The sequence below is a fragment of the Anabrus simplex genome, chromosome 3 (assembly GCF_040414725.1).
Source record: "Anabrus simplex isolate iqAnaSimp1 chromosome 3, ASM4041472v1, whole genome shotgun sequence".
Taxonomy (NCBI): Eukaryota; Metazoa; Arthropoda; class Insecta; order Orthoptera; family Tettigoniidae; genus Anabrus; species Anabrus simplex.
In genome coordinates, this window is record NC_090267.1 from 68,533,349 (window position 1) to 68,782,666 (window position 249,318).

Genomic DNA, 249,318 nt, shown 5'->3' on the forward strand with positions numbered 1-249,318 from the left:
CTCAACAGAGTTGACTTGACTAGATGATCAGGGACAAAAAATATGAAAGTAAACAATAAAAGCATAGTCCATGCGTACACATTTTTAACATTTGGTGAAATCAGGTTGGTCACATTTCTCTTGGAAACACACTTCTGTTAATCCTGCTTCAAAGCAACAATCCTCCAAGGGTGTTTTGAAATACACCAGGAAAGTCTTTGGGGCAGCCACATTGTAAAATGCAAATTTACTGTTGTCATAAAACACACTCTTCCAGGCACTGATGATTACATGTTAAAACTAAAATGTACCATGCAATATTTAACGAATATTTCTGCATGGGAAAACAAATGGTAACATAAAATATTTAAAGTATCAGCCCAGCTTTTTATTAGTAGTAAATGTGGTACATTTGACGAAACTGATGGACCGGGAAACACCTCTTAAAAAGAAAATATGCAGAGACAAAATTATCTGAAGGAAACTGTATCTGTGGGTATTAATATAAATGTAGTCAACTGGAACTTGAAGTTAAATCATAATGTGGACTCTATGAATGTATTTTGTATCTCCTGAACTTGATAGAGGAGTCTTAAAATGAAAAGAAAGAGGAACGCTGATAAACTTTGGAGGATAAATGAGAGGAAGAATATCAAGAAAGGTGTGTAAAAATATGATTACTTACTACCCACTGGCCCCATCAGCTTGGCTCTCTTTAGCAGGTGAACTTACACTGGACTGAATACTGTTCAGTGGTTGCTATTGAGGGAAGGCAGAGGAGAAAGTAGGGGGGGGGAGAGAAACTTGTATATTACTAGCCACAGCTGAATTGTTATCCTGATGTTTGAAATATATTCTAAATATTTCATCGAAAATGTTCATTTTTTCTGAAATTTCATAGAGGTTGACATTGGTATTATTTCTTTTGAGCAAGATGAATATAAATATTTTCATAAATACTGAGGAGAGGGCCTTTATTTTCTGTATGCATAATGACAAGATTTTTATCTACAGAAGAGAAACAATGGCCGTGTGATCACTAATGGCAGAATACCTATTATGCTTTTTTAGCATTAATTTCTTGATAACGGGTGCCCGACTCCTTGGCTGAATGGTCAACGTTGAGGCCTCAATTCAGATGGTCCTGGCCTGGTGCGTGATTGTGGTGGTGGTGATTATTGTTTAGCTGGGCTGAGTGGCTCGGACGGTTGAAGCGCTGGCCTTCTGACCCTAACTTGGCAGGTCCGATCCTGGCTCAGTCTGGTAGTATTTGAAGGTGCTCAAATACGTCAGCCTCATATCGGTAGATTTACTGGCACGTAAAAGAACTTATGCAAGACTAAATTCCGGCACCTTAGCACCTCTGAAAACTGTAAAAGTAGTTAGTGGGACGTAAAGCCAATAACATTATTATTGTTATTTAAAGAGAACGTATAACTAGGCAACCATCCTTTATTAACATTAATCAGAAGGAAAAAATGTAAGTGATCCAACACTTCAAAAAATGAAGGTATTGGCCAAAGAAAGGCAAGGATCATGAAGGGCATGAAAATTAAAGGTTCCCCAGGCCTCAGGAACCCAGTACCATCAGAGTTGGAAAAGAACAAGAATTGACCAAGGGAGGTCGGATAGGATAGACAAAAGTGAGGAGTCTGGCACAAGTAAGTGGAAACAGTGTCAGGACTCAGCTAAGGGCCTTGTGGTCACCAACTCACGCTCTCAAGTTAAGAGGTCCTGGGCTCCTTTTAGTCACCTCTTATGAAAGGCAGGAGTTGTCGTGGGTGTTATTCTACCGCCCCACCCACGGGGTGGGTGATTTTAATTGTGTCTTGATTAATTCTTCTGGCTTGGGGGACTGGCTGTTTGGTGTTTGTCCCATCACTCTCCTCTTCATCTTCAGACAACACACCACAGAAACACACAATAGTGATCGATTTTTCCACATAGTGTGGGCATCTGGCTGTATAAGGCCAAATCCACATGTGTGAAACAGTTCGCACCCAAGTGTGGGAAAAGTGATAGAAGAACAAGAAGAAGATATTCTTGATAACTGGTAACAAAACTTCTTCCATTCAGTCTATATAGCTGTCGTAAGAGGCGACTAAAAGGAGCCAGGGGCTCTTAACTTGGGAGCTTGGGTTTGTGACCATGAGGCTCTTAACTGAGTCTTGGCATTGCTTCCTTAACAAGCATAGTGGTTGACTTATATTTTATTTTACTGAAAATTCTATCAACAGAACTTTTGTAACCATTATTCATTGCTACTGTATGAATGTAATGATTTTTTTAAGTTAAGCTCTATAAATCAAACTGAAAAAAAAAGTAGTTCTTTAATGAGCCCCTGGATAAAGGGAAGCTAGTTTAATAATGTTTAATGTTTGAGTTGGCTCCCTAATGATGGTGAATGAAAAATTGTTCTCGTTACTCATAATTTTAAGATCAAGGTAATTTAGTGATCTGTTAGCTTCTAATTCCAATGTATGTAAATTCAATAAAGGAGTCTTAGGAATTGAGTTATTCCAATACCGTTATACTGTTAGTGACCTGTTGATCAATTATGTTAAAGATATCAACATATCTAACCCAATGAAGAATCCCTTTGCGAAATTTCCAAATTATCAACATTAATTTTGTCCAAAATACCAGAAGATGCTGCACCCATAGGAAGACCCTTTTCTTGTTAGACGACATTATTGAAATAAAAATAATAATTATTAAGAACAAATTCTAAAGTGATCAAAAATTCTCTTCTATTACCTGTTTATCTGATTTACTATAATTGTTTAGGTTTTCCTAAATTAAGTAGATAGTATCTATTATAGGAACACTGGAATACAAATTAGAGATGTCAAATAAGTGTATAAGATTGTGTTTTAAAATGTTATAAATATTGCAAACTTCAGTTGAATATTTGACATGATTTCTTTGCGAATGTATAATGTTTCTTCAAAAGCTTATGAAAGATTTTGTATGAACGGCTATTCTTAAAATGAATGATGGGTCTAATGGGAAACCCCAACCTTAAGGCTCCTGCTCTTGGGAGTTGGGATTCATGTTGATGAACTTGGTAATTTCTTGTTCACTTAAAAGGGAAAAGGGTATTCGTTAATACACGTTTCAGATTTCTTTGGATTTTGTTGGTAGGGTCTTCCTGTGGGGTCTTGCTAAGGGGTATTCCCCGGTCCATCGGTTCTGCTGAAATGTGCCACATTTACTACAATTAACAACCAGGACTGATGGTTATAATTTTTGATGTTACCATTTGTTTTCACATGCAGAAATATTCTTGATATATTGCAGGGTAGATTTCAGGTTTAACATGTAATCAGTTCCTGGATTGAAAGTGTGTTTTATGACAACAGTAAGCATTTTGCCTATACAATGGCAATTCTGTTTTAAACTCTTATATGAAGAACAGTGGGTGTCAAGACAAAGAAAGACATTAACAATTTGTTTTCTCCATTTTAAATGTAATGTGTTCTTGCACATATTTTAATCTCCGTATGTATATCTTTTTAGATTTAAACTTTTTATCTATATATTATATTAGATGAAATAGCGTATGGCTTTTAGTGCCGGGAGTGTCCAAGGACACGTTCGGCTCGCCAGGTGCAGGTCTTTTGATGTGACATCCATGGGTGACCTGCACGTCATGATGAGGAGAAATGATGATGAAGACAACACATACACCCAGCCCTCGTGCCAGCGAAATTAACCAATGATGGTTAAAATTCCCAACCCTGCCGGGAATCGAACCCGGGACCCCTGTGACCAAAGGCCAGCACGCTAACCATTTAGCCATGGAGCCAGACAAAATGAAATGGCGTATGGCTTTTAGTGCCGGGAGTGTCCGAGGACATATTCGGCTCGCCAGGTGCAGGTCTTTTGAATTGACTCCCGTAGGCGACCTGCACGTCGTGATGATGATGAAGACAACACATACACCCAGCCCCTGTGCCAGCAAAATTAACCAATGATGGTTAAAATTCCCGACCCTGCCGGGAATCGAACCCGGGACCCCTGTGGCTAAAGGCCAGCATGCTAACCATTTTGCCATGGAGCCGGACATTATATTAGATATCTTCCTACAACATTTGCAGACTGCCACAAGGACAAAGAGTACCGTAAACCAATAGATATTATTTCACAAAAGCTTTTTTAAGTTAAATGAAAATAGGTACCTTCAAGGAGGTACTCAAGATGGCTATCGACCACTTTAATGTGGCTGTTACAATTAAGTGTAGAAGGTCAGCATATAGTCCAAATCTTTTCAAGAAGTCCATGAGAAGCCATCAATTGTAGCTGAGGAAATTCTCGAAGGAGGACGAAACATGCACTACATTAATTAGTATGACTGAATTCCATTCAAATTTAATGGGTATCAACTAATATTGAAAAGGTGGACCAATATAACTTTTAAAAGTGTGTATTCTCAAGTTAAATGTCAATAAGGATCTAAGGTCCTTAATTGAGCATAATTGCTGGGATATTTTCTTTTTTGTTATAAAGGTGGTTTTCATCTTGTGTTGAAATGTTCACACAATTAAAATATCAATGTAGCTTAATATCTTGAGGAAACATCAGAGCTTGTCAGTTTAAATATTAAATGTTGTAAATATTAAAAACTGTTTAATAACTAGAATTATTGTGGTATCTGAGTAACTTAATGTTTCAGAGTAGCCTAAGAGTTTGAAATGGGTACTATTGCAGCATTTTCATGATCAAATTACACTCAAAAGTTACACTGATCTGTGTACAGTAGTGTGTGTCAAGGAGAATAAAAAATAAAATAGGTATTAAATCATTCATAGAAAGACTATTTTATTGAAATATATGTACAAATCTGATAAGGCAGGGGAACAACTTAAACGTCATGGCACTTCACAGTGAATACACAACCTTTAACATAGTATACACTGTAATTCTCTTTAAGTGTCGTCAGTATGTAGACGGGAACTGATATTCACTGAACTTGTACTATACTTTGTATCATTTTCAAGCATTCACAGTTTATGAACTGCAAGCTCACTATCACACTAACTCTCACTCTACAACTTTGTAGCTCATTTTGGTCCAACTCTGGCTGGACATCAAAAAAGAAGAAATATGACAGGAGAAATTCATACTCAATTTTCTTGGTGCTTTCCTTTGAATGTTGCAAATTATTTGTGGATAAGGTAAGTGAATATTAACACACTTTATGCTACATAATAAAGAGAAATTCTGACAGAGCACCTCTTCAGGTCTATTTTTTAATGTTAAATCTCAAGTTGTCTGAGATAGTAGAGACCTACACAAATCCTCCAACTGGGCTATAGAGGGGACACATCACTATACCATGTGTATTCTATGACTTCGCATTATCTGCTTTCTTTCCTCACCATCCAGTTCAGTAAGGTACAGACCAAATATCACAATACCATTTTGGTTTTCATTTTAGGGGCAGTGAAGTCACCAAGAAAATTGTTTTGTTTTTTCTTTCTCTTTTTAATATACCAAGGTTGTCAAATGATCTAAGAAGCATGATGCTCTTGTTTCTGTGAGGTTAAATTCTCTTGCTTCTTGATCAGAAGAATACCTGTAATAGATGTCAAAAATAGGAGGTGACTGGGCTTCATAAGACTGGTACAATAAGCCTTTAGTAGGCTTAACAACAGGCAAGTTTCAAAGCAGTAAGTGAAATGATTTTCAAGTTAGAAATTGTGACTTGTTAAAATGCTACATTTTTAAACATTCTAAAATTAATTTCACACTTGAGAATGACAAAATCTCTGGAAAAGGTGTGTCTGTCTATGCAGACCATCCTGCAACCAACTTTCGGGCGAGTAACCTGGGTGGTAAAATGCATGCAAAATGTCATCCAATGTCTCAACAGTTTGCACAATTGCTGACAGATGTACTAGCACAATTCATTACCATTATTCAGACTGTGGCGTGGACAAAACCCTAGATCACGTGCTTGGTTTCTTTCATAAATGGGAACTACTTCAAACCCTGTGCTATCATAAAGCCCAAATAACTGGTGTCTGCCCTAACGCTGCCTCTCTACCCAATGGATCTGTCAGAATAGCAGATGTTGTAATCCACCAACAAGCGGTGAAATTTGACCCAACAATCCACCCCCTGTATGGGAGTGCGGGTTGGTGACTATGGTTCCCCTAGCTGAGTCTGGCATTGCTTCTAGTTTTGTAAGGCTCCTCACCTTTATTTTTTGATTGGAATAATTTACCAAGGGAGGTGTTAAATAAATTTGTAAATTCTTTGAAATTTAAGAAAAGGCTAGATAAACAACTGATAGGGAGACTGCCATAAATTCAGATCTGTGGTGACCAATTGATATCTGAACCCCCTTGGTCAACTCCTGGTTTTTTTTCCCGGCTCCACTGGTATTAGATTTTTGAGGCCTATGGTGTTTTCCATTTTCACGCACTTCTTGCCCCTTTGTTTTGCTAATACTTTCAAAGTGTCGGACCTTATCCATTTTACTTCTGATTAGTGTTGATAGAGGATGGTTGCTTAGTTTACAGTACCTCCAGGGCAAATCCTTAGAATATAGGACATTTGGGGGGAAAAAATGAAATACTGGATTGCAGAAATTTTGCACTGAATTTGTGTTATTCCACTTCAAAAATATGCACTGTTCCTAAAAATATTTTTTGGAAACATTAACTCTTGAGAGTCAGAATTATCAGTTATCTCAACCAAGAGTTCTGAAGAGCAGGCAACACATGAGATTCAAATAAAATGTAATGAAAGAACATTTTCCATCATTGCTTTTGAGAGTATATTGAAAATAAACTTAAACTGCATAGAAAATTATGTGTAGTTGAGGTATGTCACACCCATAACTTCCTGGCACACATGTAACCATTGATTACAAAATGAATATATCAGATGATTTATTCATTGCTGACTAACTACTACTGATGTCAAAATTAGTACGACCTTGGGTACATTTATAAAAATAATAATCTCTTCCATCTCTGATTTACAGAAATCAGGCATTGAACTTGGCGCACACAAAAGTGATGTCCTTAATGTGCAATTAATGTTTCACTGTTCTTAAATCAGTGGTAGGAAATCATTTAATCAGTTAGGTTACTGAGTAAACATAGCTGTATTGTTTCCATATTAGTGAAAATTAAAAGTTATAATTTCTTAACAATTATCACAAATTTTACTGATGAGACTGTCACACCCGTAACCATGGATTTGCCCTCCTCTTAAATCAATAATCACCACCTCCACCACCACCACCATGAACACCACCAACATAACCACCACCATCACCCAACGATCCACACTGAAAGTAACATAATGAAGGCCATGAAAATTGATAATGAGAAGAATCTATGTAAGCCTTGTATTTCATATTTACATGAGAAATTTCTTGCATCAAGATTAACATTTCTTACATAACCTTTTCTTGATTAAAAAGTTTTACTTGTATCATTTGTTTTTATCACCTTTTTGTATATTAATTATATTTTAATATGTGGCTGAAGAAGGCCGAAACATGTACCAATTTATAACAAAGAATTGTATTGGCTAAGGTGGACATTTTTAACCTTCTCCTTTTTTCAAGGGAGTTTTGTTGATCGATGTAAGTTAAGCCGTAACTGCAATTACCATGTTAATGTTGTGCATTTTTTATTAGCAGTTGACAATTTTGTTACTTATTGAGAGCTACTAGTTATCGGTAATGAAGTGTTGCTGCCTTAAATGCTAATATAATTAGCACGAGCTTAGGAATGGGTCCAAGTTTATTGAATTCCATTAGGCCTACATGTTTTAAACACTCAGCCTGTATTAAAGGATGATACACCACAGGTGTAGGTAACTATGGCAATGCAGCACACCTCGTAGTCACTGCTTTCACTGCTCAAATGTCAGGCTCCTACTCTCGTGGGCTGAAGTATAGAGGTAGTGTGAGGAATATACATGAAAATCTTCAAAACCTTTCAAGATCCAGCATAACATACCAGAGATTATGCTCTATTAATGATATTCCTTCTTGTGTCAGAACTTTCATTACCAATCATGAATCAATGTTCTTGAGAGCCTTCATTTCATAACTGAGTAGCTCAGTGCCAGAGGTAACTTAAGCGCCATTGTGGCTCATGTTGACATTTTCAGTGTAATGAGTAGAAAAGATTGTATTCTATGTATGCCACTTACGACTAACAACATTACTGTTTCTGTAACGTGCTGCCACCAGTGAGCAATTCTGCCACTATTGTGATTCGTGAGCCATACATGACTAAGTGCTGAGATGGTGGTGATATTACATGAGAGTTCATCGGTATTTGACTTGTCTACTGTCAGCGACAATGATAGGACATATCAGAAGGAAGAAAATGCCTCTACTAATCTATCAGATATGCCCAATATCTTTACACCAGAAAACTGGTTGACAGTCATTGCATAAGCAGAAAAGAAGAAACTTCATGGATTTGCCCTCCTCTTAAATCAATAATCACCACCACCACCAACATAACCACCACCATCATCCATCGATCCACACTGAAAGTAACATAATGAAGGAAAAAGATTTTAAAACCATTACAGTGCTAAAATTCTTTAACCTATTGATTAATTGCATATTATAATTATTAATTAACAACTAGGTACATCAGTTGCATGGACAGCAGCATGTTCTATGCCTGCAAAGAACTCCAGAATGAGATCACTAACAGGTCCCTTTGTATCGCAGGACAAAAAGTGCAGAGGTTTCAGATTCGACACATTGTTCTCCATAAAGATGATCCACTTAAGTTCACAGCTTTCTACAACTTTCAAGAACTTGTTCCAGTGACCGTTGATCAGAGTAAGAGAACAGTTGATCGCCCAAGTGGATTTAGGTGCACAACCCCACTCTTGTATCCTCAAGGGCACAGGATAACGACTGCAAAAAGGAATGACGTATTGGAGCTGTTGAAGTATATCCCTCCCATTCATCATCAGTTCTACAGAAATCTGGCAACAATGGAGGCAACACCAGATTAGGATGGAGAGGGCATATTATAGTTTAATTCCTGTGATAGTGTATGTGCAATTATCCAAAGAGAAAAAAATGTTTCTCCCCATTGTCTTTACACCCTAAAAGATGCTGACTGTCAGAGGACATATTATAGTTATTTCTTTGAGAAATAGAATTTGTAGAATTTGCATGTAGTACTGATATGCATACTAGCATAAGAGTAACTTTGGAATACTTTTCATTATGAAAGAGGATACTTTTCTCATTGTCCAGGTGGCCCAGACATCACTGAAGAGGCATACATTTCCTTAGTACGCCTCTTCAGTGATGCCTGATCCACCTGCGATGGCTGATGGCGGAACTGTTGAGGTCCAAACCAGCCTTCAGGCTGAGCACTCAACATACTGTACATACATAGGTGTTTCTATAAATTATTTTGAAAGCAGCTATAATTTTAAATCCCTTGTTGACTTGATCCTTCACTTACTCAAAATGTGGCAGATGGTACTTAGTCACCTCTGGTACTGAGCCCTTCAATTGGTCCAACCATGAGAACTCAGAATCCTTGCAGTCATTCACTGTAGGTGAAATTATGTGTTTTAGAATAAGTAATAAATAAATATAAAAAATTAGATCTGTATTTTCCAGAAACATTACAATCTGAAGATTAAAGAGTCAGGAGATGATGGATGGTCTCCAAGGGGTAAGTATAAACAATGACATTAATATCGTAACGTTACCTAGGATGGTGTACAAGAGAACTGTTGACAATATACCAATGTCATTTTCCTTAGAGGAGAACAAAATGCTAAAAACTATCCTAGAAAAAGAAGGAGTTTTGCATCCACATCAGAAAGTACACAATGCCCAGTGAGATGCAGAATGTTAAAGAACAAACCTGCATCAATAGGTAAGATTCAAGAGTGTTCGGCAGGGAATTGTCAGTTCACCTCAAGCAGGGTACAATACTACTGTCTAGTTATTTGTCCATTCACATACAAACAAGGTGACTGTCTACCTTCGCTCATGATATCACACCAAGGCAACGAAGGAGAAATATATCCTTGTTTTTACAAAATCATAGCAATATTCAAAAAGAAAATTTGAAAGAGGGCACTATAACTAGCTGGAGGCTACACTCTCATTGTATTTACACCCTTCGATATTAAAAATAGCTTGACAGAATATTTCAAGACATTTTTTGTTGAGTATTCTGTCTAAGATCCAGTATCCTAAAGAGTGGGCCTATAACTTGGCAGCAGTATCATGAGTGTTTATCCACTGGTGCACAAGGAAAAAGATTTTAAAACCATTACATTGCTAAAATTCTTTAACCTATTGATTAATTGCATATTATAATTATTAATTATAACTAGGTACACAGGTACACATTTCAACATCACACCAAAATAGGATGTGTTCATCACTTCAAAAAAAAAAATGGTCATTCATAAATAATTTCTTAATAGGCATAGTGAGCTGCATTACCACAGTGAAGAGTTGTGGCCGACTGTATAACGTGTTTCATCCTCTCATTCATCAAATTTTTGTCAAGGCCACATAATAGACTATGTGAACCCAACAGTTTTTTTTTGTTTTTTTGTTTTTTGCAAGTGTTTAAATGTTGCACAGACTCGGTTAGGTCATTTGGCAATAATGGGATAGGAAAGGGCTAGGGAAAAAAGTGGCCATGGCCTAAATTAAGGTACAGTCCCAGCACTTGCCTGATGTGAAAATGGGAAGCCATAGAAATCAGTCTTCAGAGCTACAGACCATGGAGTGCGAACCCACTGTCTCCCAAATGCAAACTCACAGCTATGCAACCCAAACTATGGTGCCAATTCCCTTGGTGAACCTACTAGTCCTTCTACTTAGTATCCTGAGCTGGAACACAGTCCTATAGACCACTAATGAAACATGAACCTTGGCTGGGTGAGTTCCTACCAGACAACAACTCAAATTATTAAAATTAAGAAATGGAAAAGACTTGAGAGTTGAACTGATTATTACCACCCTGTGTGATCACACAGCACATTGCCTTACATAGTTTATAATAATCTCAAATACATTGGTTTACTATCTTTTGACATAAATAAAAATTTCGTGTGGCTATTTCTAGCCGAGTGCAGCCCTTGTAAGGCAGACCCTCCGATAAGGGTGGGCGGCATCTGCCATATGTAGGTAACTGCGTGTTATTGTGGTGGAGGATAGTGTTATGTGTGGTGTGTGAGTTGCAGGGATGTTGGGGACAGCACAAACACCCAGCCCCCGGGCCACTGGAATTAACCAATGAAGGTTAAAATCATCGACCCGGCCGGGAATCGAACCCGGGACCCTCTGAACCGAAGGCCAGTACGCTGACCATTCAGCCAACGAGTCGGACTGACATAAATGAAAGAGCACATGATTCTTTTTATATTATCAATTTATCATCTAATTCTGAATTCATAGTATTTTTACCTTATAAATCAGCACATGCTTGTTTGAGGACTAACAATCTCTTCATACTTTGTTAATCTTATCCTCACCAGTATGATTATGGAATGATTTAAGTACATTTTATTAAAAATGATCTTATCATTCCAACAAGTAAGGGATACCAACTGCAATGTTAAACTTCAGGGTCATCACATGAACATGTCTCTTACATCCAATAAGGCAAGAGTCGTGCATCTACTTTAACATTTAAAAATCTATGTTTCATTTAATTTTACCTATGTTCCCGTGATACTGTCATAGACAAACACGGAACCCAAGATTGGGCATTATCTGCCCTGTCCACTATAAATATAATATCAGGTTGATATTAAAAGTACAGACAGAAAAAGATGTATATAAATATATGTACTTATCAGTCCATCAATTGTCATACATTTTAAGAGACACAGATGTGTCAATTTTGCCCTGCAAAGGGGTTTTCTTAGCAGTGACATGGGTCTCTCACATTAAAAAACTAAACCAATTGCATCAGGATTCAGCCCCTTGACTGAAGAAGAGGTACACGTCAATCAACTACCCTAAGCAGCTGTTCAGTGAACCCAGGAAAACACTCAACAACAAGAAAGTAGACTCAATAACCACAATCTTACAGCATCTCAGTCTTGAGAAGCAAGAGAAATACCGGTATCATCGTTGCTCTGTGAAAACCGCTATGTGAAATATTTTAGCTTAGAACTTTGGCCGGTAAGGTTCTATCGTTAAAGATTCGATATTGTGCAACAAAGTCAAAGAATTCTTGCTCTTGATGAGATGTGCTGCAGGTCACTATTTAATCCACAAAATTATCACATAGCGGTTTTTGCAGGTGCAACTACGATATGCTATTTATATAGGACCAATAGGAAAGGGAATTATTCTTGCTTGAGAGACTTGAGGCCAGCACATCTAATAAAACCTCTTGAGTAAAACTCTCTACGTGTGTGTATGAACCACAATGTATTGTGAACATTTTTCTCTCACGAATTGCAGTCCCCTTAGCTATTTTTTATATCAAAGTGTTTCATGTAACTCGAGTAAATTCTAGAATATATTATACCATGTTGACTATAAGCATATAAATATAGTGTGTAGACTGCTCTAAAAATTGACAACAACATCAATATCACCAGTCCAATTTCACCTATTAAATTTAAAGAAGGAGATGCAGCCATGTTTGAAGAACTAAGAAGAAATCACCTCAATGGTCTAGTGACTCACACTAACCTAAATTTCTACTTCAAAAACAATTAACAGTCAACTTCCAGCCACCAGTAATACAAATGCAATGTCACACTCAAAGAACAAAGTAGTGAATGAACATAGCTCTGTGTGAAATCTAAGCAAGTATGAAGAAGAAGACAACATTCTTGTTTAATATGTTGCAAGACGTGCACAACAGTCCTTTTAGGATTTCTTGCCTCTAGAGTACTGTGTGTTAGATCACCTTTGTTAATATTAACATGGCTACTTGTACAAAGAAAGAAATTAAAGAGAACAAAACAGAGTTTAGGAATTCCTCAAACACAGGCAAAATAATATCGCAATTAAATATAAATTGAGTGTTGTTATTCCTTTGAATTATGCTTTCTCCTTTTTTAAAAGAATGTATTTAACTGTAAAATTATAACTACTTATTCGCAAAACAGGAATGAAGAAGAACAGCACATAGTTTAAGCTTCAAACGCAGCCTGAAAAGTAGAAAAGCTACTAACCGATGTTTGGTTGCCTTGAAATGTCTCGCTACTTTTCAGATGTGAATCGTGCCAGATATATTTTTGCTTTTGAAACTAATATCCCAGAAACACATATTACAATGCACTTAATTTTCTGGGACTTCTGTAAAATACTCCCACGCTTACGATTTTCTTTTGGCAGCCATTAATGTGTGCTAAAAATAGTGCCTTCAATAAATTATGAGCATCTCTCCCATCCACCATAAACTGAATGCTAAGACTCAAACGAAATAACATTATTTATACACCTCGTATGCTGGCTGGAGTAAATCAGACCTTGTAACACCATCTTTGCTATGATCGAAGAGAAACACCTCCAGGCTCACCCAGGTGACCAGGACGTTACAGTGTGTTATTGCTCTCATCCAGTGTGCCGCGTAATGTCAGAAGTGTACTTACTATTCTCGAGTCTCACGAGATGTGTCTTGCCAGAGAAGTTCTCTGGACATGAGCTATTGTTTCCCATTTATAAAAGGACCCGTCAAAAGTTTGACAACATTTGAATACCATGAACTTACATGTCTAATTACAATAGCTTTTTCATAAAACATTTATTACAGCAAACTGTGTGAACTATTCTAATGACAGAGAGGTGGTGAACAGGAACTGGGAGTTCACATTACTGCTCTTCTCCACTGGCATTTTCAAAGCAGTCTATGTCCGTTTTCTTCAATATATTTCACCAGATTTCACCAAGTTCGGCCAGGTATTGTAGGGGTTATGAATTTCTAAATATTAGAAAACCACTCCAAAACAACAATACTTTCAGAGAAATAACATTTTTTGCACTGTAAGTCATCGTTAATTATTGACACCAAGATATTCTGTCCTGTAGAAGTAGACAAGCCTTCATATGAGATAAAAAATGAACTGCTATATCTGTTTTTATTTGTGCTTTTGTATACCGTATTTCAAAACTTAGCTGAAATGGGCTATTTTCCCTTGTCTTTGTCACATTAACCATGAGGTCACTTAGCAAGCTTCTTCCCTATTGGTGGTACTAAATTTACTCTGAAGTTGGAGAGAAAAAAAAAACCTCATTTACATAGCATTGGAACTTCAGTTGGTTGTCAACAGCGGATCACAACAAGAAAGTCACAAGTTCACAAGTTTGTTGTGACCTGGGGAAAAGAGTTGAAAGTCAAGTGTTAAATCATTGCCAGGACCAACAAATCATGTGTTAGGAGCACAACAGTGAGGTAAACACTATTACTAACGATGCGCACACAGGTCTCCCAAGAGAATTTTGCTCAAAGATTGAACCATTGTTGTGCTGTCTTATCAAGATCACCAGCTATTTATTTATTAATTTATTTATTTATTTATTTATTTATTTATTTATTTATTTATTTATTTATAGACATAAGTTGTTTGGAAATTAAGGTATTAAGTATCGGTATCATATAAATAAAATTTCTGTCATTTTTCACGGTGGTCTTCAACGTCTGACTGTTACTGTAAATTTCCAAATGTCTGGTGGTGGAAGTGCAGCCCACAATGAGATGAACCAAGAAGAAAAGTAAGAAGTTCCATTAAGTATAAAACTAACATTACAGAAGAGATACAGTTCAGAAATAAAAATGAAGTCATCAACAAAAATACAAGAACTCTGCCTTCTCACATTAATGAGATCCATTTAATTTCAAATAAAACAATGGAACAATAACACTAATTAGCAAAAATGCACTACAAATATTTCATAAATAGTTAACAATTCTCAGTGCAGCTGTTTAGGAGACACACGTTTTCTACTCCACTGCAGCTTCTCTGACATTTAAAATAATTTAACTAACTAGAGATAGTTAATATATCAATGTATTTACAAAAAAATTCTTATTAAACTTATTTCATTCTTAGGCAAAATATAAGTATACTAAATGTTTGACATTTCCTCATCAATCCACATATAAAAATATAAATTTACTTTTCAAACACAATAGAATCCCCATTTTGTTGCACCTCAAATCAAAGAAATAGAGACATAATTCAACTGGAGATATCTTGGGGATTCTACAATCTGAACACGAGATTCTTGTACAAAAAACAACATAACTATGTCTATACAAAGTATTTACAATGCTGAGGTTACGTATAACTCTTTCAAGGTATAATGGCAGAGAATTACTAATGCTCGCAGCCTCTCAGCTTCAGCCCTTGAACGAGTTATACCAGCGAATCAGCAAACGTCACACCACAGAGAACCCGTGCACTGGGAACTCAACTCCTCGACATCTTGTAGCATGACCAGCTCAGGATTTAAATCCAGGCTCTCTCATCCTGCTTGGACTTACAGCATTTTCAATGGACTGGGAACCTGTGGACATACAAGAAAAGTCAGCAAGTAGCGAATATAAACAAGGTCTGTCAACAAAATATCCAAAATGCTTTTCCCATTAGAAATAATGGTAGGAAGTCAACATAGCACAGAAAACATCTGAATTTTAGCAGACTTGGCCTTGGTTGTTTTCATACAGGAGTCCTCAGCCCAAAGACTGGGTGGATCCTCAACAAAACCATCATTATCTGCCATAGACACCCTAATTATCGCTGAGGAGGCATACTAGGGAAATGAGGAGCAAGGTAGGTAGTTTCCTGTTCCTTTCCTCACTGAACCAGAGGGTATTGAAGCATATCTGTCTTCCAAGCCCACAGAAATACACACACCAACCGACCCTATAAGCAACACACACATCATTTGTAACAGAGACCTCTGTCAGTTTCATACTGTTAAAGCCAAGGATGAGACTGTAACAGCTCAATGAAAGTAACAAATTTGCTCTAATGCACTGTGCACAATGTATCTGACCAGAGAAGGATTCTGGCAAATATCATTTCCCCAACTGTTACACAGTTCAAATTATTTCTAATTATTGTGGTCCCCTAGAGCCTCCGTGTCTTACGTGGCAGTGCGCCAGCCTCTCTCCACTGTGTTCCATAGTTCAAATTCCGGTCACTCCATGTGAGATTTGTGCTAGACAAAGCAGAGGCAGGCGAGGTTTTTATCCGGGGTACTCCAGTTTTCCCTGTCATCTTTCATTCCAGCAACACTCTCCACTATAATTTAATTTCATCTGTCAATCATTAGTTTGTAATATCTGAAGTCATTTCCTTTCAGTTTGGAATCAGCTATAAAATAACTGTTAGGTTCTTCAGTCTGCCAAAACTAATTTTGAGTAATAAATTTATAAACTACCTGAAAAAGACAATGATGAAAAATGAAAGAGGAAGCAGTCATGTTGAAATTCAAGTTTTTAAACAAGAGAACATGAAGAACTCTAATGTGCACAAAATACAATGAACTACAAATAACCCAGTATTGACAGACTGATGTGTTGCTCAACAGTATTTTAGCAAAGTCGAAATTGTCAACTTGCACAGCGAGTTAGTAATGTTACTTTTACCAATAATTACTGCTGTTGTACTTTATTTCCAATTTTAAGTTATGGTACACCATATACCGTCTGTATTTTGTTACATTAGCTACACAGATGAAGCCAGTTGTCGATCAATAGACTGATCATCGACTCGTTTCTAGCAAGACCATCAATTACCTCATTATTTTGTAGTATGTAGTAGAATATTTAGCCCAAAAGCCAATTTAATCCTCAACATATCTGCCATCAGCTGTCACAGATGGCCTAGGCATCACTGAAGAGGCATGCTAGGGAAATGAGGAGCGAGGTTGTTTTTCTCAATAAGCCAGCAGTTGCTGCTATATATGTCTGTCAAGACCACTGAAATGCACTCGCCAACTGACCCTATGAGCGACATTTCTACACCATTCATAACAGGGACTGGCTGCATAAGGAATGACATTATTAGCATGACTTACACCTCAGTCACTTTCATGTTGTCAAAGCCACGGATGAGGCTGAAACAGGTTATTGAAAGTAACAAATTTGTTCTAGCCCATAACACAAGACATAGGGCACTGAAAACACTGGGTCCTGCCAGTAAAGGCATCCATCTGTAGCTACTACTGGTTTGCTATATCGCTATTCATGTTATAGGCTATATCGCTATACATGATACAGATTATTTCACATTCAAGATAGTACTAGTTTTAATGTGGAATTTTTTTCCTAATATATTTTTTCTCGTGTAAAAGAGGCTCCCAAGATATCTGTTATAAAAATTGGAAAAGAAAAGAAAAGTGGGTTTATTTTTGCTGCTTCCAATGCTCCTTGTTGAACCATATCACAAGTTACAATAAAACTATCATTTCTCAACTCAGTTATACAGTAAAACTTGTCTATACATTTTTGAAGGGAGATTAAAAAATAATGTACAACTGAGATTAACATTCAAATGAAATGAACACAGTAACTTTTAATGTACAGAAAAAAGCACGCACAGATGTACCTATTTCACAATGGGTCCAGGCCTAAATGAAGGCCAGATATAGTTCCTTAAGCCTAACAAAAGAATCAATATTGTGATTTATTTTTTGGAAGCAACACTACACTCATGAATCAAGGGACTTCTGTCATCACTTATGTTATGTGATTTTTATGCAAAGTTGTATTAATTCCAAGCCCTGAGCACGTCTGCCAAGCTGGGAAGTTCCACGGATTCAATATCAGATACATCAAATTCCTCTGAATAATTGTTTACAACTGACGGTGGCACAACTTCCGTAATTATTTAATAATCATTCTGCACATGGTACATGAGAACCTCAGCATCAGTCAACATCAAGTAATCCAGCAGCATCTTGAACACTTTTCATCCCAGCTTCAGTTTCATCCTTTCTGAAGCCAGCTCTTAAGAAGTCTTTGCATACTCAGTCTGGCTGCACTTGATCACAAGCAGCTCCTATGAACTGCATTGCCTGGATACAAAAAAGAAATGAAGATACTGTAGTGTACACTAGCCCAATTATGTGTTTAGAAGAAAATGGTAAAAATTGCATTTACTTTCAATGTACTGTTCTATTCCATGTTCAGAGGGAAATGCTATAGGTGCCAGTACAGTACAGTAACGAGCTGTTCAGCTTACCTTTAAAATGCCTTCCCACAGTAAGGTGTGTGATGACACATTGAATCAGCACCTTGCTGTATTTAATGTACAGTATAAGTGTGAAAAGATGGCTGTGGGGGAGTAAGAATAATAGCTCTTAAATGCAAAAATGTATAAATAAGGAAAGTGCAAGCAGGGTAATCTGGATGCAAAATTGTAAGAGTGAGAAGAACATAAATGTGAGAAACATAAACAAGGTTTTGCTTTATACCCTAGCACTTTGGTATTGATCTCAGGGTATTTACCTTTTTTGTACCAAAAACAAAGTCCACACACTTTTATTTGCCTCTTACGACAGGGTCAGGACCTTGCTGACAGCATTTCCTGTGTGTATTTACCAAGCAGACCTACTTTATAAACATCGTCTTTCAGTCAGAGATTATTCTTGTTCAAGTTCACACCATATTGTCTAATCACGGAGTTGTGTCGAAAGGTACGAAAGAATGCGAAATTGAAGATATGTTAGAAGTTAGTGAAGATAGTGAGCTTTCTAGTTGTGGTTCAGAATTTTTATTTTGATGAATGAAGTAGTGATAGTGATTCCAAGAATCATGCGCGTGAACAAATATTGTGTGAAGATTGAGGGATAGGGCTACAAAGAAATGTTACTAGTCATATCTGGAGTCACAATATTTGTTTTGATGAACTGAAAATATGGGAAAACAATGCCGGCCCAAACCACAATTACCTTCTAGGAGTTCAGAAAAATAATTTTTTTTGAATTATTTGTGGGATTGGAATTTTATGAGCTAGTAGCAGGGCAGACAAATATTCATGCTGAATATTTTCAAAGAAAAACTGGCACTTAACGCTGATGAAATAAGGGCATATGTAGAAGTTCTAATTTATACGGGATTAGTTGTTTTACCTGAAATAGACTATTACTTTCTAGGAGACTTTTCCGTGTGCACGTTAGTAAGGCACGCAATGACACTCAAACGGTTTAGGAAACTTGGGCAATAATTTACATCTAAGTAGCCATGTAAACAGGCCAACACTACAAGATGAACATTATGATATTCTGTACAAAGAAAGCCCAGCTCTGCAACTTACCGAAAAAATTCGGAATTTTGTACTCACCTGGCCGGGAACCCGCAGTAGATGAAGCTATGATAGGTTTCAAGGAAAGATTTATCTTGAAACAGTAACTCCCAGGGAAACCCACCAAATGGGGTATTGCTGACAGTGGAAATGGCTACCTTCTGAAATGTGAGATTTACAAGGGGAAGAAAAAAACATGGGACCAGAATTTACTATTAGGAGAGCAGGTGGTTTTACACCTGACAGAGTCATACTGGGGAAAGTGGCATCACGTTCACTTTGATAACTTTTTCAGTTCTGCAAAACTAATGGAATTATTGCTAACCTATAACACCTATAGTTGTGCGACAATGGGGGACAGAAAGGGTTGGCCTGATCAGTTTGGGAAAACTGCACAGTTGAAACTCAAGAGGAGAGAATGTAGGAAAATACAAAATGAGGTGTAACGGCAACATAGGATATAAACTTCATGGTTTTGATCCGTACTGAATTGTGATCACAATAATAATTACTGTACAATCTCGAATACCACCCGCCACCAAATAAGACCCGCACCCTTATTTTAAAAGAACAAAATTTTTTTTAAAAGTGAAGTCAAAATTATTTACAATCTTTACTAACACACATCAAATGATTAGAAAATACAAATAAAAGTAAACAAACATTTCCAGAACTATATCAGAGTTCATTCATCGTCATCATCATCATCATCATCAGTACCAACTTCGGAACTTTCATCACCTTCCCACAAAATGTCGTCATCGCTGCCATCCGTAACATTGAAATGCTACATTTCCTGAAGCTCTTCCGTATGAAGTCTCCAGGGATACGATTCCATGTTGTCAAAATCCACAAACACAGCAGCTGAACTTCCGGCCGCTGAATGTGACCAGTTGGCGTCAGTGTGCGATTATCAGCCGCCATCCATTCTGTATAGAGCTGTTTTAAGACTGCTTTAAATGGACAGTTCACGCAGACGTCCAGCGGCTGTAGCATAGACATTATCCCGCCCGGAATGACTGCTAGGTCGGTTTTCCCATCCTTGATATGTTTCTTCACAGCGTCTGTTGTGTGGCCACGGTAACTGTTGAGAACAAGCAAGCTCTTTTGTCCCAATAATGCACCAGGGCGACGTTGCCAGACACACTTTACCCAGCCTTCCACAAGTGAACTGTCCATCCAGCCGGAGTTCTGAGATCTGACAATAACACCAGCGGGTAGATATTTAGGAAGCGTCTTTCGCTTGAAAACAATGTACGACGGCAATTTGGTTCCGTCGGCGAGAATACACAACATTACTGTACACCGTTGTTTTTCATTACCACCTGTTCTAATGGTAACACTTTTCGCACCCTTAACATTCACAGTTCTGTCCACTGGCATTTCAAAGTAGACTGGCGTCCGATCTGGATTGCCAATTTGGGAAAGCAAATATGCATTTTCCTTCCGCAACCGAATTATGTGACGCTGGAACAACAATAACTTCTCATCGTAGGCACCAGAAAGACGCTGTGAAATTGAGGTATGCCTTTGTACGCTCAACCCATTTCTTTTATAAAAATTACAAACCCATCCTCGGCTTGCCTTAAACCCTTCAATTGAAAGTTCCTTTGTGATGTCTAATGCCTTTAGCTGACACATTTCGGTTGACACACCATATCCCAGTTCCTGCCTTTCTGTCACATATTTATAAAGTTTTTTTTCAATTTCTGGAAACTGTACACTCAGTCCACGAAAAGTTCTATGATCATCACTACATGTTAATAGCACAATTTTCTTCTTTCTTCAATCACAAATACACGACTCGTCAATATCGTATTTCCTACCGGCGGCGCGATTTCCAATTATTTTGGCTTCTCGAACTACTTTCAGTTTCTCACTCACAGTTAAAAATCGCAAACACTTTGTGGTATTCATGTTGATACTTCGAGAACGTGTGTGAGACTGACGCCAAGTTCGGAAGTACCATACATTGAGAGCGGAGAGAGCATTGTTGCCAAGCCGCGCCAGCGGTGATGCCAGATTTACACGCATTCGGAAAGATAAATTTCCCAAAATTTTAAATAAGACCCGCACCCAATTTTGGAAGCGATATTTTCGAAAAAAACAGTGCGGGTGGTACTCGAGATTATAGGCATTAAACTGATGTAATGGTCCACCTTTTTCAATACTATAACATGCAATATTATTGAATTACATTACTAAACTAGGGACTAGTTTCGGCCTTGGCTGGCCATCTTCAGCCTTAATGTAATACATCTCATAACTAAACAAATGTACAAACACACAATTGACATAAAAACTAATGTACAAACACACAATTAACATTAAAATCTGGGATGAACTATGTGTAAAATCTGACAAATAAATTAGGCTGTAAATTCTTAACATCTGGAGTATGCTCATCACCCAGACTCTTTCTTGTATTAATATTCATAGAATTGTTAGTTCCATCACTGCTAATCATTACAATTTCAACTGCAAAACGGGAACTGGTAAATGTTGATTCTGTAGTCAGATCATCAATCACCAAATCTACTTGAGTGGTGGTAGCAGTATGCAAGCCACTGGACGCCACTGTAAATAACCATCAGCTGACGCAGAACTGCTAGATAGTGTTTTCACATCGACCAACGTAAATAAAATGAAATGTTCCCGTAGTGCTTGTTAAAATTATGCTGAAATGCTGTTGGGCATTGTGAGGATGGCACATGAAGATATGGTTAAAACTGACACATTCTTCATTTGTGGCTGGTATAAATTCGCAATTCATTGCGGTATCCATGAAGTTAATCTGAATAAATGTGTTAATTGTGTGTGTGTACATTAGTTTTTATGTCAATTGTGTGTTTGTACGTTTGTTTAGTTATTAGATGTATTACATTAAGGCTGAAGATGGCCAGCCAAGGCCAAAACTAGTCTAGTTCAATAATATTGCATATTATAGTATTGAAAAAGGTGGACCATTACGACATTAATTTAATAATTATTACTGTAACAGCAACAGTCTGGCAAGATATACATACTGTTCTTGTGCTGTCAACAAATTCAGATTCTGTGAATGATGGTACAGTGAAATGAAAAACCGGTAAAGGCAATGAAGAAATAGAAATTGCATGTCCTCGTGCTGTCATAAATTACACAAAACATATGGGTGGCGTGGACATCAGTGATCAGGAAAGAGAATACTACAGAATTAGGCAATCATCTAAAAAATGGTGGAAATGTATTTTTAATTTTGTGATGAATGTGTGCATTGTGAACAGTTTCATTCTTTATGATATGAGTAACCGACCAGCTCTCACAGCTCATGGAAACAGACAGCTAAACTTCCAGGGAAACTTGGTCCAACAGCTGATCGGGAACTTCACGTCCCGCAAACGTACAGGCAGGAAAAGAAATTTACCCATCGGCTGTCCAACCCCTAAATTATTTCATTCTCTTGTGAAGATACCTGGTCGTGCAAAAGTGTGTGCTTTGTGTTTACAAATGAAAAATAGGGCAGCTTCTGGAGAGGCAAACAAACAACATTCAAATGTAAGCAGTGCGATCTGCCACTGTGCAGGACGAGGTACTTTTTGGAGTACCATCAGGAGCGATATGTGAATATTTAAAATTAGGGTGAGTACACATTTATATGCAATAATCATTTAGGAACAAAATGCAAAAGAAATTACATTTATATCTTTATTTGTTTGACTCCTAGTTATTTTCTTTTAAAGAGTGGTATTTATGCTGCTGTGCCTATTGGGATTTAAAGGATTCTGACAGAAAACACAGTAATTACGGCCGGGCATCCACCTTTAAATGGGAAACGGCAAAGGGTTAAACTTCTGTTAGTAAAGAAGTTAAAAAGAGAAAACTAGCCATAAGTACCATCCACAAACAAATGGTAAAAAAAAAAAGAGCTTACCAAAAGAAACACAGGTATCTGTCCATTAACTCTTGCTACCATTCTAACTTCTCGGGGTAGACTCCAGTTAGGCAGGCTGTGCAGTGACCGACTGATGTGCTTCTAGTTTTAATACCATGGCGTACTGCCTGGACAAGTCCATCTACCGATAAGTACTCCAGGCTGTCAGCTCCTGAATGAACATAGACAACACAGTTAGGCCAAGGAAAGAAAACCAGAGCAAGAGAAACATTACTGTACATGGCATAGAGTTAAGTCTTCCCACACGGGTCTTTATGTGAAAGCCATAGAAGACAGGAACATCAAAAGGAACACATAATAGGATAAACACAATGATAGGTTAGTGTGGGAAGAGCGAGAAATGGGAAGAAAACACAAAAGGACAAGAATGATCAATCAATCAGTCAATAAATCAATCAACACTGATCTGCATTTAGGACAGTTGCGCAAGTGCCAGATTCCATATCTTTTGTTTTCCTAGCCTTTTCTTAAATGATTGCAAAGAATTTGGAAATTTATTGAACATCTCACTTGGTAAGTTATTCCAATCCCTAACTCCCCTGCCTATAAACAAAAATTTGCCCCAATTTGTCCTCTTGAATTCCAATTTTATCTTCATATTATGATCTTTCCTACTTTTAAAAACACCACTCATACTTATTTGTCTACTAATGTCATTCCACGCCATCTCTCTGTTGACAGCTCGGTTCTTTCTCCCAAGTCTTCCCAGCCCAAACTTTTGCAACATTTTCGTAATGCTACTCATTTGTCAGAAATCACCCAGAACAAATCCAGCTGCTTTCTTTGAATTTTTTCCAGTTCTCAAATCAAGTAATCCTCGTGAGGGTCCCTTACACTGGAACCATACACTAGTTGGGGTCTTACCAGAGACTTACATGCCCTCCCCTTTACATCCCTAGTACAACCCCTAAATATCCTCATAAACATGTGCAGAGATCTGTACCCTTTGTTTACAATCCTGTTTATGTGATTACCCCAATGAATATCTTTCCTTTTATTAACACCTAGGTACTTACAGTGATCCCCATAAGGAACATCCACCCCATCAATGCAGTAATTAAAAGTGAGAGGACTTTTCCTATTAGTGAAACTCACAACCTGACTTTAAATCCTGTTTATCATCATACCATTGCCTGCTGTCCATCTCTTAAACATTGTAGCGGTACACTACCATCTTCAAATAAATACTGTCTCTCTATTCATCAATCTCAGTCCTTCTATATCTATTTCTTCTCAGTCTGCGGGACCCCAGTGGGTTTCAGCTCGAAAGCGTGTGTTGGTGACCATGGGACCCCCAACCAAGTCTGGTATTGCTTCTACTTATTTATCAGACTCCTTACACTCTTCGTTCCTATCTTACCTCCATTTGTCAATTCTATTTTTTTCTGACCCAATGGTAATAGCTTGCGAGGCCGAGGGAATCTTTTATCTCCCTGCCCTTCATGGAACTTCCTTTTCTTTTGCCAATACCTTAGTTCTTCGAAGGGTTGGACCCCAGCGGGTTTCAGCTCGAAAGCGTGTGTTGGTGACCATGGGACCCCCAACCAAGTCTGGTATTGCTTCTACTAATGTGAGTGAATTATTTGAAAAACCAGCAACCGATCTTGACAAAGGTCTTCTTGCTTCTTACGAGGTGTCTTTATTGATCGCTAAGGCCCAGTTTCATCAACACATGTTAAATATATGCTAACAAGTAGTTAGTTAATACGAAGTTAAAATTTTAACATCTTGCTAGGTTTCTTGCGTTTCATCAAACTTTTCTTGTGAAATGTTAACTAATCGACTGTTAACTCTCCCAATATTGCGAACTGGTGCGAATCAAGGAGGCAGTGGTACGAACATGCTGTTTTACAGCGCGCTCCGATGCGCTTTTGTTTGCATACAGCTGTAAAATATGGCGCGAGAAGTGAAACGGAATCGTAGCTCTAATTTTTCCTCCTGCGAAAAAGAGTTGTTAATTGAATTAGTTAGTAAATGTATATAAGTTACTTAGTGCAAGTGCATGGATGGCTTGACGATAAAAGAAAAGGACGAGGCGTGGGAGAAAGTCCGCGATGGTTTCAATGGGGTTAACAGATACATTTTAATGGGAATCCACTGTCACCTAACAAAATCACTTCGTTAATTGTCCAACTTCAAACTGTGCTCCAATATGGGAGTTATTAAACATTGTATTGTCGTGTGCAGAACCAGACCACCTAGCAAGTATATCCCTGATTTGGAGGTTAGGCTCATTAATCACCTGAACATTAACAGAGAAATATCCCTTCCGATTACGATATATTTCGGCTCAATTGCCTCCAGGTGATTGGATTCTTACATGTGTGTAATCTATTGCACCTAGAACAAACACTAGGAAAACGGCTTATTTCATAGAAGTCGCGGATAATTTGCTGACGCTCTTCTACTGAAGGGAATGTAATGTTATATGCCTCCTTCTCATGGATGCTATTGCTGCAGACACTCGTCAAACAACTCTACTAACAGTAGCTTTAGAAATTCCAGCATTGTCTCCGACTATTATGTGAAAATAACCAGTAGCAAAAAATCGTAATATTATCAGTATCTGCAACATTGGAGAAAGAGGTTAAGTTTCTCTTCATAGGATATTCTAACCTCACTCGAATTTTGTCAACAACCTTAGCAACGACTATTTTCGATAACCTGTATCTATGAATAAATTCCGCATCCGTCAAATTTTCAAAAGTCATTACGTCGCTGAACTCTTCTTCGATCAGGATTGTTTTGTAAAAGATCTAAATAGAGCAATTCTGCATCGAAAACGAGATTCACAGCAGCCATTTTGGAACAGGTTGCTAAATGCTAATGTTAGCCATTTAACATTGGAAATGGCTGATAACTTTAATATGCAGTTTAACATTTGTTAATGTTAACAGTTGTTGATGAAACGTAAATTTTCTTAAATCGTATGTTAAAATGATTTAACACCTTGTTAAGTACTAACATCTGTTGATGAAACCGGGCCTAAATGTGGTAAACCTCACACACTTCTTGCTTTACCGGCTACCAAAATAATTGTTGAAATCATGCTAGGCGAGGGCCCCAGTAATAAAGTAAGTCAATCCGTTCATTGGAGCGACAATACTGTTTCCGGGAGAATTGACGAAATGGCCACGGACGTTGAATCCAAACTCACCAATTTGTTGGAAGTAAAGAAAATTTGCATTGCAGATTGATGAATCAACTGTGATTGATAACAAGGCAATTTTATTAGCTTATGTGAGGTTTATCAATGAACAAAAGGAAATTACCAGGAAATGTTGTTTGCAAGAACTTTAGTGACTGATACGAAGGGATCGTCGATTTTTAAAATGGTGCAAGGTTATTTTGAGGAAAAAGAGATTTCCCTAACAAATGTGAGCGCTTGCGCAACAGACGGTGCTCCTGCCACGTCAGGTCGCCATGATGGATTTCTAGTCCACCTTAAGACAGAAGTACCAGAGGTCGTCGCTATTCACTGTGTGATTCATCATCAACACTTAGCTGCGAAAAAATTGAGTGGTATCCTGCATGAAACCCTACAACTGGTTATTACTGGTGTCAACAATATCAAAGCTAATTCCCTCAATGACCGTCTGTTCTGACAACTTTGCCATGAAAATTATGAGGGAGATAGTAGGTTCGAACCCCACTGTCGGCAGCCCTGAAGATGGTTTTCCGTGGTTTCCCATTTTCACACCAGGCAAATGCTGGGGCTGTACTTTAATTAAGGCCACGGCTGCTTCCTTCCCACTCCCAGCCCTTTCCTGTCTCGTCAACACCGTAAGACCTCTCTGTGTCGGTGCGACGTAAAGCGTATTGTAACATTTAAAAGAAACCGATGAGGAATAAGAACGCTTGCTTCTACATACGGCTGTGAGATGGCTTTCCAAAGGAAACTGTGCCGTTTCTTTGAATTATTTGACACGGTTACTGAGTTTCCCCACATGTCTGATCCTGTTTTAAGTGAGAATTTGAAGCAAAGCAAGTTGAAACTTGCGTACCTTACAGATATTTTCGAAAAAAATGAACGAAGTCAATATAAGACTTCAAGGAAACAAGATGAACCTTATCAAGGCCAAACGAATTATTTCATCATTCATCACCAAGTTTGATATTCACAAGGTAAATATTGGCCGTAAAGAGCTGATTCAGTTTCCGACCCTTAAAAAGTGTTCAGTGTCAGATAACGAGGCTCTTCAACTTCCACAAGACAAAATCCTATTTTTTACTGATCACCTTGACCAGTTAAGAACTAACATGGAATCAAGATTTGAAGATTTGACCAAGTTACAAATTCTCGATTGGATTCTAGATCCATTCCCGTTTGAAGCTGTGGATAAGCTTGATAACTCTTTGCAGACGGACTATTTAGATCTGAAGTATGACTGTGAGGCAAAAATCATTTTCAAGCAGAGCAGTTACGAGTTAGCCTGGGTGAAGTTTATGGGCACTTATCTGCAATTGTGGTGAAAAACTGAACCACTTCTCATCTCTTTCCCGTCAACATATTTAGTTGAAAAATAATTTAGTTCTGTTGTCCAGCTCGTCACGAAAAAAAGAAATAAGTTGGACATTTACTTCAAAGGAGACTTGCGCTGGAACTTCACGAACATAAAGCCGGATATTCAAGCTTTAACTGAAATCCACCAAGCACAAGGCAGTCATTGAAACGGTGAAATAAAACAATAACAAAGTTTTCAAATTTTCATTTATTTTTTCAAATTTTGACTGTGAACTTTCTCAGTTTTTCCAGATTCCAATTTAAAAATAAAAATATGTTCTCCTTTTTTTAAATGTACGTCAATGATCTTAGTTAATTATTTCACTTCTTTGTTCTTAAAAAGTCTGCCAAATGTATATTTTATTTTTTTCTATTTTTTAAGAGTGACTGGATAAAACTGCTTTGGTTGTTTTTATATACAGTGGTAAAATTGTTTAAAATAATAAAACTGCATTATTATTTACGCTTTACTTCAAATTAAAATTAGGCATACAATGAAAATGAAAAGGAGGCGATAGATGTTAGTCAACCTCCAGAAAGGGGAGATGGGCCACAAAAGTTTGGAAACCACTGCTCTAGAGCCACATCTGTATTTCCTGTTTGTGGAGCATACACCTGAATTATATCTGTAACACCAGTTTCAAGTCTCAATCTGACCTTAATCAACCTGTCATTTATGTTTTCCACCAATTCTAGGTATTCCTTTTGGTCTTTTCTGAGACCTACACCATTTTTGGCTTCTCTTCCTCCACTATAGTATAAGGTGTATCCTCTCTTTAGTTTCCTCTGACCTTTTCCTTTCCATTTGGTCTCTCTGATTCCCAGCAATGTGGAGGATTGTCAACCATAAAATCTACAATTTCTTCCACTTTTCCTGTTAGTGTCACTACATTCAGGGTCGCTATCTTGATGTATTTGGTTGCTGGTAGCCCAATCCTCACATTTCTCCCAACATCACAAGAATTGCACGTCGCTTGTGGGGAACGCGCTAGCATTTTCCGAGGCTTCAGTACACTTGTCATCATATAGGCTTTTATTACGATGGGTTTGCCACTCCTAAAGGCATTTTAGAGCTACTGCCAGCAGAAACTTGTAGGCCGCTCCTAACATGGAGAACAGACGCCTTTTGTAGCCGCTCCTCTGGAGTACAGACACTACAGCTGATATGGGGTTTCAGTGGCATTGCCTCCACTGAGGGCCCATTTCCCTTCTATAAGGACTCCTCCGCCCTTAGCCGTTGGTCCTTATAGTGGGTCAGGCTATTTACTGCCGCCACACACTCGGCGTGGAGACACTGGCTGTATGGTTTACTCCATTACCATAGCAGATTAACTGGCCAGACTCAGGCTACTATGATACTTAATTTTTATGCCTTTTGGTAGCATCCATATCTCTTACTATGTGTTGTAGCAGGCAGATCATATTTCAAGATGGAATAATTAGCAACTCTGTTTCTTGTTTTGTTCTGTTTGTTGAAAGTGAACTATTTCTACATATTTGATGCTGTAAAAAAAAGTGTGATAATCTATCATTTAAATATGCTGTACTTCTGACACATGTATTCATTGGTTGAGAAACAGTTCCTCACTATGTGGTGGCTATCAGGGCAGGAGGTAGTTGTTTTACCTCCTCACTTTCTTATTTAATATGTGGCACGTATAAGAGATTAGAATGAGAGTTAAAAAAAAAAAAAAAAAAAAAAACCCAATTGGTGTAGGTTGAAGCCATATAACAATGGTGATTCTTATAAGAATAAGACTGAGCACTTTGTCTAACATGTTCAGTACAAGTAGTGATCTGATGACAGATAGGTCATTTCTTTACGAGGTCCATTAACAAACCAAACCCTATGCAAAGAACAGCTAATTCCGCTAATTTCCTGGCCGAGTTTTCATCATCATATTCATAATCACCACCATCATCGTAGCTCACCTGGTGGCCATGATTGTTAGGCATAAAGGCAAAAGTCTTTATGGTCCGATGTTGTGGTTAGCTGGTTCGAGTTCCGCTGATGCAAAAAAAAAATGATTTCACAATCAGAATGTTGGCTGGCAAGGTGGGAGAGGTGGTGATAAACAATCGCTAATCACAAGATTACATGCCACAAGCCTGCGTTTAGTTCCAACCTTCTCCGGAGTGTTTATATGGATAGAGGACATATGACACCACTGATGGTCGTTTGTCCGTCAGATGGATACGTTAAACCATGAGTAAACCCCTTTATTTATTTATTTTTTTATTTTATTTTTTTGTTCTGCTAGTTACTTTACGTCGCACCGACTCGGATAGGTCTTATGGCGATGATGGGATAGGAAAGGCCTAGGAGTGGGAAGGAAGCAGCCGTGACGTTAATAAAGGTACAGCCCCAGCATTTGCCTGGTGTGAAAATAGGAAACCACGGAAAACCATCTTCGGGGCTGTCGACAGTGGAATTCAAACCCACTATCTCCCGGATGCAAGCTCACAGCCGCGTGCCCCTGACCGCACGGCCAAACCGCCTGGTCCCTTGATATTATTTGACAGGAGCAGGCTATATGCCAACACTGGGTTTCACCCTCTCCCTTCCTCATAATACACCGAGAAGCTCAGGTCGCCCATGGCCATCAAATTGAAAGACCCGCCTCTGGCCACATCATCAATCAAAATCGCCATCTCCTCCTCCTCATCATCATCATTAGGGGTCGTATTTTTTGGTAATAGCGATAAGCATGAAATTTTTCATATCTTCTTTCTAGCCTTTATATGACCTTGTAGGTACCGTACCGTAACATCTTTTAGCGAAATGAACTCGCGAAATATCGCGAAATCTGTTTATTACGTGAATCGTGCAAATAATCACGAATATACCCCACTTGGTAAGAAAAATGCGAAATCGTATCAGAAAAGATCTCCAATAAACGTTTAAATGCTCTTGAGAACTTGACTATAGTAGTTTTCTTCTCAGTTGATTGATAGTGCTGTATATTCTCTACAAAAATGCACACAAAGCGACGAGCCCTGTGTATCGGAAGTATGTATATTCAGTTCCGCGATCTGTAAGGCAATAATTAAAAATCGATATCTGTTATCGATTACAGCAAATGGCGTTGTGGTCGTAGCAAGTTCGGTTGTAGATACAGCATTGAAAGTTCGCCACTTATGAACCTTTATCAGCAAATGTCCAGCATTTAAGTACAAAAATGCTGAAAACTAAAGTCACAACAGTTTTTCCGAGGGCCGAGGAATACAACAGTGAGGCGTTCTTTGTATTTGATGCTGCAAGGAAGATTCTAATGTGTAAGTACTGTAATGTTCGCATTACGTGAAAACGAAGAGGTGCGTGCGATAAATACTGTAGAGAATCAGAAACACACAAAAAGAAGAAGAATGAAGCAAATGAACATAATTGTAAGCGGCAAATAACAATCGGCGATACTTTATACATCGCAAAGGAGTTGAAAAGTGATAGAGAGCAATTTGTAATAGATACAACAAAAGCATTCATGCAAGCCAGCATTTCTATAGAAAAATTGGATAATCCTGGCTTGAGGACATGGATGAATATAAAAGGGAAGATAAATAATACCGACTTTATTATAAATTATGACGATATTAGTAGGCCTATTCTAAATAAATCGCACCGAGCTCGATAGCTGCAGTCGCTGGAGTGGAGGCAGTATCCCGTAATCGGGGGATAGTGGGTTCGAGCCCCACTATCGGCAGCCCTGAATATGGTTTTCCGTGGTTTCCCATTTTCACACCAGACAAATGCCGGGGTTTAAGGCCACGGCCGCTTCCTTCCAATTCCTAGGCCTTTCCTATCCCATCGTCGCCGTAAGACCTATCTGTGTCGGTGCGACGTAAAGCAAATAAATAAATAAATTAATAAATAAATAAATAAATAAATGAATAAATAAATAAATAAATAAATAAATAAATAAATAAATAAATAAATAAATAAATAAATAAATCGCCTGTGGTTCATGTTTGCGGGTTACTGTAGTCACGTCCTATAGAGCATTCCAACCTTAAATTGCAGTACAGCAGTAATGGGATAATTTCGTCTCTTTCCTTCTCCCGTGTTTTGTGGGTAGCGCTGTCCTACTCTAATGCAGCGGGTTTGCCAAATATCCGTAAATCAGAATGTTATCGTTTAAAATGGGTGAATATCGTGTTGTGTACAGAATTTCAAGGCGCATTTGATGCCGTTAACAGAAAAAATGTAAAAAAATAATTTAGTGTGAAAATGGCAATATAATGGAAAGTTTCGCCAAATGCAAAATCTTCATTGCATAGAACTTATCATGTCATAACTCCCATTTTATATTCATAATTTTCCTAATTTTTTCACTGCTGGTAAAGAAACATTTCAGCTCGATGTAGATAAGTTCATTTTTAAATTTAAATGATAACAAAATGCAATATATGCGTTTATTTTCAGTCATGTTCTGGGAATTTTATGTGTAGGCTCGAAAAAGTCGGTCGCTGGCCAGCGTCTTTCCTATTGAATTTACATGGGGGGGTCAAAGCGAGGCAAATGGTCTTCAAATATGGAAGTTATTTTTAAAACAATCCCGAAGTTCTTATCTTGCTTAGTTCTTAATTTGTGATAGGAAGAATATATCCTTGAATTTTGGTTTTGCGCGTGACTCGGCTGGCTGGCTGGCTGGCTGTCTGGCTGGCTGGCTGGCTGAAGTACGGTAATGATCTCCCAAATATGCGCTTTTAACATTTCCAGACAGTCGCATGCAGTGCAGTGCTCATTTCGTCAGTAGTATGTATAATAGTGATTAAATACATATCAGTGACATATGTACAATTCTTGAGGGCAAGTGTATTTCGTTTGTGTGGTTCGTGAGTTCGTGCTCGTGCGTGGGGATCTAATTTCTAAGAAGAAGTGCAGAAGGATCATGGCGTGGTTAAAGCAAAGCAAACGGTCTTCAGATATGGAAGTTATTTTTAAATCATACCTCAAGTCTTTATCTCGTTATCTCTTAATTTATGATAGGGAGAACGTCTCGTTTGTTTACGTTTCACGAGTGACTCGGCTGGCTGAGCTTTTAAATATACTGACAGCCGTGTGCAGTGGTGTTCATTTTATCAGTATTATAAGATTGATTATATAAAGATCAGTGATATATATAATATTTAATGGCATGTGGCCTCCGAGGAGGCCGAGTGCAGGTCTTTCGAGTTGACGCCACATAGGCGACCTGCGCGTCTATAAGAATGTGCCCCTACCTGTGATGAATTCTAATGCTGAAGACGGCACACACACCCAGCCCCCGAGCCATTGGAATTAACCAATGAAGGTTAAAATCCCCGACCCGGGCGAAAATCGAACCCGGGGCCCTCTGGACCAAAGGCCAGCATGTTAATCATTTAAGCCATGGGGCCGGACAAGATCAGTAATAAATGTATAGTTCTTGAGGACAAGTGGATTGTGTTTGTTGTGTTTGTGTAGTCTGTGTAGTTGTCAGTTTGTGCTCTTGCGGGGGGTTATTAGTTCGAAGAAAAAGTGCAGAAGGATGTACAATGGATCGTCAAATTAAAAAGAAGCGTTCCGTAGGTAAACTCAGGGGAAAAGAACGCAATATTATAATGAGTGTCCTGGATTATTTTTTAAAGACTATGACTATGAGCAGCGCAGTCAGTGAAACAGCTAAAGCTACAGGTTGTTCCGAAAGAACAATCTATGCTATAAGGAAGGAACACACACACACATGGTCCTTTGCGAACTCCCGCAAAAAAAGCAAAAAAAGAGAAGGACGGCAGAAAAATGCAAGGAAAATTAAATATGATGAAATAGTGCAAAGTGGAGTGCGTCGGGTGGTTCACTCTCTTTTATTTGCTAACATACCACCGACATTGAACGTGATTTTGAGTCGGGTAAATGGAGAAGATTCTTTGCCACGATTTTCCAAAACTACGTTGTATCGCTTCTTACATGCTATAGGCTTCCGTTATTTAAGACGGGGTAATAAAGCAGCTTTCATTGAAACCGATGAAATTATTAATTGGAGGCACAGATATCTCAAGGGAGATAAAATGTTTGAGGGCACAAAATAAAGCTATAATTTACACAGATGAATCGTGGGTAAATATTAGGCAGAGAGTGACAAAAGAATGGAAGGATACGACAGTGAAAAGTGCACGGCAGGTCGCCATTGAAGGGGTGAGTTCGGGACTTAGGCCACCGATAAGCCGAGGACCGTGATTTGCCTTAGTCCACGCGGGTAATGAACATGGTTTTGTTCATAATGCTGAACTAACATTTTTATGCCATAAAAACATAAGACAATTGGGCAAATTACGTGAACGAAGTAAAGAAAAATGAAAGAGATTTGTGGAAAGCAGACGAATTACAGGACGATGTCCACGATGAAAATTTTTTAATACGACTTTCTTCATCGTCTGTATCATCCTCAAGTTCATCTCGCGAAGCCGGTTCATCCAACGCGGGAACATCAGGCCTTGTAGAAAGGATAGGTGTACGTCCAATGTCTGAGAGCAACGCCAGTGATTAAGGTACGTTGTATTTATTTTACCATCCTACAAATATTAATTTATGAATGAATGAAGTTAAAATTACAAAATTACAAACGAAAAATGTGGAACTGTGACGCCCTGTTTGAGTCGCACTCGAGCGTGATCTTCAAGAGTCGATTTCGCAACAGCGTGCTCCATCTACGCTGTACTGCAATTTAAGGTTGGAACACTCTATAGTTCGTGAACCATAGGCAACGGCTGAGTGGCCTAGTAAGTGGTCCTGAGAGTCGGGGTACCAGTTGCTATGGAATGGGAGTGGGCATCTCGGACATATTCTGAGTCGTGGCCCTCCCTGTGCTCAGGCGGCTAGGACTATACAATCTACTGGTGGTCCATAACCCCTTAGAGGAGAGATCCTCACTTGGACTATGTGCAAGTAGGGTAGCATCCTGCTTCATGAATTTACCGAGCTCGAACCTATGGGAGTAACGGAGTCCCACTCCCATTTGATAGGCGAGGGACTCCTTGGAAACAACTTGGCGAACGAAATGGAATTCGATGGGGAGCTATCAATATTAATGGGGCTTATGGAAGAAAGAAAGTAGAACTGGCTGAATCAGCAAAGAGGATGCATCTGGATGTGCTAGGAGTAAGTGATATTCGGGTAAGGGGAGATAACGAGGAAGAGATAGGAGATTATAAAGTGTACTTGACGGGTGTTAGAAAGGGAAGGGCAGAATCTGGGGTAGGGCTCTTTATCAGGAATATCACTGCACACAACATAATTTCTGTTAGGCATGTAAATGAGCGAATGATGTGGGTAGATTTGTCAGTTGGCGGAATTAGGATGAGAATTGTCTCCATGTATTCACCATGTGAGGGTGCAGATGAAGATGAAGTTGACAAGTTTTATGAAGCATTGAGTGACATCGTGGTCAGGGTTAACAGCAAGGATAGAATAGTGCTAATGGGAGATTTCAATGCGAGGGTTGGGAATAGAACTGAAGGATACGAAAGGGTGATTGGTAAATGTGGGAAAGATATGGAAGCTAATGGGAATGGGAAGCGTTTGCTGGACTTCTGTGCTAGTATGGGTTTAGCAGTTACGAATACATTCTTCATGCATAAGCCTATTCACCGCTACACATGGGAGGCTAGGGGTACCAGATCCATAATAGACTATATCTTAACAGACTTCGAATTAAGGAAATCTCTTAGGAATGTACAAGTTTTCCGGGGATTTTTCGATGATACAGACTACTATCTGATCTGTAATGAACTAAGTATCTCTAGGCCTAGGGTAGAGAAAGTGAAATCTGTCTGCAATCGAATAAGGGTAGAAAATCTCCAGAACGAGGAAATTAGAAGTACATGAACAGTAGAAAGTAAGCAGTTTCAGGATATAGAAAGTGAATGGGTGGCATACAGGGATGCTGTAGTAGAAACAGCAAGGGAATGCTTAGGAACAACGGTGTGTAAAGATGGGAAAAGGCGAACATCTTGGTGGAATGATGAAGTGAGAGCAGCTTGTAAACGTAAAAGGAAGGCTTATCAGAAATGGCTCCAAACAAGGGCCGAGGAAGACAGGATTTGTATGTAGATGAAAGAAACAGAGCGAAACAAATAGTTGTTGAATCCAAAAAGAAGTCATGGGAAGATTTTGGTAACAACCTGGAAAGGCTAGGTCAAGCAGCAGGGAAACCTTTCTGGACAGTAATAAAGAATCTTAGGAAGGGAGGGAAAAAGGAAATGAACAGTGTTTTTGAGTAATTCAGGTGAACTCATAATAGATCCCAGGGAATCACTGGAAAGGTGGAGGGAATATTTTGAACATCTTCTCAATGTAAAAGGAAATCATCCTGGTGGTGTTGTGGACAGCCAATCTCATGGGGAGGAGGAAAATGATGTTGGTGAAATTATGCTTGAAGAAGTGGAAAGGATGGTAAATAAACTCCACTGTCATAAAGCAGCAGGAATAGATGAAATTAGACCTGAAATGGTGAAGTATAGTGGGAAGGCAGGGATGAAATGGCTTCATAGAGTAGTAAAATTAGCATGGAGTATTGGTAAGGTACTTCGGATTGGACAAAAGTAGTAATTGCACCTATCTATAAGCAAGGGAACAGGAAGAATTGCAACAACTATCGAGGTATCTCACTGATTAGTATACCAGCCAAAGTATTCACTGGCATCTTGGAAGGGAGGGTGCGATCAGTCGTTGAGAGGAAGTTGGATGAAAATCAGTGTGGTTTCAGACCACAGAGAGGCTGTCAGGATCAGATTTTCAGTATGCGCCAGGTAATTTAAAAATGCTACGAGAGGAACAGGCAGTTGTGTTTATGTTTCGTAGATCTAGAGAAAGCATATGACAGGGTACCTGGGGAAAAGATGTTCACCATACTGGGGGGCTATGGAATTAAAGATAGATTATTAAAAGCAATCAAAGGCATTTATGTTGATAATTGGGCTTCATTGAGAATTGATGGTAGAATGAGTTCTTGGTTCAGGGTACTTACAGGGGTTAGACAAGGCTGTAATCTTTCACCTTTGCTGTTCGTAGTTTATATGGATCAGCTGCTGAAAGGTATAAAATGGCAGGGAGGGATTCAGTTAGATGAAAATGTAGTAAGCAGCCTGGCCTATGCTGACGACTTGGTCTTAATGGCAGATTGTCCCGAAAGCCTGCAGTCTAATATCATGGAACTTGAAACTAGGTGCAATGAGTATGGTATGAAAATTAGCCTCTCGAAGACTAAATTGATGTCAGCAGGTAAGAAATTCAACAGAATTGAATGTCAGATTGGTGATACAAAACTAGAACAGGTCGATAATTTCAAGTATTTAGGTTGTGTGTTCTCCCAGGATGGTAACATAGTAAGTGAGATTGAATCAAGGTGTCGTAAAGCTAATGCAGTGAGCTCGCAGTTGCGATCAACAGTATTCTGTAAGAAAGAAGTCAGCTCCCAGACGAAACTATCTTTACATCGGTCTGTTTTCAGACCAACTTTGCTTTACGGGAGCGAAAGCTGGGTGGACTCAGGATATCCTATTCATAAGTTGGAAGTAACAGACATGAAAGTAGCAAGAATGATTGCTGGTACAAACAGGTGGGAACAATGGCAGGAGGGAACTCAGAATGAGGAGATAAAGTCTAATTTAGGAATTAACTCGATGGATGAAGCTGTATGCATAAACCGGCTTCGGCGGTGGGGTCATGTGAGGCGAATGGAGGAGGATAGGTTACCTAGGAGAATAATGGACTCTGCTATGGAGGTTAAGAGAAGTAGAGGTAGACCAAGACGACGATGGTTAGACTCGATTTCTAACAATTTAAAGATAAGCGGTATAGAACTAAATGAGGCCACAACACTAGTTGCAAATCAAGGATTGTGGCGACATTTAGTAAATTCACGGAGGTTGCAGACTGAACGCTGAAAGGCATAATAGTCTATCATGATAATGTATGTATGTATGTATAAATTGCCTGGTTGAGTTGTAATAATGTTATTGTTTTTACGTCCCACTAACTACTTTTACGGTTTTCGGAGATGCCGAGATGTCGGAATGTTGTCCCACAGGAGGTTTTTACGCGCCAATAAAACTAGTAACAGGTGAAGTTTTAGGAGAATTTGCACCAACTGTTCGCAAGTATTATGGTTTCCGACGTCTAATGTGGTCAGCGAAAGGGGCTGCTTTGTTTACAAAAATATAATTTCTGACTGTCGCACAACTCTGAATCCTGATAATGTTGAAACCATGCGTAGTTTTTTACTTTGGAGACAAGTCATTCAAGATGTTAAAACATGTAGAACCAAACCAAACCCCACAGCACTTAACACCCTGAAAGGGCCTTAGCCTGCCCTGTGACCGCTGCTCAGCCTGAAGGCCTGCAGATTACGAGGGGTCGTGTGGTCAGCACGATGCATCCTCTCGGCCATTATTCTGGGCTTTTGAGACCGGGGCCGATATCTCACCGTTAGGAGCTCCTCATTTCTAATCAGGTAGGCCGAGTGGACCTCGAACCAGCCCTCAGGTCGAGAAAAAAATCCCTGACCTGGCCAGGAATCGAACCTGGGGCCTCCTGGCGAGAGGCAGGCACACTACCCCTACACCACGGGACCGGCAAAAATGTGTAGGCTACGTATAAATTCCTAACTTGCGCCTAACTTCATTTTGAGGTTTCAGCGATTTATATAGGCCTAAAAGCAAAGCAAAGCAAAGTCATCTCCCTACAGGCCATGAAGGCCCTTGGAGGGGTGGAAGGTAAAGGCTTCCACTATCCGTAACCTCGGCACTTGATGGGGTAGAGTGGTTAGCTCTACGCCCGGCCGCCTTTGCCCCCAGGAATTACCCTGGTACTCATTTTTGGTGTAGGCTGAGTGAACCTCAGGGCCATATGCACCTCCGGAAGTGGAAATCTCATTTCTTAAATTTGACGACTTCCTGACGGGGATTCGAACCCACGTCCTTCCGGGCGAGCCGAGCACGCCTTTACCGCCTCGGCCAGGCAGCCCCTGATTTATATAGGCCTACCGGTATTTATTTCTACAACATTTTGTGCATTTGGTTGTTCTAAGGTTTAATAACAATTTAATACATTACAAGTGTTCACTTTAAACCCCCTAATCACAAAATTAGTTAGATTTACCCCACACCATAAGGAATATTTCACAAGAAACATCGATCAGTATGACAATTTATTTCAGGAAATACCTACCGAAATAGTGTTAGTTTTAACACCGAAATCAACAGTTTTATTTCACCAAGAAATAAGGCCCTTAATCATCATCATCATCATCAATTTCCCTTTTCCATCTCCAGCTGGGTTGGGATGTTCAGTGCACCTTTCCATCTTCATCCAATCACTATTGCTGCTCCTCAACTGTGTTCCAATCCAGGTTCCTTCATATTATACTGTTCTTAATCAAGTCCAACCACCTTAGTCTGTGTCTATCTCTTGTTCTCTTTCCTTCAATCTTAGCCTACATCATCCACTTCAGTATCATTCCTTCTTCCAACCTTCTAAGAAGTTCAAACCACCTCATTTTATTTCTCTACATTCTGTCTGAAAGCTTTCCTACTCTGACATCCTAATTTCTTACCCTATCCTTTCTCGCCTTTCATATCATCTAAAAAGTTGGTCTGGATTTTACTCTCCTGTCTTTTCGTAAGTGTCCAGGTCTCATGTCAGTATGGGGTAATAATATATTCTATACCTCACCTCTTTACACTTGCTTGGTATTTTCTTCTTCCAGATTAAGTTGCTCACACTCTGGTAAAATGTATTTCCTTGTTATTCTTTTACCAATCTCCAAGTCCAATACTTATTATATACCTACAAATACTGATCCAACTCTAAGAAGCTTACCCATTCTTTCAGACAAAAAGTTACAAAATTAAATGTTCTATATTTGTGTACATCTCCTTTATTAAATTTAATGAGTCAATGGAAAGTGCTTGACACTGCAAACAAGTGCTGTTATGTAACAGTGTGGTCTAAGAACTTACCCACGTGCTTGGCCAGTTTGAAAGAGTCTAGTTTGTTGGCAATCAGCTCTTCACGAGTTGGGATGTTGATTCCCATGTAACATGGATACAAGAGAGGTGGAGATGCAACCCTCACATGGACCTGCAACACAACAGACAGTAACAGTGTTCAAATCATACCTCAGGATACACCAGGATTTATTCACTTCACATATCCTACGTGTGTGTAAGTGTCAAGGATATTATGTGTAACTAGCAGTTAGTTTTTGTTCAACTGCACCACTAATGCAATTTAGTGAACATAACAATGATTAAACACAGTCAGTGTAATTTTACTGTTAACTATAGGAGTCGGTAAGACCTGCCTTAGCTTCTGCTTTCTCCTGTCCATAGAAAGTACCCACTGCACCACAGCCCTCACCATAGTATACCTGTTGCCCATACAAAGAAGATAAGTGTCCAATTTAATGAATGTTTTAGAAGAACAGGGTGATTTATTTAAACCGGATGGTTTCTGAAATGACCCCATGTCCATCTGATAGCAGATTGGAAGGTGTCTTTGCTTTCTAAATGTGAAGAAAAACGGGGAGATTCACCTACCAACATTTGCCAACAATATGCAAGTTATTCTTTGTTAAATGTCAATAATTTCCTCAATTTTGCTTGTTGCCGGCTTACTTGTTTTACTATATATCCATTCAAGATTCAGTACCGTACTCATTGCTCAGTGTGTACTTTTAGTGAAAAATGATTGGATCATGAAGTCCATCACAGCCAGGAGAAAGTATGGAGTGCGCGATCCTCCTAAGAAAGACACTATAATGGGTATAGTGAGAAAATTAGATATAACTGGGTCTTTTAGACATGATATGGGCTTATGCCGTGTCAAGAAAACAAGGTGAAACTCTTTACCTTTCGAGAGAACTTAGCTCCGCGTCTTCAGAAGAAAATCTTGACTGCTCAAAGATTTCTACAATAATGAGGGCTTAAATTTAAGAATGCTTAACCGTTGGAGCTATAGTGGTATGTTCCTTTGTCACCATTTATAACTTAGAAATTTCATTTTTATTCCATATTAATGTGCAATTATAAGAAATAAATTGACAAGAGGGTCCACTTTTCAATACAATATATCAAGTAAATGATATAACGTCAGTCTTAGGACTAGCTTCAGCCACCTAGTGGCTGGCTGAAACAAGACAGACAAGTCTGTTCCGTGTTCTACAAACACGGGGCAGTATTTTTAACCTAGATCCAAGAACTTTCTTAAAGTGCCAAGCGTTTCATGTCATTGTTTATATAATTTGTCATTATGTTTTATGTCAACCTATTGAGATGTATGTAAGCAATCCTCATGATGATTGTTATCAGATTTCCCTTTGATTTAATTATTCTACAGGAACTGATGATGACTCCAAGGGAGTCGGAACCAGTCTTCGCTCAATAAATTTCAAATATATTACATTGTGTTGAATGGTGGAACATCCCTCAAACCTTATTATATTATAAAAGATGCTATCATTTTGCTGACGGCCTTTGGGAGAAGAGAAAATTACTGGTAGATCCCTCTTGTTTTTTCTCACTGTCCCTATGAAAGATAGTTTTCCTTCCTCGAAGTCTCTTACCAACTTCAAACTGGTAAACCAATTATCTGCCATAATGCTCCTTCCTGTACCATAAATCTGCTGGAAGACTTCAATGCCCAAATTGGCAAGGAATGGAAATTGAGTATATAATTTGTCATTATGTTTTATGTCAACCTATTGATATGTATTTGTCGGCCCAGTGGTGTAGGGGTAGTGTGCCTGCCTCTCGCCCGGAGACCCTGGGTTCGATTCCCGGCCAGGTCAGGGATTTTTCTCTCGACCTGAGGGCTGGTTTGAGGTCCACACAGCCTACGGGATTGGAATTGAGGAGCTATCTGACGGTGAGATGGCGGCCCTGATCTCGAAAGCCCAGAATAACGGCCGAGAGGATGTGTCGTGCTGACCACACGATCCCTCGTAATCTGCAGGCCTTCGGGCTGAGCAACGGTCACTAGGCAGGCCAAAGCCCTTTCAAGGGCGTTACGTGCAGTGGGGTTTGGTTTGGTATCGATATGTATTTAGGCAATTGCCATTGTGTATATAATTTTGTCATTATGTTTTGTGTCAACCTATTGAGATGTATGTAGGCAATCATCATGATGATTGTTATCAGATTTCCCTTTGATTTAATTATTCTACAAGAACTGATGATGACTCCAAGGGAGTCGAAACCAGTCTTTGCTCAATAAATTTCACACTGTATTGAATGGTGGAACATCCCTCAAACCCTATTATATTACCAAAGATGCCATCCATCGTAGGACTTTACTCTGCTCATAAAAGAACTAATAAAAATTATGGAAGGTTAATTTCCTTCTGCAAGAATCTCAATCTCGAGTTAATGTCAATCCAATTCTTGGCACTTTCAGACAAGAAAAAAAAAACCATGGAGATCCCCAAACATACATTTAGGAGAATTTCAACTAGACCATGTGGCCATTTCTAAGAAACACCAAAGTCAATTACATGCAAATCAATAGTTTCATGATCTTTCTCTTTAGTTAAATGCCGTGCAGTCACTTCCCACGATCTTCATAACACAACCACACCACATCCTTCCGACATCTGCAGCTGAAGTCTCGCTGCCAACAAAGTAGACTCTAATGTATCGCATTTCTAACTCGCCTGTGTTCATACATCGGTGAAATTATTTTAACTTTGTTACGTACAAATAAACTCCATTTAATGAAAATTAATACATATAACACCGAATTATGTATAAATGGCTTACGTACAAATGAGGTTTAACTAACAATTTTTAAAGTTATATTTTGTCGGAACCTATAGAAATGTATGTATATAACAGAATTATGCAGAACTGGGTTACGTATAAACCAGTCTCAACTGTATATTACTGGAAGCAAACCAAGATATCCCTGTTAAAAGCATTCATGTATGGTCATCATCATCATCATCATCATCATCACCATCATCATTGGTGATGGTATTTAGCCTAAATATTTTATACCATGTTCCTTGATCCCTATTTTATAACTATCTTGGATGATTTAAAATCAGACAACTACCAGATCAGCTCTCTTGATTCAACCAATATTACTTTGAGCTTTTATCATTCTTTTTCTGAGGAAAGGTAGTGTGTGATTTTGTGATTGTCAAAGTGTGAAAATTCAGGACGTGACCGATACTGAATATAAAATATATATCAATATGCAATTAGATGTGAATCCTCCCTTCAAAATCTGCAATAGGATATTCAATCACTACTGATCTGCATTTAGGGCAGTCACCCAGGTGGCAGATTCCCTATCTGTTGTTTTCCTAGCCTTCTCTTAAATGATTGCAAAGAAATTGGAAATTTATTGAACATCTCCGTTGGTAAGTTATTCCAATCCCTAACTCCCCTTCCTATAAACGAATATTTGCCCCAATTTGTCCTCTTGAATTTCAACTTTATCTTCATATTGTGTGTAACTTAGGCTGTCGAGCGAGTAAGACAGTGAAAACTGTTTCTATTTAATCTAATGTAAAATTTTAGATTGTGCCTTGGAGAGGCTTGATTGTAATACGTTTTAATGTAATTTGCTATTGTAATTCCTTCTGATCACCCATCAAAATATGACATTTATTTCATTCTGTGCAGGGTGGATTGAGTAATTGAACAAATTCAAAATATAATAATAAAATGAATATTACTTATTTATTATTACTGAATATTCTAGATTTTAAAAGTACATTTTCAATATAATGTTACACGAATTTCACTATACCGTACTCAGACTTACAAAGTTGACATTAATATGAAGTACTGTCAGTTAGGTTCTGTAGCCATGCTACAGGCGTCATACTATCTCCAGCAGGGAAAAAGGGATGGTCTGTCTGCTTGCATCAGCGTGACTGTGTAGTTCAATCAATCAATCAATCACTACTAATCTGCATTTGGGGCAGTCGCCCAGGTGGCATATTTCCTATCTGTTGTTTTCTTAGCCTTTTCTTAAATGATTTCAAAGAAATTGGAAATTTATTGAACATCCCCCTTGGTAAGTTATTCCAATCCCTAACTCCCCTTCCCCAATTTGTCTTCTTGAATTCCAACTTCATCTTAATATTGTGATCTTTCCTACTTTAAAAACACCACTCAAACTTATTCGTCTACTGATGTCATTCTACGCCATCTCTCCACTGACAGCTCGGAACATACCACTTAGTCGAGCAACTCATCTCCTTTCTCCCAAGTCTTCCCAGCCCAAACTTTGGAACATTTTTGTAACGCTACTCTTTTGTCGGAAATTGCCCAGAACAAATCACCATTTTTTTATGTATATCATTCCACCACACCCCCAGTCCATTCTTTCATCTCTCATCTCACCGCATAACTCTGTTTTAGGACTATGGTATACATTTATGTATCTTGGCTAGGCTGATGATGGTCCTTATAGGACCGAAACTAGTACCTTGTAATAGCACATTGTAATGTTTTTGTAAACATCGCATGATTGTCAAGTATTAAGAAGGTGGATTAAAAATATTGTATTTATTTTATGTGTAAAGCAAGTTGTAAAAAAAAAAAATGTTGTGGTCTTACTAGAAACTTATATGCCCTCTCCTTTACATCCTTACTACAACTCTGAACAGAGACATGTACAGTAGACAACTTAGTTTGGAAGGCACTGTGTTGGAATGTGGTCACGTGTATGGTGCATTGCTTGAGAGCACTCAGGTAATGCTTTCCATTTGAGCAGGACCATGCTTTCGCTATAGCACGAATACAGCGCAGCGCGTAATGTCACCAATTACTTACTTTCTCACACAGTAAAAGATCCCAGCAACCAACAGTAATATTTTTCATAATTTACATGTTTTTGATTAATGAATTAAACTGTATTTGCCAGGCTGGGTGGCTCAATTTGGCAGGTTCGATCCTGGCTCAGTCCGGCGGTATTTGAAGGTGCTCAAATACATCAACCTCGGGTCAGGAGATTTACTGGCACATAAAAGAACTTCTGCAGGACTAAATTCCGGCACCTTATGTTAACGTAAGAAATTTAATTTTTTGTCCGTATTGAACTGAGATTACAATGATTAAACTTTTTAAGGTCCACCTATTCAATACAATAATAATTATTGTATTGTATTGTATTATTACTGTGCTGAATAGGTGGACCTTAAAAAGTTTAATCATTGTTGTGGCACCTGGCATCTCCAAAAACCATAAAAGTAGTTAGTGGGGCGTAAAGCAAATAACATTATTATTATTATTATTATTATTATTATTATTATTATTATTATTATTATTATTATTAACTGTATTTTCTGAAAACAAAACGTCTCCTTACACCTGTACCCATTATTGTACAAATTTTATTTTGACTTTGTGATGGATGAGGGAAAGGGGGTTCACCACCTTGTTTTGTCAGAGGGCTCAAGAATTTATGTGGGATATAAATGCATTGTTAACATAAATGTATAAACATATAGTAATGAATCCTCACCTCCTTAGCACCAGCATCTCTTAGCAACTTGATGATGGGACCAATGGTGTTCCCACGTACTATTGAATCATCTATGAGTATAATCTTCTTGCCTTTCACATTTTCTGACAGCGCTCCGAATTTCTTGGCTACTCCAAGTTGTCTCAGCCTGGTACTGGGTTGGATAAAGGTTCGCCCAACGTAGCGATTTTTGCAGAGTACCTCAGCAAATGGAATTCCAGACTGCACAGAAACGGATTCAGCTGTACTTCTATTGGACAAGTATAAAGAAACCATTCAAATGAACATCTTGATATCCATTTACCTCTCGTGAGAAGCCGTGAGCAGCTGCAGTGCCCGACTCTGGAACAGAACTCACGATGTCAGCATCCACAGAGGCCTCCTTCGCGAGCTGCCGTCCACATTGCATGCGTACCGAGTAAACCATCTGACCTATAAAACAAAAAGAATTTGGTTTATGAGTACTCAAGTTATACAACAAAAGATAGAAATGAGGAAAAGAACACATATTAGGATAAACACGACAATCGCAAGGACAAACCAGAAAATTAAAAAGAAAGGACAAACTCCACATTTTCATACACTGCTGTCTTCACAATGATTGGCTATTTTCTGATGAATCTCAGTTATTCTACATAAACTTCTTCTCAGCCCCAACAGATCTTTGGTGATAATGTGCAGTAAGGAGAAAAGTGGATAATCATATGAAAAGGGAAACAAAAGTCAAGAACTGGTACAGAGAGCAAGGAAAGACTAAAGGAACTGGATGGATTATAGGTGAATGTAAATGTCATTGATACCAAGAGCAGTGGGTCTTATTCTCTCTTTCTACTCTCATCATGAACTGAAAATCCTCTGCCCCTTGTAATAGCCTTAAATTAGGTATACTGCAAAGGCCTCAACCAGAAGAACATTTTCCCACTGCTGTAAACAGTTAAAGTTTTCCTTCTAAAGCCAAGGAAACTGTGCATGTTACGAAATATATTTTAACACATGAAAAGAGAAGTCTGTCTGCTCTTGGGACATTGACCCCCTGCTATTGATAATACTTACCCTCAAATATACTGTCGGACCGTGCGAAGTAGACGTACTCAAAGATACAGAAAGCCTGGGGTTTTGCATTGGGACGCTCCACTATGCTAACGGTCTTGATGCCATACTTGGTCATCTCCACAATCTCTCCAGGGAATACCTCACGAACATAACGAGCACCAATCGAGAGGAAACCGCACGACTCAGACGAAATGACCCAGCCTTCTTCTTCCTCCTCCTCTTCCTCATCACTGTTGTTAAAACCTGAAAGTTATTATCACGTTTCTTAGTATTGTTTGTTGTAGTGGAAGCCATTTCTTTTCAGATTCAAATTAGTTAATCTATAACTATTAGGTTCTTCAGTCTGTCGAAACTAATTTATGATCAAATAAAATTTAGAAAAATACCTGAAAAAGTAAGATTATACCTGGAAAAAAAAAAAAAAAACTTCATTAAAAGTAGAATGACATGTTTTGTTCTTGAAAGAACATCATCAGATTCTGTCAAATCATACTTAGAATTATTAGAAGAGTAGACGTATGTTGTAACAAAAAGGCTCTTACACTTCTTAATAATATTAATTAATTCATAATATATATATATATAAAATTAAAAATTAAAAGTGTGACCTGATAGAATCTGATGATATTCTTTCAAGAACGAAACGTGTCATTCCACTTCTAATTAACCCTCTTTGAGCCAAAGTCTCTATGAGCGATCCTAAAAAAATGAACAAAACTTTCCAGCGTCACTCTGAGAGATGCTTCGTTTCTTTACTCATTGACAGGCTTCTAGACCAAAAATGGCACCTAATCTTGGTATGACCATTAAGGAGAGTTCAGGTACCATATTCTGGCAACATTCTTTTGTTTTCTGTCTGTTGATAAACTTGAGTGATATTTAAAGTTCCTTGGCTTGTTTACGCGCAACTCATAAAAGCATGGCACTGAATTGGAGGAAGACTGATGTAAGAGAGGAGGAAATTAAAGAACTAATGATTCAAGGAACTGTTGTGGGGCCTATGCAGGATTGTCCTGGTCAACATTCCTTTCTGCTCAGTCACTATTTAGTATCAACATCAACACTGTCACTATCACTAAGACATTCCATGTCTGAGGCGAAATCGGCACTTTATTCATCACAAAGATCGGAATCTCTGTCACCACTTGATAATCAATCAATCAATCAATCAATCCTGATCTGCATTTAGGGCAGTCGCCCAGGTGGCAGATTCCCCATCTGTTGTTTTCCTAGCCTTTTCCTAAATGATTTCAAATAAATTGGAAATTTATTGAACGTCTCCCTTGGTAAGTTATTCCAACCCCTAACTTCCCTTCCTATAAATGAATATTTGCCCCAGTTTGTCCTCTTGAATTCTAACTTTATCTTTATATTGTTATCTTTCCTACTTTTATAAATGCTACTCAAACTTATTCGTCTACTAATATCATTCCACGCCATCTCTCCGCTGACAGCTCAGAACATACCACTTAGTTGAGCAGCTCTCCTTCTTTCTCTCAATTCTTCCCAGCCCAAACTTTGCAACATTTTTGTAACGCTACTCTTTTGTCGGAAATCACCCAGAACAAATCGAGCTGCTTTTCTTTGGATTTTTTCCAGTTCTTGAATCAGGTAATCCTGGTGAGGGTCCCATACACTGGAACCATACTCTAGTTGGGGTTTTACGAGAGACTTATATGCCCTCTCCTTTACATCCTTACTACAACCCCTAAACACCCTCATAAGCATGTGCAGAGATCTGTACCCTTTATTTACAATCCCATTTATGTGATTACCCCAATGAAGATCTTTCCTTATATTAATAGCTGTATGGCTGTTTATTCTCACTGTCATCATTTAATTGTGTTTACTTATGTGATTGCCATTGTTGGTGTATTTTTTCAATATGCTAGATTTTAGAATTTCAGACTTTTGACACCCCTGCAGACATTTTTAGAACAAACAAAATGCGTTTCTTGGTTCTTGTATTATGTATGTGTGCCCTCCAGTGTTCATTTTTACTCCATTTGTAAGCGCAGGTTAACAGGAATAATGAAATTTTCCAACTTTTATTTTCCTGAATAAATTATTTTAATTAATTAATTAACAAAGAGAGAAATAAATTTCATAATGATCTGGAAAATATCCTGAATTTAGACAACTATGTTTTTCACTCTCTCTCTCTTTAAAAAAATACTAAAAGCCTGCATTTTCCATTGAAACAGCTTGGCACTTATTTTCTAAATGTTATTTAATCACAAATTAATTTTGACAGACTGAAGAACCTAACAGTTATAGATCTTAGTATTATAGCAATATCATCAAATGATACTCCATTACAAGGACTGGCAAGAGAAGAGAATGTAGCACCAATTACCGAAAATTATTTGTTACATAACAGGCCAGAAGAAGAGCAACGTTCATAAGGCAGCAAATACATGGAGAAATGAAGTGATTCAATAAACTAGTCACTGCAGTGTTTCTGCTATGGGCAAATTCTTGCAGACGTTGTACAGTGACAGTGAGCAAACGTAAAACAGTTTCTTCAATTATTTTAAAAAGTGTCTAATGTACCAACTCTTTGGTAGCTCTTTAAGTAAAATATCCATTACTCACTGTAAATCTTGTTGAGCAATACACACAATTTTCGGGTCGAGTTTGAGTTCTTCCATGGACTGAGGGTTTCTTTTGTATACTGCAGCTTTAAATTTACCCCAGATGTAAAAACTGGATGTTGAAAAGGCATACAACAGTGTTGCATAGAGAGAAGATCTGGTAATGCTTGCAAAAGAGGAAGGTACCAGAAGGACTTTTAAGGAAAGTCCAGATGTTGTAAAAGGACTACATCAGCTGCGAACTCATTATGGTTTGCAACCAAGAATGGTGTCTAGCGGGGTAGTGCAGTGTCCCCACTGCAGTTTATCACAGTTATGGATAATATATTGGAGAGCATCAAGAAAACATCTAGTGAACTCAATTAAATTAGCTTTGCTCAACATGTGAAAGGCCAAATTTCAGGAGTGAAATCTCAAGATCAGTGAAACTAAGACAGTGATGAGGCAGTGTACAGAGATGGCTAATCAGCAAGCATCAAACCAACATACTACTAGTTAGAGAGTTTGGACAGATTTACCTACTTCTCAGTATAGTCGCCACAGACAACTTAGCCATAAGAGAGATCACCAACAGGCTGCAAAAAGAGTCCCCTCTTCCACCAACAAGTGAGGACCCTTCTTTGGGATGTTAAGATTCCAGCAAAAGCAAAATTAGCAATGTCCAACAGCATCAAAACATGCATCCTCACAAAGAGAGACCCATCAAGACTGCAGGTGTCAGATATGTAGTTCCTGACGTTCACTATCCAGAAGGCCAGGACAGCCAAGTCAAGAAATGAGAAAGTAAGGTAGGAAGTTGGGATTAGGACATCTCCACTAAACAGAATCTGTATGTCCAGACTAATGAAATTTGGACATGTGATAATGATGATGAAGCCTACAAGAGCAACCCAAGTGCACTTGGAAAGAAAGGTAGAAGAAAAATGCTAGGTTGAAAGACCTAGAACCAGCTGGTTGGATATGATCGAGACTGACATTTATGAACTCAGGAAATTGGAAGAGGCTTATCAACAGAACCCGGGAAATTGGAATGGTAAACCGATGATGATGATGATGATAACATTGCCGGTATCTCTTCACACAGAGCCATAAGACACCTTGTTTGTGTGGTGAGAAACACTGAAGTGATTCTTTAGAAGAATTGTCTACTCAATTAATGACCAATGTTTCTCCTGTGAGAAAGCTATCCTCTCTGTTTGTTTTCTAAGGCTGAATATCTCCTATTGCTGGAAATGTACTGTACAGATAACTTTTTACACCTTGGAATCTTGCCCAAAATCATATCTGAACTTTGATGAGCAGGCTGAGTTAATGCATATGAATCATCATCATCATCATCATCATCATCATCATCATCATCATCATCATCATCATCTCTTCACTCCAGCAAGCCAAGTGCGGTTGAATATGAGCTTCCTCCAGTTTGTCCTGTCCATTCACAGATGTTCTTCATAAATGAGATGCCAGTTTACATCTCTAATTTTAAGGTCCTTGAAAATCTGCTTCTCCCAAACATCATGAGGTCTTCCTCTTGGTCTCTTCTCAGGAACATTGCGGTCAAAGTATGCTCGAGGAGTCCTGTGGGGATCCATTTTTTTCATGTGACCATACCATTGCAATTTCTTCACTTCTAGGCTCTCCAGCAAGCTTCTTCCAATCCAAGCTGCTGTCAGATATCTACATAATTTTTTTTTTAAATGTTGTTCAATAGAAAACCTTTCTTCTTTTTTTTTAAATTCTGCTATTTGTTTTATATCACACGGACCCAGACAGGTCTCATGCCAACAATAGGAAACCTTAATTAAGGTACAGCACTGCATTTGCCTTGTGTGAAAATCAGAATCCATGAAAAACCATCTTCAGGACTGCCAATAGTGGGGTTCTAACTCTCTATTTTCCAACTGCAAGTTAAATACACAGATGTGCAGTTCATAATAGTTGATTGTTTGGCTTCCACTTGACAGCAATGAGACAATGACCATACCAGATGTGTGCTTGCCTTTGGTACAGGTGCTGTTACAAGACCAAGTCTGTATTAAGTCTACATGGCATGACAAGCTTCCATAACACTCTCTCATCTCGAGTGGCCTATTAATATCTCAGATTTGAATCCTGAATACAATAGAAAATTTGTGAAACTATTTGGAATGAGTACTATGAAGGATGTTAGGTGTAATGGAAAAATTCTTTAAGACCTAGATGCTTTTAAATACCTAGAAAGTAAGCTAACTGGGAAAGGAAACATCAAAGAAGAAATTTTGGAGAGGATAGGAAATTGCTCAAAATTTTATTACTGTGAATCAGCCATACTTAGAAATTAGAAATTATGATACCTACCACAGCAAAAATCATGATATATAAATAATTTTATTTGCCAATATTGACCTATGGATCAGAATGTTGGACTTAGAAAAAAAAAAAGATCCGAGTAGATTACAAGCGATGGAGATGCACTTTCTGCGAGGGATCTTTCGTAAAATGAGGAGGGACAAGATAAGAAATTAAACAATACGAAACATGCTACAGATCAACCCGCTAAAAGAAACTACGGAGAGAAATGGGGAGAAATAGGCTGAAATTGTTCAGCAACGTCAAAAGAATGGGACAAGAAAGATTACCAAGAAGAGCCCTGGAATGAACAGAATCTGGAAGAAGACCAATTGGAAGACCACAAACAAGATGAAGGGATCAGGTGGAGGATGACATAAATTTGAGAGGACTACAATGGGAGACTGATGAATGATACACTGTGGGAAAAAAGAGAAGATTGGAAGAGGCTCCGAACAACCTACATAAACAGAAACTTATCAAGAAGAAGAAGATGGATGATGATGATGATGATGATTGATGGAATTACAAAAGTCCCTTGCACATGCTGCATATCTCCACAGCCTTGCAGAAGTTCTTACCACACAGGATTTATGCTGTTATCCAAACCAAGTACTGACACTAAGTGGCTAATATTTTACTCAGCGAGTTCATTTAGTTGAAGAATGCAAGCGTAGTAAAGTTAGAATTTCTAAACATACATATCTAAAAATAACTAACCATTCTTCATTTTAATAGGAACTATTTTTCCAATGCAAAGTGGCCGATTTCCATAAGGATCTCTCACACCATAGATACGATCCTTCTGCATGATGACAAGTGAATATGACAAAGGAGCCAGCTGCATGAGATGTTTGATTCGAGCAGGCCAGTCTGGACCATTCACCTCCCCATCAGGAGGATTCAGGCACAGGGCCTGTGTAATGAGCTCACTGTCCGAGTGTGTTGAGAGGCCTATCCCCCGGCTCAAGACCTGAAACAGACAACATGCTGTCATTATAGGAAAAGGAAAATGTCAATCAGCAGTGCCTGAATTTTAAAAACCTAATAAATTATGGAAACTCAAAAAATGACAAAGAAAATGACCCAAAAATATTGAGGAAAATATCTTACTCGAAATAGTATATAGATTCACTGTCCACTCCACCTTTAACTGAGGCGATTACGTAAAAAGAGCACGTAGGCAAAAACTCATTTTGGAGAAAAAAGGAAATGAAATATTTGTCTTTGTATTTCTTTGGTGTTTATTTCTTTTCCATACTCTTCTTCTTCTTCTTATCCGGCGCTACAGCCCTGTGTGAGCCTTGGCCTCTTCTACGATAGTCCACCATCTACTTCGATCCTGAGCGGCTGATCTCCATGGGCGGATGGATGTTCATTGCCCTCAAGTCAGCTTCAACTTCATCACTCCATCTATTACGGGGCTTTCCTTGTCGCCGTCTTTTGTCTACTCGGGATTTAACTACTTTTCTTGGCATTCGATCTTCCTCCATTCTTTCCACATGGCCAAGCCATCGCAGTCTCTGTGCCTTAATAAATCTAACTATATCCTCCTGGTCTAATATGTTTTGTATTTCAGCATTTGTCCTTATCCTCCAACCATTCTGGTCTTGAATTGGGCCATATATTCGTCTAATAATCTTTCTTTCAAATATCTTTAATTTATTTGCGTCATCAACTAAAAGGTTCCAGGCTTCTGAGCCATATGTCACTACAGGTCTAATAAGGGTCTTATATATTTTGAATTTTGTAAGTTTAGTCAATAGACGAGATTTAAATAATGTAAGATTAGCATAATAGGCCCTGTTTCCAGCTATTATTCTACGATGTATCTCCTCACTTATTCTATTATTATTTGTCAACATGGTTCCCAAATACTCAAAACTTCGTACATTCTCAAAATTATGGCCGTTTATTGTCAGATTATCTTGACTTCTTCTGCCCTCTATAACAGTCACATGCATATACTTAGATTTACTGTCATTCACCTCCAATCCCATCCGTTTTCCTGCTTCCTCCATTTCAAGAAACATTTCCTTCAAATATCTATCATTCCTGGCCATTAACACTACATCATCTGCATATGCACAAATTTGTTTAGATTTATATACAATATTTCCTGTATCCATTATTTTTTCAAGGACTTGGTTAATTGCCAGATTAAACAAAGTAGCTGAGAGTGCGTCACCTTCTCTGACTCCTGTATTAAGAGCAAACTCATTTCCAATTCTTCCATCCACCATCACCTTTGCCCTTACTTCTCCTAAAGTGATTCTGAACATCCTAATCAGTTTCTGTGGTATTCCTATTGTCTCCATGTATTCATATAGCTTATCCTTGTATATACTGTCAAATGCTTGTCTAAAATCTACAAACAACATATGTAGATCTATATTATGCTCATAGCATTTTTCCATCGTTTGACGTACCACTAATATTTGATCTACTGTGCTCCTATTTCGCCTGAAGCCACACTGTACTTCATCCAATCTTTCTTCAGCATATGGAGTCAGATATTGTAATAGGATATTTGAAAATACTTTATAGATGATATTCAGTAGTGTGATTCCCTTATAATTAGTGCATTCATACTTATTTCCCTTCTTATATATTGGGAAAATTATTCCTGTATTCCACTCATCAGGTATCCGTTCTTCCTCCCAAATCTTAATAATCAGTTCATGTATCTCTCCTAGCATTTCTTTGCTACTATTTTTAATCAGTTCACTTGTTATTCCGTCTTCTCCTGCTGCTTTATGGTTATTTAATTTTGCAATAGCATTTTCTACATCTTTCAATGTGGGGGCATTTATCCAATGTTCTGGTCCATTCTGCTCCATATGCCGTTCACTTTCTTCCACATCTTCTCTTTCCTTGTTAAGGAGCTCTCGGAAATATTCGGTCCATCTTTCACTTATTTCCTCTTCATTCTGTAATAGCTTACCTTCTTTATTCTTACAGCCATTCAATCTTGGCTTATACCCTTTCCTGAAATAATTAATTTCATTATAGAATTCCTTTGTCCTCTTCTGTAACCTTTGTGTCTCTATACTCTCTAGTTTCTTCTTAATCATCTCTCTTTTCTTCTTCTTACAGATGTTATTAGCTTCACGTCTGCATTTCTCATAATTTTCCCTATTTGACCTTGTATCTCTCTGTAACATTTTTGCTCTTCCTGCATTCTTCTTTCCAATCGCTTCCTCACAATCCATATCGAACCAAATATTTCTTTTCTTTTTGGCTATACCCAGCGTTTCTTGTGCCGCATTTTGTATGCACTTTTGAACTTTTGCCCACCTTTCCTCTATTCCCGAAACTTGTCCAATCGTCTGTAAAGTATTATTCATTTTTGACTGGAATTCTTGTTTTCCTTCTGGTTGTTGTAGTTTTTCCAAATTCCATTTCTTTCTTTCCGTAGGTTGTCTCCTCTGTCCTATTGCCAATTTTTGCCTCACTATTGCTTTTACTAAATAATGATCAGAATCACAGTTTGGCCCTCTGCATGTCCTTACGTCAATAATTGATGCTGCATGCCTCGTTGTCACTAGTACATGATCTATTTGATTTACCACATTGTTTCCTGGCATCTTCCACGTTCCTTTATGTATTTTCTTATGATCAAAGCAGGTGCTTTTAATTAGAAGACCACTCGTAGTTGCAAACTGTCCCAAGTAAAAACCATTCTCATTTGATTCATCATGTAGTGTATATTTCCCGGCTATTGGTCTCACACACTCTTCCTTTCCCACTTTGGCATTAAAATCTCCTAAAATAATAGTCATGTCATATCTTGGTCCCTCTTCAACGGTTTGTACTAACTCATCATAAAATTGTTCCTTCCTTTCCTCATCTGCATCTTCGATTGGTGCATGTGCTGATATAACAGTTATGTTCCTAAACTTCCCCTTAATCCGAAGCTTACATATTCTATCTGAGATCGGTTCAAATCCTATTACACTCTTCTTCAATTTCCCATGTACTATAAATCCTGTACAGAACTGTCCTGTTCTTTCTTCCGGCCCACTGTAATAGAGGTTATAATCTTTCTTTTCAATACATCCTTGCCCTTTCCATCTTATTTCCTGAATCGCTACTAAGTCGTATCCAAATCTTTTTGTTTCATTTACAATTTCTTGCATTTTTCCCGGTTTCAACATTGTTCTTACATTCCATGTCGCCATGTTTATATCCGCTTTCCTTACTCGTGTCCTTTTCCTAAGCTTTTGTCGTCTTCGATTTCCATCCGGTTTTCTCGTAGAAGTCTTCTGAACAATGCTTTTTTTTTTTACAAGGTGAGGCCGTTAACCCCACGCACTGGCTGGGGACATTGATTTTGGAGCATCCTACTCCTAGACAGGTTGTCTTTCCATACTCTAGTGTTCGTTATTATTTAGAATATTTAATTCAGATATGAATAATTCGCATAAAATATGACTTAACTGGCTCACGAATAAAATAAATAAAAGTCAATATTATTAGCCCTTTCTATGCAGACAGCATTTTCAGTGGTAAAATTCAATAAACAAGACTCAAATACAGTGCTTTAAATTAAACAAAATCCAATATTAATACCAAAGAACTAGTCTGTTGAAAAATTAAGTTGCTACAATAGATCGGTATTGTCAGAGAATAGAACTTTCTATTCAGTCACGGTTTATAAACATAGTCAGAGAATAATACCAAAAGGCCCTACTTCATTTACTGTTCAGTCTTGGTTTATCATCCCCTCAATAAATGCAACATCGTCTCCAGACAAAAATTTCCACAGGCTTCTTATATTCTTAACTTTCTTTTGGTTGATGTCCAGGAGAGCGTTCTTTCCAATGGTGAAGTTTTCTTGTCTGTAAGGACATTTCCAAATGCAAAAATGGTTGAAATTTGCAGTGAAAGCGTGAGAACACAAAACAGGACAACATCGCATTGTGTTTTATTATTTATAAGTTTTTATTATTTATAAGTTTCATTTTCCGTATTGATTGGATTCACTATACAGACAAGAAATTTGTTCCACCTATCAATACTTGTTTATTGTAAATGAATTTACATTAGTACCAGTTTCGGCCTTCCATGTCCGTCATCAGCTAGTACATAATTATATTACAGCCATTAGACAATATTACAAAGATGTTATTGTGTTAAGATTATCCGGATGTCTAATGGGGATGAAAATGAAATAAAATAAAATATATTGTAGCAGTATTTTGTCTATGGGGGTTAAAATATCTGTGATCAAAGTGCTAATGAAGGCTAGAGTAAACTAAATCCTATTGAGTGTACATTGGACATATTGAGTACATTAAACATATTAAAATACACAAGGCACAATATAAAACACTTAATAAATTAAACACACTAAAATATGGTATATATATGTTAAAACGCTTGTTAAAATTTGAAAGTTCGTGTTGCGTGGAGTTTCTTCTTCAACCTTCTTTATAGTTCTTGTGCTTCTGTATCTATGTACACTGACTGACAGAGCAAATGCAACACCAAGAAGGAGTGGTTCGAAAGGGATGAAAGTTGGGGAAAAAACAGAGACGGCACGGACGAATAATTGATGTTTATTTCAAACCGATATGCAGGTTACACAATGCGCATGGCATCGACTCAGTAGGATGTAGGACCACCGCGAGCGGCGATGCATGCAGAAACACGTCGAGGTACAGAGTCAATAAGAGTGCGGATGGTGTCCCGAGGGATGGTTCTCCATTCTCTGTCAACCATTTGCCACAGTTGGTCGTCCGTACGAAGCTGGGGCAGAGTTTGCAAACGGCGTCCAATGAGATCCCACACGTGTTCGATTGGTGAGAGATCCGGAAAGTACGCTGGCCACGGAAGCATCTGTACACCTCGTAGAGCCTGTTGGGAGATGCGAGCAGTGTGTGGGCGGGCATTATCCTGCTGAAACAGAGCATTGGGCAGCCCCTGAAGGTACGGGAGTGCCACCGGCCGCAGCACATGCTGCACGTAGCGGTGGGCATTTAACGTGCCTTGAATACGCACTAGAGGTGACGTGGAATCATGCGCAATAGCGCCCCAAACCATGATGCCGCGTTGTCTAGCGGTAGGGCGCTCCACAGTTACTGCCGGATTTGACCTTTCTCCACGCCGACGCCACACTCGTCTGCGGTGACTATCACTGACAGAACAGAAGCGTGACTCATCGGAGAACACGACGTTCCGCCATTCCCTCATCCAAGTCGCTCTAGCCCGGCACCATGCCAGGCATGCACGTCTATGCTGTGGAGTCAATGGTAGTCTTCTGAGCGGACGCGGAAGTGCAGGCCTCCTTCAACCAATCGACGGGAAATTGTTCTGGTCGATATTGGAACAGCCAGGGTGTCTTGTACATGCTGAAGAATGGCGGTTGACGTGGCGTGCGGGGCTGCCACCGCTTGGCGGCGGATGCGCCGATCCTCGCGTGCTGACGTCACTCGGCCTGCGCCTGGACCCCTCGCACGTGCCACATGTCCCTGCGCCAACCATCTTCGCCACAGGCGCTGCACCGTGGACACATCCCTATGGGTATCGGCTGCGATTTGACGAAGCGACCAACCTGCCCTTCTCAGCCCGATCACCATACCCCTCGTAAAGTCGTCTGACTGCTGGAAATGCCTCCGCTGACGGCGGCCTGGCATTCTTAGCTATACACGTGTCCTGTGGCACACGACAACACGTTCTACAATGACTGTCGGCTGAGAAATCACGGTACAAAGTGGGCCATTCGCCAACGCCGTGTCCCATTTATCGTTCGCTACGTGCGCAGCACAGCGGCGCATTTTACATCATGAGCATACCTCAGTGACGTCAGTCTACCCTGCAATTGGCATAAAGTTCTGACCACTCCTTCTTGGTGTTGCATTTGCTCTGTTAGTCAGTGTAATTTAGTTGCATGAAGTGATCTTTGAGAATATTCTATGGCTGATATATGTCATATTGATTCGTGGTGAAAACCCTTGTCGTGAAATTTTTTTGTACTATGTAATGCAACCGTTGATGTACTTCAGTAAGTTTTATGACAGACTGCAAGACTTGAGTTTAAATTTCATGAAGAGCTGTTGGTGGCGACACCTCTCTCGTCTCTATTCGTGTTGTAGTTATTATTATTGTTGTTGTGCAGGTTGTGCAGCAATGTGTTTGGAGGCTTGCTGTGTTCTACTGCCTTAACTACAACACGAATAGACAGCCAGACAGAAATACCCATGACTTTGTACCTAATTCAATAAGAATACTTTGCTACCCCATCGCAAGCCCATTCCAAATTGGAATCTCTGTTTCATCACTCATCAGAAGAGGCTGGATTCTTATGTAATTACATATTTCATTCCTTTATTTGTAGACCACAAAAAATGTTGACAAATTGTGGTTTTGATATGGTTATACTTGGATTTCATTTTACATACTTTTACATATTCTTAGTACTATGCCATATTTTAAATATTATATGAATAATGTAATATTTTTGTACATATAAACAATATTAACTTTATTCAGTAACGCATCATCATCCTCATCATCATGAATTCCTTCCACCAAGCCGGGTAGAACGTTTAAGAACGATGTGCCTCCATCGATTACGGTCTTGGTATGCTTCTCTCTCTAGGGCTTCCCATGTTTCTCCTCTCTTCTCTAGGGCTTCTCTTATCAAGCCTAACTGCGTTTTACTAGGCATCCAATCTGTCTTCATCCTGGAATGATCTTGTTAAAATATTTTCTTGGAGTTCAAGTCACCTGCATTGGCTTAACGTGTCTTAGCCACTCAGCCTTTCTTCCATGATCAGGCTGCCCTACAGGTCTCTTTGTATCTGATCATTCTTAATTCTGTCCTTCCTTGTTTTCTGTACAGCTGATCTGAGGAACTTTATTTCACAAGCTTGCAGTGAACTTCTCTTATGAATGATGCAACTCTCCAGACTATCTGTCATCATGGGCAGGATATAAGTCTTAAACATGGTCTGTTTAGCCCTATGAGGAACTCCCTTGTCCCATACTATGTTCCACACTTGATGAAAAAAGTTTGATTCTTTTTGCATTCTGTTCAACACTTCGTTCTTGGTACTTCCATCATTTGATATTGTACCCTCCAAATATTTAAAGGTATTCACACTTTCAATCTTCTCTCCCTCAAGGTTGAGGTTACAAGGTGTATTTGTCCTGCTAACGTTCATTACCACTGTTTTGCTCTTGCTCACAGTTAACTTATATTCTTTAAACTTGGTGTTCCAAAGATCCAATCTCCTCTGAACATCTCTCTCAGTTTCTCTCCAAATGGCTTATTATAACATTAAATTGTATAAAATACTCTTGTGATTTACAGTGCAGCCCACGTGCCATGACTGTTAAGGCGTTCTGACACCGTGGTTAGCCGGTTTGAGTCTCATTGGTCAAAACAAGTTTCACCATCAGAATGTTGGCCAGGAGGGTAGGAGAGGTGGTGTTATACAATTTCTAATCACTAGATTACGTGTCAGAAGCCTGGATTCAGTTCCAAATTTCTCCGCAGTGTTCATATGGAGTGAAGGCATATGATGCTGCAGATGGCAATTCGTCTGTCAGATGAAGACATTAAGCCTTGAACACGCCCCTTGGTGCTATTCGACAGGAACAGGCTGTGCCAGACTGGGTTTCACCCTCTTCGTTCCTACTATCATATATCACGTCATTCATTTCATCTCATTACCTCCTCTGATAAGGCTGATGTTAGGAAGGGTATCCAATCGTAAAAATTCACTCCTAAGTGAAGTAAACCAATTAATCCACCAAATCGTTACAATATATTTTTGCCTTAGGTAAATTTACATATCAGTAGTATGTGTCTCGTTTATTAACTAAACATCATCAGCTACAGTGTGTTTAGGTGACATAAAACATATTCTTCTCATATTAGTCTAAAAAACATTCACAACACCATACAAACTTTGACTTTGTTAGGTCTTGAAGGGGATGAGGGGGTGAAGGGGAGAGGTAAATGAAATTAACTATATCTAGTCTTTCCTCACCGAGCCAGAAGTAGCTATTACATATCAGTGCCAAGCCCACTGAAATGCATACACCAACCGACCCTATGAGCTGCATAAGGATTGGCATTACTAGCATCGCTCATACCTCAATCACTTTCATATTGTCAAAGCCAAGGATAAGACAGAGACAGATCTATGTAAGTAACAAAATTGCTCTAGCCTATACCAGAAGACATAGTGCACTGTAAACACTGGGTCCTGCCAGTATGCCTCTTCAATGATGCCTAGGCCATCTATGACAGCTGACGGCAGAGCTGTTGAGGATCCCACCAGCGTTAGCGCTGATGGACTGAACATACATACATATCTAGTCTTAGATTAAAAACTTATTGCCTAAAAACCTTGTAATAACATATCCAATTATTTTTAAAAATATAGTCCTCGTGTTAACATGCAATCTCAGATCTACTGAGAAAGAAAATAAAAATATTCCCGTCTTCTTGTAGTATCGTGTCTTGTTTAAGAAATTCTGAGTAATGTACGTATAAAGAAAACTGGTGATGTTTGCAGTGAAATTTGACACTTCATTAGAGAAAAGAGTATGGATGTCTTGCATTTGACTGTGCTTTTTAGGCAGTTGGTGGTTTGCTACTCAATCCTAATATAGGAAGTGTCTAAGACAAGATACAGTTATTTTGTATACCTCCCCCCTTCATCCCGTTCAAGGCTTAACAATTGTGAATGTTTTAAGACTAATTTGAGAAGAATATGTTTTTACACCCTTTAATTATGTCAACTAAACATGCTGCAGCTGATGATGTTTAGATACTGAACGAAACATGTACCGTCAAACGGGGCGATTTCGGACACAGAGGTGGTTTCGGACAGTGTGGTAGATTTGCTGTGTTTTGTCGCATAGCAACGAGCCGCCGGTGCTTTGCACTTCCGCGCACGTTTTAGTTTGACTTTGAAGTTATATTTCCCGCGTTCTGTGCTTTTTATTACAAATCGACTTCATACTTTGGAAAATTTCCCGCGTGCGCTGGCATTGTTGAAAGTTCATGCATTATCTGTAAGTGGATACTTTCCATTGTCGCGGCCGGAATGAATGCATTATAACTATGGTTTTTAGTCAGATCAACTGACTGGAAGTGTTTATAAACGATTGCTGTGGAATTTTGGTGTGATTTAGTAAAAAATAGCGTTTTACGCACATTTTACTGAAAACTGAAAGCAGTCTGGGTGATTTCGGACAATGCCCAGAAATTATCAGAGGCAGAAAGAAGCTGCTTCTAGGTGTATTTACGAACCAAAATTATTAGAAAAAGCTGTACGTGATATTAAAAGTGGCAAGTTGTCTTATAGGAAAGCATTTGATTTCTATGGTATGCCTTGGTCCACCCTACAAAACAGAGTGCAGAAAGTACATCCAAAAAATTGGAAGACAACCAATGATAAATGAGGAAGAAGGAAATGCTCAAGGAAGCTCGTCACCCACCAGCCATACTCCAATCCAACACAACCTGCTACTTCCCGCCACCGCTGCAAATAAAATTCTTCCTGGGAAGTCGATTTTTGGCCATGACTTCCGCCGAGATGAAAGCAGTGTAGAAACAAGTGATGGTGCTGGCAGCAGCAGTGAAAATGAATGCAATAAAGCACATGATGAATGTAATGACGTTCAGGTGTTGCAAGAAGAGGCTTTCCTTTTTGCAGATTATAAATACAAGTTGAGGAACAAAGAGCATACAGGCAGTAGTTTGGCCTGGCCCGAAATATTCGTTCAAGGAATGTACTTGCGCCCATATAAAAACAGCAGAAAAGTGTTTGTGTTCCCTAACATCCCTGCTGAGGATACAATAGCTAAAGAACAAATTTCAAAAATACTTCCAGTCCAAGCTGAGAAGAGAGGAACGTGCATTTTCAAAGAAAACTTATTTTAGATTTGTAGGCCGTGGCAGCTACATGCTCATTGCTATCAACCTTTTTTTGCTCTGAGATTTGTAACGTTTGTAAGAAAAATTATTAAGATTTTTCAGTAGGACCTCTGTGCAGTTTATAACTATTAATATTTCAATTTAGACCGGAAAAATTTACATTTACCTTGTCAGAAAAAAAGATCGATCTGTAACATTACATTTATCATTACAATGATTTTAACCAGCTAGTCATATTTTGGTCACCCTCAGAACACTTTAATATCACAAAATTAAATAAAAAAGAATGAAGAATTGAAATAAAGGACTGTTTATGTTCAAAATCACCTAATACGCTTTGAAACTTCGGACAGCGGTTTAAAATGCATGTGCGTCTGAAATCACCCCGAAGTACGGGGTGAATTTGGACACTTCTTTTTGTTTTCTCAGGAAAACATGCGTTGGCATATAATTTTTGTTTGTAGGGTATTGCATTAATTGGATATATTCCTCATGATTAGGATGATAAACAATACAATTTAAGATTCCCTTCATGAGTTAAGGCGAAAATAACCTCAAAACCGTCCGAAATCACCCCGTTTGATGGTACCACCAATATGTAAATTTACCTAAGGCATATTGTAATGATTAGATGGATTAATTGGTTTACTTCACTTAGTTGTATACTGAAATACATCGGTACAGACCATAAGGGTGATAGTTTGCAAAACTCACTACGATGATTTATCTTACTTCCTACCTGACCCTGTAGAGAATCAGGCCAAGGGTAGGACATACATTCTACGATCTTACTTCATGCTCGACCCCGTCGAGAAATGGGCCAAGGGTTGGATATACACCCAGCGATTTACAGTGCATGGCATTCTTTTAAAATTTTGGAAGTATTTTGATTATGCCTTTAATTTAATTATTAATAAATAAATATTATTTCATTTTACAACTTCCCGAACTATAGAGTTGATATATTTTGCAGTCCATATTTTTCTTTATAAATGCTCTTCTGTAAACCCACTTCTTCTGGTTGACCAGAATGCGATTCAAATTGCACCGTTAGGTCAATGATCATTCCGTTTTTGTTTTCCGGTTAAAAGGCAATGATATCTATTCATCTGGTGCTTCCATTTGCTGCTAATCCAGACACTTTCTCATAGACCATATAGCCTTGTTCTTTGAGGACGCCGGCCATCATGTGCCGAATCTTGTGGTGTCAACTATTCCTTAAAACATCTCTGAACGGACAAGCACCCAGGACATGGGCGAGTGTTTCATGGTCTCTGTGGCTACGCCGACAGAGGGTATTGCCCTGGGACCTGCCCAGTAGGGAGTGAACTGCAACAACGTTACCTGTCATCTTGATTTCTTCCTGCCAATGTCAACATGACAGACCATGGTGATCAGATATCCACTTATTAGCTGGTGTGTATTCCTTAAATAATGTGACACCCTTACCCTTGTGGGGCAATTCACTCCAGTGCAAAAATTCATGTTCTCACAGTTTGGTACGAACCTTCCTGGTATCAGGAAACTGAGTGCGACTGTTGATGATTAGGTCAGTCGCTTCAATGCCGAGTTGATTCAAGCAGTCCTAAATCTCTGCTTTAACGTCCATTGTGCCATTTATGTAAGGGTTGTTCTCTCTACTCAAAACCTGACAGATGTTTATAAGTTGAAATTGAGCTTCCTAAGAGGCACAGAAGAGACCAAGGCCTTTGTATTTCCTTGCCGTGTATAGCATGTGGACTGGTGTATCGGTCGGTAGTTAAAGGACTTCTTTCAGAGTGTTGTTTTATTATCTTATCTGCATCGGATAGAAACTTTTGCGGAAGTTTATGCATAGGTGTTGGCTGGAACGGATATAAAACTGTTGGAGTGATTGAACAGTTCAAAATTTGGAATTTCAGGTCTGCTTGCAGCAAACGTGAGTTAAGAATTTCTATAAGGTCTCATGGTTTTTTCAGGGTAGTTTGAGGGTCAAATAACAGTAGACTATATAAATTATCTAAAGCAACAACGATGACTTCGTCATAGAATATGGAGGTATTTAAAACAATTTTATTGTCTCATATGCTAATTGTAAGTTATAATAAAAGGAACACTTCCCATTTATGTAAATTTAATACATTAATACTACTACATATTTTATGGACATTTCACTGAATTTACTACATTTTTATGCACATATTTCATACTTTCATACTACATGAAAATCCGGACCTTACTCATCAGGAATGTGAATTTCCCAAGAGTGCAGATAAGGATTCTATAATTTATTTCGCATTTCTTTTTTCAGCAGTTCTTTTCTTAGTTGAATGGTTTATGTTACAGCCAGTAACACTCTTTAAGATATGAGCATGAATACTTCCATTGTTTCAGTTCAGTATGTGGTCATATTTTGTCAACTTACCTTTTTTCTCAGAGAGCCACAGTTCACGAGCTCGCCATTGTGTGCTACAGCAAGAGCACCGTGGGCTGTGTGGACGACGAACGGCTGGCAGTTCACTTCCTCTGAGGCTGCTGAGGTCGAATATCGAGTATGTCCGATGCCCAAGTTTCCTGATGAGAAATAAAGAACACGGTAAAGATTATTTATGACTCTCCCAGAGTATAACTTCCAACAAAATTTCCTTTCGGGTTAAAAACAATTCAAACTTATTACAGATGTATACACCACCTGGTATATTGTGGATCCACTAATCAGAGAGAAGATGGAAGAGGTCCATCCTTTCAAAGAGTGAGGGTATCAGGAAAAAGAAAGGGGCACAAAAGAGCACAAAAATAAAAGACTTCTTAGGCCAAATATTAAAGTGAGGAGTAATGGTGGTGATTATTGTTTTAAGAGGAAGTACAACTAGGCAACCATCATCTATATAACACTAATCAGAGAAAAAAAATGGAAGGGGTCTGTCACTTTGAAAATGAAGGTATCAGCCAAAGAAAGACAAAGGTCATGAAGGGCATGAAAATGAAAGACTCCATAGGATTCGCAAACCTAATACCGTCGTGGTCAGAAAAGAACAAGAGTTGACCAAGGAAGGTCGGATAGGGCAGATAAAGGTGAGGAGCCTGGCACAAGTAAGTAGAAGCAATACCAGGACTCAGCTAAGGGCCTCATAGTCGCCAACCCAACCTCTAAAGTTCAGAGCCCCTGGGGCCCTTTTTAGTTGCCTCTTACAACAGGCAGGGAATACTACGGGTGTTATCCTATTGCCCCCACCCACAGGGGGTGGCACAAACTGAAAAAAAAAAGGCCAGACTCAGCTAGGAGCCCTGTGGTTGTGATGATTGTGGTGGTGGTGGTGGTGATTATGATGATGATGATGATGATGATGATGATGATGATGATGATGATGATGATGATCCCTCTGCACCGCAAGTTGAGAGCTCCTTGGGTTTCCTTTCAGTCACATCTTATGACAGGTAGGGAATACCATGTCTGTACTCTACCGCCCACACCTACAGGGTAAAGGAAAAGTATACACCAATAAAAAAAAAATATCATTATTACTGAAACTAGGGTTGGGATTCAGGGTACTGTATTAGTCTGGAGGACAATTCACATCTTTAAGGTCACAACCACAACGTACTGTACAGTATACAATAACCAAAAGACAGTAATGCCAAAGAGCCATTCCCACTTGCTTAATGGTTAGCTGATGGATCTTATATAGCTCATTTAGATACATACAACTTAGGGTGGGGAATGTCGACACTGTTGTGGAATTTCAAATTTCCGAAGATTTCACAAAAGTAATGGAGAATGAACAACACAGCACTGTACTGTCTGCTGTTCAATCCTGACTTCCTGCAGGTGATATTATCATTATTCTCCACAATTCCCTGTCAATGATTTGCTTGATTGGATCATGCATTGTTCTTCCACATGTAAGGATCTGGTTAGTGTACCCTGCCAGAACTCTTCCTCGTGGCCTCTGTCCATGAGTTTCACCCTGGATGATCAGTTTTTCCATATTTTCTGGTCTTCTCATTACATGACTCAAGTATTTAAGTTGACTGAGCCAGATCTGGCCTAGAGTCTCCTTTCAATTTTAAGGTCCGTTAGGATGGAGTTATTTCTGCAGTGATCAGTCCATGGAATTCTCAACATCCTTCTCTAGCAAAACATTTTCGATATTATTGGACTCCTTTCTCAATGACCACGACTTCCATTCATATTATATAACTGTCACATTCTTCAGTCTGTTGAAACTAATTATTGAATAAATAAAATTTAGTATATATCTAAAAGAAGAAAAATAATAACAGATAATACCTAAAAAAGAACTTAATTAAAACAGAATGTCACATTCCATTCTTGAAAGATAATCATCAGATTTGTTCAAATCACACACCAGTGAGGAGAGAAGAACCATATGAGAAGAACTTCCTTAATGTAAGTTATAATATTTCAACATAAGTTTTAACATAAAGGGTTTTACACTTTGTCAATAATATTAACCGATTAATAAGCAATTTTTTAAAAGTTTTTTCTTTTCTTTTTCAGCTATTTACTAAATTTTATTTATTCAGAAATTAGTTTTGACAGATGAGGATCATAACAGTTATAAATTAACTAAGTCAAAACTGTAAAGAAATGGCCTCCACAATAACAGATCACATTCATATATTAGTATGGAAAATACCCGACAGCTTACCAGGCTTATTTTTGGGTTCTCATTGCCACCTTAGCCTAGTTGCATCTTTGTTTTACCTGTTTCACCTCTTCTCCTGATGATCAAGAATTTATCAAAATCCAAAATAAATAATGTACTTGTTGACAACTTCAAATCAATCAATCCACTTTATTTCTGGATGACTTGTCATTCTGCCTGTCTGCATCATTTTCTTTTGTTTTGGTTTTTGAGATGTACAGTTCTAAACAGTGTTCCTGGCTTTCCTTTTCAAGTAACTGCTTTCCTCATGATGTACTCTCCATATATACTGAAGAGCGCTGATTAAAGCAATTTCTCATATCTGTACACACGGATGTATGGCAGTATACCACCATCCTGGAAGAATCTACATCCTAAGTACTTGAAATGATTCACCTGTTCCAGTTTTGTATTCCTTATCTGGCATTCCATCTTAGGTTTCTTACTTAATGACATCACTTGATTCTTGGAAATACTAATTTTCATATCATACACCCTGTACCTCTTTTCTGACTCCAAGATATTAGATCTCAAGCTTTCAGCACAGCTTTTCATAAGATCACGTTATCGCCAAAGCTCATAGCTGCGATTAATGGTATTCTGTAGGAAAGAAGAGAGTTCTCGGATGAAACTAATTTTACACTGGTCTGTCTTCAGACAAACTTTGCTACATGGGAATAGAAAGCTGGGTGGACTCAGGATATAGCCTTCTTAAGAAGTAAACCAGTGGTAACAATGATAGGAGGGTAGTCAAAATGAGGAGATAAAGGCTATGTTTAAACTCCACGAATGAAGTTGTGTGTATCAATTAGTTCTGATGATGGCATCATGTGAGGTGAATGGAGTAGGATAGGTTGCCTAAGAGAATAATGGACTCAGTCATGTAGGGTAAGAGAAGTAGAGGGAGACCATGGTGAGGTGCAGAACTAAATGAGGTAACAGAACTTATTGCAAATAGAGGACTGCAGAGGTGCATACTTATTTCACAGAGGCATGAGAACTAAACGCTGAAAGGCATAACAGCCTATGATGAAGATCTATGTGTGTATATACATGTATGTATGTATGTATGTATGTATGTATGTATGTATGTATGTATGTATGTATGTATGTATGTATGTATGTATGTATGTATGTATGTATGTATGTATGTATGTATGTACGTACGTATGTATGTACGTATGTATGCATCCTTAAAGTCCCAATCTCTAATTCATATTATGACATTTGCAAATACCAATTTTTCTTTTTACTGCAAACAAGTTTTTCAATATTACTTATTTAATATCGCACTAACACATTGAAGGTTTTTCGGCAATGGAAGGATGGGAAAGGGCTAGGATTGGGAAGATAGTGGCTGTGGCCTTAATCAAAGTACAGCCCCAACATTTGCCTGATGTGGAAATGGAAAACCATGGAAAACCATCTTTAGGGCCACCGACAGTGGAATTGGAATCCACTATCTCCCAAATGTAAGCTCACGGCCAACTCACTCAGTCAAACAAGTTCTTAAACCTGTTCTACCCCAGCCAGATGGCCAACTGACTGGCAGGGTCAACCCTTTAAGTTACTGAAACATGCCAGAGTAAAATTATAACAGTAAGAGAGAAGACTTGTGTTGTGAATATTTCATCGCTGGCATATTATTACAAGCGTCATTTAATTATTGATAGTCTGTGCAATGACTACCTGTAACGATAGACTGTGAGTGACAATGACTACCTGGTAACAAGTCCAAGTGTATTCATTCGCCTGTGATAGACAATATTAATTCACAATTACAACGTAGTGCCACCTGACTGAATTACGGAAATTTAAATCTACAATGTTATATGTATAAGATAATTCAATGTTATATTCAAGATAGTATTCTACGCATTATAATACGTGTTTTATCAATAAATGACACTTAATAAAAATAATGTTGTTTGTGAGAGGAAGTAGTTTCTCTTGTGTACATGTGACCAAAGCGTTTTTTTGTTGTTTTTTTTACAATTTGCTTTACGTCGCACTTTCACATATAGGTCTTACGGCGACGATGGGGCAGGAAAGGGCTAGGAGTGGGAAGGAAGCGGCCGTGGCCTTAAGTAAAGTACAGCCCCAGCATTTGCCTGGTGTGAAAATGGGAAACCACGGAAAACCATCTCCGGGGCTGCCGACAGTGGGATTCGAACCCACTATCTCCCGAATACTGGATACTGGCCGCACTTAAGCGACTGCAGCTATCGAGCTCGGTGACCAAAGCTCTATACCAAGGAGGACATGTGATCTTGCCTCCACATGTTTATCTGAATTCGACATGCTTATTAGCTACTAATAAGGTAAGTACCATCAGCCATGTTACTGTGCTGTGGAACACATTGAACATCAACTGAAAGACTTAGTAAGTTTCAGGTGAACTCAACCAGATCCTGAAACCAGCATTCGTGAAATCAAGAGAGAAGAGGAAACCAAGGGACAATCACTAGCCTCTTTGCTGGACCCTTATCCAATTGCAGAAATAAGAACAGATATCTTCATGGATTGCTGTGACATCACGTACTACTAAAATAAGGGAGACTTCAAGATATCATCACCAGACACAACCTACAACATGAAACGTTCAAAAGACCGAGGACAAACTGTAGGGTAAGTACCACATAATTTGATTTATTTCCTTCCTTCTATTTAAGTAGATCTGACTAAGTACCATAATCAATATTCTATTTTGTAGCGTAGTTAATGCAGATTAGATTTTTGGCACACTGGATGCATTTCACCTATACCACATTTTCTTTTGTGGTCTTTGTTTCATCTTATGATAGCTATGTTAAACAGTATCTTCTAATTCAAGTAATGATAATACTCACAGATTTAATAATATGAAATTGATAATTCCTTATACCCAATACAAACTGATCATTAATTTGTTATCTGGGAATGCAATCATAACCATTTTATTTACTTTGAGTGATTGCTCAATAATTAAACTGAGACTCAAGATTGCTTCCCTTGTTCCTCTACCTTTTCAAAAACCATACTGATCATCTAAAATGACCTTTCCAGCCTTTTTTCTTCCAGCTGACATTATATCATTCTTGTAAGTATTTTTGAGGCATGTGACACTTAGCTGATGCTTCTATGGTCTTGATAAGTTAATAACTTTTAAATTTTTACGTAGTACCAGTAACTGGAAAGTTTTTACACTCTTACAGTTAGCACAAAAAGTATGACTTCTATCCACTGAGACAAAATGGTGTTTGCTTACCTTTCAACTTCTTCATGGAGTCGTCTGTGAAGATGTTGCCGATCATCCCCATTCCCTTATGAACATGGAATCCCTTAGCGCAGTAGCCTTCGCTTGTCACAATCCCTGCACTCTCCTGGCCTCTGTAAGCAAATGATACATTCAAATCATCACACTCAAGATAGAGAAAGAAAACTAGTAATAATTATTAATGATAAAGGTTCACACCTGTGCTGGAGAGCAACTAGTCCGAGGCAGATGACCTGAGCGACGTCTATTTGTGTCGGCCAGTCTCCCGTTGCAATACATCCAAACACGCCACACTCGTGGGTGAGCCCAGTCTCCTCCTTGAACCCAGCTTCGATAGCAGCCATCTGTGAACAAACCAAAATCCATACTTATAACAGAACATTCAGGTAGTGGTGGTGATTACTCTGTCGAGAGGAAGTACAGCCATCCACTCAGGACAAACCTGTCAGCTGGCAGGGACCCTTCTCTTGTTTAGCCTTTTAAACAGAGAAACAAAATTACAATATTGCACAGTTCTAATATAAAATGATATAAAATTGCTATTAGGAAGGAACTCAGAATAGCATTTAAAACATTATTATTATTATTATTATTATTATTATTATTATTATTATTATTATTATGTACCAAAATCATTAATTAACAAGATAAAAATGTTGTATCTTGAGTAAAAGCAATGTAAACGTGGGGAGTGGTCACTCTGAAACATTTTGTACAAAAAAAAAAGAGGTCTCAAGCAAGGAAGTGCACTGTTGCCATTATTGTTTATTATTGTAAAACAGAGTATCAGTAGTGATGAAGTGAATGCTTTGGCATTTGCAGATGATGTGCTGATTTGGGGAAATGGAGAAAAGCAAATACAAAGGAGACTGGATGTTTGGAATGAAAATCTGAAGAGTTTGGAATGGTAATTAGTAAAAAAAAATTTTTAAAAAAAATTTGGCATGCACTGTGGAAAAGAGAAAAAGAGAAGCCAAGTGAACATAGACGGAGAACAGTTAGAGAATGTAGAACAATTTACATATCTGGGTAGGATTATTAATGGAAGTAATGAAATCAACCCTGAAATGAATAACAGACCAAGGTACAACATTTTATCATCAAGTCAGAGAGCTTTTATGGGATGACAAAGTAATCAATCAATCAATCAAGAGAATGAAATTAACATTAACATTATATAAACAGTATTTCATACCAATTGTAACATACGGACTAGAAACGCTGGTAACTAATAAGAGACAAGATAGTAAGATCCAAGCAGTAGAAATGAAATGTTTAAGAACAATGGTTAAAAAGACAAGAAGAGATAGAATTCAAAATATTAAAATCAGAGAAGAGCTAAATACAGACCCGTTAGTACAGAACATACATACAGAAAGCACGACTGAGATGGTTCGGACATGTAAAAATAATGGGAAAGGAACGGGTAGCAAGAAGGGAATTGGAAAGAGAAGTTAAGGAAAAGAGACTAGTTGGAAGACCGAAAAGAAGGTGGACGGATCAGATTTGGAAGGATATTAGAGAAGCTGGATTGGATGTGGCAGAAGTAATGGATCAAGGGTTATGGAGCAGGAAAAGTAGAAGGACAGAAAGGAGTGGAGGAGGCTTGTTAACCACACCTGGGTGACTGGAGTGGAACATTGATGATGATGATGATTATTATTATTATTATTATTATTATTATTATTATTATTATTATTATTATTATTATTATTATTATTATTATCATCATCATCATCATCATCATCATCAAATTTGTAATACAATTACCTTTATGTTATGGGTTAGTTCTTAAAATCATTTTCTAGTTACTTTAATTGTATCAGTTCCCTGTCGTTGTTCACCTTGGTTTAATGTAAGATAAAGCTTTACAACCTTAACTACGCAGAGTAAAACATGGCAAATAAATAAATAAATAAATAAATAAATAAATAAATGGACGAAACTAGTTCAAAAAGACCTAGAATTTTTAAAAATGTATCCCAAGGATCTATTTAACAAGGATAAATTTAGAATGCTGATTAGCTAACAGCTAAAACATTGCATCCTGGAGTAGGAGTGAAACAGACTCAGGAAAGGAAAGCAACCCACAGTGAAAAGATGAAGGAATACTGGGCTAAGAAGAAAGCTCACGAGAGTTAGGAACCACGTGGTCCATGGGGCTTCCATGAAACAAGAAATTTAAAAAAATGTTGTGTGTAGGCCAATGACCTAAAGTATCTAAATATTAGGCCCCTTAAAACAACAATAATCATCACCAACATCAGATCATTCACCTAGATCATTTTAGTCTGAACAGCCATTTCTACTCATTTGTGACCCAAGACTTTCATGACTCAAAAATAGAAAACATTGTTCTGTCTCTCAGTGATTAAAAAATAAGGCAAACATGAAATCTGTTCCTTTTGCAAATGGGTATCTACACAAAATCTGAAGTACAAAGAATCTGAGTTATAAAGAATGTTCGTCAAAAATGTGAAACTTTTGCAATATTCACGACTTTTTTGTTTTTACAAACACAGAACTTGTTTAAACTAATAATAATTTTTCATGCCGCCCCATGCTACCCTATCCTGGTGTAACTTTTCATTTCTACATTACTGCATCTTACATCTATGCTAATCTATTTGTCATATTCATATCTTGGTCTACCCTACCGCTCTTACGGGCTACACTTCCCTTAAAAACTAACCGAATAGGCTCTGTGTGTATTAAGATTCCTTTTCTATCTCTTCTTCTGATCAAATTTTGCCAAATCGTTCTCCTCTCACCAATTTGATTCAGTATCTTTTCATTCATAATTCGATCTATCCACCTCACTTTCTGCATTTTTCTGTAACACCACATTTCAAAAGCTTCTGTTCTCTTTCTTTCTGAGCTAGTTATTGTCCATGTTTCACTTCCATACAACGACACGCACAAGACGAAAGCTGTCAAAAACAATAACATACTGTATACTAAGTAACTTGCGATTAATATCAGTATTATATTCTGCAGTAAAATGTAAATATTGTAAATCGGTGAAAAAACTGAATGATAGTGCAAAAGGAAAATAAGATCTTTTATTTTTATTTTATGAAATACTTCCTCTCATACAGAGACTGTCTTGCGACAAAGTATATTTTTTACTTTATCAGTAATTGTAAGAATTGTAAGAATTATTAATGAACTCCTTAAGGCAATGATGGTAATTTCCCCTAACGTTGTCACTGGAAACCTGTAGTCTCAATATCAATTCAAATCAAAGTACTTTATTTGAAAAATGAGGTCTCTATCTCAGTGGCAAATGATACACAAAAATACATTCTTCTGAACAACTACATTTTAAGTTAAGAAGAAAAGACATTTTTCCTAAAATACAGTATTATACAATTTACATTAACATTTTTTTCTATAAAACACACAGCTCATCCTAATTAATTTATAATTATTTACAAAATTCTACTCATAATATCTTCAGGATCAACTCATATACAGTATGTGGAATCACTTCAGTAAACACTATACAATATTGGTATAAGATTTAAATGTACATTACCTTTTCCCCCCATTTTGGTACCTAACGTGCATAACAACCTGCTGCGTCTTAACCAGAGCCCCTTTGTCCACTGCTTTTCAGAGTTCCTGAAGGGCCTTCACAGCTACCGTAGCAGTCCCAGGGCCCTCGAAGTCCCCACTGTACTTCACCCCTACAGGCAGTCCCCTACTTCAGCTGTCCAGTCGCCATAGACAAGGGGATGGAATTATTTTATTCACAAAAATTCTTTATTACAATAACCTACACAGGTCGAATGCCCCCTAACATGTCTTTTCTCTGTTGCCGTTTATTCTTTTCTTGAATATCTGTACAGATTTTGGAAAAGGATCAAACACTTCCCCAGGTAAACGGTTCCACTCCTTCACGCCCTTCCCAATGAATGAAAATTTACCCCAATCATTTCTGCTAAAATCCCGTCTAATTTTACACTTGTGATCAGCCCTGCCAATATAATTATTTTCCAACTGAAGCCCCTCACGGATTTCTCCCCATGCTTCCTCTCCTGTATAGACTCTATATAATCCTATAAATCTAGTTTTCTCCCTTCTCTTACTTAAAGCTCCCCACTCAAGTATCTGTAACATTTCTGATACACTACTTTTTCTCAAGAAATCTCCCATTAAAAATCTTGCTGCTTTCCACTATACACCATCTATTTCTTTTATTAAGTATTCCTGGTGAGGATCCCAAACACTGTTTGCATATTCCAATAATGGACAAACCACACTTAAGTAACTTTCTCTTTTAATTCTTTTTTGCATTATTTAAGTAGCCTCATTATGACATATAACGATCTGTATGCATTCCCAACAATGTCATCAACATGACCCTTCCAGTGCAAATTATTTTCAATTCTCATACCTAAGTATTTGCACTTGTCATCTTTAGGGACAATTACCCCATCCAAAATATATTTACATTCAGTTTTTAAGCTCCTGTTTGTAAATGTTGTGACAATTGATTTGCCTCCATTAATCTTCATATTAATCTCTTCAACCCATTGTTGGATACTGTCAAGGTCCCTTTGTAATTCTGCAAAATCCCCTATGTTATTTATTTCCCTATAAACAATTATATCATCTGCATACAATCTTATTTTTGATGTTATATTGTTCCCTAAATCATTTGCATATATTAAGAATAGTAATGGGCCGATTTTACTACCCTGTGGAATTCCCTTCCAAACTTTCTCTTCCTGTGATACATAATTTCCTATTCCGACTTTTTGAACACTTGAATTTAGAAATGTTCTTATCCAACAAACTAACCCTAATGTCGAATCCCATTCCCTCCAGTTTCTTGAATAATATTCCATGTTCTACTCTGTCAAATGCCTTGGAAAGGTCTATGACTACGCAATAAAACTGGCCTCCCGAATCCAACTGATCTGATATGTCCTGCTGAAATCCCACAAATTGTGCCTCACAAAAATAATTCTTTCTAAATCCATACTGACTCCTCATGAAACAATTTTTATCTTCACATACCCCTCTAATATATTTTGCTATTAAACTATCCAGTATTTTACAAACTACACTGGTCAGGCTGACTAGTCTGTATTTTTCAGGTTTCCTTTTATCACCCTTTCCTTTATAAATGGGTATTATTATAGATTCCTTCCATTCCTTTGGTATTACACTATTATTTATGATATAGTCAAAGAGAAATTTTAAATAAGTCACTATGAACCACCCCAATGTCTTTAATACCTCCCCAGAAACTTGATCACTCCCTGCTGCTTTTCCTTGCTGAAGCAGTTGGATTTCTCTGAAAATATCCTCATTTGTGAATGAGAAGCTTCTGGTTTCCTTATGTGTCTCTCCTCCTCTATCTTCTGTTTCGGTTTCCAACTACTGACATCCAATACGTTTAACCCGAATCTACTCCAAAATAATGCCATCTGAAATTATTATCAACTGTAGTACCTTAGGTAGTAAGTTAATGGCACAGGTAAAGGAACGTTATTGGCATCAGAATAATACGTACATACATACATACATACATACATACATACATACATACATACATACATACATACATACATACATCATTATAGAGTGTTATGCCTTTCAACGTTCAGTCTGCAAGCCTCTGTGAATTTACTAAACATCGCCACAATACTCTATTTCCAACTAGTGTTGCGGCCTCATTTAGATCTATACCTCTTACCTTTAAATCGTTAGAAACCGAGTCTAACCATCGTCGTCTTGGTCTACCTCTACTTCTCTTACCTTCCATAACAGAGCCCATTATTCTCCTAGGTAACTTATCCTCCTCCATTCGCCTCACATGACCCCACCACCGAAGCCAGTTTCTGTGTACAGCTTCATCCATCGAGATCATTCCTAAATTAGCCTTCATCTCCTCGTTCTGAGTACCCTCCTGCCATTGTTCCCACCTGTTTGTACCAGCAATTATTCTTGCTACTTTCATGTCTGTTACTTCTAACTTATCCATAAGATATCCTGAGTCCACCCAGCTTTCGCTCCCGTAAAGCAAAATTGGTCCGAAAACAGACCGATGTAAAGATAGCTTTGTCCAGGAGCTGACTTCCTTCTTACAGAATACTGTTCATCGCAACTACGAGCTCACTGCATTAGCTTTACAACACCTTGATTCAATCTCACTTACTATATTCCCATCCTGGGAGAACACACAACCTAAATACTTGAAATTATCGACCTGTTCCAGCTTTGTATCACCAATCTGACATTCAATTCTGTTGAATTTCTTACCTACTGACATCAATTTAGTCTTCGAAAGGCTAATTTTCATACCATACTCATTGCACCTATTTTCAAGTTCCACGATATTAGACTGCAGGTTTTCGGCACAATCTGCCATTAAGACCAAGTCGTCAGCATAGGCCAGACTGCTTACTACATTTCCACCTAACTGAATCCCTCCCTGCCATTTTATACCTTTCAGCAGATGATCCAGGTAAACTACAAACAGCAAAGGTGAAAGATTACAGTCTTGTCTAACCCCTGTAAGTACCCTGAACCAAGAACTCATTCTACCATCAATTCTCACTGAAGTCCAATTGTCAACATAAATGCCTTTGATTGATTTTAATAATCTACCTTTAATTCCATAGTCCCCCAATATGGCAAACATCTTTTCCCTCAGTACCCTGTCATATGCTTTCTCCAGATCTGCGAAACATAAACACAACTGCCTATTCCTCTCGTAGCATTTTTCAATTACCTGGCGCATACTGAAAATCTGATCCTGACAGCCTCTCTGTGGTCTGAAACCACACTGTTTTTCATCAAACTTCCTCTCAACGACTGATCGAACCCTCCCTTCCAAGATGCCAGTGAATACTTTGCCTGGAATTCTAATCAATGAGATACCTCGATAGTTGTTGCAATCCTTCCTGATCCCTTGCTTATAGATAGGTGCAAATACTGCTTTTGTCCAATCTGAAGGTACCTTACCAACACTCCATGCTAATCTTACTACTCTATGAAGCCATTTCATCCCTGCCTTCCTACTATACTTCACCATTTCAGGTCTAATTTCATCTATTCCTGCTGCTTTATGACAATGGAGTTTATTTACCATCCTTTCCACTTCCTCAAGCATAATTTCACCAACATAATTTTCCTCCTCCCCATGTGCTTGGCTGTTCGCAACACCACCAGGAAGATTTCCTTTTACATTGAGAAGATGTTCAAAATATACCCTCTACCTCTCCAGTCATTTCCTAGGATCTATTATGAGTTCACCTGAATTACTCAAAACACTGTTCATTTCCTTTTTTCCCCCCTTTCCTAACATTCTTTATTACTGTCCAGAAAGGTTTCCCTGCTGCTTGGCCTAGCCTTTCCAGATTATTACCAAAATCTTCCCACGACTTCTTTTTGGATTCAATAACTATTTGTTTCGCTCTGTTTCTTTCATCTACACACAAATCCCTGTCTTCCTTGGCCCTTGTTCGGATCCATTTCTGATAAGCCTTCTTTTTATGTTTACAAGCTGCTCTCACTTCATCATTCCACCAAGATGTTTGCCTTTACCATCTTTACATACAGTTGTTCCTAGGCATTCCCTTGCTGTTTCTACTACAGCATCCCTGTATGTCACCCATTCTCTTTCTATATCCTGAACCTTCTTACTGTCTACTGTTCAAAACTTCTCACTAATCATATCCTTGTACCTCCGTCTAATTTCCTCGTCCTGGAGATTTTCTACCCTTATTCATTTGCAGACAGATTTCACTTTCTCTACCCTAGGCCTAGAGATACTTAGTTCACTACAGATCAGATAGTAGTCTGTATCATCGAAAAATCCCTGGAAAACTCTTACATTCCTAACAGATTCCCTGAATTCAAAGTTGGTTAAGATATAGTCTATTATGGATCTGGTACCCCTAGCCTTCCATGTGTAGCGGTGAATAGCCTTATGTTTGAAGAATGTATTCGTAACTGCTGAACCCATACTAGCACAGAATTCCAGCAAACGCTTCACATTTCCATTAGCTTCCATATCTTCCCCACATTTACCAATCACCCTTTCGTATCCTTCAGTTCTATTTCCAACTCTCGCATTGAAATCACCCATTAGCACTATCCTATCCTTGCTGTTGACCCTGACCACGATGTCACTCAATGCTTCATAAAACTTGTCAACTTTATCCTCATCTGCACCCTCACATGGTGAATACACTGAGACAATTCTCGTCCTAATTCCTCCAACTGACAAATCTGCCCACATCATTCGCTCACTTACGTGCCTAAGGAAGCTATGTTGCGTGCAATGGTATTCCTGATAAACAGCCCTACCCCATACTCTGCCCTTCCTTTTCTAACACCCGTCAAGTACACTTTATAATCTCCTATCTCTTCCTCGTTATCTCCCCTTACCCGAATATCACTTACTCCTAGCACATCCAGATGCATCCTCTTTGCTGACTCAGCCAGTTCTACTTTCTTTCTTCCATAAGCCCCATTAATATTGATAGTTCTCCATCAAATTCCATTTTGTTCGCCAAGTTGTTTCTAATAATATGCAACACATATTTCGATGGGGAGTTTGGTCAGGTCAGTGTGTGGATGGCTTGGGAATGGAAGATAAACGCGGCGATGGGGGGAGAAAAGAAAGTTTGCGAGGTCAAGAAAGATGTTTTGCATGGGTACAAATGTGGTCTCGTGCCGACCCTGGCTTGGGTGGTGCTGAGTACGATATTCACAGCACGACTAGATCATCTGGATGCTGCAATAACATTTTCTGGCTCAGTGATGAAAGCTGTGGCAAACTACCTCACTCCTCATATGGCTTGTTCGCTAATACTTATAAAGCAAAGCAAAACAAAACAAAGTCATCTCCGTAAAGGCCATGAAGGCCCTTTGAGTGGTGGATGATAAAGGATTCCACTATCTGTAACCTCGACACTTGGTGGGGTAGATTGGTCAGCTCAACATCCGGCCGCCTTTGCCCCCAAGAATTAACCTGGTACTACTTTTTGGTGTAGGCTGAGTGAAACTCAGGACCATATGTAACTCCGAAAGTGGAAATCTCGTTTCATACATTTTTATACTTTCTGACAGGGAATCAAACCCACATCTTTCCGTGTGAGCACAGCACGCCTTTACCGCCTCTTTTTTTTTTTTTAACCTAAGAATTTCATTTTTGTCCGTATTGAACTGACAATGGAAGTAGGAAAACTTAAAGGGTCCACCTTTTCTTTAAGTTTTCCTACTTCCATTTACCGCCTCTGCCAGGCAGCCCCTAATAATACTTCCGTCGTGCTGAGCACACAACACCTCCTAATCTGCAGGCCTTCGGACTGAGCAGCAGTCGCTTGGCAGGCCACGGCCCTACGGGGCTGTTGCGCCATGGGATTTGGTTCATGCCATCGTCTTTGTTCCTGGTCTTCCAAAGCATAGCACCAGTACCATAATTGGGCCGATAAAATCATGGTCCGCCTCTGTGGTGTAGTGGTTAGTATGATTAGCTGCCACCCCCGGAGGCCTGAATTCGATTCACGGCTAAGCCATGAAATTTGAAAATTGGTAGGAGGGCGGTCAACTGAGTAGACAGGGGGTTTGATTCCCACCTGAGCCATCTTCGAAGTCGTTTTCCGAGGTTTCCCGCTTCTCCTCCAGACAAATGCTGAGATGGTACTTAACGTAAGGCCATGGCCACTTCCTTCCCTCTTCCTTGTCTATCCCTTACAACCTTCCCATCCCCCCCACAAGGTTCCTGTTCAGCATAGCAGGTGAAGCCGCCTGGGCGACAAACTGGTCCTTCTCCTAGTTGTATCCCTCCGACCCAAAGTCTCACGCTTCAGGACACTGCCCTTGAGGCGGTAAAGGTGGAATCCCTCGCTGAGTCCGAGGGAAAAACCAACCCTGGAGGGTAAACGGATAAATAAATAAATAAATAAATAAATAAATAAATGTATTTTGGGTATTCAGCCCGAAGGCTGGTTTGATCCTCCACAGCTCCGCCAACAGCTGTCATAAATAGCCTAGGCGTCACTGAAGAGGCGTACTAGGAAAATTAGGAGTGAGATAGTTTCCCGTTGCTTCCCTCACCGAGCTAGAAGTTGCAAACAGCCTACATATCAGTCTGCCAAATCCACTGAAATGCATGCACCAAGTGACCCTATGAGCAATATTTTCACACCATTCATAACAAGGACTGGTTGCATAAGGAATGGTATTACTAGCATCACTCATACCTCAGTCACTTTCATATTGTCAAAGCCAACGATAAGACAGACAGGTCAATGAAAGTAACAAATTTACTCTAGCCCATAAGTGCACTGTAAACACCACATCTCGCCAGCAAATAAATAAATAAATAAATAAATAAATAAATAAATAAATAAATAAATAAATAAATATAAAACATGCAGTTAGCGTATCGGCAAAAAATATAGAACTGAAAAAATCCTTTCATCTTTATTGAAAACTGAAGTTAGTTATCGTTCCTGTTTAAAAGTTTTAACTAGCAGTCATTCCGTACAGACCACGAAGGAGATTATAGGAGTGGAAGGTAAAGGCTTCCACTTTCCGTAACTTCGACACTAAGTCTGATAAGAGTGGTTAGCTCTATGCCCGGCTGCCTGTGCTCCCAGGAATTAACCTGGTACTCATTTTTGGTGCAGACTCAGTGAATATACCGAATAATCTTCCTTATGTCCTGCACTGTTTTTTTTTTTTTTTTTCTTTCATAAATGACCACCTTGCGGACGCCGCGCCGGTAACTTCGAACGGCCTGAAGCAGTCTTTAGACGCCTATCATCATACGAACACATTAATACAAAAACTCGTGTTATCAGCCAGATCTCATATGCGAGTGCAAGTGGCTGTTTAATGACAGAACTACCGCTCACATAAAGCTTACACACTGCAAAAACCTCGAAGATGTGTTAAAAAAGAACTCTACCGAAGAAGTCCGTTTCTGACGCTAACTTGCTGATGACGACATTGCGTAATTAAACGGGACTGTTTAATACGTCACGGGTTGTCTTCTCACATCACTACAGAGAGCAAGAGATGAGACATTTCTCTGATGATCCCGATAATTGCTGTAGTGCAGACAGCTATCATATCTGCGTAATTACGTTACTTCAATGTATGTTTTCTTTATATCCATAATCTCTGTTTGTTACATTATTCTTCCTTCCACTGTTATTTGGGAAAGGCATTCTGTAATGGTAGCCTCATCCCGAGGTCGTGCAGCTCTTTTCAGGCACACCCCCAATGGAGGAGAGTTTCATGCACCATTCCAACCACATACCAGCCCTGCCATTCTTAAATTTCTGGCAGTTCCGGGAATCGAACCCGGGTCCCAGAGGACGGCAGCTAATAACCCTAACCGTTACGCTACGAAGGCGGACAATATGATGTAAGTGGCTAGAACTCTAATCTCACAGATCATGAATAGCAAGTGAAGATCCAAGTGGAAATGATGATTATTGCTTTAAGGGAAAAATGAGATAATCATTCCCTTTTAATACATACCATAGGGTCTTTCTCATGTTCCAACCCTACGTAAGGGTCTAGTGACAAAAGTATAGTGGCAGTTTCCTGCAGGATTTCCTATCCTGAGCATGGTGCATCGCATCATGCAGACTTTCTCCGGTCAGTTAGGTTCTTGAGTTGGTCTGTCCATCGCGATGGTACACGCCATCTAGGTCTTCGGCCCTCAACTTCCTCTCGATGACCAGTTTCCCACTGTCTCTGGTCTCCTGGCAATGTACTCACACGAGTCGACAGTCTCGTTTTCACAACGACTTGTCGCAGGATCGACCCGCTGGTGCGGTGTGCCGTCCACGGTATTCGTAACACCGCCACAGTTCCAAGGCATCGATCCTGCCGCGGTCTGCCATCTTCACAGTCCAAATTTCTGCTGCGTATGTTGCGGTGGGCAAGATGAGAATTCGCACCAATCTTAGTTTCATATTGCCGGACCCGCGCCTCTTACCCAGATTCGATTCCCGGCCAGGTCAGGGATTTTTACCTAGATCTGAGGGCTGGCTCGAGGTGCACTCAACCTACATGATTACAATTGAGGAGATATCTGACTGTGAGTTAGCGGCCCCGGTCTAGAAAGCCGAGAATAACGGACGAGAGGATTCGTCGTGTTAACCACATGACACCTTGTAATCTGCAGGCCTTGTTCGCTTGGTAGACCATGGCCCTTCGGCGCAGTTGCGCCATAGGGTTTTGATTAGTTTCATACTGGCGGAGATGGAGGTGTTCTTCCAGATGTGAGTCAACTTCGCTTTTCTCGCCATTGCAATATGCTTCCGGATTTCAGGCTCGCAGTCGCCAGTAGCAGTGACAAATCAAAGCGGTTGACGTTCTCATAACCAGAGAGTCCTGTGATGTCCGGGTCACTTTTCACCAACCTCTCTAACAAGGACATCTGATCTCCGTCGCAAATTCTCCACGTATTTTTGCTCGGCCGGGTGGCTTCCACTTTTACTTCGCTACCTCGCCGACCTCAATTAAGCAAATAGAGTGACATCGAGTTGGAAGTCAGTCTCCCCAGCACCATGCATACCTGCCTTCTTAGCGGCGTTGATCTCGCCCTCACCGACACCAACATCTGCCAACAACTCCGCACAACCGACGCCCCCATCATAGATGCCTGAAAGCTGTTGGAGACACTACAGGATTACGGTCATCACAGGCTCTTCTATATATCCCCACAGCGGACGACGTGGCCGTCTCCTCGACACCGGCGTGACTATCTACCAAAGCTTCTATCCAGTGGAGCCTACTCCTCCGAACGTCACCGCCCAGCTCAACGCAGATCCAGCTTCCCTGGTCGCCGAACTCGATTCTCAACCCGGGACGTCGCAACAGAAATCATCGCTCTTTTTTCCACTCCCCCCCCCCCACCACCACCACCACAGCCTCTCCCCCTTCACATATTCCCACCATTACTGTAACCACATGCCATCCTTCGCCCATAATGATATCATCCCTCCCTCTTACTTCAACTCCCAAACAACCTCCTTCCCAGCAACTCCCTACGCACATCTTTGAGTCCACCGCAGCCGCACCGCCTCGCCACCATCTTCACACGATGACGCCGCAGCAACCGCCGAGTCTCCATCATCGCCAACACAGCCACCATCATCATTCCCAGCTATGTAATTCGCGGCATAGACCCTACAATCTCCTCACGGGACATTCTCCGGGAACTTCACACAGCAGGCAGGCCGTGCGTCCAGGATCCAGAACGCCTCCGGTCCTGCACACATGGTCAGACTACATCTTCCAACTGCCGATGACGTCCAACACCTTATTCATAACGGCGCAAATATCTACCGCCATCGCTATAAAGCAGAACCCTCACGTTCATCACCCCTACCTCTTCGATATTCCCCTCCCAACACCTCTCGTCGCCCCCGACAAGCCCCCCTCCTTTTCCACCTACTCCACCCGCCTGTCTACCCCTTCCTACAACTAATTTCTTCCCACCACCCCTTACCGTCTAAGAGGCCCGCCTCCCCCTTCAGGAATGGAAACGTTTTAGTAGTAGTAGTAGTAGTAGTAGCAGTAGAAGTAGTAGTAATGATCCACCGAGGCAGCTATATGCTGAAGCTGCTTTCTTAATACAGGCAATGCGTGTCATCTTTGACACGATCGGCTTAACTTTATGTATTTTATTTATATAGAACATAAAGAACTCTGAATCTATTTGTGTTACCTCATCAATCGATTAAACTCGCCATTTTTCAACTTGTAAAGTGACGAAACAGTTTCCCTTACTGTGGTGCTGGTGGCGGTGGTGGCAGTGGTAGTGATTACTGTTTCAAGCGGAAGTACAACCATCGACTCTTAAATCTAATCAGTAGAGAAAAAGGAAGAGATCTGATATTCCAAATCAGCGAAAGAAAGCGACAGACCTCGAAGGGCGTTAAAATGAAGGACTCCATATACCTCGTGAACCTAACACTGTCACCGTTGGTAGAAAACAAGCGATGGCCAAAAGAGGTCAAACAGAAAATATAAAAGTGAAGAGCCTGGCACAAGTAAAGGAAGCAATGTTAAACTCGACTGCAGGCTCTGTGGTCGCGAACTACGCTCTCAATTTGAAAAGCATTTTAGTCGCCTTATACGACAGGGACGGGATAATGTCCACCCACCCACATGAGATGGTCACTCTCACGTATCGAGAATTAAGACTCTTGTCACCTAAGCAGTAGCTTACATTACGTAGTCTTCGTTCTCTCGACGTTGTACAACAATACCTTTACCAACGCTGTCTGGCTCCATGGCTAAATGGTTAGCGTGCTGGCTCTTGTTCACAGAGGAGTTCCGGGTTCGATTCCCGGCAGGATGGGGAATTTTAACCGTTACTGGTTAATTCCGCTTGCACGGGAGCTGGGTGTAGGTGTCGTCTCCATCATCATCATCAACGCACATGTCGCCTACGAGCGTCAAATCAAAAAAATACCTGGAGAGCCTCGGACACTCCCGGCACTACAAGCCATACGCCATTTCTTTACGCGCCGTGCAAGATTGAGCATCCGATTCCTTTTCATATCGGTGAATATTTTAAGACCGGTGATCATATGTCAAACATATTGGTGATGAAAACTGGCCGCCAAAACTGATACACAGTAATTATATCAAGCAGATGTCGGTTCAAAGGCCTACGATCGACAGTCGAGGTCACTTTGTTATTCTACTCACTTATCAGCGTTTTGTTCCGCTTAGTGGCAGGGTCCGCACTGCCGTCTCCATTTGAGTAGGCGAACCTTTATCTGACCCTGTAATAATTAAGAGGGGAATTCCTCAAGGCAGTATTATTGGACCTTTATGTTTTCTTATATACGTATGTATATAAATGATATGAGTAAAGAAGTGGAATCAGAGATAAGGCTTTTTGCAGATGGTGTTATTCTGTACAGAGTAACAAATAAGTTACAAGATTGTGAGCAACTGCAAAATGACCTCGATAATGTTGTGAGATGGACAGTACGCAATGGTATGATGATAAATGGGGTTAAAAATCAGGTTATCAGTTTCACAAATAGGAAAAGTCCTCCCAGTTTAAATTACTGCGTTGATGGGGTGAAAGTTCCTTTTTGGGGATGATTGTAAAGATCTTCATTAGGGAAATCACATAAATATGATTGTAAACAAAGGGTACAGACCTCTGCGCATGATTATGAGGGTATTTAGGGGTTGTAATAAGGATGTAAAGGAGAGAGCACATAAGTCTCTGGTAAGACCCCAACTAGAGTATGGTTCCAGTGTATGGGACCCTCACCAGGATTACTCGATTCAATAACTGGAGAAAATACAAAGAAAAGCAGCTCGATTTGTTCTGGACGATTTCCGACAAAACAGTAGTGTTACAAAATTGTTGCAAAGTTTGGGCTGGGAAGACTTGGGATAAAGGAGACGAGCTGCTCTACTAAGTGGTATGTTCTGAGCTGTCAATGGAGGGATGGCGTGGAATGTCATCAGTAGACGAATAAGCTTGAGTGGTATCTTTAAAAGTACGAAAGATCACAATATGAACATAAAGCAGGAATTCAAGAGAACAAATTGGGACTATTCGTTTATAAGAAGGGGAGTTAGGGATTGGAATAACTTACCAAGGGAGATGTTCAATACAGTTCCAATTTCTTTGCAATCATTTAAGAAAAGACCAGGAAAACAACAGATAGAGAATCTGCCACCTGGGCGACTGCCCTAAATGCAGATCAATACGGTCTGATTTTTTTTTTTTTTTTTTTTTCGAACGTGGACAACATCTGGGTGAGGTACTTTCAATAGTCACGATTGCTTCATATAAGATGTGTATTTCAATTAATGTCCCTCCACTACACCTTTTAAATGTGTACCTGACGACTGGAGGTTGGAAAATCTCCCGAGGACAGAGACTGGGAAGAGGTTATCGCAGATACGGACATAATGACGCTCGCGGCCTTGAGCAATCGGATGGGAGCGTGATCTTCGACCGCAGCCCCCTATGCTGACGTCTTCACAAGGCATCACCAGTCAACACGTTTCGTAAAAGACATGCACACTATTCTACCAACGCAGGGGGGCATTGAGAAACTAGAGAAAGAATAGATAAAGCTATCAGCTAATTGTGCCAAGAAGCTTAGAGAAAGCATGACCTGAAGGCCATATCTAGAATGAACTGTGCGATTAGCAACATGTTAAGATATGGTTCAATTCTGTCTGAAATTTGCCATAAAGGATTTGTAACAGAACGCCGGTGTATAGATACACGCAATATTGTAGCTTTAGGTGACATTAATCAGGCATACTGTTGTGGTTGTTGCGCCGCTTCGTTAAGGTCTGGGGCCATATACCTACTGTGTTCGAACCCGCCATCTCCCGAATGCAACCTTACAGTTTCACGGCCCGTTCCATGCACCCAACTGGCTCACTGTCGGCAGCCCTGAAGATGGTTTCTCGTAGATTCCGATGTTCACGCCAGATAAATGTTAGGGCTGTACGTCAAATAAGTCCATGGTCACAGTCTCCAGTCCTAGACCTTTCTTAGCCCATCGTCGCCGAAAACCTATCAGTAATAATGCGACATTAAAGAGACGGCAAGGAAGAAAAAAATCACAACTATTGTCCACAACTCGGTAAACTGGGCCGGCAGATGACTGTCAATGACCATTAACATAATTTCGTGTGTCTATTGCTAGTCTGGTGCAGCCTAATGGGCGGCATCTACCACGCCTGGGAAACTGTTGGAGGCTAGTGTTGCATGTGATGTGTAAGTTTCAGGAATGTTGGGACAGCATAAACACCCAGTCCCCGAGCCAAGCGAATTAGCCAGTTAAGCGAGCCCAGGGCTCCGAGGACCGAAGGCCAAGATACCGACCACTCAGCCACGGAGCCGGACAACACAAGTTCATTAACAATCATCGTGCCTCCTGACTGAGCCAAGTTAAGCCTTGGAGTCCCAGCCGAGTTTGCAGCCTCTTTATCTTGTAACGATACTTATAGTGTACCAATTTTTTTTTTTCAAGCGAGAGGTTTATTTTACCAAGTGAGGCTCCTTGGCTGAATGGTCAACATAGTGGCTCAAAGGGCCCCGGATTCGATTCTCAGCTGGGTCGAGGATTTTAGTCACATTTAGCTCCATTTAAATCTCCATTTACATACAACATACCACCTACCAAACACCACAGCAACACGCAATCGTGATTACATCTCTCCACATAGGGTTGACGTCAGGAAAGGCATCAGATCGTAAAACTGGGTTTAATCTACATTAGTGCCGACCCCAGATAAATGGGTAGCAGGTCAGCAGGATTACTTTAAAATGACACTCTAGAACAGTTTGGAAGTCGCAAACTTTTTTAAACAAAACATGTAAAATATGTAAGATTTTCCAGATGACTTTTTTTTTTTACTTTTTCAGGGCAGTATACATATTTTAATCAGACTCCATCAAGTAACTCAATATTTCCTACTGAAAGTTATATGTGGATGCTATTGCTTGTTACATCCGCCATCGATACAAATAACTTACTTTAGTAAGACAATACCAGACAGCTTGCGGTTTTCAGCGGGATAGTACTACTACCTACGCAGTATGGTGTAGCGAACTTTGCTATAGCATATTGCCACTTGTATAGAGTGACCAGATGCTAAACGATTTTTAGATGATGTGATGATGATGATGATGATGATGATGTCTGTTGTTTAAAGGGGCCTAACAGGTAGGTCATCGGCCCCTAAACGATTTTTTTTTTTTTGTTGCTAGTTGCTTTACGTCGCACCGACACAGATAGGTCTTATGGCGACGATGGGACAGGATAGGGCTAGGAGTGGGAAGGAAGCGGTCGTGGCCTTAATTAAGGTACAGCCCCAGCATTTTCCTGGTGTGAAAATGGGAAACCACGGGAAACCATTTTCAGGGCTGCCGACAGTGGGATTCGAACCTACTATCTCCCGAATACTGGATACTCGCCGCACTTAAGCGACTGCAGCTATCGAGCTCGGTAAACGACTTTTAAAAAAAGGATAAAACTATTTTAAAAAGAGGACAATGTCGGAAAAAAGAGGACACAAAAATCCTCCACTGAAAGTCTGAATTCAGATTTGTTGTTGTTGTTGTGTATTCAGCCCGAAGGCTGGTTTGATCCTCCACAGCTCCACCAAAAGCTATCACAGATAGCCCAGGCGTCACAGAAGAGGAATACCAGGAAAATGAGGAGTGAGATAGTTTCCCGTTGCTTTCCTCACCGAGCCAGAAGTTGCAATTGCACATCAGTCTGCCAAGCCCACTGAAATGCTTGCACCAACCGCCCCTGTGAGCGATATTTTCACACCGTTCATAACAGGGACTTGGCTGTATCTGTATAAGGAATGGTATTACTAGCATCGCTCATACCTCTGTCACTTTCATATTGCCAAAGCCAAGGATGAGACTGGGACAGGTCAATGAAAGTAACAAATTGCTCTAGCCCATACGAGAAGACATCGTGCTCTATAAACACTCCATCTCGCCGCAAGGGCGGAATTCAACTTATATATTCTGATTTTCACATACACACTAGGGCAGGGATGGCGAACCGTTTCCAGATAGTGTGCCATTTAAAGTCTGGTTTATTATTCTGAACTGTTTACCGTGCCACTTGTTATTTTCTTTTAATGACTGGCTAACCCCCCCACCGGTCGTATTTTGAAAATTGATCAAAAATGCATTTTTAAATATGTAAGTTTTGAGAATAATAAGCTCCCATTGTAACAAACTTCGTCATTAAATATTATTAGATATAACAATAAAAAGTACTAATATTGCCAATGGACTTTAACTGAAATATCGTTCTCACATTTAGCGTGAAACTTGTTGCTGAATCTCAGTAGCCATGTCATTTATGTTAGGTTAATAACATGCTGTGTTCAGCAACACACAAGAATCAGTTAGGTCTGAAACAAGACTGTTTATAACTGTTGACTTCACAAAGTTCATTGTAGAAAATAGCTGCTTGCAGGCGTACGATGAGCCAAACAAAGTAGGCTAAGTAGCGCTGTAGCAAGTTTCTTCATGGCCGAAAACGTTTGTGGGAAGCTGCTTCACTGTTCAAGTATTAAGTTCTCTGGCTTCTGGAGAGGGTATTCGCCATCAACAGCACACTCGATTTTCACCAATGCTTCACCAAGTTGCATGAATTTGTTCACCCATGTGCTGCTTTCTTGAAATTCAATCGACTCAAATGGTCAATAAAAAATGTCCTAAATGTCAATCATGAACAGTTCAAGAGAGATGCAGGCGAAATGAGACTTGCAGCAGATGTGATCAACAATAGAAGCCGAATTGACATCAGGATATCGGAAAAGAAACCACCAAAATACGTAATGTTTACTCCAAATGTAAAAATGGGGTAAATCTCATGGAAATTATTTGTTTTGAATTTCGCGAGACGTCCACATACTTCTTGCAAATAATTTTTTGTGTCTTCAGAAGTTAATTGATCGGAAAAAATTGACAATTCAATTTGTACTTCAAGTGAAAGAGAGTATTTAAATGTCTTCGTTTCAAAATCCCTGACGAATACTTCAAGTTTTCACCGGAATTATTTTTATGATCTCAAACAATATATCTACAGTATGCCCCTTGCCTTGCAGTTCCTTATTTATATCATTATATACTGCTGTAAAATCATGCAGAAACATTCAAACACACAGCCAAATAGGGTCCGTGTGTTCTGGGAATTCTTCCTGCTTTTTTAATAATAAAGAAGTGAATTTCGTCCAAGAGCTCGACAAGCCTCTGAAGCCCATGACTCAGCAAACGAACACATTTTGTACATTACAAGTACACCATTGTGAGAATCAACTTCGTGTAAATTTTCGAGAACTGGCGATTATTTAGAGCACGTGCACGTATGAAGTTATCAAGTTACTCCGAGAGCACCCTTTCACATGACTGCATACCCAAACCCAAACCCCATGGCACTACAGCGGCCTGCAGATTACGAGGTGTCGTGTGGTCAGCACGACGAATCCTCTCGGCCGTTATTCTTGGCTTTCTAGACCGGGGCCGCTATCTCACCGTCAGCTAGCTCCTCAATTCTAATCACGTAGGCTGAGTGGACCTCGAACCAGCCCTCAGGTCCAGGTAAAAATCCCTGACCTGGCCGGGAATCGAACCCTGGGAATCGAACCCTGGGCCTCCGGGTAAGAGGCAGGCACGCTACCCCTACACCACGGGGCGGTCACATGACTGCATACCTCTTTCGCAAATAGGGCGTCCTGGTGTAACACACCACCAAACTGTAAAATAAGGGTGTTTTAATTTTTCTTAAATACCCACCATACTTGGGGCAGTATCAGTTATCCCAGACACAATATTCTTTAAGTCAAACACCGTTTCAAATAAAATATCTTGCTTCACTTCGTTCATTATATCTTTCCCTGTAATTCCTCCCTCACTACATTTCAACAAGGAAATCGGACATAAACAGCTATCCTTGCTTGTAAGGTCACATACGTGTGCTTTCATCAAGGCATACTGAATACAGCTGGGAGACATCCGAATCAACTTTCAATTGCTCCGAAACATCTAACTCATCCCTATTATTCTACGCTTGACAGTATTTCTGCTGCCAGGCATTTCTTTAATTCTGCTATAATTATTTATTGTTTGCTAGGAAAGTCTTCAAATAATGTGTCGGACGTCAATAAGAAAGTCTCTTTCAAGAACTCACCGTCAGAAAGCGGTTTCCAATGCTGTACTGTGCAGTGAGACAGATGGAAACAGCCGCACTGATATTATTCCTTGGTCTGAAAGATGTTACAAAACAACTAGTTTTGTTTTGTGTATTGTTCGATTTTCTGTGAAACGAGCTCTCTTCTTTCTTCATTTGGCATTTAACGAACATTTGAATGATTCGTCTCAAAATGGCGCTTTACATTAAATGTGCGGGTTACAACTTTTTTCGAACATAGGGAACACAGAGCTTTATTGCTTCTTTCTATCACTCCGAATTCCCTTGTCCACTATTCTTGAAGAATCCGGTCACTACCATTGTGAAGTTCCTGTTGTTGTTTTATTCTGCACCGAAAACATGTTTGTGAGGTCCCTATACAAACGACATTCAATAAACAGTTATAAACAAAGAATAATTACCCGCTACTGCCTACTCCACACAAGTCAAACTTTACTGACTGACTGACTGGCGGCCAGATTCTCTATATTTATTTGTTACACGTAAAACACTATGACCATACGATGCACGAGATATGTATAGTCTGCAGTAAAAGGTGTATACACTGACTGACAGAGCAAATGCAACACCAAGAAGGAGTGGTCAGAACTTTATGCCAATTGCATAATGTGAAATGCGCACGTAGCGAACGATAAATGGGACACGGCGTTGGCGAATGACCCACTTCGTACCGTGATTTCTCAGCCGACAGTCATTGTAGAACGTGTTGTCGTGTGCCACAGGACACGTGTATAGCTAAGAATGCCAGGCCGCCGTCAACGGAGGCATTTCCAGCAGACAGACGACTTTACGAGGGGTATGGTGATCGGGCTGAGAAGGGCAGGTTGGTCGCTTCGTCAAATCGCAGCCGATACCCATAGGGATGTGTCCACGGTGCAGCGCCTGTGGCGAAGATGGTTGGCGCAGGGACATGTGGCACGTGCGAGGGGTCCAGGCGCAGCCCGAGTGACGTCAGCACGCGAGGATCGGCGTATCCGCCGCCAAGCGGTGGCAGCCCCGCACGCCACGTCAACCGCCATTCTTCAGCATGTGCAAGACACCCTAGCTGTTCCAATATCGACCAGAACAATTTCCCGTCGATTGGTTGAAGGAGGCCTGCACTCCCGGCGTCCGCTCAGAAGACTACCATTGACTCCACAGCATAGACGTGCACGCCTGGCATGGTGCCGGGCTAGAGCGACTTGGATGAGGGAATGGCGGAACGTCGTGTTCTCCGATGAGTCACGCTTCTGTTCTGTCAGTGATAGTCACCGCAGACGAGTGTGGCGTCGGCGTGGAGAAAGGTCAAATCCGGCAGTAACTGTGGAGCGCCCTACCGCTAGACAACGCGGCATCATGGTTTGGGGCGCTATTGCGTATGATTCCACGTCACCTCTAGTGCGTATTCAAGGCACGTTAAATGCCCACCGCTACGTGCAGCATGTGCTGCGGCCGGTGGCACTCCCGTACCTTCAGGGGCTGCCCAATGCTCTGTTTCAGCAGGATAATGCCCGCCCACACACTGCTCGCATCTCCCAACAGGCTCTACGAGGTGTACAGATGCTTCCGTGGCCAGCGTACTCTCCGGATCTCTCACCAATCGAACACGTGTGGGATCTCATTGGACGCCGTTTGCAAACTCTGCCCCAGCCTCGTACGGACGATCAACTGTGGCAAATGGTTGACAGAGAATGGAGAACCATCCCTCAGGACACCATCCGCACTCTTATTGACTCTGTACCTCGACGTGTTTCTGCGTGCATCGCCGCTCGCGGTGGTCCTACATCCTACTGAGTCGATGCCGTGCGCATTGTGTAACCTGCATATCGGTTTGAAATAAACATCAATTATTCTTCCGTGCCGACTCTGTTTTTTCCCCAACTTTCATCCCTTTCGAACCACTCCTCCTTGGTGTTGCACTGTCACTGTCAGTCAGTGTATAAAAACTTCATGTGGCGTGCCACCGAAATCGTGTTCGCGTGTCACTAGGTACTCCATCCCTGCACTAGGTTCTTCCCAAAGATGTGTATACGGTTTGCTGCAGGGAGTGAGACTCCTTTCACACTATACGGTTTCGACCGTACGGCAAAAAAAAACAGTACGGCTCTTTGCCGTGGAGATGTTGCTTTCACACTGCAACGGTTTTTTTGCCGTACGGTTCTTTTTTTTTGCCGTGGGATGCTCAGTGCATGTCTTGGTGCTAGTCATACAAGAGAGTCATTTTAATAATAGAATGATTTCTTAATATTAGTAGTTTGTGGCTGAACATTAAACTGTGAAATTGTATCATAAGTATATATTTGTGAATCTGTATTATGTAATATTATGCACTCTCTCTCTATATATAATAATATACAGAAAATACACTTAAGTTACCAAACACATGTTTTTCTTTGTCTTAAATTAGATCAAAATCTGGTTTTATTTCCAAGTAAACTTCACGCTAGGCATTTCTTGTCGCATTCGGATCTTTATAAATGCAGTAGCGGCAATTAGGGGGCCCCCGCCCCACGTTGTGGATAAAAAAGGACAAAGACAAAGGCACCTCCGTACAGGTCATGAAGGCCCTTGGAGGAGTGGAAGGTAAAGGCTTCCACCATTGTTAACTGCGGCACGTAATGGGGTAGAGTGGCTAACTCTACGCCCGGCCGCCTTTGCCCACAGGAATTAACCTGGGTGTAGGCTGAGTGAACCTCAGGGCCATACGCACCTCCGGAAGTGGAAATCTCGTTTCTTAAATTTTACGACTTCCTGACGGGGATTCGAACCCACGTCCTTCCGGGCGGACCGAGCACGCCTTTACCGCCTCGGCCAGGCAGCCCCTTTGTGGAGAAAACATTACGTTATTATTATTCCATTTTAGGTGGCTGAAACTAGGACTTATTTTAATTGTTTAAAAAAGCAATTTGTACAAGCCCTGTTGTCTTATCAGATAAATCTTTCTTTTATTTTATTTTATTTTATTTTATTTTATTTTATTTTATTATCAATAAAATTATTAGCGGGAATACGCACAAAATGTAGTTTGTCGCGGCTAACCGATTCACGCCACTAAAGGAATGTCGCCGTTCGGTTTTTTTTTTTTTGCCGTACGGTCGAAACCGTGTAGTGTGAAAGGAGCCTAAGGTTTGCTGGCCACATCGGCACGGTTACAGATTATTTGGTCGCATGTGGCATATGTCGCATCAGCTACGGCTGCGACGAGAGTGGGAGCTATTGTCACTGCAGTATACAACTTCACATTTCAATCAGGTTGTTGAAGTGCTCGAGTACTAACTAACATAGGCTAGTTTCGCTTTACACAGTGCAAGTTTTATTTACTGTATTTGTTGATTCATTTCAAAGACGTGTTAGAATTCCAAAGATAAAGCCATCTAAATCTATCGACTGAAAGAAAATTACTGTATTTCAAAATTCGGCGACGATAGTTCTTCTAGAGTGTGTTTCTATTTTCAAGTTTCTGAGAAATATGAGGAACGAAAATGACAGCAGATAAAATATTTACCATTCAACAACATGCAGGTCGTGACAGACACGTGGTATGCAGAATATCAGTGGACTGCAGAGTGGGCATAACAATGATGTAAAGATACTCAATTATTTTGCTAGTGAGAATTGGATTAAAAAAAGAAATATTTTTCTCTCAGGTGTTTTATATTATTATTATTATTATTATTATTATTATTATTATTATTATTATTATTATGTCCGACTCGTTGGCTGAATGGTCAGCGTACTGGCCTTCGGTTCAGAGGGTCCCGGGTTCGATTCCCGGCTGGGTCGGGGATTTTAACCTTAATTGGTTAATTCCTACGGCACGGGGGCTGGGTGTGTGTGTTGTCTTCATCATCATTTCATCCTCATCACGACGCGCAGGTCGCCTACGGGAGTCAAATAGAAAGACCTGCACCTTGGCGAGCCGAACCCGTCCTGGGATATACCGGCACTAAAAGCCATACGACATTTCATTTCATTATTATTATTATTATTATTATTATTATTATTATTACCGGACGAGTTGGCCGTGCGGTTAGAGGCGCGCAGCTGGAAGCTTGCAACCGGGAGATAGTGAGTTCGAACCCAACTGTCGGCAGCCCTGAAAATGGTTATCCGTGTTTTCCATTTTCACGCCAGGCAAATGCTGGGGCTGTACATTAATTAAGGCCACGGCCGCTTCCTTCCCATTCCTAGGTCTTTCCTGTCCTATCGTCGCCATAAGACCTATCTGTGTCGGTGCGACGTGAAGCAAATAATTTTAAAAATATTATTATTATTATTATTATTATTACCGGACGAGTTGGCCGTGCGGTTAGAGGCGCGCAGCTGGAAGCTTGCAACCGGGAGATAGTGAGTTCGAACCCCACTGTCGGCAGCCCTGAAAATGGTTATCCGTGTTTTCCATTTTCACGCCAGGCAAATGCTGGGGCTATACATTAATTAAGGCCACGGCCGCTTCCTTCCCATTCCTAGGCCTTTCCTGTCCTATCGTCACCATAAGACCTATCTGTGTCGGTGCGACGTGAAGCAAATAATTTTAAAAATATTATTATTATTATTATTATTATTATTATTATTATTATTATTATTATTATTGACACTGCCAGCCTCCATAGCGTAAAGGTTAGTGTTATTAGCTGCCGTCCTCGGAGGCCCGGGTTCGATTCCCGGTACTGCCAGAGATTTAAGAATATCAGGAGGGCTGGTATGTGGTTGAAATGGTGCATGCAGCTCACCTCCATTGGGGGTGTGCCTGAAAAGAGCTGCACCACCTCGGGATGAGGACACGAGTTTGCATTTTTAATGACACTTATCAATTTATTCACTCCTACGAGTTTAAGTTATTGTGGACAATGCAAATATTTACTATTTTGAATAAATAAGGTATACATTTTTTCCTTCATTTTTTTGGATCATTTTCTCGCACATATTACCTAAGTCATATTTGAAGATTTTAGATCATAATTTTAAGAGGTCATTTTCCGGCATTTATTAGGTATCAAAATCCGGGCCCTCCATATAAGAAAACAATTGAAATAACACGAAAGCATCCCTCAGTCACGCATTAAATTTTTAGATATGAAGGGAGTGAAGTACGGGATATTTTTTAGCAATTTGTTTTACGTCGTACCGACACAGATAGGTCTTATGGCAACGAAGGGACAGGAAAGGGCAAAGAGTGTGAAGGAAGCGACCGCGGTCTTAATTAAGGTACAGCCCCACTATTTGCCTGGTGTGAAAATGGGACTGCCCAGTGGGGTTCGAACCCAACATCTTTCGGATGCAAGCTCACAGCTGCGCGGCCCCAACCGCACGACCAACTCGCCCAGTAGTACGGGATATACTGGATGTACAAAGGTCACCCAAAGGAAGGAAATCAACTGTCGATTAGATACCTGTAGGACGCTGAGTCACTTTCATTTGCAGAGGCGACGACAGTACAAGGAAGGAACGAGTTGTTTTGTACTTATCATACGATAAACATCATTCACCCACAGGAAGGAGATCATCTGTCGCTATGATACTTATCGGACGCTGAGTCACTTCCATTAGCAGAGGCGACAACAGACAAGGAATAACCGAGTTGTTTCCTTCTTATCATACGATAAACATCATTCATATAAACGAAAGATTCATTACGTATCATTTGAGAACGTAAACGTAGTCCTCGAAACTTTCTTACCATATGGGTCATATCTTGAGCAGTATGCATGTGATTTTTTAACAAGTAGTTCACGAAATTCTATGAGAGACAAGAGCTTTCTCCTATAAGACGAATGAAAGATGCAGCCATTCAAAATAACGATGTTCAGCAGGTAGGCAAATAGCTTTTTTGGACCACTTCCATGTTCATCAGAAAATACCGTAACTACTGGTAACTACGATCACCCTTGTCAACATAGCCCATAAGAGTAAAGAAGCTCTCGACAATGAAAGGTTTCGGCGGTTTGGCATTATCACCCACTATCTGCTTTATTTTTAACGGGAAGGGAAATCTGCACAATCTTCTGCATATTGCACTGACGCATTCAACAGAACGAGTAGATAGTTAGAGCTCGACCATTTCAAGGAACCTATTGGTTCTATCGAGCGCTGGTCCGATAAAAGCTAATAAAAATGTGTCGTGCCAGATACGACCCGTGTTGACAACCCGTTTTAATTTAATAAGCTATGCCATCATCCAAGATAACGTAAGCTAAATCAGAACAAGAAAAGGTTAGAAAATAGGCCAAACATTTAAAGCACTGCTTACCAGGTTGAGCATGAAATTGTTCTTTGTTCAGTTCAAATAGCGAACTAGTATAACCACAAACCGTGCACAACATTTAATTATGTACACTGAATTAGCCGTCGGTAAAAAAAGAAATGAAATGAAACGGCGTATGCCTTTTAGGGCCGAGAGTGTCCGAGGACAAGTTCGGCTCAACAGAAGCAGGTCTTTTGATTTGACGCTGCACGTCGTTATGAGGATAAAAGTATGAAGACGACACATACACCCAGCCCCCGTCCCAGCGAAATTAACAAATGATGGTAAAAATTCCCGAACCTGCCGGGAATCGAACCCGGGATCCTTGTCATTAAAGGCCAACACGCTAACCATTTAGCCATGGGGCCGGAGTCTTCGGTAAAGACAGCCGATATAAATCTTTACGGCGAACAATCACAACGACTGTGTGCAAGGTTTATAAATAATAATGAGTTCATTCTTATGACGAAAATTAAAATTAAACATGCATGCACACAAAGATAATATCTAAAACCAACTCAAGAACTCGTCGTTGAAAACTAAATTAGTGTAATGTATAGTTTGGAATGCCATAGATAGTGATATTCCTTCCCAAGAGAAAACACATGAGGGTCATAAATAATGCAAGAGATATTTTAAGGTCAAAACCCTAAAAAAGCGGGGGAGGGTGATCTACAATAATGTAATTCTATTCTGAATACTACAATAACACAAGTTCAGTTATATTTTAACGAAGATTATGTTTGTAAATAAGAATAATGTCCGCCCCTGTGGTGTAGTGGTTAGTGTGATTAGCTGCAACCCCCGGAGGCCCGGGTTCGATTCGATCTCGATCATTGCCACGAAATTTGAAAGTGGTACGAGGGCTAGAATGGGGGTCCACACAGATTCGGGAGGTCAACTGCGTAGAGGCGGGCTCGATTCCCAACTCAGCCATTCTCGAAGTTGTTTTCCGTGGTTTCACACTTTTCCGCCAGGGAAGTGGCGGAATGGTAGCCTACTTAACTTAAGGCCAGAGTCGCTTCCTTCCCTCTTCCTTGTCTATCCCTTCCAATCTTCCCATCCCCCACAAAAGGCCCCTGTTCAGCATAGCAGGTGAGGCAACCTGGGCGAGGTACTGGTGGTTCTTCCCAGTTGTATCCCGGATCTTAAGTCTCGCGCTCCACGACACTGCCCTTGAGGCGGTAAAGGTGCGATCCCTCGCTGCGTCGGAAGGAAAATCAACTCGAGGACAAACAGATTAAGAAATATATAATAATAATAATAATAATAATAATAACAGAGGGCACGTGCTGCCCAGCAGCCTCATTATAATAGGTCAGATAACTCGTTTTGTCATATTGTTTTACCTGCACATTTAATAACAAGCACGTTATGGTACGCCGCACTTCGTAGTCAGAATTCATCCATTCTAACGTCATCATGCAGTCTGTTTGGTAAAAATCTAACCATATATTCGCTTTCTTCTCCCGCAGTTCTTGATGTAAAGCTTGGTATTGTGTTGTTGAAGGCATTGGCCTATGAGCTCATAGGTTAGTCTCGAAGGAGCGGTTTTTTGCCAGGCAGAGAATTTTTTAAAAGATACATGACCTTCACTCCTTTAGTGTACCTGGGTTATCCTTCGATAGGTGTTCCCAGATAATGTCTAAGGCGTATATCATGATGGGTTCTATTTGTACGTATACTTTTCTCTCTTAGTAGCATGTAAATTATTAGGGACGTTCTGCCATCTGTTGAATATATTTGGAAGCTGGGAAAAGTTAGAGAATCAAAGAGTATATTCCGTGATCAGAGGAAGTGTATACTCTCTGGCTTGACAGGTAATCAAACATGGCTGCATACAATGGCATTCCCAAGGATAATAATAATAATAATAATTTCGTGTGGCTATTTCTAGCCGGGTGCAGCCCTTGTAAGGCAGACCCTCTAATGAGGGTGGGTGGCATCAGCCATGTGTAGGTAAACTGCGTGTTATTGTGATGGAGGATAGTGTTATGTGTGGTGTGTGAGTTGCAGGAGTGTTGAGAACAACACAAACACCGAGCCCCCGAGCTATTGGAATTAACCATTGAAGGTTAAAATCCCCAACCCGGCCGGAATCGAACCCGGGACCCTCTGAACCGAAGACCAGTACGCTGACCAGTCAGCCAACGAGTCGGACATTACTAAGGATGAAAAATCATATACCCTATCAAAATATGAATGGAAGTCTTAGTCGCTTAGTAACCTGTTAAGTACAGAATGTATTGCGGGTTAGGGTAAGCCTTCCCCTGCAATTTATTATAAATGCTTTTATTTTATGATTAGTCCAAGTCGGCTGAACTTCGTTACCTATGAATGTCTCATGATTCACCGGCAGGTAATTCTGTAGAGAAAACAAAAACAAAAATGAAGCAAGTAGAACAGAAGGACGGATCTGCCAAAGCTGTTTTTAGTTAACACTTTTAATATAATTATAGATAGATAATGTTATTGGCTTTACGCGCACTAATTTTACGGATTTCGGAGACACCGAGATGCTGGAATTTAGACCCGCTTGAGTTCTTTTATGTGCCAGTAAATCTATCAACACCGAGCTCGAACCTGCAGTCGCTTAAGTGCGGCCAGTATCCACTAATCGGGAGATTGTAGGTTCGAACCCCACTGTCGGCAGCCCTGAAGATGGTTTTCCGTGGTTTCCCATTTTCACCAGGCAAATGCTGGGCTGTGCCTTAATTAAGGCCACGGCCGCTTCCTTCCCATTCCTAGGCCTTTCCTATCCCATCGTCGCCATTAAGACATATCTGTATCGGAGCGACGTGAAGCAAAAAAAAAAATCTATCAACACGAGGCGGACGTATTTGAGCACCTTCAAATACCACCAGACTGAGCCAGAATCGAACCTGCGAAAATAGGGTCAGAAGGCCAGCGCATCAGCCGCCTGAGCCATTCAGCCCGGTGATTATATTTGTTTTACAGTTACCTTATCTATAAACACAGTACTTGGGGATCGTGAAGTCATGAAGTTCAGTCCCTGGATTTTCGGCAAACAGAAATGACATAGCAGCATCTTCCTACGTTGCCTTAGGAGAATTTACTGCGGGAAACTTAAAGGTTTTTTTACAACACGAAATATGGTGATGTGTGAAGCAAGTAGAACAGGCCCATACAACATGCCCATATATGGAGCTGCGTTTCCATGTCTGGGAGAAGTTACCGAACAAGTTATCTCAGTGTGTTACGGTACTGCCTGTTACGTTTATTTCGGGAGACAGCTGGGATCGAATCCCCATCGGCCATCCTCGAAAATGGTTTTTCGTGGTTTCTCATTTTCATTTCCAGCCAAACGATGGGATGGTACGTTTCACATGGCCACAATCACTTCCTTCCCATTCCTAGCCCGTACAATTATAATTACAGCCAGAGACAACACCCTCACATAGCAGTACATGTAGCTCACTCCCATGGGGTGTACCAGGAAAAGGAGCTACAGATCCGGCAAGCCAAACTTGTCCTCGGACCTCCCGGCACTAAAAGTCATGCGCTTAAAAAATAAAATATGAAAACGTTCAAAGTAATCATAAGAAGTGGTAGCATTTCGTTTCGTGAGATTACAATATCAAACCACATTCCAGTATATACAGCATGGAAGATAACTGATGCACAGTAGATCTTGGAGAGAGGATCACAATGCCGTAATGTTCAGGTCTCTTGCTTGCACTGTTATGCTGAGACTTGGGAGAAAGGAGACGAGCTGCTCGAATAAACGGTATGTTCCGAGCAGTCAATGGAGAGATGGCGTGGAATGACATTAGTAGACGAATAAGTTTGAGTGGTGCTTTTAAAAGTAGGAAAGATCACAATATGAAATCGGAATTCAAGAGGACAAATTGAGGGAAATATTTGTTTATAAGAAAGGGAGGTAGTAGGGATTCGAAAAATATACCAAGAGAAATGTTCGATTAATTTCCAGATTCTCTGAAATTATTTAAGAAAGGACTAGGTAAACAACCGATAGGCAATCTGCCACTTCGACGGTTCCCTAAATACAGATCAACGGTGACTGACTGACTGATTAGTCGGTAGCGACACAATATCAGCGTGGTCGCATCCGGCACGGTCGCTTCTGGAACGTAACCAATCAAACAACCTTGGTAGATTCTTCAAGATACATTAGCACAATTCCTTTTCATATATATATGGTATGTCGAAGAAGGGAAGCGTAGGATACCATCCACGCCCAAGCAACCAGACACAACAAATGCTGATAATTATAATTCAATGGGAGTTTGACCTTGGCTTGGTTGGCAATGAACGCTAAGCCGATGCTTGAATGGAATTATAGTAGTGGCGCTCACGACATACGGCAATGTGTACTGTGCACTGAGCAAAACATGCGACTTCGTTTAGAGCTTGTGAACTTTTCTGCACACAAACAATTCGTCATTACTAGGAGGTAGTGCAGTTACAATAACTGAAGGTAATGCAATATCTTCGGATTCTCCGAGCGAGTTGACCGTGCGGTTAAAGTCGCGCAGCTGTGAGCCTGCATTCGGGAGATGGTGAGTTCGAATCCGACCTTCGGCAATCCTGAAGATGGTGCTTTCGTATTTTCACACAAGTCAAATTCTGGGACTGTATTGTAATTATTAAGGCAACGTTCGCTACCTTCCCAATCCTTCCGTCACCGAAAACCTTCCATGTGTTTATGCGACGTTAAACCAGTAGAAAAAATCTTCGGATTTGGAGTCATTTGTTTATTAATAGAAAGCCGGTTTACCTTCAAAATGGTTTTTAAACAATCTAAGTTCTATTCGACTGAAGGAGACAGATGTACTGTGTCGGTTATGCCATATCGCACTCCGATCAACTGTCACTGGATTTTCAACAGTGGAGTCAACTGCAAGCGTGATTTTTTTAACTGTCACCATGAGCAAGTGAAAAAAGATCCCCCACGGGCTGTCATCTTGAGATTGTGGGATGGCAACCACAGGGCCCCTAGCTGAGTCTGGTATTGCTTCCACTTACTTATGCTGAGGTGGGAATCGAAACCCCTTTACTCAGGTGACCTCCCGAGGCTAAGTGGATCCCGTTCCAGTCCTCGTATACCACTTTTCAAATGTCGTGGCAGAGCCGGGAATCGAATGCGGGCCTCCGGGGGTGGCAGCTAATGATACTAATTACTACCGTACTCAAATATCAAGAGGTTCAGTACTCAGTTCGAAAACTGTGAGATAAAGTAACTTTCTACAACCCTTATCCGAACTCCCTGGAAATTCACATCCCTAGTAGGGGAAGAAGGGGCCGATGGAATTAGATGTTAGGCCCCTTCAAGCAACAAGCATCGTCATCAAGCATCAGAGAGCGAAGAGACAATGCTTCTAATCTAGATGGGCTTGCGGTGAGAGAAGGAGGTATTATCACTGTAATAGGTACAAATTCTTATTTCAGTCAGGTTGTTGAAATGTCCGAGTACTAACATACGTAAGTGCTTGTTAGTTTCGTTTTACACAGTACCAGTTTTATTTATTCGTGTGTGATTCGCTTCAAGTTTTAGAATAACGAAGACAAAGCTTTAGTTGTCCACTGTAAGAAAATGATTTCACAATTCGGTGAGTTCTACAGATGGCCAAATATCTTTTCTGAGAAATATGCGAAGTGAAATGGACAGTATATAAAATATTTACCATTCAGCAATTATTGTGGGTCGTGTCAAATACGTGGTACCCAGAACATCTGTGGGGTGGGTGGCGTGCCAGATACGACCGTGCCGCATGCGACCGCATAATCTGTAACCGTGCCGGATGCGACCGGCGTTGACAAGCAAATTGTCATTTGATTAGTTGTGTCATCGCCCAAGATAAGGTAAGCTAAACGAAGTGTAATGCCATTTCAATAAGTCCTATAAAGCAGCTATTGTCCCTACTTTACATAACACTTCTGGGGGAAACTCGTTTTACAACACGAAACACGGTGATGCGTTTACGTCTTTTGCCACCGGGCGAGTTGGCCATGCTGTTAGAGGCGCGCGGCCCTGAGCTTGCATCCGGGAGATAGTGGGTTCGAATCCCACTGTCGGCAGCCCTGAAGATGGTTTTCCGTGGTTTCCCATTTTCACATTAGGCAAATGCTGGGGCTGTACTTCAATCAAGACCAGGGCCGCTTCCTTCCCCATTCCTAGCCCTTTCCTATCCCATCGTCGCCTTAAGACCTGTCTGTGTCGGTGCGACGTAATGCCACTAGCAAAACAAAAAAGATCCTAATTCTCTGAAATTATTTACGACTTAGGCCTACTTATGTTTTACATGTTTTAACATCTTTCCACTGTTATACCGTCCATATGTGATACAAATAATATAATTGTTATTAATTCAATGACCCTCCCAATATTATACTGGAGCTTGGTGTCCTTTCGGAAGGAATTCCAGTTTACAAATCCGTATCCCCCAAGCGACAAACACAGCTAACCCAACCGGCACATTGTTAAAACCGCGTTACACCCTTTCCCACCACACCCTGGAATGTGTAAGGTGCAACGCAGTCTCGGACTTCGGTCAGCGAGGTGAGCGTGATTGTTCACAGTATGAAAATCCACAGTCTGTTTCCAGTCATTCGACCGGGTCAGGAATGGAATGAATGAAGCCCCCATCTAGCGGTGAGGATAGGAACTGTGCCGGCTGCCGAAGCCTGACTCACTCTTCTGGGCAATGATTAATGAATGACAGATGAAATGACATGATAATTGAGAGTTGCTGGAATGAAAGACGACAGGGAAAACCAGAGTACCCGGAGAAAAACCTGTCCCGCCTCAGCTTTGTCCAGCACAAATCTCGCATGGAGTGGCCGGGATTTGAATCACGGAACCCAGCGGTGACAGGCCGGCGCGCTGCCGCCTGAACCACGGAGTGTTCATGGTATATCCTCTGTTTTTATTTTGTATCACGTTACCGCTTAAATCGCCTATATTATTTTTTTCTTTCAGTTTTACCTGAACTGCTGAAATGGCTCAGAAACGTCAGCGAGTAATGTTTGAAAATGGAAATTATTAAACGTCTAAAGGAAGGTAAAAGAGCGCCAATTTATAGTATCGAGCGAAAGAACGATACACGTTATGAGGACAAAACTGAAAGTCTGTTTTTTTTGGTTTTTTTTTTGTTTTTTTTGCTTTTGGCATTACGTCGCACAGACACTGATAGGTCTTATGGCGACGATGGGACAGGGAAGGCCTGAAGGCCTAGGAGTGGGATGGAAGCGGCCTTGGCCTTAATTAAGGTACAGCCCCAGCATTTTCCTGGTGTGAAAATGGGAAACCACGTAAAACCATCTTCAGGGCTGCCCACAGTGGGACTCGAACCCACTATCTCCCTGATGCAAGCTCACAGGTGCGCGAGTTTAACCGCACGGCCATCTCGCCCGGTGGTCATGTTTCGAAAATGCAAACCGCAGATGAGAATGTGAAAGCTCTCAAAATAAAGAAGAAGAACGATCAGTTGGACACTAATATATCAGCGATTCGTTGATCCCTGCAGGCCAAGGAATTCCCCTTTCAGGAACAATAATAACCGCAAAAGGTGTTGATATGAACAACAGATTCAGTCTTTCAAAGCAATCGTGAACTTGAGTGGAATGATCACAATATGAGGATAAAGTTCGAATTCAAGAGGACAATTTGGGGTAAATATTAATTTACAAGGACGACGAATAAGGGATTGGAATAATTTATAAATGGAAATGTTCGATACATTTCCAAAATATTTGAAGACTAAGAAAAAGTTAGATAAACAACTGATAGGGAATCCGTCGCCTCAGCAACAGCCCTAGCGTGGCTAAATAAATTTACTTTTCATCATGGTATTAGTTGGATGAAAAACCGAGTGCAGACAGTGCAGTGACTGTTTAGCCCGGCTGGTGGCCGTGGTCGTTAAGGCGTCAAGTCTGACACCGTGGTTAGCCGGTTCGAGTCCCGTTGGTCGAAAAAATTGTCACCATCAGAATGTTGGCCGGCAGGGCAGGAGAGATGGTGGTATACAATGTCTAATCACTAGATTGCGTGCCAAAAGTCTGGATTCAATTCCAAACATCTCCGCAGTATTTGTATGGAGTAAGGGCGTATGGATATTTATGTATTTATTTAGCGTATGGCTTTTTTCGATACATTCTGAGAAACATAATTACATTCAAACAAACATCTAGTTGATGGAATTCGGGGTTGCCATTAAGGAATTCCTCATATTCTCCTCCGTAAGCTCTATTTCTACAGTCTCCCCTAATACTCGTTTGTTGAATAGTCTGCCGTGGTGCGCCGCTGTCACATGTGGGTGAGAATTGCACTCTCCACTTGAAGAGTGAACTCCACATCTTCCATGTCCTGTTCCCGGTGATTCGTCCTTCGGATAGAGACGTTAAGCCTTGAACATATCCCTTGGTGCTATTCTAGAGTAGTAGGCTAAGTGTCGGCACCGGATTTCACCCCCTCCCTTCCTTCTATCATATATACGTCAATCATTCCATCTCATTAACTCCTCTGTCCGGCTCCATGGCTAAATGGTTAGCGTGCTGGCCTTTGGTCACAGGGGTCCCGGGTTCGATTCTCGGCAGGTTAATTTCGCTGGCACGGGGGCTGGGTGTATGAGTCGTCTTCATGATCATTTCATCTTCATCACGACGCGCAGGTAGCCTATGGGAGTCAAATCAAAAGACCTGCACTTGGCGAGCCGAACATGTTCTCGGACACTCCCGGCACTAAAAGCCATACGCCATTCATTAACTCCTCTCACGAGGCTGACGTCGGGAAGGGCATCCAGTCATAAATCTCGTCATGAACATTCATCTCACTTCACAGCCGTCCCCGCAGAGAAACGGGACATGGGTTGGAGAAACATAATTATTCTATTATCCGTCTATTCTCACATATGTCACGGAGTTGGTCTCGACCCCTGGCAGATAATCAAGTAATTTTATTCTGAATTCCAAATAATATTATTGTAAATATAGTTTAGTTTTATAGTACAGGTGTGTTAAAAAGAATAGCGAACAGCAATTAGTAAAAAAGGGGAAAGAACTAGAAATGACGAACAGCATGCTAAATGAGACATTAAAAAAAGCAATTATAGATAAAGTCAGGAAATTTACCTTGGTGTAGCGTTCAGAAGTTTAATGGATTAATTATGAATTACAGACCAACAAAAACTGTTGCCTAAAAGCATTCACTAATATTTTATAACACACATCTTGATTAATATTCATTTAACTGATTGTTTGAGTTATCTTCGAATATTTAAATTCAAATGACCATTGGATCGGCTGTTTGTGTTCAGCCAATACTGCCTTGTGCTTTTATCACTCTCTTTCTGAGGTAAGCTAGTGTGTGATTTTGTGACTGTGAAAATGAGGACATTGAAGTGAATATACATCACATCAATATGCCATTAGAGGTGAATCTCTCTTCAAAACATGAACATTTTCAGGATACCGAAAATATCCAAAGGAAAACAGCACAATTTGTTCTGGATGATTTCCAACAAAATAGTAGTATTCCTAAAATGCTGCAAATTTTATGGTGGAAAAATTTAGGAATAAGGAGACGAACTGCTCGTCTAAGTGCGAAATAGCGTGGAATGACATTAGTAGAGAAGAAGCTTTTAAATGTAGGAAAGATCGTAATATGAAGATAAAGTTGAAATTGAAGAGGACAAATTGAGGCAAATACTCATTTATAGGAAGAGAAATAAGGAATTTGAATCATTCACAAGGGAAATGCTCGATAGGTTTCTTTCCTTGAAAGATTAGGTAAACAACTGAAACGGAATCTGCCATCTGGAACAGCCGTAAGTGCAGATCAACGATCATTGCCTGAATTGATTAATTGATTGACCTTAAGGATGAAACTACAGTGCTGAACAACTAAGATTAAAAATTTACCACATATTGGCAGAGGGCATCAATCTTAGTATTTCATCAGAAATGACGCAATAAGTCTTGCTCAGCAATACGGCCGTGAAAGCAGTTACGTAAGAAATTACGCTAACTAACCGTTTCTTGATAAAATATTGAGTCCGTAGCAACATAATTTGGTGGCTTTACGGAAATTCCCAAGAAAATGGAAGACGAGTGGTAACCCGTACGTATGAACTGGATCTCATTTTCACTTACATTCGGCCTTCAATACTGTCACAACAAATATGGACATCCTGAGGAGTCTGTTTTGGGTTTTTACTAACCCATAAGTATGCCTACAAAGATATTGACATGATGATACTGTCAAGGTTACAGAGCTAACATACACTAACAAATAGTTAAAATATTATCTTTTCTTGAGAGGTGGTGGTGGCGGGCTGAGTGGCTCAAACGGTTGAGGTGCTGGCCTTCTCACCCCCCAACTTGGCACGTTCGATCCTAGGTCAGTCCGGTGGTATTTGAAGGTGCTCAAATACATCAGCCTCGTATCGGTAGATTCTCCGGCACGTAAAAGAACTCTTACGGGACAAAATTCCAATACCTCGGCGTCTCCGCAAAACGTCAAAAGTAGTTAGTTGACATCAAAGAAAGTCCCCTAGGCAGTGGCACACTTCTGCCACTTTTTACAATTAGTTTAACATAGCACTAACACATCGAAGTTTTTCGGCGACGCAAGTATGGGAACTGGGACGGTAGCATCCATGGCCTTAATTAAGGCACAAGCCCAGCATTTGCCTGGTGTGAAAATGGGAAACCGCACGTCCGACTCGCTTGGCGCCCAACTTTTCAAAACTGTCTTCTAGTCCATCTCTGGTCTCTTTCGACAGAGCGCGCGTCCTGTTCGTCGTCACCTTTTGGCCGGAGAGAAAGGTTTTGACTTTCGGAAACATGTAATAATCTGTTGGAGCAAGATATGGAGAATACGGAAGATGAGGGAGGAAAGGTATGTTACGGAGCGACTGGTGTGCTGGGGCGTTTTCATAATGGAGAACCCAATTCTGTCCTTGCCAGAAATAAAGTCTCTTTCGTCGAAATGCATCACGAAGACGCCGAAGAAAAGCAACATACCTCACCTTGGTGAGAGTTCGACCTTCAGGAATCACTTATCAGCGTACTGGCTTTCGGTTCAGAGGGTCCCAGGTTCGATTCCCGGCCGGGTCGGGGATTTAAACTTAATTGGTTAATTCTAATGGCTCGGAGGCTGGGTGTGTGTGGCGTATTCAACATTAGAAATCATCTTAGGTAGGGCCCTCATCTTCACAGACATGCAGGTCACCTAATAGGCCGTCTACTAGAAAAAGACCTGCACCGGGCCTCCCCGGAGGCCATACGCCATTATTGTTATAGTCAAAACCATACTTATTTACATTCAGGCAAGAATATTTGATATTTACATGCCGGCATCGACAAACGTATGTACAACTTGTATTCGTACACATGGACAGGATGATGCGCAACGTTTGCGATGCACGGCATACGACTGGTCAAGTACCTTAGTCTCCTTCCTAGTGTATCTGTAGTGGACATGGGTAGGAGTGCAGAGTTAAGTACGGAGCTTAAGAACTCTATACTTAAACTGGCACTTAAAGGATTTTCCTTACGAAAGATTGGACAGCTGGTCAATAGTACACATTCTACGGTGCAATATGTGGTTGATAAAATTAAATACAAAGGCACTATAATGAACACACCAAGGAAACCCAGGAGAGAGTGTTTAACTGAAAGGGAAGAACTCTTTGTTGTTCAGCTGATAAAGTCAGATTCCAAATTAAGTGTACCAGTATCGAGGTAACTCACGGAGGAACGAACAGGAAAGATGATCAGCAACTCCATCATCCGTCGGAATCTGTATCGGCATGGGTACTATGGAAGAATCCTTCGGCAAAGACCATATGTAAATAGAAAAAACAGACGGCTTAAACTGACATTCGCTAAGGAGCATATAAATGAGGAGAACCAATTCTGGAATTATGTTATCTGATCTGATGAGACAAAAACAAACCTTTTCGGGGCAGATGGCATCTGCAGAGCAAGGAGAAAATTTGGTACGGACAATGATGTGGCAAATACATTCCCAACTGTAAAATATGGTGGTGGGTCTGTAATTCTCTGGGGCTGTATGTCAGCCAGTGGTGTGGGTAACATACATTTCATTGACGGAATAATGAACAAGGAGAGCTATAATGCAATCCTGAGGGCAAACGTGAAGTAGAGTGTCGAAGAAATGGGGATGCCACCTGTTTGTGTGTTCCAGAGTGATAATGACCCAAAACACACTGCTGACATCAATAACACATGGTTGATCTGGAACATACCTAAGCAGCAGAGAACACCCCCCTCAGTCGCCGGATTTAAATCGCATCGAACATCTTTGGGCTACGTTGAAGAGGAATATCCGTAGGCAATGTGTGCGTACGAACGAGGAACTTAAAAGTGTGATTAATCAGAAAGGCAGAAAATCACTCCGGACATGTGCAAGAAATTAGTGTATTCTATGCGGCGACTATGTCAGGCAGTTAGAAAAGACTAGAGGACATTCCACTAGATACTAACATGTTCCAGGAACCCTTCATTTTTTGTTTATTTCAAGTGTTCTATTTGCTTGTACGAGTAGGAAATATACAAGATTATGGGCGCGCTTTTCTTTATTAGAGGCTGTATGTTTTGTTAACAAGATTGCAAACAGATATAGCAGACAAATGTTTTCTGAAGGTTTTGTCGAATATATATTCAGTCCATTTCAGATTATTATTTTCTGGCAGTGCGTTGAGGTACTAAAGGAAACGGCCCGTACGAATAGAATAGGTACATACTATATTCTGAGTGGCCAAAAGTCAAGGGAAGACATTGAATGTGATGTTAATAACGAGTGAATAACGAGTTGCTCCTCCGCGGTCCCTCAAAATGGTAGCAATACGAAGAGGCATCGACTCTACAAGCAGTGTTGCCAACTCAGCGTATTTCCCGCTAAACTTGACGGATTTTTAAATGGAACAGAGGATAAATTTTCCATTTAGCGGACAGCGGATTTTCAAACTTCTTTTAACTATTTTCAGCGGTAACCTTTCATCACCAGGAAAAAAACGATATAGGAATCACTACGGTATAATAGTCTACTTAATCCCATTGTATTGAACTTAGGCTGCATAATACCACTCGTTTACTACAGGCGCGTAACGTTAGGACCTGCAATGCAGGCGGGCCCGGGCCTGTAAGGGCCCCGCAGACTCCTTGCAAAAAATGAAAATAATAATAATAATAATAATAATAATAATAATAATAATAATAATAATAATAATAATAATAATATATCATTCTGGTGGATTTTAATTTATCACGTGGTAAATTAGGTGAGTCGAGTAAACACTAGCACAGCGCTTCGCGTAATCGTGTGGGCGCGTGATGCAATATATCAATCTATGCATTTCCTAAGTAATAGCATTTGAGTGCATGACTCATTCACATATGCGGAGCATGAGCTCATATTTTTGGAAGGCTTATCGGAGACTGATCATGCCACGCACACGCGTTCAGTGTTGCCAACTTAGCGGATTTTCCGATAAATTTGGCGGAATTATAAGACTGTCGGCGGAGAAATATACCACTTAGCGGACAGCGGATGTTTTGGCGGAATTCTAGATTTATTATAGCGGAATTTAGCGTTTTATCCATTTTACTTTTTTTTAATGTACTCCAGTCTCTGAGCTATTTAGTGTTGCCAACTCAGCGGATTTTCCGCCAAATTTGGCGGATTTTTAAATAGAACAGCGGATAAATTTTCCATTTAGCGGACAGTGGATTTTTTGACGGATTTTCAAACTTCTTTTAGGGATTTTCAGCGGAAACAATATCACCTTTCATCACCAGGAAAAAAGTATAGAACTTACTGCGGCAAAATAGTCTCCTTATTTCCATTGTATTGAACTTATACTGCATACTACGACTCGTTTTCTAGACCAGCTCTGGCCCATAGCCTCAGTCAGAATTTGTTAAAATCGTTACTGTACTCTTGAGGAGCCGGGCAGTGTCGTGTTTGATAACGCGTTTCTTTTGACATCAGGTTCTTTTTGGCACGTCAATATGTCGAAAGAAGAGGTTTAAAAAAGTAGTCAGATATTTCGTAAAGAGTGGTTAAATAATTAAACTTTAAAAGACTAGTTGGTTGAGCTTCCCAGTGATCCCAAAAACGGACGGTACATCTATTGGCAGTCCAATATAAATGCGAAATTGTTTGACATTATTTCTTTCCGCACTTATCAAAAACAATAAAAACAGTAATGAAAGTGAAAATAACTTTCGAAATAGATTTGGAAATATCCGTATGTGCTTTGCTGCTGTGAGGTGCCAGCATATACTATGAAAAACAATGGTACCATGTGGCTTCATATGAAACCACAGGACCTCAACCCAGCACATCTGCTTCAGAGCATATAGTGCGGTGACTGTTGAGTTAATCTCCATGAAAACAATGCTCTTTTGCTTCAGTTCGAAATTTAGCGGATCTTCAACTAAAAATAAGCGGCGAAATATTTATGGGTTGGCAACACTGTCTACAAGGTGTTCAAATCGTTCTGGAGGGATCTGGACCCACGCACCTTGCACTGCTACCCACAATTTGTCTGGTTTAGTTGGTGCGGGGTCCATAGAGCGTACGCCAGCATTGACAGCATCCCATATATGCACGACTAGATTAACATCGGGGGGATCTGGATGGACAATCCATGGTAGTAACTTCATTGGAGTGCTCCTCCAACCACCTGCGTGCCACCACAGAGCGGTGACATGACGCATTGTCCTGCTGAAACACGGCATCTCAGTCAGGGTACTCTAGGGCCAGAAAGGGGAGTAGATGGCCTGAAAGAATTTCCACATAATGTGCACCTGTCAGCGCTCCCTGCAGCCAGACAATGGGGCCTAATTGCGACCATGAGAACGCCGCCCAGACCACAACTGAGCCACCTCCCGCCTGGACACAATCTTGTTGACACGCAGGATCCATAGCTTCAAGGGGCATACGCCACTCTCTCACGCACCCATCAGCTCGATGCATCTGGAACCGGGATTCATCAGACCATACCACACGCCGCCACTGTTCCATGGTCCACTGCCGATGTTCGCGGGCCCATGCACGTCGTTGAACTCTGTGTGGAGGTGTCAGCAAAGGGCCACGAGTTGGTCGTCGGCTTTCCGGCTCCATGACTAAATGATTAGCGTGCTGACCTTTGGTCACAGGGGTCCCGGGTTCGATTTCCGGCAGGGTCGGGATTTTAACCATCATTGGTTAATTTCGCTGGCACGGGGGCTGGGTGTATGTGTCTTCATCATAATTTCATCCTCATCACGACGCGCAGGTCGCCTACGGGAGTCAAATCGAAAGACCTACGCCTGGTGAGCCAAATATGTCCTCGGACACTCCCGGCAATAAAAGCCATACGTCATTTCATTTAATTTGGTCGTCCACTGGTGAAGTATATGCGGTGCAGTTGCCTCCTTACAGTCCCGGTAGGAATGGGTTCTTGACTGCCAACATTAAACTGGGCGATGATCTGACTCACAGTAGCCCGTCGATCGCCCAGTATGGTTCTACGGAAGCAACGTGATGTCCGTTCGTGAAACATCAGTTGGTTTATGCGGGTGGTAACATTCTCTCTCCAACATTCAAGATGCAGACCTCGGAAACCCGAATTCACCTGTAATCTCAGCAATACTACGGCCCATGCGCCGTGCGCCGATGATCATCTCACGTTCAAAGATGGTTAACTCACGACGTGCTGCCATCTTCACGACAGCGGTGTCTGTGACAAGACTGCTCTGCTACGCCGCGCCGCAGCTAGCCGCAACGCTCAGGGATCATACATGGCACATTTTCAAATGGGACACTCCTTCCCGTGACTTTTGGCTACCCAGTATATAAGTTCGGGTCATCGAAGAACTTTTCAACCATTACTTTTCCCTTACGTCAGAGAAGAACATTTCAACCATTACTTTCCCCTTACGTCAGAGACCATAGGCTATACGCCATGCACGCAAGTGAGAGAAGTTGCCCGTATAGGAAGGCGGAGTTCGGTTACTTTTTGAGTCTATTGGTGTTAGATTCTACAATAATTACTATGAGTTCTAAAAAAACTGCAACTGTGGACCGTGAAAATTCATTCAGATAGTACATGAAGAAAGAATACGTGAAGTATATTGGAAACAAGTCCGTTTGAGGTAATGGGTAGATTTCCGCTCAAAGCCTAAAAAAAAAGACAACCCGAAAAATTATTTTCTGAAAGCTGGAACGTAGTAAAGAAGGTACTCCTGAATGGTAGCGGCATGCACTTAATATACGCCTGATGAGTAATAAATAGAGATTTTATCATTGCTTTTTTAACGTTATTATACCTTTTAGCCGGTGACGTGAGGTCTCAAACTTCCAATAAACATAAAACTTCTGGACATATTTAATTAAAATCTTGCAGGGAGCTGTAGTTTATGTTACCTTCTCTTTCTGTGTCAACACACTTCACATCCTGAGTCAGGGTTAGCTCGCTACGTTCGACTGAAATTCTCAGGTGGACTTCAGGTCAGCAATTACGAGAGTATTTTGTCAATGCATGTTGCGTGCTCAGTGTAAGTAAAACATCTCAAATTACTAGCCCGTTGCAGGTATTAAGAACTACAAATTATCAGTTCGAGGAGTACATTAGGGAACTACTAATGAAAAATTTAGCGATACGGCTATTGGCGGTAGCAGTTTGTAATGCTTTCGTGTTGTTGAAGTTGTGCCATGAAAGCCCGGAAAAAATGGAATTGGAATTCTTTTTAAAGGGTTTGGCATCTGATCAGGTCAAATTGCATGTCAAAGAAGAATAGACTTGCCGCCGAGATACGGAAGAAAAACTGAAGAAAAGGCAATCTTGCCGTACATGTCCAGCATCCTTGAAGAGAAAAACAGTATATGCGTGTTTTAAGTAAGAGTTTTCGAAACTAAAAAATACCTGCAACAATTACAGCGAGAACAGATGGATAACGCATCATCAGTGCAGAACTTCAGTTCCAGAATGATAGGTTCCAAAGTGTGCTGCACGTTTTCATTTATCTGATTATTTTAGTTTCCGCTTGCGTCCTGTATCCGTGAAAAGTGATCTGTTTTGTAATTGCTGTGTATTTTTATGATTTTACTGACGACAACGATCAAGGTTTCTTTATCACTGCTCCCTAGGCTACCACGTTTCCCTGAATGTACCTCCCTGTAACCCTTCTAAACAAATTTCCTAACTTATACTGTATGTACCATTGCGGTTTAGGTGAAGGCCATCTGAGCGCAGATCCCTATCTCCTACCCACCCATTAGGATCTATAAATCTCACTCCCAGAGTGGGTATGTGATAGGGATCTGCGCTCAGATGGCCTTCACTAAAAAAGCAGTGGCACATTTAAGTTAGGAAATTTGTTTACAAGAGTTATAAGGAGGTACATTCAGGTAAACGGGGTGGCCTAGGGAGCGGTGAGAAGGGAACAGGGAACTGGAAATCAAGTAGGGATGACATAAAAATGTTAGTGGTCAACTGTAGAAATACGGCATTGTAAAGAAAGGAATAGAATTAAGTAATTTAATAGAGATATACTCACCAGATATTGTAATAGGAGTTGAATCATGGCTAAGAAATGATATAATAGATGCAGAAATGTTCTCACAGAACTGGAGTGTGTATCGTACAGATAGGATAAAAACGATAGGAGGGGGAGTATTCATTCTGATGAAAGAAGAATTTGTAAGCTCCGAAAAAGTTAAACATGAGAAATATCAAATTCTAGGTGTAAAACTCATCTCTAAAGATAATAGGCAACTTGATGTCTTAGGGGTGTACAGACCGGGAAAGGGTAGCGCAGACGCTGATTCAGAATTATTTGATAAGATAATCAGCAATGTGGGAAACGATAAGGAAAGGAACGTGATTGTAGCGGGTGATCTCAATTTACCAAATGTCAATTGGGAAGGTTATGCGAACTACAAGAAGCATGACCAACAAATGGCAAGTAAGTTAATATGGGAAGGGCACCTTATTCATAAAGTGATGGAACCAAATAGAGGGAAGAATATTCTGGATGTGGTGCTGGTAAAACCAGATGAGCTCTGTAGAGAAACCGAAGTAATAGAAGGTATTAGTGATCACGAAGCTGTTTTTGTGGTAGTTAAAAATAAATCTGAAAGAAAGATATTAAAATTAGGACTATTAGGCAGTACCATATGGCTGATAAAACAGGCATGAGGGAGTTTAAAAAAGGAAACTACGATCGGTGGAAAACGGCAAATAAAAATGTAAACAGGCTCTGGAATGGGTTTAACGCAATTGTTGAGGAATATGCAAATAGGTTTGTACCTTTAAAGGTGGTAAGGAATGGTAAAGATCCAATATATCATAACAGAGAAGTGAAGAGACTAAGAAGGAGGTGCAGGTTGGAAAGAAATAGAGTTAGAAATGGCTGTAGAAGTAAGGAGAAAATGAAGAATTTTACAAGGAAATTGAATCTGGCAAAGAACTCAGCTAAGGATAACATGATGGCAAGCATAATTGGCGGTCATACAAGTTTTAGTGAAAAATGCAAGAGTATGTACAGGTACTTTAAGGCAGAAACAGGTTCCAAGAAGGACATTCCAGGAATCATTAATGAACAAGAGGAGTGTGTATGCGAGGATCTTCAAAAGGCAGAGGTATTCAGTCAGCAGTATGTAAAGATTGTTGGTTACAAGGATAATGTCCAGATAGGGGAGGAGACTAATGTTAAAGAAGTATTAAAATTGACATATGAGAACAATGACATTTACAGTAAGCTACAAAAGTTGAAAACTAGAAAAGCAGCTGGAATTGATAAGGTTTCGGGGGATATACTAAAGACAATTGGTTGGGATATAGTACCATGTCTGAAGTACTTATTTGATAATTGTTTGCATAAAGGAAGCTATACCAAATGAACGAAGAGTTGCTATAGTAACCCCTGTGTATAAAGGAAAGGGTGGTAGACATAAGTTAAAGCTGAAAATTACAGGCCAGTTAGTTTGACATGCATTGAATGTAAGCTTTGGGAAAGCATTCTTTCTGATTATGTTAGACATGTTTGCGAAATTAATAACTGGTTTGATAGAAGGCAGTTTGGGTTTAGGAAAGGTTATTCCACTGAAGCTCATCTTGTAGGATTCCAAAAAGATATAGCAGATATCTTGGATTCAGGAGCTCAAATGGACTGTATCGCGATTGATCTATATAAGGCATTTTATAGGATAGATCATGGAAGACTACTGGCAAAAAAATGAGTGCAACTGGACTTGACAAAAGAGTGACTGAATGGGTGGCTAAGTTTCTAGAAAATAGAACTCAGAGAATTAGAGTAGGCGAAGCTTTATCTGTCCCTGTAATAATTAAGAGGGGAATTCCTCAAGGCAGTAGTATTATTGACCGCAATAATGTTGTGAGATGGACAGTAGGCAATGGTATGGTGATAAACGGGGTTAAAAGTCAGGTTGTTAGTTTCACAAATAGGAAAAGTTCTCTCAGTTTTAATTACTGAGTTGATGTGGGATTGTGGTGAAGGTTCCCTTTGGGGATCATTGTGAGTACCTAGGTCTTAATATAAGGAAAGATCTTCATTGGGGTAATCACATAAATATGATTGTAAATAAAGGGTACAGATCTCTGCACATGGTTATGAGGGTATTTAGGGGGTGTAGTAAGGATGTAAAGGAGAGGGCATATAAGTCTGTGGTAAGACCCCAAGCAGAGTATGGCTCCAGTGCATGGGACCCACGCCAGGATTACTTTATTCAAGAACTGGAAAAATCCAAAGAAAAGATCCTCGAATTTTCTGGGTGATTTCCGACGAAATAGCGTTACAAAAATGTTGCAAAGTTTGGGCTGGGAAAACTTGGGAGAAAGGAGACGAGCTGCTCGACTAAGTGGTATGTTCCGAGTGTCAGTGGAGAGATGGCGTGGAATGACATCACTAGACGAATAGGTTTGAGGGGAGTCTTTAAAAGTAGAAAAGATCACAATATGAAGATGAAGTTGGAATTCAAGAGGACAAATTGGGGCAAATATTCGTTTATAGGAAGGGGAGTTAGGGATTGGAATAACTTACCAAGGGAGATGTTCAATAAATTTCCAATTTCTTAGCAATCATTTAAGAAAAGGCTAGGAAAACAACACAGGGAATCTGCCACCTGGGCCACTGCCCTAAATGCGGATCAGTAGTGATTGATTGATTGATTGATTTTAAGACGATGTCTGCGTACTGTGAATAAGAAAGAAGGGGAAATATTATTTTTTTCCTTATAGGCTTTACGTCGCACCGACACAGATAGGTCTCATGGTGACGATGGGATAGGAAAGGCGAAGGAGTTGGAAGGGAGCAGCCGTGGCCTTAATTAAGGTAGAGTCCCAGCATTTGCCTGGTGTGAAAATGGGAAACCACGGAAAACCATCTTCAGGGCTGCCGACAGTGGGATTCGAACCCACCATCTCCCGGATGCAAGCTCACAGCCGCGCGCCTCTAATCGCACGGGCAACTCGCCCGGTCTTATATTATTAGATCGTATTCATATTGTGAGAGATTATTACATGTTGAATCAGATTGATTGATATGACTGTGTACATATTTGCCAACCATTTTTCATTGTAGAAAACTTCTGGTTGTGAAAGTAATTAGATATTACCAAAATAAGCCTAAAGGCATTTGCATAGAATAGAGAATGACGATAATTGCACTGTTTATTACCAGGGCTTATAAATCTGGAAACTCATTAAAGTTAACAGCGCAATTAAAGTTACATGCGCATTTAGGTAACTCACAGGTAACTGGTGTACCAGAATCCCGTCATTAGTATTTGATTACACACTAAGAAACTCATCACTCATCATTATCTAAAGGGTTTGCCTTGTCGCTGCAACCATTGATCTCTTCTCCCTGCGATCCTTTTCATCTCTCCATAACCTTGGCATCCCATCATCTCAACTACCTCTTCAATGATCTTCTTCCGTGGTTTTCCTCTGCCTTTCTTTCGCATCACCTTGCCTTCGAACAAGTTCATTATGAGGTCATTATGCCGGGGAATATTACCAAAAACTGATGCTTTTCTCCTTTTAATCCTTGTTGTTAAATGTCTGTGGGTGTTTATTTCTCTAAGCACTGCTTCTCTAAGCACTGTTTTCTTCTCAATCCAGCTAGTTGTTGTCATCTTCCTCCATAGCCACATTTCCATTGCCTCTAGTCGTTTCACGTCCTCCTTCAAGAGAGTCCATCCTTCACAGCCATATAGCAGCACACTCCAATTAAATGTTTTGATAAACAATTCCTTTTGTTCAGTATCCAAGGATTTATTAGTTAACAGCTGCTTCTTCTCCTCAAAGGCTTTCTTACACAGGGAAATTCTTTTAATTTCCACAGTGCATCTGTTGTCATCGGTAAGGCTAAGAAACTAACCGACACTAAAGAGACTGCCAAACGGACGAATGCGCGCGGCAAGCGGGTGAATCTTACCTCAGTGTCTATGACCTTGGCAAAAAATATACCCCTGCTGCCCCTCCTCACAGCACATGCTAAGTCTCCACTACTTGTTGTGGCACTATATAAATCGGTTTGCCGCGACGACCGACATTTTTTGCGTATTTCCGCTAATAAGTTTCTTAATAATTACAGAAAATAGAATAAAGAATTAGCTGATAAGACAACAGGGCTTGTACAATTTTTTTTAATTATTCCTATAATTTCTGCCTTCAGCCAGCTAAAATGGAATTAAAATGTAATGTTTTCTCCACAAAGTGTGTGGGGAGGGGCGGGGGCACTGCTAATGGCTCAGAAGGCCGGTGTTCGAGCGCTTGAGCTCCTCAGCCCGATGCGAACTCTCGAATACGCCAACTCTATACTGACTGGCCTTCGGGCGTGTGGCTCACATTCCCATCCGCTGCTGAAGTTTTCCCGAGTGCTGGCGAGCGTCACAGCTACTGTTGACATGTTTGGCTAGTACCGAGTCATTTTACAATTCGGTTTATTGACTTACTGAACTGATGTAGGGTGCCCTCCAGAAAATTTTCAATACCTCCATGGTAAGATAGCTAATCAGAGTCAACTAGGAGCCCTGTGGTCGCTCGCAAGGCGAGAGGTTTTGGGCAGCCCCTATAGTCACCTCTTACGACAAGCAGATCATGCCGTGGATGTATTCTACCACCCCCGCTTTTGGCCGGGTTCACTGCCTCTCGCATCACACGGTTCCTCAGTTGGTCTCACGAGTCTGAGTGAAACCCGTTCCAGTCAACAGCCCACATTTAAAATAACTGGACAAACCGTTTATCGAACCCGGGGCGTCCAGGTAACAGGCAGACACGCTGCCAGGCATGCTTCCTACAGATCACAAGGCTGCAACGACGTAAAAACTGAACCGCCTAAACTCTTCATACCGGGAAGGAAGCACACGCTTCTGGTCGAGTAACCTTGGCTGAGGAAAAAAGTGCTGGTCTCACTTTCTTCGTTTCCTTACAGAGGCGGAGTTAACTTGAAGAGCCGTTCATTGGGTCGCTTTCTACTCGTGCTATGTAAACTCCAAATACGCTATACATCGCCTAACTGATTATTTAAAAATAACATCAGCCAGACAATACGTCTGAGATTGCTTCGCTCACACCGCCTCAAGACATCCTTGGACTCCGTCAGAAGAAATCCACGGTCTTCTCCGATCTTCCGCCCCTTCAAAAGGGCGCAGGTCATATTCTGACCAGTCAAGAATCAACTACAACAATCAGCCATCCAACAACACAATCCATCCCAGGAAAGAAGAATCACTCCAGAAATAGCACTCAAAGCTTCAACAGACTGATAGACTAAAATTCTCAAGGTGCAGGCCCAACGAGACGGTGGCTGCTGCGAATAACATCAGGTATAAACTCCGTCGACCTTGGATGTCAATAGCATAACAGTGCAAACAAGTGCCCGCTTATTTAAATTAATGCAGATTATTAAAGACAAGAATGGGCTCACCATAGAAAACCGGCTCCTGGAGTATGCCCTATCTGGGATACTGCAGCTAAATCGCACCTGTTAAAGCCGGAAATACACCCGAGTATTGGGCAGAGTCACTCGCTTTGTTACTCCGCCGAGTAACTGATTGAGGTGTAGATGTGATCACATGAGAAGAGACAGTGGACGAGTCAGTGCATTGAAATGTTCAAAGGTTATGCATGGTAACATGGTTCCGGGAAGGAGGACAATGTGAAAAATTAAGTGAATTTTTAAGAACTATTGCAACTGAATTATACCCGCTATAATGGAGGAAATCGAAGATGAAATTAGCAATAATAGAAAAAGAGTATGGACAAGACCCTGGCTATTAAGAAGACATAATACAACTGCAACCCTGTTAAGGGAATTTGAAACAAGATCTCAAAGAGTATAGAAATCGAATCAAAGAGCGCCAGATAACACAAGAACACTCCTACACAATTGACTTGAAGAGCGAGTGAACCGCCGAACGCGTGGGGCCCTAATCACTCACTCGCTACTATAGGTCGAGTACTAACTGCACTTATCACACTTAAGCGACTGCAGCTATCGAGCTCGGTTTGTGTGTGTGTGTGTGTGTGTGTGCTAATTAGGTCATCCTAGATTAAATTAGTCCAATAAAACAATCTGTGTTTTATCCGTAACAATATCAACATGAAATTCGATTTGCATATATGCATAGAACATTAAAATATAATTATCATAACAAAATTCTTAATTTATTTCAAACTGATATGGGCAAAAAAAGTACAAATTTATATTGATCCAAAATAATAATGAGAAAATATACAAAATTAACTAAGACATCTTCGTGAATCAGTGACACGGGTGAAAGAAATCACACAACACACAGCACCAGGACATTTTGATCTGTCAATCACGTTCTCCTATCACGTAACATTAAAATGTATTAAGTGAAATATCTTTAGGAGTCTACAATCTTGGAAGAACTCAAAATACATTGTGGAACAGATTGGCCAAACTCTGGGAATTTGAGCTTAACAAGCACCAGCATTTGTAGGCAGTTCAAGGAGGCACTAACTCCTCTGTTTTCAGCATTTGTAGGCAGTTCAAGGAGGCACCAACTCCTCTGTTTTAAGTTTCCAGAAGAAGAATAGAAATCATAAATTATTGAAAATCCGCAGCCTCTTTCCAGTCATTCGACCGGTTCAGGAATAGAATGAATGAAGTCCCCATCTAGCAGCGAGGATAGGAATTATGCCGGCTGCCGAAGCCTGTCGCACTCCTCTGGGACAAATGATTAATGACTGCGAGATGAAATGTTAGTGGAGAGTGTTGCTGGAATGAAAGATGACAGGGAAAACTGGAGTACCCGGAGAAAAACCTGTTCCGCCTCCGCTTTGTCTAGCAGAAATCTCACATGGAATGACCGGGATTTGAACCACGAAACCCAGCGGTGAGAGGCCAGCGCGGCCACCTGAGCCACGTTTAAGGAAAAATCATCGGTTTTTCAAATTCACGGCACGTTTTACTAAAAATGTCGTAGTTTGAGTATATTTAGAATGTTGTCGCGTTAAAAAAACATTAGAAAGTGGTTTACAGGTAGTGAAAAATGAAAATACAAAGGCACAAGCCATTATAAGCATTTCGCGTGATATGGCAATTGCGAAAAATCACCATCCTCAGAGGTAACCCTTGTTTCTCAGCATTTGATAGCGATCAACTTCCGAATCCCTAATAGCTTGACCCAATCAACATTATCAAATGCCTTTAGTAGCAAAAGAAAAAGAGTTCAGGAAGTCTCAATTAGCCCAGTCACTTGAGAATGCCTCGTTTATAAAACCTGTCCAGAAGTAGCAGTAGCTGCCCTACCTTATCTCGCAGGGATCCGGACAGCAGTCGACAAGCGACTGTCTTGCGTTCCCACCCTCTCTTAACGAGCAGTACAAAGCACGAGGAAGCGAGCTTAGATTTTTTCCCACTGCACTTGTCACTATGAATGTCAATGAGAGTACCACTCACTACAACGAACTACAAAAAGCATTGCTCCTCTTTTTGTGACAACGTTGGCAGATGGAGACGACACGACCCACACAGGACGGGGAATGATCTTTAAATCCCTCAAAACCAGCGAGACAACAAGATTCTAAGCTTTACGGCTCATTTTAAATGTAGGAGGAAGCATCACCTCTTCGTTTCTACTTGGAAGAACCGTCTGGGATCCCTCTTTCAGGTTAATTTCCAGAAGCACCTGGGACACGACTACAGGGTTAGGCCTATTAATAAATAAGAAATAAAAATAACTATAACGAACTAGCTCTGAAAGGGCTCTAACCACCGTAATAACATTTTGAGAGAAAATAATGTTGGATGAAACAATAGTTAATGTCACTGGAATCATCCATTTCTTCTATATGTCTTCTTACCACGTATAGAGAGTGCATTTATGAAGTAAGTAGTAGCTTAACTTTTAAATCCATATCTTGCTCATTTCTTTAGTGATTTTTTTCCTACGGAATTGAAAACATGACTTATGGTGCATTATCTCGGAAACTACCCGTGGTACTGAACTTTTTCTTGCTATATTCTCGGACTGTGAAAAGTAATCTAACAAAATAATTTGTTTCTTAACAAATTTTATTCGTATTTCTTACAAGATAATACAACTTTAGTTCGGTGTTTTACAATTTTTAGCTCAAATTGATTTACATGTATGAAAATAACTCATCCTGAAAATTTCAGATTAAAGGAACTTTTTTTTTTTTTTTTTTTTTTTACAATTTGCTTTACGTCTCACCGACCATGGGATGGAAAAGAGCTAGGACTGTGAATGAAGTGGCCGTGGCCTTAAATAAGGTACAACCGAGCTCGATAACTGCAGTCGCTTAAGTGCGCCCAGTATCCAGTATTCGGGAGATAGTAGGTTCGAACCCCACTGTCGGCAGCCCTGAAAATGGTTTTCCGTGGTTTCCCATGTTCACACCAGGCAAATGCTGTGGCTGTGCCTTAAGGACACGGCCGCTTCCTTCCCACTCCTAGCCCTTTCCTGTCCCATCGTCGCCGTAAGACCTATCTGTGTCGGTGCGACGTAAAACAACTAGCAAAAAAAATAAGGTACAGCCTCAGCATTTGGCTGGTTTGAAAATGGGAAAGCACGGAAAACCATCTTCAGGGTTGCCGACAATGGGGTCAGAACCCACCATCTCCCGAATATAAGCTGATAACTACGTGACCCAAGCCACGTGGCCACTTGCTCTGTCGTTAAAGGAACTGATACTTCCAGAGGATTTGTGCACTTTGTAGGAAAAGGATGTAAATGTTGGGAAATAGGGGGTAAAGCATAACGTGTGCCTGTACAGCTAGGTTATTAAAACGCCACATCCACCTTTCTGCATCAACTGCAAAACCCCACAACATGAATATACAAGAAACCCATTCTAACTGTGCCTTCTGTTGTCTAGTGTAGTATACCGCCGATTTCAGGTTTTCGAGGAGTTGAGAGAAACGTGATTTTACGTGTGCTTTTCTCTTTCGCAAGTGAAGACGAAAAGACAAATTATACACGAAGTATCCAGTATACCGGGAACTGTCTTGAAATGTTGTTAAGAGTTTGTGAAAACTATCGGAATAACGAGTAAGGGGGGAGGGGGGGGGGAAGGTGCGTATTCACTCTTAGAGTTACCAGAAAAAAGTAAGTTATACGGTTTTATTTTATGAAAACGTTTTGTACTACAATTGGAAACTCACACAAAATACCGAGTGAAAAATTATCCACTTTCCGACAATATCATCAAAATCTACGACGCGTAATGGAAGAGTAAGGAATTGTTTCTAGTTTTTTAACGTCTCGCACTAACACATCGAAGATTTTCGGTGTCACAAGGATGGGAAGCCCTTCCATATCCCATCGTCGCCATTAACACCTATGTGTGTCCGTGAGACGTAAAGCAAATAGGAAAAATAATACAGTCTATGCCCTACACATCATATCCCAGTCTACGCCGCTGTCATAAAAACATAGAAAGTTTGGATGAAAACAGAAGAATGTTGGAATAATTGGGTCTGCGTAAGTCGCTCTTAAACATACAACACAATGTCTACACGCGCTGGTGCTTTCAGTATTTTTTTGTTTATTTTTACAATTTGCTTTACGTCGCACCGACAACGATAGGTCTTATGGCGACGATGGGATAGAAAAGAGTAGGAGTGTAAAAGAAGCGGCCGTAGCCGAGCATCTGCCTGGTGCGAAAATGGGAAACCACGGAAAACCATCTTTAGGGCTGCCGACAGTGGGGTTAGAACCCACTATCTCCCGGATGCAAGCTCACAGCTGCACGGCCAACTCGCCCGGTCTTTCATTAATAATATGTCCCAAAAATAACATTTTGGAATACGCCTACTTAAAAATAACACGACAGGGATCTTCTGTAATACAAAACCAGACGTAATAGTCTTATATTGGGTGGGAAAATACAGAAAGCTAATTTCGCGCACCACGATTACTCGCCCAAGAAGCTGCACACCCGCCATACCGCAAAGGCAGAGAAGTTGCCGCGATGACGATAAGGAAGAGCACAACATAGCCGGCAGTTCACTCGGTTTAGCAGTCTGACACCTTGCCCATCTCGACTTTTGACTTCAGTGTTTGTAAAAAGACACAGAGACGAAGCGATTCTCCTGCACGAAATCTAAAGAGCCTGTCTGTGTTTAGAGAAATGGGAAAATATCCACGACATTAAGCTAAGAGGGATAATTCCACTGAAGCCAAATGTAGTCTGTAAGAGTGAGTTTCCTATTGCTCGACATGAAATAACCGTTATGCTATTCGTGATTTCCTGGTTTTATATATCTGATTCGGCGGCAGGCAATGCCGACTCAGACGTCTCCCATACTACCCTCTTAAATTCCCGGCAACCCTAGGTGTACGCCTACTCGATCTGAGGTGATCAACTGATCAGTCACTACAAAATTATCAAGATGCATATACTTGGCCCATTTGGCTTTTAGAAATTTATCTTCGGGGAATTATGTGGATGTAACTGGAAGCACACAGAGCAAACAAACCATTCTAATATCTCATACAAGTTTTAAAATGAAATTTCAGCAACCAATTAACTATACTGTCATAATCCCTCTTAATAAAATAAAAAAATGAAAGGAATTATACTGATATTACATGAAATGAAAACTAAAAATCCACATCCTGTTCCCAGTCATTCGACCGGTCAGGAATGGAACGAATGAACGCCCCCCCCCCCCCCACCATCTAGCGGCGAGGATAAAAATCGTGCCGGCTGCCGAAGCCTGTTGCGCTCCCCAGGGGCAATGATTAATGACTGACAGATGAAATGAAATGATATTGGAGAGTGTTGCTGGAATGAAAGATGACAGGGAAAACCGGAGTAACCGGAGAAAAACCTGTCCCACCTCCGCTTTGTCCAGCACAAATCTCACATGGAGTGACCGGAATTTGAACCACGGAACCCAGAGGTGAGAGGCCGGCGTCCTTCGCCTGAACCACGGAGGCTACACTGATATTGATGTTACTGATGATACTGATGCTTGTATTTAAATCTAAGCAAAAAGGAACTGTTAATATTTTTTATAAATTGTCCTTGCGTCGCACCGACACAGATAGGTTTTAAGGCGACAATGGGATAGGAAATATCTAGGACTGGAAAGCAAACATTTGTGGCCTTAGGGTACAGCTCCAGCAAATTGTCTGGTTTTAAAGTGATAAACAACCGAAAACCATCCTCAGGGCTGCCGACAGTGGGGTTCGAACCCACTATCTCCCAAATGCAAGTTCACAGTTGCGCGCTCCTAAATGCACGGCCAACTCGCTCGGTTTAGGCGATATCGATAGCTGCGGTACGGTCTGATATGCGGATGATCTTGTTTGGATTTTTTTTTTTTTTTTTTTTTTTAGCTAGTTGCTTTACGTCGCTCCGACACAGATATGTCTTATGGCGACGATGGGACAGGAAAGGGCTAGGAGTGGGAAGGAAGCGGCCGTGGCCTTAATTAAGGTATAGCCCCAGCATTTGCCTGGTGTGAAAATGGGAAACCACGGAAAACCATTTTCAGGGCTGCCGATAGTGGGGTTCGAACCTACTATCTTCCGAATACTGGATACTGGGCGCACTTAAGCGACTGCAGCTATCGAGCTCGGTGTTTGGATTTATTAAAGTATTGGAGGAAATTATGACAAAATAAACAATGCAAATACAAATGGAACGGAAGAGAGGTCGTGGAAGACTCAAATTACGACGTACACACTTGAACAGCAAGACACGACAGACTAGGAATGGATAATGCCAGACCTCCCTCGTCTGTATAAGAGTAATAATTGATGATGATCTGAAAATTCTGAGACAAGCTCTCATCATGTTGAGGGCGCTCTCTCTTTCTCTCTCTCTCGTTAAAAAGAAATTGCTCCCTATCTCAAACGTATCCCGGAATTCAGTATTCTGCAGTGAGCAGTAACGCGAAAACTGACTGCGACATTAATTTCACCCGCGAGAAGTGTCTACAAAGATGGAAGGGACTGAACGCTTGAAGAAAACATTCCTAAAGATGTGGAAAAAGCCGGCTGTATTTCCTTATCACCAAGCAAGCGACTGGAAGATGGCAAACGCGACTCAGTCAGATGATGCAACAAGTAAAATTCCTCGGGCTGTCTGGACCGAATATGGAGACCTTCCAAATGTCTCATTTCTTTCATAAACAACGTTGAGAGATGATGTATCTAGCCTGTGTATGTAACTAATTCCGAATTTTATCAAAATAGGGCCATAAAAGAAAATATGGACCATGAAAAAGAGATCAGACGCCATATTGAGATTTTCAGATCATCTTTCCAAACGATGAGATCATTCTTTGTGATGATAATCTAAACCTCAAGGTCAGGCAAAAGTTATGTTAATAATGTTACTTGCTTTACGTCCCACTAACTACTTTTACGGTTTGCAGAGACGCCGAGATGCCGGAATTTAGTCCCGAAGGAGTTCTTTTACGTGCCAGTAAATCTACCGACACGAGGCCGATGTATTTGAGCACCTTCAAATACCACCGGCCTAAGCCAGGATCGAACCTGCCAAGTTGGGGTCGGAAGGCCAGCGCCTCAACCGTCTGAGCCACTCAGCCCGGCTTGTTGAGATGTTAGGTCTGGTCAACACTGCTTTATGGAGTAGAGACCTGGACTGTCAAAGCTTCCTCCATGAACAGATTAGAGGCCTTTGAAATGTGGTTACATAGGAGAATGGTGGGAATAGCCTGGACAGATTTTGTAACCAATAATGAAGTGTCAGTGAGAGCTAGAGCTGAGCGTGAGCTGGAAAACGTCATCAAAGCCAGGAAAGCAGCTTATTTAGCACATGTTCTACGAGGCAGAAAGTGCGGGCTTCTACACCTCGTATTACAAGGAAAGATAAAGGCAAGAAAGGAGCAGGTAGATCACCGATGTCATGGCTTCAAAACATCAGACTGGGCTTGCATCAACAACGTCGAACAACTCGGCAAGATATCTGAAGAAAGGGGCGATTTCTCCAAGGGTGATCGCCAACACCGGGGGAACGCATATGGAACTTGAAAAAGAAGTTATTATTATAAAAATAAATGCATTTTTTTAGAAGTATCTCTTTGAAATCGCTGTTACACGTAGTAACAAACTATAGCCATCCCTTTCTCGTTGGGGGCGGTATAACAGATTCAGTATCCTCTGCTTGTCGTAAGAGTGTGCTATCAGTCACTACTGATCTGCATTTAGGGCAGTCGCCCAGGTGGCAGATTCCCTATCTGTTGTTTTCCTAGCCTTTACTTAAATGATTGCAAAGAAATTGGAAATTTATTTAACATCTCCCTTGGTAAGTTATTCCAATCCCTAACTCCCCTTCCTAAAAACGAATATTTTCCCCAATTTGTCCTCTTGAATTCTAGCTTTATCTTCATATTGTGATATTTCCTTCTTTTAACGACATCACTCAAACTTATTCGTCTACTGATGTCATTCCACGCTATCTCTCCAATTACAGCTCGGAACATACTACTTAGTCGAGCAGCTCGTCTCCTTGTTCCAAGGTCTTCCCAGCCCAAACTTTGCAACATTTTTGTAACGCTACTCGACCAAAAGGGGGACCTCGGTGGCTCTGTCATGAGAGCGTGGGATGGCAACCACGGGGCCCTTAGCTGACTGGTAATGTATCCACTTGCTTGTGGCAGGCTTCTAGCTTGAATATGTCTTATCTGGGCTCCTTGGTCAATTCTTGTTCTATTCCGATCTTGACGGTATTAGGATTCCTAGGCCTAACGTTTTTTTTTTTTTTTTAAATCTCCTTCCTGGACCTTCTCTTTCTTTCGCAGGTAATACCCACCTCTCAAGGGACACCGAGACGTTGAAGTTTGTGTTCGTTGATCCTGTGGGCTGAGACAGCTCATGTTTAACCGTGCTGGATTGGCTTCAGAGTGAAGCCAGACTAACAAGGTGCCCCCGAGCTGCCTAGAAGGTTTCTGTGATCTTTTTCTTACTTCCTATCTCTTTCTCTTCCAACTTAACCCCCTCAAATTTTCATTTTTGCTACTGTCTAGTCAGCCCCTCTGAGTCGGATAGTACAACACCCTGTGGGTGGGGACGGTATTGACTGCCCGTCGTAGGAAGCGAATAAAATTGACACCAGAAGCTGACAAATTGGGAGCGAGGTTGACGACCAAGGGGTTCTACCTGGGTCTATCACTGCTTCCACGTATTTGTGCCAGGCTCCTCACTTAAACATTTCTTAGCCGACCCCTCTTGGCCCTTAATGACCCCAACGGTATTGGGGTAGTGAGACCTAGGGAGTCTCATTTTCAAGCCCTTCGTGGCCCTTACTTTCTTTCGCCGACACCTTCATTCTTCGAATGGTCGCACCTCTTCCACTGCTCTTTTCTGATTAGGGTTTATGAGGGGATGGTTGCCTAGTTATACTTTCCCTGTTAAAACAATAATGCCAAGCTGAGTGGCTCACACGGTTGAGGCGCTAGTCTTATGATTCCAACATGGCAAGTTCGACTCTGGCTCAGTCCGTTGGTATTTGAAGGTGCTCAAATAGTCAGCCACGTGACGGTAAATTACTGGCACGTAAAAGAACTCCTGCGAGATTAAATTTCGGCATCTCGGCGTCTCCGAAAACCTTAAAAGTAGTTAGTGGGACGTAAAGCCAGTAATAATAATAATAATTATAATAATAATAATAATAATAATAATAATAATAATAATAAAAATAATAATAATAAATAAAAATCACCATCATAGTCTACGCAAGTGTATTGGTAAAGAGTGTGTTAGATAACCGTACATTAATACAGGTATTTTGTTTTGTTTTACGTCGCACCGACACAGACAGGTCTTATGGTGACAATAGGATAGGGATAGAACTGGGAAGGAAGCGACCGTGGCCTTAAAAGAACATCCCCAACATTTTTCTAGTGTGAAAAAGAGGAAACCACGGAAAATCATCTTCAAGACTGCCGACATTGGAGTTCGAACCATCTCCCTGACGAAAGGCTCACAGCTACGTGAACTATGCAGCCAGCTCGCTATTAAAAAGCAATATAAGACTAAAGATCACAGCACAGGAGGTGGTATATATACGAAGTTCGATGCTGATTCTTCCGTTGAAGAGACCGGGAAATGTGCACGGTTCGTTCGATACGCTCCTTTTATTGAAGGTATACGAGGGCTGGGGTATAAGTCACGGTGACCATCTTTTCCCCTCATATTTGCATGGTGTTATCAATCATACAATGGCCATATGTCCTGGAAAGCATGACATACACAGTACATGGACGCAAGTACGAGATGGCGGTGCATTGGACAGGTACCATACACAGGGTGATGGGGTTGCAGTCGTGAGTCAGACTCCGTGCGGATTGCATGTGATGAGGAAAGAAGTGTGCGTACATCAAACAGGCCGTTCACCGGTGTCTCAATGCCAAAGAACGTCACGCAGGACTTGTAAAATCTGTGGGGAATAATGCTTGTCCGTACCGAACCGTAGCGAGATGGGCAGCAGCATTTCAACACGGACGTGAAACAAGCAGGGACGTGTCCGTATGTCATGTGCAGTACTTACCCAGTGCATGGACATAAACGAAAGATCGATACTGCTCGAGTTACAAGTCGAATAAGACATTGAAAAACGAACCATCAACAGAATTTTACGGGGAGATATTCATCCTTCCGCGGATGAATGCCAGCAGCTGAGCAGTTATCACCTGGGCATAACGAAAGCTGGCTGGTGTTGCCTGAACAGGCTACGATCAGGCTGAATGGTATGGACAGAGTCTTGGGTAAGGAGGACAAGATGAAAATAAATTACTTGATGCTAGGCAGCACCTATAACCTGGTCATTTCAGAGAGAAAGTCCAAAACAAAAGTAATGGAGTGCAGTCAAACGAAGTCAGGTAATGCAGGAAATATTACATTAGGAAATGAAGCCTTAAAGGAAGTAGATGAATACTGTTACTTGGGTAGTAAAATAACTAACGATGGCAGAAGTAAGGATATAAAATGCAGACTAACACAAGCAAGGAAGGCCTTTCTTAAGGCAAAAAATGTGCTCACTTCGAACACTCATATAGGAATTACAAAGGCGTTTATGAAGACTTTCGTCTGGAGCGTGACATTGTATAGAAGTGTATAATGGACGATAACTAGTTCAGAAAGGAAGAGAATAGAAGCTTTTGAAATGTGGTGTTACAGGAGAATGCTGAAGGTGAGATGGATGAATCGAATCACGAATGAAGAGATACTGAATCGAATTGGTGAAAGGAGATAGATTTGGCTATATTTTGACGAAAAGAGATAGAATTATAGGACACATCTTAAGACACCCAGGGCTAGTTCAGGTGGTTCTTGAGAGAAGTGCAGGGGGTAAGAACTGTAGGGGTAGACCAAGGTGTGAATATGACAAGCAGATTAGAGCAGATGTAGGATGCAGCAGTTACGTAGAAATGAAAGGGTTTGCACAGGATAGGGTGACATGGAGAGCTGCATCAAACCAGTCTGTGGACTGATGACTCAAACAACAACGTGTAATGTGATTTCACATGTGTACTTGTGTACTTCAAACTGATTGGTACATTAAGCGTAAATTTGTAAATTTTCGACTCGAGAATAATAATAGTGGAGAGACAGCATGGAATGATATTAGTACACGAATAAGCTTGAACACAGCTTTTGAAATTAGGAAAAAAACATAATATGAAGATAAAGATGGAATTCAAGAGGACAAATTGGGGCAAATCCTCGTTTATAGGAACAGGAATTATGGACTGGAATAATTTACCAATTGAGATGTTTGACAAATTTCCAAGGTATTTTAAATAATTTAAGATAAGACTAGGTACACAACTGTTAAGAGAATTTGCCACTGGACGACAACCCTAAATGCAGATCAATGATGACAGATTTTGTTACCACTCATCTCCATTAGGTAGCATTACTGCTGCAATTGTACAAAGAATAACCCGTCAACGGCGGGTGCAACAACTAATGAGTAAGAAACAGATTGTTATGATAGGGTCAGGACAAAATAAAGAAGTATATGAAGGAGGCCATCGGATGTTCTGTTACACTGTTATATTCCAGTTTGGTTGATATCGGTGAGGGAGTTCAGAGGTTGGGGAGCAGTGATAAGTCCATTCTACGCGTGTTACACTTTGCGTCAGCATTTACGAAATGGTGTCTTGCTATAGGGAATGTGTCGGGTCGACGTTAATGACCGTAATCTGATGCAACCACAATCAGTGAGGAGACTATCTGTTAGTAGTCTTCAGCGTTTGTTATTGCTTCATTTACAGGCAATGGATCTGAGTACTTATCGCATGGGTAATATTAAGTCAACCAAAAGGAGAGAAAAGTAGCTTATATACGACCAATGCGCTCGGTATGAACACAATCGTTAGTGACAGAGATCTACAGAAGAAGCAGATAAAATACAAAAGAAAAACACTTCATGGCGGCAGGGAATAGGAATGGAAGCAATATAGGCCTAACCATTACTTCATAATGATTAAGAATAGAAGAGAAATAAAATGTGACTAGGCCTGCCGTCGTCATTAACTTCATAGGGTCTATATACTTTTAATGTTATGAAGTATTGCTCTGTACCTCAAACAATGTTTATAAAACTGGATAAAGCTTAGTATTTGAAATTAAACTGCTGGGCTGAGTGGCTCAGACGGATGAGGCGCTGGCCTTCTGCCCCCCACTTGGCAGGTTCGATCCCTCAGTCCGGTGGTATTTGAAGGTGCTCAAGTACGTCAGCCTCGTGTCGGTAGATTTACTGGCACGTAAAATAACTCCTGCAGGACTAAATTCTGGCACCTCGGCGTCTCCGAAAACCGTAAAAGTAGTTAGTCGGACGTTAAGCAAATAACATTATCATCATTATTGAAACTAAACTTGAGTCAACAATAAGTTTACCACTAATAACATATTTCAATCTCGTGTCGAATGTGCCTTTGTGACAGACAGACAGACAGACACACAGACATACATACATACATACATACATACATACATACATACATACATACATACACTGTTGTCATCACAAAGACGCGCACACGAAATGCTGCCAATTGTGTACACAATTTTATTTACAAATTATATATACATATTCTACGCACACTCATTAATAAACTGCCATCTTCAATACTTGACTACTATGCTCTTGAACAAAACACTGTTACGAAGAATAATGAGAAGAAGACTGCCACAGTAGCATGTCAGCGTACTACCAATCACAGAATACATTCACATACTCGATTAACGACTTGCACTCACAACTCGTGTTAAACAACTCTACTCAACCCTCAAGACTGCTTCTTCATATACAATGCCTGGTCAGCCTTCTAGAAGAATATGGCACATGTTTTCTCGTCTCCAATAGCCTAATCACAAATGGATTGAATGTTCGATTAAACTCTCGTGACAAATTGCGTTGTTCTGGACAGTGTGTTGCACAACATTGCATGGACTGATACATCATAATATACAGGTATAATAAATTATATACCATTACATCAAATACTCTCTTATTAATACACAAACAAGCGTGTCGAAACATAACCTCACATACAATACACAAATAATAAGACCGCGATTTATACCAAATAAAGTTCGGACATAACTACATAAATAATAATAATAATAATAATAATAATAATAATAATAATAATAATAATACACATCATCGAGCTCGATATTTCTATGTTTTACCCATGGGTTAGAGAAAAGGCTAGGAAAACAACGGATAGGGAATCTGCCACCTGGGCGACTGCCCTAAATGCAGATCAGTATTGATTGAAATTTTTCCAAGTTTACTAGACCATTACACTCACATAACATACATTACAGACTGTTATGCATTTGAACATTCAGTCTGCAAGTCTTTGTAAATTTACTCAAAACTCCACAATAGCGTACATGTAACTAGCTATGTAGCCTCCTTTATTTCTATACCTCTTATCTTTAAATCGTTAGAAACGTCTTACCATCGTCACCCTGATCTCTCTCTACTTCTCTTACCCTCCATGATCGAGTCCATTATTCTCCTGGGTAACCCATCCTCCTCAATTCGCCTCACATGTCCCCACCACCGAAGCCGGTTTCTGCGCACCGCTTCATCCGTCGAGTTCATTCTTAACTTAGCTTTTATCTCCTCATTCCCAGTATCTTCCTGGTATTGTTCCCACCTGTTTCTACCTGCGATCATTCTCACTGCATGTCCGTCACTTCTAACTTCAGAATAAGATAACAGCCGGGCTGAGTGACTCAGGCGGTTGAGGCGCTGGCCTTCTGATAACAACTTGGCAGGTTCGATCCTGGCTCAGTCCGGTGGTATTTGAAGGTTCTCAAATACGTCAGCTTAGTGAGCGTAGATTTATTGGCAAGCAAAATAACTCCTGCGGTACTTCATTCTGGCACTCCGAAAACCACCGAAGTAGTCAGTGTGACATAAAACCAACATTATTAATAAGATAACACCAGTCCTTCCAACTGTCCATACCCTACATCAAGTTGGCTAACTATGCTAACTTAACAAGCAGTGTTAGGACTGGCTAACGTTCCTACCTTAGCTCCGCCCTAACATGCCTTTAATTTTAATTTGTTGACTAGTTGCCTTTGTTAAAATAAAATAAAAATTCCACTTCGACACTGTAGGCAGGTATGGTATAAACTTTTCAGATTTGAAAATTGATCAAATAGAAGACAATTATCAACATTAATAGATTATTTTCTTTTGCATTCATTCTGTGACTTCTTAACATTTTAATGAATATGATCAGTAGCTGGTGAGATAGGCTGTATAAGAACGGCTCATTGCTGGCATCTTCCTTAACCTTGCAAGCAGTATTACGATTGGCTAACAGTTGATTAAGATGATTGGATTTACTGATTAACTGACTGACTGATTAAATACCTACTCTTTGGCTGAATAGTCAGCGTACTGTTCTTCGGTTCGGGGGGCCCCGCGTTCGATTCCCGGCTGCGTAGGGGATTATTTTATCATCATCATCATCATCATCTGTTTACCCTCCAGGTTCGGCTTTTCCCTCGGACTCAGCGAGGGATCCCACCTCTACCGCCTCAAGGGCAGTGTCCTGGAGCTTCAGACTCTTGGTCGGGGGATACAACTGGGGAGAATGACCAGTACCTCGCCCAGGCGGCCTCACCTGCTATGCTGAACAGGGGCCTTGTGGAAGGATGGGAAGATTGGAAGGGATAGGCAAGGAAGAGGGAAGGAAACGGCCGTGGCCTTAAGTTAGGTACCATCCCGGAGGAGAAGTGGGAAACCACGGAAAACCACTTCCAGGATGGCTGAGGTGGGAATCGAACCCACCTCTACTCAGTTGACCTCCCGAGGCTGAGTGGACCCCGTTCCAGCCCTCGTACCACTTTTCAAATTTCGTGGCAGAGCCGGGAATCGAACCCGGACCTCCGGGGGTGGCAGATAATCACGCTAACCACTACACCACAGAGGCGGGGGGATTATTTTAACTTTGCTTAATTGTTCTAGCGAGGGGACTGGGTGTTTGTGTTTGTCTAAATACAATCTTCTTTTGCATACAATACGTCTCGCAACAAACCACCACTTAGCGTGATTAGCTGCCACCCCCGGAGGCCCGGGTTCGATTCCCGGCTCTGCCACGAAATCTGAAAAGTGGGAGGAGGGCTGGAACGGGGTCCACTCAGCCTCGGGAGGTCAACTGAGTAGAGGTGGGTTCTATTCCCACCTCAGCCATCCTGGAAGTGGTTTTCCGTGGTTTCCCACTTCTCCTCCAGGCGAATGCCGGGATGGTACCTAACTTAAGGCCACGGCCGCTTCCTTCCCTCTTCCTTGCCTATCCCTTCCAATCTTCCCATCCCTCCACAAGGCCCCTGTTCAGCATAGCAGGTGAGGCCGCCTGGGCGAGGTACTGGTCATACTCCCCAGTTGTATCCCCGACCAAAAGTCTGAAGCTCCAGGACACTGCCCTTGAGGCGGTAGAGGTGGAATCCCTCGGTAAGTCCGAGGGAAAAACCGAACCTGAAGGGTAAACAGATGATGATGATGATGATGAACAAACCACCACCATAAAAACACTCTACATACGGTTGGCATCAGAAGTCATCCAGCCGTAAAACTGTACTAAATCTAGGCCTACATGAAGTGCCGCCCCCAGGAAATTGGGAAAAGGCGAGGAAAAACGAAGTTTCTGATTCAACCAATCATATTTTTCAGAAGAACGTTGTCAAGGTACTTGGGATGTTTTTCACTATAGGTAAGTTTATAAAATTCAGTGAAAAATACATGAAAATGAAAACCTACAACCTGTTTTCTAGTCAGTAACCGGATCAGGAATGGAATGAATGAAGCCCTCATCTTGCGGCGAGGATAGGAGTTGTGTCGGCTGCCGAAGCCTGTCGCAGTCCTGTGCGGCAATGATTAATGACTGAGAGATGAAATGTAATGATATTGGAAGGTGTTGCTGGAAAGAGAAGGTGTTGCTGGAAAGAAAGATGACTAGGAAAACCGGAGTTCCCGGAGAAAAAAGAAACCTGTCCCACCTCCGCTTTGTCCTGCACAAATCTCATATGGAGTGACCGGGATTTGAACCACGAAACCCAGCGGTGAGAGGCCGACGCGCTGCCGCCTGGGCCACGGAAGCACTCTGTGCAATATACATGTGACATGTTATACTGAATTATGACAGCGTTAATCTATTCTACAGAAATAAAATTCTGAACCACAAACAATGGAATCTATACATACTAACACGTGCATCAAGCAAAGAGGAAATACAATCGGAAATCCGGCGTTGGTATTTCTGCCATATGTTGTACAATATAAGTTATTACTCCAAGATGGGAAGGAAAGATACTACTTGATGGCAGAAGTTCGAATTTATTTCAATGCTGTATCACAGGGTCTCTCACCTCACGCGTGCAAATTGAGGCGCAGAGTTCCTGTGCACAGTGCATCGGTCCCATTCGACTCGGCTCGGACCAACGCTTCGTCTCTGAGTACTCGGCTGAGCCCGGCTGAACTCGGCTCGGATTTGGAGCGCTACGGAGCAAGTGAGGAAGAGGGAGACAGACGGAGAGAGCGAGACAGGCGTGGGGTAAGAGAGAGGCAGCGCTATTGCTCCAAATCGAGGAGTGGGGGTCTACACTCTGGTCAACCAAGCGAAGTCGTCTTTTGCACCGTGCACAGTGCATGTACCTCCCTGAGAGGCCCTGCGTGGATCATAATACACATATAATGCGTAAATACCGAGTAAGTGGCTGCGCGGTTTGGGTCACGTAGCTGTCAGCTTGCTGGATATAGTGAGTTCGAACTCAACTGTCGGCAGACCTGAAGATGCTTTTCCGTGGTTTCCCATTTTCATACCGGGCAAATGCTAGGATGTACCTTAATTAAGGCAATGACCAAGCTAGATAGCTGCAGTCGCTTAAGTACGGTCAGTATCCAGTAGTCGGGAGATAGTGGGTTCGAACCCCACTGTCGGCAGCCCTGAAGATGGTTTTCCGTGGTTTCCCATTTTCACACCAGGCAAATGCTGGGGCTGTACCTTAATCAAGGCCACGGCCGCTTCCTTCCCAGTCCTAGCCCTTTTCTCTCCCATCGACGCCATAAGACCTATCTGTGTCGGTGCGACGTAAAACCAATAGCAAAAACAAAAAAACAAAAAACTTAAGACAATGCCCGATTCCTTCTCAGACCCCGCCTTTTCCTATCCCATCGTCGCCAAGAAGACCTATCTGTATCGATGTGACGTAACGCATATTGTAAATAATAATAATAATAATAATAATAATAATAATAATAATAATAATAATAATAATAATAATAATAATAATAATGCATAAATGTAAAAAAATCTAGAACTTTTAGAGAAATTTTACTGAACCGTCTGGGACTCTAGCACGACTCGCGGTACAAGTAAAGTACATTCGTATCCTCGTCCCGAAATAGTGCAGCTCTTTCCAGGCCACGCCCCCAATGCACGTGGACTGCATGTACAATTTTCACCACAATCCCTCTTGCCAACCTTAGATTTCTGGCCATACCGGGAATCGAACCCAGGTCCAAGAGGACGGCATTTGTGGTAGAAGTCTGTTTTGATCCTTTAGTGAACTCTGAAGATTACCACTTTGTGAGTGGTGGTAGGGGCGATTACTATTTTAACAGGAAGTACAACTTGGCAGCCATCATCAACACTACTGTATGTGAAACAGAACTTCCCTCTCCTACAGATCATCTTCGCATCTCCCAAAAGTGAAACTTCCACTGTTCTGGTGTGGACAAAGTTTTCCATTAGCAAGTAATATTGTTCAGGTTGTCTAGACAGAAAGTCTAACTGCTTCTTTCTCCGGCCGAAATCACAGTCACGAACTGTATGCCGTATTTTTTACTTGTTGCTTTACCACGAGAAACAGTAAGATAACGTTTTCAAAGTGTAAAAATATTCACCTGTTTGAACGCAGTTTTACAGAAACTTGAACATGCAACAATCAGCACAAACGCTACGAAGACTGTCAATAGTGTCAAAGAAAATTAAAATCTAGAAATCCCTCAATGGAAGCTGCTTGAATCCCAGTTCAGCGTGGATCAAGCTTGGCGTGAAAACTGGGGTAGGCTACGTTAAATCGTGACCAACTAGGGTTAATCAATATCCTGGTAGAGAGCCCCTGCCTTCAATTTACCACGAAAGATTTGGACATCATTGAACCGACTGCGGACGAATCACGGCAGACGCAGGTTCTGACAGCACAAGAGGGGAATAATAGAGCCCCCTTTATGTGACTAATGACACATCAAAGATTTGAAGATTTGAGGGAAACACTCACGGCTTGCATGCAGCTACCGAAGAAGCCATCAGCTGGTTGACGTCCCGATGGTCACTGTTCACCCCTGTGCAGTATCCACCAGAAACATTAACAGGTCTTCTTCACATCTCAATAACATGCGTCTATTTTGCATACAGTATTTAGTACGTTGAAGTATTATAAGTGATTTTTTTTAACATTTAAAATAGGGTATGTAGGTTGTAATTTGTTTGAATATTATTATTATTACAATGCATGTAAATGATTGTAATGTATTATTTTGCCTCGCGAAATATATAACTAATAACTAATTTAGATATTTCATCTGTCCAATCCTTACATTTTAAATTGTATAATTCCTTACTCCAAATCAACGATTACAAGAAGGAACGAATCCTCCGAAATGTAAGACTGAATTAGGTGGCCGAGTTGGCCCACACGCAAGCGGATAAGCACGGTACACCTATTGCAGGGCCTCTCAGGGTGCATGCGCTTGGTGCATGCACTGTGCACGGTGCAAAGGACGACTTAGCTTGGTTGACCAGAGTGCAGAACCCCCACTCCTCGATTTGGAGCAATAGCGCTTACTCTCTCTTTCCTCACGCCTGTCTTGCTCGCTCCCCCTGTCTCCCTCTGCCACACTTGCCCCATAGCGCTCAAAATCCAAGCTGAGTTGCGCCAAGTAGAGCCGAGCTTAGCCGAGCTTAGCCGAGTAGCCCAGAGACGAAGCGTTGGTCCGAGACAAGAGGAGCGCGACCGATGCACAGTGCACGGAGCACTTGCGCCTCGATTTGCACGCGTGAGATTTCGGGCGTTTGAGAGGCCCTGACCTATTGTATTCACCTTAAGCCCACTCCTGCATTAAACCAATGACCATGAGTGTGGGATAAGGTTTGATTCTTCATCCTGACGCCGTAAAAGCAAAGGGCCAACTTCTTGCGCATTCCAGCTAAGAATGGCCAGTTTTGTTTTAAGTAATGAGAGCTATCACTAACGAGGTCACGAGAAGAAATTTTCCGTTGTGATTACTGTATATTAAATAGGCGAATACATCACATTGGTAGAACATGCACCATTTTGTTTGATGATAGACCGGGCGAGTTGTCCATTCGGTTAGGGGCGCGCGGCTGTGAGTTTGCATCCGGGAGATAGTGGGTTCGAATCCCACTGCCGGTAGTCCTGAAGATGGTTTTCCGTGGTTTCCAATTTTCATACCAGAGAAATGCTGGGGTGCACCTTAAATAAGGCAATGCTCGATTCCTTCCCTCTCCTAGCCTTTTCCTATTCCATCGTCGCCATTAAGACCTGTCTGTGGCGGAGCGACGTAAAATAAACACCTCTTCGAAGCAACTGCGTGAGCAGAATCGTTTCCGATCATTCTCGGATTAGTCAAATGATGAAAGTGGTGAGTATAGTGGGAAGAGGAAGTACAACAGAACAACCATCAACACTTGTTAAACGAAAAAAAAAAAAAAAAAAAAAAAAAGTAGAGTTCTAACACTTCAAAGAATAAGAGAGGAATAGGCGACGAAGGTCCTGAACAGTGTTGCCAACTTATATTTTCAATATCCACTAAATACTACTAAAAATCCGCTAAAATTCCGATCTCAAATAATGAGCAATAAAAACGAGCAATAATAACAACAGTCCGCCTCTGTGGTGTAATGGTTAGTGTGATTAGCTGCCACCCCCGGAGGCCCGGGTTCGAATCCCGGCTCTGCCACGAAATTTGAAAAGTGGTACGAGGGATGGAACGGGGTCCACTCAGCCTCGGGAGGTCAACTGAGTAGAGGTGGGTTCGATTCCCACCTCATCCATCCTGGAAGTGGTTTTCCGTGGTTTCCCACTTATCCTCCTGGCAAATGCCGGGATGGTACCTGACTTAAGGCCACGGGCGCTTCCTTGTCTATCCCTTCCAATCCTCCACCAAGGCCCCTGTTCAGCATAGCAGGTGAGGCCGCCTGGGCGAGGTACTGGTCATCCTCCCCAGTTGTATCCCCCGACCCTGAGTCTGAAGCTCCAGGACACTGCCCTTGAGGCGGTAGAGGTGGAATCCCTCGCTGAGTCCGAGGGAAAAGCAACCCTGGAGTGTAAGCAGATTAAGAAATAATAATAATAATAATAATAATAATAATAATAATAATAATAATAAATGCCTGCACTCACCTGATATTTGAGTTTCACTGGGATTAACTCCCTGCCTGCGAGCCAGCGAGCTAAAACTTGTAGGAGTTTTACTGCCGGGTGCAAACTAGGTGAATCCCCTACCTCAAGGGCCACACAAAGAAGTGGCCAGTTCATTAAACGGTCTCCCTTCACAGTATAATAATATAAAAGCTACTCTCTCACAGTTTCATTATCTGTCAACTAAGAGATAAGTAACCTTTCCCCACGAATGACAGATTTATGATACCTTGATCTCATAACATCAAATCCAAATAACATGTTTTCCTCATGTCACTGCTAGCTCCTGACAAGAAATACGGAATAGATCGGAGACAAGACTGGAGTACAAATTAAAAAAAAACGTAAAACGGATAAAACACTAAATTCCGCTATAATAAATCTAGAATTCCGCCAAAATATCCGCTGTCCGCTAAATGATATATTTCTCCGCCGACAGTCTTCTAATTCCGCCAAATTTAGCGGAAAATCCGCTAAGTTGGCAACACTGGTCCTGAAAATGAAAGACTCCCAAGGTGTCGCAAACCTAATACCGTCAGGGTCGGAAGAGGATAAGAGATGACCAAAGGAGGTCGTACAGAAAAGGTGAAAACAATGAGGATAGAACAAGGATGTGGAAGCAATGTTAGACTCAGCTAGGGGACCCGTATGATGGTGGCGATTGTTTTAAGAGGAAGTACAACTAGTCAATCATCCTCTATTAACACTAGTCAGAGGGAAAAATTGGACGGGGTTCGACACTTCAAAAAATGAAAGTATCGGCCAGACAAAGAAAGACAAGCGCCACGAATGGCGTGAAAATGAAAGACTCCCTGGACCTCGACACCTAATGATGTCGGGGTCGGAAAAGAACAAGAGTTGACCAAGGGAGGTCGGATACGATAGATGGAAGTGAGGAGCATGGCACAAGTAAAGTGGAAGCAATGCCATGATTCAGCTAAGGACCCCGCGGTCGCCAACCCACGTTCCCAAGTTAAGAATACCTGAGAGCCTTTTAGTCACCTCTTACAACAGGAAATGGATATCGTGGATGTTATTCTACCGCCCCCACCCACAGGGGTCTTCAAAATAACACCCCATCACTTCCGTAAGTTCAATGATCCCTCAAACCAGTGTACAGTACTTTGGCACCTGATATAGCTGACAAGCATGTTCCCAGCCTTACATGTCAACTCGTAAAACCTTTCTTATGTTTATGTACCACTAGCAGTTTCCCACTGGCTCCGCCCGCAATGTACTGTACAAAGTATGGTGGTGTTCGTTATTATCCTCACGTATGTATTTGCATGTAAAGTTTCGAGTTAATGAAATAAAGCACATGATCTGCTGTGGTAATAGAATGTAATATTATTTCAAGAAAACACTTGAAAATACATCACACAAAGAAATTGAAGTAAACGTTCCTTGGAACAACACCACGCGCCGAACTGTTAAAAAGTCCTTCAAAGATCTTCGTCATGGAGACAAATGTACTCATAACTTTTCTCAGAATCTACCAATTTAAGTAGTTATTACCTCAAAAGAAAGCGCTTGATCCACTGAGTGGTTTTTTTAGATCAAAAAGAACTGCGTACCTCAATTAGAACGAAGGATACGATTGCTTCAATGAGAAAAAATGTTGAAGAAATGAGACGTTAAATTGAATGTGCACTCAAAACTTTCCTCAGAATAAACCAATTTGAATAGTTGTGAGCTGAAATGAAAGCTTGATCCACTGAGTGTTCTTAGGCTAAAACGAACTCCGTACCTCAATTAGAACCTAATAATAATAATAATAATAATAATAATAATAATAATAATAATAATAATAATAATAATAATAATAATAATAATATTTGCTTTACGTCCCACTAACTACTTTTACGGTCCTCGGACACGCCGAGGTGCCGGAATTTAGTCCCGCAGGAGGTCTTTTACGTGCCAGTAAATCTACCGACAAGAGGTTGTATTTGAGCACCTTCAAATACCACCGGTCTGAGCCAGGATCGAACCTGCCAAGTTGGGGTTAGAAGGCCAGTGCCTTAACCGTCTGAGCCACTCAGCCCGGCCAATTAGAACCAAATATATGATTGCTTCAAAGAGACAAAAAATTGAAAAATCAAATAATTTGAGGAAGGCGGAAGTTAAGTGATTTATAGTACCTGATGACAAATCTGTGCATGAATAACTTTTAGTTAGAAGAAAAATTAAGGAAATCGACCGGATAGAATGGCCGGACTGCTGACTTTAGTTTTCATTTTAAAAAAATATATAGATAATTCACCTCCCATGTAGATACAAACCTTGTGGATATCTTCAACAAATATTATATCTATAGGTTCAGCTGTTTCTGAGAGAAGTGTACCTGCGGGGACCGAATAAAATACCATACGCCAATTCGTTTTTATCTTTTATCTATTTTTTTTTGAGCAACCGTACAAAGTCAGGCCTAGCCTGCTGTGGGTATAGAAAATGACGTGTCCTCGGACTGATCCCATTCGTCTTACCCTCCTCATGAACGTCAACTTTATTACCATGTTTTTAATTTGTCGAACTAAAATAAATGAGGCAAGAAAATTGGTCTGCGTGGAACAGGTTTTTATTGCGTCTCTGTTTGAAACAAGAGACCTTGTCACAGTATTACTTTCATATTCAAATTCCTTGCCTCATGAATGGAAACGGGCCTATTACACCTGTTTCAACACCCAGACAAATGTTCTTCACAACGTTGTAGGCGTAACCTTCATTTAGCAGGGACCGCCAAGATTACGGAAAAATCAGCGTTGTAACTCAACGCGTGGTTTGGTGTTGCGGGCGAGTAAATATCAATCTCAATCTCTCTTTTTTTAATTTTTTTAATTTTTTTATTTACAAGTTGCTTTACGTCGCACCGACACAGGTCTTATGGCGACGATGGGACAGGAAAGGGCTAGCAGTGGGAAGGAAGCGGCCATGGCCTTAATTAAGCTAAGCCCCAGCCGTGGGAAGGAAGCGGCCATGGCCTTAATTAAGCTAAGCCTCAGCATTTATCTGGTCTGAAAACGGGAAAACCATCTTTTTTCAGAAAATCCACTTAAGTGGTGGTGGGGGAAGGACTGATCAAGGGGATGAATTCTTTTTATGCGGATACTTATATCTCAAAAACTGAAGGTGTTACAGACGTGGAAATAGGCATTTGAAATCTCTTTAAATTAAAATAAAGATACATGTATTTTTTTTGTTTGTTTTTGAATTGAGAGAAGACTATTTCTCACATGTACAATTCTACGTCGCATGGTCATCTTTGCGCCAAAAGGCAATGCCACAAAAGTGGTTTACAAATAGTTTCTGGGGTAAATGAAACTCAATTTTTCGTTGAGTTTTTATACTTTAGGGATTTTGAGATGTCTTGGTACAGCATAGAGGAACGATTACTTTTATCAAATTACGAAATCCACGCGAGCGAAGCCGCGGGTAACTGCTAGTCTCTATGTACAAAAGGCTAACTCCGACTGGCTGTAATCAACGCCCAGGCAAAACTACGCGACATGAAGAAATGACATTTTGGGGATACATTTATATACCAGTGTAGGTGCTCGCTAAGGGAGGATTCTTGGATATTCCATCGCTAAGGGGGTAAAAAGTGGGGCGAACTATTTAAATGAGTACATTTGTATCTCACGTGTCTGTACATTTACTTTGGCGAAATTATCGTACAGATATCAGTTTCGGGTGTAATAATGACCATCTGCATATATTTTAGCTTTCGTTTCCTGAAAGTCTTCATTTTTACTCCTCTCCCCAAAATCAAAATGGCGACACAATCTGCTAGAGCTAAAAAATTGAAATTTGGCAAAATTATAGGTTTTAGCCTGTAACCGACGGAAAATGTCCAAGATGTTTATATTTTTCAATTTTTACCCCCAGAAAATATCGAAATATGGAGGAAACTTTAACGATGGTGCATACCTTCGTTTCAATGTATTTCGTGGCTAAACGGTAAGTCGTATCACAAAACGGATGGCACAATCTCTGCTCAATGTGGAGTGATTTACAACTTTGGTCCTATGACATTTTGTCGTATCTCTATCCCTAATGCGTTCGATTTGGGTGTGTTTCTCCATTTTACATAAATTTTGCAGTTTTAACACGTATTATTCATAGGTTGACACACTTATAAGAAAGACGCGATCATCAAATTCGGCACGAACATTGGTCCTCCCTGTAGCCATATGTGAGCCAAATTCTATGTTTCTAGCTGTCACATAAGCATTCGGAAAGTAATGCAGTGTGTGAAAATCTTACCCAAATGTCTCCCTATTCACACTTTCTAACTCAGTCTAACCCATATATAGAGGAGATACGAGAATATCTCATAGTATCAACCATTAGGCTATTAGGCTGCTAAAAGAGGCATCTTATGGTGCAATCCGTTCGTCGATAAACGTACTGTTTAAGAACAGTTAATCTGTAAATAAAGATCTGCAATAATCTAAACATGCATACACTTTCGTATGTCGATCTATATATTATTCATTGAAGTCGATTTGTATAGATTCAGAAAGGGGGTGTCTGCCATTGTGATTAATACTTTGCAAATCAATAGTGACTGTCAGCAGGTGGACTTTGACTAGCAGTAGGAATAGGTTCTTTCTCCCAACTCCTGTGTAACTAGCATTAGTAACGACATCGCCTTCTTGTATACTAGAGGGCGATGGTAAGGAGGACCGACCACTGTAATGAATAATTGCCTTCCCAATTTGACTGGCAGAAGGCAAGAGAACATGCAACTTTCTTCAAAACCGATTATGTCTGGAAGTAGGAAAGGGGGTCTGCAATTGTAAAGAAAACTCCCTAAATCGATTGTGACCCCACAGTAGACAAGGGGGCCGTTATCATCACAACTCCGCAACTCGCACTATACTGTACATTGGGAACTACGTATTTGGACCTCCTCATCCTGTTTCTTGGATAACTCTAAGATACATGCAATTTAAGAACATCTTACTCACTGCGTGTACGGTAATTTTTTCTTCGATATCCGTATACAATGTAGAATATCGTAGCGAAGTACGGGTACATTTGCTGGTGTATTTATACATGAAATTTTGTTAGCGGCATGGCTAGCCGAATGCCAAATACATTTTTTTAAACTAATGGAATGTACACCTTGTTTTGTTAATCTTTCTTTTTTCTTAACAGACATTATAAATGAATGTGAGGGAGCTTAAGAACAAAGAACGTGGATTTTTCAATATTAGAAAACTAGAAATGCCAAGACGGTACGGATGGCATCGATATATTAAAAAACAGTTAAACGGACCGTTGAAACTGACGAGCAGGCAACCAGATGGCGTCAAATTAAAATACCTGTACACAGTAGCTGAGGCCATACAATTATTATTATTATTATTATTATTATTATTATTATTATTATTAGTAGTAGTAGTAGTAGTAGTAGTAGTAGTAGTTTTTACAATCTGCCTTACGTCGCACCGATACAGATAGGTCTCATGGCGACGATAGGTTAGGGAAGGGCTAGGAATCGGGAATGTACATCCCCAGCATTTGCCTGGTGTGAACTTGGGAAACCACGGAAAACCATTTACAGGGCTGCCAACAGCGGGGTTCAAACTCACTATCTCCCGAATACAAGATGTTAGCTACGTGAACCAAACCGCGCGGCCACTTGCTTAGTAGTAGTATTATTATTAGTATTAGTAGTAGTAGTAGTAGTAGTAGTAGTAGTAGTAGTAGTAAATTCACCCAAATCTGAAGGCCCTCGAATATCCACGACAGAGGAAAATGGGTTGAGTTTTGCCGTGACATTTGTCAACAGTCCTAAAGAGTCTACACGACGTGCAACACATGAACTATCCTCGCCAAGAACATCACTGCAACTCTTACTGAATAATCTCATCATGTGGTAGCCGTTCCGCACAACACCGGCGATTACAATCCAGAGAAGTCACGCGTAACCAAATCTCTGAAGACTGAGACCTACTTGATAGAATCACCTGGTCAGATGAGGCCTGTTTCAAGTCGTCAGGCCACTTGAAGAGATAAAGCTGGTTTAATTAGGCTGGCCGTAACTATCCAAACGCAATTATACCAGCTAGGTGTCACATTATGGAGTGCCATCTCCAGTGAAGGTGTTGTAGGACCAGTCTTCTTGAACCGATGATCGTAACAACATGTTGCACGACGTGGTAGTGCCACAACTCGGAACTAGAGCGAACTTCAGTGAACTGTTCCCAACAAGATAGTGCAATTCCTTATTATATTGTTGGCGATAAGAATCTACCCTGACAATGTCTTCCCACAGCATTCGACAGGAAGGCGTGCCAGTATTGACTGGCCACCATTTTTACTTGACCTAACACCAATGGACTTCTTTTCCTAGGGCAAATTGAAAATTAAGCCTTATGAGAGAAAACCATGAACAGTGGATGAAATGAAGGAGTTCCATAACAGAAGCATTTATGGAGAATCTGATGCAGACCGCAAACGGTGTGTCAAAGCGTGTAGGAAGCATGGTGTTCAGTTGATGGAAGCCATTTTGAACATGTAAAGGATTAAGCAGGGTGTAGTATTTTGCGTTTAATGTTTACCCATTGAGTGTTAATAACTACAGTTTACCATTATTCCATCACCACATACTGTACACCTACTGTATACCTACTTTTGGGCCGCCCTGTATTTTCATCTTTTGGATATCCAACGGTTTTAGAAGCGCGTTTTGTAATGTTTAATTTCTTATTGCGTCATCTAGCCAGTCTCCATTTTAATTTGGCTGTTCGAGCGACCTTCAATCCACTCGTCTACTCATAATGAGGTTTATCGTTATGTAACTCTACACTCAAATGAGTCGGCTGGGGATGATCAGATACCAGCAGTAAGTGGCGTCGACCTAGGAGCCATGGAAGTACATAAGCTTAGAATAACAACAATAACTGAATGCAGAAGCAAAAGGCACTCTTGATAATGGCTTCCTTATACTTCAGTTTCAAAATAGGGATTGAGCGAAGTTTGCTTCGCCGTTCAGGTGAGTGCTAGCTTGCATTCAGTGGGTTCGAACTCCACTGCCGACAGCCCTGAGAATGATTTTTCCATCTGTCCTATCGCATCGTCATCATAAGACCTGCCATCTGAGCGACGTAGAACCTACTCCTCTTTCCGTCCAATAAAGTTACCTTCCGTTGAGACAACAGCCCAAACAAACAGACCTGATCTTTCTGCGGATATCGATCTCTGCCTCTATAGATATTGATACCTTCTCAACCGGGCGAGTTGGCCGTGCGGGTTAGGGGCGCGCAACTCTTAGCTTTGCATAGTGGATTCGAACCCCACTGTCGGCAGCCATGAATATGTTAACACCAGGCAAATGCTGGGGTTGTACCTTAAGTAAGGCCACGGGCACTTCCTTCCCACTCCTAGGCCTTCCCTATCCCATCGTCGCCATAAGACCTGTGTCGGTGCGACTTAAAGCAAATTGTAAAAAGCATGAAAAACGAGGTGCAGGAATTTTGTCCTGCAGGGCTTCTTTTACGTGCGATAAATCTACCGAAAAGAGGTTGCCGTGTCTGAGCACCTTTAAATACCACCGGACTGAACAGAGATCGAACACGCTAACTTGGGGCTTAGAAGGCCATCTGAGCCACTCAGACCGCCCATGTTAGATACAGTAAACCCTCTGTCAAGAGGCGTTCTATGGAAAATTAGCTTACTCCCTTGAATTGGGCGTGAAATGTAATGCAAATCACCTCGGGTTACGCGGAAACTCAAACGCCGAAATGGAAGCCAAAACATGCCCTTAAACGGAAAATTCCCAATCCTCCCAGTGGATCACTTGGCAATATTTTAACCAACTTATACATTCTGGATGGTCTCTAATGCAAGGGCTGGTTCTGCATATGACACAGTACATTCCTTCTTTCCCAGTCTCTTTTGGGGTTGAGGAGTGGATATTTCTTTTTTTTTTTTTTCTAGTTGTTTTTTTTACGTCGCACCGACACAGATAGGTCTTACGGCGACGATGGGACAGGAAAGAGCTAGGAGTGGGAAGGAAGCGGCCGTGGCCTTAATTAAGGTACAGCCCCAGCATTTGCCTGGTGTGAAAATGGGAAACCACGGAAAACCATTTTCAGGGCTGCCGACAGTGGGGTTCGAACCTACTATCTCCCGAATACTGGATACTGGCCGCACTTAAGCGACTGCAGCTATCGAGCTCGGTAGTGGATATTTCCTTCGACCTACTGCACCATCTGGACAATCCACTTAACGTATGATACTCAACAAATAGCTATCATCTCTGGAATGCACCATCTGTGGTTCAGTAGTTCTCACTGCCAGAAAAAAGAAGACATCATTATCCAGATGTCGTCAGAAGTTTAAAGGAGCTACAGGAATAAATTCACCCTACGGCATATTTATTCCAAATATGTTATTTTCGAGGCTAAAATATTAATGCAAAGTTAGGCGATCAAGGGTATGGCCACTAGAACTGACAAAACTCTATGCCGGGGAATATATGGTACTGTGCCGGTAAAAAAAACTTACCACATGTACTGTATATGTTCCGATGATGTCTGATGTGTAATCGAGTGCCTAGTCCGAAAAAAAAAATGGACAATGAACTATTTTCTCTAGTATATCTTCATTAAATGTAAACTTGACTTTGGCGGGAAAATGTTCTGGACCCTTACGATTCCGTCAAAGGGTTCTCAACTTGAGAGGGAGCCTGGCATTGCTTCCATTTACTCCTGCCTGACTTCTCAATTTCACCTTTTACGACATGTCTCACTATAGTTTAAACCCTGAAGTCACTGTCGGCAACCGTGAAGATGGTTTCCCGCGGTTTTCCATTTTCACATCAGGCAAATGCTGGGGCTATACCTCAATTAACGCCACGGTCGCTTCCTTCCCACTCCTAGGCCTTTCCTATCCCATCGTCGCCAGAAGACCAATCTGCGTCGGCGAGACGTAAAAAAAAGTATTTTAGATCTTTCGAAGCCAATGTACCATTTTCAGGTGGCGGTGATGATTATTGTTTTAAGAGGAAGTACGACTAGACAATCATCCTCTATATAACACTAATCAGAGGGAAAAATGGAAGGGGTGCGACACTTCGAAAAATAAAGGTATCGGCCAAAGGCAGACAAGGGCCACGAAGGGCGTGAAAATGAAAGACACCCTAGACCTCCATACGTAATACCGTCGGGGCCGGAAAGGAACAAGAGTTGACCAAGAGAGGTCGGACAGGACAGATAAAAGTGAGGAGCCTGGCACAAGTAAGTGAAGGCAATGCCAGGACTCAGCTGAGGGCCCCATGGTCGCCAACCCACGCTCCAAAGTTCAGAGCCCCCGGGGCCCCTTTTAGTCTCCTCTTACGACAGGTAGGAGATACCGTGGGTGTTATTCTACCACCCCCACCCACAGGGGGTGTACCATTTCCATAGCGTAACAGCGCATTTAGCTGATGTCCTCGGAAAGGCGGGTTCGACACCCGGTAGCCAGAAACTTAAGTTTAGCAGGAGAGCCGCTATGGGGGGGGGGGGGGGGGGGTTAGGCCTACATACAGCTCAACCCCATTGGGAGATTACCTCAGATGAGATGCACCACACGAATTTACAAACATAGCGCAATGAAATGAAACACTGAAGACGGGGTATCGTATTTGTTAGTCATACCAGGGGAAGGAATTTAAGGTGACAAGCATGGTCAGAAAAGGGGGATAAAAGGTTCTGAAAATACATACAAAAAGGTGTTGATGAAATCACGTTATTAAGGTTTAAACCAGTTAAATCAACTTTCCTTATCACATTTACTGGGTTATATTGGATTGCACACAACTTTTCAATGTTTTTGACAGTCAAGCACTGGTGCTTGTATACAGAGAGAAACTCCGCTCGACATATATAGAAACCACTCAGCACTCATAAAGGGAGTTCAGTCAAAGGTTTCCACAGCTGGATTGTTCTTCAAATTTAATTCGAATTTGTCTTTAGTAAATCCATTAAGGTTCTCCCCAACACTCATCAACTTCTTCCAAACTCTGAATCACATCAGGCAAATACTTCTAGCCATGCACTGCAATATGTTCAAACACTAGGTCCTTTGTTTCTGAGAAATTGTTGGGCCTGCTTGATGACTTCTGCGTTCGTTGAGTCTAGGGCATATACGAAGCATTTAATTTTATCAAAATTTTCGCCCAAGAAAATCTGCAGCAGAAAGTGGGAGGAAAAGTGCTGAAGCATGAAATAGAAAGAAAAAGGTGGCAACATGTAGTAATCAATCAATCAATCAATCAATCAATCAATCAATCAATCAATCAATCAATCACTAGTGATCTGCACTTAGGGCAGACGCCCAGGTGGCGGATTCCTTGTCCTGTTTATTTTCCTTCTCACAAAAAAGGTGTAACAAATTGTGTTTATTTCCCTTCATTTCATGTCCCCAAATACATATATTGACCTATCTGTATGAAAATATCTATTTTTTGGAAAGGTGTTGCACCTGAAAATCCTTTCACTAGTCATAACATTCAGATCATTAGCCCATTATGTACAGTACAGCGTTGCTGTCACTGTTTTATGATGTAGAGAGGTGGTGGTGGTGGTGGTTATTATTTTAAGAGGAAATACAACTGGGCAACCATCCTCTCTTAATACAGAACAGGTCTGACATTTCAAAGAGTAAAGAAAGACTTCGGAAAAAGAAGACTCCCCAGGCCTCGAAAACCTAATACCGTCGGGGTAAGAAAAGAACAAGAGTTGACCAAGGAAGGTCGGATAGGATAGATGAAAGTGAGGAGCCCAACACAAATGGAAGCAATGCCCGACTCAGTTAGGAAAATCGTAGTCGCCAACCCACGCTCCCAGTCTGAGAGGCTTGTTTCCCTTCTAGTTGCTTCTTACTATAGGCAGGGAATGTCTTCGACCGCCCCCATCCACAGGGTGATGGCAGGGAGGGGCTTGATCAACAATACCTTTCGAGTGGGTGAAGTCTCTGATCACCTGCGTTGTCGCTGTGGAGCCAGCAATGTCGTTCTTAGTGATAACAGCAAGGACTGAGAACAAACCAGCTATGAACTGTTACGACATTATAGAAAAAGGAACCCATGAAATGCAGAGAGTACTGGCAACGAAGACACCGTTTTATGTTTGTTTTTTACGGTTTTGCTTTACGTCGCACAGACAAGACTTATGGCGACGATGGGATAGGAAAGGGCTACGTGTGGGAAGGAAGCAGATGTGGACTTAATTAAGGTACAGCCCTAGCATTTGCCTGGTGTGAAATGGGAAACCACGGAAAATCATTTTCAGGGCTGCCGACAGTGGGGTCCCACTATCTCCGAAATGCAAGCTCTCAGCTGCGCGACCCTAACCGCATGACCAACTCGCTCGGTGAAGACACTGGTGAGGGAGAAAGAAAGAAAGAACATTGCTTTGTGACTAAAGGGCCATATTTTTCTGGCTCACTGGTGTCTCGCCTAGGGTCGTTTATACGTAACGGTGAAAGCGGTGGTCACCGGGACAGGATTGCCTTTTAACCGTTAACACTCTGGACTTGGAATCGCAAATCATCATAAATGTCTGTTTTCATATGAATTTCACAGCGAGTTAATAGGAAAGCCACCTCCATACAGGCCATGAAGGCCCTCGGAAGAGTGAAAGGTAAAGGCTTCCGCTATTCGGCACTTGTTGCGGGTAGCGTGGTTAGCTCTATTTCCGGCCGCCTTCTTCTCCAGGAATTAACCTGGCACTCCATTTTGGTGTAGGCGGAGTGAACCTCAGAGCCATGTGCCACTCCAGAAATGGAAAATATAATTTTTAAAAATAAATAATTAAATAAATAAATAAATAAATAAATAAATAAATAAATAAATAAATAAATAAATAAATAAATAAATAAATAAATAATCACTGGTTTGCATTTAGGGCTTCACCAAGGTGGCAGTTTTCCTATCAACTATTTACCTAGACTTCATTTCAAAAAAATTGGAAATCTATCAAACATCTCCTTCAGTAAATTATTCCAATCCCTAACTGCTCTTCCTATAAAGGAATATCTGTCCTTAGCTGAAATAATGACTTTTCTAGTCAGATGACCCATATACGAATGTTCCCGAATTACAATAATATGTTGGTGTCCTTGCGGTAATCTGTGTTCACATTTTTAACACACGCTGTACCGACGCAGTTAGATACAGTACGTGTTGCAGTCGTCACCTTGCATGTTATGAGTATGATTTATCTTGATGTTCACAGCATGTCTGTAATTTCAGCGAAGTTTGTTTTGCCTCATACTATAGTTTGCCGATTAGTTTTTACAACCCCGTATTTCAACAAATACAGCGATAAATTATGAATTACTCAATTATACGGAATGCTTTGCAATTGTCCAGTTGTCTGCATATCCAAATTTCAGGCATATGAGTAAAGATTGAATACCAGTGGGGCTAGAACAAAGCTTTGAGGCAGACCACTGATGGCAATGGGATATCTGATATACACGTACGTAACTAAAACATACAAATCAAGGTTCAGCAGGTTCAGACAGAGAAAATGTCATCCAATGGAGCGGTATCTGGAAACGTGTTCATTAACCTGCCTGCATTTCCTCGCAGGATAAGATTTCCTATCCGCTGCCTCAGGAATTCCGCTGAACGAAGGTCTTCTGCAGTAGCGTAGCCAGGATCGGCCGATAGTGGGGTTACAGAGTTACAAGATGAGGATACAAAACAATTAAGGTGCTTGCTTGAGCGTGTATGGTGCGCGCATGCAAGACTTGTTATTATAAGGACACTGATACAAGTGAATTATGTTGATATTCGGACTGCAGTAAACTACAAAATATTACCATTAACATACAGAATAAGAAAAATACGATCAAATTTTGTTTTTGTTTTTTTGTTAAGAAGGAAGCCATACTTTCTAGTGTCGGCTTAATAAAATGTAACATAAAAACTTTCCAATCTGTCAAACACACAAAAATGTCAATATAAATTATAACACTATAAACATACCTGTACAAAATACACACAGTTATTTTTACATGTACCGGTATGTTTAAGCATTATAATTTATATCGACATTTTTGTGTATTTGACAGACTGAAAAGTTTTTAATGTTATACAATACGATCAAGATCAACAAGTTTACAGCGAATGGTATGTTCAGTTTACAATCGAGGCTACTTACAAAACATTCAACAGATCTACTGGTTCTATAATTATGTCTCTGAAAGCTTATTCGTTTATGGTCAGTTTCTGTTTATTTGCTTTTTGTAAACTTTTCAGGAGGGAGGGGGGGGGGGTTCTAACCCCACCCCCTTTTTGGATACGCCCCTGATCGCTAGTAAGTGTTTGCCAATATCTGCATGAGATTTTTCGCCTCGTAATGCGAATACCACGAAGGTGTAATGTCAGGCACTGTCCTTAATTTGGTCTTTTTATTGCATACGGCAAATTTCGCTGCAGAACTAGCGAGCATTGCAGGCGCGAGGCAAGTGGGATGGCGCCAAGGTGTTACAAAAAACAGAAACTAAGATGGACTGTCACTAGGGAAGTGAAAACTATTCATTCTGATCAAGAAAAAACAACACAAGAACATGATACATCACAGAACACACATATTCTCGGCTACACCATGTTAAAAAACATAAAACAAATGAACACAAACAAAACGTTGTCAACTAAGTCTGTCTTTCACACTGTAATCTACACTAACATTAAGGTCATTTGTTGCAACCTATGTCAACTGCCACTAGTTTCTGGCTAACTCATTGCTGATAATGTCCATGTGACGAAGTTCTGTGCGTCAAAGGCGATGTAACACAAACTGAACCTTGGGAAGTAAACCATAACTTCTAAATTTCCATCTTGAGCACTGAAAAATATTATGCACAACCCGCATTAATTTGATCCCTGCCTGTCTGTTAATCTTCAGGGGGCATGAATAGCTCGGTGGATTAGTTGCTAGCTTCCGATCCGGAAGGCTGAGGTTGAAATCCTGGGTTGGGACTTTCACCTCAAAAACCACGAGGCGTCATGAAGGGCATCAGGCCGTACATCTCCAGCCAAAACCAAAATAAACCTGGATAACTCCAGAAACTCCATGGATGGGATAAGCTTAAGATAGCATTTTGTTGTAGACATGATAATAGGCTTCTGAGCTTATGCCGTGTAAAGAAAATAAGGTCAGCAAAGTTCTCTGCGAAACGTAAAGAATTTCACCTTATTTTCTTGACACGGCATAAGCCCAGAAGCCTACATCATATCTATAAGTACGAGCCGTGAAAGCATCAATGGTAGCGTTTTGTTTGTTAAGTCTTAAGCCCGGAGGATGGTTAGATCCTATGTTGTTACAAGGAAACCGCAAAAACCGAAGGCGGGTCTAAAATGAGGAATACAAGGCATGATGAAGAATGAGGTAGTTCGTCACTGTTTCCCTCACTAGGCCAGAAAATACAACAGAACGGGCACTATGAGTTGCACATTTCTTAACACTCACACGCACTGATAGTGCTCTGAATGTTATTTCACACCACCCAAACTTCAGCAGCTCCCATACTGTCACAGGGATAAATAACTACTACAAACGTGTTTTCATTCCTCCCCTGAAGGAGGAGGCGGGCCTCTTAGACGGTGACGTCTCTCAGGCCAGATTTGGTGCAGTGAAGGAGATGCTCGGTGGTGAGGGGGTTGGCGGCCATCCCGCTGCTCGCCTTAGCGCAGGAGAATAGAAAACCACGGAACAACATTCTCAGGACAACCGACGGTGGGGACCAGCCCCTCTCCGTATCCCGAATTCAGAGGTGTAGAACCACAGTAGAGCTGTCGGCCTGTGCCAGGAGACAGGTGCACACTGCTGGTAAGAATAGGCAGTAGCTTGCAATCAGTGAGGCAGTCGCTTAAGTGCGGCCAGTATCCAGTATTCGGGAGATAGTAGGTTCGAGCCCCACTGTCGGCAGCCCTGAAGATGGTTTTCCGTGTTTTCCCATTTTCACACCAGGCAAATGTTGGGACTGTACCTTAATTAAGGCCACGGCCGCTTCCTTCCAACTCCTAGCTCTTCCCTGTCCCATCGTCGCCATAAGAACTATCCGTGTCGTGCGACGTAAAGCAACTAGCAAACTAGCAATCAGTGATCTATGACGTTTGGACCCATGGAGGGAAGGACGATCATATACCGCGATCAGTCTCATGCTTAGCTTTGACAACAGATACATAGAAAGAGAAAGAAAGAAAGAAAGAAAGAAAGAAAGAAAGAAAGAAAGAAAGATAAATGTCTTTACTGACGTAGTGAAGGCCATTAGGTCTTCTCTTACACTACACCAATAAAACAATATGAAATTGATTGAGGTGTCAGCGATGCTACAAACACCACCAGAGTGATGTGCGTGTCCAACCCTTGTCCCGTTTCTCTGCGGAATCGCGTATGAAGTGTCGGGGAGAGTAGCTTTACCGGTAGAGACCTAGCCTTCTGAGCTCAAGTTGGTATGTTCGATCCGGCTAAGTCCGGTGGTATTTGAAGGGGATCAAATACATCACCCTCGTGTCGGTAGATCTACTGGCACGTAAAAGAACTCCTGTCGGGCTGAGTGGCTCGGACGGTTGAGGAGCTGGCCTTCTGATCCCAACGTGGCAGGTTCGATCCTGGCTGTCTGGTGGTATTTGAAGGTGCTAAAATACGTCAGCCTCGTGACGGTAGATTTGCTGGCTCGTAAAAGATCTCCTGCGGTACTAAATTTCGGCACCTCGGCGACTCCGAAAACCGTAAAAGTAGTTAGTGGGACATAAAGCAAATATTATTATTATTACTAAAGAACTTCTGAGGGACAAAATTCCGGCACCTCGGCGTGTTCGAGTTTTTGGGACAAAACGAAAAAATTGTTTGGAAATGAGCGTCCATGGCCTTAAGGTACAAACCCAGCATTTGTTTGGTATGAAAATGGAAAACGGAAAGCCATCTTCGAAGCTACCGACCGTGGGGTTCGAACCCACTAACTCCCAAATGTAAACTGACAGCTACGTGACCCAAACCGCATAACCACTTGTTCGGTGATAATAGATGGTGCTTGCCCAGTTGTATTTCCTCTTAAACCCCATTACAACCACCACTACCATCCGTTCCTCTGTCTTTGTATACTTCGATATGCCTCTCCTGGACTGTGGCAGAAGTGATGACTTCACTGCCACACCACAGAGGTTTCAGACATTACTCGAGCGGATGTGTGATTTGGAAGATGGCTTGCATCAAGGCTTCATGAAATACGCCTACTGCGATCAGGAGCTGTTTCCCGAAATCATTAGCCTACTTCGTGGATATGTGCAGCTTCATAACATTTTACAACAAGCCAGCAAAAACCCACTTTTTGATCTCGGTGAGTGAACACGTATTAATACATCTTCATGAACTACTGTATAATACAACTGACGATGCAACATAATGTATGAATATTTGTAATCTGCACGTCAATCTCGTCGAGTAGCATTACGAAAATGTTACAAAGTTTGGCCTGGAAAGACGAAGAAAGGAGACGAGCTGCTCGACTAAGAGATGTCGGGGATGGTGTTTTTAAAAGTAGGATATATCACGAAGTGAAGATAAAGTTGGAATTCAGGAGGACAAATTGGGGCAAATATTTGTTAATAGGAAGAGGAGTTACGAATTGGAACAATTTACCTACGGAGATGTTCAATAAATTTCCAAATTCTTTGCAATTATTTAAGAAAGGACTAAGTAAACAACAGGTAGGGATTTTTAATGTTGCCATTGAAGCTTTCACGGCCCGTACTTATAGATTTCACCTTATTTTCTTGACACGGCATAAGCCCAAAAGCCTATACAGTATCATGTCTAATAGATAGGGAATCGGCTACCTGGCCGCTGCCTTAAATGCAGATCAGTGGTGATCGAATGATCATCTGGGTTACTTTTACGTAACTCAAGAGTTCAATATAAGATTTATTTTAACATACTGGGCTTGACAGTAGATATTTTAACATAATCAAGAAGCTGTACTGAAACGCAACAGCTAGCATCAAACGTTATTGAAGAGATCACGACACAAAATGAAACGGTTATATCCTCTCACCAAACCTAAAACATAACCATGTTTTTATGTACGCCTTGTCCGTGCCTGTGAATTAATTCTGAAGCCTGTTTTGAATTGCCCTTGATGAAGGTGAAACAGGAATCAAGATCAAAGTGAAGCAACCAAGCACCATCCGCTACGCTTATGACATCGTGATACTTGCTGACATTCAATTCCTTTTGAACAACATCGACGAAGAAAGCGCCTGACTGGTCAGCGTCTTTGCCTTCGGTCCTCGGGTTCTATTCTCGGCCGGTCGAGGAATTTCATTCTTAAACGGTTAATTCCCTTGCCTCGGAGACTAGGTCTTTGTGCAATCCTCAACATTCCTGCTAATCACACACCGCACTATCTTCCACCACACCACTACGCAGTTTCCTTATACACCACCCTCCCTGTACAGTCTGCCATACCAGGCCAGCAATACCCGCACGAAATTATTATTATTATTTTGTTTTATTATTAACAACGACATAAGCAACGAGCGTTACGAATCGAGCTTTGAAAAAAGAAGCAGCAATCCAGAAATGAGTGAGGCAAGGTTGCAGTTTGAAAAGGAGGGGGAGGAGACAATGTGTATATCGAACACATGGTAAAGGAAATCAAAGATGAATTTGGAAAGGGATTGACAACGCAAGGGGAAGAAATCAAAACACTCGGGTTTGCTGATGATATAATTATTGTATGTGAGCCTGCAGAAGATCTGGAAGAAATTGCTGATTGGTATGGAGTACAAGATGAAAATAAATAAGCCCAAAACACAATTAATGGAGTGCAGTCGAGCGAAGTCAGGTGATGCAGGAGGAAATTAAGTCTTAATGGAAGTAGATGAATACTGTTACTTGGCTAATAAAATAGCTAAAGATGGCAGAAGTAAGGACATAAAATACAGCCTAGCATAAGCAACGAAGGCCTTTCTTAGGAAAAGAAATTTGCTCGCTTCGAACATTGATGTAGGAATTATAAAAAATGTGTTTGAAGACTTTCGTGTGGAACGTGGCATTGTATGAAAGTGAAACATAGACGACAATTAGCTCAGAAAGAAAGAGCATAGAAGCATTTGGAATGTGGTGTTACAGAAGAAGTCTGAAGGTGAGGTGGGTAGATCGAATCATGAATGGAGAGATACTGAATCGAATTGGTGAGAAAAGATCGATTTGGCTAAATTATATCAGAGGGAGAGATAGGACACATCTTAAGATACCCAGGACTTATCCAGTTGGTTTTTGAGGGAAGTGTAGGCAGTAAGAACGACAGAGCATCACCAAATTTACCATTTTGTAGCTTTTTTATTATTTTGGTGTACCCTCCTCCCTTATACCTCAAACTTGGGTACTTTTTGCGGTATAAATTTTGATGCCCCCCCCCCCACACACACATACCTCAAACTTGGGCTTTTTTGCTATGTAAAATTTTTGTGCCCTCCCCCTCCCCCCCCCGATTTCTAATTTCTAATCGGCGCTACTGGACACATGGGCGGACAAGATAATCCCGGACGCGGAGTTTTACTTCCTCTTAAAACAATAATCACTACTACCGCCACCACCGACAGAAAATACAAAACAATGAGACGGAGAACAATTCAGAAACAGTCTGGCGTATTTTTATTATTTCCTTTCTTGGAGATACCGGTACTTAACGCTAAAGCCCTTGTAAGGCAGAATCTCCGAAAATGGTGAGCGACATCTGCCGTGTATAGGATATTGCGTGTCATTATAGTGGAGGATAGTGTTTCATGTGGTGTGCGAGTTGCAGGGATGTTGGGGACAGCGCAAATACGCAGTCCTTCGACTCGGCCGGGAATCAAACCCGGGGCCCTCTGAACCGAAGAGCACCACGCTGACCATTCGTCCAAGGAACCGGACTATGTTAATAATAGCAAAGCAAAGCAAAGTCACTTCCGTACAGGCCATGAAGGCCCTTGGAGTGGAAAGTAATGGCTTCCACCATTGTTAACCTCGGCACGTGATGGGGTAGAGTGGTTAGCTCTAGGCCCGGCCGCCTTTGCCCCCAGGAATTAACCTGGTACTCATTTTTGGTGTAGGCTAAGTGAGCCTCAGGTCCATGTGCTAATAATAGTACCAGTTATCTGTTTTTAGCCGACTGGTCGTAAACTTCTTCCCCGTAAGATATGGCCTTCCAAACCAAACCCCATGTCGCAACAGCCCCGACGGTCCATAGCCTACCAAGCGACCGCTGCTTAGCCCAAAGATATGCAGATTACGAGGTGTCGTGTGGTCAGCACGACGAATCCTCTCGGCCGTTATTCTTGGCTTTCTAGACCGGAGCCGCCATCTCACCATCCTCAATTGTAATGATATAAACTGAGTGGACCTCGAGCCAGCCCTCAGATCCAGGTAAAAGTCTCTGACCTGGCCGGCAATCAAACTCGGGGCCTTCGGGAATGAGGCAGGCACGCTACCCTTACATCGTGGGGTCGACAAGATATAGCCTTCACTAGGAATCCGAACGAACCAAACATACGTGATTTTTCAATTCAAGAATCGAACCGCGGCCTCTTCGATTATAAGCCAGTAACTATGCCACTCTACTACCACGGTCCCCTGTTATATAAAGAATATTTCGAATTAATTTGTGTGGTCCGAAAAATTATCTATCGGGTACAGGACTGAGAAGAAAACGGTCGATCCCAATGAGTCAGATAGCACTAGTCTGGGGTTGAAGGAGGAAACCTGAGAAAACCACGAAGTGTAGTTTTAACTGACTTCTCTTCCCAGGCGACCAGGGCTCCAACACGTGCCTCGCTGCAGGAATGAAGCAGATAGCTACTGTACGTTGTTTTTAAGGGGAAAACAAGTACTTCTCACTAAGGGTATGGTATAACAGAGATTGACCTATCCTAATAATAATAATAATAATAATAATAACAGTAATAATAATAATAATAATAATAATAATAATAATAATAATAGTAATAATAATAATAATGGGTTGACGGGCAAGTTCGACTGAAATCCAGTAAAGAAGTATACAGCAAGATGGAACCGATAACAACAGCAATTAGAAAGAGAAGATTGCTGTTTTATGAGCACATTTTCCGTATGAATAATGACCGGCTCACAAAGAAAATCTGGAATTTTCTAAAACCAAAGCCATCTAAGTTGAGATGGTTCCAAGAGTGTGAGAGTGATCTGAGAGAGGTAGGCACTGCAGAGGATGGATTCAATGACAGGGTTAGTTTCAAAAGAATGGTGAAAAGCTATCAAGGTTTTATGGTGGAGACAGAACCCAGAAGACGGAGAAGCCCTTCAACAGAGGAGCGGAAAAAAGCTCTGATCGACGGGCTCAACAGATACTGGCAGGATGTCAAAGCCGGCAGACGAACAAGACATAGACACTGAAAATGAGATTGGTTGTTAACACGCAGTCAATTCGAAAAACAAAACAAAAAATGGATTTTACATCCCAGTAACTACTTTCAGACTGGCGTTTTCGGGCACCTTCAAATACCACCGGACTGAGCCAGGATCGAACCTGCCAAGTTGGAGTCAGAAGGCCAGCGCCTCAATCGTTTGAGCCACTCAGCCCAGCTTCCGAGATAAAAATTAAATAAAATGAAAACGATAGGATGAAAATTTCCGGGCTACAAGCGCCAACAAAGAAACAAGAAAATAAGGAAAAAGAGAGGGGTAACACTGAAAATGAACCTGAAACATACACTCATGTTACTCTTAAAAACAGAATGGAAGAAACTAGGAAGAACAGCAGAACTATGTAATATTTTCAGGGAACTCTGGGAAAGTAAATCTAAGGTAAGAGCAGAGAAGATACATGCAGCTATAGTTGTTAGGATATGCATGAAGTGGTGTCCTAGACTATGGGACTTATACAGGGTTATTCGGGTAAGATGCCCACCCCAAATAATTCGTGAATCATTAAGGTATCGTACATCAATACCCAGTTTCAGTAATGTTACCAAGGGGCTCTTAATCAAACTTGCAGTACTCTTCCAGGATTCCAATATCTGCCAAGATAACTGTACTAACTTTTCTCTTAAATGAAACTACCATAAACGGTTTTCTATGTCGAAGAGAATTACAAACTGAGCGCTATGATTATTTTGAAAATAACACAAGTACTTCTAGAAAAAACGGAATGCAGGGGGTCCAATAAAAATGTACACACTGTTTGCTCATTAATAACTTTTGTAATGAATTGAGATACAAGTCTCAAATTTGGTGAAGTTGTAGCTTAATGTATTGGTTTTAGGTGGCCTTGGACTGGTAACTTTTGTTTTGTTTGTTTATAGGTAACATGAACAGCGACGCAAAATGACGGATGCAAGGCTATCATTCGAAGAAACGAATGTGATTATGAAGTGTACTTCATGTTTGAAAACATTCCTGCAGTACAGCGACAATGGAGAAAGGACTTGCGAACACACCCACCGACATGTCTCAGAAAGTACAAATTCAAAGCCGATGGTACAGTGAAGGATATGCGCAAAGGAATTCCAGGAAACCTGTGACTGCAACAAGTCCTGCAAACTCAGCTGTTATGTTACAACAGTTTACAAGTTCGCTACAGAAGTCTGTGAAACAAGAGTTCTAATGAAACCGGAATAAATCGATCAAGTGTCCGGCGAATTTCGAAGAATCAAAAGTGGAATGTGTTTATCCTGAAATTGCTGCATCCAATGAAAGAGGATGACCCAGATCGACGAAATGAGTACTGTGAGTGGTTCGAAAACATGCGCGAGGATGAAGCTTTTGCAGAGAAGATTGTCTGGTTTGATGAGGCACAATTCAAATTGAACGGTACTGTACACCGACACAACTGCGTGTAATGGGCCCCTGAAAATCCGCACATTTACGTGGACAAAGCCGTCAATTTACCGGGATATAGGGCTGCTGTGTGGTGTTGGTTGTTCTCTCGGGGGTTGACTGGGCTGTACTTCTTTGAAGGAACAGTTACCGGCGCGGTTTAACTCGTTAAGCTGCAGAAATCAATATTACTCGTACCTGCGATCCGAGAGCTGTATGGGGGCAAGAGGTTTTATCTGCAACAAGATTGTGCCCCAGCTCACTACCACCGAGACATCAGAGAGTACGGCTGATGACACACGGAGCGGTTTTCGCCGTGTCGGCCGCCGCGTCGGCGCATGTTTCTATTGTATCAGATGGGATGAAACCACTGATCTCTATACATGGATCGCTGATGGCAGCTCTCCGCTGCAGGAGAAATTACGCCAGGTTGAGCGCGCGGTTCGCCATGTTGGCGTACCCAACCTACAGCTCTCCTTATGGTGAAGCAATGATAATACAGTCAATTTTAAGTCGCAATTAATGGCACATTGGAATAATTAAAAATATAGAGACATGTTCACTCAAAGCATAAGGACATTGGGATCACTGACACGTTATTCCGAGGTCAGTAAATCTCCGGGATAGCAATAAACATGAGTGTATAGTTACGGCCGACAAATATTAACTTAGGTGCTGAGTACATGCAATTAGCGATCGGTAACACAATACGAGTGAAAATCAGTTTCTGGAAACATTGCTGTAAATTGTATACATGTATGCCACGAAATTATGCATTCTTAAAATGATGTACCTATAAACGTAGCTCACTATACAGGCCTAGATTCGACATATCGTAATCGGTGCTTGATAATGAATTTCTGTTTCCTGTTTCCATGAAATAACGCGCATATTATCAAATTAAAATATCATTGAAGCAAATGTACACATTTATAAAACCAGCAAATATTCAAAACTTGTCAATATATCACATTACCTGCAGCTTAATTTACTATTACAGACCTCTTTAATTACATTCAGGTAGCAAAGCGATATTGATAGTCATCATCAGAAATATGTAACACCAGATAAAAGAGTCCCAAATACCACGAATAGTATAATGGGATAGCCCCAAACACCCACCACACTTTCCCTTCTCCCACCACTCCAGTGGCTGAAACCCATAATTATTACTGATGTAAATAAGGTCTAGAATTCCTCCAGACTTCATTTTCTAAGATCGTTATAAGGTCACGTCAATTATTTCATCGAAACCGTCAGTTTAATTATGAGAAATTAAAAAAAAGTAAATCTTTACTTGCAGTTAATGTTCAGTAAAATTGAAAACAGTTGGCTGTACATCACTTCTAAGGTGTACAGTTTGTCCATTTCTATCAAAATAGTCTTCCTCTAAGTGATCCGAGCAGAGAGCAGCTGTCTTAGAAGGCTCCCAACTCTCCCGCCTGTACTCCTAATCGATGATCTTAGATGTTCGGGTCTCGAGAAAGGAAACCTACAAAAATTAATTGCCATTTTGCTCCCAGAATATGCGAAATAAGATACAATAAACCTAAAACTCAAAACACTACCCTAGAAGATTCTTATGTACAGTATAAAACTCCCCGATGAAATGATTTCTCCTTCTGCTGATCGGTTCTGTTTGTACATCCATAAGCTGAACACTGCGGTATGTTAATACCCCGTAGAATGTTTCTTCATTCATATTTCAGATAAACACGTACATACTTAAATTGAATCTTGTAATCCACAAGTATACTACAAGGCAACGAACCTAAATTCGTAAAATACACTACTATTTACTTTGCAATAACAGCACAAAACACCCGTGGAACTACAATCAAGAGGCCTGGCGTCACTGAACTAAGCATAAACAAAGCAAGCGCGCTCCTCGTGGTCTATTGCACCGTGCGCTCGCTGCCATCTTACTACGCCAGTCATCTATTCGGCTTACTGCTACCCAAGCTACCAGCCATCCAGGTATAGAGATCAGTGGATGAAACAGACACAGCGGTGCTCGCCGACAGGCGGCAGATTTGCCGACTCGGCCTGTCGTGTAGCTGGCGGTGCAGCGAGCGGTTTGAAGACTTTGTGCGCGCTCTAGCGCCATAGATTTGTTACATTCAGCTGAATCACGGCTGACTTGATGCTTCGCTCTAGTCGGGCGTGGCTGAATTTACGCGGCGATTGCATCATTGGTAGGTATGCTTGTATTAGATATCATGAAGTATCTTTGAAATTCAATAATATACACGTAAAAGGACATATAGAGTAAGTAGTCTTTTGGAATAAGAATAAGAACAATCCTTTATTTTTCGGTAATTTTAGCTAGCTTCCTCACCTAACGTCACGCTCACTAATGTGTTTTGTCCACTGCCTGCTCGATACGCACCCGATGACTGCTCTGAGCAGTCATTTTAGATGCAGTTCGAGCAGGCAGTGGTTTCGTCACAGTCGGCAAAAACCGCTCTGTGTATCAATCACAGGCGGCGGCCGACGCGGCTGCCGACTCGGCAAAAACCGCTCCGTGTGTCATCAGCCTACCTTGGTGAAACTCTCCCTGGACAATGGATAGGCAGAAGAGACTGTGTCGAATTTTCAGTATGGTCTCCACACCTAACACTTCGACAGACTTCTACTTCTGGGGGACCCTAAGTTAAGCTATATCTTCACCAAATGTCAAGACTTGTATCTCGATTTATTACAAAGTTATTGATGAACAGAGTACCTATATTTTTATTGGAACCACTGTAGGCTATATTCAAATGTACTACACTTGCTAGCCGTGGGCTGCCCTGAATCACAAATCAGGCACCAAAAGACGCGCTACATATGAAACATGAGCTTCTGATATAAGAATTCCACCACTTTCTTCTAACAGGTAAGTATTAACAATACTGACCCTATAAATACACTATGATACGTATGATTTAACATCTTAAATATACACTTAGGTAACATGTAAAGGAAAAACGAATATCCGATGGGTTTCTTATCGAATCAAATTTCCCTTGGTCAACTCTTGTTCTTTTCCGATCCCGACGGTATTCTTTCTCTTTCCTTACTTCATTTTTCGAAAGTTCTAACCACTTCCTTTCCCCCTACTGATTAGTGTTAGGAGGGGAGGTTGTCTAGTTGTACTTCCTCTTAAAATAATCACTTTCACCATGTCCGGCTCCATGGCTAAATGGTTAGCGTGCTGGCCTTTGGCCACAGGGGTCCCGGGTTCGATTCCCGGCAGGGTCGGGAATTTTAATTGGTTAATTTCCCTGGCACAGGGGCTGGATGTATGTGTCGTCTTCATCATCATTTCATACTCATCACGACGCGCAGGTCACCTACGGGTGTCAAATCAAAAGACCTGCATCTGGCGAGCCGAACTTGTCCTCGGACACTCCCGGCACTAAAAGCTATACGCCATTTCATTTTTTTTATCACGTCGTACTAACTCAAATATGTTTTCAGCGACGATAGGATTGGAATGGTAAAGGAGCTACCACAGTCTTACTGAAGGGAGCGTACATATCCCTTCCTCAGTCATAGATGCAACGCACAGCACGCCCGACCGCACATCCGACCAGCTACATGAGTCTGCAAAAGGCCGCGTCATCGACGCATTGCTCCCCACTTGGACCGTTCTGAATACATTATGCATCGGTGCTGGCCACGCGTCGCCGGCCCCGCAGTCTAGGGGTAGCGCGCCTGACTTTCACGCGGAGGCCCCGGGTTCGATTCCCGCTAGGTCAGGGATCTTTACCTTGTCCTGGGGATTGGTTCAAGGTCCACTCAGCCTACGTGATTACTGATTACAATGAGGTGCTCTCTGACGGTGAGACAGCGACCCCGGTCTAGAAAACCAAGAATAACGGCCGAGAGGATTTGTCGCAACGAACATGCGTCACCTCGTCATCTGCAGCCCTTCGGGCTGAACAGCTGTCGCTTGGTAGGACAAGGCCCGTCAGGGCTGTAGTGCCATGCAGTTGGGGTTGGCCACGCTTGTACAGATAGCAGAACAAGATATGTCGTTGCGGCGTTCCTTACGACTTCCACCATGAAGACCTGAGCATCGCCGAGCACGTTTGAACTTCTGCCAGGAACGTGCAGCACGACGAGCCACGGTTCTGTCTTGATACAGTGCAATGATTCAAGCTGCACTGTAGAGAGGTACACCGGCTCAACGAGAGGTGTCATTTCCGACGATTCCGATTCATCATTGCTGGTGACTGAAAGAACCCTGATGGCGCGACAATAAGCCCAGGGAATTCTGCGACCGTATTTGCTTTCCTTCCCGGTGCAGTTCAACAACCCCATTTTCCAACAGGGTAATGCCCGGCTTCACAACAGCACGGGTATCTCTAACCTGTTTTCGTGATTTCAATATGCTTCCTTGGCCAGCAAGGTCTCTAAAAAGGCTTCTCGCCCATCGAGAACGTTTGGGACCAAACTGGACGGCAACTTCGACCAGCGGAAACGACGGCAGATTTGGAGGATCAGTTGCGCCAGCCGTGGCAGGACCTTCCAGAGGAGAACATCCGACGTCTGTATGCCTCCACGCCCGACCGTTTGAGCCGCCTGTCTCCGTGCAAAGGGTGGTGCAACACCGTACTACTAACGGTACTAAGTGCATCCTGCGAGGGTTTGTTATCCTGAAACAAATGCTAGGTGTGGTGCAACATTTTGAAGTTTTCTTTATACCATGTCCTGTGTCTGTACCCACTTATGTGTCCCTGGGAGGGCTCCTCGCATTTCTTTTGTTGCTAATAAGTGTATATCAGGACCGGAATTAGTCTGTAGTCTAGGAACCCGCACCACAGAAAAGAAATAAAATTTTAAAAATATAGAAATATTAGCAAATTAAACATGTCCAAAGTTAACGACATTAGCTAATAATAATAATAATAATAATAATAATAATAATAATCATCTCGAATAGAAATATTAGCAAATTAAACATGTCCAAAGTTAATGACATTAGCTAATAATAATAATAATAATAATAATAATAATCTCGAATAGACAAATTGCTGGTGAATTTTCTGTTTTCACCCTAACAGAATAAGAAACAGAAATATAGGATAATGATGATGTTTGTTGTCTAAAGGGGCCCTAACAGCTAGGTCATCGGCCCAAGAAATGTAGGAAAGTCGCTTGAAATCAGAATATATAAAAGACAAGTCAATAAAGGATTTTTAATGTTTAATCTGAAGCATCACGCTAGGCCTATATAACAAAGTTTCAATCAATAGCACGTGACCGAGCGAGTTGGCCTTGCGGTTAGGGGCGCGCAGCTGTGAGCTTACATTCGAGAGATAGTGGGTTCGAACCCCACTGTCGGCAGCCCTGAAGGTGGTTTTCCGTGTTTTCCCAATTTTCACACCAGGCAAATGTTGGAGCTGTATCTTAATTAAGGCCACGGTCGCTTCCTTCCCATTCGTATACCATTGTTGCCATAAGACCTATCTGTGTCGGTGCGACGTAAAGCCAATTGTAAAATAAATATAAAAAAAACAGATGCGCATCCAAGGTATATAGAAGAGTAATAGATGTGTATCATATTTTCCTGACTGTACACATATGGTTCATATCATCCTTCTTCTTCTTCTTGTTTTATGACCGCATAGCTTCACTTCAGTCAGTCCGTTGTTCAGGTTTCTTTGAAGGGATTGTTCGGGCTTTGCGGTCCTCCCAGTACTTCCTTAAGACACTCCGACCTTCGTGCCCTTTCCTCATTATTATATCAACATACATATACAGGCAAACCAAAATTAATTGTTTAAGTTTAACTCTTTCCAATTTTAAATATTCACGAACTGTTTGGGGAATTATCGTAAGAGTTTTAGCACTCACCTTTCAAACAAACTGAAAAAAGAATGGGGATATTTCGTACCATACAGAAGGGAGCGAGGGGTGGCGCACTACGTCTTCAGCCCAAAGAACTGCACACCAAATCCGAATGAAAATGAAAACCGGGTCAGGAATGAAATGAATGAATCATATATAGGCTATTAGTACGATGGGGTCGCCACTTCCAAAGTGATTTTTATTAATGACTGATAGATGCTATGAAATGAGAACGGAGAGTGTTGCTGGAATGAAAGATGACAGGGAAAATCGGAGTATCCGGAGAAAAACCTGTCCCGCCTCCGCTTTGCCCAGCACAAATCTCACATGGAGTAACCGGGATTTGAACCACGGTATCCAGCGGTGGGAGGCCGACGCGCTGCCGTCTGAGCCACGGTGGCTCCCGAATCTGATTATACAGTATAAATATAATGTTTACACTTTTTCAATTACGAGATACTACAGGCCCAAACTTCAAGCTGGAAATTCTTGGAACAGAAAAATAAAAGTATTACCATTAGGTGTCATTTTCTTGGTGCAGCGTCAGATAAGTTAACAAGCCTACAATTAAAAACCAAGAGCCTATCACTTGTTGGCTATGAGGATATTAAGCATGTTGCACAGCAACTTTCATTAATCATAAGAGGATTCTTATTCAAAAGTGGCATAAAATGACTCCAATGGGCCAATATGATACCTACTAACGTCCGAAGTATTTTAAAAATAATTGCACAATATATCTTAAATCGTTATTCATTCAGTGTTTATACTGCAATAATATATCTGCAATTAGTATAAAGCAGACTTTAAATTTCTCCACCAATCACACGCAGTAGGCTAAGTGGTGGTGATTATTGTTACTATTGTTTAAGAGGAAATACAACTTGGCAACCATCCTCTATTAACACTAATTAGAGGCGAAACGGAAAGAGCCCGGCAATGCGAAAAATGAAGGTATCGGCAAAAGAAATACAAGGACCACGAAGGGTATGAAATCGAGACTCCATAGGCCTCGAATGTTCTAATGCCGTCGAGGTCGGAAAAGAACAAGAGTTGACCAAAAGAGGTCGGATAGGATAGATGAAAGTGAGAATCCTTGACAAGAAAGTGGAAGCAATGCCAGGACTCAGCTAAGGGTCCCGTAGTCGCCAACCAATGCTCCCAACTAAGAACACCTGGGACCCGTTGTAGTCGGCTCTTACGACAGGTAGGGGATACCGTGGTTGTCATTATATTGCCCCCAGCCACAAGGGGATTGCAGCAGGCTGTCATAACACTGTAGGTGGTATTCGCAACAAAAATTCTGAAAAGTGTGCACGACTGACGTTCAATTTTTATTATTTCTATGCTTGTTAGGTTAATATTGTAATAATATTTATCTGCAATGAGTATAAAACATATTTTGAATTTCTTGAAGTATTGTAATTAAATTTGCCCTTAAAGCACTTCTAAATATCAATCCCCCCCCCAAAATGTACCGGTACCTGAGGTCCAGCGTGGAACAGCTCACATCTTGGACTTACTGGGGTTTACAGTCACTGCTATTCACAAACAAAAATCGATCTAATAAATGAATATTTTTTTATAAATAACAGGTAATATCACTGCAACCCCCTCTAGAGTGCGGCATCGATCTAAATTGTATGTCAGCAACAGCTGTGTCGGTAGCAAGTTTTACTTGGAAATTGTGTATGAATAGTAACCTCGTGTCATGCCCGAAATCTATTTAAAATAATACTGTAATGATTACGAGATAAATATACCTACAAGTGTTAAGGAAAACATAGTATTCTAACAGTTTCTATACAACTACATGAACACGCGGTAAATGTTGACATCTAAAGAAAACCCCAATATTATGATATGTAACACAAACGATACATTTTCACTTCACAGAAGCATTCATTTGCATGCTCAGCTACATACAGACATTTGATTTACAATAGCAAAGAATACTTACTTCAATTATAATATTCGTTCAAGAACTGCCGGAACTTCACTGTCTGACTCAATCCACCATGTGCTTCTCTACCAAGCTTACTGTGTGCATATCTGTCCAGCGGGCACCACTCAAAACCGAATAGCTGACCCACGTGACTCGCTGAAGGAAGGGTGGGGATAGACATGTTCTTGACGAACATAAAGAAAAAAACAAAACAGGGCGACTGATCAACAAGTGTGTGTACATTATATCAGACGCATTTGCTACCACTTCAGTTAGTTGCCGACGGAACTTCCAGGAAGGCAAGGAGGAACGAATACGAGACATGGCTACTGAAGGTGAGTTGCCCTGTTAATTGAAGCTTCTCTTGCTCGTAGCCTTCAGAGTTGTGGTCGACCTTGCACTTGTTAACTCTCGTAGGAAGTGTGAGAAGGAAGAGGACAGCCCACTGTTACTAAGGGGAAGGGGATATTCTTCCGGTGAAGGTTTCAGAGTTTAATTAATTATGCGATACTGAAAATATCTGCGTAGAAGTAGGCTTATACCCGGAGGTTGTTCGGTTCCTCTCTAAATGATTCTACACCATTTAGCGCACTTCTTCTCTCTGCCTTTTATTCCGTCAATTTCTTGAGGTTGGCGATCCATATAGATTTGGCCCAGTTGTACGGTCGGATGCCCTTGTGATACCAACCCTGTGTGGAGGGAAGTATTGACTACTGGGTGTTTCTAAGGTGGTTGGTAGTGTGGTATTATGCTGTATGTGGGGTAAATGAAGATTTGTATTAATACAAACATAAACACCCAAACACCGACTCAGAGCAATGAATCATTTGCGGTTAAAATTCCTGGCCCGGCAGTGAATCGAACCCAGGGCCCTCTGAACCAAAGGCTGACAATTCTGCCAAGGATATAATGCTAAGTCAGTTATTAGTTAGCGAGCCAGTTTGTTCCTTTTTCAGTTTGGACAGTAACTGTTATATACATACATAATCATTATGAACCGTTGTGCCCTTCGGTATTCATTCTGTGTCTGTAGCACCAGCATCAGCCTATAGGCCCCACAAAGAGAGAAAATAACAACATTAGCTTGATTTTTTAGAAAATTACAATAAGTCACTTCATTTTTTTCCAAAAGAAATACAGAATGAATCAACTCAAAGATATGAGAACTTAACACTAGGTCTACTCTATAGTTTAAAAAAAAAAAAAAAACTCACTTCATAAACCATGTGTAAACCCCAAAGCATCTGAAATCTCGGGACCTCCCTCACACAGTATGTAGTAACTTACTCTCTTAACTTTACCAACCATTTTAATAAACCACTTTTGTTACAAAAACAAACACCAACTATTATGTACAGTTTTAAAGTAAATTAAAATATGTTAACACATTGTGTCCATCACTGTGAACAATATTATATACCGTAATATTCTTTCTGTCTTAATCTGCTTACCCTCCAGGGTTGGTTTTTCCCTTGGACTTGGCAAGGGATAACCACCTCAAGGGGAGTGTCCTGCAGCGTGAGACATTGGGTCGGGGGATACAACTGGGGAGGATGACCAGTACCTCGCCCAGGCGGCCTCACCTGCTATGCTGAACAGGGGCCTTGGTGGAGGCTGGGAAGATTGGAAGGGATAGACAAGGAAGAGGGAAGGAAACGGCCGTGGCCTTAAGTTAGGTACCATCCTGGCATTTTCCTGGAGGAAAAGTGGGAAACCACGGAAAATCACTTCCAGGATGGCCGAGATGGGAATCGAACCCACCTCTACTCAGTTGACCTTCTGAGGCTGAGTGGACCCTGTTCCAGCCCTCGTACTACTTTTCAAATTTTGTGGCAGAGCCGGGAATCGAACCCGGGCCTCCGGGCGTGGCAGCTAATCACACTAACAACTACACCACAGAGGCGGACATTACATAATATTATTAAACAAAAATTTAAAAATGTTTAAATTTTTACAAAGACTTAAAAATTCATTTTAATTTATTTCACCTAAAATGGTTAAATATAGCCTAAGTTAGTGGGAAGGCAGGGATGAAATGGCTTCATAGAATAATAAGATTAGCATGGAGTGTTAGTAAGATGCCTTCTGATTGGACAAAAGATGTAATTACACCTATATATTTTAAGCAAGGGAACAGGAAGGATTGCAGGAACTATCGAGGTATCTCACTGATCAGTATACCAAGCAAAGTGTTCACTGGCATCTTGGAAGGGAGGGTGCGATGAGTGATTAAGAGGGTTGGATGAAAACCAGTGTGGTTTCAGACCATAGAGCAGCTGCCACGATCAGATTTTCAGTATGCATCACATAATTGCAAAATGCTACGAGAGGAATAGACAGTTATGTCTATGTTTCATAGATCTAAAGAAAGCATATGACAGGAGTACTGAGGGAAAAGTGTTTGCAGTACTAGGGGCCTATGGGATTAAGGGTAGTTTATTAAAATCAATCAAAGGCATTTATGTTGACAATATTGGGCTGCAGTGAGAATTGATGGTATAATTAGTTTTTGGCTCAAAGTACTAACAGGGATTAAACAAGGCTGTAATCTTTCACTTTTGTTGTTCGTAGTGTACATGAATCATCTGCGGAAAGGTATAAGTGGCAGAGAGGGATTCAGTTTGGTGGAAATGCAGTAAGCAGTCTGGTCTATGCTGACGACCTAGTCTTAATGCAGATTGTGTCGAAAGCCTGCAATCTAATATATTGGAATTTGAAAATGGGTGCAATGAGTATGGGATGAAAATTAGCCTTTCCAAGACCAAATTGATGTCAGTAGGTAGGAAATCCAAGAGAATTGAATATCAGATTGGGGATACAAAGCTGGAACAAGTAGATAGTTTCAAGTATTTAGGATGTGTGTTCTCCCAGGAAGGTAGTATAGTGAGTGAGATTGACTCAAGGTGCAGTAAAGCTAATGCAGTGAGTTTGCAGTTGCGATCAACGGTATTCTGTATGAAGGAAGTCAGCTCCCGGAAGAAACTATCTTTACATCGGACTGTTTTCAGACCAACTACGGTATGCTTTACGGGAGTGAAATCTGGGTGGACTTAGGATATCTTATTCTTATGTTAGTAATAAAAGACATGAAAGTAGCGAGAATGATTGCTGGTTTAAACAGGTGGGAACATTGGCAGGAGAGTATTGGAATGAGGAAATTCAGGTTACGTTAGGAATGAACTCGATGGATGAAGCTGTACGCATAAACCGGCTTTGGTGATGGGATCATGTGAGGCAATTGGAGGAGGATAGATCACCTAGCAGAATAATGGGCTCCAAAATAATGGGCTCCTTTATGGAGGGTAAGAGAAGTAGAGGGAGACCAAGATGACCATGGTTAGACTCAGTTCCTAATGATTTAAAGATATGAGGCATAGAACTAAATGAGGCCAAAGAACTAGTTACAAATAGAGGATTGTGGCGGCATGTAGTAAATTCACAGAGACTGAATGCTGTAAGGCATAATGGTCTATAATGAATATGAATGTATGTAATTTTATCTTCTCTGTTGTGTCTTCTACAAGCTGTGTAAATGAAGTTTTTAAGATCTATGATTCATAAGAAACAACAAGATACACCATCTTGTCCAAGTGAAACAATTGCTTGGTGAGATCTGTGTCGAAGTCAGGCTGAAATGGTTTGGTCGTCTCAAAAGAATGGACCCACAAGGAATAGCTAGAGTGTGGTTTGAGAATGAACTAGGAGGCAAAAGATCAAGAGGGCAGCCAAGGAAGAGATGGATCTAGCATTTTTTTTTTTTTTTTTTTGTAAATCTGATATTTGTTCGGGGCGTCAACCTATAGAGTTCTTTTGCCCCTACTTGCACCATATGATATGAACCTGTGTGTAATTGGAATTGCGGAAGTGTAGAGTGTTGAATGTGAGAAAGGAACATTAAGGACGGCATAAACACCCAGTCCCCAGGCCAGGGATATTAATCATTTACAATTAAAAACCCCTGACCCGGCCAGGAATCGAAACCGGGGCCGCTGGGTGACAGGCGGCCCCGTGGCCCCTTACACCGCAGGGCCGGACATCAGTCAGATTAGAAAAGATCTGGCTGGGCGTGGTCTTGATTTGCAGCAGGTTATGGAAGAAGGCACGTACATGGACAAAAATAAGTGGAGAGTGCTCATTCACTGCACCTGAGTAAAGCCAATTTCTGATCTATTTGCATCCCTTTTTAGGTTATACTGAACCAGTTGTTTCAGAAGTTTTGAGTCCTGCATTCTCATTATGTGTTCAAAGAATCCCAGTCTCCTTGTAGGCATAATATCAGTAAAGGGTTCCAACTCTTTGTACATGACTTTGTTGGGTACTATCTGCCACTGTCCATATTTCTGGTATTTTAGTGGGTTCAAACCCCACTGTGTGCAGCCTTGAAGATGGTGTTCCATGGTTTCCCATTTTCACACCAGGCAAATGTTGGGTGGGACTATAGCTTAATTAAGGCCATGTTTGCTTCTGCCCCATTCCTAGCCCTTTCGTATCTCATCATTACCGTAAGACATATCTGTATGGAAAATTCTAAATTCCCATGGAGGGAATTAGATATTTTTCACCAATAGAGCAAGTCAAAAATGTCAAAAAACATATCAGATGTAAGGCTTTTCAGGCGTTTGCTCTATTAACCAGCGTTTCGTCTTAGGTCTGACACTAGACTCATCAGAGTGGGATGTGTCAGACCCTACCCACTGACGCTGGGGTGTATGCAGGTGAACTTATCAGAAGCCCTTATAAGAGGCACAGTCTGATAACTGCATACGGGAGATGTTAATGACATTTCAGACATATCTGTGTCGGTGTAACATAAAGAAAGTTGTTGAAAAAGAAAAAAAATGGAATAATATGGGTAGTATCTAATATAATAGTTGGGACGGAGAATAAAATCTCTGATAAAGATATCAGCAGTGTATTTAAATTGAAGCCTCTTTCAAATACTAGACAATTATGAGTTAATTGTGGAATATCTAGTTATAAATGTAGAGAGCCAAGAACATAAACTCATAATAGGATATCTCTTTCTACAGAATGGTCGGAAATTACGTGAACCAAGTATATGAGTATTAGAGGGTTGGTCATATTGATGATTAATTTGAAAAAAATAATTTGGTATCTCGTACCTTTCTCATTCGATCAGTTACTGAAGTTAGCCAATCAGATCGTTTCACGGGTGAATTCAAATGGACTTTGTGAGGCAGTGTTGCTAAATCTGCATGTAGCTTGAGAGCACCAATCAAAGAAAAAATCTTTCCAGGGGAAGGATTTGAACACGGACTTCAGAGCTGACAGGATCACGCCATAGCAAGTACGCAAGTACGCTACAGTGACAGTGGCTCAAATCCATAGTGTGTTTGATGCTCATTTCTCAACATCAGCATCTGTTAAGTGATTGGTTTATTTACGGAAATGTTCGTAAGCAGCCGTGTGGCATGGTTGCAGTGGACCGGACTCGCATGCAATGCAAGCAACTTGCAGCTTTAGCAACGCCACCCTAAAAAGCCATTTGAAATAGCCCATGAAGCGAACTGATTGGCTTCTTCAGCAGCTGACATTGGTATCAGGTATCAAATTATTTTTTTCAAATTACTTATCTAATGGTCATATACCTGGTTCACTATGTATCCAACCACCCTGTAGCCTATATGACGTGATTTGTCTCTTGTTTTTATTCCTTTCCGTTACTTAAGTTCTGAATTCATTTTATTGTATCAATGTGCTACTGATATGCTGATTATTGACATAGATCTGAACATTTTCAGTTGAAGGTTACAAACTGGGAGAGTTGGTCATCGAGGGGAAGACAAAGCAAGTATTTGATATATCCAGTTTTCCTGGACATGTGCTGGTGCAGAGTAAAGACCGTATTACTGCTGGTGATGGTGCAAAGGCTCACGAGCTGGAGGGCAAGGCAGCCATCTCAAACCAAACCAATGGCAAAGTGTTTGAGATCTTGAACTCTGTTGGTAAGTACAAATTATGCTTTGGGTAAAAATGTTATTTTCAAAATCATTTCCGCCTGACCTTGAGCACGAGGAGGGAGATGTTTTGGCACATGTCGGAGATGCCTCTTCATTTCTAATAAGTATTTGTACTCGGACTCCTAGGACTTCTAATGATGATACTCGGCTTGGGAACTGGGAATAAAGTCTCCCCAATTCTCAAACCTGTTTGGATGTCATCAATCAATCAGTCACCACTGACATGCATACAGAGCTGGAGCCAAGGTGGCAGATTCCCTATCAATTGCTTATGTAGTCTTTTCATGAATGATTTAAAAGAAATTGGAAATTTATCCTCTCTAATTCCAGTTTTATATTATGATCTTTCCTACTCTTGTACTCTCTTTGAAGCTTCTTGATAAATTTCATGCTGGGTCCTCGTGCCTCATGATTTATTTTTACAGCAGCCATTTTACATGTATTTATGTATTCTACATCTTATTTTTTAAATTTCTACATTTCTTCTGAGCACACCACTGCTAAACTTCCAGAGATTTTACAGGATCCACTGCTATACCATTGGCTTACAATGTACAATATGGACTCTTGAGTTGTTAATTCAGTTTTCCTTGATCTTCTTCTGGCATTGTTGAGACTTTGGTACGTTTAGTTTCCTTATTCTGTTTCAATAAACCCAAGCCAGAATAATGGTTTCCATCCTTTTAAATTTTTGTTACACAGTCCTATTATGTAAAATTGTGATCGCATATTCTTCTGTAGAATCAGGAATTTGAGAGTTTCCATGCCAAGGAGTAAACCGGTAATGAACTTCATCTCCATCATCTCTTTTGGTATTCTTTCCTCCTCATGTCCAAACCATCTTAGTTTACTCCTATCCATTCTCTCATTTAGGTTTTCCATTCTGATCTCTTTTCTCGCATCTTCATTTCTTCATCTATCTTTCCTTGTCTTTCCTATCATACTTCTTAGGTATTTCATTTCACCGGCCTGAATTCTACTCTCCTCCCTACTTGTCATTGTCTAGGTCTCTGCCTTATTAGTCAATATGGGTGTGCATGATACATTTTGTACATTATCTCTTTACACTTCCTTGATACTTTCTTATTCCAGACAAGGTTTCTTACACTCTGGCAGAATGCATTGACCTGTTCTAACCCACTTACTAATCTCCATGTCCAGCCTTGTATTCTGCATTACAGTAATTCACTCCCCAGGTATTTAAAACTGTCAACAGTTTCAAGACTTTGACCACCATTTGTCACAATTCCCTTTCTTTCTCCTCTTGACATCACCATGGTCTTGCTTTTCTCTGTGCTGATTTTCATACCATACTTTTCAATGTTCTTGTTCAGAGCATCAGGTTGGTCATGTACTTTGCTGTTTGCTCTCCAGACCACAATATCATCTGCAAATAGTAATAACTCCATCTCCCTTTGTCTCCTTTACAATTTCATCAATAACCATTAGAAACAAAAAGAGGCAACAGCACACTGCTCTGTCTTAGTCCAGTTTCATTTCTAAACCAGTCTGTCTTTCCAATCAGTATATCACTTGATTTGTGGTTAAGTGTAAGAGAGGGCTATCAGCTCTTAACTTTTCTACTAACAAAGGCATGAATGGATGAATAAATATTAATTCTACTATTCGGGTAAACCTTGATATGTTCATAAATTTGTTTCCATTATATATAATATTATTTCCTGAGTTTTCCTTTTCCTCACCAACAGCTTTCTTCAGTACTTTTAATCACTGAGCATAATTCTACATTGTTTAGTCTTTGCTTTTTCTTTTTTTTCATTCTCTCCATAATTTAAACTTTTTCCTTGAGTTTTTCTCTCATTCTGTCATTCTGCCATGGTATTCATTGTGTCTTATCTTTTCTGATCCTCCAGCACTTACTGTACTTTTACCTCTTGCTCGGCACCTCTCTTTCCATGCCCTAATCTGCACTACTGTGTACAACCGCACTTTCATAATCTCTATGATCAGGTCATGGGTTCCCTACTTGCAAACATAGAGATGTTGCTTGTCATCGCAGTGGCCTTGAGCCATGATTTTGCTACAGATATAGGAATTATTCATCTGTCTATCTCTTTTTTCTCTGCCAACAAATGCACTTATAGATTTTTTCACTACTCTTTAACATTGCCAGTTTTCATCCTGATATTTAATTGTGATAGAAAATAAGTTTGAATTGCAACAGGTTTGTTGTACTCTTATATTAAATCCATGTTACTGTATCTTGAGTTACACAGCTGTGAGCTTGCATCTGGGAGATAGTGGGTTCAAACCCCACAGTCAGTAGCTCTGTAGATGGTTTTCCATGGTTTCCTTGTGACCTTAATTAAGGTCAGGGCCACTTCCTTCCCATCGTCATGATAAGATCTATCTGTGCCGGTGCGACATAGAGCAAATTGTTATATTCTTGAGTTACACACTTATGACTTATGATGAACTCTTTTAGTTATACATGGCAGCACACTATATCAGTATTTGAATGTAATTAGATATGAACATCTTTGTAGGTCTTCGCACAGCATATGTTAAAAGTGCTGGTGATACAGCCTTCATTGCCAAAAAATGTGCCATGATTCCCATCGAGTGGGTGACACGTCGCTTGGCAACAGGTTCGTTCCTCAAGAGGCGACCGGGAGTACCAGAAGGTTATCGCTTCAATCCACCTATTCAGGAGACCTTCTTCAAAGTAAGTATATGTGGCAGGTTCATATGCTAATGATGGGATTAAAATACTGTATTTACTCGTAGATGACATTTGATCTCTAATAACTTTGTGTGGACAGTACAAGGAAGGCTGAGGTTGAGGAGAAGATAACAATGGTTGTGTCATGGATATTCCATCAAAGTACCCTACATTACTTATAAAGCAAAGTGTATTCAGAAAGTATGACATACTCTTTAAACTCAATCACACTCCTAAAATTTCACCTTGGTTATTTGATTTGAGATGGTATATCAAGGGAGACCTTTAGTACCCTTTGTACAGGGACATGCACTGCGTCAGTGATGGTTATCAGTATAAGGGGAAATACAATGAGGTAAGCTAGCCTCATAGTGCTATAGCACTGATGGGCTGATGACAACAACCACCACCACCACCACCACCACCACCATCATCATCACCATCATCATCATCATCATCATCATCATCATCATCATCATTTCATTCACAAAATGAGTAGACAGGTTTTGATGACCTCAATATTTGTTGCCCTTTATTGAAACTCTGTAGCTGCCACCACTAGTGACAGAGTTATCACTTTGCTCATTACTAACAAGACTGATATCAAGTCGAGTCTTAGTCATTCTGAGCCTGCTTGGTAAATTCACTGTGTTTACCATAGGGTTGGGCTGTGGTCCAATGATGGCTATCAGTACAAGGGGAAGTACAACGAGGTAACCAAACCTCATGACATTGTAGCCCTGATGGGTCTTGGTCTATCAAGTGACTGCTGTTCAGCCCACAGGCCTGTAGATAATGAAGTGATGCGTGGTCAGCGCGACAAATTCTCTCAGCTGTTATTCTTGGCTTTCTGGACTGTGGCTGCTATTTCATCGTCGCATAGCTGCTCAGTTATTCTCACATAGGCTGAGTGGACCTCAAATCAGCTTTCAGATCCAGGTAAAAATCCCTGACCTATTCAGGGATCAAACCCAAAGCCTCTGTGTAAGAGGCAGACTTACTACCTCTGAACTGTTGGGCCAGCAAGTGAGCAACAGTTTTCTCTCAACTCTAAAGAAATGGAAGGGTGTGACCCTTTGTAGAACGAGGGTATTGACAAAAGAAAATGAAAGATCTTGAAGGGGGTGAAAAATGAAAGACCTAATACCTTTGGGATTGGAAGACAACAAGTGTCAACTGAATGAGGTCAGATAGAAAAGATGATGTTGAGGAGCATGGTACAAGAAGTGGAAACCATGCTAGACTTGACTAGGGACCTCATAGATGCTGCTACTTGCAGAGAGAGTTAAGATATCTGGGGGGGGGCACATCATTCTTAGCTGCCTTTTACAATGAGGAGGGGTATTCCAAACCTTGTAAAACCTGATATCCTCATACTTCAGGAGAGCAGGGAGAACTTTCGCATTTCTTCTCTTGGATCTGATGCCCTAGATGTTAAGGTACAAAAATCTTTAAAATCAGTTTAGCACTTACAAGCAGAGAAAAACTGGCGGATAACCTGATTTATTTATGTAGTGTATGGCATAACAGGCATCGGCCTCTCACCGCTGGATACCCTGGTTCAAATCCCGGTCACTCCATGTGAGATTTGTGCTGGACAAAGCGGAGGCAGGACAGGTTTTTCTCCAGGTTTTCCCTGTCATCTTTCATTCCAGCAACACTCTCCATTATCATTTCATAGCATTTATCACTCATTAATAAATCACCATGGGAGTGGCGACCCTATTGTAATAACAGCCTATATATGTTTCATTCATTACATCCCTGACCCGGTCAATGACTGGAAAACGGGTTGTAGGTTTTCATTCTTTTCATGGCATAACAGACATTGCTAAAATACAGCATAAAGAAAGAAAAAATGAAAGATAACCTGTCAAATTTAACGACGATGTCGACGACGACCAGTATTAAAGTTATGGACCATAGTTGTCCCTGTAGGTCACTATTCTGTATTGCCTCTTCCAGGATGATAGAGCAAATGACCATAAATTTGTAATCATATCTCAACCCTGCATGAAAGTTTGTGTATTGTAACATAATCATGGGCCGATGTTAGGCCCCTTTAAACAACAAGCATCAACATCATCATGGTCAGTGAAGTGTCAGTGTAATAAGATTCACTCCTTTTTCCTGTGATATTCCAAATATTTTTTTAAATGGAAACTTTTGAGAGAAGAAAAATTGTAAAGCATGGTACACCAAATAAGGAAGGATCATTTAAAGAATACAAAGATACAGGATAGCCTGAGAATGGAGAAACTTCAGGTTGGAATAGAAACGGGCTGAAATGGTATGGCCACATCAGAAGGATGGATGAAACAAGAATTCCAAGAGCAGTGCTGTGATGGACGCTGAATGAAGGAGACCTAGAGGTCCATTAAGGAGAAGCTGGATGCAGAAAGTGAAAGGAAGGAGTGAAGAAGAGTTGTTGATGTTCTGAGAATATTCAGAGGGGAGTGGCAGAGGAACAGATAGAAATGGAGGTCACCGATCCATTACTCGACCCAGCAGGGAGTCGGATAAAGGGAGCTGAAAAGGTAGAACATTTGACATGGAGTCATTTGCCAGAGGTAATAGAATCTCATTTATAAATTCACTGGAAGGTAGACCATGTTTCATTCATTGCAGCTTCAAAAAACTAAGCTTTGTAGATCATCATGGGATGTTTACTTATTATTGTAGGCTTCTAATCAATATTGTGTCCTTGAACTTAATATCTAGTTTCTTATCTTGCTGTGGTCAGCATGACCTCTAGGTCAGCACTGGAGATTGCTGGCTGTCTCCTCTTACAACAGACATTTTGTCGTGCTTATCAGTGGCTGTCTGCTTGGCTTTAGAAAGGAAGCAGCTTCACTAATTAAGAAAAAAGCAGTTCAAAGAAAATCTTTAAAACATGAAAATATTGGTTTATTTAGTTATCATCCCTGCATAGTTTGTTTCTTTCATTGTGCTCATCTTTGCAGAAGTAATGGAATGGGAACATTCAAGTGACACAGAAAATTGTAATTATGAAGAAGGAACATTTGCCAGGGGTGAACACAATGACAAATTAGAGCAGGTGGAGGGAACAATCAATCAATTAATCAGTCAGTCACCACTGATCTGCATTTAAGGCAGTGGCCCAGGTGGCAGATTCCCTATCTGTTTTTTACCTAGTCTTTTTTAAATAATTGCAAAAAATTTGAAAATTTATTGAACATCTCCCTTGGTAAATTGTTCCAGCCACTAACTCCTCTTCCTATGAAAGGATATTTACCCCAATTTCTCCTCTTGAATTCCAACTTTCCTACTTTAAAAAACACCACTCAGACTTACTTGTCTACTAATGTTATTCCATGGCAGCTCGTCTCCTTTCTGCCATGTCCTCCCAGCTCAAACTTTGCAACATTTTTGTAATGCTAATTCTTTTGTCCGAAATCACCCAGAACAAATCAAGCTGCTTTTCTTCGGATTTTTTCCAGCTTTCAAATCAAGTAATCCTGGTGAGGGTGCCTTGGAATCATACTCTAGTTGGGGTCTTACCAGAGACTTATGTGCTCTCTCCTTTACATCTTTACTGCAATCCCTAAATACACTCATAATCATGTGCAGAGATCTGTAGCCTTTATTTACAATCATGTTTATGTGATTACCCCAATGAAGATCTTTCCTTATATTAACACCTAGGTACTTACAGTGATCCCTGCAATGAACTTTAACCCCATCAACACAGTAATTAAAACTGAGAGGACTTTTCCTATTTGTGAAACTCACAACCTGGCTTTTAACCCTGTTTATCACCATACCATTGCCTTCTGTCCATCTCACAACATTATCAAGGTCATTTTGCAGTTGCTTACAAACTTGTAACTTATTTATTACTCTGTACAGAATAACATCATCTGCAAAAAACCTTATCTCTGATTCCACTCCGTGTGTGTGTTTTCCTATATGTATGAGAAAACATAAAGGTCCAATAATACTGCCTTGAGGAATTTCCCTCCTAATTATTACAGGATCAGATAAAGCTCTGCCTACTCTAATTCTCTGAGATATTTTCTAGAAATATAGCAACCCATTCAGTCACTCTTTTGTCTAGTCCAATTTCACTCATTTTTGCCAGTAGTCTCCCATGATCTACCCTACCAAATGCTTTGGACATGTCAGTTGCGATACAGCCCATTTGACCTCCTGAATCCAAGATATCTGCTGTATTTTGCTGGAATCCTACAAGTTGAGCTTCAGTGGAATAACCTTTCCTAAACCCAAACTGCCTTCTATCAAACCAGTTGTTAATTTTGCAAACATGTCTTATATAATCAGAAAGAATGCCTTCCCAAAGCTTACATGCAACCCATTCACCCATTCTCAACCTCCTTTCTGATTGCGACTGAAGTATGACTGCACCAGCATCCAGAGTGTCACAGTTCAACCTTGTAAACAATGGGTTCAACATTGATATCAGTTGTTTTCATTTATTCTTACATTTCACCCCCTCCCCTAGGAGTGCTAGGGGTGTTTTCTTCTAACAGTATTTTTTTTTTTCAGATAGTAAGTCATATGTGTACCAGTACTGTATGAGGGCTATGCTGGAAGAAACACACATACATGCATAATTTTGGTCACTTTGGACCTTTCCTTTTCTTCACCCATTCTCACCCCACTGCTGATTGGGACTGAACTTTGCCTGAAATGGCATCCAGAGTGTCGCCGTTCATCTCAGCGACCCCGGAAACTTTGGATTTGACCCAAATATCGGTCATTTTTTATTATTTTTAAATTTCAACCCTACTCTAGTGGGTTACCCCCACAGTATTTTTTCCAGATAGTAAGTCATACTCCCTGAAGATGGTTTTTCGTGGTTTCCCATTTTCAGACCAGGCAAATGCTGGGGCTGTACTTTAATTAAGGCCACGGCCGCTTCCTTCCAACTCCTAGGCCTTTCCTATCCCATCGTCGCCATAAGACCTATCTGTGTCGGTGCGACGTAAAGCCCTTAGCAAAAAAAAAAAAAAAAAAAAAAAAAAAAAAGTAAGTCATACTTGTATCAATTTGGGTTGAGAGCTATGCTGTAACATACACACATATGTCCATTTTCTTGGTCATTTTGGAAATGTTCTTTTTCACCTTTTCTCACCCCTATGTGAAAGGAGGCTGAACTTGGGACTTTAAAAAAATCTGGAGTGTCACTATTCATTTTAGCGACCCTAAAAAGTATGGCTTCGACACTATTTTCGACTATTTTGATATCTCACCGCCACCCACCCCATACACGTGTTAGGGTTGTCATACCTACACGCACTTTGTCCCCAGATAATAAGTCTCCAGTGTATTAAGTTTGGTTGAAATCACTTCTGTAGTCCAGAAAACTATGGATTCAGCACTAATATAGGTTGTTTTTGGTTACTGTATATTCAACCCCTTTTCTAGGGATGTCTCGCCCCCACAGTATTTTTTCCAGATAATAGGTAATATTTGTACAAAGTTTAGTTGACAGCTATGCTGAACATACACACAAACATCCATAATCTCTTTCACTTTGGCCATTTTATTTTCCTCCCCCCTTTTCACCCCCCTCCCACCTGCCGATTGGGGCTCAGCGTGGACTTAAACGACATCCGGAATATCACTATTCATTTCAGCGATCCTGAAAACTGTGGATTCGACACTATTTTCAATTATTTTTATATCTCACACCCTCCAACCCCTACCCCTATGGATGGTAAGTTTGTCATACTCCCACAGGTTTTATCACCGGATAGTAAGTCATAAGTGTACCAAGTTTGATTGAAATCACTCCAGGAGTCCCGAAAAACATTGCTTCGACATTATTATTGGTCATTTTGAGTTATATTTTTATTTCACCCCATCCCCTAGTGGTTCTAGGGGTATCTTACCCGTACAGTATATTTTCCAGATAGTAAGTCATACTTGCATCAATTTTGGTTGATAGCTATGCTGGAACATACATACGTCTATTATCCTGTTCATTTTGGACACTTTCTTTTTATCCCATATGCCAGAGGGGGCTGAACTTTAAAATATCCACAATGTCACTATTATTCTCAGCGACCCTGAAAACTATGGATTCAACACTATTTTCGATTATTTTTATCTCTCAACCCCTCACCCTCACCCCTATGTCTGACTCTGCTGAATGGTCAGCGTACTGGCCTTTGGTTCAGAGAGTCCCAGGTTTGATTCCCGGCCGGATCGGGGATTTTAACCTTCATTGGTTAATTCCAATGGCCCGGGGGCTGGGTGTTTGTGCTGTCCCCAACATACTCGCACACCACACACAACACTATCCTCCACCACAGTAACACGCAGTTTCCTACATGCGGCAGATGCCGCTCACCCTCATCAGAGGGTCTGCCTTACAAGGGCTGCACTCGGCTAGAAATAGCCACATGAAATTTTTATTATTACCCCTAGCACCCCGGGGTGCTAGGGGTATCTTACCCCCACGTGGTTAGTTCCCTGATAGTAAGTCGTTAGTTTACCAAATTTGGATGAAATCACTCCATTAATCCTGAAAACTACGGATTTTACACTGTTATTGGTCGTTTTTAGTTTCATTTACCCATCACCCCCTTCCCTAGGGGTTTGAGGGATGTCTTGCCCCCACAGCATTTTTCACAGATAGTAAGTTAAAGTAATATTTGTACCAAATTTAGTTGACAGCTATGCTGGAAAATACAATACGTACATACATCCATATTCTTGGTCATTTTTCCCCCCATACTTTCTCACCCACAATGCCAAAGGGGTCTGAACTTGTACTATGAAATATCCAGAGTGTCACTATTAATCTATTATTAAACTATGGATACAACACTATTTTTGATTATTTTTATATCTCACCCCATCATCCCCCACCACTAAGGGTGCTATGGGTGTCTTACCCCTATGCAGTTAGTCTTCTGATAGTAAGTCATATGTGTACCAAGTTGTACCAAGTTTGGTTAAAATCGCTCCAATAGTCCTCTTAACTATGAATTTGACACTAATATAGGTTTTTTTTAGTTATATTTATATTTCACCCCCTCCCCTGGAGGTTCTGGGGGTGTCTTCCCCCCCCCCCCCCCCCACAGCATTTTTCACAGATAGTACGTAATATTTGCACCAAATTTAGTTGACAGCTATTCTATACACATGTACACATACTGTACATCCATAATCTTGCCAATCAAATTTTGGTTATTTTATTTTTTCACCCTTTCTCAGCCCCTATTCCAAAGGAGGATGAACTTGGACTTTAAAAAATCCAGTGTTACTATTCATCTCAGCGACCCCAAAAACTATGGATTCGACATTAATTTTGATTATTTGTATACCTAAACCCCCTGACCCCTCACCTGTAAGGGTGTTAGGGATGGCTTACCCCCTCCCCTCCCACAGTGCTCATCTCCAGATAATAAGTCATAAGTGTACCAAGTTTGGTTGAAATTGCTCCAGTGGTTTAGGAGCAAATGTGTCATTTACATACATACGTACATTTTTATAAAGATACAGTATATAGATTATTTTACTTAAGTTGTAAACATATGATAAATAAGGCTCTTAACACATTGGAGACCGAGCCCGAGTGTGCATCGGGGTGGTGTAACAGCGCAGACTGACCGCGCCCGAGGCTAACTCGGGCCCTCGTATTTGTTATATTGTCAACACAGCCACGACGAGAATCGGGCGGAAACTATACCTACCACTTTTTAAACAATGTATAACAGCTATACCGTGCGTTCGTGTTCTCTGCCGCTGTTTTCTTGAACTTATAGCAGCTTATTTTTGATCAAATTCGCTTCTACACTCCATGCATGCTTCCAGCCTCGCTTCCAGCCGTTCAAAGCGCGCGCTTTCAGAGTTTTGATTACATTGTGCGAAGTGTTTAGACTGCGTTTTGTTTCTGCTATCATGATTGGATTATTGAAAGAAAGTGGAATTATAGAGATTTTTGATGACTGGTTCAGAAGAAGAGGTAGATGATTCAGATCTAGATCCTGATTTCGAACCTCATGTTAGTCATGAAGGTATTCTATCATGTTCCACCCAGGTGTGATTTTGCACTTTGTAGTTTATTTAGCTAATGTTTCATGATCTTCATATGACTGGAGATTCATTTAGAACGAAGTGACGCAAGCGATGATAATTCAAAGGCAGGGACTGATTCACATTCGCCGAGTAATTTTGGTGATTTGGATGCACTTGCAAAGCCTGTGCAGATAAAGGAAAAGAGGAAAATGGCAAAGTAACGAGAAAAGTGACATGCTGGTGGTATCCAATTTGTTATGTAGCACTTTGTGTCCCTGAATGATTCAAAATATTCCACTCACAAGATTATTATATGTAAGACTTTTTTGACAGACTTTTTTTGTTGTTGCAAAAGGCATACCATTGGAAAATATGTAATGTGAAAAGTATTCAATAGATCTTAATGCAACTTTTTAATCTGTAGAATAGACACTTTTAATTTTTTGATAATATATACATAATACAATTGCAAACTACCTAGTATTTTCTACAATTTTTTAAAAACCTTCAAAATATGGCGGTCTGCCTGCCCATATGCCACCTTAAGACACGGTCTCCAATGTGTTAATAGACTGTTGGTCATGCGTTTATTTGTGTGATGCTTTCCTGATGTTCAAAAGATCTGCCTTAAGTGTTTAATCTAATTCTAGACAATTACAGAGTAGTATTGGTCCAATCATTTGCATTATAGAAATACATGTTCTTAAGTTATGCACATCAGTGAGAAAGCTGTCCATTGGATAACATTTGTACAGAAGTTATGAATGACGTGCAGAACAGCTGACATTTCTGTTCTACAACACATCTCTGTCTTACTATCTTGATTATAAGACAGGGATGTTTGGAAAGCTTTGTCTACAGGGCAAGCTCTAGTTAGAGCTGAATGGCATGTGCTGTTGAAAATCATGCATGATTTTTTTTACTCCATGTGATGGTCATCGTATGTGTCCTTATAGGCAGACGTGTTGAGCTCTATGAAGTATCTAGGTTACCCAAGCTGAGTGGTTCAGACGGTTAAGGTGGTGGCTTTCTGAGTCCAACTTGGCAGATTCAATCATGGCTCGGTCTGGTTTTATTTGAAGGTGCTGTTATATTTTCCCCAACTTGAATTTTGGCTGTCTGTTTTTTATTATTATTATTATTATTATTATTATTATTATTATTATAATAACTATTATTATTACGGGGTTACCCATGGAATGCAGAGGTGAAAGAAGGTGCGGGCTGGAATGGGTCTAACTACAAAGCCGAGATGTGAATTAAAATTTAATTAAAGGTTATATTTTCAAAATAGCAAAACTTATCAATTTTCACATAGAATTTTCAACTTTAACCAATAACAACAACTAACAAGGTACCAGTAACAAAATTTAAGTCTAGGAACGACAAGATTGGTGGTATAACAGAACTTAGGCTTCAAGCCTTCACTTTACCTTTTCTGAGCTCACAGCTCACAAACACATATTTACCAAAGGGCAGAAAACCCCTAATACTTGCTCCCAACTTTTAACCTCAAGCCTGCCAGAAGCTTGCTTACAATACCAGAAAAGAGCAGACGCGCTCTCAGTTTTCAAAAAGCCTATTTAAGGCAATGTCAGATTTTGCAATTAATTGCCATTAAGGCACAAGTTACAGCAATGACACAGGGGTATCTTGTACCCAATCTACTGGGCCTTAGCAGGAAAAGAACAGATTAAGTAAATGGCCCGGAATACCAAAAGGAATGGAGGCGTATACTTGCACTCCTACATACACATTTTAAAACCTAAAAGGCACTAGGCCGAAGAACCAGGGGCTATTCCCACACTATGGAGGTGACTCGTATAAGAAAATTTAATACTTTAAGGAAGAGAAAAAAAATATCAGTTACCAAAACGTAGTCATCTCAAGACAAAATGAAGGCGAGCTCGAGAGGGTAAAGCACACTCTATCCCCGAATTACTGTTACAGATTTAAGTTTTACATAAGCCGGCAGAATTTACATTTTGAAAGATAGGTTACATTTGTAAAAGGTTTCGGACCTTCCCCGCGGGTTAAACTGCTGAGCTAGCAAGAAATAAAGATGTTAAATGGCCATTACCTTATTGAAGGGCTGCTGACTGATGAAAGAGGCGCTTCCTGCCTCCTGCTACATGTCCATACACTAAGCTAGATGTTGATGAAGTGGCGAAGAGTCGTGAAAATCAGCAGTTTTTAAACCCTCGGGGAAGGTTCGAGACCTTTCATGAATAAAACAGCCACACCCACTCAATTTTATTGGTTGGTTAAAGTTACACATTCAATCAAAGAAGAAACACGGGATGGGCTAAAAATTAATTACAGAAATTATTGATTGGCTAACTTCAAAACTGGCAGAAAGAAAGATTAATATTGCCAACCCACAAATAAAAGAACGAAATTTAGTAAAGACAAAACTTATGAATACAAAATTTCTTCAAGAAGGCTCATTCACTTCGCACCAGGGTGCATGATCATAGTTTTTAGGTAGTGACATCTATGAGAGAATGTCCACACTTCTTGATCAATGGAAAACAAAACAAGGTGAAATCCACACAGTATTGATAACTTCGTAATCACAAAATTTACAGTAGTGACATCTTCTGAGAAAACTCATGAATTGATCCAGTTTTTAAAGTTCAGAGTTTCTCCTGTAGAGGAGGATTTATTGGCGCAAGATTTAAAATTGCGGCGTAGGGGTGTACCGCCCGGTACAATTATTATTATTATTATTATTATTATTATTATTATTATTATTATTATTATTATTATTATTATTATTATTATTATTATATAATTCGCTGAGGCCATCAAGGACCACGTTAAGTCTTGCTGCATTTGACACTGAACTTCGCCTTCTTTAGAGCCCAAATTTCCCTCATTCTTTGTGAGTGGGCCTGTTTACGCTCCTCTGTCCAAGGGGTACCATGTCTTCCCTTCGGTTGCTCGTCTCGGTTTAGCCCATTCGTCAATATTTTCTTGCGGAAGAGATCTCTGTTAAGGGCGTCTTCAGCTGAGATATGTAGCATTTGCAGGTCTTCTTTGGTATTTCTAAACCAGGGAATTGTGGTTTTGGGGTTTGAATCAAAAAAGTGAAAGATTTCTTTAGTTAACTTTCTTCTGTCCATTCTTTTCAGATGACCGTAAAATCGTGCCCGTCTTTTTCTGATTGTGTCGGTAATTTTCTCTATTTTGCTGTAGACTTCCTTGTTGGATCTCTTTTGATGGATTCCATTTCTGTACTTTGATCCCAAGATTCCTCTCACAATTTTGCGTTCTCTTTTCTCCAGTTCTTCAAGGAGTCCTTTGTTGGCATTTAGAGACAGGGTTTCGGCTGCATATAGAACTACTGGCTTCAGAACTGTTTCATAGTGACGTATCTTGGTGTTTTGGGAAAGACATTTTTTGTTGTAGATTGTGCGGGATGTTTGGTAGGCTATTTCCAGTTTGCGTACTCGCTCCTGAAGTGCTTCTTTGTCCAGTCCATTTTTCATGATGATCTCACCCAGGTATTTGAATTTGTCCACTCGGGCGATGTCCCCGTATTTTGTATGGAGTTTTGGTGGAGCCTCTTTGATGTTAGTCATTACTTCTGTTTTCTCAAACGATATCTGTAAACCAGTTTGTTCGGCAATTTCCTTTAAAATTTCAACTTGAGCTCTAGCGGTTTCTATGTCGTTTGAGAGAACAGCAATATCATCGGCAAATGCTAAGCAGTCTGTTGCGATCCCCTTGGATTTGGTTCCTATTCTCAATGGACTGTAGTTGGTTTCCTGTAATCTCACCTGCCAGGTTCTGATGATCTTTTCAAGAATACAGTTGAAGAGTATCGGGGATAGCCCATCACCTTGTCGGACTCCTGTTTTGATGTCAAAGGAATGCTAGAGACATCCGTGGAACTTCACCTTGGAATTTGTATCAGTCAGGGTGGCTCTAATTAATGCCAGCAGTTTCAAATCAACTCCAAATTCATTTAAGATGTTTAGCAGGACTTCCCAGTCAATGGAGTCGTACGCTTTCTTAAAGTCCACAAAGACAGACACATACTGCTTGGACCTTAGTGTACAATATCTGATGATCGTTTTGAGATTTTGGATCTGTTCAGCTGTTGAGCGACCTTTTCTGAACCCTCCTTGGTATTCACCTATTTGATGTTCGACTTGTGCTTCCAAACGCTCCAGGATGGCAAGTGATAGAATTTTGTAAGTCACGGGTAGCAAAGATATTCCTCTGTAGTTGTTGATGTTCTTCATGCTGCCTTTTTTGTGTAATGGATGGATCAAAGCTATTTTCCAATCTTCGGGTAGGGTCTCCTTGTTCCAAATTTCTTCTATTTGCTTTTGCAAGATATCAAGTGATTCCTCTGGGGCATGTTTCCATAGTTCTGCTACTACTGAGTCTTCCTCCGGCGCTTTGTTATTTTTGAGACGGGCAATGTGGTGCTTGATTTCATCTCTGTCAGGTGGTCTGGAATCTGGGTACCTGAGTAAGGGTTCCTTGGTCTCAATGGCGCTTTGCGTTTTAGAGCAGTTAAGTAAATTCTTGAAGTAATCTGCCAGAATGCTGCAATTTTCTTCATTTGATGTTGCCAGTGTGCCGTCCTTTCGCTCAAAGCATAGAGATGGTGGTTTATAGCCAGTGAGTTTGCGTTTGATGGCTCTGTAGTACTCTCTGCTTTCATTCTTCCTAAAGTTTTGTTCTATCTTTTCAATGAGAGATTTTTTGTATTTACGTTTCTCAGTTCTGAACACCGTAGCTGCTTCAGCACGTTGGGTTTTGTAGGTTTCCCAATCATTTTCTGATTTCGTAGAGTAGTACTGTTTCCACGCATTGAGTCTTTCTTGGAGGACTGATTCACAGGTACTATTCCACCAGGCACGCTTTTTGCTTCTCTTGATTTCTGCAACGTCTTTGGCGGCCTCAACAAGGAGACTTTTGGCGTTGTTAAATTCACAGTCATTTGGTCTAGCCTTCTCCTGGAACTCCTCGACCCTTTGCCGAAGTTTATCATTGTCAAAGCGTGTGATCTGTTTGGTTGTCTTCCTTGTGTTTGCGGGAATTGGTTTGAATTTGATAAGAGACATATAATGATCTGAGGCCACATTGATGCCTTTCTTTACCTTGACATTCATAATCTCAGGGCTGTTTCTCCTGGAGATTGCAACATGATCAATTTGGAACTCTCCAAGAGCTTGGACGGGAGAACGCCAAGTCATTTGCTTTCTGGGTAGATGGCGAAAGTGGGTCGACATGACCTGCAGGTTGTGATTTTCGCAAATGGTCACCAGTCTTTTGCCGTTGGGATTGGTTCTTTTGTGAGCAGGATAATTTCCTATAACATTCTTGTACTTCTGCTCACGACCTAGTTGGGCATTGAAGTCACCCAAAAGAAGCTTGACATGGTGTTTGGGGATTTTGTTTAATTTATCATCCAGTAGGTCCCAGAAAGTATCAACTTCGTCTGAATCAGACTTGTTCTTATCGTTTGTAGGAGCATGTGCGTTAACTAGGGCGTAGGTTTTGTTCGTGCATTTAATTGTGAGTATAGACAATCTGTCATTCACAGGTTCGAAATTTGCAACCGATTTAAGGATCTTGGTTCTAACAGCAAACGCGGTTCCAAGCATCGCAGCTCCATTGAGGATTCCTCTTTGTGCTTTGCTCTTGAAAAATCGGTAGCCTTCGGATTCAAAAATCTCTTCATCTGGGTACCTTGTTTCCTGTAGGGCCATTATGGATATCTGATTTTCGTGAAGAGCTTTGGTGAGGGTTTTCAGCTTGCCAGTTTGTGTAAGAGAATTTATGTTGAAAGTTGCTAGAAAGGTTTTAGATTTTGGCCTGAGTTTTTGACTCTTCGGGTTACACCGAGACGCTCCGACTCGTCTCTTGCATGATGTCGAGTCTCCCCCAGAATCCAAATGAGACTCGTGCGCCGTGGCGTTCACGACGAGGGATTTATCCGAAGATTTACCCCCCTGGGGTATGTTTCTTGAAATGTTGTGCCATCATGCATTTTGACTTGACTCTGCTTTGGACGGGTACCCATCCTTTTACAACTAGGGTTGTTAGCCCTAGAGGTTACCTCATGTTTTCTGGCTTCTGGTCTTTTACCAGTCTTCGCCGTAACCCTGGCAAGGGACCAGTTTTTTTTTTACGGTGGTATTTTATTTCCCTACTACCCTCTGACTCTGCTGGCGGCAGAGCCAGCGAGCTTCCCCAATTCCAATGGGACGCGCCCGATGGAGGTAACCGGTAAATCCCCACACGGGATTATTATTATTATTATTATTTTTTTTTTTTTTAATAAGCAGCAATCCAGAAAGAAGTGAGGCAAAGGTGCAGTTTGTTTCCCCTCCTTTTGAATGTTTATATAGAACAGGCCATAAAGAAAATCAAAGAGGAATTTGGGAAGGGAATCACAATCCAATGAGAGGAAATTAAAACCTTGAGATTTGCCAATGATATTATTTTATCTGAGACTGCAGGAGATCTGGAGAAATTGCTGAATGGTATGGATGGAGTCTTGGGTAAGAAGTACAAGATGAAAATAAATAAGTCCAAAACAAAAGTAATGGAGTGCAGTCGAACAAAGTCAGGTGACACAGGTAATATTAGATTAGGAAATGAATGATATAGATGTTGATTCCCATAGGGAACCTGAAATATTTTTCCCGAATGAGTAAATTTATAATACCAATATAAATGGTCTGTTATTGGACATTATAAATTTTCCAGCTAACTCATTCCTTGTTGCCGGCGTTTTGTCCCCGTGTGCTAAGTTGGGCTCATGAGTTGGTACTTAGCACACCCACCAAGACACATGGCTAGTGCATACCGTGGAGGCCACTGCGTAGGGTACTTGGAGCCACCGGCAGTGCCAATGCACTATGAGAGACTTTGTCTCATTACCAAAAATTGATGCCTGCTTGGCCATCTGATGATATAGATGTTGATTCCCATAGAAAACCTGAAATATTTGTCCTGAATGAGTAATTTTATAATACCAATATAAATGGTCAATGGTCAAATACCATGAGGTTTTGAAAGTTGATATGCACAATTGTGCGGACTAGGTTTCCCTACAGGCAATGCATATGAAGTGATGGGTGCTGCCACCAAAAGAACTGAAAACTCAGAACCTATACTCTATGTATGGAATGTAATGTATAAGATTTTAATAGTTTTAAATTGTTCCACACTGTAAAATTGAACATTTGATCATGTACGTGTGTATATTCACATGTATTTGAGCTGAATTTGTTTTGTAAGTAGTGAATTAAGTCCTGACACCCACAATTGTGTGGGTGCTGTTTTTCAGATGATAGTTTTTATTTTATAAAATAAACTATAAACAGACGTATTCAAGAGCATTTTAGTAAGTTTATGACGTACAAAGAAAAATTCACACCTCCAGTTTTCTTTTAGGTCTGATGGCAAGGTGCTGCTGCCAAAAGAACTGTAAAAGCAAAACTCATACTCAGTGCAAGAAATGTAATATATACTTGTGTTTGAACAAAGATTTTAATTGTTTTAAATCTTTCCACACTGTAAAATAAAACATTTGATCATGTACATACGTATATTCACATGTACTGAGTTGATTATTTGTTGTTGAAAAAAGTAGTGAATTAAGTCCTGACAAGCAAAATTGTGTGGGTGGTTTTTTTCAGATGTTCGTTTTTATTTTGTAAAATAAACTATAAATTTGATAGGGACAGATGCACATCAACATTTTTCAACCAAGTGCTGCAGTTCCTTGGCAATTATTGGAACGTGTAACCAGTTGAAACAGAGAGAGAGTGCAAAGCCTACAGAAACATGTGGTACAGGTTTAAAGTGTCTAGCAGGAAATATGAAATCGGAAAGTGTTCCTGACCTACACATATGTATGAGCAGGGTGTGAAAGGACTAAAATCAAATGCACAACTACAGTTGAGATGTGTCTAAGACCCAGTTTCATCAACGTGGGTTAAACTTTAACCGTGTGTTATACAGTTGTAACTCTGAATTTGACTATTAATTCTGTTTCATCAAGGAGGGCTAGTTTTAACTCTAGGTTAAGGTCCGAGTTAAGTTAACCTCTCCTTTCACCTGGGTTAAACTATTAGCTCAAGGCTAAAATTAAAATGTCTGCTGTAAATCATGTGTTGGATACATACATTATCATTATAGACTGTTATGCCTTTCAGCGTTCAGCCTGCAAGCCTCTGAGAATTTACTAAACGTCGCCACAATCCTCTATACCTCTTATCTTTAAATCGTTAGAAACAGAGTCTAACCATCGTTGTCTTGGTCTCCCTCTACTTCTCTTACCCTCCATAACAGAGTCCATTATTCTCCTAGGTAACCTCGTCCATTCGCCTCACATGACCCCACCACCAAAGCCGGTTTATGCGTACAGCTTCATCCATAGAGTTCATTCCTAAATTAGCCTTTATGTCCTCATTCCGAGTTCCCTCCTGCCATTGTTCCCACCTGTTTGTACCAGTAATAATTCTTGCTACTTTCATGTCTGTTACTTCTAACTTATGAATAAGATATCCTGAGTCCACCCAGCTTTCGCTCCCGTAAAGCAAAGTTGGTCTGAAAACAGACCGATGTAAAGATAGTTTCGTCTGGGAGCTGACTTCCTTCTTACAGAATACTGCTGATCGCAACTGCGAGCTCACTGCATTAGCTTTACTACACCTTGATTCAATCTCGCTTACTATATTACCATCCTGCGAAAACACACAACCTAAATACTTGAAATTATCGACCTGTTCTAGCTCTGTATCAACAATCTGACATTCAATTCTGTTGAATTTCTTACCTACTGACATCAATTTAGTCTTCGAGAGGCTAATTTTCATACCATACTCATTGCACCTATTTTCAAGTTCCAAGATGTTAGACTGCAGGCTTTCGGTACAGTCTGCCATTAAGACCAAGTCGTCAGCATAGGCCAAACTGCTTACTACATTTCCACCTAACTGAATCCCTCCCTGCCATTTTATACCTTTCAGCATATGATCCATGTAAACTACAAACAGCAAAGGTGAAAGATTACAGCCTTGTCTAACTCCTGTAAGTACCCTGAATCAAGAACTCATTCTACCATCAATTCTCACTGAAGCCCAATTGTCAACATAAATGCCTTTGATTGATTTTAATAATCTACCTTTAATTCCATAGTCCCCCAGTATAGCGAACATCTTTTCCCTCGGTACCCTGTCATATGTCATATTGATACAGAATTGCTTTATTCAGATATGTTAAATGGTGTTCCTAACAGAAATAGGCCTATAGGAGGAGCTATTTTCAAAATCTATCTAAGGAAATTTGTGAGAGGTTTTATATATATAATCCTTTATTTAGGAAATTGACCCTCAACGGGTTTGCCACAAGACACAGTATTGTACGATTTTTATGTTTTTGAATATAAATGGTCCTTAAAAGATGCAGTCCCGTGCACAGCCACCTAGGCATTCGTGGCTGGATAGCTTTCCTTCCACAATTCGGCCATCATCCGCGTATGGTACCTCTGCACCCACTAACAGTCCGTAGATGGTGACAGAGTTCACATTATATTTTTCCACAATGTAATTGTATACTGGAATGTAGTGTTAGTATACACAACAGACAGAAACAAGCCTCTTTCTCCTATATTGCAGGTATTAATTGCATTAAGATTTTACACCACAGGGTGGTCAGAGGCAGCATTAGGGTATCAAAAGCTACGCTCAGCAGAATGATCTTTAAAGTGTTTGCAGCTATAGCATTAATATTTTTGTAGAACTATTTAAATTGCTTGCTGGTTAGCACTGACACGTGGCCAATGCTGTTAAATTCTCCTCCAATTTCTTCCCGTGTGTCCTCGTTTTCTTTTTATCTGACACTGTCAGTCTCCTTACATTCTGTAATGCATTTGATACTTTGTGACTACGTGATTATCTCTGTGATTTATATATTTTATAAAGCACAAAATTTGTGCCTCTTGTTTTTCTTCTGAATTCTTCCATTTTTTTAATCACTGCTATCAGGCCTATTATGAAAGAATAATTCAGGGTACCACAGAAGTGTGGAAGAAAAAGGAAATACCATGCAAAAATTAAACAAAAGAATCGCTTTAGACGTGTGTTCATACCCTCTCATTTTCAGTTGCACTTTCTTGATTGGTATGATAGCTCCTTCCAGCGAGAGTTAATACAGTGTTAGTTAACCCTCTGCCAAAATAGCTTTGTGAAACGCATGACTTGCAAGAATGAGTTAAAACCCAGTGTTAGAGTATATTTACCTTCCTTGATGAAACCGGGTCTGAAAGTCATAACAAAAGAGGAATCCATTGCATGTAATACTGTTACCATCTCCCTGTATTGGACTATAACCAAACTGTATACAGTGAAGTTACTAATACTGCAATTCTATCTCTTTTTAGGATGATGAAAACCATGATCCTCAGTGGTCTGAAGAACAAATTGTTTCGGCAAAATTCAAATTGAACGGTGTAACAATTGGTCAAGATGAAGTGGATATAATGCGAAAAACCACTGTTTTGGTGTTCGAGGTATTGGAAAGAGCATGGGCTACAAGGGATTGTGCACTCATTGATATGAAGATTGAATTTGGTGTGGATAACAAAGGTTTGTATGTCCCAGAGTTGTTCCAATTCTCACAACAGTCTTTGTTCACTGTCTCTCGCTGATCCCTCATTGAACTCCCCCATGCTGAACCAAAGACACAATGTTCACTTTACAGCAGCTGGACACGAGAGACTCAACTCTGAACGACAGACAGAACAGAACTACAGACTCAGTTCAACGGAATGAACACTCGCCGCACTGCATTAAATTCTGTGACGTAAAATTCATTAGTTTCTGCTAATGCTTCACAGAAACACAATTACACATAGTTCCCATACTGTCACTTATATTCTAAGGCAGTTCCACAATTATACTTGCTGTAGATTATTACAGCCACTTAGTTCACGGCTGTGCAGAGCATAGTCTCACAATTCTGTATGTTGTATACACGGTCTCTACACTTTGTTCATTGTCCCTTGCTGATACCTTGTCAAACTCTCCCACGTTTGCACACAGCACACTCCACCAGTGCTCCACAGCAGTACACTTGCACACAGCACTCGACCCTGTGCTCCACAACAGTACACTTGTACACAGCACTTGACTCGGTGCTCCACAGCAGTACACTTCCATACAGCACTCGACCCTGTGCTCCACAACAGTACACTTGTACACAGCACTTGACTCGGTGCTCCACAGCAGTACACTTCCATACAGCACTCGACCCTGTGCTCCACAGCAGTACACTTGCATACAGCACTCGACCCTGTGCTCCACAGCAGTACACTTCCACACAGCATTCGACCCTGTGCTCCACAGCAGTACACTTCCATACAGCATTCGACCCTGTGCTCCACAGCAGTACACTTCCATACAGCATTTGACCCAGTGCTCCACAGCAGTGCACTTGCTCACAGCACACTCCACCCTGTGCTTCACAGCAGTACTCTTGCACACAGCATTTGACCCAGTGCTCCACAGCAGTGCACTTGCTCACAGCACACTCCACCCTGTGCTGTACAGCAGTACTCTTGCACACAGCATTTGACCCAGTGCTCCACAGCAGTACACTTGCTCACAGCACACCCCACCCAGTACTCCACAGCACTTGACCCTGTGATTCCTTTTCCTGTTGTAAATACCAGCCCTAAATACTTAGCCTAAATCATTTCTTCTAGGTGAAATCCTTGTGGCTGATGTAATCGATAGTGACTCGTGGCGACTGTGGCCGTCTGGTGACAAGCGACTCATGAAGGATAAGCAAGTCTACCGTAACCTCACCACTGTGACCAAAGAAGATCTGGATACTGTTAAGAGGAACTTCAAATGGGTGGCTGAACAGTTGGAGTACTTGTCACCTCCCAGCGAATCGTTGGTGAGTAGTGTTCCATCTGGCCTTATAGTATTTGGTGTTCTTTCTGTAAAATAAGTGCAGGATGTGAGTGAGATTGATGGTGTTCAGTCTTAGATTAGTAAGAGCATTTTAAAAATATGTCATTAGCCTTCTTAGTGTTAGCTTGTGCTTATGCTGAGAATCCTAGTGGAATAGGTATAGGTGAGGAGAAACAAGCACAACATTCTAAATTGTAAACCATTTTGTTGAAGATTTTAGCAGAGTTTTCAGCAAATGAACATACCTTTTATGTAACAAGAACAATATGACCAGTTACACATTTTAAGAAAGTACCGTATTTATTTGTGTATTAGACCCCCTTGGCTTTCCGAGATGAAAAAAAAAAATCTTGCGTACAAGACCCCCGAACATAATTCGTCAGAGAAGAACGATTCCGCTTTGAAGTGGGTAAAAGCCTTATATGACATCACACAAATTTATGAATAGTTTCATCTGTACGACCCATGCAATGAAAACACTCGTCGAAGTCGTGCGGTACATCTGTGTTTTGTAGTTAAGAAATATCCGCCTCTGTAGCGTAGGCCTGTTGCAGCTCTGATGGCGTCGCACAAATTGGAGGATAGTTTTGTGTTCTACCCACGCATTTCAAGCACGCATCAGTCATGTATATATTATGTCTGTGTTTTGTAATTAAGAATGTCCGCCAGCGTAATGGTTAGCACAATTAGCTGCCGTTCTCAGGAGCCTGAGTTCGATTCCCGGTACCATATTGCCAGAGATTTACGAATGACAGGAAGGTTGATTTGCAGTAAAAATGGTACAGGTAACTCCCTTCCACTGGCGGCCTGTCTAAAAAAAGAGCTGCACCACCTCGGGATGAGAAAACAAGTTTACTTTAGTTAGGAAATATTCATGGTTGTTGCTTGGCCTATTAATATAGGGTTTTTTGGGAGAGAAGTAGATTAAAAATGAGATAAAAGCAATCCAATCACAACTGCTTTTCTCGGCAACGTACCTAACAAATAATACTTATATTGATTTTTTAAGTCCCCACTTCCTTTTAATGATTTTTGGAGACTCCAAACAAAACATACTAGGGCATGCGTTAATAAAAAATGAGAGACAACGAACTATCAAAAATAAACATTATGATAATGAATGCATTACCGCCACAACTGTAGATATCCAGAAATGCGGCAAACTTTCCTACTATTTATTTTTATTCTTTCCGTCGTGGAACTTGGCACTATCCGGGCGATAGCATACGTAACCTAAACAATGAGGTCTCCTTATCTCATTTACAGCTGTTTAGATAAATCCTGATGTGATAAATGTAGGGAACAAGCAAGAAATATACAGGGTGTTTACAAATGAATATCGGAGTTTTAACGCCTTATAATATTGAATACGTTAAACTTACAGTTATACATTATATGTCAAATGAAAGAGCAACTCAAACAGTTTTGTTTGTTGGCACCAGTGCGCATGTACGTGCAATGGTTTCGCCGCAATCCACTAGACAGCGGTAGTAGCAAAGATGGCGACTAGTGAACAGAAAGCTTTTTGTGTTTTGCAGTTTGCAAAGACAGAATCTGTAGTTACTGTGCAACGTGCGTTCCGCATTAAGTTCGGTTGTGATCCTCCAAGTGATAATAACATTCACAGATGGTATCATAAGTTTGAAGACACCGGTTGCCTTTGTAAAGGGAAGAGCAAGGGACGACCAAGATTAAGTGAAGAGACTGTTGAGCGAGTGAGAGAGTCATTCACTCGTAGCCCAAAGAAATCAGTCCGGAAGGCTAGTCGTGAATTACAACTTCCTGCGTCGACCGTTTGGAAAGTTGTAAGAAAACTCTTACAGCTACGTCCTTACCATTAACAGTTATTACAGGCTCTAAAGCCGGCAGACCACAGATTACGTGCCAACTTCGCAAACGACATGTTGTTACATGATTATGAGTTTATGAATCGTGTTGTTTTCAGTGATGAATCGGTCTTTCACCTTAGTGGACATGTAAACACTCATAATGTGCGCATCTGGGGCTCAGAAAATCCTCACGAGTTGGTACAAACGCAACGAGATTCCCCTAAAGTGAATGTTTTTTGTGCCGTATCCCGGCGAAAGGTTTATGGGCCTTTCATTTATGGTGAACGTACTGTAACTGGTACTTCTTACCTCGATACACTAGAGCAATGGCTCTTCCCTCAGTTGGAAGAAAATGAGCCAGAGAACTTAATTTTCCATCAAGATGGTGCACCACCTCACTGGCATAACGACGTACTACTACCGCTGTCTAGCGGATTGCGGCGAAACCATTGCACGTACATGCGCACTGGTGCCAACAAACAAAACTGTTTGAGTTGCTCTTTCATTTGACATATAATGTATAACTGTAAGTTTAACGTATTCAATATTATAAGGCATTAAAACTCCGATATTCATTTGTAAACACCCTGTACTTAAAAATAAGGGTCTGGCTTGCAATAGCCGCAGTTATCAGCTGGTTGTTTGGCACACTTTCAACAGTACGGCTTTATTAAGAAGGAATGGCTTCTGCTACACATACACCAGCTGGGAATTTCAGAGACCATTTCCAGAAACCATTTGTGAATAGCTTCACACAGTTTGAACTCTATAGTCGGGAACAAAACTATTTTTAAAAGGTTCAAAAAGACGGGACCTCAAATGCTCTCGGTCTTGATTGCAGTGCATGGCTGACAAGATGACAGTGAAGATGACATCACTTGGAATGATGACACATCGATAGCAGGGAAGTAAGCAGCGTGAGACAATTAAAATGAAAGCAGTGATCACGTTTACTATGTGGTAGGCCTACTGCTCAACTGACAGACAAATTGACTGGCTATTGAGTTATTTTGTATCAATATTCCGTAATATGATAATACGATACCCTTATCCCTTTTCTCTACAGGATCAAATATGAAGTGAGACGAATCTTCATAGCGAGTTTTTACAACCGTATGCCCTTCCTGACGTCGACCTCATCAGAGGAATTAATGAGATGAAACGAATGACGTGATATGAGTAACTAAAACGGATTATATTTACTTTATATGGAGGCTTAAAAGTCGTGTTCACCATTTATTGACTTTTTACATTTAGTAATACTGCCTTCCAATGAAAATAGCCAGTATAACTCAAATACATTCCTAAGTTTGTTAAAAAACAGTGTAGAATGTTTGCATGTACAATTTATAGCTCTTTATAGCCTAGAACTCGTGTGTTCACTGCACAAAATTTGAGGTTATCGCATATTGGACCCCCTTTACATTTTTTGGCTGTAAAAGTGGGGGAAAAAGGGGTCTAATACGTGAGTAAATACGGTATTGAACTGAAAAAAATCTAATTCATTACTTAAAATTTATAGGCAATGTTGAGAGCAATGACCTAAATTCTTTATTACCTGCCATCCCAGTTTGTGTTTGGTTACCACAGTCCTGTGTCATACAGTGCCCAAGATATGCATGTCCAACCCTTGTCGCGTAACATGTTATTGAATATTAACAAAAGTTTGTAGCTGAACTCCTCCCCCTGCCGTTTTCACTTCCATTCACTGCACAGAAAAATAAGAAAAATATTAGGCCGGCTGCCAGCACATATGATGTAATATGCATATTTTTTATTTATGGATATACCATATACCTGAAACTGCTTATTGAATGTTAATGTAGTTCTTTTAAACAAACCTATAAACTTTGAATTGCATACAATTAAATTCTTGACCCGTGGCACAATAACCACATTCCACTCCAAATTGAATCACTTGAATTTTAAAACTTTCCATTAAACTTGAATGCTTGCCCATAACTCACCTATAAGCAAAGTCATGCTGGAAAGCAAATTACGATATCGCAGTACACCTGGATTTGATCTTATAAGTTATGTCTCCCACATACCCGCATGGTGGCCATGATTGTTAAGGCATCAACTCTATATCCTCTGACACGCCGGTTGGAGTCCTGTTGGTCGAAAAATTTCACCATCAGAATATTGATCGGCAGAGTAGGAGAGGTGGTGATATACAATTTATAATCGCTAGATTGCATGGCAAAAGCCAGGATTCAATTCCAAACCTCTCTGCAGTGAGGGCATATGATGCTATTGATGGTGATTCGTCAATCGGATGGGGACGTTAAGCCTTGAGCAAGACTCTTGGTGCTATTCAGCAGGAGTAAGTTACGTGCTGGGACTGGGTTTCACTCTCTCCCATCCTATTATAATTTATTACATCATTCGTTTCATTAACTCCTCCGATGAGGGTGACGTCAAGAAGGGCATCCAGTCGTAAAAACTCTTATAGAGAAACAGGTTTATGCAAATGAAGCGATTACTCTGTGATCCTCAGCTCAATTTAAATCTTGGGAATAGATTTCTTAAGTGCTATGTTTGGTCTATCCTCCTGTATGGATTAGAACAATAAACTCTCAAAACAACCGTGGAGCATAAACTCAAAAAAGGTTGTGCCATATGGTGAAAGTACTGTGGACAGATAGTTTTGAACGTTAAGTTTCACACCTCTATGTCTGACACTTTGGTTAACCGGTTCGGGTCTCATTGGTGGGAGAAAATTTCACGATCAGAATGTTGGTTTTACAGAGGTGCAAGTTTCTCGTTAGTTTCGCATAGTTCCTTCCCAGCCCCAATAGGCAGTATACAGTACAGTTTGTTTTGCATAAATTGACTACTATGCAAACCCTGTACAAAGAGAAGATGAATTTGTGCCAAGAATACAGGCAACTTTCCAGGTCGTTCGCAACACACCACACATCCTAAACAGAGTCCAAAGGTTACTACTACACCGTAAGTAGGAGCGCAGTGGGGTGTGCATATTGAACATCTACTGTAATCAAGTCATTGGGCATATTGTTTCCTTCAGTCAGTATTTCATTCCATTTACAAGGTTGTGAATGAAGGAATACACAATCGTGGGGTGGCAGCATTGCATCTTCGAGCATGTTAAATAATAAAGAACGTTACTGCGATCAACAGATGAGAGGAGAAACAATCTGATGCATTCTTTGACTGCCATATGTGTCTTAATTACAGTGCATTCAGGTACAGCTGTTAGTAATCAAACTGTGTATATCGTCTGCAAGAGACTAGCACAATCATGTGCGAATTGAATGAGAAATATTGTGAATTCGCACGGAACATTACCTCGGTCTCCGTCTATCATCCACCTCACCCTCCCTTCTCTTATCTTCCCACCACTGAAGCACAGTAGAGGGCAGTGGCTTAAGCTTCAGCATAGCAAATACTGCGAGTTTGTCAGTTTGAATCACACATCGGGAAGTAACAAAGCAACCTCATTTTCTCAAAAAGAAAAATTTTCTCTGCCAATCTGATTGCACCATCATTCTTAACGAAGAGCATCCCTGATTTTTTGTCGGTATAGTTCTGATACGCCCTGTATATGCTCATTCTCAACTCAGAAGTAAATGATACGTTATACCCAAGTGGTTCTGGCAAATTAAATGCTGAATCACAAATTATGGTATTATATTTTGACAACTTCAGTCACCAGTTACTGTTTTCGTTAGGTAATTTCTGACTTTGGTTTTGTGTAAAGAGTTACTGAATGTTTTTGAGCAATGACTTTACCTCAACATGAAATATTTCATACACAAGGCTTTCATGATTTTGTTCTGGCTCCTGTTTCAAATCGTATTCTCCTGGAAACAGATCAATTCCAATACTTTTTCGTTACAGCAACAGTTTTTACATCAATGAGGTTCTTTACATTGATAAGGTGCCAGACAGCGTACAGTTACAGCTTAGAAACTGGAGCCCTGCAAAAGAATAAACTTCAGTTTCTTGGCATAATTGTTCTGCTATTTCCACTGCCATTGAGGAGAAAATTCCCTTATAGTTCTTTACATTTCGGTTGCTATGTTTACTAGAACAAATGTGTCACTTCTCAGACTGATGTGTTGGTCACACAGTATGAAAGAACATAGCTGGCTGCCCTTAGAGATGCTGTGAATATAATTAATGTTTGTATTTTTATTTCATGATACTGTGTATTAGTAAGAATAAATGCTCTGTTAATAAATTTAAGCATTGAGGGAGTTGGCCATGCGATGAGGGTCGTGTAGTCACAAGCTTGCATTGATAATGTTACCTGCATTAATAAGACTTCACCATACAGGTGTGTTCTCCGGTATTGGTGACTAGGTGACTCGATGACCGAGTTCCCTACCTCCCTCGAAGTCGGAAATCGCTTGCTAGTAGAGTGACTCTTCACCAGCTGCCACCATCTTGGTAGTGATGTCCTTCACTGGCTGGCTACACCTCAAGCTCCTTGCCTTTTCTATTGGTCTTACATGTTCTGTGATCTCTCCATTAGATAACATTGCACTCCATGGTTGCATGGTTGCATTAATGTTCTGTGAGGGAATAATAATAATAATATATGGCCTCAGGAGATCTTTTACATTCCTATGTATGAAATGTAGTGTCGAATGGACTTTTTCCCACCCTTCAAAAATCTGATTACCTTTGCCGGGTTTGAACCCACTATCTTGGGATCCAGAGGCCAACATTCTACTACTGATCCACAGAGGGAGCTTCTATGAGTGAAATAATGTTGCACTCCAGGTATCAGTCTGATTCATTTATAAATTTCTGAATACAGTATTGTCCTCATTGCTCCGAAAGTATCTGACATGCGTTCTGCTCACAAGGTGGACTACACACGAATGTAGTGATAAGAGCCTCCCACTTTTATTGTACTCGTAAATAAATACAAAACAATGTGTATGTTTTACTTGCTCCTTTATTATAGAGTAATACAAGAGATAAGGTTAATACTGTGTCTTTAAGAATGTGACCAATATACCTTAATCCTAATCTATAAGTTTCATTTCCGTATTGATATTATACACAAATACAATGAGAAGAAGACTTCCTCCTAATCAATACTTATTTTATTAAATTAAAACTACAGGACCGGTTTCGACTTTCTAGGTATTGATAAGTATTGATTAGGTGGAAGTCTTCTTCTCATTGTATTTGTTAACACTTTAGCGTCGACGTGTACATTTGCTTTTTTCGTGGTAAACTGCTGAAATGCGATATACATTTTTCAGGTTGTTCTGGGCTACGGATGTTTGTAATTTCATTCGTAGATGATAATCAAAGACATAATTTATGTTCAAAGTTACTATTTTTGTGTCCCCCCATTGGGGTGACATATGGTTATTAGGTTGACTATGCAACAGAGAAAGCGCACGTCACCCCTACAGGGGCGACAGCCTTTTTACCTTTGTTGTTGTGGAACACTGTGCTCTGTGTTGTGAGCTGTAGGTTTACGCGCCTTTCAACGAGTTCCTTGTAATTTACAGTTTTGTGACAAGAATTTAATTCGTTATGTGTTTCTGTGTTGAGTAAGCCATGATTAGCAATAGAGATATAGAAGAACAACTTGAAAAGGGTTCGAGTGTTGAATCAAGAAATGTTGACATTTAGGATTTGCAATGTGATGCCACCTTTTCCGAGTCAGAATTCGACATGTGTAGTGAGGACACTAGCAAAAATTCCGGTGCTGCATCGGGCGATGATTCAACCAAATCACCAGCCAGTGACAATTACTGGGGAACATTCTCAGGTTTGCAGAAACATTTCTTTATTCACACGTAGCCCCAGTTTACAATTTCATCTGAGTGCTAAATCTCAACCAGTATGTAAGAATAAAGCAATAATAGACTCCAATCCACATTATTTTCCTTGCCATTAATAATCAAATTCTGATGGTTGCGTATGTCAAATGTCAGAGAAATTCCACTGTCTGTTGTGCAATGCACAGCGTGCTGAGAAAGGAATGGGCACTGCGCTGCACTCTATGAACACCTTACGTGAACAAGCAATGCAATAGTACAGCGAATGGTAGCGCTAGTTTCGTGCGACAGCCTAAAGTTTAGAGTCCTGGACACACTACTGTGTCACCCCATGAGGGGTGACATACTATATTTTGTATGAACATGGGGTGACATCGTCTTCAAAGTGTTAATATACCTTAACCTTTCACAGACAAGATTTTCCAGTGTAACTATGTTTAATTCCAATATACTTGGTGCAATATTGGAATTTACTCATTCAGGACAGATATTTTGATTATTATTAGCGATTTAAGCCCACTAGGGAGTGCTTATGACTAGTTCTTTTTGTATGCTTGCTTTTGTTCCCAGTACCTCTTGAGCCCTGCTATTACACATACAGGGTCTCTCTTATAAACTCAGACCGAACACATGGTGTTTGTACTCTGCGCTACAGCAGCTGCCTCAGCCCAACTTACGTTGTGCGCAACCGCCCTGCTTTAAGCGTGTATACAGTCTTGTATGAAATCTTACCTTATAAAAGATGCTGGAAGTGTCATCCTTCATAATGAGAGACTTCATAAATACCATTAGGATTTTCTGCACACCAATAGCGAGAATTATGACTGTTCACACGACCATTAAGATGAAACTAGGCCTCATCCATAAAGAACACAAGCTGTGGGTCGAATAAACAAGCCTTTCTCTTGCACAGTCGAGATTTCTTCTGAGGACGCAGAGCACAGTTCTCTGCTAAACGTAAAGAATTTTACCTTATTTTCTCGATACGGCATAAGCCCGAAAGCCTATACAGTATCATGTCTATAAGTACGGGCCGTGAAAACATCAGTGGCAACAATAATTCAATGTTACTAGATACCACTCACAATATCTCACTCTTGTGACTGGATCAGCAGGATTTAAACAATGGGCCCGTGTAAACCTGTACAGTTTGATGTGTAGCAGCTTTGTAGCTCTCTGTGCAGAAGAAACCGAAACACCTACTTGTGCTAATTTTGTGAGTGATTTATTCAGTGACCATTCAAGATTCGCACCAGTATCATGTAGCTTTTCCTGTTCATGTGCGTGCATGTTTTTTATCGAGCACTGAGCCAGTAGTTTCAAATTTATTTACAATTACGTGAATCTGTGCTCGTGAAGGTGGCACTTCACCAAGAAATTACTGAACAAATCCATCACGTACCCGTCGCGTGACTCGTACTTAAAATAACTTTTACACATGAAAATACAGTGTTGTAATGATAACTGTCTCACCATGTTAACAGCTGAGATTCAGACTGGCTATTGATGCTAGGTCAAAGACGTGCACGCTCCTTACGAAGTCAAGAACTATGCGCGCACCTCCCATATGGCTGCTTAGGTCTCCGAGAGTAAAAACACCACTGGACGATCTGGGTTTATAAGAGAGACACTGTATATAACTTCCCTATGGGAATCAAAATCTATATCAAGGCATAGCAGTGTTCTGGAACCAAGATATCTCAACAGCACGTCCCAGCTATGTAACAGAGTAAGATGGATCTTGCGAGACCATTCCTGAGAAACATCCAAGCACACGTTGTCTGATGATCCCGAGATATCTCTCTTGGTCTGATTTCCCATCCCTAGTGTTAAGCCCTAAATGTGAAGTACTTGCGCCGGTAGTTAATATAATATATGTGTATATATATAATTCTGTGTGGCTATGTCTAGCTGAGTGCAGCCCTTGTTAGGCAGACCCTCCGATGAGGGTGGGCGGCATCTGCCATATGTAGGTAACTGTGTGTTATTGTGGTGGAGGGTAGTGTTATGTGTGGTGTGTGAGTTGCAGGGGACAGCACAAACACCCAGCCCCCGGGCCATTGGAATTAACCAATGAAGGTTAAAATCCCCGACCCGGCCGGGAATCGAACCTGGGACCCTCTGAACCGAAGGCCAGTACGCTGACCATTCAGCCAATGAGTCGGACACAATATATGTGTAAAATAATGTCTTACAAGATGAATTTCTTAAAAGCCTTTAGGAGGTACCTAAATATGAAGTACAGGGGCCTGTTCCACAAAAGAATTTTCTACAGTTGTACTTTACTACTCCATACTTACAAATTACTAGTGAATTTTTATAGGCGTGTTCCACAAAAGTACTAGTACTTGTAACTTACTAGCGAATTGTGAAGAATTCTCTACCAGTGAAAGGACAATAATATATAAATGTACTAGTGCTATTTAAATACGCTTATTTTGGATACATTTTGATAAATATGTGGTCTAGCAGTAGTGATAGTGATGGTGATGAAAATGAAAACTATCGTCTGTACAGGGAAAGAATAAAATTCCAGTTTAACACTGTATTTGAATACAATGAACGTTTTAGGTTAAGCACAATACAAGTGGAAGAACTTTTGATAGATATTGGCCATAGCTTAAAATATCCTACGAACAGAAATAAATCTCTCTCTGCCAAACAACATTTACTAACAACATTACATTGGCTAGGAAATGGTGGTCATTACCATGGTACTGCAGATATGCTTGGGATGGCAAAATCTTCGGTCTGTGGTAGCTGCAATAAATGATATAAAATTTCCTCAAATTGTTTGTTGGCCTGAAAATACTGAAAAAAAACATATTCCAAGAAGGACATTCCTGGAATCATTAATGAGCAGAATATCTCTTACATACGTCCAACTTTTCCCCTCAAAAGCTCCATGAGCTTTTCCCAAGTGAAATATTTCCATCCTACCATTTATTTTGTCTTGTTTTTTCAGACTCTCGCTGAATCCACCGAAACAAATATCTTTCCTACCTTCTATTTCCTTCAAAATGAATAACTTTGTTTCTCTTGACATCATTTTAACAATTCATGCAGAGTTTGCAATTTCGTAACAATTAAGTTTGGCGGCCGAATATCGTTATTAGCGGCATCTGATTCCTAATGACAGACCAAGGTAGGTATGTTAGACTCTCGTAGAACATACGCGAGGATCGCGGAAGAACAGAATGGGTGATAATAACGGAGTAATTTCCTATCATCAAAGAAATAAACTGAAAAATAACATCGTAGCATTAAAAAATTCACAGGAATATTAGTTCTTTCAATCTTTGCTGCATAAGTTACAGTAAAATACGATATTACGATAAATGAGGCAAGCATAACCTAATTCAACGAATGGAATACGAAGATAAACAGCTGATTCATGCTATGACGTAGTATGTTTATTGATATGTCGTCACTTGTAAAACTTGTAACAATTCACTGGTAATATACAAGAGACTATCAATCTTTTGTGGAACAGAAATGTACAACTCCATACATTACAAGAACCCACACTAGTAACTTGTAATGTACAAGACCATACTTTTGTGGAATAGGCCCCAGGACAGTTCAGTTACCATCTCCTAAATCTGTTGCATGATCTTTCATTTTCACAACACATCCTTAGCTATAAGGAACATAAAAAGCAGCATATATTAGGATAAACATAATGACATTTAGTGTGAGAAAAGTGAGCACCAGAAAGAAGAGAGAATGACAAACGTGAAAATGCAGGAGGACAAGGACACACTCAACATCTTCATATCTTTGCGTAGATGGGCTTTCTCATCAACCTCAGTTCTCCTTTTCATGTTGCTATCTTCCTATGTATATGACTTGATTTGTCAGTTGTTTGTTCCTTTCCAGCGCTTATGTTCTTAGTGCAGTTGTTTCTAATCTAAAAAAAGCCCCACATAAATATTGGTAGATTTTAATGCACATGTATTAATATGATGGCAGGCTGTAATCCTCATGGGTTCTCCTTCTGATGAGGAGCACTGCAAGAAGATTGCCAAGTATCTCAAGGACCTGGGAGTGCGCAGTCAACTTAGAGTGACGTCAGCTCACAAAGGCACCGAGGAAACGCTCAGGATTGTTGCTCATTATGAAGGTAAACTTACTTCTTTGTACATCCTGCATCAGTGTTAGCTCATTCTAACTGAGATATTTATAAAGGATAATATTCTTGATATTGGGAGAGAGATTACCATTCGGGTCAACAGTGGCTGGGTGAAGTGAGGGGGCAGCTACCGGAGTTCTGTGTGACAAGAAGGTCCCTCTTCATATGAAGGGCAAAATCTACAAAACAGTTGTCCCTCCAGCCATTCTATATGGTTCGGAGTGCTGGGTTACAAAGAAGAAGGATGAACGTAAACTTCATGCGGCTGAGATGAAGATGCTCCGATGGGCCTGTGGAGTAACCAGGCTAGACAAAATTTACAATTACACCATTTGCCAATCTCAGAGAACTAAGGGAAAATCAAATGAAATGGTTCAGTCACTTTCGGTGAAGACCATAAGATTATGAGGCACTCATAGTGGAGAGGCAGGCAGTAGAAGGCCAGCCAGCTCTGGGAATACTGAAATTAATATGGATAACCTGCATCAGAATGGACCTGAATAGTATCAATGCTGATGAAAATAGAGCAAAAGATCGAAGTTACTGGAGGAGAGTTACCAGGAAAGCTGGCCCCCACCTGAGTGGGGTAAGGCAAAGAAGAAGAAGAAGAAGAAGAAGAAGAAGATACTCTTGATTCACACTCCAACTAGCTAATTTATATACAAAAAACCTAGTAAAGTTAATATCATTCTTTCTAATCTCTATAATCATATCATGAATATCGATGATCGAGAAATATATTTAAGTTAAAATCATTGTATTAAATGGTTATCTTAAAGAGTATTTTGCAATAATTTTGATATATTGTATTCTATATCTCTGTGATTACAGAAAATTGCATTTTTGTATTTTTCCAGGAACAGGGGAGAAGGTAGTATTCATTGCAGTGGCTGGCAGGAGCAATGGTCTAGGTCCTGTACTTTCTGGAAACACAAGCTTCCCTGTTATCAACTGCCCTCCTGTGCAACCCACAAATATTACACAAGACATCTGGTCTTCTCTCAATGTGCCATCCGGTGAGTGTATTCAGCTTCTTTCAAATGAAATGAAATGGCGTACGGCTTTTAGTGCCGGGAATGCCCGAGGACTTCTTTCAAATAATTACTAATTAAGACACCATGTATGTATTTTGCCTGTTATTCCTGAATTTCCAGCTCCTACCATAACTTCAGTGGTTGCTTCATTTTCTCCTTTCCTACCTACGTCTTCATTAAAGATTTTGTATGAGTTTTCACCTGAAAATGATTGGTAAGGAAGTTGCATCCACACGAGAAATAAGGTATTCTTTTTCTTCTCCTCAACCTATCGATTGTTGAGCAGCATGACAGTGTACCCATTTTCTGTAAAAACAGGGAAAATGCAAAAAATATACCTGAAAAACTCAGGGAAATGACTTGTCACATTAAAATGAAGTTTTTGATCTAAGATTGGACCCGAATGGAATACTGAGTGAGGCCGATATGTAGACAAAACTGATATCTCTAGACAACAGTAATTATACAGATAACATTAATAAAGTACAGATGTATTAGGGAACAGGGTCTGGTTTCTGGCTGTCCAGTATAAGGCTACTAAATTGTCTTGTTTTTGTTGGGTTGGATTGAGTCCTGTGCACTGAAGTAGGTGTTTTGAGTCCATCACTGATCCAGTAATTTTGCAGATGGTACACTTTCCGTCTGGTATATTTTGATTCTAGCTAGATGTGCAGCTAAGCAATCGTGCCCTGTTTCCAATCTGAAGATCGCCACTGCTTCTTTCCTCGGCTTGCTTTTATTTTTGTCCCATAGGTCATGTATTTTTTTTCCATTTCTTCATTATTGTAAGTTCGGTAGTTTTCTTTCTTCCATTTTTCAAGGGTTTTATTTGTGATTATCTTCTTGATTGAGTTAGCTGCCAGAGGTTTCCTGTCCCATCGTCGCCATAAGACCTATCTGTGTCGGTGCGACGTAACACAAAAAAGATTTATGATGATGATGATGATGATGATGATGATGCTTGTTGTTTAAGGGGGCCTAACATCTAGATCATGGGTCCCAAAATGTGTTATTAATGGTATATTTGAGTTTGCACTTTGAAACTCTTGATATCAGGTTGAATTTTGCTCCATTTTAGTGTTGGGTGAGTCCTGTTCCCTGTATTTGTTATTGTTAGAAGTAAGTACAGAAAACCCATGTTCACACACAATTATCACACAAACCAGGAAGATGAAGTTTGGGAAAGTACTTTTTCAGTCTGTTTTCATATGCAAGTTAAATAAACAGTTCTTTCTCTCCCTCTGTCCAAACTGCTGGCAAAGCATCTTGATCACAGAGCGTATCTGGGATCCAGTCTTAAGAGCCGGTATTTGCGAAAAATAAACTCTGGAGTCTTCAAACACATGGTGATAGTGATTTCTAATGATCTTCAAGATCTTCCTTGCTGTGTACCACTGGGTGAAAAGCAATGTTCTAGTGTGTTAACAAAGTGTCGTTTAGAGATGTTGTGAAGAATTTTCATGTTTGTGTTGGTTATCTCCCCATAAGGACACAGCCTTAGAACTGAAATGCTGGCAATAGGCTCAAGACTGACATGTTCTAATCCTTCCATGGTTGAAAGTCCTCCAACAAAGTTGTTTATTTATTTATTTACTTATTTATATATTTTTTAAAGAAGAGTAGTGAAGTCAGAATATATCTGTTGAATTTTGTGGACATTCAACGTTCAAGATTTTAGATGCAGCAAGAAAAGAGCTGTAATTTTGTACATTGATTATTTTTGTTCTTGTGAAGTTGATGTTTTGTTTGCAGGTTTGGGCTGTACTACTGTTGTCTATCCCGAGGCTGCTGCTTTGGCTGCTGCTCAGATCCATGCCCTTCATGACCACATCATCTGGTCTCGTCTTCGTGTGAAACAGCTCAACAATTTCATCTCACTCAAGGTGGCTGACAAGATGATTCGTGATCTGTGATCTGTCCCTTTAACTGTCAAATTTAAAAGATGTATTTTGTTTGATCAGTTCCATTTATTACAAAAAAGTTCTACAAAATCCTATAGTATTACAAGTGTATTTGCTTGAAGATATATAAAATGTTCATATAAAATGCTGAAAGTAGGAGAGGGATTGATTTACAGCAATCATCATTACGGACAATTCTTATCATTACAACTAGATATTGAGGAAGTATGGCCTAGCTCTACCACTGTCGTAACTCTCAAAGCAATTTCCCTCTTTTCTACCAGCATTCTGTATGAATGGATTATTTCTTTACATGATTCAGCATTACACTTAAGACTGAATTTGTAAACATTAGAAGAGAAATGTGCAGTAAAAGCTTTATATTTTCTTTGAATTCTTGTCTTCTTAATTGTCAGGTTTCCCTTGGATTGACAGTACCTATGAAGTAGCCTTTACTATAATGGCCTCAGCCATTCATTGAGCTTTGATATTAGAGTACAGGCTGGATAAGGTATTGTAATAGTAATGATGATGCTTGTTGTTTAAAAGAGGCCTAACATCTAAGTCATCAGCTCTGTATTAGTAAAAAATACCCTCTCAATGAGGTGGCGCTGGAAGTTCTGGTCATCCAAGAAACAGATGTTGCCACTTCTGTCCTGTTTTTATCTCTCTCGCTCACTATTTTCTTTAAATGCACATATACAGATGCACGCACCAGTTTATTTGAAATTAACGGCTACTCACGTGGTATTCAGTTGGAGGACAAGCTGCACACTAACAACTTTCTCTAAATGACAGAAATATAACAAGAAATGACCAGATTGAGAGGGGCTTGAGGAATCAGATGTGGAAGCATTAATGAATTTACCAAAGGACTGAGGTTCAGGGCAACTTTACTTTGTTAGCAAGTGGGAAGATTATAGCTGAGGCCACTATACTGCTGCTAGAAGAAGCTGTGTTTAGTACGTTCACAAGATCCTCTCGATTTATTTTCATTTTTGTTATTGATGTTCATTTGAAAATGTAATTTAAGATCATCAGCACAATCGAACTGCATCATATTACCTGTATGGGGGTACCAGATGATTAATGATGCAAGATCCAAGAATCTTGTCATTCAGAAAAAGTTCTCAAGAAATGGGGTATTTACATGGATTGTTATTCTTGGTAGATTAATAAGATCAGTGCAGTTAAGTTACTTACTAGAAGTAGAACATAAGTTTTAATGTACAGTATATGCTTTTAATCTGTTGAGAAATGAAATTTTATTACAGTCTGTAAGTTTGTGGACTGGAACCTAGAGTATAGGCAGTCACATAACATGGCATACACTTAATGTAACGCCGTATCATCCCTCAAATTAGTTGCTATTGGTTGCTTTGCATGTCTTTCATCTCTGTTATAGGTGTTATTGTGTATAGTTGCTTCTAGTGGGAGAACTCCATGCGCAGAATTCCCTACAAGTCAAAAAACAGTTCAAGCGTCACCTTACCTCTGACCTCTTCTGTTGCATTTTTCTTCCATTTTGGCGATACATACAATTTCGAGGTATTCAGTTGAAGATTCTACTGAAAATGCCAAGTTTAGTCTTTGTCATGACTCAGTTGAGAAACGTCTCATCATTGTCAGCATTACTCATGGGTCCCTCCCTAATAGTCTTGCAGTCATCATGTTGGTCTTGTCTTAGAACGCATGGTACATTGTGCATGGTACAGAATTTTGTGGCATGCAGAGGTGGATTACTACCTGCACAGATCCATGAGCTTGGAGGGGAAAGGAGAGGAAGGAAGGTAGCTGCTCACTTGAGATCTTAATCCACAATACAGTTACGAGGAGCTAACATGAACACTTCCGTAACAACTAGCAAAGTGAATGTTCCTCCCCTCTCACCTCACACTGCAGCACATGGTCTCGCTCGCATATGAAACTCATTTTATGCACAGCTAAGGTTTTTGTGCCATCAGAGTATTCTACAGTGTGACCCACTTGTTTCATCATCTGAAACATTTTAGCAAATTTCTGGCAGAACCTGATGTTTGCGTATTTGCTAGTTGTGTGACCTTCTCACTTCTCCTGTTCGCATTCAACTACCCTTGACAAGAAAAACTGTAGTTCTGCTTACATGGTCAACATGCAACTGCCTCTTGGTGGGACAAGCAAATAACAGTCACAGCACCATCACGAGTTGTAACCAATTGGCTGCAATGCACCAGAGGGACACTATGCGTCCAGTCCATGAACTTAATGGCAATACTACATATTACATTGTATAGTACACCTTGCACACATGTACCCAATGCTTGCTAAATGTGTATAGTCCATTTAAGAGAATACCTGACAATTAAAGGGTTGGAGAAACCTTTTATGCTCACATTGATCAATCGTCAACTCGTATGATTTTTTTAATATATCAGGGAGATGATGCTGGATACTGTATGCATTCCAAGTACATCCGCTTTTCTTAATATTTCTTTCCAAAACACAAAGGTGAAATCAAACTAGAATGAAAATGTGGAATTTACTGAACCATTTTCTTGAAAAGTAATTCGGCAAGATGTTTCCAAGCCAGTGCTAAAACTTCAGTTATAAAGAGGAGGAGTAAGATTTAACCATACGTCCTCCTGGAATAATTTTTATAAGATTTATATGTCAGCCCTTGACTTTTCACATCACTAGACAGAACCTTGACCGCAAAGCATGTAATGGGTTACAGATAAGACATTGTATTAATACAAAAGAAGTATGTATTAACCTGTTGACGAGTGCACACAACATATACCGTGCAATAATGACGGCCACATCCGAGTACATATTTGACCAGTAAACAACCTCTGGGAAGTAAGAATTTTTTTTGTTTGTAAATTATAAATTTATTTGTTACAGCTTTGAGAGGCATGAAAAATGCATTCTTAGCATCTGGAGTATGCTCATCATCCAGACTTCCTTGTATTGATATTCATAGAATTGTTGGTTCGATCACTGCTAATCATTACATTTTCAATTGCAAGAATTTAAAGCCTAATTTATTTTTCAGATTTTACACTTAGTTCATCCCAGATTTTAATGTTAATTGTGTGTTTGTACATTAGTTTTCATGTTAATTGTGTGTTTTTACATTTGTTTAGTTATTAGATGTATTACATTAAGGCTGAAGGTGGCCAGCAGCCAAGGTCGAAACTAGTCCCTAGTTTAGTAATGTAATTCAATAATATTGCATAATATAGTATTGAAAAAGGTGGAACGACATTAATTTAATAATTATTATTGTGATCACAATTCAATACAGATCAAGAACCATGAAGTTTATAACCTATGATCACAAACAACTATTCACATTGGTGGCAATCGTAACACTCCTGTAACCTGTAGGCTAATGGCGTGCCATACTCTTACACTGTAGGGAGTATACGCATTTCCATCAGAGACCACCACTATACAGAACTAGGATTTGTACAGCGACACTATTCCAATAACTGAAACAGTTCCAAAAAATGCTGCCAGGTGTCATATTACGTCAGTAAGCAATAAGTTCTTAGTACTAGCCTAAAACGACAAATACCGTGCTCCCTCATGTGGGATCAAACGGCAAATGCCGTGCGCACTCTATTGATTGTCCTTAGGTGCACTTGTCAACATGTTAAAAGAAGTTGTTTGCATGTGAATTAACCATGTTTGTACTGTTATATTTAACAAAGAAGACTGCAATTTTTTTTTAATGAATGTCATTACTCTAAAATTTTACAGATATTTTCTACAGTGACATGTAATATGAAAGAGTATTGTTGGCAGATTTTAAAAATAAATACGTATAACAACAATTAAACACATGGTTTAAGAATATTATTGTTCTCTACCGTGAAATATTTAACGTGGATCACAAGAACAAGATGGATGAAAGGGGATATGCATCATAATCCAGTAAGATAAGTCTCAATAAGAATTAAAGAATGTATAAATTGAATTTTTATTGCACATTGTGACAAAGCACAATTCAGCTGTACAGGGTCTACTTCTTGAACATAAGTTTGTTCCCTCAGTTGGTGAATATGATGGCCTGCTTGGCTGCTGCATAGCAGAAATTGTATGTTTACCAAGACGTGTCTTTTGTCTTGGATTAAAAGGAAATGATTTTCTTTCTCCTACAGCAGCCTAATGTCTACCTTTTCATGTTATTGTCATAGATGTGACTTAAAAATTTGTCATTGACAATCACTAGCTTGAAAATTCATTCTGAAACATTGTTATGAACCAACCCGTCTTAATTTTCCATTAGTCTCAGAAAACAAGTATGTTACAAGTGATTAATCTCATTATTTTAGCCGTAGTGAATTTCAGTATATTAAAATTTTTACAATTGATTTATTGATATCCACCTTTTCAATCCTTGTGACTAGGATATAATTATTCTCCTTGGGTTGTTGTGGTACGTGTCGCTTGTCCTAGCAAGCATCATCAGCCACTCAGTTCTCTAAATTAGTCAGAGCTCTGAACCAGATGTTACAAGCAGGCATGAAGAAATGTAGAAATCTAACGCTAATGGAGTGTTTGTGGTGTTAATTTCTGAAATGGCTTTCCATTAACGAGGAATGTTAAATTGTACTTCAACGCGCATTACATACCGGTTTCTTTTACATCCAAGACTTATGTTGAACTCCCCTCTTTAGACTTACACTGAAGATAAAACTGCTCAGCTTTACGACTATAAATATACTAGATTCCATAAATATGGAAAGAATGAAACAATTCTTCACATGTTCAAGATTTTACTCAAACATTCTACATTAATCGAACTTGTTTACTTTCTGTTCAACCAGCATTTTTATCTTGTATAACAGACTCTTATTATTGAAAAGTTTTAAAATATATGAAGATTTTAGTTAATCCACACTCTTTTTAATTTCTTGAATGTATAGAAACACTCATATATCCAACAAAATGTATCAAATAATTATACATAAATTATTGTAAACAATTAGTTCTTAAGGGACGATCTTACTTATATAACATCTGGTTCAGAGCACTAATTTAGAGAATTGGGTGGCTGATGATGCTTGCTAGGACAAGCGAAACATGTACCACAACAACCTAAGTAGAATAATTATATCCTAGTCACAAGGTTTGCAAAGTATTGAAAAGTTGGATATCAGTAAATCAACTGTAAAAATTTTAAAGTGAGTATGTATCATTGAGAAAATTTTACTGGAATCTGAGCCCACTACTTTCAACTCATTGCTACAGAAGTGTTTTATGTGGTGTTGCTGTGATGGAGACAGTTTGTTTCAAACTGAGAAATGGTATATCACTATACTTGTACTATAGTTTCATCACAAAAGACCTAATTCATACATCAATAGCTGCCATAGCTGTAGAATGCCCATTGTATGTCAGACAAAAATAGAACAAACACTTTTGGGGGCTTCATTCATTTCATTCATTACCCGGGCAAATGACTGGGAAAAAAAGCTGTGGATTTTCATTTATTCCATCAGAGCTCTCTGTGTGCTTAAATCACAAATCACTGATAAGAGATTACATTCTCCGTAAGCTGCACTAACGTTCCTTCATGCTCGTTATCCTGCATTTATGATAACAAAATATCAGAATTCTTCTGTGAATTTACACTCCCAACGTTCAGAAAATATCTAGATTAAGAAGATGTACTCTGATATGCCACAGTCAAAGAGAGACAGTATTTGGCAAACTCAATCTCACCTACTAGTCCCTTAGTGTAGTCGTAGCACGTCAGCCCTTTACTTGGAGGCCGCAAGCTCGATTCCTGGATGGAGGGTTGAAACAAGATTCACTCAGCCTCATGCATACACTGAGAGCAATAATACACTGCAATATTTTGGTCAACCAGATGAACCAGAAGGCACTATGGTTTTCCATTCACGGCGAATAGCATAGGCATCAGTAAGTTGGAAAGAGGTCTGATTTACCCCAAGCAACCCACGAGACAGACAGCAGGTACTGTCGTTTGAGCCCAAGCCTTTGATTTATGGTGGATGGGAAAGATCTGTGTCCTTCTGAGATTCTTGAGGATTTTGGCTGCAGTCCTTCAATCTTGAGTGAGAAGAATTCCCATCCCTATTGAGAGACATCCACACACACTTATGTTCCAACTCAATATTTTTTTTTCAATGAAACCATACTGGGGAGCTTACTCTCAGCTATCAACTTGATCACAGCTATGATCTAAGATTTGTTGACTAGTGGAATATAGTGTTATTTTAGCAAAGACTTTCCTATGTAACTTCTGGAAATGCATATCCTTATGCTTTTCTATTTCCTTTTCAGCCTTTGGAAACTGGGATAACCATGGAAGATATAATGTGTTATTACAAACACTTAAAAGTCAAATAAGCAATACAAGATTCAGAAGCATAAAAGTAACAGTTAAGCATGCAGGGGAAGGCAATGATAATGTAGTGGAAGATGGAAGAACTGACATTAAACTTTGTTCAGATGATATTCATAACTTTGATGTCATTATCCTTCCAACACAGAGCCTCTGTGGTTCAGGCAGCAGCTCGACGGCCTCTTGCCGCTGAGTTCTGTGGTTCAAATCCTGGTCACTTCTTGTGAGGTTTGTGCTGTACAAAGCGGAGGCGGGACAGGTTTTTCTCTGGGTACTCCTTTTTTTCCCTGTCATCATTCATTCCAGCAACATTCTCCAATATCATTTTATTTCATCTGTCAGTCATTAATCATTGCCTCAGAGGAGTGTGACAGGCTTCGGCAGTCAACACAATTCCTATCCTCGCCGCTAGATGGGGTTTCATTCATTTCATTCATTACCCAGGCGCATGACTGGAAAAAAAAGGTCAGTGGATTTTCATTTATTCCTTCATCGGAGCTCTCTGTGTGCTTAACTGTGTGCCAGTTCAACTGTTGCAGTTTCATGCCCTTGTTACGAATCTGTGATTTAATATTCATGAAGAAAGGCTGTGAAGATCAAGAATTACTTTCTATGTTGTTACTTATGATAGTGCCATATATTTACTTTGCTGAAGTTGTAAAAATGAAATGCTATTAAACTGCCTTCATGTTAAATGTCTATTATTTTATGATTTTAAATATCCCAATATTAATGAGTAGTTGTCACTTCCAGTCAAGCTGAAGGTTGTTCGGAAAGAGAAATGTCCCAATGTCATCTGTTGTTCCTACTATGCTAGCTATCAAGCTCATCATCTGGTTTTAGCTCCTGTGTATGGTCATAAGAACTAGGCTTCAAGTCAGTTTGGGTGTACCTGGTTTGTTGTCATGATGTATGTGATAGGTGTAGTAGTGTTGAGTCAGAACACAACTCGCAGACTGTACCATGCAATTATGCATTTAAGCAACAGAGCAAAAATATCAAAGCAGATGATGGAGGCACTGCCTGCTCGATCTGCAACCGATAGCTGCTTATACTGCCTGCTCATTACCACATTTTAACATGGCACTAAATGAAACACTCCGTTTACAAATACCCACAGCAGAAGGCAGCACCAACCGGCTCCTGAACTGTCGGTATGAAATAGCGGGAAATAGGGTAGTAGTAGTAGTAGTAGTACTGTATTTGTTTACAGTGAAAATGGTGTACTGCTGCGTGCCTTTCTGCAAATCAAAGAAAGGGAAACCAGATTGCCGTGGTATTTCATTCCATGACACGGGCTTTTTCAGGAGATCCATTTGAAGCCATGTTTAGTTCTATAAGAATGGGAGAAGGGTGCAGTGACATGACTGACTCCCGGGCTACTCAGAATTCCATAAAAATAATTCTGAAATCCGGTATTTTAATGTCCACCGATGGTGCTAACGTTGTCCACAAACAAAATACAAAATTTTCTGCCTCAGTATCCTCTCCCGGACTTGACGAAACAGAACCAGTGATGCCGCTGAGTATGTACTTGAATTACTGGAAGATGTTCGTGAGCCCCCTGAGTCAGTGTATGTCACTTTGGAAACTGCTTCCCATGCATTAGTGTGTGGTTATTTAGTGCATGTAATCGAAGAAAAAAAACAATGCAGCACGTGCTTGAGTAACGTTTCCCCCTCAGTTAATGCATCCCCATTGATAAACTTAATCAGACAGTCTGATAGAGGAGGCCTGCGCTATCCCCAGCAAGGATTTATTGGCCTAATTATGGGGCTACAGAATTTGTTGAGGCAGCTCTACCGTACTGCAAGAAATCTGCAAGTCTGCTCCAGACTATAAAAAACTATGTTCTACCCTCTTTAAATAATAATAATAATGTTATTTGTTTTGCGTCCCACTAACTACTTTTATGGTCTTTGGAGACGCCGAGGTGGCGAAATTTAGTCCCGCAGGAGTTCTTTTACGTGCCAGTAAACCTACCGACACGAGGCTGTCGTATTTGAGCACCTTCAAATACCACCGGACTGAGCTAGGATCGAACCTGCCAAGTTGGGGTTAGAAGGCCAGTGCCTTAACCGTCTGAGCCACTCAGCCCGGCTCTACCCTCTTTGTGCCACTGTAAGAAGTTAAAGTGTGTTAGTAACAATAAGCACCAGGAACTTGTGTCAGAAACTGTGGTGGCCAAATTCGTGAAACCTCTACTTAGTAATGTAGGGAAGTACCATACAGGCAGAGTTTACAGGTTTTCTTATTCGCCGAAATCTCTTTCTCGAAAAGTCCTGAAGCTATCACTCTCTAGAGCACCACTTTATGCATACAATTCTTTAATTTTTCTGTTACTTTCAGATTTAAAATTTTGCATGCTTATCTAGCTGTATTCACGCGATAACTGGGTACGTCTGGTGCTGCGATCTAGCGGCAGATTGTTTGTAAGTCGTGTTACGCGTTTGAATATGGAATGAGCAGGCAGTATAAGCAGCCATCGGATGCAGATCGAGCAGGCAGTGGATGGAGGTTAAGATGGTGGTGATTATTGTTTTAAAGAGGAAGAACACAAGGGGTAGATCCACACTAAGGTAGTTGGACTTCAAGAACAGTATAATAAGAAGGAATATGGAATGGAACACAGTTGAGGAGCAGCAATAGTGGCTGGATGGAGGAAAGATGGAAAGGTGCAATTTACACCTCAACCCGGCTGGAGGTGGAAAAGGAAAATTAATGATGACAATGATGAAAGCAGGATGCAGAAATGCCTGTAACGGGCAAGTGAATCCACCATCAAGAAAAAAAAGAAAAAAACCACTGGCAAACCACGTTTATAGTGTGTTTGAATCAATTAATGACCAACACAATTACTTTGTATCATCTTTTCTATAAAATATATTTAGGATATTAAATCTATTGTTCAGATAGGCACAAAAAAATTGTATTCATATTACATCCCAAATTGGAAACTCAACTAAGGATCTTTTAAAACACCCCTTTATACCAAGAAAAGAATTACAAGATGATATTCCTTCCTTTAACAGTCACTAAACAGTTGTAATTTGGAGGGTAAATACAGCATCGTTAAAGTAGGAATTATGCAATCATGGTCACCATTTCCAGTTGAAAGTGTTCAGCACAAATAGACACATGCATGTTATAGGAACCCAGGTACCATAAATGTACAATAAACCACAATACATACGAATGTACACTCAGTTTAAAGTGTTCCACCCTTCAGGTGGAGTGAACATCAAAAGCAACAACAAGTAAAAAAGGTAGAGATAAGAAACGAGAGTGCATGACTCAAGAACTTTTTGGTGGCTTGCAGAGGAGAAACACCTTGCGAGCCTCTTAAAATTACAAAAGTTTCTTACAATATGCAGACACTCAGAGCTATAACACTGTGATTTGGTCAAAACCAGGAGGAATTTTGGTCTCCCATTCATAGCAAATAGCATAGCTGTATGTGCAAATGGGAGGAACATCATTGGAGGTCTGATTTACTTGAGTCAACCCGAGAAGCAGACAGCAGAATATGCAGTTTTAGTTCAGCCTGAGCTTTCAATTTATGGTGGATGGGAAATATCTATGCCCTTCTGTTCGTAATTCATGGAATGTTTCTATATATACATGTACATATATAAGCGCACATTTATGGCTACCAAGGGAAAGCTGTGGCCTTGTGAGATTTCACTGAAATCCCAGAATTTTTTTCTTTTCAATATACCATAATAATTGTAGTGTATGAACACTTCTTCAGAATGGATAGAAAGCAACTGACAAAACAAATCTTTCAGATAGTTGATAGTAGACCTAAAGTTTCTGACAATTAGTTTCATGAGGTGAGGAAGGACATCATCAAGGCTGGGCTAAGGCTCTCGCACAGTACTGGTTACAAATCAACAACTTCAAGGGGCTTCCGTGAAGAACAAAAACAGAACAGTGGATGAACGATGGAAAGATGGCAGGATGCCAAGGAAAGAATGCAGTGATTCTGGGCTGTAAAAACGACTTCCAAATATGTGTAAGAGTTATTTGACATGGTCTTTATTTGTCCTAATCACAAAATAATTGTATTGTATTCTTCTTGCTCAAGAGTCTCGAGACCAGCAGCTAAAACCTCGTATTCCCCCTCTCATATCAAAGCAAATAGTGTACCCTCTCAGCATGTATGTGTGAATCACAGCTTCCTGTAAACATTTTTCTCTCAAGCCTGTAAGACGACCTATTTTAAAGAATTAAGTTTTCAGTTAGTCTCTCATTATGCGCACCATCTTTTTAGACCTCCTTGCCTTCAGAGTATCAGATATTGTATCTTCATAGTTAATAAAAACATAACTGCTTATTTGCAAAAAGAAATGAAGTAGAACATAACCTGGTTAAAAATAAAGAAAATATAATTTGGTACTACCGTAAAATTATCACTAATTACTAGACATCGGATTTATATGCTGCACAAATCACCAATATAAGCATGCAACTATGCTGCAAAAAGTGGTGAAATATGTGCTTAAATATGCATTTATTTTTGTGCTATTAAACAATTTTATGAAATGGAAACGTAAGATTCCTTTACCAGAATCACGCGATTCACCCACGCCAATACATAAAATCGGGATCATACTGAACGAAAAACAAAATACCACACTTTATTTACAGCTGCAACTGTTCCACTAGTGCATAGTGTATGGTTTGCGTCAACCTATGAGTGTTCACTGTTAAAACATATGCACACGTCTCCTAGATCAATACACATGATGAATCATAATAAGGTTGTAGGAAAACTAAGTGATAAAAACAAACATGCAGAAACACACTTAAATACACATTCCTCTTTCATTTTACACTGGACACACTACTTTTCTTGTCCATAATTTACTTTGCATTGCACTACACCAATCTTCTCCAAGTTTTCTGGTATAAATCTGTGGCACTTGTCTGTTAAAATGGGCTTCAATGAGAAGAAAGAATTCTCTCTCTACATCTACGAATGAGACAGGACGGTGCTGCTTGAATTCAGGACGCGAGTATAGGTGTTAAACATTCTGGTAGATCCATATTATCAGTACCAGCCAAATATTTGTTTATAGTTACCATGATATCGTAGCTCGGATTTTGTTTGAGGACATCATGATATTTTGTTTGCAGTCAGAGTCCAAGATTTCCTGGGATATCCCCAGTTCACGCTTCATGTTTTCCATAATCTCCAGCGAATCACTATCCCACATGTTTCTAGCTTATTGATTTTTCCTTGAAATTTTACCACAGCTGTAATGTTCATTTAGAACAAGGCCAATCATTCTGAAAGAATTCATGGCATTAATTATTTAACATTTTCTTGAAGAGTGCGTGTAAAACATGTTAAAATATGCATCATAAAAGTAGAAAACATGCACAATAAATACTAAATTTGAAATGTATGCATTAATCTCAAATATATACAAATATGCATTAATATGCACTATTAAACTTAATAATTTAACCAGTTTCACCTCCAAACACATTTCCTTGCTGGGTTTAGAGGTCTACATATCAGCATACAAAGCTGATGTCACTAATTACAACAAAAATTGAAAAAGAATATGTACTGTAGTTTAGATTAAACTACAAATGCAGTCTGCAAAGTAGAACTACTAGCTAATGGTTGACTGCCTTGAAATGTCTCGTGGCTCTCCAAATGACAAATCAGGTTTGATGCATTTTTCCTTTTCTTTCATACTAGTAACCTGGAAAAAATATTAGATTGCAGTGATATCTCCTGAGACTTCAGTGAGAAGCATCTCATGAGATATCTTGACACATGCACTCTCATTTCCCATTCCTATCAATGAGAGTACTTCTCCCTTCAGCCATTCTGAAGAGACTGGTTGTTTTTCAGATGCCTGTAAATGTATTGATGCTGTCCAGCCATGAAATATATCTTCGACCCACACCACGTCTCCCCTTGATCTTCACTTTTAGACTCCGCTGGAGAAGGTGATATTTGTCTCCTCATAAGATGTAAGTAGTTGTAGTGGTTCTTATAGTCGCGTCCTACAGTCCCATGAGAATTAATCAGAACACAACAATTTCAATTTTTTTCAATCAATACTGATCTGCATTTAGGGCAGTCGCCCAGGTGGCAGATTCCCTACCTGTTGTTTTCCTACCCTTTTCTTAAATTATTTCAAAGAAATTGGAAACTTATTGAACATCTCCCTTGGTAAGTTATTCCAATCCCTAACTCCCCTTCCTATAAATGAATATTTGCCCCAGTTTGTCCTCTTGAATTCCAACTTTATCTTCATATTGTGATATTTCCTGCTTTTATAAACGCCACTCTAACTTATTCGTCTACTAATGTCATTCCATGCAATCTCTCTGTTGACAGCTCGGAACATACCACTTACATTGCAAGACACTATAGTCATTTTTTCCGTATTGAATGTCTGTTAAAAGGAGAACAATAAACCTTTGATTTCCACCTATTCAATACATTAAAAGCAATTATAAAATTAGGATATCATCCTTCTTTTATTACTTAATTGTTAAAACATAGGGCATGTTTAGTTCATATTTTGAACACCTTCAGCTATAAATATTCTTACAAGGTTAAATTGATAACATTGTTCTAGAATTTACACTTATGGTTCGTCATTAACAAACTTTGTATGTATGGCTCTTCAGGCGTTTGCTCTATTAAGCAGCGTTTCGCCTTAGGCCTGACACTAGACTCATCAGAGTGGCATGTGTCAGACCCTACCCACTGACGCTGGGGTGTATGCATGTGAACTTATCAGAAGCCCATTATAAGAGGCACAGTCTGCTAACTGCATATGGGAGATAAAACTCCACAATGGAATTAATGCCCGCCTAGCAATTCCGAATAGAAATTCTAAGTTCCCATGGAGGGAATTAGATATTTTTCCACCAATAGAGCAAACGCCTGAAAAGCCATACATCTAATTTTTGATCTGATTTTTGATATGCTCTACTGCTGGAAAAATATATAATTCCATCCATGGGAACTTAGAATTTCCATTAACAAACTTATCCACACTAAACTTTAAAAAACATCTTAAATATAATCTTATTGAAAATTATATGACTATTTATTGAGATTGAAACTTTAAAACCTTATTCTAATATTTAAAATACAATGCCTTTAGTTAATCTCTGTATAAATACATTTACAATCTGTTAAATTGCTAAATGTTTTAAAACTTATTTGTTGTATACAAATTAAAACATTTTGTTACAATTGGATGTAAACTTTCTCTCATGTTGTACCATATGGAACTGAAATCTTAATACACTCTCAAAACAGCTGAGTTAAAGCGTGAATATTATTCTTTTCATCCATAAAATTGAATAAACTGATGCACACTGTTGATTATAGATTGTGAATTTTGTCTTGTAATCTTAACCAGAGTAGGGCAATCCTATAGACGTAAGCAGGGATTCAGTCAAATGGTGACAGACAAGCTTTGGTGATATGCAAGTGGTAATTTCATCCAAGTTTACATAAGTCTGTTGACATATCTGTAATGGAAATTTTTTTCGTAAGAATATGCTGAGTGGTTAAAAAGTTGAAGAAATTAACGTTGAAGGATCAGCACTTACCCCTCTTACTCCTGCTTGTATTTACGTTAGAGCACTCAGCGTTTGATGACTGCTTGTCATTCTACTTGTGCTCCTCGTGTTGTATACGTGTCTCCGTATCTGCGGGGCATTGGGAGGGGAGGTAACAGAGGGCGGCGTTCTAGCGAATGGCGAGATTCGTGGAGGGGAATGTTCACAAGTTATGTGGGGTGGAGTTTGTGTATTCGTAGATTGACTCTTATTATTATCTGGGATAAAATTGTATTCGTAGATTGACTCTTATTATTATCTGGGATAAAATTGCTTGTAAATTTTGTGCTATCGAGTCTGAATATTTGTATTAATTTTGGTATTTGTTCTATTAATGGGTTTTTGATTTCTATTTCATCATTCAGGTTTTTATCTCTATTGAAGTGTTTGTCTAGGTAGATATGTATGTACGCCAGCTCATTCATTCATTTTTCTTTATTGACCTTTCTGATTATTTTAAAATCTTTTTCTATTGTAGTAAAATGGTGTCCTTTTTCTTGCATATGGTTACTCATAGCGGAAAATTTGTTATGTTTAACAGCATTTACATGTTCTAAATATCTGGTTATAAAACTTCTGCCAGTTTGGCCAACGTAAGAAAAACCACAATCTGAGCAAATCAGCTTATAGATTCCTGAACTTTAGTACTTGTTGTTGCGTTTTTACACTATTATGGTTGAAATATATAATTCTATTTGTATTTTGTGTTCTAAATGCAATATTAATTTGCCATTTTTTGATCGGATTCGTGATTTGATATACTGCTGGGTTGGTGAATGTATATGTTGCGAATTTTGTTTTTTCAGTTTTGATCGGAATAAGGTTAGTTGCCAGTTTCGATTTCACTCTATTAATAATTTTGTTAACATCAATTTTGTAACCATTGACAGAAACTAAGTATTTTATAAAATTAATTTCTTTCTTTAAACTATTATCAGAGAGTGGCATTTTGAATGCTCTATATTGTACCGGTAACGGCGGTACAAACTAAGTCCCCGTCATAGAAATTTTAAAACTTACGTGTTACGCTCCGGGCCGCTTACGAAGGACTGACTGGACGGCGAGCAACAGCTGTGCGCGTGTGACGTCACAGCATGCCTCGCCGCACTACAGAGCCTAGACTGATGTAGAATGTTCTTCGAGTTTCGAAGGGTAATAACTTTTCCCACGATAATAATTGAACAAATTGAACAACATCACCATATAACTTGATCCCTTAGCTATGTTCCTGCCGAATTTCGCGTGAATCTGACTTGGGACGATAAAGTTATGGAACAAGGGGTGGAGGCCCGGATCAGATATAAATACGTACTGCTTCGCTCAGCAGACCAGTGTGTGTTCCAGCATGTTAGAGTGTGCTGCAGTGCGCTGCAGTGTGTTACAGCATGTTGCCAGAGTGTGATGCCAGTGTGTGGCCGGAGTATCTATGTGCACGCTAGACTGTAGCGTTCGCACAGTCGGTTCGCGGGCACCGTGATCGAGCGTGAAGCCGCTATTAAGTTTCAAGTCCGTGGACTTTAACCTAATCGTGTTGAATATGGACTTATGCAGATTTCTTTATACTGTGACAACTTTTAACTCAGATAGGACGTGAGATGAATTGTGTATCGTCTGAACATTATCTATTGACTGTTACTCTATACGAGTGTCTAAGACTCGCAAACGTTTTCGAGTGCTCGAAATTGAAGTTTTATGTTATGAACAGGACTTAGAACTGATTGCTCCTTACCGAGTACTAAATACTTCGAGTTATAAGACTGTGTTTGAATCCAAATTTAATTTACCATTCCATGAACTGTGTCAATATTTTAGGTCATGAACTGTGAACTGTGCATGTGTGAACAGTGCATTTCAATTCTAATAAACAGCACATTTCAATTCTGCGAACATTCAGTTTACGAACAGTCGAACCAAGGACTGTCAATACTCGATTAATTTCGTCTTTTGATTTCATGTTATTTTCAATACGTGAATGAGTTCTAATTCACGAGTGGAACATCTTTATTTTCAATGAATTATGTTGAACAGTGCTTCAAAGAACTAAGTCATGCGGCATTACCTTACGTTGTACCAAGTGCCACAAACTTTAAGTGACTCTGTTAAACTCGACGATAAGTTTCGAGTGAACTTTTATTTTATGAGTATTAACTTACATGCTTATTCGAGTCTAGTGGCATTCTTTCACTTAACACGGGACAAAATTGAGTGACATTTCACCGTGTGATAAAGATACATTTTGTGTTTGAACTTTGTTAAAACCATTTATAAACGTTCCTCTCATCTGTGCAGAAGCAGCCTTTACATTAACTCGCCCCAGGGCTTAACGATGTTCATTCATGTTCACCATTCACAAGGACTACCTCAACGCCATTCATTAACGTCGCATGGATCTTCAAGACATCGAATGGATTTTCTAGAACTTCCATCGGGGGACGAATGGTGGTCCGCTGATATGGAAAATGGAGCTGCCGGAATCCAAGGACATCGCCAGCCATAGGACGAGGAACATTTTCTACTGTATCCGCTGTACAGAGGTGACATTACTTTCAATTTCTTAATAAACTCTGGAAAAAAATTTTAAGATTTATTTAAACAAACCCTCTCCCTCTGTATGCACTTCAACGAATGGTACACGCCCTGCGTTTCATCTCTACCGAAGTACCACATTTACTGTTACAATATATCAGACTAAAGAAAGCGGCTTGTTTCTGTGATTTTGGGTGTAAGGAATCTTTTTTGATAGCTATTGGAACGTAAGATAGCTTTCTATAAATCTGAAAGTAAAATTTATTTTCTGTTCGTGTTACTGTAATATCTAAGAAGTTTAATATGTTATCGCTCTCATTAAGTTTACTATCTATTATAACAATGGTATCATCTACATATCTCAACCACAAACATAGTCCTTTTATGCTTGTTTTTATTTTGTTGTGCTCAAGATGATCCATGTAAATATTGGCTAAAATTCCAGACGTAGGGTCTCCCATCCCCAAACACATCTGTTTATAAATTTTGTTATTGGATGTAAAATAATTGTTGTTTAAAATAAAATGTAATTAATTTATAAACTTCTATTTTGCATGTACTTAGCTTGCCCTGTTTGGTTAGATTAGACTTGATGATTTCAACAGTTTCTTTAATAGATATGCTTGGATACATATTAGTAATATCATAGGATCACATCCTGTGATGCGATTGTAAGCTGAAACTATTTAATTTTTTGCAAAATTCAATTGAACTACTGATCATGGAATCGCTGTTAAATTTGTAATGTTTCTTTAAAAATTGGTGTAAGAATTTTTAGATTTTATAAGTAGGACTTCCTCTACTATTGATTATAGGTCTAACAGGCATATTTGTTTTATGGTTTTTAGACAGAGCTTTAGCCGTTGGTAATTTGGGATTCATATTGATCATTTTTTGATACTCTTGTTCATTAATTAGAAAAATGGAATTTTTAAGAATATTCTTTAGGTTCTTTTGAATTTAATTTTTAAGGTCTTTGTTAGTTATTTCGTAATTATTATCCAAAAAAAAGCTTCTGTTTTGTTAATGTAATCGTGTTTGTTTAAAAGAACCTTTGTCTGCTTTAGTTACTATTACATTGCTTTTCTTAATTCTGGTTCTTAAACTAGTGATTTGTTTAGATAGAATAGAATCTGAATTGTTAATTAATTCTTCAACTAAGGTAGGAAGCTTCTTTTTGATATCATACCTAGTATCATTTTGTGAATCTACTGGTACTTGTCCCACATTCGACTCTACTTCTGCTATTTTAGTTATCAAGTCTTCCATTATGTGTGGGTTAGGCCAGTTGAATTTAGATCCTTTATTGAGTAAACTCATTTCGTCCTCAGTGAAAGTAGTGCTAGACAAATTTATCATTGTGGGTACATCTTTTAAAGCCGAGTGGATTTATTTATTCTTGTTGGCTGATCCCTCAAGTTTAATTTACTCTCATTCAAATGGAAAAGTTTGTTTTCTAAAGTCTTTTGTTTCTTATCTAGTATGTCAACAAGCTTCTTCCTAGCATACAGTTGGATTGAACTCCATTCTAAAGGGGATAACTGCTGAGAAATTTCTAAATGTGTGCGGTATAGTTGTAGGTTCAAAAACGATTTTTTTCTGTAATGCATTTTGATTTCATCCTTCAGCCATATTTCATTCACCTTGCTTTGTGAGTGTACTAAATTTTGTGTTGATAAATTACGTCTTTGTGTAGGCTTTAAAAATTTTGGTATAAGTTTGTCTTTTAAACATTTCTTTAAAAACCATATATCTTTCGAGATCTTACCTATTTTAACCTTGAGATTTTTTAAATATATTTAATGCAGCCAAATAGCCATAACAGAGAATATAGGTTACATTGATGGGTTACATATTTGCATAATCACTTATAGACATTGTTCTTCTTGTACAGAATTCAATGTGGTACTGTACACACGTTTTTGCACATAGTTTGCACTCACAGTCTATACTTGGGTCACGGAAGTGTTTTGATTTGCAGAGTAGGTGATGAAAACTGTGAACTGATAATCTTGTAATGACATGTCTTAATTCAAAATTAACTTTTGTCCACGAGCGATCTATCATTGCCCCTGTGCCATAGAAGTCTGGTTGGACCTCTTCTCCGTCAGATTTGCTAGCAGTTTCTTTGATGCACCGGTGTTCGGTAGTGGCATACTTGTCCTGAGATCTTCTATGAGAAATGATTCCCTTGCGAGGAGATATACAAGTCTAGATCATGTCGTTTTTGATACACCTATCACCTTCTTTATATAGTTCGCTCGTCGCCATAACACCTATCTGTGTCGGTGCGACGTAAAGCCCCTAGCAAATATATAGTTCGCTTTCACCTTTTCCAAGGTTGATAAGTTCCTCATTGTTAAATGTGTCCAGATAATTTCAATGCCATAAGTCATTATGGGAAGAATTTTTACTCTGAATAGCAACATTGCTGTCTCCAGACTAAGCGATCTAATGTCTTTTATTTCATGCATTGCCATCATTGCTTGAGTTGCCTTTTCTGTGACATGTTTTGTGAAACAACATGCGCTCGATTGCAGGGTGATGCCTAAATATTTGAAGTCTGATACTATCTTTAATTTTTTATCCCGAATGAAGGTCTCTGCTGAGGCGGGTACTCTCCCTCCTTTCCTGAACACCATGGTGTCTGTTTTTGAGATGTTTATGAACAGCTTGTTTTCGGAGCACCAGTTTTGGACGTCATTTACAGTTTCCTATGAATCTGTTCTTGGTGTTTAACTTAGCGTGGTTGGCCATTACATTGCAAGAGACTATCCTCATTTTTTCTGTATTGAAATTCTGTTAAAAGGAGAATAATAAAACTTTGATTTCCACCTATTCAATACATTAAAAACAATTATAAAATTAGGATCTCATCCTTATTTTATTGCTTAATTGTTAAAACATAGGATATGTTTTGTTTATATTTTGAACATCTTCAGCTATAAATATTCTTACAAGGTTAAATTGATAACATTGTTCTAGAATTTACACTTATGGTTCGTCATTAACAAATTTATCCATACTAAACTTTAAAAAACTCTTAAATATAAAACGTTTATATATTATGTCATATTATTGAAAATTATATGATTATTTATTGAGATTGAAACTTTAAAACCTTATTCTAATATTTAAAATACAATGCCTTTAGTTAATCTCTGCATAAATACATTTACAATCTGTTAAATTGCTAAATGTTTTAAAAATTATTTGTTGTATACAAATTAAAACATTTTGTTACAATTGGATGTAAACTTTTTCTCATGTTGTACCATATGGAATTGAAATCTTAATATACTCTTAAAACAGCTGAGTTTAGGCGTGAATATTATTATTTTCGTCCATAATCATTCGTTAAAATTTTTTAGATATTACAGTAACACAAACAGAAAATAAATTTGCCTTTCAGATTTATAGAAAGCTATCTTATGCTCCAATAGCTATCAAAAAAGATTCCCTACACCCAAAATCACAGAAACAAGCCGCTTTCTTTAGTCTGATATACAGAGCCTTCAAAATGCCACTCTCTGATAAGAGCTTAAAGAAAGAATTTAAATTTATAAAAGACTTAGCTTCTGTCAATGGTTACAAAATAGATGTTGTTAACAAAATTATTAATAGATTGAAATCGAAACTGGCCACTAACCTTATTCCGATTAAAACTGAAAAAAAAAAATTGCAACATTTACAATCACCAACATAGCAGTATATCAAATCACAAATCCGATCAAAAAACGGCAAATTAATATTGCATTTAGAACACAAAATACAAATAGAAATATATTTTTCAACCACAATAGTGTAAATTCACGCAACAACAAATACTAAAGTTCAGGAATCTATAAGCTGATTTGCTCAGATTGTGGTTTTTCTTACGTTGGCCAAACTGGCAGATGTTTTATAACCAGATATTTAGAACATGTAAATGCTGTTAAACATAACAAATTTTCCGCTATGAGTAACCATATGCAAGAAAAAGGACACCATTTTACTACAATAGAAAAAGATTTTAAAATAATCAGAAAGGTCAATAAAGAAAAAATGAATGAATGAGCTGGCGTACATACATATCTACCTAGACAAACACTTCAATAGAGATAAAAACCTGAATGATGAAATAGAAATCAAAAACCCATTAATAGAACAAATACCAAAATTAATACAAATATTCAGACTCGATAGCACAAAATTTACAAGCAATTTTATCCCAGATAATAATAAGAGTCAATCTACGAATACAATTTTATCCCAGATAATAATAAGAGTCAATCTACGAATACACAAACTCCACCCCACATAACTTGTGAACATTCCCCTCCACGAATCTCGCCATTCGCTAGAACGCCGCCCTCTGTTACCTCCCCTCCCAATGCCCCGCAGATACGGAGACACGTATACAACACGAGGAGCACAAGTAGAATGACAAGCAGTCATCAAACGCTGAGTGCTCTAACGTAAATACAAGCAGGAGTAAGAGGGGTAAGTGCTGATCCTTCAACGTTAATTTCTTCAACTTTTAAACCACTCAGCATATTCATATGGAAAAAATTTCCATTACAGATATGTCAAGAGACTTACATAATCTTGGATGAAATTACCACTTGCATATCACCAAAGCTTGTCTGTCACCATTTGACTGAATCCCTGCTTACGTCTATAGGATTGCCCTACTCTGGTTAAGATTACAAGACAAAATTCACAATCTATAATCAACAGTGTGCATCAGTTTATTCAATTTTATGGACGAAAAGAATAATATTCACGCTTTAACTCAGCTGTTTTGAGAGTGTATTAAGATTTCAGTTCCATATGGTACAACATGAGAAAAAGTTTACATCCAATTGTAACAAAATGTTTTAATTTGTATACAACAAATAAGTTTTAAAACATTTAGCAATTTAACAGATTGTAAATGTATTTATACAGAGATTAACTAAAGGCATTGTATTTTAAATATTAGAATAAGGTTTTAAAGTTTCAATCTCAATAAATAGTCATATAATTTTCAATAAGGCAACGTAATACATAAACGTTTTATATTTAAGAGGTTTTTTAAACTTTAGTACGGATAAGTTTGTTAATGACAAACCATAAGTGTAAATTCTAGAACAATGTTATCAATTTAACCTAGTAAGAATATTTATAGCTGAAGATGTTCAAAATATGAACAAAACATGTCCTATGTTTTAACAATTGAAGGGTTGGATGCAAGAACCAGGCAGCTCCATTTTGGCTAATTTTTCAGGAGCTAAAAAACTGTATAAAATAATTATGAATGATGGTATAAATACTTGTTTCTGTCTGTTCATTAATTATGACCTCCTTGATACATTCAGTCTATACTGTAGCAGAATTTCCATTTTTCTTGTCTTTTATAGCAATAAATTAATTTTGGAGCCACCTGGTTCTTGCATAGAAAATGTTTAATTCAATGACTTCTGTGTTTTTTACTTACCAAAAACTGTATTTTTGCAAAATAAATGTCAGTATTTCAATATGCAAACAATTCATAATGTCACAGAAATGTTAAGAACCTTTAATATTAAGTGTATCCACTATTTATTTATTTAGCTATGGCAACACATTGGAATAAAGAACAATATATAAATTATATACTAAAATAACTAGGGCGTATTACTATTAGACATGAAACAGAGTGTAAATATGGATGTTATGTCCTAGTTTCAATGTCTGGTGGTCCTCAAAAGGACCGATATTTACTTCTGAAGTATTATCCATGTGCATTATAACCAGGAGATCAACAACTGTATCCACTATTACTGTATGACAGTTGATGTTATTCACTTTCAGATGAGATGTTCACATTATTTTCCCTTGATTGACTGGTTATGTTGTTGTAATACCACTTGTCAGTGGGAGGTACATAGTGTTCGGCCAGTGCCATTACATCCCAAATTTTGCTTCCTTGATGTGCAGGGCTTCTGGATACAGTTTCTGACTTGCGTGGGGAAACCTTGGAGTACTGCTCTTTTTCAAGATAAACTCTTGTAGAGAAAAACCTGAGCCTTGTTCTTGCATTAAAATTATGATGAATGCTTACTCCATGTGGCTCCTTTCCCTTTGTATCACCAATGGAAGTCATTGAAGTTGCATGGTTCTTGCATAGAAATGTGCGCCTATTTGTTTAAATTCATTATATACGAAAATGTCCATTTTGACGAAAAGTGGAGCTGCCTGGTTCTTGCATCCAACCCTTCATAAGCAATAAAATAAGAATGAGATCCTAAATTTATAACTGCTTTCAATGTATTGAATAGGTGGAAATCAAAGTTTTATTTTTCTCCTTTTAACATACCACTTAGTCGAGCAGCTCGTCTTCTTTCTCCCAATTCTTTCCAGCCCAAACTTTGCAACATTTTTGTAACACTACTTTTTTGTCGGAAATCACCCAGAACAAATCAAGCTGCTTTTCTTTGAATTTTTTCCAGTTCTTGAATCAGGTAATCCTGGTGAGGGTCCCATACACTGGAACTATACTCTAGTTGGGGGTCTTACCAGAGATTTATATGCCCTCTCCTTTACATCCTTACTACAACCCCTAAACACCCTCATACCCTTGTGCAGAGATCTGTACCCTTTATTTACAATCCCATTTATGTGATTACCCCAATGAAGATCTTTCCTTATATTAACACCTAGATACTTACAATGATCCCCAAAAAGAACTTTCACCCCGTCAATGCAATAATTAAAACTGAGAGGATTTTTCCTATTTGTGAAACTCACAACTTGACTTTTAACCCCGTTTATCAACGTACCATTGCCTGCTGTCCATCTCACAACATTATCGAGGTCATGTTGCAGTTGTTCACAATCTTGCAACTTATTTATTACTCTATAGAGAATAACATCATCCACAAAAAGCCTTACCTCTGATTCCTATTGTTTACTCATATTATTTATATATATATATAAGAAAACATAAAGATCCAATAATACTGCCTTGAGGAATTTCCCTCTTTATTATTATAGGGTCAGATAAAGCTTCGCCTACCCTAATTCTCTGAGATCTATTTTATAGAAATATAGCAACCCATTCAGTCACTGTTTTGTCTAGTCCAATTGCACTCATTTTTGCCAGTAGTCTTCCATGATCCATCCAACCTATCAAATCCTTTAGACAGGTCAATTGCGATACAGTCCATTTGACCTCCTGAATCCAAGATATCTGCTATATCTTGCTGGAATCCTACAAGATGAGCTTCAGTGGAATAACCTTTCCTAAAACCGAACTGCCTTCTATCGAACCAGTTATTAATTTCGCAGACATGTCTAATATAATCAGAAAGAATGCCTTCCCAAAGCTTACATACAATGCATGTCAAACTTACTGTCCTGTAATTTTCAGCTTTATGTGTATCACCCTTTCCTTTATACACAGGGGCTACTATGGCAACTCTCCATTCATCTGGTATAGCTCCTTCAACCAAACAATAATCAAATAAGTACTTCAGGTATAGTACTATATCCCAATCCATTCTTTAGCATATCCCAGAAATCTTATCAATTCCAGTCGCTTTTCTAGTTTTCAACTTTTGTATCTTATTGTAAATGTCACATTCATCATATGTAAATTTTAATACTTCTTTAGCATTAATCTTCTCCTCTATCTGGACATTATCCTTGTAACCAACAATCTTTACATACTGCTGACTGAATACTTCTGCCTTTTGAAGATCCTCACATACACACTCCCCTTGTTCATTAATTATTCCTGGAATGTCCTTCTTGGAACCTGTTTCTGCCTTAAAATACCTATACATACCCTTCCATTTTTCACTAAAATTTGTATGACCGCCAATCAGGGGCAGATTTTCCTTGCATGCAAGGTATTCATTGCATGCGTTATGATAGAGCAAAGGACTGTCTGAAGTATGATTTTAGGTTGTTTCAAGGCAAGTAATATTAATTTCATCTTTCAGAAGTTCAAAAGTTCTGCACAACTGCACTAGTTCTGTTGCTTGACTACGTGTAGCACTGGTATAGTTTCGCCATCTAATCCACTGTAGAGAGAAAGAGACAGCAAATGGAGGAGTTAAGGATGTAACGCATTCAATCTTAAAATTGCATTCAGTTGTAGACATAGTTCTGAAACCCTCTGCAAGATGTTACTGCGCTTGACTCTCTGTCACTATTGCTACCTGCTGCCGTCTGTCAGCAGCTTCGTAGAAAGTCGGAATGTCCAGGGTATGAAGGTAACGGTCGAGAGGCAAGCAAGGATTTTCCCTGGCGAGTTGAGCTCTTTTCGGTAGGGATCCCATGTGGCTGCTCTATTTTCCAAGACTGGCCTTAGGACGAAAGCCAGCCGAAAGTTTTGTGGAGGTTTTTAAACATTTATACTCTGTTGCTGTTAATCCATTCAAATATTTGCCAGTATTTCTCTACCTTGTTCTAATGCAGAGGCAGAAGGTCCTTTCAATCAGCTAAACTTGGTGAAAATAAAATTGCGTACCACACTCCACACCAGAACTGCTTCACGCTTCACGCCAAAGACCTGTTACACATAATTATGAATTATCTGAAAGTGTCTTGCGTAAGACAGGAGCCTCAGCTGCATATTCATATTCCAATTACAACTACACCAGAAGAGGAAACTGAGTCTCCTCATTTGTTAGGTATGGTGTACATCCATTTACTGTTTCAATATTCCCCTCATGCAGACCTAGTTCACAAAATTTAATATAGTGACACTTTAACCCAATTAGTGACTTCATGATAATCGGCAACACTGAATCTAGCAGCTCCCCAAGTTGAGTAAAGACTACCCAACATACACTTAAACTGAGCAAACAGATCTATTCAATTTACAGTAGTATTGGCTTTCTTGCAAAAACAAATAACACAAATATTAATATCATCCTATTCTTATGAGTGTTTATGTGGAGAAAAAAATCATTCCATTCAACTGAACACAATTTATAGGCTAATCTAATAGAAGAGTTAGGCCATATAAGGTGGAATGAAAACATTTAAACTGGGCGAGTTGGCCATGCGGTTAGGGGCGCGCAGCTGTGAGCTTGCATCAGGGAGATAGTGGGTTCGAGCCCCACTGTCGGCAGCCCTGAAGATAGTTTCCTGTGGTTTCCCATGTACACACTAAGCAAATGCTGGGGCTGTACCTTAATTAATGCCACAGCCAATTCCTTCCAACTCCCAGCCCTTTCCTATCCCATCGTCGCCATAAGACCTATCTCTGTCGGTGCGACGTAAAGCAAGTTGTAAAATAATAAAAAATAAAAAACATATAGCACTGGATGTCATTTTGTCAGATAAAAAGGGCATTTTTCATATTCCTTAAATCACGCCAAATAAAAATAAAATAAATTTGAAAATATATGCAAGTACCGGCATGGTTAAATGATCAACAGAGGAAAACAGAAAAATCTCGAGAAGAACTAATTAATGCCAGAAGACAAACAGCTAAAGAAATTAGGACAATTAAAAGGAATTATCAAAAGGAAATGCTTAACATTATAGAGGAAACATTCAATCAGCATAAAACAAGAGACTATTACAAAACATTCAAGCAATATCAATCTAAGTTTACCCCTCCCACACTTATGTTAAGGAATAAAAATGGAAAACTGGCACACAATAATCAAGATAATGCTAACATCCTTGCAGAATACTTTAAAGAGTTACTTAATTGTGAGGATCCTGTGGAACATTTACAATTTGACCCTAATCCAAAAAATTAAACTCCATTACAAAAGATTATACCATCCGGTTTACAATGAAGTGAAAACAGAAATTAAGGCACTTAAAGACTACAAAGCAGCAGGAGAGAATCAAATAGTAGCAGAAATATGGAAGAATGCTAATGATCAGACTATTCAAAACCTACATAAGTTAAATACATCACTGATATTTGGAACACGGAGAAGCTTCCCGAGGAATGGAATACAGCGATAATCCACGCACTGTATAAGAAAGGTGATCGCTCCAATCCAAACAATTATCGGGGGATATCCTTGCTTGATATTACATACAAGATTTTATCCAAGATTATATACACAAGAATCCAAGAACAACTCGACCAAGAACTTGGAGAATATCAGGGAGGATTTCGACCAGGTAGAAGCTGTCTAGATCAAATCATTAGTTTAAAATGGATAATGAAGCACCAAAGAGTTCGAAGTAAGGGTCTAGTCATCACGTTTGTAGATTTAAAAAGAGCATACGACAGTATTCATCGTGAATCATTATTAAAAAGCCTTAAAGAATTTGGCTTACACCAAAAACTTGTTAACTTCATTAGTATGACTTTTAAAAATACAAAGGCAAAAGTTAAATTTAGAGGTGAATTATCAGAGAATCATTCACTATAAGAACTGGACTTCGACAAGGAGATGGACTTTCACCATTGTTATTTAATTGTGCATTGGAGAAGGTTATGCATGAATGGAACAAGAAATGCCAACCAACTATCAAGATCGGTAGAAATATTAAACTCAACTGCCTTGCTTTTGTGGACGATTTAGCATTACTTGCAAATACAATAGAAGAGGCTAAATTTCAAATTGAACAACTAGAAATTATAGCAAAAAAAATGGGATTGAAAATTTCATTTGAAAAAACAGAAATGATGCCAACTTTTAAAGGTGATTTACCAGTTATTCAACTGAACAGTAATAAAGAGATTAAAATTGTTCAAAAATTCAAATATCTTAGAGAAATAATAACATGGAACACAAATGAAAAAGAAGCAATAGAACACAGAACAACTAAATTTAAACAAGCACAAAGACTTACCTGGCCAACCTATAAAAAGAAAAGAAAAAAATCTCTTTCGATAAACGCTAAGCTGAAACACTATAATTCCATAGTTAAACCAGAGACAACGTACGCTAGTGAAACTTTACTCAAATTAAATGTAAAATCTACAACAGACAAATTACAGAAAACTGATAGAAGAATTCTTAGAACAATTATTAATAAAAAACACCAAGTTGATGGACAGTGGAGATTGTTGCCTAACAACATTGTCTATCGTGAATGTGAATCAATAATATCTACAATGCATAAAAGAAGAATTTCCTTTTTCTGTCACATATCAAGATTACCAGACACCAGGATATTGAAACAATTCCTTGATTATTTTTTGAAAAATAAAATCAATAATAATTGGTTCAAAGAAGTTCAGGATGATATGGAAGAATTGGGTATAACTCGGCAACAAATCAAAGACAGAAAAGAGAAGAGGATTTTGAAGAACAAAAGCATAAGTCTCAAACTAAAAACATTTGAACGGAAACAATATACTATATCGGACACACAAAGGGCTTCCAGGTCAGAGAGGATGAGAAAGTTCTGTATTGATTTAAGTGCTCCAATGTGGGCATAAGGTAAGGTAAGGGTTATTCTGCCCGAAGGCAGGTCCGAACCTCCACAGAGGTGTTCCTGAGCCGGAGTTTACGTGCGGTAGGGTGGCCAGTTCCTTTCCGCTCCTCCATTCCCTTACCCCCCACCAACAGCGTGTGGCAACCCATCCAACTCCTGAGCATGCCCAATGTTGCTTAACTTCGGAGATCTCACGGGATCCGGTGTTTCAACACGGCTACGGCCGTTGGCTGTGGGCATAAAATATGTAAATAATAAATAATAATATGCAAGTACCAGGCTGTTTAGCTGATGCGCCTGAAAATATTGCTAATGTTGTTGGAAGTACTGACACGCAGCACATATATAATTATGAGCGATAATTCTTTGATAGAAATTCGTACAATATTGAACCTTAGATAATTAAACCTTACAGGCCAGAGTTCTAAGCTGAAATATTTCACACGATTTTTCTGGGCACCACACAATGATTTCAAGAAATGTTCATTCTTTTTGGTGATTTTCCTAAAAAGCAATTCAGTAAATTGATCGAAGTCATTGGAAAATATTTTGATAAGACTTAAATCCAAGATAAGGGCAATGTTCACTTCTGAACACTTCAAATATAAGACTGTGGCACAAATCCAGAAGTTCCTATTGACCAGTGGTCTCCATAGTGGTCTTCGTGAGCTTTATAAATTGTGTACACTGGCCCTTCTGCCTGCAGTTCCTAGAGTCAAATTCGTCTCTCTGCATTAGGAATGATTTCTATAGTGGGAATGGGGATGGAGACACATTCGTGCATGGGGGCTATGCCCTTTCTCCATTCACCATTCCTGAATTGTATCTACAATTTGTGAAAAATAATAATAATAGTAATAATAGAGAAGGATCATCTTGTTGAGTTGAAAACATGTGAGGACTTCCACAGTGACGTCACCAAGGAATTCTGAAAAAAGAATCGCACCGTCGAATTCACCTATATGTAATTAGGGTGAGTGGAATTGGAATTTAGTAAATACATTGTACTAGTTGCATGCCTCCGTGAGGAATCCACGATATGCCAAGGAGAAACTGAAGGAACTTACTAGAAAATTGAATCTAGCAAAGAAGGCAGCTAAGGATAACATGATGGCAAGCATAATTGGCAGTCGTACAAATTTTAGTGAAAAATGGAAGGGTATGTATAGGTATTTTAAGGCAGAAACAGGTTCCAAGAAGGACATTCCAGGAATAATTAATGAACAAGGGGAGTGTGTAAGTGAGGATCTTCAAAAGGCAGAAGTATTCAGTCAGCAGTATGTAAAGATTGTTGGTTACAAGGATAATGTCGAGATAGAGGAGGAGACTAAGGCCAAAGAAGTAATAAAATTTACATATGATAACAATGACATTTACAATAAGATACACAAGTTGAAAACTAGACAAGCGGCTGGAATTGATCAGATTTCTGGGGATATACTAAAGACAATGGGTTGGGATATATTACCATATCTGAAGTACTTATTTGATTATTGTTTGGTCGGAGGAGGTATACCAGATGAATGGAGAGTTGCTATAGTAGCCCCTGTGTATAAAGGAAAGGGTGATAGACATAAAGCTGTAAATTACAGGCCAGTAAGTTTGACATGCATTGTATGTAAGCTTTGGGAAGGCATTCTTTCTGATTATATTAGACATGTTTGTGAAATTAATAACTGGTTCGATAGAAGGCAATTCGGTTTTAGGAAAGGTTATTCCACTGAAGCTCAACTTGTAGGATTCCAGCAAGATATAGCAGATATCTTGGATTCTGGAGTTCAAATGGACTGTATCGCAATTGACCTGTCTAAAGCATTTGATAGGTTGGATGGATCATGGAAGACTACTGGCAAAATTGAGTGCAATTGGACTAGACAAAAGAGTGACTGAATGGGTTGCTATATTTCTAGAAAATAGATCTCAGAGAATTAGGGTAGGCGAAGCTTTATCTGACCCTATAATAATATAGAGGGAAATTCCTCAAGGCAGTATTATCGGATCTTTATGTTTTCTTATGTATATAAATGATATGAGTAAAGGAGTGGAATCGGAGGTAAGGCTTTTTGCAGATGATGTTATTCTCTATAGAGTGATAAATAAGTTACAAGATTGTGAGCAACTGCAACGTGACCTCGAAAATGTTGTGAGATGGACAGCAGGCAATGGTATGTTGATAAACGGGGTTAAAAGTCAGGTGGTGAGTTTCACAAAAAGGAAAAGTCCTCTCAGTTTCAATTACTGCGTTGATGGGGTGAAAGTTCCTTTTGGGGATCATTGTAAGTATCTAGGTGTTAATATAAGGAAAGATCTTCATTGGGGTAATCACATAAATGGGATTGTAAATAAAGGGTACAGATCTCTGCACATGATTATGAGGGTGTTTAGGGGTTGTAGTAAGGATGTAAAGGAGAGGGCATATAAGTCTCTGGTAAGACCACAACTAGAGTATGGTTCCAGTGTATGGGACCCTCACCATGATTACCTGATTCAAGAACTGGAAAAAATCCAAACAAAAGCAGCTCGATTTGTTCTGGGTGATTTCCGACAAAAGAGTAGCGTTACAAAAATGTTGCAATGTTTGGGTTGGGAAGAATTGAGAGAAAGAAGAAGAGCTGCTCGACTAAGTGGTATGTGATATAGATGTTGATTCCCATAGGGAATCTGAAATATTTGTCCTGAATGAGTAAATTTATAATACCAATATAAATGGTCCGTTATTGGACATTATAAATTTTCCAGCTAACTCATTCTTGGTTGCCAGCGTTTCGCCCTCGTGTGCTAGGGTGGGCTCATCAGTTGGTACCTAGCACACCTACCAATACGCTGGCTAGTGCATACCGCGGAGGCCACTGCGTAGGCTAACTGGAGCCACCGGCAGTGCCCACCCTAGCACATGAGGGCGAAACGCTGGCAACCAAGAATGAGTTAGCTAGATGTTAGGCCCCTTTAAACAGCAATCATCATCATCACCACTCACCTTTTCCCACGTTCGTAAGCCAAGTCCACAGCGGTGAGCCTGGGGTTTGATTTGCTGTTTCTGAGGAGAAGATGTTCATCAGTTGGTGTTTTCTTTTTCCTGCCACAGTTTCCCCTTTTCTTCCATAAAACTGAGCAAGTCTGTTTGTGCCACTGAATAATTCTATTTATAGTGCCTCCACAGACAACAAATTTAGTAGCTTATTATTTTTGTGTCATGGAAATATTCTAATATAATACTACAATCACACTAAACTTCTGGAAGTCATATCTACTGAAGACATATGTATTACTAATCACACAAGGAAACCTCAAAATCCCTCAAAAATGACATACACTGAAATACACTAAATACAATTTTAACCTAAAACAACCTCAAACAGATTAATTATCAATGAATAACAGTGCAAATAATACACAGAGCACAGGATCTAAGAATAAACAAAGTAGCACACTGTTGCCAACCATTGGGAAAATTATGGAAAGAAATACCTTTCCAAATTTGCATGGTACTGTAGTTCAATCAATCACTACTGATCTGCATTTAGGGTAGTCGCCCAGGTGGCGGATTCCCTATCTGTTGTTTTCCTAGCCTTTTCTTAAACGATCGCAAAGAAATTGGAAAGTAATTCCCTTGGTAAGTTATTCCAATCCCTAACTCCCCTTCCTATAAAGGAATATTTGCCCCAATTTGTCCTCTTGAATTCCAACTTTATCTTCATATTGTGATCTTTCCTACTTTTAAAGACACCACTCAAACTTATTCGTCACCTGATGTCCTAATGGAAAATTCTAAATTCCCATGGAGGGAATTAGATATTTTTCACCAATAGAGCATGTCAAAAATGTCAAAAACATATCAGAAGTAAGGCTTTTCAGGCGTTTGCTCTATTAACCAGCGTTTCGTCTTAGGTCTGACACTAGACTCATCAGAGTGGGATGTGTCAGACTCTACCCACTGACGTTGGGGTGTATGCAGGTGAACTTATCAGAAGCCCTTATAAGAGGCACAGTCTGATAACTGCATATGGGAGATAAATCTCCACAATGGAATTATTGCCCGCCTAGCAATTCCGAATGGAAAATTCTAAATTCCCTTGGAGGGAATTATATATTTTTCACCAATAGCATGTCAAAAATGTCAAAAACATATCAGATGTAAGGCTTTTCAGGCGTTTGCTCTATTAACCAGCGTTTTGTCTTAGGTCTGACACTAGACTCATCAGAGTGGGATGTGTCAGACCCTACCCACTGACGCTGGGGTGTATGCAGGTGAATCTATCTATCAAATGCTTTCAGGGTGGGGCAGCCCACCTAGAGGGTGTCGCCCTCTCTCTGGCCAAGAGATGCGGGCGGGTTGGGGAGATGTGAGGGAAGAAGGAGGTGGATAAGGATGTGAAGAAGTAGGAGATGGGAGAGGATTTGCGTCTTGCCTAAGTGCTTTGTATATAAGACTTTATTGAAATTTTAGTGAGTTTTACAATTCAGAGTGATGGATGAGGTGATACAATTCTTAATGATGAGTATGATGTGCCTAAGTCGGTCGGAAGTAGGGTCCGGGGTAGCTATGAGAGGTGATGATATGGAGAGATAGAATGAGGAGGCAAAGAAGGTCGTATGTTTGGAGAGGTAGGGGATGGGTCCAGTTGGGAGAGGGAACGGAGTTTGTTGTGGATATGGGGGAACACAGGGGAGGGTTGGTGGGGGCGGCGGTGTGAATTGTTTGATGGTTGGCGGTTGGGTGGGGATAGGGAGTGGGAGGGCTCTATTCGATGGTGGTGACCATAGACTTGTACGCCGGTATTGATGAGGTGCTGGGCGTCTTCTTTGCTGGGCATCTGGAGGCGCATCATAAATGTAGGTCCATGGCTGTTGTGAATTCTTATGGCTCTAAGTACATTGACTCCAGTTTTCCGTAGTTCTTGGATTATGTCTTGCTCGGTGACTTCTGGAGATATCCCACGTAGTACGCAGCTGAAGACGGCTGGTGGGAGCGTCTGTTGTTGGTTTGCTGGCGGTGAAACTGCGTCGTCTGGCAGAAATAGTAGTGGTGGGGTGGCTGGGATGATGATATCAGGCAGGATGATGACATTACTGGGGATGGGTGGTAAGTTGTGACGGTGGTGACTATGTCTGGGGAGGGGGTTCATGTTGACGGAGTTATGGTTGTGAGGGTTGTTGTTGTTGTTGCAAAGATGGGTAAGGTTGGTAGGGGCGATGGGGGCACCTGAATGACTTGGATGTGATAAGGGTCGGCTTTTATTTGGTTCAGGATGCATGGGGGGGGGGGGGGTGGCACCACTGCGTAGGTTTTATTATAGATGTTTGCTCCAGTGGTGAACAGGTAGCGTTGGGCTTCTTCTCCTTCTAGTTGGACTAAAACATGAGTAGATGGTGCTGCGGTCTGGCCGTCCTGTAGTCTGAAGGCGTTAAGAACTGGAACGTTGGCTGCTTGGAGGTCTTCATATATGTGGTCTTCGGGAATGTTGAGTTCCACGCCAGGGATGAGGCAGTAGGTCATGATGAGGGTAGGCGACTGCCAACTAGGCATCTGCCTGTTTATGTTTATATTGGGCCGACTGAGTGGGTGATTAAAGGTGATGGCCAACCAGCCGAAAAAGTTTGGGTGTGTGTTATGCGTTTTCCCCTCTCCAACCAGAGCAGGTGTGTTGCAGAGCTCGTCTGTGATAATCCTCCTGCAGGTGAACTTACATCCTTACTACAACCCTAAATACCCTCATAACCATGTGCAGAGATCTGTACCCTTTATTAAAATCATATTTATGTGATTACCCCAATGAAGGTCTTTTCTTATATTAACACCTAGGTACTTACAATGGTCCCCTAAGGAACTTTCACACCGTCAACGCAGTAATTAAAACTGAGAGGACTTTTCCTGTTTGTGAAACTCACAACCTGACTTTTAACCCCGTTTATCATCATACCATTGCCTTTTGAAGATCCTCGCATACACACTCCCCTTGTTCATTAATGATTCCTGGAATGTCCTTTGAACCTGTTTCTGCCTTAAAGTACCTATACATACCCTTCCATTTTTCACTAAAATTTGTATGACCACCAATTATGCTTGCCATCATGTTATCCTTAGCTGACTTCTTTGCTAGATTCAATTTTCTTGTAAGTTCCTTCAATTTCTCCTTACTTCCACAACCATTTCTAGCTCTATTTCGTTCCAACCTGCACCTCCTTCTTAATCCCTTTACTTCTCTGTCTAGTTCGTGAACCATGGGCAATGGCTAAATGGCCTAGTAAGTTTTGTTGGTTTCTGCAATGGTTTATTTTTTGGAATACATGAACAGAAGTGGGTGTATTTGAGTCGTGGCCCTCCTTGTATTCAGGTGGCTTTGACTACCAACCAGCCGGAGCTCCTTAAACTGTTAGAAGAGAAATTCTCACGGGCTAGGTGTAGGTAAGTGCAGCACCCTGCTTCATAGAAATTTACTGAGTATGCAGCAGATTAGGGAAGAAAATAGGACTGGTTGAGTCAGCAAAGGTGATGCATCTGGATCTGTTTCGGGTCAATTCAGAGAAAGGGAGATAAGGAGGAAGAGATTGAAGATTATAATTTCTAACAGTGATATTATTGCAAAAGCCTTTCGTGATAACAGGTGGGAGGTATATGAAGAAGTAAACTTCTTAGCTGAAAATAGCACGGGAAGAGTAGATATTCTAGCCATCGATAAACAGAGAGATCATTCTGTAATATTGGACCCAACAGTATGGCTAGAATGAGGTGAGCAACAGCCGCACGATGTAAACTCCGAGAAATAGGCAATTTACATTCCAGTATCCAATAACTTCATCACAACATAAAATCCATTACTGTTTATGGATTGTTAGTGGTTGCAAGAGGTACCATACCGGCGATAATGACTAAGTTGTGGAAGAGGTTTGCCCTCAAGGAAAGCTACCTAGCCACGATTGTCGAGGCGGCTGAGCGTGGGTCCATGCTTCTTTTAAGAAACCATTTACACTCGTAAAAAAAAACTCTTGCAACCCTGTGTCTTATGGCAAACCTGTTGAAGGTCAGTTTACTTGAATAAAGGATTGTATATATAATAATGTTATTTGTTTTAAGTCCCACTAACTACTTTTACGGTTTTTGGAGATCTCACAGTTCTTTTACGTGCCAGTAAATCTACCGACACGGGGCTGATGTATTTGAGCACCTTCAAATATCACCCGAATGAGCCAGGATTGAACCTACCAACTATGATTCAGAAAGCCAGCACCTTAACCGTCTGAGCCACTCAGCCCGGCATGATAGGAAGGGTAGAGTAGACTTCCACATAGGGTTGGCATCCAGAATGACACCCGACCACAAAACAGGGTGAAGTTCACATGTGCGAAACATTTTGCATTTGCAACCCCACCAGTGTGGGAAAAGAGGAAGAAGAAGAACAACACAGTGTGGAGTGGGATTTTTCATTACAAAACCATGGCAGGCAACGTACTGTAGTTTCTGTTAGACATGCAAATGAACAAATTGGTGGTTGTAGCAGATTGTAGCATGCCAGCATGTGAAGGACTGGTCGAGGATGGAAGTAGATAAGTTTTATGACGCACAGTGACGTAGCAATCGGTTTCAACAGCAAGGAAATGATCAGTGGTATTCTGTAAGGAAGAAATGAGCAATCGCAAGATGGAAGTAACAGACATGAAAGTAATGATCATGATTGCTGGTACAAATAGGTAGAAACAGTGGCAGGAGGTTAGTCACAATGAGGAAATAAGAGTAAGTGCATTTTAACCGGCTTTAGTGGTACGTTTTTGCTGATGATGTAATGGTATGAAGTGAGACAGAAGCAGAAGTACAAGCAATGCTAGATCTTTGGCATGGAGCTTTTACATCCTTAGGTCTTAACATTAGCAAAACCAAGACAGTTGGCTTGGTAATGAGTAGAAAATCTACAACTGTTCATCTAAGAATTGGAGATCAGGAGATGGATATTGTAGACAACTTCCAGTACTTAGGTAGTGTTCTGTACTGAGAGATTAGCAACAGAAAGCTTATTCTTGTCTACAAAAGACAAAAATGGATAAAATAAGGAATGTTGACATCCCACAGCAGCTTGGATTGGAAAGAAGCTTGCTGGAGACGTTAGAGCTGAAGATATTGCAATGGTATGGTCACATGAAAGAAATGGATCTCCAGAGGACTCCTTGAGCATACTTTGACTGCAGTGTTCCTGGGAAGAACCTCG

General features: G+C 40.2%; 2 protein-coding genes across 5 annotated transcripts; one reads left to right on the forward strand and one right to left on the reverse strand.

Annotated features, from left to right (window-relative positions):
- Positions 1 to 14,778: 14,778 nt before the first annotated feature.
- Positions 14,779 to 170,129, reverse strand: LOC136865975 (amidophosphoribosyltransferase). Of its 3 annotated transcripts, none has more exons than XM_067142555.2 (11): positions 169,991 to 170,129; positions 70,135 to 70,280; positions 69,928 to 70,049; positions 64,436 to 64,584; positions 51,855 to 52,107; positions 46,213 to 46,455; positions 45,464 to 45,591; positions 45,160 to 45,381; positions 39,645 to 39,765; positions 23,144 to 23,315; positions 14,779 to 15,484 (listed from the first exon to the last, which is right to left on the reverse strand). In XM_067142555.2, the coding sequence occupies exons 2-10, from the start codon at positions 70,278 to 70,280 to the stop codon at positions 23,179 to 23,181; spliced, it is 1,521 nt and encodes a 506-aa protein (XP_066998656.1). In that variant the 5' UTR covers positions 169,991 to 170,129; the 3' UTR covers positions 14,779 to 15,484; positions 23,144 to 23,178. The 3 variants fall into 3 exon arrangements, with proteins under 3 accessions (XP_066998656.1, XP_068082681.1, XP_068082682.1); XM_068226580.1 differs by lacking the exon at positions 169,991 to 170,129 and adding an exon at positions 108,616 to 108,666; XM_068226581.1 differs by lacking the exon at positions 169,991 to 170,129 and adding an exon at positions 108,616 to 108,666 and having other exon boundaries at positions 14,779 to 18,001.
- A 26-nt stretch (positions 170,130 to 170,155) lies between these two features.
- Positions 170,156 to 220,324, forward strand: Paics (PAICS bifunctional enzyme). 2 transcript variants are annotated; one of them, XM_067142558.2, is made up of 9 exons: positions 170,156 to 170,310; positions 175,738 to 175,941; positions 178,464 to 178,642; positions 197,064 to 197,268; positions 198,387 to 198,583; positions 210,173 to 210,323; positions 211,190 to 211,348; positions 213,119 to 213,249; positions 219,565 to 220,324. In XM_067142558.2, exons 1-9 carry the CDS (start codon positions 170,298 to 170,300, stop codon positions 219,628 to 219,630), a joined length of 1,305 nt encoding a protein of 434 aa, XP_066998659.1. In that variant the 5' UTR covers positions 170,156 to 170,297; the 3' UTR covers positions 219,631 to 220,324. The 2 variants fall into 2 exon arrangements, with proteins under 2 accessions (XP_066998659.1, XP_066998660.1); XM_067142559.2 differs by lacking the exon at positions 219,565 to 220,324 and having other exon boundaries at positions 213,119 to 213,661.
- Positions 220,325 to 249,318: the final 28,994 nt, after the last annotated feature.

What these genes read in the sequence shown, in the direction of transcription:
- LOC136865975 (XM_068226580.1), bottom strand. Translation starts at nt 108,654, where the DNA reads ATGATGGAGTTGCTGATCATCTTTCCTGTTCGTTCCTCC. An exon ending in CTAGTTGCTCTCCAGCACAG is followed by an intron (nt 70,050 to 70,134) that starts GTGTGAACCTTT and finishes ATTTGCTTACAG; the next exon opens with AGGCCAGGAGAGTGCAGGGA. An exon ending in CTCACGGCTTCTCACGAGAG is followed by an intron (nt 45,382 to 45,463) that starts GTAAATGGATAT and finishes GTTTCTGTGCAG; the next exon opens with TCTGGAATTCCATTTGCTGA.
- Paics (XM_067142558.2), top strand. An exon ending in ATTTGGTGTGGATAACAAAG is followed by an intron (nt 197,269 to 198,386) that starts GTTTGTATGTCC and finishes CATTTCTTCTAG; the next exon opens with GTGAAATCCTTGTGGCTGAT. An exon ending in CACCTCCCAGCGAATCGTTG is followed by an intron (nt 198,584 to 210,172) that starts GTGAGTAGTGTT and finishes ATATGATGGCAG; the next exon opens with GCTGTAATCCTCATGGGTTC.